This window comes from Scyliorhinus canicula, chromosome 16, assembly GCF_902713615.1.
Source record: "Scyliorhinus canicula chromosome 16, sScyCan1.1, whole genome shotgun sequence".
NCBI classification, from domain to species: Eukaryota; Metazoa; Chordata; class Chondrichthyes; order Carcharhiniformes; family Scyliorhinidae; genus Scyliorhinus; species Scyliorhinus canicula.
This window is the reverse complement of record NC_052161.1, coordinates 13,347,181-13,611,945: the sequence shown is the minus strand read 5'-3', so window position 1 is coordinate 13,611,945 and position 264,765 is coordinate 13,347,181. Positions and strand designations below refer to the sequence as shown.

The following is a 264,765-nucleotide window of genomic DNA, read 5'->3' as shown; positions in this document are numbered from 1 at the left end:
CCCCCTGCAAGCCCCAAAACGGGCATCTCACGGCAATTTCATGATGGCAGCAACCAGGTGTGGTTGCCGACGTCGTGAAACGGTCGCGAACGGCAGGCCGCTCAGGCCATCTGGGTCGGAGAATCGCCGGTCGCATTGAAAAACGGTGGGCGCGATTCTCCGCTCCCCACACTCGGAAGAATCGCCGCTCGCCGTTTTTCACAGCGACTGACGATTCTCCGACATGGATGGGCCGAGCGGCCTGCCGTTCGCGACCATTTCACGACAGCGGCAACCACACCAGGTCGCTGCCGTCATGAAATCGCCGTGAGATGCCCGTTTTGGGGCTTGTAGGGGGCCTGGTGGGGAGTGAGCACCACGACTGTGCTCGGGAGAGGACAGGCCCGTGATCAGTACCCACCGATCGTCGGGCCGGCGTCTCAATCGGACGCACCTTTTCCCGTCCGCCGCCCCGCAACATCAAGCCACCTCGTCTTGCGGGGTGGCTGAGGGGAAAGACGGCCACCGCGCATGCGCGGGTTCGAGCTGTCAGCCGTCGTGACGTCAGCCGCGCATGCGGGGTTGGAGCCGGCCAACCTGCACATGCGCGGCTGACGTCACATAGGCGCCGCCGTCGCGTCACTCTCGGCGCGCCACCCGGCGGCCGAGTGTTACAGAGCGCCGCTCCTAGCCCCGCCGGGAGGGGAGAATAGGGGGCGAGGAGCGGCCTCCAAGGCCGTCGTGAAACTCGGCCGAGTTCACAACGGCCCTCCCGATTTTTCCCGGGAACGGAGAATTCCGCCCGTCGAGCGACGGTCCTTCCGAGCGGGGGGTGGGAGAATCACGCGGGGCGCCAGGGGGTCGTGAAATTAGTCGGGGGCCCTCCCGGGATTCTCCCACCTGGCGTGGGGAGCAGAGAATCGCGCCCCTGATGTTTAGCGGTGTTCAAAATCAAAAAATAATAATTTTTCCAATTGTAATCTTTATTCTGAGACTTATTTCCTCCCACAGCCCATTATTTTCTCTGTTATTCTGTTATTATTGAATTGTCTCAGAAGCCAATGAAAGATGAGGTCATAAATTCATACCCATGACATGCATTCCACCTCCATTGGCTCTGAACTAAAAACGGAGACATTACGATACGTAACCAAAAGCTTGTCAATGAGAAGTGTTTTATTAGAGTGTTTTTTTACAGAGAAGAAGGAGATAGAGAGCTGAAAGCATAGCCAACAGCAGGTGTGCAACGAATAAGAAAATTAAAACGCAGCAACTAAATATGAATATGCAAATTAATGGCCCAAATCTTCCAGTCTCCAGATAGTTGTATCCCAGACATACCCAGAATAAATGCTGGGGCACCCTCAGAAGTCCCAATGCAAGGACTCCATGGGAATTGCCTGGAAAGTTTCAACTTCAGGGGCGGGATTCTCCCATACCCGGGGGGGCGGGGGTCCCGGCGGGACGGAGTGGCGTGAACCACTCCGGCATCGGGCCGCCCCCAAAGGTGCGGAGTGGTTTGCGCCCCGCCGGCCGGTGTGGAAGGACTTTGGCTCCATGCCAACCGGGGCCGAAAGGACTCTGCCGACCGGCGCGGGTCCAGCGCATGAGCGTCAGCGGCTACTGACGTCATCCCCGCGCATGCGCAGGGGGGCGGTTCACCTTCGCGTCGGACATCGCGGAGGCCACATGGCCGGCGCGTAGGAAAAGAGTGCCCCCACGGCACAGGCCCGCCCGTGGATCGGTGAGCTCCGATCGCGGGCCAGGCCACTGTGGGGCACCCCCCCGGAGCCAGAGCGCCTCGCGACTCCCCCCCCCCCCCCTCCCCCCCAGGACCCTGGAGCCCGCCCGTGCCACCAAGTCCCGTCGGGAAGGGACCAACTCTAATTTATGCCGGTGGGACCTGCATAGAATGACTTCGGCTCATCGCGTGTCGGAGAATCGCCGGGGGGGCTGTGCAAGTGGCAGCCAACCGGCGTGGCGCGCTTCCCGCCCCCGCCAATTCTCCGGCGCCGGAAAATTTGGCGGCTGGCGGGGGTGGGATTCATGCCGCCCCCCCCCCACCCCTGGCGATTCTCTGACCTGTTGGGGGGTCGGACAATCCCGCCCCAGATCAGCAAATCCCTTGCATCGGGAATCCTCCCAAAAGGTTTCCAGCTCTGAGATATATTCAGAAACTTCGGAGTTTTACTGCTTTTAAATCATATTTTTGATGTTAATACCTCATAGTAATAACTTTAAAGTTGTATTCATGATTAGAAACATAGAAGCAACAGAAACGCAGTCCTTCGAGCCTGCTCCACTATTCAGTATGATTATGGCAGGTTCCCTATGTCAACACATTTCTTCCGTGCTCTCCCCATTCCCCTTGGTGTCATTAGTCTAGATGTGTATCTATTTTCTTCTTAAATATAGGCAATGACTTCTGTGATAGAGAATTTGGGTCCAGTCGTCCCAATTTCTCTTCGTATGACTTCTACTTTGCTTTGTTTTGTTATTTACAGCACAGAAGGAGGCCACTCAGCCCATCGTGTCTGCACCAGTTCCCAAAAGGGCTACCCAGCTAGTCCAATTCTCCAGCCCTATCTCCGCAACCCTCTAAATTCATCACTTTCAAATATATGTCCAGCTGTCTTTTGAAGCCTCAGGGGCTGGTTTAGCTCACAAGGCTAAATCGCTGGCTTTTAAAGCAGACCAAGCAGGCCAGCAGCATGGTTCAATTCCCGTACCAGCCTCCCCGGACAGGCGCCGGAATGTGGCGACTAGGGGCTTTTCACAGTAACTTCATTGAAGCCTACTCGTGACAATAAGCGATTTTCATTTCATTTCCTATGGAATCCACTTCCACCACTCTCCCAGGCAGTGCTTTCCAAACCCCAGCAAGTCTCTGAGTGAAGTTTCACCTCATTTAACTCATAGAGTTTCATAGAATTTACAGTGCAGACGGGCAGCATGGTGGCGCAGTGGGTTAGCACTGTGGCCTCACGGCGCTGAGGTCCCAGGTTCAATCCCGGCTCTGGGTCATTGTCCGTGTGGAGTTTGCATATTCTCCCCATGTTTGCATGGGTTTCGCCCTCACAACCCAAAAATGTGCAGGTGGATTGGCCACCCTAAATATTTTTTTTTAAAATAATTTACAGTGCAGAAGGAGGCCTTTCGGCCTATCGAGTCTGCACCGGCCCTCGGAAAGAGCACCCTACTTAAGCCATGTCTCCATCCTATCCCCGTAACCCAGCAACACCACCTAACCTTTTGGACACTAAGGGGCAATTTAGCATGGTCAATCCACTACGCAGACACGCGGAGAAAGTGCAAACTCTACACAGAGAGTCACCCGAGGCCGGAATTGAACCCGGGACCCTGGAGCTGTCAGGCAGCAGTGCTTGCCACTGTGCCAATCCTAGCTCTCTTGCTGACCATTTTGAAATTGTGACTCTTCGTCACTGACATAATAACTAGAGGAAACAGAATATCCTTCTTTAACCTGTCAAAATTGTTCATAATTTTGAGCACCTTAAGAAGGTCACTTCTTAATCTTCTCTGTTCCAAGGAGAACAACTTAGCTTCTGCTTAGTGATGCTTTGTTGCTGCTTGGTTGTTCCATTCCCCATTTCACAAGACCGGGAGGGGGGAAACAGAATCAGCGCCGGTGCTCCGAACCCCCCCCCCCCCCCCCCCCCCCCCGCGGGCAGCGGCATCGAGGTTTGCAACCCGCACCAGCAGGAGAATGCAAACAGGTCACTTGAACCCATTTGCATCCTATTAATTGGCTGGACATCAGATTCTCCAACACACCATGATTCTCCGTCCCTCTGGGCTGGGATTCAGGCGGGCGTGGATTGGTGCAAGCATTTGCCAGCTTGGCCCTGATTGGCCAGCGGTCCCACCAAAGTCCATAGGAGGGCTCCCCATAATCCAAATCCTGCCCACCCCATGCCCCAGCCCACCCCACCAAACCCCCCATCAGGGACTCCACCAGACATACCCATTAAAGACCCGTAGAACCCTCATCAGAGACCCCCACCAGATCTCCCATCAGAGACTCCCACCAGATCTCCCATCAGAGACCCCCACCAGATCTCCTATCAGAGACTCCCACCAGACCCCCCAATCAGAGAAGCCTCAGACCCTCCCATCAGTAACCCCCCATTAGAGACCCCCACATCAGAGACCCATCAGACCTCCTATCAGAGAACCCCCATATCAGTGACACCATATACCAGAGAACCCCAATATCAGAGACCACCCCATATCAGAAACTCCTCTATAACAGAGAACCCTCCATGTCAGTAACCCCCAATATAAGAGAACCCCCCCATATCAGAGACCCTCATATCAAATAACCCCATTAACAGAGACCCCATGTTAGAGAATCTCCATGAGAATGCATCTCAAATACCCCGCTGTGAACCTAACCAATGTTTCTAAGCACCCAGGAGTTAAGTGCTTTCAGTTCCTCTTTCTCAGCAGAAAGCACTTAGAGCTGTAAATCATAGCTAGATGTTTATAAATAATGTGGCTCGGTTTACAGCAGGGTACTTGAGATGCAGTCAAGTGTGAAGGGAAATTTTTAAAAAACATCCAGACATCTGGCAGTTTGGAAGTGAGTGCCTTATCAATTACAGCTGACTAAAAGCTATTTTTCTTTGAAAGTGAACAGAAGTCTTGCAGATCAAATGATCTGAGTGTGTCTAAAGCCTTGCTATGTATTTTGACTTCCTAACAGGGGCTGCTTTCTACACCTGTCTGAGGCAGGAGGTGCAAGGGATAGGTGAGTGGAAAAAACAATGATTTTCCACTGTTTCTAACTGGACTGCTTTTCTGCTTCCACGTATGAGTGAATGATAGGGTTGGTGTCTTTTTGGGGTGGCTCTGATATGGGGTGCTCTCTGAAATGGGGTTTCTCTGATATGTGGGGTTCTGTGTTATGGGGGTTCTCTGCTGTGGGAGGTCTCTGATATGGAGGGGGGTTCTTTTTTATGGAGGGGTCTGTGATATGGGGGGTCTCTGATATGGGGATTCTCTGACATAGGGAGTGCCTGATATGGGGGGGGTCTGTTATGTGGGGTCTCTGATGGTGGGTCTCTGATCTGGGGTGGTCTATGTTGGGGGGTGTCTAATATGGGACATCTCTGATAAGGCGGGGGCCTCTGATGGTGGGGTCTGTGGTATGGGGGATCTCTGCTGAGGATGTCTGGTGAGGGGTCGAGTGGGGGGTCTCTGATGGGGGGGTCGTGGAGGGGTCAGGTCACCCTCAGCTCCAGTGGCAGAATCTGGTCTTCCAAACGGAGAGTCCAGTCCCAGATGTATTATTCAAATATAAATTGTAGTGCGTTCATTCCTGCACATATTGTAAAATTAAATGAAAAGGGACCTAGGAGCAATTGTTTCTCAAATAAATCAGCATTTGTGTGTTTCTATGAGGCATTCAACGGAATTAGTGGATCAATAAAAAAAAAATAGAATAGAATCTTTTTGTGATGCTTTTTGTGCTATGAATGACTTTTTTGAAGTTTGTTCGGGAACAGTACTGGATAAAGTTTCTGTGATCCGGTCAGGCGTATACCTAGGGCACGATGTTTTCTGCATCCGGGGGCACACAACATCAGCTGGTTACTTTACTTAAGCCTCGGAGATATATTCATGATTGTCAATTTCTCCTTAACTGACTTACCAAACTCAAAGGAGGAAACAAAAAAAATCAAACTGAACATCAATTAAGAATTTAATCCACCAGAGGATTGCTGCCTATTGATATATATATTCTTATAGGATAAATAATTTGTAATTCATTAACTACCTCTGTCTATCCTGGCTTTTCGCAGAACATTTCCCTTTTTGCCTCTTGTGCAAGAGTGTCTCGGAATGACTCATCTTGAAATATAGTTGTTATTTTTAACCTCCTTTCCCTTTGGGAGGTGACTAACCCTATTTGGTGCCTCACTCTGGTAGCACAGCTTAGCTGTGTGATGCCAGAGAGTAATAATCAATTTTTCACATTTCTGTGACACATGGGGCTTCAAAACCTGTTGAACACCTCAGCTCTCTAGGTCTTTACTTTCTACATCAGGCATTTAAAGCTTTTAAAGTCTTTAAATTAGTGCGAGAGAAGTTGGAAAAACCTTAAACCATTCGTACAAACACACACTGGTTTAACAATGAAAATACATCTCACATCCAGCCACTAATATCAGCAACAGTGAAACCTTATGTCACTATTTCTTGACTTACCTGACCTTTGTGTGGAATTGAAGCAGGAGAAGACTGCAGTTGGGGAATTCTGAGCTTGCTGACGTTTGTGAAGTGCTGGACGTCAGTACGTTGGCAAGGAGAGTGAGAAATGAATCTTCAAGGCACTGATGCATTGGATTAAAGCTTTTGTATTCTAGCTCAAGTGAAGATTTTGTGCTTCTTCCTTAATAATAATGGAAACAGGGCAGTGATACCCTGAATATGGACCTACTGCCCCATTGTGCCGGCCCTGTAGCTATGGCAACATTGCACTGGGGCTATCCCTGTTGGATGGGGTGATCCCAAGTGAGGCAGGAGGTCCATCTAAAATTAAATTTCTATGCCACACATCGGAACTACCCCCTCCCCTTCACTATTGTCACTTTTGGAATGAACTGACTAGCATTTGTTGACCACGTTGCTGAAGGGGGATTCCTGGAGGTAATCTTTATTTAAATTGGGTTGGGAGGGGCAGGGATGCCTCTCCGGGCTCCGCCAAATCAGCCTGGCCCGGCGACGGCCCTTCCAAATTTGTGAATTCCCTATTGGTGCCAACTGAACCCAGCTCTGGGGTGGGTTCCATCACGTAACCTCCTGTCCTCAATTTGCCTGCCAGAATGCCATCGGTAACCAGGCATGTCCCAGTAGTGCTGTACCTTCTCATTCCAAGTGGAAAGAGAAAACTCTTGACTGTCCAATTTGATAATTGTTCATTGTCAGTCCAACAACCTTTTTCTCCTATCCTAACATTTTTATCACAAATAAGCAGAAGATCAAAGAAAATGAAAAGAATGCATAATGTTGTTTAATACCCTGATGAATTTTCTCCCGGATTGCTCACTGCATTGCCCTGGAGACTGCCGATTCTTGGAGACTCTCGGCCAATCCTGGCGGGTTGGCGACTCTTAAGGTCCCCACCCCCAAATGTTATATTCCAGCCAAGCCCCCAGATATTGAGGCATCCAAGAACCAGATTAATTTCCCATTCAAATGATTACATTTTTGCAGTGCAAAGTTATACTTGTTGCACAAGAATAACTGCTGCCATTAAAACTAAATATGAATTGATAGGCCTGAAGTTACAAAAATAATGGAACCATCTCACTGACAAGAAAACATCGATCATTGACAGCACTACAACAAAACACATCAGTGCAGTGGCACTAGACATCTAAATGAGGTCCAACCGGGACCCTTGCAGTCAAAAAACATGCATTATCTTTTTAATGATGCTGAAATGGCTCATTGCTACACTGCCATATACCATCAGATCATGTTTGTCATTGTGTCCGTGACGGAAAATAATGACAGAATGCTTTGTCTCCATGCATGAAGTCCGGAAAATTGATATATTCTTTAACCAGAGACTAGAGGACTGAAGTTATTTGCCAATGAAAAATAAACAAAAGTATTTTTGGCATTATAGGTTTTCCTTCAAATGATACAATTCTTTATCCTACCATCACACTGTCCTCACCTGTCTGTTTATATGTTCAAAAATTAATATTCAGCTATCCAATATACTCACTCTGCTGATTATTATGACATGAAGTGCAATTTAACAGCCTCATCATGCCCAACGTGGTGTCGGGACAAGGCCGTTGAATATCGCGAAAGGCTCTCGTGAGATTTGCGATGCTCGAAACAGAGTCTCTCAAGACATCGCGATCTGGATCTCCCCCTCACTGGGCGTGATCCAGATCAGCATGTTTAAATTAGTCATTCAGCTCATTTACATATGCATTTGTGGGATTCTCCTGGCGTCCGGAACCTAATGGCCACGCCCGGGAAATCTCGCCAGGGCACTGGTTTTCACAAATATGCACCAGTCGTAATAGCACCTGGGAGTGCGGAGTCTCCCAGGCCATTAGACACCCCGGGTAGTCGGAGACAGGACAGAGTGGCACTCTGGCACTCCCTCTGGCACCCAGACACCTTGGCACTACCAGCTTGGCACCAAGGCAGTGTCACTTGGGCACTTCTAGGGTGCCCGGGTGACACTACTAGGCGAGTAGGGGCACTTCCAGGTTGGCAATGCCAGGTGCCCAGGTGCCAAATTGGCACTGCCATTGATCGGTCCAGGGGGAGGCCCTACCAGGTGGATGGGGTGCCTTTATGGACAGCTGGTGGGGACAGCGGTTGCCAGTTGTTTACGGCCTAGACTACAACTGGCATAGGACTCCGAAGTGCTTAGAGAGGGGATGCGGTGGCACAATTGTATTGTCACAAAACCAGTAACCTAGAGACCCAGGGTAATGCTCTGGGGACATGGGTTCGAATCCCACCATGGCATATAGTGAGAATCAAATTCAATAAAAATCTGGAATTAATGATGAGCATGAAATGATTGTCATAAAAACGCGTGTTCAGAAAAAACACATCTGGTTTACTAATGTCCTTTAGGGAAGGAAATCTGCAGATTCCAGCACCAAAGGAATCATCCAAAGCATTCTGGATGCTTCCTCCCTTCTCCTCCTCCTCTAGTATTTCCCAAAGGTTAGTGGCAAGGGCAGCAAGCTAATGATGGCTAGGTTGCATAGGATGCAGCAGACAGGCTCTGCCATGTACTGGAGCAGGCGGGTATCAGAACTGTTAATCTAGGATGCCGATGGTCTACACTTGTTGTATGGGTGCTCGAGTGGAGGACAGCTATTAGCTACTGGAGAATAGGCAGGACTTGCTATTAAGCAGCCTCCGACTGCATTGATGGCTTTGTTATGGCCAGAATGGCTAAGAGACTCGAGATAAAGGTATTGTGACAGCTGTCAGGATACTTTGTGCAACTACCCGTTCAGGGAATAGAATACTTTGTGGTTCCATACATCTCCCCATTGGGATCTAACACCCACAGAGCCATGTGCATGCTCTTCAGGAATCAGGAATTCCTGTAGTCTGGAAAATCCACATGCCCATTCTTCCTGCTGCTCTGGTTGAGGAGAAAACAATGAAGTACCCTTTCCTTCAGTGAATTCCCAGGTACAACTGCACACAACACACTGAGAAATGTTGGCAATGTCACTGGCTCCAGCATGGAAGGCTTTGCGGAAAGGCTACAGCTACTGGCAGTGCCATGGTCACACTGGCACATTTCAGTGAACACCTCCTCGGTGGTGCCTAGCTGCAGCGGCACTGCTGCAGGCTGAGGTGGAGGGAGGGGAAATGCTCTCTGAAGATTCTCAAGGGAATCCATGTTTGACAATTAGTTTTAGTTTAGTTGTGCGCAATGATCAGCTAATCAAAATATATTCATCCAATAATCTAACGTTATATGCTGTTTAATTTTTATTGTGAGATTCTTTGTTGTAGCCGCAGAGAGAAAGGATCACAGGGGGTACAAGTTGAGTTCATATAACATGGAGCAAGGGGTTTATTCCCAAGATGCTGCTCAAACAGGGTACAATGGTAAACTCCACAAAAGCCTATGAAACGTTCCGATTACATCATTGCACAAATTGTGACACTACATCAGCCAACAGTGTTACTCTGATACATAACACTTTATTCCTTTACTGCCCCTGGCATTTTTACTTAATCAAACTCGTTAACGCAGATCAAACACATTATGTCAGAACTAACTATGTTGCAGATGTATCTGTACATTAGTAAGGCAATCTCTTGGGTGAACATCTGTCTCGTTTTGGCAGAACAGGACATTTAGGAACTTTGTTCTTTGGGGGTATTAGGAGTGTCTTCCTGTACACTGGTTGGTGTTACATCTGGCAAAATCAACTCAGGTTGTGTGGATGATTCTGTCGTAACAGATTCCATAATTTGGGCAGTTGTAGTCCTCATGTCGGGCATATCAATGTACATACTCTCAGTGATGAAAACATCTGGGACAGATTCTGCACTCTCATTACATGCAGACAATAATTGGTCAGCGTGTCAATGTCAAATTCTTTCATCGTCAGATTGTACAGTGGATGAAATCGGACCCGTTTTGGCTAATACAATTGCTGGAGTCTCTCGCAAGAACACATTCGCACAATCAAATATTCTACTTTTGGAATATTGTCCCTTTGAACCACTTGCATTTGATACTGTTGCCTGACTATCTCTGAAGTTGAAGAGGGAGTCAATAGGTCAAACTATCTGTATAGTTTCCTTTTGAACATCAGTATAGTCAATGAGCTTTGTGTTGTTAAATGCACAATGTTTCGGTATGTCATTGGAAAGTTATTGACATGTTTAGGTAGACAGCCTTCATCCCTCAAAATCTTCACTGCACGCTTGAGCGAATGGACAAAATGTTCAGCTAGACCATTGGTAGCTGGATGGTAGGGGAAAATTTGATATGGCAGATGCCACACCCCTTCAAGCAATCCTTGAATTCGGCTGATGTGAACTGGAGTACCGTTATCGCTCAGGTTGGCTGAATCTTGCAAATACCTCTACTGGCCTTTTCTATGTTCTATTCTGTAGTTGTTGATTTCAAGATGGCAACCTCCGGCCCTTTGAATGTGCGTCAACCATAACCAAAAACATGTCCTTTGACTGATCTCGCATAATCAACATAACTCTGTGCCATGGCCTGGTGGGCCAATCCTATGGATGCAAACGTTGTAGTGGAGGTACATTTCTCAACACAGAGCAGGATTGGCATAACCCCACCTTCTCTATTTGAACATCCATCCCGGGCCACCAGAAATAGCTTCTCGCCAACTCCTTTATTCCAGATATACCGTGGTGGCCATCATGCAGCTGTTCCTGGCTTCTACTTCATCAACATGGCAGAATGATTACTCTACTGCCCCTCAACAATAATTGCTGGGAGTGTCTGTGGGGGAGGTGTCAAGGTCATCCGGGGGTGAGGAAGTGTGTGTGTGTGGGGGGATTTCTATGGGAGAATTGCCATGGATTCCGTGGTGGAGGAGTTCTATGGTGATGAGGGTGGGGTGGGGAAGGGTGAGTCCTGTGGTGGTGGGTGGGGGGAGTTTCATGGTTGGTTTGGGGGCGGTGGGGTGGGGCTTTGTGGTGAGGTTGGGGAGGATTCGGTGGGGGCAGGGTGCTTCCAGTTTTTTCATATCAGGGTGTCTTCGATCTTTTAAACACTGGAGTTGGTGGTGAGGCAGATACTCCACCAGTGCGACATCATGGGACCTGTCCCTTGCATTTGTTTTGACAGGGTGTCAAAAAATATAGCAGCCAGCGGGCTACCCTCCATGTTTTCCACCTGAGATGGCACTTTGCCAAAGAAGGCAAAATTCCACTCTTTGTGTGTGGTTGACAAGTGAATTATATGACATGGCCTGAGACCTGTGCAAAGTTCACTTTTATATTTTCATTATATTCAGTCTTCTGTCCTACATCAATGTTATTTTTAATTTGTGAAGCAGTCACTTTCTGGTAAATGATATAATAGCCCTATGCACCCTTTGCTGAGGATTAAATTCTGTAATCAGTTTTTATACCTGTGTAGTCCTTATGACTATTCAACCGAATGTATCATGTTGTATTTTAGAAGTGTTACTTGCTATCTCAGCTTTAACACACAGACCATCTTTATGCTGTAAGGGTCCTTTCTGTTGATACCCTTATTCCCCCTTTCTTTTTTTTTTTGCTTCCATCATTTTGATCCATGGCTGCTTAATGGACGTATATCTTTACGTCAAGCAGCACAGAGAATGAGGAATTCAAAAAGTTGCGAAATAGTATATGGTGCTCGTTTTTGAGCTACAGAACTCAAACATTATGGCACTCAATGAAGGGGTGGGACTCAGTTTGATTGGTTAGCTGGCAGCCAATGAATTGGCCAAAAGGCCATTTTCTACCCATTGATGGTTGGGTCCTACTTGAGTGGGATGATTAACAGAGACTCAAGGAAAGCAAAGTTGGAGACCTGGGGCGGGATTCTCCCCTACCCAGTGGGGTGGAGTAGCGTCAACCACTCCGGCGTCGGGCCGCCCCAAAGGATTGGAATCCTCCGCACCTTTAGGGGCCAAGCCCTCACCTTTAGGGGCTAGGCCCACGCCGGAGTGGTTTGCGCCCCGCTGGCTGGCGTGGAAGGCCTTTGGCGACATGCCAGCCAGGGCCGAAGGGACTCCACCGGCCGGCGGAAGTCTGCGCATGCGCAGGGGCGTCAGCGGCTGCTGACGTCATCCCCGCGCATGCGCAGTGGGGGTCACCTCCGCGTCGGCCGTCGCAGAGGCTGACACGGATGACGCGGAGAGGAAAGAGTGCCCCTACAGCTCAGGCCTGCCCGCGGATCGGTGGGCCCCGATCGCAGGCCAGGCCACCGTGGGGGCACCCCCCAGGGCCAGATCGCCCCGCACCCCCCCAGGACCCCGGAGCCCGCCCGTGCTGCCTGGTCCCGCCGGTAAGGGAGGTGGTTTAATTCACGCCGGCGGAACCGGCATTACAGCAGCGGGACTCCGGCCCATCGTGGGCCGGAGAATCGCCGAGGGGGAGGCCCGCTGACTGGCGCAGTGTGATTTCCGCCCCCACCGAATCTCCGGTGCCGGAGAATTCGGCGGCTGACAGGGGCAGGATTCACACCGCCCCCCCTGGCGATTCTCCGACCCGATGGGGGGTCGGAGAATCCTGCCCCTGGACTCTGAGGGACAAGGGCCTGCTCTCTCTCTCTCGAACTGAAAGCCTTGAAGGAATGTGTGCTGAAAGACAACTATCTGAAACAAATACTCTTTATCCTTTTACTTATTATTTTCACCCCTCTCTTCCCCTCTGTGTTTATTTGTCTTATATGTGTATGTGTGTAGAGGGTGGGGGAAGTTAAAGTGGGGAGTTAGGAATCAGATAATAGTTAATCAATTTTAGTTGCTGCATATTTCATTATAGTTCTTGTTATAAATAAAAAGTGAATGTGTTTAAATTTGCAAACCTGGTGACTGTAGCTATTGGGCAGCTAAGGACCAAAGATTTCAGCTATTTTTCCAAGAATTATTGGTTAATTCAATTGTAATTCAAATGCAGCAAGACCGAGTCACAAATTCAGGCTTGAGCTGATTGGTGACAAGTAATTGGTCAATAAGAAGTACATAATACTGGCTTTGCCATTCTAAGAAATATTTTTTTAAACTGCTGTTTCCTTTAATTCAGTATTGTTAGTAGAGAAGGAGTTTTCAAAGAGGTTAAGTTCCAGGAATAGTCCACTCCCAAAATTCCACTGGCTGATTAGTTATTGTAGTAAGTTCACCAATGGAGCAGGCACAATTTGTTGGGATGAGAATTTTGTCTTGCTTTTGTTTAGAACTTTACCAGGAGCAATGCAATACCACAATATTTATTGAACCACTTGACTTATTTTTGTTTTATAAGCCTTCCAGTGTCTCACAAATCAATTGGAAATAATGCTTGACAACATTGCTTTGTTAATGGCTGACTAACATCATACTGCATGGCATGTATACCTGTAATATATATACATGGTCCAATTGATTGTCTTTAAGAGACTGCCAAATAGAGATATGTTGCCCAAATCATTCAACATGAATCTTACAAGATGCATTATTCATTTGCAACACATAATTCTAATTACATTTATTGAAATTATTCTCATGAGTAAGTCTAACCCATTATTCTGGCTGCAGGGTGTGCTGATGGGACTTGATTGGGAAAGTACTTAATTTGCTTGGGTTGTTTTATTAATTCATCCTAAAACAACATTCATCTATGTCAGCACAGTCATGGCCAAAGTGTGCATCAGCCCAAACTTGGGAGAGAAATGTCCATTTCAACGACCTGAATGAATAATATTTTCCACAGAAATTTATTTAGAATGTTAGGAATTAATAAAAATAAATTGATAGGTATTTAACTGCACCGAGAACTTGTGAAATGCAGATTAGCCTAGAAGCAGGATGACACGAATTCTTTGTGAAGCAAACCTAGAACATACAGTGCAAAAGGAGGACATTCAGCCAATCGAGTCTGCACCGACCCATTTAAGCCCTCACTTCCACCCTATCCCCGTAACCCAATAACCCCATCTGACCTTTTTGGGTCACTAAGGGAAATTTATCATGGCCAATCCACCTAACCTGCACGTCTTTGGACAGTGGGAGGAAACCGGAGCACCCGGAGGAAACCCACGCAGACATGGGGAGAATGTGCAAACTCCGCACAGATAGTGATCCAGCGAGGAACCGAACATGGGACCCTGGCGCTGTAAAGCCACAGTGCTATTCACTTGTGCTACCGTGCTGCCCACAGTGGAAGCTAGCAGTCTAAGGACCTAGATCATAGCCACACACAGTTGCAAAGCAGAGCTTTCTCATAAGAATCAAGCTGTTGTGCAAAAACGATGAAGAAAAAAGCTATGAGACCCCATAGGTTCTACTCTAAACTATAAGGACAGTTTCCAAAAGAAAGCTACAGGCCCTGTGTGATAATTATTTTCGGGATTTGGCTCAGAGTGTTGTTTTGGGTCAGGTGTAGTCTCAGCCTTTAGGAAAGTAGGTGGATTTATATTGGGTGTTAATTAAGCATGCTGCCTGGGTAACCATTATTGTAGTTAATCACAAACATCGTTCTTTACTGTTGCCTTTCTTGTATTTTTTAAAGTTTAATAAACGTTTTGTTAATTGAATAATTTACAACAAGACTGACCCCCTTCCTCACCAGGTTTCATTTTTTCTCTCAATTGTTCCAAATCACAAAAATGAATAGTTAAGAACTGGCGTTCCAGTTTCTCTTCTGGGATTTGGGTTGCTCCCGTATTGAATGTCAGCAGGATTTATAACAGTAATCTATAATTTAGAATATACCATTGTAAGATCATGCAGAATATCTAAAAACCCTTGGAAAAACAGAAATAGAAGTGATAACTGAAATTTGTGGTTAAATAAATATGAAAGGATACATTCTAAGTGACTTGAAATACTCATTAATGTACTTAAGAAACCTAAAGCAATGGAGTGCAATCATTTTCGAATTATAAGCTTAATGAGCTTAATTAAACTGATCTTGAAAAGCATAATCGAAAGAAATAATGACACATTTGAAGAAGAAATTGGTGAACGCATTTTAGACCTAGAGCAGAAAAAAGAGGGGGAATGTTTAACTAAAAATCAATCTTCAGTAAATATCTAGAAATAAATAAAAAACATTTGCATATGCTTCAGACTACGAAGAAGCATTTGACTGTGTTTATCACCAAAAGCTGATGTCCTGCTGAAATGTGAAATTGACAGAAAAGATACGAGATTGATCTAGAGCCTACATTGAGGCCAAATAGCGAAGATCAGGCTAGAAGAGGGACAATCATGTATGTTTTAAGTGAAGAGAGGAGTACAAGGCTGTTTGCTGTCACAAAATTGTTCAATCTGTACATAGAGCAAATATTCTGAGAGTCAGAGGTATCTGCTGGAGTAGAAATTAGAGGCAAGATGATAAACTAATGGTACGTTAATGACACAGCACTAATTGCAGAATGACAAGAGGCCCTACAAAATATTGTAATGCAGATGACTGTGTGGAGTTCGCATGATCTTCCCATGTCTGCATGTGTTTCCTCCAGGTGCTCAATTTACAGCTCAAAAAAGGATTCTGAAAAGTGACATCCAGAAAAGAAAATATCAGTGCGGGCAGTCCTCAACTTTACAATGTTTGAATTACAAAAAACGGCACTTATGGCGATTAAAACTTGACACCCTGTTTCAAATTTATGGGATTGGTTTTGACTCTATAATGCCACACCAACCTATCTTTTTTACTTTTATAAATATGATCTATAAATTTGATATGTTTTGAATGAGCAGGGGGAAGTTGTGAAATCTCCCTCTGAAACACCAGGACCCCTGCACCCTTCACTCACCAGGCCACAACTCGGACCAAAGGATCGCAACGGAGAATGGTCACTGCGCCTGTCAGCAGCACACTGCCTATCTGAGCCCAGAAACTGGAAAACTGCCTTTGAGAACCTGAAAATTAGGCTGCAATTTGCTCTTAAAAATGCTGCCTTGCCGCAGTGATGGAATCAGTCCCCCATTGGATGACAGACGTCATAGAGTGGTTGAAGTCAATCGATAGCAGATGCCTGAAGATGGTGCAAGACAGACAAATGTGACATATCAGCAGATCTCCTAGTAGCATTAGCTACAAGCTGGACAGAACAGGAGGGGGAGAGAAAGTTTAAGGCCAAAATTCTGGCTTGATAATGTTGCTGGTTTTGGAGGGTGATGGGTGTTGGGTCGGAAGACTAACAACTTGGCCTATGCCAATCATAATATGCACCAGATGCATACAGTGTGGGCAGATAGTGATGACAATCAGTGTTCAACATTAATTTGTCACCCAACTTGTCATTTTGGACCTCAAGGATCCTGTTAATATTTTCTCGTAAACAATTGGCTCGATGTGAAATGATCACCATACAATTTCCAAGTCTACTCTTTGTGACTTTCATATGCTACGACAGGGTTGGTGATATTGCTGTTCACTGTGTTATTGGAGGAGTTCACTCATGTTCTTTCAATCAGAAGGCAGTGACACTCAGCCTTTGGATGAAGTGGTGTGGATTTAAAAGGCATCTGTGCACAAAAGGTTTCCTGCATTGGAGTTCACAGTTGTAGTTCCTCAGTTTTAATCATTTTTGAGATGTGCGTAACACTTAGCAAGGTGATGGTGAGCCAACCTCTTGAATGGCTGAAGTCCTACTGGTCTAGGTAAATCCACCGAGCTGTTAGGAAACAAGTTCCAGAATCCTGACTCAGTGACAGTGAAGGGAACGGCGATACAGGTCCAAGTCAGGGTGGTGTGTGGATTGGAGAGCAATTTGCAGGTTTTGATGTTCCCATGCATCTGCTGCCCTTGTCATTCCAGGTGGTAGAAGTTGCCTGGTTGGTAACTGCTGTCAAAAGAAGCTTGGCAAGTTGTTGCAGTGTATTTTATAGATGGAACACACTGCTGTCTCTGTGCATCAGTGATGGACGGAGTGAATGTTTAAGGTGGTTGTTGGGGTGCCAAACAAGAAGGCTACTTTGTCGCGTGTGATGCTAAGCTTCTTGACTGTTTATAGAATCACACTCACTCAGACAAATGAAAAGTATTCCAGCATACCTATGACTTGGACCATATACTGGGCATGCTTTGGAGAGTCAGGAGGTCAGTTACTTGCTGCAAAATTCCCAACCCGCTTTCATAGCCAGAGTATTTTTATGTCTGTTTCATTTAAGGTTCTGGTCAATGGTCACCCCCCAGGATGTTGATGGTGGGGTATTCAGTAATGGTAATGCCATTGAATGTCATGAGGTGATGGTTAGATTTTATCTTGTTGGAGGTGGACATTAACTGACACTTGTGTGGCATAATTATTATGAAACATATAGCTATTATTATCGCTCTACAACATCTCAGCGAAATTCAAGAGCCTTATGGACTCAAAACATTAACTGTTTCTCTCTACACAGAGGCTTCCAGATCTGCTGAGTTTTTCCAGCATTTTGTTTTTATTTCATAAAAACCTCCTCCTTTAATAAAATTAACCAATTTACTGGTTTGTGTCCTTCAATCATCCACATTGTTATTTTGTTTCCCTTTGCTCAGTTGCCATTGTTGGAAATGGAAATATACAAAATCCTAATGAGTGGAGTAGGGTTTGTGGACTCCTCATTCTTAGCACCATTTCTTCTGATGACCCAATCCTTACTGTTCTTGTGCTCAATATGACTATGATTCCTTGCTAGTCTAATGAATATACGGTCAGATTCTTAAGTAATCTAACAGGATATACATGTCAGATGCTCCAGTGGTTCTGGGCAAATTCACCTCCTTGAACACCTTCCTTATTTCAATTGCAAGTTGGAATCTGCAGTACAAGAATCATAGGTGCCTTCTTGTACACATATATCAGTAACCTTCACTATTTGCATTACACACTTCTAACAAATATTCCATGGAGCAATTGCCGATCAATTAACTTTTGCCTATCTCTTACCAGTGTGTTGCAAAAGTACTCATCACCAAGTGTTTATTGATTCTACCATTTCTTAATAACCATTTGCTTTGAACAAAAATGTAATCCAAGTAATATTTTAAAGTTCAGTGAAGAATACTGTTGCATAAATAGCTACAAATCGTAATTCTACCAACATATGGGACACTACAGAACTTTGCCTCCTGTGATTGTCATCATCATGGTGATACAATAAGGGTGTGAATCGTAAGATCAAGGACAAGTACTAGAGAACACAGATTTAAGGTTTCAATAATAGAGGCAGCATGGATGTGAGAAGAATTTTTTTATGTCGAAGTTGTAATGTCCTGGAATTCACTGCCTGGGAGGATGATAAAAGAGGTGGTTAATGATTTCAAAAGATGGCGACTTAAAGGAATAAAACTTGCATGAGACCATAAGACATAGGAGCAGAAATAGCCACTTGAGGGGTGGTCAGCGGTGTAGTGGTTAGCACTTATGCCTCACGGTGCTGAGGACCCAGGTTCGAATCCCGGCCCTGGGTCACTGTCCGTGTGGAGTTTGCACATTCTCCCCATGTCTAGGGTTACACCCCCACAATCTAAAAATGTGCAGGTAGGTGGATTGGCCATGCTAAATTGCCCCTTAATTGGAAAAAAAAAATTGGATACTCTAAATTTCTAAAAAAAAAAGAAATGGCCCATCGGGTCTGCTCTGCCAGCCAATGAGATCATGGCTGATCTGATATAATCCTCGGCTCCACCTTATCCCCAAAACCTTTGTTCCTTTGACTAAAAATCTGTCAATCTCAGTCTTGAACATACTTAATCACCCAGCCTCTACAGCCCTCTGAGATAAAGAGTTCCACAGATTCACTAGCCTTTGTGAGAAGAAATGTCTCCGCATCTCTGACTTAAATGGGCGATCCCTTACTCTGGTCCTAGGCTTTCCCACAAGTGGAAACATTCTCTCAGCATCTCTCCTGTCAAGCTCCCTGAGAATCCTATTTGTCTCAAAAAGTCTCCTCTTGTTCTTCTCAACTCCAATGAATACAGGCCCAATCTACTCAACCTCACCTCATAATAAAATCCCTCCATACCTGGATCAACCAAGTTAACCTTCTCTGGACGGCCTCCAATGCCAGTATATCTTTGCTTAGATAAGGGGACCAAAACAGTTCACAGTATTCCAGGTGTGATCTAACTAGTGCTTTGTATAGTTTTAGCAGGACTTCCCTAGTTTTATGCTCAATTCCTTTTGAACATTCCATCTGACTTCCCAATTACCTGATGAACTACAGGGATGTGTGTGTGTGTGTGCATGAGAGGGAGGTAGCATAGAATGGAACTAGTTGAATTAGTGTCCAGAGAACTGGCATGGATTCCATGTGTGAATGGCCTCCTTCTACCAGGGCAGGTGATAGATTTGTTAGTGGGGGAGCATTTTGGAGGTCGTGACCACAATTCTGTGACTTTCACTTTAGTAATGGAGAGGGATAGGTGCGTGCAACAGGGTAAGGTTTACAATTGGGGGAGGGGTAAATACAATGCTGTCAAACAGGAATTGAATTGCATAAATTGGGAACATAGGCTGTCAGGGAAGGACACAAGTGCATTGTGGAACTTGTTCAAAGAACAGGTACTATGTGTCTTTGATATGTATGTCCCTGTCAGGCAGGGAAGAGATGGTCAAGTAAGGGAACCATGGTTGACAAGAGAGGTTGCATGTCTTGTTAAGAGGAAGAAGGAGACTTACGTAAGGCTGAGGAAGCAAGGTTCAGACAGGGCGCTGGAGGGATACAAGATAGCCAGGAGGGAACTGAAGAAAGGGATTAGGAGAGCTAAGAGAGGGCATGAAAAATCTTTGGCAGGTAGGATCAAGGAAAACCCCAAGGCCTTTTACACATATGTGAGAAATATGAGAATGACTAGAGTGAGGGTAGGTCCGATCAAGGACAGTAGTGGGAGATTGTGTATTGAGTCTGAAGAGATAGGAGAGGTCTTGAACGAGTACTTTTCTTCAGTATTTACAAACGAGAGGGGCCATATTGTTGGAAAGGACAGTGTGAAACAGACTGGTAAGCTCGAGGAGATGCTTGTTAGGAAGATGTGTTGGGCGTTTTGAAAAACTTGAGGATAGACAAGTCCCCCGGGCCTGATGGGATATATCCAAGGATTCTATGGGAAGCAAGAAATGAAATTGCAGAGCCATTGGCAATGATCTTTTCATCCTCACTGTCAACAGGGGTGGTGCCAGGGGATTGGAGAGTGGCGAATGTCGTGCCCCTGTTCAAAAAAGGGAATAGGGATAACCCTGGGAATTACAGGCCAGTTAGTCTTACTTCGGTGGTAGCAAAGTAATGGAAAGGGTACTGAGGGATAGGATTTCTGAGCATCTGGAAAGACACTGCTTGATTAGGGATAGTCAGCACGGATTTGTGAGAGGTAGATCTTGCCTTACAAGTCTTATTGACTTCTTTGAGGAGGTGACCAAGCATGTGGATGAAGGTAAAGCAGTGGATGTAGTGTACATGGATTTTAGTAAGGAATTTGATAAGGTTCCCCGTGGTAGGCTTATGCAGAAAGTAAGGAGGCATGGGATAGTGGGAAATTTGGCCAGTTGGATAACAAACTGGCTAACCGATAGAAGTCAGAGAGTGGTGGTGGATGGCAAATATTCAGCCTGGAGCCCAGTTACCAGTGGCGTACCGCAGGGATCAGTTCTGGGTCCTCTGCTGTTTGTGATTTTCATTAATGACTTGGATGAGGGAGTTGAAGGGTGGGTCAGTAAATTTGCAGATGATACGAAGATTGGTAGAGTTGTGGATGGTGAGGAGGGCTGTTGTTGGCTGCAAAGAGACAAGATAGGATGCAGAGCTGGGCTGAAAAGTGGCAGATGGAGTTTAACCCTGACAAGTGTGAGGTTGTCCATTTTGGAAGGACAAATATGAATGCAGAATACAGGGTTAACGGTAGGGGTCTTGGCAATGTAGAGGAGCAGAGAGATCTTGGGGTCTATGTTCATAAATCTTTGACAGTTGCCACTCGGATAGAGCTGTGAAGAAGGCCTATGGTGTGCTAGCATTCATTAACAGAGGGATTGAGTTTAAGAGCCGTGAGGTGATGATGCAACTGTACAAAACCTTGGTAAGGCCACATTTGGAGTACTGTGTGCAGTTCTGGTCACCTCATTTTAGGAAGGATGTGGAAGCTTTGGAAAAGGTGCAAAGGAGGTTTACCAGGTTTTGCCTGGAATGGTGAGTGGGTCTTACGAGGAAAGGTTGAGGGTGCTAGGCCTTTACTCATTAGAATGGAGAAGGATGAGGGGCGAGTTGATAGAGGTTTATAAGATGATCAGGGGAATAGATAGACAGTCAGAGACTTTTTCCCCGTGTGGAACAAACCATTACAAGGGGACATAAATTTAAGGTGAATGGTGGAAGATATAGGGGGGATGTCAGAGGTAGGTCCTTTACCCAGAGAGTAGTGGGGGCATGGAATGCACTGCCTGTGGAAGTGGTTGAGTCGGAAACATTAGGGACCTTCAAGCGGCTATTGGATAGGTACATGGATTATGGTAGAATAATGGAGTGTAGATTAATTTGTTCTTAAGGGCAGCATGGTAGCATTGTGGATAGCACAATTGCTTCACAGCTCCAGGGTCCCAGGTTTGATTCCGGCTTGGGTCACTGTCTGTGTGCAGCCTGCACATTCTCCCCGTGTTTGCGTGGGTTTCCTCCGGGTGCTCCGGTTTCCTCCCACAGTCCAACGGTGTGCAGGTTGGGTGGATTGCCCATGAGAAATTGCCCTTAGATTATCATAGAATTTTGGACACTATGATTAAACTAGGACAAAAGTTTGGCACATCATCGTGGGCCGAAGGGCCTGTTCTGTGCTGTATTTCTCTCTGTTCTATGTTCTACGTGTGAAGTGGATTTAAATGGCCTCTGAGCACAAAACGTTATCTGCCATGGGATTCAGTTATAGTTCTTTTTTTTTTAAATTTATTGGTATGCGAGTACAACACCTCGCAATGTGCTGGTAAGCCACCTTCTTAAATGGCTGAAGTCCAACTGGTGCAGGCACACCCACAGTGCTGTTAGGAAACAAGTTCCAGGATCTTGACCCAGCAACAGTGAATGAACGGTGATGTGGTTCCAAGTCAGGTGGTGTGTGGTTTGGAGGGGAACTTGCAGGTGATGATGTTCCCATGCCTCTGCTGCCCTTGTCCTTCTAGGTGGTAGAGGTCACCTGCTTGGTGACTGCTGTCAAAGGAGCTTGCTGCAGTCCATTTTTTATAGATAGAACACTCTATAATGTTAATCATAATCTTCTCAGTTATCATAACTTGCCAGTTTTCTTTGCAGACTCTATCCTACTCTCACATGACAAATGAACACACCTCTTTGGTTTGTATGTCATTTTGCCACTTTATATGAGTATTACCTGGCCTTCCGGCCTCTCCAATACCTGCCATGACAAGACAACAAGCAAGGAAACATCAAAGTGATTGGTTTCTTCCAATGCCGCACTGCCTAATTTCTCATGAACTCATTGCACTTCTTCTTTCTCACCGTGATGCAGCTTGACGCTGATTTAGTCACAGGAATATGATTCAGTGTTCACGCTTCTCAGAAAGATTTATTGCCTGGCTAACAACGCCACGTTAATTTGCCATTTGATCCGGCGTTCTGAAGTTCCTCACAATGCTGCTGTTACCAATCCTGCGTGTGAGCTATCCATGGTGCTGATTTAGGATCAGTGTTTGCATTGCGTCGTTGGGCCATGTCACAACCGGAACAGATTTCGCTCGGCAATATCTTTTTTGGTGCCTGCTCGTATTTCCCGCACAAAATACACTCATGTTTCAGACAGATGCGAAACGCCATCCTCAACATTTCTCAAAGTGACTCATACCATCACGGTCTCGTTTTTCAAAAGACCTCGACTGAGAACTGACTAAACATATTGAACAAGAGGAAGGCTGTACGATGCAGTAATATGAACGGAGGGTTCAATCATTTGCGGAGAGATGCTTTAATCACAGCATGATTTCATAATACAGTATATGATGTGGAGATGCCGGCGTTGGACTGGGGTGAGCACAGTAAGAAGTCTTACAACACCAGGTTAAAGTCCAACAGGTTTGTTCAAATCACAAGCTTTCTGAGCACTTATCTAAGGAGCAGTGCTCCGAAAGTTAGTGATTTGAAACAAACCTGTTGGACTTTAACCTGGTATTGTAAGACTTCATAATATATATAGAGAGAGAGAGAGCACCAACTGCATTGCCGAATAAATGTACATGTCGAGAAAAAGGTTTGTTAAAATGAAATAACTAATGATAATTAACATTAGAATGATTAACATCAGGATTTGAAGAGCTGAATGGCGAAAATGCCACCATTAATTGTGTAGCCAAGGGCATACAATATTTTTTAACATCAAAGTTATTAACATTACACCATCAAGATTTCCATTTGTTAAATTGCTACGATGCTAACATTAATTTGCAGCACTCTCTAAACATGGACAACATTGTTTTATTTGTTCATGGGAAGTGGCATCACAGGCAAGGGCAGCATTTAGAAATGTAGAAAATAGGAGCAGGAGGAGGCCATTTAGCCCTTCGAGCTCCGCTAGGCTGATCATCCAACTCAACACCCTGATCCCGCCTTCCCCCATAATCTTTGATTCCTTTTGCCCCAAGTGCGAGATCCAACTGCTTCTTGAAAACATAATGTTTTGGCCTCAAGTGGATTGGATTGGATCTGTTTATTGTCACGTGTACCAACAATACACGTTGTAAGTATTTTGAAAGTATTTTTCTGCGAGCAGCTCAAACAGGTCATTTAGTGCATGAAAATAAAAGAAAATAAAAAGAAAATACATAAAAGGGCAACACAAGGTCCACAATGTAAATACGTAGACATGGTATCGGGTGAAGCATACAGGAGTGTAGTAGTGTAGTATTAAGCAGGTCAGTACTTAAGAGAGTCATTTAGGAGTCTGGTAACAGCGGCGAAGAAGCTGTTTTTGAATCTGTTTGGTTGCGTTCCCAGACTTTTGTATCTCCTGCCCAATGGAATAAGTTGGAAAAGTGAATCAGCCAGATGGGAGGGGTCTTTGATTATGCTGCCCGCTTTCCCCAGGCAGCGGGAGGTGTAGATGGAGTCAATGGATGGGAGGTAGGTTCGGGTGATGGACTGGGCTGTGTTCACAACTCCCTGAAGTTTCTTGCAGTCTTGGGCTGAGCAGTTGTCATACCAGGCTGTGATGCAGCCCGATAGGATGCTTTCTATGGTAGAAAATTCCACAGGCCGCCCGCCCATTCTCAGGGTGGCCCATCTCTAATTGCCCTTGGGAAAATGGTGCTGAGCATCTTCTTCAACTGCTGCAGTCCATATTATGTAGGTACGTACACCCATTAGTAGGCACGTTAACTGGAAAATAAGAGATGCCCAACAAGCACACATTTGGATAGATGTGTAATCTTCTTTAGTCACTGCACCAAAGTATATCTAAAAAGCTATCTATGTCTTCTGTGTCAGCTGCAGATCAGTTGGTAACATTCTTGCTCCGGCATTGGATGGTTGCCGGATCAAGACCTACTCCAAGACTTAAGTAGAAAAATCTAGACTGATAGACCAAGAGTTCAGTATTGAGGGAGTGCTGTAATTAAATTGAGGCCCCGGTTTCATGTAAGGGTTTCCAAGGGACCACATTGAGGATGAGCAGGTAAAGTATTTATGGCATTCTGTCCATCCCTCAACATCAGAAAAACATTATGCATGGTCATTGCTGCTAGTGGGAACTCGGTGTGCAAAATTGGTTGCCCCATTTAATTTCCGACATTGCAACAGTGATGACACTCGAACAAGTACTTCAATTATGCAAGTCATTCTGGCATGTCTAAAATTGTGAAAGGCGCTATATAAATGTAAGTCCTTTACATGCTGGCTGACTTGGCTGTACCTGGCCAGCATTTCATCTGACGTGTCCCACCTGCTTGTCACTGCAGGTTGGAAAGAAAGTCATATTGATCTGGAGGCTGCTTCGCTCCTCAGACGCTGCAGCGAGCCGGGGACACAAATGATGACAAAGCGGCCAGCTGGGAGCCCTCGGGGGCGGGGCGATTGATTGGCGTCCCAACGGACCAATGGTCAGCCGCAGGGGTGGCAGCGGCTGCGCAACACAACGAGAGAGGGCGGGACTTGTGGGGGCCACGTCGCTTGTGGGCGGGGTCGGGAGACGGCGTCAGGTGGGACCGCGCGCTCGCCAACCGTCAAAACGGTTTGAAGGAACCGACGGGTGAGCTGACGCGCCAACCGCTTGTTATTTTAAAACCTATTTCTTCCCTTTTTTTTCCTCCTGCGCGCCGATATTGGCTGAACCGAGCGACCCAATTAGATTGTCGTTAATTGACTGCCCTCCCGGACACCGGGCCGCCCCGCGGGGAGCTGTCCAAGGTGGCCAGGAGAAAGAGCAGCCCCGGCGGCGCCGTCCACTTTGAACCGCTTACCGTGCCAGTTGGCGTCGACGAATTAAAAGCGAAGACGTCCCCCCCCCCCCCAGCTCTTGTCGGTGTTTATTTTTAACTCTTGCTGTGCCCCCTCTCAGCACTCGATCGCCTCCTTCCATCCCGGGGGCGGGGGTGGGGGGGGGGGGGAGAGCTGCCACCTGACGCATGCGCAGCTGGCCCCTGCCCAACATCGCCAGTGAGAACAAGATCAGAATGCAGGTGATTGCAGATGCCCCAACCTGAGACCAAACACAGAAAACACTGGACAATCTCAGCGGGTCTGACAGCATCTGTGGGGTTGGAAAGATCAATCGCCACCCCCCGCAGCGGCGTTCCTTGTGTTGCTTCCGCGCCTTCCTTCCACATGAGGGGTGGCACGGTGGTTAGCACCGCTGCCTCACAACTCCAGGGATCCGGGTCCAATTCTGACCATGGGTGACTGGCTGTGTGGAATTTGCACGTTCTCCCCCTGTCCGCGTGGGTTTCCTCCGGGTGCTCCGGTTTCCTCCCGCAGCCAAAGATGTGCAGGTTAGATGGATTGTCCGTGCTCCTTCGTGTCCAAAGGGTTGGGTGGGGTTGCTGGGTTACGGGGATAGGGTGGCGGAGTGGGCTTGGGTGGGGTGCTCTTTCCAAGGGCCGCTGCAGATTCTGGGCTGAATGGCCTCCTTCTGCACTGTAGGGATTCTGTGATTCAATGAGTCAATTGCATCCAGCCCATTGCACCTGTCATCCATTTCCCTCCGCTTCGCTCTCCTGTAGGAATTAGGAGCAGCAGTGGGAAATTCAGCTCCTTCGAGAGCCTGCTCAGCCATTCAATCATGGCTGATCTCTTCCTGGTCTCAAATCCACCTCCCCAAATGTTCCCCATGTCCCTTTAATCCGTTTTAAAAAAATCAGAAATATATCTATCTCTCAGAAATACATCTATGTCAAATGTTTTCCTTCGCTTATTCCCACCAGTAACCAGCTCTTGTCTACCATCTGCATGGCTCTGCCGACCATCTAATGAGGTCCCCAAAGTATTTTATCTTCGGCGTGACCCTCCGACCACACTGTGCTGGAGAAACAGCTCACCATGGTGCAGCGTCGCCGTTGAAAGCCGAAAACCGTGCTCCTGGGATCTACCCGGCTTGCAACGCTTCGTGAGATTCAAGGTGATCTCGTGAGACGTTGTAAGATGAATCCCGTCCACAATGGGCAGGATCACTTTTGAGCAAATCTGCATTATAGAGCGAGGCAGTAAGCCTTACTCTAATGTGCAGATTCCCGAGGTACCTGAGGCTTTGGGATTCAATCCCTTGGCCTTAGAGACCTCGGGCGAATGCTGTTTGGTACTGGTCCACGCAAACGGGGACCAGATGGAACAGCACTCGGGTTCTTCAAGGAGATTGGAGGCCCCCAGCTGCATGCTTTGGGCAGGTTGGTGCCCTGGCACTGCTTGTGCCACCTGGATGCCAGCCTGGCACTGCCAAGGTGCCCAGGTGGCTCTGCAAGCTGGCATGGGCACTGCTAATGTGCCAGACTGGTGGTGCCAAGCTGGCATTTTTTGCATGCGCATGAACGGGCCGGGGTTGCCTGGCGTGAATGGGGGGGGGGGGGGGCGTGGTGACCCTTCCAAATTGCGCTTGGGCTGGTGGGGAGGCCAGGGATTGTTTTAGGGGCCTCGGAGATCGGGACGCCATTTAAAAATGTCGTGCTGACCTCTCACTACAATGGGGAGTTTTGGCGAGTAGAGCTCCCCATTGCAAAAAATGGGGCTATGTATGGCCTCATCCGTGTGTTCCCCATTCAGGCCCCTTATTCAACACGAGCCGCATTGAATAGCCATGTTTTCTCGGCACTGTGAGTGCTGGGAAACACGCGGCTAAACACGCTCGTTTGGGGACTTTGTGCCCTTTTGGGAAGATAGCGTCCTCTGTAACTTTGATGTCATATACTGTTTTCCTCTCTTCAGCTATTTCCTGCAGTTTCCCATTAGGTTTTTTTGCAGAATATCCTCTTATATGTCCATCCACATCATGAATGCATTCAACTTATCAATAGTCTGTTTGTTTCCACGTCAGCTCCAAGTCATATAAAATAGTTGACAAATTATAGCATCTCTGCATTCTTTTCCTAAGATTCAGTTTAGTTTCTTTCATGTTAACGCACCTCTCATTCTGACAAAGCTGTTACACGGCGCATTGTTTTTAACATGTTTATTTGTAATTACTAGCTTCACCTGATGAAGGAACTGCACTCGAAAGCTAGTGATTCCAAATAAACCTGTTGGACTTTAATCTGGTGTTGTAAGACTTCTTACTGTGCCCACCCCAGTCCAATGCCGACATCTCCACATCATTGCTTTTAACAGAATTGTTTGCCTTCAGTGTCCAGGGTTTCTTCTGACTGAACCTTGTCACCCATAGCTCAGTGGATAGCTCTCTTGCCTCTCCCTGAGCTGCATAGTCTTGATTTCAAGTTCCATTTGAGCACTGAGGGAATCCTGCACTATCAGAGATGTAGCCTTTCTCATGAGATGTTGACCCGAGGCCCCAGCTGCCCGCTTGGATGGTTATAAACAAGCCAGTGACACTATTTCAAAGAAGAGGAAGGGAATTATTCCTGGTGCATGGCTAATATTTTTCCCTCAATCAACATCCTAGATAAAGCGGTAAGTGCACCCAACTCCAGCTCCTCGGAGACCCTGTTAGGGAACTGGGGCTGGATGAACTTCAGATCATCGGGGAGGCAGAGGAGGTGATAGAGAGGAGTTACAGGGAGGTAGCCACACCCAAGGTTCATGACAGGAGTAGCTGGTTTACAGTCAGAGGAAGGAAAGGGAACAGGAGACAGTACAGGGATCTCCGTGGCCATTCCCCTTCAAAACAAGTATACTGCTTTGGATGCTGTTGAGGGGAACAACCTACCTGGGGAAGGCCAGGTCTCTACAAGGTAGCCGGGAAGGATCTCAAAAATGGACTTAGAGAGCTAGAAGGGGGCATGAAAAAGCCCTGGCAGGAAGTATTAGGGAAAACCCCAAGGCGTTCTACGCTTATGTGAGAAATAAGAGGATGATCAGACTGAGAGTAGGTTCGATCAGGGATAGTGGAGGGAACTTGTGCCTAGAGTCTAAGGATGTAGGGGAGGCCCTAAACGAATATTTTGCTTCAGTATTCACTAGAGAGAGGGACCTTGTTGCTCGAGGCTTGAACAGGTTGATATTAAGAAGGAGGATGTGCTGGATATTTTGAAAAGTATCGGGATTGATAAGTCCCCTGGGCCAGATGGGATAAACTCAAGGTTACTACGGGAAGCAAGGGAGGAGATTGCTGTGCAGTTGGCAATGATCTTTGCGTCCTCGCTCTCCAGTGGAGTAGTACCGGATGATTGGAGGGAGGCGAATGTTGTTCCCTTGTTCAAGAAAAGGAATAGGGAAATCCCTGGGAATTACAGACCCATCAGTCTTACGTCTGTGGTGAGCAAAATATTGGAAAGGATTCTGAGAGATAGGATTTATGATTATTTAGCAAAACATAGTTTGATTAAAGGTAGTCAGCAAGGCTTTTTGAGGGGCAGGTCATGCCTCACAAGCCTCGTTGAATTCTTTGAGCATGTGATGAGACACATTGATGAACGTCGGGCAGTGGATGTGGTGTATATGGATTTCAGTAAGGCATTTGATAAGGTTCCCCATGGTAGACTCATTCAGAAAGTCAGGGGGCATGGGATACAGGGAAATTTGGCTGTCTGGATACAGAATTGGCTGGCCGAAAGAAGACAGCGAGTGGTAGTAGATGGAAAGTATTCCGCCTGGAGGTCAGTGACCAGTGGTGTCCCGGAGATCTGTTCTGGGGCCTCTGCTCTTTGTGGTTTTTATAAATAACTTGGATGAGGAAGTGGAAGAGTGGGTTAGTAAGTTTGCTGATGACAAGAAGGTTGGTGGAGTTGTAGATAGTGTCGAGGGCTGTTGCAGGTTACAACAGGATATTGACAGGATGCAGAGCTGGGCTGAGGAGTGGCGGATGGAGTTCAACCTAGATAAATGTGAAGTGATTCAATCTGGAAAGTCGAATTTGAATGCTGAATACAGGGTTAAAGGCAGGATTCTTGGAAGTGTGGAGGAACAGAGGGATCTTGGGGTCCACGTACGTAGATCCCTTAAAGTTGCCACCCAGGTTGATAGGGTTGTTAAGAAGGCATATGGTGTGTTGGCTTTCATTAACAGGGGGATTGAGTTTAAGAGCCGTGAGGTTTTGCTGCAGCTTTATAAAACCCTGGTTAGACCACACTTGGAATATTATGTCCAGTTCTGGTCGCCTCATTATAGGAAGTATGTGGATGTTTTGTGGAGAGTGCAGAGGAGATTTACCAGGATGTTGCCTGGACTGGAGGGCGTGTCTTATGAAGAAAGGTTGAGGAAGCTAGGGCTTTTCTCACTGGCGAGAAGAAGGAAGAGAGATGACTTGATAGAGGTGTACAAGGTGATGAGTGGCATGAATAGAGTGGATAGCCAGAGACTTTTCCCCACAGCGGAAATGGCTGTCACGAGGGGACATAATTTTAAGGTGATTGGAGTAAGGTATAGGGGAGATGTCAGAGGTCAGTTCTTTACACAGAGAGTGGTGGGTGTGTGGAATGCACTGCCAGCGGAGGTGGTGGAGTCAGAGTAATGAGAGACATTTAAGCGACTCTTAGACAGGCTCATGGACAGCAGTAAATTGAAGGGGTGTAGGTTAGGTTGATCTTAGATTAGGATAAGTGGTCGGCACAACATCGTTGGCCGAAGGGCCTGTACTGTGCTGTACTGTTCAATGTTCTAGAAACATTGTCTGGCCGTTATCACATTGCTGTTTGTGGTAGTTTTCTCTGCATAAATTAGCTGCCCTGTTCCCTACATTACTGTACTTCAAATGTATTTAATTGGCTGTAAAGTGCTTTGAGATGATAGGTAGTTGTGAAAATTTAAGATTCTTTTCATATTCCACTTGCCATATATGGTTAGGGCAGCACGGTGGCACAGTGGTTAGCATTGCTGCCTCACAGATTTGATCCCAGCTCTGGGACACTGTCCATGTGGAGTTTGCACATTCTCCCCGTGTTTGCGTGGGTTTCACCCCCACAACCCAAGAGATGTGCAGGGTAGGTGGATTGGCCACACTAAATTGCCCCTGAATTGGAAAAAATTAATTGGGTACTCTAAATTTATTTAAAAAAAGAAATGGTTGCATTTCTATTATGACCCAGTGAAGGATGGGCTGAAGCATGATCACGTAATGGATGAGTTAAAGGATAATCTTGTAAAAGATGGGTTAAATCATGAACTAGTAAAAGATGGGTTGCGTCATGGTTCATTAGAGATGGGTTATGTTATCTCAGTTCGATCATTCATTAAATGCCTTTTTTGCAAATAAGTGTATAAAATTAGATGGATGTGAGTGATGGTTTTAATTCGGCAAATGCCATTTTAGGTAGAGCAATATATGCAGGGAGGTATTCAATATTTTTCTGTTTAATACGTCAGTAATCTATGTTGTCACATTAAGACCCCTGCCATTGCAGAATATTTACACTATCTTCCTCATTCGAGATATTAATTGTTGATTGGGTACAGTCTAGCACTTGTTTCATTTCAAAATAAAATTTGCCTTAGTACCTGAAATTGAATTTCAGGGTTTTCATTGAGATTTGCAAAGTCCTTGTCGTCTTGTGGTATTTATTTTAATATAAGTAACTTTCATTAATTCGATTTAACAGTTATGCTTATTTTTTTTCCCAGTTAAACAACTTCCAGATAATCACTGCGGCAAAATGGTGGAGAGTTTGGCAAGTATTTTATGCCACAAAGCATTTGTTTCTGTGATGTCACCAATTCATTGGGAAAGAAGATGTAAGGCAAAGTTTCCTTTGTACTGTTCCAGACAGTAAAAATGAAAATAATTGGCAGACCCATCTCTCTTGCCTGATAAACACTCCAACATTTATACAACCCAGATTATTGATGAATTGTTGGTGCACTGCACTGGCATGGCGCATTCATTTGACTCTGCAAGAAGGGAGATGACTAATGCTATACACACCAGCAATCATGCTGGTGGTGCAAACACAGCAACAAAGTACCTGCTGAAGAAACAGCACAAGCAAGTGAATGGACAGCCTCGAGGAACTCGATCAACCTCACCCATGGGCAGGGTGATCCTTATTACTGGTACTTCTCCAGTTGAAGGTAAGTACATAATATCTGGATAATAACTTAACAAGTAGTGAAAATTATCCACTTTACAATTACTTTTAAATTTGATCAGGTGACACGGATGGATAGCAGTTTGACAGCTTATAAAGCTTTCAACAATAGTGCAATAGATTAGAGCTGTTTTTTTTACCTCCACGTTCTGAGCAGAATCCAGTGGAGAATTATAATCTGTAAATCTGTTCTCTTTAGCCCAAAAGCAGATGCTGGAAATCTGAAATACACACAGAAAATACTGGAAAAACTCAGTAAGTCTGGCAATATCGCTGGATGCCCCCCACCCGCCCACATGTATTTTCCAGTGGCGGAAGGGCTTCACATTGGCCGGCAGTGGGATCTTCCTGTCCCACAAGTGTCTATGGCGCTTTGCTTTCTTCGCTGTGCCGCCGGTGATCCCACCGGGGCAAAGTCACCATCAGCGGGACCAGATAATCCTGCTGGCGGGATGGGCCTGAAAATTCAGTCTAATGTTTCAGGTTATGACCTTCAGAGCTGAGAACAGATTTGGGTGGCTTTCCATCCAAAGAGTCAGCAGGGAATGCATCCCTGCTGATGTGACACAAAAGAAGTAATGGGATAAATAAAGAAACAAATCGGTTCAGAGAAGGTGTGAATGGCAGAATAATGAACTTGCCATCTGAAAGCAAAGGGGGAAAATCTAAAATAAAGGCTGACACAAGCAATGAAAACAAAACAAAATTGGGAACTAAGATTATGGCCTGAAATTGTTGAACTCCGTGTTGAGTCCAAATGTCTGTGACTTGTCCAATCGAAAAATGAGGTACCGCGATGAGCCGAAGTCCCGCCGCTGACAGGCCTCTCCCGCTGGCGTGGATGAAACCACCTACCTGACCGGCGGGATTGACGGCGCGGGCGGGGTCCGGGGGGGGGGGGGGCGGCACGCAGGGTGATCTGACCGCGGGTGGTGCCCCCACGGTGGTCTGGCCCAGGATCGGGGCCCACCGATCGGCGGGAGGGCCTGTGCCGTGGGGGCACTCTTTTTCTTCCGCCTCCGCCATGGCCTTTACCATGGCGGAGGCGGAAGAGACCCCCTCCCCTGTGCATGCGCGGACTTACGCCGGCCGGCGAAGTCCTCTCGGCCCCGGCTGCTGGCGTCAAAGGCCGTTCATGCTAGCCGGCGGAGTGGGAACCACTCCGGCGCGGGCCTAGCCCCTCAATGTGAGGGCTTGGCCCCTAAAGGTACGGAGAATTCCGCACCTTTGGGGTGGCCCGACGCTGGAGTGGTTCATGCCACTCCGACACGCCGGGACCCCCCGCCCCGCCGGGTAAGGGAGAATCCCGACCCTGAACTGTTAATGCTGTTCCATTAGGGCTCAGTGTTTATGTGAAGCAAGTAAAGTCTCAATCCGTATCTTATTGGGGTCAAACTGAAAATTGTCTATAATTTGCCATTATCAATAAGTAACAAGTATGTCAACAAATAAGTCTTACTTATAGAATGCACCATGCGGGATGTTTGTCTAAGAACACATCTCTTGTGACCTGACCAGATATCTGTACATTTTTCACCAGGGTTTATTTTATTTTCCCAAAGGCATAATAAATTACTTAAGGTGAGACAGGGCATGATTGAATCAGTAAACTGCTTTATTTTACAGTAAGATGACACATATAGGAAAACAGATATAACAGAATTGCTTAGTTACATTCAAGCATACAAATTAGGAGCAAGAGCATGCTTTTGGCCCCCTCAAGCCTGCTGTACCATTTGATAAGGTATAACGTATAATCATGTAGTCATAAAAACTAAAATAATATGCAACAATTAATCTCACTTAAACAAAAAAATCTGTGTCCTGTCCTACAGACAGGACAGAATCTCTCCGTTCGATCTCTTATCTTTTCAATGTTCTATAGCCCTTTTTTCTTTGACTGACTTCGTGGTGTCTGTATTCTGATTTTTAAAAGCTTTACTCATAGTTCAGCTGAGGACAAAATATTTCCCAATACCACGTGGTGATTGGCTTTCCAAATGTCCAGACAAGCTAATGAATCACCTGCTCCTTCTGGGAAAGATGTCTGATTCACATAATAACTGTCCTTCAACTGACCTCAGACACACAACGCTGCATAGTCCTGAGAAACTGAATCTTTTGAAGTAAGCGTAACTCGTGTCTAGATCCTTTCCATTGGGAAATGATCAAATAATCCTGACATCTATCTTAAATTCCGCACAACAGATATTGTGTTGTGCAGGATGCTATTTTTTTTATTAATAATGGTCTAGAAAAAAACAAAAGTTTAGGATTTTAATATTTGATCATGGAGCCAATTAATATTTTTACATCTCTGGCAGACTCTGATACAGGAGATTTACATTTGTTATCTGGATGAAAAACTTGGATTTCTGTTGCACGATATCATATCTTTCAGAAATATTACAACTCCTTTCACATACAGGGAATTACTTTGAACTCCGGTGATTGTAGTTATGTAGGTAAATACCGCAGAGCTTTTTTTGCAGAGAGCATTGAGACAGATTAATTGCTTTTCTGTAGATGCTTGTTGAGGTATGAATGTTGGTTAGAGCACTGACAGTTACCTGCAATCTGAATAATGTAAAGGCGAGTAGATTGTAAATATAGAATTCTACACAGTTGTTCCAAATGCTGCCTCTACACTTGTCATACACAAACTCACATCTGCATAAATTGTTGGGCAGTTTGAGGACAAGCCTTGGAACGTTTAGAAATTTTGCATTGAAAATGTTGTATTCTGGTTTGGTTTAATTGTTTTACTCCCCCATGTCCCGCTCCTATTTCATTCTGCTCTCCTCCCTCTCTCATTTTATGGTATTATTTCCACCCTCGGTTTATGTAGGCATTCTTTCCACACTTTATGTTAACTTGGTTCTCCCTCTCTTTTCAAAATTCAAAATGGAACACTTATTTTCCCTCGCACCTGTTTGAGCTCTCACTTGTCTTTCCCAAATTTCACATGGTTCCGCCCCCCCTCCCCAGCTAATACTTACAATTTCCCATCTCCCACTCAGTTCTTGCTGGCATCTTTCACCGTACCCTTGCCTTGATTCCATACTGACATACTTCGTCCTTACGCTATGCTTGTACTAATCACTTCCCCTTCTTTTCCATCCTCGGTTCTTGCTTGGATGTTTTTATAAAGAATGAAATGTTGATGGAAACAAACCTTTATGGCAGTTTTGAGAGATTACAAATATTCTTCTCTATAACATAAGAACTAGGAGCAGGAGTAGGCCATCTGGCCCCTTGAACCTGCTCTGCCTTCAATAAGATCATGGTTGATCTTTTGTGGACTCAGTTCCATTTACCCGCCCGTTCACCATAACCTTTAATTCCTTTACTGTTCAAAAATCTATCTATCTTTGCCTTAAAAACAGTCAACAAGGTAGCCTCAACTGCTTCACTGGGCAGGGAATTCCACAGATTGACAACCCTTTGGGTGAAGAATGTCCTCCTTATTTTAAGGCTATGCCCCCTAGTTCTAGTAACACTAGAAAAGGGGTAACTAGTAACAGGGTTTCTTTCTCTTGAACAGCAGATTATTTAATCAGAGTACAGTACCCCAGTAAATTAAAAAATGTAGTGCTTATACCTATATCGATGCCTGGTGTCCAAGAAGATTTAGCAGTCACCTAAACAGACAGACTGAGCCTAAACAAACAGATGCTTCCACAATTCCCTCAATATTGCACCACAGTGTTTATGCTCAAATCCTGGAATCTGGATGGAACCCACAACCTTCTGACTCAATGATGAGAGATTTCAACCAATTGAATCAAGCTGACACTCAGGTGTTGAAATTAATATTGGAATTTGCAGCATCTCTCATGCTGATTAGTGGGACATTACATCATGATTCAGGATTTGAATGCTATAACTAACAATGCCCGTGTATTCACAGCAGAAATGCAAAATGGCTTTTTCAAGTTTCCTGCTTGTGCAAGAATTATGAGAGAGCCAGGTGATCAGTTTACTGCTTTTTCTGAATTAATTTCTTCTCATTCTCTCCAGGGAGGTACCTCCATTCAGCTGTTGTTATGAGATTCAGACAGAGATCAAATTAATGCAATGAAATATATTTTGTTCTTCTAATATTTCCACAGCCGGCACAGAAGAATGCAATTCAGCTGAGGCAATCCATACCATCACAGTGGGGAAAAACTTTGATGGGAAGCTGGGATTCAGTGTCCGTGGGGGTTCTGAACATGGTCTTGGAATATTTGTCAGCAGAATCGAAGAAGGAAGTGCAGCTGGTAAGTTATGTCTTTGATACTTTAAAGCAACATTTCTGAATTTATTTACCATTAATTTTAATGCATTTTTGGTTTGAAGCTAAAGTTAGCTGAACCTGTATATTGTCTTTGTGATTTAAAACTGTCATCACTGCGTTATCCCTCTCTCCCTTATTTGTAAGTTATTTTGCTTGTTTTCAGGCTTTTATCTGAAAGATTGTAGGGTACGAGAAATAAATTATAGTGGGCGGGATTCTCCGTTTTGACGCCGCTTGGGGGTTTCTCGACAGCGTGGGGCTGCCCCACAATGCCCCATTGACCGGCCGGCGTAACGGAGAATCCCGCTGGCGGGTTGGGGCAGAAATGTGGCACAGTGGGGCAGAGAATCCAGCCCAGTGTGTAACCTCTGAGCTCCAGGGTGTTGTAACTGGGGGTACCCCAAAAATGCACTGGGGCCCTCCCTCAGAAGCCCGCAGGTAAGGATTGTACGGCAATTGTCTGGAAAATTTAAACTTTTGTTAGGCAATTGCCCTGTAAGAAGAACCGTCCAAATAAATTGCATACTTCGGATGGATGTTACAGTCTTTCCAGAATAGTTACCCAGGAAAAGTTTGTTGAATTAAAACCATTTCTAACTCCTGGGTAACGATAGTGCTGCACAGTTCTTGCCCAGCCTGAGTCAGAAGGTCAGGCGAGAAAGAAGCAACTTGATTTACAGCAAAGAAACTAAGAGCGGAGTGGCAATCGGACTCTGATTGCCAATCATAGAACATAGAACACTACAGCGCAGTGCGGGCCCTTCGGCCCTTGATGTTGCGCCGACCTGTGAAACCATCTGAAGCCTATCTGACCTACACTATTCCATTTTCATCCATATGTCTATCCAATCGACGGAGGTTCAGAGCCAATATATTGGAACAAATGATCAGTGAAATGTTCAGATTATCAATGAGTTTATTTTTGCTTTGTTTTTCTGCCTAGAACAAAGTGGCCTCTGCGTAGGTGATAAAATTATGGAGGTTAACGGAATCAGTTTAGAAAATATCACTATGGGAAGTGCTGTCACTGTGCTCACTGGAAGCCATCGCTTACGTTTGGTAATAAGACGCTTGGGAAAAGTGCCAGGGATCAAGTTTGCTAGAGAACTGACCACATGGTAAGTAAACTTCTAAGACGTTGCACATTTTTGGTGTTGAGCTGGGCTAGAATACAAATGACATACCTTTCGGTTTAATTGGAGCAAATTCCAGCATAAAGCCTTCATAACACAACTACAAATGTTAAAATGTAGGTGAAGGAAGAGATAATAATAAATAATAATCGCTTATTGTCACTGTAGGCTTCAATGAAGTTACTGTGAAAAGCCCCTAGTCGCCACATTCCGGCGCCTGTTCGGGGAGGCTGGTACGGGAATAGATCTAACTCGATGTAGAATTCATGCAGACATTTTGATAATAAGAGACCTTGGGGTAAAATTTGTCTTTTCAATAACATAAAGTTCATCTGGAGTACAAGGGGCTGGTTTAGCTCACTGAGCTAAATAGCTGGCTTTGAAAGCAGACCAAGCAGGCCAGCAGCACGGTTCGATTCTTGTACCAGCCTCCCTGGACAGGCGCCGGAATGTGGCGACTAGGGGCTTTTCACAGTAACTTCATTGAAGCCTACTCGTGACAATAAGTGATTTTCATTTAATTTTTTCAAATGAGAAATTAAACTGCGCATTCGCAATTCTTTTGTTATTATGTCACGACTGAAAGCAATTTTTCTTCCCAAGTGCGATTTGAAAGGGTTCTGACCTGATAAATATCACAACTGGTGGACTAGCACCTTTCCAGAATTATCTTAACATCCCAGCAAAATGCAAATATTTTTGTTCCATTTAATTCTCAATTGTTTTCCTACACTAATCTGGAGAAATTAGTCAGCCTTGTAGATTGTAGGTCCAGAGGAGGTTCACAAGAATGATCCCTGGAATGAAGAGCTTGTCGTATGAGGAACGGTTGAGGACTCTGGGTCTGTACTCATTGGAGTTTGGAAGGATGAGGGGGGATCTTATTGAAACTTACAGGGTACTGCGAGGCCTGGATAGAGTGGACGTGGAGAGAATGTTTCCACTTGTAGGAACAACTAGAACCAGAGGACACAATCTCAGGCTAAAGGGACAATCCTTTAATACAGAGATGAGGAGGAATTTCTTCAGCCAGAGGTTGGTGAATTTGTGAAACTCTTTGCCGCAGAAGGCTGTGGACACTGAGGGCCGATTCTCCGCCCCCCCACGCCGGGTGGGAGAATAGCGGGAGGGCCTCCCGACATTTTTCACGCCCTTCCGCTATTCTCCCCCCCCCCCACGCCCGACCCACGCCATGAATCGCCGCTCGCCGTTTTTTACGGCGAGCGGCGATTCTCTGAGGCCGATGGGCCGAGCGGCCGGGCCTTCACGCCCGTTTCAACACGGCAGCAAACACACCTGCTCGCTGCCGTCGTGAAACAGGCACCAGATGCCCCGTTTGGGGCATCTGGGGGCCCGATTGGCATGGCAGTACCACGGCCGTGCCAAGGGGGGCATAGGCCCGCGATCGGTACCCACCGATCGCGGGCTGTGCGTCCATAACGGACGCACTCTTTTCCCTCCGCCGCCCCGCAAGATCAAGCCGCCACGTCTTGCGGGGCGGCTGAGGGAAAAGACGCTAACTGCGCATGCGCGGGTTGGCGTTGTCCAACCTGCGCATGCGCGGCTGTCGTCATCGGCCGTGTCAGCCGGCGTGATGCTTGACGTACGGCCTTGACGACGGTCGTCAAGGCCGCGCCGCCGTGACACACGGGGTCACGCTCCTAGCCCCGCCTGGGGGGAGAATCGGCCCTGGAAGTGGTCGTGAAGGCTGCCGTGGGTCACGGCCTGTCCCACGGCAGCCTTTACGATTCTCCGCATTTGCGGAGAATCCTGCCCTGAGTGTCTTTAAGACAGAGATAGATAGGTTCTTGATTAATGAGGGGATCAGGGAATATGGGGTGGAAGGCAAGAGAATGGGGATGAGAGATATATCAGCCATGATTGAATGGCGAAACAGACTCAATGGGCCAAGTGGCTTAATTCTGCTCCATTGTCTTATGGTCTTGTGGTCTTATTATAGAAATCTGTAATATAAATGAAATGCAAATAAAAGACATCTGATTCTATTGCCGTTGTCAACAAGGGCTGCAAGCAGTTTTACGTAAAATATAAACACATAAATTGTAAGATTTTTCCAATGTCTTAGAGTGTAATACTAGTACTTACATGTGCATGGCGTTGGGGAGTGAAGAGGAAAGGCTATACTACGACTCGATATTTGGGGGAATGTTTTCTAGCATCCTTGATGTTTTGAGTTGAGAGGAGAGCTTACAAAAGTTGCTCTGAACCTCTGTCTCACCAAGGACAATAGTCTTTTTTTAAAAAATGTAGAGTATCCAATTCGTTCTCTTTTTCCAATTAAGAGGAAATTTAGCGTGGCCAATTCACCTACTCTTCACATCTTTGAGTTGTGGGGCTGAGACCCACGCAAAGGTGGGGAGAATGTGCAAACTCCACACAAACAGTGACCCGGGGCCGGGATCAAACCCAGGACCTCGGCACCGTGAGGTAGCAGTGCTAACCACTGCGTGACAGTGCAGCCCCAAGGACAATAGTCATTTAGTGTTTTACTTTATTAATTTTTTGGCAATTGCAAATGGTAATGAAGCATTGTCACTGCTCTCTCCAAAGATGTCTTTCTTGTGTGCACGAGCAGGCTATGATCGTTTGAAGAAATTATAGTTTATCTTTAGCATTGAGTGTATATTGTACATTTACATATTGTACTGTCTTGTTCTGCCTCTGAATTTTTTTGTGCTAAGAATAGATGTACAAAGTATACGTATAAGGGTTGTGTAATTGTAAAATGTGTTTAAATATTATAAGCTGCACAACTATCTAATTTTAAATGATGGTACAAAATTCTAAAAGCAGTAAGTTTATAGGTTGCAGAACAAATTATAGATAGCATCCTATGATTTTAAAGGAGGGACCAGTGATAAAATTAAGGTGTTGTAAGAAAATTTTGCCCATTAGAGCAATTAATTACAGTGTAGGGTACTCAATCCTTGGGTCTGATAGATACATTTATGAACTATTTTCTACCTGAGAATGTAATCCCTTTCATAAAAGGCCAATTATACTAACCTTTTGTGCAATTAGGTATTATCAGTGGACACTACAAACAGGTAGTGAAATTGCACACCAGGTAGAATTGAGAGCATAAAAAGAAAATATATGAATGTGGGAATGTTTTTTTGTTGAGCTAATTGACATCTACTGGGATGGTAGCAAGGCCACAGTAATCAGTTTCAGCAACCACACAGTCACCACTTTCTTTCCGACCCCCTGACTCTTGCCGGAAGCCCATGAGGGTGGATATTAGTGAAAACTGGATTGGACTGGCTGTGAAAATTCAACAATTGAATAGCTGCTAACATTTGCTCATGTATAATAGTTTTAGACAGGTATTGGAGGGAAGTAGGCCCATCAAACAGTCAGTCTCTTTGGTAAAGAATAGAAGGAAAGAAAGTTGGCAAGAATTAATTATGAAGGATGTGAACATTGGCATGTATTTTATTGTCCCAAGGGAAAAAGCAATAATGGAATTGTATACATTTCACATTTCATTCTGACTTTGTTCTTCTCCCAGTTTTTGTCTTTTCTTCCTTTCCTTCCTGATGATGGAGCCTCATGTTTGAATGATTCCATTAGATGCCCTCTAATACTTTGCTGAAGTGGTTATTCTTCATGTAAGATTAGAAACTGAGTGTTAGCAGGCTATTTAACTGTGGTAAGAATCACAGTCAGGCCACATATATTATCTTCATAATTTTGTCAATCTCACCAGCTGAATTCAAGTTACAAGTCATGGTTAACTGCAGCTCACTAACATTATGACCATTTGCTAGTTTTAACAAATAGTTGTACAGAAAGATTACATAGATAAGGAGGAGAGAGGCCATGGAGGGAATTGAAAACAAGGATGAAAATGTTTTAATTGAGGCATGGCTTAAGAAGGATCCAGTTAGGTCACTAAGCACAAGCATGATGGGTAATAGTAATCTTTATTGTCACAAGTCGGCTTACATTAACACTGTAATGAAGTTACTGTGAAAAGCCCCTGGTCGCTACACTGCGACGCCTGTTCGGGTACACTGAGGGAGAATTCTGAATGTCCAAATTACCTAAGCGTGCCTTTCGGGATTTGTGGGAGGAAACCGGAGCATCCTGAGGAGTCCCACGCAGACAAGGGGAGAATGTGCAGACTCCACACAGCAGGTGACCCAAGCCGGGAATCGAACCCAGGACCCTGGCGCTGCGAATCAACAGCGCTAACCACTGTGCTACCGTGCCACCCAAATGGGACTTGGTGTGAGAAAGAACAAGAAGAGTTATACAATCTGCAAACCTACTAACAAGCATTAAAATTGTACGTGTGACATGTAGAACATAGAACAGTACAGCACAGAACAGGCCCTTCGGCCCTCGATGTTGTGCCGAGCAATGATCACCCTACTCAAACCCACATATCCACCCTATACCCGTAACCCGACAACCCCACCCCCCCTTAACCTTACTTTTTAGGACACTACGGGCAATTTAGCATGGCCAATCTACCTAACCCGCACATCTTTGGACTGTGGGAGGAAACCGGAGCACCCGGAGGAAACCCACGCACACACGGGGAGGATGTGCAGATTCCGCACAGACAGTGACCCAGCCGGGAACCGAACCTGGGACCTGGAGCTGTGAAGCATTTATGCTAACCACCATGCTACCGTGCTGCCCTGTATGACCAATGGATCAATTGAGTTCATTTACCTAAAATAAAATAGCCCCGTATAATCAGTAAGGATTTCAAAATGCATGATTTCACCATTCATTGGTGCTTGAAAGATATGTCTGTAATTTGTATTGATAAAATATAATTAAAGTATTAAAGTTATCAGAAAGCTCATTAAAAAGATAAATCCCACTTACTGAATCTGTTAATAAAATTTAAAGAGAATGAGGAGCCACGCAGATTGTGTTGAGCACTATTTGTCTCATGGTGAGATTTTAAATTCAATGTTCATGTATGTGCAGATTGACTTTCAGATCTCGGGCGAAATTCTCCGACCCCCACAGGGTCAGTGAATCGCCCGGGGCCGGCATAAATCCCGCCCCCGCCGTGGCCGGAATTCCCCGCCACCTGGGAATTGGCGGGGGTGGGAATCGCGGCGCGCCAATCGACGTTCCCCCGCGGTGACTCTCCGGCCCGCGATGGGCCAAAGTCCCGCCGCTGAGAGGCCAATCCCGCCGACGTGGTTTCAACCACCTCTGGTGGCGGCGGGATTGGCGGCGCGAGCGGGCCCCCGGGGTCCTGGGGGGGCGCGGGGCGATCAGACGCCGGGGGGTGCCCCCATTGTGGCCTGGCCCGCGATCGGGGCCCACCGATCGGTGGGCAGGCCAGTGCCGTGGGGGCACTCTTTTTCTTCCGCCGCCGCCACGGCCTCCACCATGGCGGAGGCGGAAGAGAACCCCCCTACCGCGCATGCGCCGGAGGTGACGTCAGCGGCAGCTGACGCACCGGCGCATGCGCGAACCGGCGAAGGCCTTTCGGCCAGCCCCGATGCCGGGCGGCGGGCATCAAAGGCCGTTGGCGCCGGTTTTGGCACCAGCCGGCGTGGCGCCAACCACTGCGGCGTGGGCCTAGCCCCTAAAGGTGCGGAGAATTCCGCACCTTTTGGGGAGGCCCGATGCCGGAGTGGTTGGCGCCACTCCGCTATGCAGGAACCCCCCGCCCCGCCGGTAGGGGAGAATCCCGGCCCTCATTTCCAAACTCTGCTTCGGGTCTGGGCAGCTGAAGACATGTTGCCAATAGCGGGGCAGAGAAAATCCGAGATTCAATAGATGCCAGAATTAGAGAAACACAGTTCTTGGATGGTGTTAGTGCTGGGAGAGGTTACAGATTTAGAGAGGGGAGAGTTAATTCTTGGATTTGAAGAAGAAGATGAGAATTTAAATTTGACGTGTTGCTGGACCAGAAGTTAATGGAGGTCAGCGAGCACAGAGGTAATAGATGAATGGGACTTGGTGTGAGTTAGGATATAGGCAGCTGAAATTTGGATGCTGAAGTTTATGGAGAGTCAAAGATGAAAAGCGAGCCAGGAGAGCTTACTATAGTCGTGTCTGAAGGTAACAACAGCACTGGTTACAATGAATAAATATCAGAGATCACCATATTGTCCAAGTGCTGCCTTCTTTTCATAACTGTACAATGTTACATATATGCATCTTTCAGAAACAATTACCACAAATCCTGAGTGAATAGCAAAAAACGGTTGTATAGTGGGTTACTGGAGCTAATGATTGAAGTAGCAATAGAATTTGCTATTGGAGCTGATGGTTGAAGTAGAGGCTATATCAATTTGTGAACAGAAGTTGGATTGATGTTTGAAGGAAAGGGGTAAAGGCTATGGGCATAAGGCAGCCATTTGTGATTTGGATGACTGGCAGATTATTATCAACAAGGACTGGTTGGACGAACTAGCTTGTTTCCACATTGTAGTTTCAGTGTAGTTCTGTGTAAAATTGATGTCACAACAAAGCATTTTCATTTATTTACTGCATAAGAATAAGGATGCAGATGTAGAAATCCTGTTTTTTTTATCAGGGTTGACACAGCAACAAGAAGAATAATAACAGAAAAAACAAAAAAATCTACAGACAATTCATCTGAGGATGGAGCCAGGAAAATTATCCACCTTTACACAAGTTCAGATGATGTGTGCTTAGGTTTTAATATCAGAGGTGGAAAGGAATTTGGCTTGGGAATATATGTGTCCAGGTAAGGTTCAGCATACTGTTGATAGCTATTTATGTAAAGTTAATCAGTATATTGATCTTGCTGGTTGTTAAAGAGTTTAAAGAGCAGAGTCTCATGATCCCTATACTTTATTTTTAAAGTCAAACACCTAACCTGTTAATTGCTAGCGGGCATTGGGTTGGAAAAAATATGCTTTTCATTTGTAGGTAAAATCCATTAATTTTAAACTTATTAATGCCTATTTCAAAATAATGCAAGAGAAATGTAATAAAACCACATTTGGCATTCATACGAGAAAGGTGCATGGTTGGAAACTATACCCTTGTGTGCTTCTGAGAGGTCACATATGCAGAAAATCAATAGCAAGACACAAAAGCAAATAAAAAATGTTTTTTTGAATAAAAGGGTTTTCATTCAGACCAATCAAAATTCTTTTTTGTTCTAGCCAAATATATTTCTTAAATTGATGTTTAAAACATGCACATGAACTTCTTGTTCGGAGAGAGATCTGATTCTGCACATGACTGCACAAAACTAGAATGATGCGGCTCTGATTTCATGCATGCCATTTGCAGTGGAACTTGCTTGTCACACATAGAGGGCGGGATTCTCTCAGCCCGGGGCCGGGGCATTGCCGTGACCGGCACGAATCATGCCACGCTGCCCCGACGCCGGGACGCGATTCCCCACAGAGCGGAGAATCGGCAGCAATGGCGCCAGCGCGGTAGACGCGGCGCCGGCTGGGGGTCGCTCTACGCGGACTCCCACCGATTCTCGGCCCAGGGTGGGCCAAGCAGCCGTAACAAAAATCCCGATTCCCACCGGCACCGTTCTAACCTGCTCCTAGCCGGCGGGGCCTCTGCATGGAAGGGTCCGGGGGCGGCTTGTGGGGGGGAAGGGGTGATCCGACCCCGGGGGGGGGGGGGGGGGGGGGGTTGCCTCCGTTGTGGCCTGGCCCGTGTTCGGAACCTACCGATCAGTGGGCCGGCCTCTCGGGCTGGGGGCCTCCTTTCTTCTGCGCAGGTCCCTGTAGCCCTGCGCCATGTTGCGTGGGGCCGGCGCGGAGAAGGGAGCCACTGCGCATGCGCGTGTTGGCACCGGTGCCATTGCGCATGCGCAGACCCCGCGACGCCCAGTTGACGCCGGGATCAGCTGCTGGAGCGGCGTGGGTCGCTCTAGTGCCATGCTGGCCCCCTGTAGGGGCCAGCATTGCTGATCCTGAGACCATGTTGACGCCGTCGGGAAATGCGACGGCGTTTCCGAAGGCGTCAACACTTAAGCCTCAGAATCAGCGAATCCCGCCCAGAGTATTTTTATGCTTCAGTGCAAATCGGACATACTTTCTTAATCTTAAAAATGCAACATTTTACTATGCCATTTTTTTTACTTAAATGTATATGTATAGTCATGCATTTTACTTGTTACACAGAATTTATGGGGATGAATTTGATCAACAGTGATGGCACAAAATGGGTTGATGGTGAACTAGTTGACCATTTTACATCGCACCAAAGTTTATTTCTAGTTGAAGTCCGTGGAAAATAAATCAGACGTGAATTACCATCAGCTGGCTTTGTGCTACTGCTGTTGATCAGTTTCAACTGCCCTTTTCCCTTTCATTGTTCCCCCGAAGCTGCACAGCCCCACAGCACTTGAAGGGACAACAAGTAGGCAACACACAACAAGAAATGTTGGAGTGAACATTTTCTACACATCTTTTTTCTGCTCAGTATCTTGAAGGAAGGTTCACAATGCAGTTAAGTCCATGGCCAATTCCCTTTTTGAATGCTTCAAAAGCACAACAATTGCTTTTATTTCCCACCAACCTTTTAACCTCCCTTCATCACCTCTTCAAGATGTTAAATTCTTTCCAGGCGCTGGTTCTGTAGGCACTCAGGGCCTTTTAATGTCTTCCCCAAGTGGCTATTCTTTATCTGTGAATGGAGTTGGTGGGTGTCACGTGTATTAACTGTTTCAAATGTGGTCTGCAACCTGAGCCCAATTATACCCTCAACTGACACCCGTATTTCGAGCAAAGATTGCAGGATGACTGTCAAAAGCAGACACCTTGACTGTTTTTACCTTATCCTTTGTCATCTAACGGTACTACAGCCAATTGTAGTCACCTGCTTGCCAGAAAACACTGATTTAGTATAGTGAGACTTTGATTATTTGTATGATAAAATATTAGCTGAACCATTACAAGTGCTCTGATTGCATGTGTCTCTTTGTTTTCTGTTTTATTGAGCACCTTTGTATTAAGGATAATTATTTAATGGCAGAGTTGATCCTGGAGGACTAGCAGAGCAGAATGGCATTAAAGTTGGTGACCAAATCCTGGCAGCCAATGGAATAAGCTTTGAGAAAATTACCCACAGCAAAGCAGTAGAAATCATGAAGAGTTACACACATGTTATGCTGACAGTAAAGGTAATCTTAATATATCACTGAATCGACAATCCATAGCAATATTGTTGTGCAGAATTGGATTTTCCCGTTCCAGAGCACCTTTTTACAAGATATGATATACATTTTAATAATCCTTATTGTCACAAGTAGGCTTACATTAACATTGTAATGAAGTCACTCTTACAAGCCCCTACTAGCCACATTTGGGTGCCTGTTCGGGTACACTGATGGAGAATTCAGAATGTCCAAATTACCTAACAGCATGTCTTTCGGGACTTGTGGTAAGAAACCGGACCACCCGGAAGAAACCCACGTAGATAATGGGAGAACGTGCAGACTCCGCAGACAGTGACCCAAGCCGGGAATCAAACCTGGGACCCTGGAGCTGTGAAACGACAGTGCTAACCACTGTGCTACCGTATTTCTACAGTATAAAAATATTTATGTGGAAAACATTCAGTTTTCATAATAACATTGGGATTTGGCAAATTGCATTTAGCCTGGCTGAGCTCCAGTATTCATCAGATAATTACATATTAAACTGATCCGTTTGTACACAACTAGACTAACAGCTGGAAAAGAAATAAGCGTGACAGTAATCTGCAGGTTAAAAGTGCTTTATGTGTATAGTCTGTATTGAAATGATTGTTATAATATACTGCATAGTGAATATCCTGACAATATACAGCAAATCATAAAACGAGTGCACTCTTTCATAAATCATGTTGCTATATCATTTTCCTGTTACAGTGTTACAGAAGGTAATTATACCCTTGATATCACAGCAATTGACAGTGCTTTCATCTGATGATGTATCAGTGAAAATAACAGATGGTAAAGTACATAAAATTTCACAAATCTGGAAGGTATTGATTCGCTATGCCGAATATCTTCCAAATATATTTAATAATCTGGGGCGAAATTCTCTGCAGACCGTCGTAACGCCGATTTCCGGCGAGCAAAATTGGAGTAGATGACTCCGGCGTGGGGGCCTTCTTTTAGGCGGCGATTCTCCGTTCCCGGAGGAGCCAGCAGCTGACTGACGCGATACGCGTCAATTTCACCAGCTGCGGAAGTGGTGAGACCCGGCATTTGGGGGGGGGGGGGGGGGGGGAGAGAGAGAGACAGACCGGCATTTGGGGGGGGGGGGGGGGGGGGGGAGGAGAGAGAGAGAGAGACAGACCGGCATTTGGGGGGGAGGAGGAGAGAGAGAGAGAGACAGACCGGCATTTGGGGGTGGGGGGGGGGGGGGGGAGGAGAGAGAGAGAGAGACAGACAGACCCAGCATTTGGGGGGGGGGGAGAGAGAGAGACAGACCGGCATTTGGGGGGGGGGGGAGAGAGAGAGACAGACCGGCATTTGGGGGGGGGGGGAGGAGAGAGACAGAGAGACAGACCGGCATTTGGGGGTGGGGGGGAGGAGGAGAGAGACAGACCCGGCGTTGGGGGGTTTGCGGCGTTGAGTTGAGAGGGGGGGGGGGCATTGGAGGGGGGGGGCGGCGTTGGAGGGGGGTAGGGGTGGTGAAGGGGGTAGGGGTGGTGAGGGGGGGGTTGGGGTAGGGGCAGCGGCGTGCAGAGGAAGGGGGCGACGGATGCCTGGGGCCAACGCACCGTCGCCCCCCCTCTGCACGCAGCTGCCCCTACCCCAACCCCCTCCCCTCACCACCCCTACCCCCTTCACCACCCCTACCCCCCTCCAACGCCGCACCCTCCCCCCACTAACGGAGGAAGGAAGGGGGGGAGGAGGAAGGAAGGGGGAGGAGGAAGGAGGGGGGGAGGAAGAAAGGGGGGGAGGAGGAAGGAAGGGGGGGAGGAGGAGAGGGGGGGTTGTGGGTACCGGCCTTCAGAGGGAGGGGGGGGTGTGGGTACCGGCCTTCAGAGGGAGGGGGACGGGGTGTGGGTACCAGCGTTGAGGGTGGGGGGTTGCGGCGTGAGGGGGGGTTGCCCCCGATGCCGCAACCCCCCCCGATGCCGCAACCCCCCCCGATGCCGCAACCCCCCCCGATGCCGCAACCCCCCCCGATGCCGCAACCCTCCCCCCCGATGCCGCAAACGCCCCCCCCCCCCCGACACTGAACGGCGTCAACCATCATCAATGGGTGACGCCGTTTTAAAGGTACTGTGATTTTCGCCGACGTGACCCGTGGCCACATCGGCGGGACTTCGGCCCATCCGGGCCGGAGATTTGTGGAAAAAAAAAATAATGAAATCCCGCCGGCGCCAGCTGTTTTCAGAGGCTGCCGGCGGGATTTGCACAGCGCCGGTTTTTGGCCGGTCAGAGAATTAAAAACCCTGCGGGAGCGGGAATAACGCCGCTGCCGGCCGATTCTCCGACCCTGCGTGGGGTCGGAGAATTTCGCCCCTGATCTGAAACAGTGGAATCAAACCAGTAATTCTGATATCTATGGGGAGGCAGAGGGGAAATGGAATGGAAGAGTTCTAGATGGGAAACTTGGAAGTGCAGGTTTCCTGGATGTCCTGTGAAAATTGACAGTGGAATAGCTTTTGAATTTTTCCACCAGGTTTCTGGTCTGACAGCTAGTCTAATTGATAGACTTAAGAGCAAATAGTATGCTGGAAATTTGAAATTATACAGCAAATAATCACTCAGTAATATAGAACTTGGGTTTCCTGGATGTCCTGTGAAAATTGACAGTGGAATAGCTTTTGAATTTTTCCACCAGGTTTCTGGTCTGACAGCTAGTCTAATTGATAGACTTAAGAGCAAATAGTATGCTGGAAATTTGAAATTATACAGCAAATAATCACTCGGTAATATAGAACTTGAGTATTGCTGAAAAAAGAGACATGCTGTCAAAGCTTGCATTCATCGGGACACATGTAACAGTGCCAAATTTCAAGGGAGCAACAATTCATACCACATGAGAAAAGGGTGCTGATTGGTTGCCAAGCCATCTCCAATTGGTCAAACTATTCCCACGGGTGTTGTACCATGGGACAATTGTTCCCCACTATTTTGTTTAAGTCAAGAAAGGCTTGGACATGTTTTTCCTGCAGAGAACTAGTCCCTGGATATGAATATAGCAAGCGTGTCAGCCACATTTTCAGCCCAACTGATAATTGTAAATTGGTTGTTAATGACAGGGAGTTTCCGGTCCCTCGCGGTAGGTTTTCCCATGACGGATGCAGTAAGTCATTAGCTGCTGGCAGGATCTTTCGGTCCTGTTGAAATCTACAATGTTTTGCATGGCTTGCCTGCCCCACTGCCGGGGAACCCGTTGACGTCGGCGGAACCAGAATCTTATCCAGTGGGAAGAGCTGGAAAATCCTACCCAATGTAATTCTAAGCACACGTAGCACCTTTATTCGAGCAGAGTAAATTGTTGCTCTCTTTGAAATTTGGCATTCAGGTCTCTTTCCTGCATGAGCACATGACTTCAACAGCTTGTCTCCTTTTTCAGACAATCGGAAAATGCTAGAAATGCTCAACAGCTCTGGAAGCACCTGTGGAAAGCGATTCAGAGTTAACATTTCAGAACTCTCATCGACTTGAAACTGAACTGTGTTTTCCTCTGCACAAATACTGCCAGATCTACGAATTGGCAGACTGACTAACCGTCAATAAGGAAAGCCATCAAGGGGCAGAGAGGAGGGAGGGGAAAGAGAGAGATCATACTAGATGAAGAGCTTCTGGCAGGGGTGAGGAGAGCTCAAAGTCATTGGGAGGGATGGTCCAGTGGGATAAGAGATCATGGTTGAGGGAGAGTGTTCATGGTCAGGATGTAGGGATTGTGATCAGAAGCGCTTATGGTCAGGAGAAAGAGATCATCATCTGGGAAGAGCTTCAGGGTTGGATGAGATAATTGGGATTGAGGAAGGTTACCGTGTTAGATTGCGGAAGCTCAGAGGCCGAGGGGGAAAATTCGAGCCAGGATTGGTGTTTTTGGAGATTGCAGAAGTGGGTTGTCAGCTGGTGCTGGAGTGGGAAATTGGTAAACCTGTTGGGCCTGGAGGAAACATTGCTGCCCATCCTGGCCCAAAAATAGTTCCTAGCTTTTAGATCTGGCCCATCTCACTTCCTTTTACCTGCTAGGCTTCATGAGGCTTGGAAAACCAGGTTGAAATTCATCAAAAATAAACTCCTGTAAAAACAGCAAAGTGCACCTTTCTTAAAAGAATTTCCTGACTGACCTGCCCGCCACCTCCTAGCAGCGGATTGGTCGCCAAACAAAAAATCTCATGGACCTGAAACATTAACTATTTCCCTTGCCACAGATAATTTCAGACCTGCTGAGTATTTCCAATATTCTCTGACTTTACTTTAGAATAGAACCATTGTTATCTTAAATGTGCAAAACTTCAATATTGCTGAAAAGAGCGACACGCTGCCACGGCTTTTCATATTGCTATCATCGGGACAAATGCAAGATTCAAGACAAAAAGCTTTGGCAACATTTCACTCTTTATCAGCGATACTCAATTTGCTTTAATAGCCATTAATAAATACAGAATGGTTCTAAATCAGAATGTAAGATGAAAATAACTGAAATCAAACTAGCTTCAAAAGCCAAGAGTAATTAAATAACATAAATAGAGAGAGGATTACATTGTCTACAAGAGCGACCTTGAATGTTCTGGACATTCAAAAACTCCCAGGTTATTAGTATTTGTCGCAGTTCTGTGTGCTGTTGCCATGTAATGTGCCCCATATGCCTTTTCATCTGTGAAGAACCCTTTAGGGAATTTATTATTTAGCAGGTTCTCAGATCAAATTCTCTTCTAAATGTGCGTTGGTCAAATCACTGATATATTTTATCTCTTTCGTCAGGAAGTTGGCAAATATCCTGCGTATAAGGAAATGGTGGCTGAATATAGTTGGCTAACTAAATGTAAGTACAAAACAGAAGTCTCAATAACTACTACTCCGGCACTGCTTGTCAATGTTCTGTTGTGAATAAAACTAAGCAGCTATCACTCATGTTTTTGTTTTGCCATATTCCTCCAACCAAATAAAATAGAATTTAAGGTATATTCTCTCTGTGAAATTGATGATAATTTTTTTGCTAAACTATTATTGCTGAACTATTAACATTTACAAGTTATTAAAAGCATTTTCCTTCAACCAAATCCCCTGGTCTTTTGCTCATAATTTAAGAAGGACATTTTCAAGCAATCAAGATTCTTTAAAAGTGATCTTTCCTTTCCAACTTGGGAATTAGAGGAATTAGAGCACCTTACTCTGGCTATTCCACTGTTCAGTCAGTCATTAGGAGTACCATAATGGACTCACCGTCTCATGGGTAGAGGGTTTCCTGCCTCTGCTCGACCTCATCAAGAAGTTTACTGAGGACACCCTGTAAAACTCGTGAAAAAAATGTTTTTCCTTAAAGAGGCTGAAAATGCGGTGAGCTTCCTCGCCGACAGCACAGGTGAGATTCTCTCTGGTTTTCTGGCCGACACTGGCACTTAGAAAAAATATCAGAAAATTCCACGCAAGATGTATACAGATTGATCAAACATACATTTATAAATACTATCCCAGCAGGAAGAATCATCCAAAGAAGTCATCAAAGTTTTTGCTATGCCGATATTGTTCTTTACAATCTTCCGGATTAGTATTCCTAATGCTAAATTACAGTGCCATTTTGTTTTTTCAGTGACAAATAATCATTCTCAGCGTTTTGGCTCAGACACAAATTCTTCCACTTCATCTCATTCATCTGGGACACCTTTGAGCTCCATGAGTGATTCTTTACAGGTCTTCCTCCCAACTACCCACAGTTCAACTGACACGGTAGATGTATGTATTTCCACAGAGGACTCTAAATCTCTTCAGTACAAGCATCTAGAGACAATAGAGACTGCTATACAGACAGACCTCCAGCTGTCTCCTTCCTCAAACATTGACATTTCAAGTGAACTGAGGACAGGAAAGGCAGTGACAGAGCGAAGCCGGACACTTGGGCGTACAGTACTGTTGAAGGAGACAGCCATAAGATCAGAGAGTTTTAAAGAAACTCACATCAAACAAAGAACTTACTCCACTGGGGATTCTGCTGATGAACCTTTGCACTCACCAAAAACTGCAGTGTTGATGGCCCTAAGCAAACCAAGGAAACCAATCAGTCGATCGCAAAGTTACATTACGATTGGAGGTGAGATTATTTAAATGCACCAAATCACAAGTTCTTAGTTTTAACTTTTGGAGGTTTCTATGACCCTTTTTTTAAAGTTAATTTTTAAGTATACTTACATAGTTGTGATTTCTATTGTTTCACCGTAATCTGTATAAAGATCCTAAATCAAAGCTAACTTGGTCCGAGGCATTTTAGACTGATCCAAGCAATGGTGGATTGGAGAAGGAGTCCTTAATTATTATTTTTTAATGATTTGACTGGAAAATGATTGCTAGCTGCTTTTATTAATAACTGATGAAACAAGAAGCGTTTTATTTGTAAATTGGTTACAACTAGAACACTGAAATCAAAACAGAAAATGCTGGAAAATGGGATCAGAATGGTCAGGTGGTTGTTTTGACCAGCGCAGACACGATGGGCAGAAGGGCCTTTTCTGTGCTGTATAATTTTATGACTATGATTCTAAAATAAATCAACGGCCTGCACTGAGCAGCTGGAACGAGAACATCAAGTAAATGTTTTTGAGCATTAACATTTCTTTATACAGGAGTTGATTGGTCTCGCTATGTAATTCTAGCTTTATCAGCTTTGAGCTTAGGTTTCCAGCATTTGTGGTTTATTTTTCTAGTTAGTTATAACTAGAAAACTGTTTCTTACCCATTAAGTGATTATGATTCTGCGACAAATTCAACTTCAGAACGCTAATGAGATATCACAGATTAACACAGATAGTTAAACTTGATCATGCTATTTGTATTGGCCTAATTCTGCTCCTATGTCTTATGGTCTTATGGTATAAGGTAATACGAGAGTGAGTAGATATGCAATGATGAATGCTGAGATAGGGTATGTATTATTCCTCACTCTCAACATTAATGCTTTAATGAAGTAATCTGGAGTACTGCAAGCAGTTCTGGGCACCACACCTTAGGAAGAATATTTTGACCATGGAGGGAGGGCATTGCAGGTTTGCAAAAATGATACCTGGACTACAAAGGTTAAATTACGAGGAGAGATTACACAAATTAGACCTGTTTTCACTAGAATTTAGAAGGTTAAGGGGTGCTCTGATCAAAGTATTCAAGATATTAATAGGGAAAGACAAGGAGCTGGATTTTTCCAAAATGAGACTGTGTCCCCACGTCGGCGTAAAAATGGTGGAGTTTTACTCCCGAAATTCCGATAAAAAAGTTGAACTAATTCAATGCAATGCAGGGGGCCAGCAGAGACCCGGAGTAAATCCCGCAGGACCCCTGCACTGCCGGTTCGGAGTCCGCTCATGCGCACGGCGGCGGCCTCCAGCAGCTGCGCTGAGCTCCATGGCGGACTCGGACCACGGAGGCAAACAGAGAAAGGACACCCCCCCCCTCCCCCCCCGATCGTGCCCAAGCCTGGAACTGCGCAGATCTAATCCATGGCCGCCTATAAGGCACCCCCCCCCCCCCCCGGTCTCCAATCAACCTGCCCCTGACCAGGGTGGCCGTGGACTGAGTCCACAGACGCCACGCCAGCATCCCGACCGGCAATAGGTGGTTAGATCCACGCCCTTGGGAACTCGGCTGGTCGGGAGTGGAGGATTGCAGGATGGGCCTCTGACAATGGGCCCCCGGCCGCACAGCGTACTCGCCGATTTTCGGGGAATGGAGAATCGCCTGACCAGTGCCGGGCCCGATTACAGCGTGAAAGTGGATTCTCCGCCCCCGTGCAGGCAGGGCTGCGGAGAATCCAGCCCATAAAGATAAACTATTTCCACTGGTTGGAGATTCTAAAACTAGAGGGCATAGTCTAAAAATTAGGGCCAGACTGTTCAGGACAGATGTTAGGAAGCGCTTCTTCACTCATAGGGCGGTAGAGGTTTGGGACTCTCCCACAAACAGCAGTTGAAGCTAGAACATTTGTTAATTTTAAATCTAAGAAAGACAGATTTTTGTTGAGCAAAGATATTAAGGGATAAGGGCCAAAGGCAGGTATATGGAGTTAGACCACAAATCAGCCATGATCTCATTAAATGGCGGGATCGGCTTGAGGGGATGAATGGCCTTATGTTCCTATGTTCCTAATCTATTGTTCTAATCAGACTGCTTCAAACTGACCCCAAACATCTTAGTGATTTGGTGATGTTAAATTTATTAGTGACCTAAAATCCTTACATGTAAATCCGGGGTAGGAGAAAGAAGCTTTGAGGAGCTTTAACAAAAGGAAAAATGCTGGAAAATCTCAGCAAGTCTGGCAGCATCTGTAGGGAGAGAAAAGAGCTAACGTTTCGAGTCCGATTACTCTTTGTCAAAGCTAGCAGACAGAGAGAGTGGGAAATATTTATACTGTGGAGTAGGAATGAAAGATTAGTCTTAGCCACAGAAACCCAGGGAAACTTGGTGCTAATGGCCACAGAAACCAAGGGGAAGGAGTGCTACTGGCAGTCCCCAGAGAGGACAAAAATGTGAAAGGTCAAACAGCAGGGAAACTAACATCAGAGGATGAACTGTAGGTGTGGGGGGAGGGGAAGGGGGAAACAAAGAGGAGAAAGGTGCAGGAAAGGTACAGGAAAGAAAGAAATGGTAAAAGACAGTTAAAATGAAATGAAAACAAATGGGTCGAGGTGGGGCTGATCATCTGAAGTTGTTGAATTCTATGTTCAGGCCGGAAGGCTGTAGTGTGCCTAACCGGAAGATGAGATGTTGTTCCTCCAGTTTGCGTTGCGCTTCACTGGAACATTGCAGCAGGCCAAGAACAGACATGTGGGCATGGGAGCAGGGTCTTTTGTTAAAATGGCAAGCAACAGGAAGGTCAGGATCCTGAATGCGAACAGACCGAAGATGCTCAGCAAAGCGATCACTCAGTCTGCGTTTGGTCTCTCCGATATAGAGGAGACCACATTGGGAGCAGCGAATGCAATAGACTTGAAAATAAATAGTGGATTGCCCATGCTAAATTGTCCTTCGTGTCCAGAAAGATTAAATGGGGCTACTGGGTCACGGGGTTAGGGTGGAGGTGTAGGCTTAAGCAGGGTGCTCTTTCCAAGCGGCCGAATGGCCTCCTGCACTGTAAATTCTATGATACAGGGATCAGTTCTCAAATCACTACTTCCCATTATTCAGATGTGTGGGTGACCTTGAAGAGGAGATTAGGCAGAGAATACATAAACTTGCAGAGGTGAGGGAAGCAAACAAATTATAGGAAAAGGAGGCATGGCATTAGCAAATTAACTCAAATGTTAGCAAATGACAGGCATGCTGGCGTACAAGCATTAGATATGAACAGAAAATTAGTGATGAAACCTTAAGGAAGGCAGTCCAGGATTCCAGATTCATGGGTTGTAAAAACAATTTGTATTAACATCTCATCTTCAACTAAAACAAAAGTCCCATGGTGCTGGTACAGAGAGCCAGATCTTAACTCACTCTAAATCCATTCATTTACACAGAATTAAAATCGGGTCCAGAATGTCAGATTGGTTCAGCTGATAGCAACTCACTTCTAAATCAGATTATGAGTTCAAGTACCACCCCAGATACCTGAGCACAAAAAGCCAGCCAGTGCAATAGTGAGGGAGTGCGGCAATGTCACAAAGGCTCTGTCTGTCTTCTCAGGTGAACATAAATGATTCCATGGCACTATTTTGAAGAAGAGCAAGAGTGTTTTCACTGGCATCCTGCCAATATTTATCCCTCAAACAGCATCACTGAAACAAATTATCTGGTTATCATATTTTTGTAGTGAACTTGTTGTATGCAAATTGGGTGCCACATAGTCTATCGTGACTACGCTTCAAAAAAAGTACTGGCTACTAAACACTCTGGAATGTCCTCTGGCTGTAAAAGGTGCTATATAAATGCAAGTATAATTTTCTCCTGCGATCTTCCGTTATACAGCACCATAATCAGACAAGATTGAATGCCAAACCGAAGAAGGAGATATTGGTGTGGGGTGGAGGACCTAAAGCCTGGTCAAAGAGATGGCTTTTAGAGAGTTTTAAAGGAGTAATGGGAGGTAGAGAAATTTAAGGAGAGAAATAGAACGTGTCAACCCAACATGACTGAAGACAGGGGGTGGGATTCTCCCCTACCCGGCGGGGCAGGGTTCCCGGCGTAGCGGAGTGGCACCAACCACTCTGGCGTCGGGCCACCCCAAAGGTGCGGAATTCTCCGCACCTTTGGGGGCTAGGCCCGCACCGGAGTGGTTGGCGCCACGCCGACTGGTGCCAAAACCGGCGCCAGTGGCCTTTGCCGCCCGGTGGTCGGGCTGGCTGAAAGGCCTTCGCCGGTTCGCCGCTGACGTCACCACCGGCGCATACGTGGCAGGGGGGTCTCTTCCGCCATGGTGGAGGCCGTGGCGGCGGCGGCGAAAGAAAAAGAGTGCCCCCACGGTACTGGCCCGCCCACTGATTGGTGGCCCCGCTCGCGGGCCTGGCCACCGTGGGGGCACCCCCCGGGGTCCGATCGCCCCGTACCACCCCCCCAGGACCCGGAGGCCTGCTCGCGCCGCCGATCCCGCCGCTACCAGAGGTGGTTCAAACCACGGCGGCGGGAGAGGCCTCTCAGCAGCGGGACTTCGGCCCATCGCGGGCTGGAGAATTGCCGATCGGCGTGGCGGGCACGCCGATCGGCAGGGCGCGATTCCGCCCCCGCCAATTCCCGGGTGGCAGAGAATTCCGGCCATGGCGGGGGTGGGATTTTTGCCGGTCTCAGCCGATTCTCCGACCCTGTGGGGGGGTCGGAGAATTTTGCCCATGATCACCGCTGGTGATATGAATGCAGAGAGGGATACACAAGAGATCTGACAGGGTTGTAGGGATGGATGAAATTATAGATATAGCAAGGGGTGAGATCATGAATGGATCAAAACATGAATTGGAAAATTATAAATTAGAGATAGAAGTCAGCAAGGATAGGCGTAATGGGTTAAGTGAGCGATGGGATATGATCAGTAAGTTTTGGAAGAGCTGAAGTTTACTGATTGCAGAAGATGGGTGGTCAACCAAGAGGTATATTTGGACAAGAAGTCTACAAGGGCATGGATCAGAGCAGATAGCCAGTTGTGACAATGGCAAAGACAGAGGAAAATGTTATGGAGATGAAGTAGTATCGACTATGGCATCGAAAGCTCAGTTCAGGGTTGAATAAGATTTTATGTTGAGCAGGTGAAAAGAAGATCCAGAGGCAGTAACATTCACCTGGAAGAGTGAGAGAGGAGCAGTGGGGCCACTAACAGCGAGGGAGATGCAATGGGATCATTAGCAGTGAATGAGAAGCAACAGGGCCACTAACATTGAGGAAGATGCAACAGGACCATTAACAGCGAGCGAGGAGCAACGGGGCCATTCACATTGAGAGAGGAGCAGCACAGCCATTAACAAGAGAAGAGCAAAGGGACCATTCACAACGGGAGAGGAGCAGCACAGCCATTAATTGTGAGAGGCCAATGCCACCCTCATGAGACCCACTGCACTTTATGAATCTCAGGGAGAGAGATCCTGTGGAAAGGAGAAAGGAGGGCACGAGGAGTATGTGTGTTTGTATGTCCAATCCCATACAGCAGAGCCTGGTCTCCAGACTTAAACCCCTTTGCCACTGGACTAAGGGCTTGCTCTGTCAAGCCCAATTGGTAGCTGGTGTGCAACAGCCACCCCACATTAAAAGAACTCATGCACAGGCACCTTTTCACTCCTTGAAATTAAGTTTGGGACCTGGAATGTCATAGCTTTCATGGACAACCCTGGCAGCTACAGACTGGAACAGTGTACTGCTATCGTTACTCGGCAGCTCAGACATTTTGACATTGACATTACCACCCTAAGCAAGACCTGGTGCGCAGGTCAAGGCCAACTCAAGGAACAGGTGGCAGTTACATCTTCTTCTGGAAAGGCAAACAAGAAGAAGATTCTTGCCTCACAGGATTAGCTTCACCATTTAAAACTAACTAATTGGCCGTCTCAGAGACTTCCCTTATGGGATGAACAAAAATCTCATGTCTCTTTGACTCACCCTATCCCAGAACCAGTGTGCTACAGTCCTCAGCACTTACATCCCAAAACTCAAAGCTACAGACATGTCCAAAGAGGAATTTTACTCCAGGTTCGAACAATTCTTGGTTCTAGTCCCAAAAGGCAAGAAGTTGATCCCACTTGGTGACTTCAACGCCAGAGTTGGAAAGGACACAGACCTCTGGGCAGGTGTAATTAGCAAAGTGGGGTTAGGGAAATCAGACACCAATGGTACCCTGCTCCTGACTAAATGCCTCAAACACGGCCTTGTCATAATCAACAGCTTGTTCTATCGGAGAGACAAGTGCAAGGACTCATGGCAACACCCTCACTCCAAGCACTGGCACCTGCTTGACTACGTCATCGTCCGAGCGAGGGACCACAAGGACGTGCATATCACCCGTGCCATGACAGGAGTCGAAAACTGCTGGACGGACTACCGTCTAATCTGCTCTGTGATCAACATCAATATTGCCCCAAATCAGTGATAGTAACATGACCAATGCCTCAGGAAAATCAACACTGAACCACTCAAAGACCCATATAAAAGAGCCCTTTTCTGCCAGCTCCTCAGTGCCAACCTGACGACTCCTGGTGACTCAGAGACACAGAATACCCAAGGCACCTGGCCTGCCCTCAAGGCCTTCATAATCAGCACCTGCAAAGAGATGCTTGGTCACTTGACTGGCTTGATGAGAATAACCAGGAGAACTAGGAGCTGATAGGCCACAAACACAAAGCTTTTTGGAAGCTGAAATAGCAACTCAACTCAAGAGTAAGAAAGCTGCCGTATAGATGGCAGAAGGCTCAGGGTCCAGCAAAAACACCCGCAACCTGAAGAACAGATGGTGGGTGGAGAAAGTGCAGGAGATCCAGCAGTTAGCTGACCTCTATGACACACAAGGTTTCTTTAGCACAGTCAAGACCACCTGGGTTCCAGCACCCGAGTCTTGACCCCCACTGCTCATCATGAACAGAGAGACAGTCAGCACCAGCTGGAAGAAGCGCCTTGAAGATCTCTTTAACAGAGACTCTGTATCCAATACGAATGTTCTCAACTCCATCATCATCTCAGCACAACTCCAAACCGGCAAGAGGTAGAAAAGGTCATCCAACAGCTAAAGAACAACAAGGCATCAAGGAGCAGATGGAATTTCCGTCCAAGTGCTAAAACATGATTGCAAAGCACTATTGACGCAAATACATGATCTCACCCATCCTTATCTGGAAGGAGGAGAACATGCCAGGAGATCTCGCCATAATCGTGACATTTCTTCAAGAAAGGTGACAAGTCCAACTGCAGTAACTACAGAGAAATTTCCCTGTTGTCGGCTGCAGGGAAGGTCATCATTAGCGTCTTCCTTAAACGCCTTCTCCCTGTGGCTGAAGAGCTCCTCCCAGAGTCGCAATGCGGATTCCCCCCACTAAGGGACCTAACGAACATGATCTTCACCACGCAGCAACTACACGAGAAATACAGAGAACAGAATCAACCCTTGTATATGGTCTTCTTTGACCTCACAAAGGCCTTTGATACTGCCAATCGCAAAGGATTATGGAACATCCTCCCACATTTCACCTGCTCCCAAAGCTTTGTCACTAACCTCTGCCTGTTCCATGATGATATTCAAACCATAATCCTGACCAATGGATCCACCACAATCTCAATTCACGTTTGGACTAGGGTCAAGCAAAGCTGTGTCATTTCACCGATGCTCTTCTTGATCGTCCTTGCTGAAATGCTCCATATCACTCTTCAACAAGCTCCCTAATGGAGTGGAGTTATACTACAGAACAAATGGGAATCTGTTCAACCTCTGATGCCTGCAGACCAGATCCAAGGTTGTCCCATCCTCTGTCGTTGAACTTGAAGGAATGAAAATGGATGCTGTACCAGGGAGAATGACCATGGTGCAAGAAAGCAAAGGTTTGGCTGGGGAAAATGCATCAGAAGTTTAGGTGAGGGTATGATTGAGCAGATAAACAACTGCAGAAATGTCATCGCAAATGGAAGGTAGTTGGAAGTTTGCAAATACAGTTCTAAGCGACATGGACGGCGGGATTTTCCGCTTTGCCGGCAGCGCACCCCCACCTGCGAGTTTCCAGACAGTGTTGGGATGGCCACAGTGGGGAAACCCCATTGGCCAGCTGCCGGAACGGAGAATCCGGCTGCCAGTAGGGGCGCGCTGTGCCAGAAAACCTCCTGCGCCTGGCTGCTGGTTTGTCGACATCTCAGTTTGTTGGGCAGTGAGTGGGATTAATGTTTGGGGTTTGGTGGGAGGATGGGATCGTTGTTGTTGTTATGGGGATTGACGTATTTGTTGCTGATTATTGTTTATTGTTGGTGGGTGTAAATTTGGAAGAAAATGTGAAAAAGGAGAATAAAAATATTTTTTAAAAAAGGAAATGTACTGTCACATGTGTCAGCACCTACAAAAGAACTTAAACCAGACTTATTTCTCAATCAATAATGCAACTTTAAAATATGATATAAGCCTTGAAATTGCAACATTCAGCCATGGTGTTGAATATCGTTCAAGCATCACAGGTTGGGGCAGTGGAAATTTAGATTTTCCAGTTACTGATTTTAATGCCCAAAACTTTAGAAAACTGTGAATCAGGTTGGCTAAGAACCCCCACGGCCAGTTCTGCAACATATAAGAACATAAGAACTAGGAGCAGGAGTAGGCCATCTGGCCCCTCGAGCCTGCTCCGCCATTCAATGAGATCATGGCTGATCTTTTGTGGACTCAGCTCCACTTTCCGGCCCGAACACCATAACCCTTAATCCCTTTATTCTTCAAAAAACTATCTATCTTTACCTTAAAAACATGTAATGAAGGAGCCTCAACTGCTTCACTGGGCAAGGAATTCCATAGATTCACAACCCTTTGGGTGAAGAAGTTCCTCCTAAACTCAGTCCTAAATCTACTTCCCCTTATTTTGAGGCTATGTCCCCTAGTTCTGCTTTCACCCGCCAGTGGAAACAACCTGCCCGCATCTATCCTATCTATTCCCTTCATAATTTTAAATGTTTCTATAAGATCCCCCCTCATCCTTCTAAATTCCAATGAGTACAGTCCCAGTCTACTCAACCTCTCCTCATAATCCAACCCCTTCAGATCTGGGATTAACCTAGTGAATCTCCTCTGCACACCCTCCAGTGCCAGTACGTCCTTTCTCAAGTAAGGAGACCAAAACTGAACACAATACTCCAGGTGTGGCCTCACTAACACCTTATACAATTGCAACATAACCTCCCTAGTCTTAAACTCCATCCCTCTAGCAATGAAGGAAAAAATTCCATTTGCCTTCTTAATCACCTGTTGCACCTGTAAACCAACCTTCTGTGACTCATACACTAGCACACCCAAGTCTCTCTGCACAGCGGCATGCTTTAATATTTTATTGTTTAAATAATAATCCCGTTTGCTGTTATTCCTACCAAAATGGATAACCTCACATTTGTCAACGTTGTATTCCATCTGCCAGACCCTAGCCCATTCACTTAACCTATCCAAATCCCTCTGCAGACTTCCAGTATCCTCTGCACTTTTCGCTTTACAACTCATCTTAGTGTCATCTGCAAACTTGGACACATTGCCCTTGGTTCCCCAACTCCAAATCATCTATGCAAATTGTGAACAATTGTGGGCCCAACACGGATCCCTGAGGGACACCACTAGCTACTGATTGCCAACCAGAGAAACACCCATTAATCCCCACTCTTTGCTTTCTATTAATTAACCAATCCTCTATCCATGCTACTACTTTACCCTTAATGCCATGCATCTTTATCTTATGCAGCAACCTTTTGTGTGGCACCTTGTCAAAGGCTTTCTGGAAATCCAGATATACCACATCCATCGGCTCCCCATTATCTACTGTCCTGGTAATGTCCTCAAAAAATTCCACTAAATTAGTTAGGCATGACCAGCCCTTTATGAACCCATGCTGCGTCTGCCCAATGGGACAATTTCTATCCAGATGCCTCGCTATTTCTTCCTTGATGATAGATTCCAGCATCTTCCCTACTACCGAAGTTAAGCTCACTGGCCTATAATTTCCTGCTTTCTGCCTACCTCCTTTTTTAAACAGTGATGTCATGTTTGCTAATTTCCAATCCACCGGGACCACCCCAGAGTCTAGTGAATTTCGGTAAATTATCACTAGTGCATCTGCAATTTCCCTAGCCATCTCTTTTAGCACTCTGGGATGCATTCCATCAGGGCCAGGAGACTTGTCTACCTTTAGCCCCATTAGCTTGTCCATCACTACCTCCTTAGTGATAACAATCCTCTCAAGGTCCTCACCTGTCATAGCCTCATTTCTATCAGTCGCAATTTTTGCCACTTTATATGCTTTTTCCTTCAATTTGATACTCTCCCTTATTTCCTTAGATATCCACGGTCGATTTTCCCTCTTTCTACCGTCCTTCCTTTTTGTTGGTATAAACCTTTGCTGAGCACTGTGAAAAATCGCTTGGTTCTCTACTGCTCCTCAACTGTTCCACCATAAAGTCTTAGCTCCCAGTCTACCTTAGCTAGTTCTTCTCTCATCCCCTTGTAATCTCCTTTGTTTAAACACAAAACACTAGTATTTGATTTTACTTTCTCACCCTCCATCTGTATTTTAAATTCCACCATATTGTGATCGCTCCTTCCGAGAGGATCCCTAACTATGAGATCATGAATCAATCCTGTCTCATTACACAGGACAAGATCTAGGACCGCTTGTTCCCTTGTAGGTTCCATCACATACTGTTCTAGGAAACTATCGCGGATACATTCTATAAACTCCTCTTCAAGGTTGCCTTGACCGACCTGGTTAAACCAATCGACATGTAGATTAAAATCCCCCATGATAACTGCTGTACCATTTCTACATGCATCAGTTATTTCTTTGTTTATTGCCTGCCCCACCATAACGTTACTATTTGGTGGCCGATAGACTACTCCTATCAATGACTTTTTCGCCTTACTATTCCTGATTTCCACCCAAATGGATTCAACCTTATCCTCCATAGCACCGATGTCATCCCTTACTATTGCCCGGATGTCATTCTTAAATAACAGAGCAACACCACCTCCCTTACCATCCACTCTGTCCTTCCGAATAGTTTGATACCCTCGGATATTTAACTCCCAGTCGTGACCATCCTTTAACCATGTTTCAGTAATGGCCACTAAATTATAGTCATTTACGATGATTTGTGCCATCAACTCATTTACTTTATTCCGAATACTACGAGCATTCAGGTAAAGTACACTTATGTTGGTTTTTTTACCTCTGTTTTGAATCTTAACATCTCCAGTTTTATTCCTTTTGTTATTACTGGGCCTATTCACTGAGCTCCCCTCAGTCACTGTACCTTGTACTGTCGCCCTTTTAGATTTTTGACTATGTCTTCTCTGCCTTGCACTTTTCCCCTTACTTCCTTTTGCTTCTGTCCCTGTTTTACTACCTTCCAACTTCCTGCATCGGTTCCCATCCCCCTGTCACATTAGTTTAAACCCTCCCCAACAGCTCTAGAAAACACCCCCCCTAACATGTGCTCCCAATGCCCGAAACTCTGTATGGAGAGGACAGTTTTGCAATTTTGCCGCAATAGCTACAGATGCTGGGTCTCAATTTTCCTTTTTTAACTCACTTTCCTAGAGGACAAGAAGAAAAAGAAAAAGAAACAAAAGACTTCTGCAGAAGGAACAAAGTTGGAACGCTCCAAAACATTTATGAATATATTTTTTAGAAGTGTTCGATCTGGGAGGCCACCCAGTGAGCAAAACCCAAAAGAAAAGCTCAGGTCCAAATCCCCATCTCACTCAGAATCAGATAAAGGTAAGAAATCATTATGTGAGGTTTCACTGAGGAAGCAACGTGGCATTATATCTTCACGGAAAGTATAGCTTTATGAAATGTGGTCATCAAAACAGAAGAGCAAAAACTCCTCTGTCAATAGCTTTAGTGAAAACGTAAAAATGAACATAAAATGGAATTTTCATCCTTGTGTTTAAATGCTTCTGTACCCTCAACTCCCCCATCTCTGTAATCGACCCTAATCCTATACTGTAGTCATGCTTCAATTTTCTCCCCCACGCTCTTCCCGACCAAACACTAATTTCCTCTGATACATTTGCCCCCACCCTTCTTTTGTTCTAATAACGGCAGCACAGTGGTTAGCACTTCACAGCTTCAGGGTCCCAAGTATGATTTGCGGCTTGGGTCAATGTCTGTGCTGAGTCTGCACGTTCTTCCCGTGTCTGGGTGGTTTTCCTCTAGGTGCTCCGGTTTCCTCCCACTGTCCAAAGATGTGCAGGTTAGGTGGATTGGCCATGATTCCCGTACCAGCCTCCCCGAACAGGTGCCGGAATGTGGCGACAAGGGGCTTTTCACAGTAACTTCATTTGAAGCCCACTTGTGACAATAAGCGATTTTCATCTCATGATAAATTGCCCTTAGTGTCCAAAAAAGGTTAGGTGGGGTTACGGGGTAGAGTGAAGCTGTGGGCTTAAGTAGGGTGCTCTTTCCAAGGACCGGGTCCAGACCCAATGGGCTGATTGGCCTCCTTCTGCACTGTAAGTTCTATGATTCTATGATAATATTAATGGATGCACCTTCAGTCACTTCACAGAATCGCAGAATTGTTACAATTCACAACAGGGCCATTTGGCCTATCATGTCTGTACCCATCTGGGGCCATCCTTACAACCTTAATTGAATTTAGGCTCCACTTTCTGGGATTACCTTGCTAAATCCCTCCACCTCTCCACATCCTTCCCCTTTGGAATCCCCCTTAAATCTTCCCTTTTTGATCAGGTGTTTTTGGTTACCTCTCTTCCTTTCTCTCAGCATAATTCTTTTTCCTTATGCTTGTGCGAATCGTTTTTGGCATTTTTCTGTTTTTAATGTTGAAGGCACAATATAAATGCAAGTTGTTGCACTGTGTACACAGAAAATTATCAACAGAAGGAAATTTATTCCATGAAATGTTTTGACAGTACAGGAACAGTGGGTTGGATTCTGTTTGGGAGACTATGGACAGGATTCTCCTGTCCGCCACCTGCGTTTTCCTGGCCCCTTCTGCAGCAGGATCCTTAGTTCCGGCAGCCAGCCAATGGGTTTTCCCATTGTGGCCACCCCATGCTGCCGGGAAACCCACAGGCAAATGGGTCAGACCCATTGGCATTTATTTACATCCCCCTCCGGTGCAGATTGTGGACCTCGTTCACGCTGCCAGTGGGCTGTCGGAGCATCGCGTTTGGGGCGTCATTCCCTATTTACCCCCAATACCCAAATCCCCATCCCATCGGGGATCAAATTCCGGGGACGGAGAATCCTGCCCAGTATATTCTCCAACGTGCCATGGCTGTGGCATGTGTTATAATTTTGTTATTAATCTGTCAGTCACTTTAATAATGAATTTTAGCAAATAAAACTATGACACAATAGATTAAGGGCAGAATTCTCTGTCCCGCTGCACCAGTTTTTTGGTGCAGCGCGCCCCTGCCGGCAGCGGGATTCTCCATCCCGCCAGCCGGCCAATGGGTTTTCCCATTGTGGGCAGCCCATTGCCGTTGGGAAATCCCCGGGCGTGGGTGCACTGCTAGCGCAACGGAGAAACCCGCCACTGGAGAATCCAGCCCTAAATGTTTCTGCTGTAATAAGAAATAAGTTATATAGTTATATTAATATTTGGAATCCCTGGGTGAAATTTTCCAATTTTGTTTTTATGTAAGTGCTGGCTTTGGTGAGGAAACGGGCGTGCAGCTCCCCCATTGCACAGCCGGGTTTTCCTGCCAGATAATGCAGGACCAGAGTGTGAAAAAACACTGAAATCAACCCTGACGCTGTCACGCTGGTGGGCCGGGGTTGGATAGAGCTGTCAACAGAGAAAAAGGATGCACTAATCTCCAAGAAAAAACATCTCCTTGTTCCACACAACAGACGAGGCGGACCCCCTCCATGAATAAGGGGACCTCCCCCCCCTACACAATAGGGGCACCCCTGGCATTGCCCCTGTGCACAATGAGTGGTGCACAAGCCAGACTTTCGTCTTTTTCCATAATGAGGTTTTTCCTGGAATAAGTCACTAGCCTGTCGCCAGATTGTTGTAGCCTGTCGCCAGGTACTTGTAGCTTGAGGGAGCGCTATTCTGCATTAGGCATTGCTAGAGTCTCTTCCACTCTTGAAGCTTGAGGGTCACCACTTGACACCAAGCATGGCTGGCTGGGTCTCTTCCACTCTTACTACCTCCCATTGGCTTGTGCTGGAAAGATTTTGCAGGTTGACACATTCAACCTGTTTGGCCGCTTTATGCATGCACCTTCCTTGGCCATCAAGTTCTGGGATGGGACTTGATCCCGGAGCTTCAGGTCGGAAACAGGGATGTTACCCACTGCACCACAAGTGTTCCTACATTAGGACAGATGGGTGGGTTTTTTAAAAAGCTTAATGGAAGAGAGAGAGTGGGACAGGTTTAGGTAGAGAAGTCAGGAGAATCGGGCCAAGGCAGCTGAACATACAGCCGTAAATGATGGAAATCGAGTCTGTTTTTTTCCAGAGATGCTGTGGTGTGCGGCAGTGGAAGAATTTGAAAACCAGCATGTGAACTTTAAATGGCATGTTGCCAGACTGAGAGCCACTTAGGTTGGCAAGAACAGAACGATGTGTGACTTGGGACTTGTTACTCATCCTTGAAACATTAAACCAGGGCATTGAGTGTTGGTTTAATGATTCCTATTTGAAGGAGGCCAGGAAATTATGCTGGCCTCCTATTCTATATTCCACTCACTGCCAGCACCAAAAAGAGCAAAGTATTTGGTCATTTATATCATTGTTGTTCATTGGACTTCAAACTGAGTGCCTAGTTTGTCCACTTAACAGTAATAGCTACAGTTCAGACCAGTTCACTGTTTGTAAAGCACTTTATGATGAGATAATTTATTATATATGTGAATCAGAAATAATTAGTGCATTGAAGACCTAATAATAGAAAAAAACTGCAATGTTGTGTCTCTACTTTCAATGAACTTGCTGGTAACTCTGCTACACATTATTGGAAATTATTTCCAGCTTTAAAAATTCTAGTACTTTTGCACTTCAATCTGGAGTTTCCTGTTTTGTACAGTCCTTTGTTGTTAACTTTGTTTATTAAATGTCTGAATTACAAAAGATCTAAATATTTTCCAACAAAATGTCATTGGGGGCGGCGGGGGCATATTGTGTTGCAAGAGTCAGCCAGCAACTGATGTACCTAAAATAAAAATCCCACCCTGCAGCGACAGTACACTCCCGGCATGCTAAACAGGCTGAGAATGGGACTTGTGCCCCTCAGTGGGAAGAGGTCCTGTCATTGAGTACTGCAAGCCAATTAGATTGGCCAGCAGCTGTGACAGTCCCAGCAGTGCCAGTCATTGGCACTTCTGCGACTGCAAGCAGGCCTGAGCAGAGTAAGTCTCTTGCTTTTAAAGCAAGATCAAAACAGGCAGCCTAGGGAGGGAGGTGAGGGGTACTGGAGGGACAGGTTTGGTGGTCAGAAGGGGTTGAACAAAGGATTGGGGGGGGGGGGTGGTGGACACAGGGCAACCCCTGTGGAACATACTCCCCCTTCCTTCTTGTCATTTCAACACTTGTGTTTAAAAAACGGCCTGCCAACTCACACACGCCTGCCCATGCCAACCGTATGATGATGGGAAGAGTGAAGAACAGGCAGGCAATGTATTAAATTGTTTATATGGCATCTGTTTTCAATAGATTTGATTAATTCCGTGTACACCAATTAATATCTGTCTCCAAGGAGGTTATTATTTTATAATTTGTTTGTTGCTTATCCATTCGCTGGTATGGGCATCACTGATTAGGCCAGAATTCATTGCCCATCCTTTATTGCCTTTGAGAAGTTGGTTGTAAGCCGTCTTGTTGAACCACTGCAGTCCATGTGGTGTAAGTACACCCATAGTGCTGTTAGGAAGAGAGTTCCAGGACTTTGACCTAGTGACAGTAAAGGAACAACGATATAGTTCCAAGTTAGGATAGTGTGCAGCTTAGAGGGGAGCATGCAAATGGAGGAATTTTCTAATGAGAGGTTCAGGAGATTGTACTCAAAGAAGTTTAGAAGAATAAGAGGTGATCTTAGTGAGACATATATGATTCTCAGGGGGCTTGACAAGGTAGCTGCTGAGAAGATGTTTCCTCTTGTGGGAGAGACGAGGACCAGAGGGCATAATCAAAGAGTACGGGGTTGTCCATTTAAGACAGAGATGAGGAGGAATTTCTTCTCACTGAGGGTAGTGAGTGTGTGGAATTCTTTACCGCAGAGAACTGTAGAGGCTGGGTTGTTAAGTATGTTCAAGGCTGAGATAGACAGGTTTTTAATCAGTAAGGGAATCAAGGGTTATGGGGATAAGGCGGGAAAGTGGAGTTGAGGATTATAATATCAGATCAGCCATGATCTCATTGAATGCTGGAGCAAACCCAGTGGGCCAAGTGGCTACTTCTATTCCTACATTTTATGGTCTTATGTGGTGGTGTTTCCTTGCATCTGGTGGGCCAAGGGGGTCAGTGCATAACTGAAATACTGTCAAAATCCATCGGAAGGGCCTCCTCCCCCGCACCACAATGCAAATCCTGCTTTCGCCCACTGACAAATAGGGGCATCGTCCCTCCCCTCACAGGGATAATGGGTCACCCCCCACAGCACGCAGGTATTCACTTCCTCTTTTTCACAGCATATGGCACTTAGCTCCTTTTGATGTAGTGATGAGTTGTCAGTCGTTGCAAGATTGTTTATAATCATTGTGGTTAGCATCAAAGCAGGGGACTTGAGATGTGTGAAGGGAAAGATAGAAAAACAATCCAAGCAGCTGGGGGGGCTGGGGGTGTCGGTGTGAGACGGGGAGGGAGGGGTAGTGGGGGGGGGGGGGATTTAAGTCACCCTCGTATGTGCTATGGGTGGGGTGACGCGTTATTTCCATGGTAAGAGTGCGGCAGATGCCCTACTTGTCATCGGAGGGGTACAGGCCCTCTGTCAGGCCTCGGTACCAGTCTACCTGATCAAAATGGCAGCCCAATACCGAGATTCTGACAGTATCCGGCGAACTCTCCCGCATGCATAAATTAGCATGGTGAAGGGGAGAGACTCGCAAATAAGGCCCCGCTCCTCGCGCCAGCAGACTCCAGTAGTGATTCTCCGCTGGCAGGAGCACTTCGACTCCAGAACGGAGAATCCAGGCCTATATCTCTGATATCCATGAGGAAATACTACTTCTGAACTTGTGTTAAAATAACTTATGACCTTACGTTAGAAATACAATTGTTGAGCAGCACCGTGGCGCAGTGGATAGCACTGCTGCCTCGCGGCGCCGAGGTCCCAGGTTCGATCCCGGCTCTGGGTCACTGTTTGCACATTCTCCCCGTATTTGCGTGGATTTCGCCACCACAACCCAAGATGTGCAAAGTAGGTGGATTGGCCACGCTAAATTGTCTCTTAATTGGAATAAATGAATTGAAATTGAAAAATGAAATGAAAATCACTTATTGTCACGAGTAGGCTTCAATGAAGTTACTGTGAAAAGCCCCTAGTCGCCACATTCCGGCGCCTGTTTGGGGAGGCTGGTATGGGAATTGAACCGTGTTGCTGGCCTGCCTTGGTCTGCTTTAAAAGCCAGCGATTTAGCCCAGTGAGCTAAACCAGCCCCTCGTGTTGGAATTGGACCCTCTAGATTTAAAGAAAAAGAAATTCAATTGTTGAGAGGTCAAGTTGATCTATTTTTTTTTGCTCTCAGAGTTTGTCTTCATAAATAGTAATACCAACTGCTGGAAAATAGCAATGCCAATGATTGTTCTTAGTAAATTAATATAGACTAGTAAAGAGAGAGCTGTTTTATTTACAAATCTTTTTATTACAGTGACTGCTGTTCCAAAATTTGTCATCAGAAGTCTTAAGCGGGGTAAATGTTTGCAATATGCCTGAGAATGCTTGGTATTGAAAGACAGTTTTGAACTGCTCCTGTTTTTATTTTCATGCAAAACATATCTTTCTGAATGCTTGAAGCACAATGAAATCTTCTATTTTTCATTATTGTTTGTACTGGAGAATGCAAAAGCACATGCGGCACTATGAAATCTATTTAACTGCATCATTTAATAATGATTTTGAAAATATTGGATTTGGAGAATTTCAATTCTTACTGCATCTTTTAAAAAATCTTTTGAACAACAATCACTTTATTTGACAAGTATCTTTGTGTGTATTTTAACTGTACTTGTCATTGATTGTTTTTATCAATAACTATATTGATTAAATGTACAGCATGATTCCATTCAAAACATTGTTGAATGATGATAGTATCTGTTTTTCTTTCAAATGAGGTCTCCTTCTTTATCAGTAAAATAATTAATGTAATTTGGACTTTTTTGTCTGCCTTTGATTTAAGATAAAGAAAGAAGTCATCGCTTTAACATTTTTGGCTCTCAGAGAGATCAACCAGGCCTCTCAATAACAGACTCGTATAGCCATGCACTAGCTGTGATTGAAGACATTGCCAGGAAACTCCTGAATCAAGATGAAGTAAATGCAGTTTTGCGCCACTGTAAGCAGGTATTTCCCTCATGTAGCATTTTCATTCACTACAAATATCGACTACAGCAAGAAACTATTTCTACTCAATCACAAGTATAACATCAGTAATGAGACCATAGGAAATAGGAACAGGAGGCAGATGCTTCAATCGTTGCCTGGTAGGATGTTGGAAGGATAAACAAGTTGACACTCAACTTGTTTGACCACGATATGAAAGCACCTATCTTGGCCATAAAGTCCCAGATGTTCTGGCACAGAGGTAGGGACACTCTGCCACCAGACCTCTTAATTAGCTTAGTACAGTACCCAAAAGGCTATGCAATCTCTGTCTTGAATATTCTCATTGACTGGGCATCCCAAAAGTCTCTCGGGTGGAAAATTGTAAATGTAGCATTCCACTGCTGAGTAAACTACTGACAAAATCGGCACAACAATTTTTAAAAGAAAAATCCATTAATGTTATGGCATCTATCTGCAACAAAATATACTTTTGCAACAACCTATATATTCTGCAAAAAGCAGAAACAAATATTTAACCTACCCTTCCCTCCAAAGAGCCACAATGGAGTAGATTGTTTGAGGACAGGGGTAACGAAAATCTGAAACACATTTTTTAAAGCGTTGTATCTTCTTATGCTTCATGCACAGAGAAACTGTTGATCAAAATATTCTTAATGTTCCAAAGTAAAATTTTTACTATTTAATCTTCCACTAGATGGCGGTAAAATATTATTTCACACATTACTACATAAAAATTCATAGAAATTGCAACATAGAAAAAGACCACCTGGGCCAATCAGTTCTTGTTGGTATTTGGCCTGAGTTTGAGCAGGCACCTACCAAATTGCCATATATCCCTTGATTCACTGTCCTTGAATCACCAATCACCAATTAGGGCCTCACAGTAGCATGGTGGTTAGCATCAATGCTTCACAGCTCCAGGGTCCCAGGTTCGATTCCCGGCTGGGTCACTGTCTGTGTGGAGTCTGCACGTCCTCCCCGTGTGTGCATGGGTTTCCTCCGGGTGCTCCGGTTTCCTCCCACAGTCCAAAGATGTGCGGGTTAGGTGGATTGGCCATGCTAAATTGCCCGTAGTGTAAGGTTAATGGGGGGATTGTTGGGTTACGGGTATACGGGTTACGTGGGTTTAAGTAGGGTGATCATTGCTCGGCACAACATCGAGGGCCGAAGGGCCTGTTCTGTGCTGTACTGTTCTATGTTCTATGTTCTATCTAACCCTATTGTGATTGCCGATACGAAACTGAAATTTCAGAGTTACTCCTGCTTCTCTGCTGTAACTTAGTTGGAAGTGAAGTGGCGACCCCGTGTATACACGTAAACTGGAATTCAGCTGCACTCCTGTAGTTAGATTTCCAGAAGACATTTGATCAGGTGCCACATCAAAAATTATTGTGTAAAATAAAAGCTCATGATGTAAAGGGCAACATGTTGGCATGGATTGAAGATTAGCTAGCTAACATGAAACAGAGAGTTGAAATAAATGGGTCCTTTTTCTGGTTAGCAGATGCGACGAGTGGTGTGCTATTTATCAGTGCTGGGGCCTCAGAGCATTACAATTTATAAAAATTACTTGGATGAAGGGACTGAAAGTATGGTTGATAAATTTGCTGACAACTCAATAGGTAGGAAAGTACATTTTGAAGAGGACGTGAGGCTACAAAAGGGATATAGGTAGTGAGTGGGCATATATCTGGCAAATGACTTCCAGTGGTGCATGTAGAGACACACAAAGTGGCTTCTGCCAGAGTACTTTGCCAGGGTTTCGGGGGTGATGAGGAGAGGAACTTTATTACTTCAATGGGATAAGAGTCTCACATAATAGGAATACCCAACAAGTACAAGACCAGGCAGCAGAAAAGTAAAGAATCATCTACAAACTCGGAAGCCTCTCGAGCCTCGTCTGCTAAAAAAATGGAGGAGGCTCCTGCTGTGATTTTGGCCACTCCACTAACTGCTGAGATGTTTATAGGCATCTCTGAAGACCTCTGCAGAGCAATGGAAGGGACCCTGGCCCCCATTCGTGTGGCCTTGGCAAAAGCAGATCAGATGGTGAAGGAATAAGGTGCGGTGCCACAGGTGTGGAGATGGCCCTCTCGTGGCAGAGTGATCAGATCATCTCCCTGGTGGTCAGGGAGAACAAGATGCAAAGGTGTATGATCCAGAAGGCAGAACTTGGGAATTATAGGGCTCCCTGAAGCTCTGGAAGGTCCCAGGTTTGGGAAGATGGTGGGGGATGGTGGAATGACATCGCCCCCTGAATTGGATCGCTTAGACAAAAGGTCCACAGGTTGCTTAGACAAAAGCCTCGTTATTGTGAATCTCCATGGGCGATCACTGTGCCACCAGGAGAAGGAAAGGGTCCTGCAGTGGGTGAAGGACCATAGGGTTTCTAAATGTGAGGGCCATGTCATTAGGTTCTACCAGGATGTGGGAGTGGGGCTGGCTAAGAGGCCTACGGCATTCAACAAGGCCAAGGACGCATTGTACAGGAGCAATGCTCATTTTGGTGTGGTATACCCTGCACGTCTCCGAGTAACTTAGGACTTAAAAGACTACTATGTTGATTCACTGGAGAAGAAAGAGGCGTTTGTGAAGAAGCATGAACTGGGATCGAGATACCTGCGAATTGGATTTGTTGTGAGGTTTCTGTTTGGAGAATGGGAGGGTGATATTTGTTGGGGTGATTTGGGGAATTCTAGAGTTGGTATTTGTATTTTTGCTGTTTGTGGGGTGGGTATTGTTCTTTTTTCTTTGACTATTGAAGTGGGACATGTGTGGGGGCTGGTTGATGGTTATTTGTTCTGTTTGTTTTCTCTGAGCGGAGGCTGCCCTGCTGGCTGTATAGTTAGTTAACGAGAGCAAGTGTAGGGTGTGGGTAACCGCAGCTCATACTTTCAAGGATGAGCTTAGGACTTTTGTTTTAATTTTGTTTGGGGGTAAGGGTGAGGTGGGGGAGGGTAGGGACCTGTGTTCACCTTTTGCAGGTTTATTTGGGTGTGGTATTGATGGGTGGGGGATGGGCGAGGGAGGGAAGGTTCTCTGACGGTGGATACATCTTTTTCTTTGTTTTGCTCTGATGAGGGGGGTTGGCAACCATCTTGAGTGGTCCTGGTGTCAGCACTCTGTGTAGTTCCTGGTTTACCCCATATGGTGGGAATGGCTGACTCTGGATCCAGTGTGGGGGGGGGGGGGGGGGGGAGCACAGATGGCCCCCTGTTCGACTAATCACTTTGAATGTAAGGGGATTGAATGGCCCAGTGAAAAGATCTAGAGTGTTTGCACACTTTAAGAGTTTGAATGCTTTTGTGGTGTTTTTGCAGGATAAAGGACTTGACAAGGCTATGGATGGGCTGGGTGGGGCAGGTATTCCATTCGGGATTTGATAGTAGGGCCCGGGGGTTGAGGTTTTGGTTAATAAAAGGGTATCTTTTTGGCGACTAAAGTTTTGGCAGACCTAAACAGGAGGTATGTGACGGGGGTGGGAGGACATACCCGTGGCAATTTTTACATTTTTATTCTCATGTCCATCTGGTCTACTCTCGGATTGACTTTTTTGTGGTGTGGAGGTCTCCTTTCTTGAGTGGTGAGGGCGCGATATTCGGCAATAGTTATTTCAGATCATGCTTCACATTTTGTGGATTTGGTATTGAGGCACTCTCGGCGCCCCCGTGGGGACTGGATACAGCATTGCTGGTGGACAAAGGATTCTGTGAATGGGTGTCCTCCGCCATTGGAGAATACATTGAGTTTAATGAGACGATCTCGCTTTACACATTATGAGAGACCCTGAAGGTAGTTATTAGGGGGAGGTAATCTCGTATGAGGCACATAAGGAGAAGATTGAAAGGGTGGAGAGGCAGAGGTTGATGGATTTCATTCTTGAGGTGGACCGCCAGTACTCGTTTACCTCGACACTGGAGTTGTTGGCAAGTAGGAAAATGTTGCAGATGGAATTTGAGCTGCTCTTGATGGGCAAGGCGGTGCACCAGCTGCAACGTCCGAGGGGGGCACTTTATGAATATGGGGGGAGGCCAGTCACCTGTCAGCGGGCCAACTGAGGCGGTGAGATGTCTCCCGGGAGATAGTGCAAGTGGAGGACTTGAGTGGCAAGTTGGTCTTCCCCCAGGGAAGAGCTGCTTTTGAGACCTTTTACTGAAGCCTTTATAAGTCAGAGACCCCAGAGGAGAAGTTGCCCATGATGGAATTTTTGGATGGCTTGTCTATCCCTATTGTGGAGCGGGAGATAAGGGAGGAGTTGGAATCCCCATTGAGCCCGGAGGAGATCATGAAATGTATGGGTTAAATGCTTCCATGTTCCGGGCTATTGCCGGTCACACTGGCGCAGGCATTGATCTCCTTGATTTTAAAGAAGAATAAGGATCCAACAGTGTGGGTCGTATCATCCTATTTCATTACTGAACACCAACGCTAAACCGTTGCCGAAAGTTCTGGTAATGCGCTTAGAGCCCTGCCTCCCCGGGGTGATCTCAGAGGAATAGACTTGTTTTGTCAAGGGCCAGCAGCTTTCAACGACTACTTAATTTTATCTTGTCCCCCTCTCAAGTCCCTGATTATTTCAATTGACGCTGAAAAAACATTTGAGAAGGTAGAGTGGGTGCATCTCTTTGAGATCCTTGGAAAGTTCTGTTTTGAGCCTAAGTTTATCTCTCGGATCCGTTTCTCTACAAGGCCCCCACTACAGCTGTTCATATGAATGCCCTGAACCTGGGATACTATAGGGGTACGAGGCAGAATTGCCCATTGTCCCCGCTTTCGTTTGCTTTGGCAATTGAGCCACTGGCCATAGCATTGCCCAAAGAGATTCTTTCCTTTCCCTTGGCACTCTTACCTTCTCTTTTGGATAGAGTCCTTTCACTGGCTTAGTTGGGGTAGGGGAATATATAGGATATTTATGGTCATAGAATCATTATAGTGCAGAAGGAGGCCATTTAACCCATCGAGTTCAACATTTTAAAGCATTCGAGCCAGGCTCCCATCCTATCCCTGCAACGCCATAACTGCACTTAACCTGCACATCTCTGGACACAAAGGGGAAATTTAGCATGGTCAATCCACCTAACCTGCTCATCTTTGGACTGTGAGAAGAAACCGGAGCGCCCAGAGGAAACCACCACAGACACGGTGAGAATGTACAAACACCACACTGTGGAGTGAGGTTCTTTACAGGGTAAACTCCACCTCCTCATGTGCTAGGCTCAGCTTGATTCAGTTCAAGGTGGTGCACAGGGCACATCTGACCAGAGCACGGGTAAGTAGATTTTTTTCCGGGAATGGAGGATAAGTGAGCGTTATTCTCAGGAGCCTGCGAATCATACACACATGTTCTGGTCATGTCCTAAACTTGTAAGTTTTTGGGTCTCCTTCTTCAACACCATGTCAGGGATTCTTGGTATTGAGCTGGAGCCTTGCCTGCTTGTGACCATCTTTGGGGTCTTGGACAGGCTGGAGCTGCAGACGGATGCTCTCGCCTTTGTGTCGTTAATAGCCCAGAGATGAGTTCTGCTTGGGTGGAGGACTCAGATTCCGTCCAGTGCTTCATCCTGGTTGAGTGACCTTATGGAACTTTTGTACTTAGAGAAGGTCAAGTACATGTCCTAATGCAGGAATTAATAGAATGTCATAATTTATTGCAAGAGGACTTGATTACAAAAGTAGGGAATTTATGCTTCAATTGTACAGGGGCTGGTTTAGCACAGTGCTAAATTGCTGGGTTTTAAAGCAGACCAAGGCAGGCCAGCAGCACTGTTCAATTCCCATACCAGCCTCCCGAACAGGCGCCGGAATGTGGCGACTAGGGGCTTTTCACAGTAACTTCAATTGAAGCCTACTTGTGACAATAAGCGATTTTCATTTCATTTTCATTTTTCATTTCAGCGCATTGGTGAGATCACATCGGGAGTATTGTGTAGTATTGGTCTCGTTACCTAAGGAAAAATGTAAATGTGTTAGAAGCAGTTGAGTGAAGGTTTACTAGATTAATATCAGGAATGGGCGCGTTGTCTTCTGAGGAAATAACTCAGATTATTCTCTCTTCCAACCTCTTCCATCGGGCAGACGATACAAAAGTCTCAGAACACGCACTAACAGATTAAAAACAGCTTTTCCCCCGCTGTTACCAGACTCCTGAATGACCCTCTGATGGACTGAACTGATCTCTCTATGCATCTTATCTACTGTTGTTAGTACTATACTCCATATGATTCACCCGTTGTCTATGTATTTACATTGTGTATTTATCATATAACCTACGTTTTTTTCCTGCATTGAACGATCTGCCTGGATTGTACGCAGAACAACACTTTTCACTGTACCTTGACACACATGGCAATAAATCTAAATCTAAGGTTGGAGAGGTTCCATTTATAGCCACCAGAGTTTAGAAGAATAAGAGGCGATTTGATCAAAACCTTTCAGCACCCTGAGGGGTATTGACAAGGTGGATGCGGAATGGATGGTTTCTCTTGTCAGAGAATCTAGAACCAGGGGTCACTGTTTAAAATGGAGGTCGCTCATTTAAGATAGAGATAAGGAGAAATGTTTTCTCTCAAAGTTGTGAGTCTCTGGAACTCTCTTCCTCAAAAGGCAGTGGAAGCAGAATCTTTAAATATTTTTAGGGCAGAGCGAGATAGATTCTTGATTAATAAGGGGATGAAATGTTATCGGGATAGGCAGGAATGTGAAGTTGAGGTTATAATCAGATCAGCCATGATCTTATTGTAGGTGGAGCAGGCTTGAGGGGCCGAGTGGCCTCCTGCTCCTAATTCAAATATGTTTGTATGTTTAATTACTATCCATGCCATAAAACCTTGTGGTTATATGACAGGATGAATGTGTTGTTTTAAATACAATTTAAATATCAATTTTATTTGTAGTTTGTTTCAGGTGGTGGAGTGGAAGACCTGGTGCGGCCACTACTTTCTATATTAGATAAACCAGAGAAACTGTTGATTTTGAGAGAGATCCGGTAAGAAAAATACTACAATGTATGATTGTGCCCTCTTAATACTGCAACATTGTAATGCCACTTATATTTAATAGAAGGCAACCATATTAAATAACTTTGCTTGTAGAAAAGAACCGTTGTAAGCAGAGAACATGCAAATGTCTCTATGTAAAATTGCTGAAACGTTTTAAAATTAATGATAATAACTGATTATATAGAATAGAACACTGTGCTGATGTAGCTGTGTGTAATAATTTCAGGTAGTGTTATGGTAAGATTTACACTCCATAATTTCACATATGATTATGGGTGATTACAGTCATTATAACAGGGATATAATTTTGTTAATAGAAAACTACAGTGCTGTAATTGTTATGTTGACTTTAGGCTCCATCATTTTGGAATAGGAATTATATTTGTTTCCCTTCCCTTTGTTTGCCTTTATGACAACAGTTGCTGTACTTTAATGTAATACCGCGGGATTCTCCGTTGGCTGACGGCAAAATCGGGAAACACGATTCGGTGGAGAATAGATTCCAACGCCAAAATCGTGATGGGGGCAGATTTGACGTCAAATCGTTGATTCTCCGTCACCTCGATAGCGGCGTAAATACAGTAAATACCGTTACATATCATTGGCGGACCTGACCCAGTATACTCTGGGGCCTTCACGATTCTCCGCCTCCTTGGGCTGAATTCCTGATGGCCTGGTTCACTTGTGCTTTCAGAAATCATGAAACCAGGCGTCATGGCTGCTGAGGGAGAGAGGGTGTCCAACATCGCCATAGTTTGCTGACAGTTGTGCTGTTGGCCGCGGGGCTTCTGCCAGGGCCGGGGGAAGTAGTGGGGAGTGGCCAGGAAGTGGGTTTTGCGGTCAGGGTAGACGGAACACCACTGCCGCAGCCGGAAAGGCAGCTATGCAGCTGCGCATGTCGCTGACAGCCCACTGTGAACTTATGACCACGGGTTGTATAGGTGTCCCCCCAGTGCACTCCCTGGGTACCGTCTGGCCCCAGCCGACCAATCAGTGTGATGGGTGCACCCCAGCGTAACCATTGCCATCTTGTTGGCTGGGATGAGTGCGGGGAGTGAAGTGTGTATATGCGGCTGCAGCTTGCCAGCCTCCCGAATGCCAATCACGGACCCGGCGATTCCCGCACCATTTTTCATTGGAATTGATTGTGTTCCATGTGGCGCCAGTGCTAGCCCCTCCACAGTCACTGAAACGGTCCAGGTTCAGCGCCAGTTTTGCTGTTGTGAAAGCCATCGAATCCAGCCCCGGTGCCAACAATCAGGAACAGAGAATCCAGCCACAGTATGTGAAACAATTTGCACTGTTTCTGACCAAGGAATTTCATAAATGCTAGTCTATCCCTTTCCTTTCTTTCATTACCCCACACCCTGCATCATACGGTGGCTAAAGAAATTCTGTAACTGGCTGCTAGGAGCTGCACGAACCAGACTACTCAGAATCTCAGAATCACAGAATAATACAGTGTAGAAGAGACCCTTTGGCTTATTGAGTCTGCACCAATGTCTGAAAAACACCTGACCTGCCTACCTAATCCCATTTGCCAGTACTTGGCCCTTGGCCTTGAAAGTTATGATGTGCTAAGTGCTCATCCAGGTACTTTTTAAAGGATGTGAGGCAACCCTCCCAGGAAAGTGCATTCCAGGCTGCTAATCATCGTATTTGTTCTTCTCGCAATGTGAAAGTGCCTGCTGTTTGACCATATTCCCTCACTATACCTGAGGTTGTGGTTTAGCTCACCAGGCTAAATCGCTGGCTTTTAAAGCAGACCAAGCAGGCCAGCAGCACGGTTCCCGTACCAGCCTCCCCGGACAGGCGCCGGAATGTGGCAACTAGGGGCTTTTCACAGTAACTTCATTGAAGCCTACTCGTGACAATAAGCGATTTTCATTTCATTTCATTTTCATTTCATTTTTCACTGTAGTTGAGAACCGAGCAGGTTTCCAACAGGCAATTACAGGTTGTAGTTAGATTCCTGCCCATCTGCAGCAGAATTTATCCACTGGGCTTCATTGCATGCTGCTTGCCAACTTCCTGCCAGGAACAGGGGAGAGTTGGCCAGTGGAAATTTGTCTGCTCACCGATACTCGGGTAAGTATGCAAACCTAGGTTCTGGATATGAGCTCATATTGCAGAATGATGGAATGGGAGGCAAAGTGGAAACTGGATCAGGAAAGACGTGAACATTTCTTGTAAGTCCCAGAGAAGCACAAATATATCCATGTTGTCGCTGAAGATAATTCACATCCAAACACATAAATATAACAGTTAGAACACAGAACAGTACAGCACAGTGCAGGCCCTTCGGCCCACGATGTTGTGCTGACCATTTATCCTAATCTAAGATCAACCTAACCTACACCCTTTCAATTTGTTGTCTATGTGCCTGCCCAAGAGTCACTTAAATGTCTCTAATGACTCTGACTCCACCACCTCCGCTGGCAGTGCATTCCACGCACCCACCACTCTCTATGTAAAGTTATCCACAGGTTGAAACTTCCACAATATTTACGATGATTTTCTAGGAAAGTTCTATGTTACACAGCATATATTTTCAGTTAAGTCCTTTAATTTGAATTGTGTGAATACTTTTTCTTGTGCTAGAAAAGGAATTACACTTTAATAGTGTCAACAAATCTGACTATACAAATGCAGCAGTTACCATTTTGTCCAGAGTGTGCTTAAGTTTGTTTGCGTATTTACAGGTAACATTGCATTCAATTAAAATTATGATATCCTCATAGTCATTTTGACCAAAGAGAAGATTGGCTTTTGCAGATTGGTGCAGAAGATGCTTTAAGGAATGAAGGAAGGAATTTACAATGACAGAGAATTTTTCAAAACCTCAAGATGTTCCAAAGTTTTTCACAGCAATGATGGATATAGTAGAATAAAGCAGGGAAACATGTCAGTCAATTTATTTTAGTGATGATTGAGGGGAAAATGTGGGTCAGGAGATGGGGAGAACCCTATTGCTCTCCACAAGGGGCAGGCGATGGCTGTCATAATATCCACTCATGTATATCATGAGATGCAGACAGGCAGTGATTGACACACAGGATAACCAATGAACACACACGACACAGAACAACCAATCACCAGACAGGACACCACCATTATAAAGCCCACAGGGCATTAAGGCTCTCTCTCTCATAGGACACGGCTAGGGAGATAGTCACAGTGCACAGGCCAATGAACATCATCACCATGTGATAGAGAGCTAGTCTGGGCAAGGATATTATTTAGGTTAATAGAGTGTCAACCCACAGCAGATTATGTACAGCAGTCAACAGGGTCAATAAAACTGTTGGACCATCTCCTGTGTCGGAAGCCTGTTTCTCGTTTCACTGCATCCAGTTGCAGTCGATGTAAGACCAACACAGATAACACATCATGGTACCAGAGACCAATTAACTCTAATGAACCTTCCTCAAGTGAATCTGCAAAGACCGGCACGCAGCCATCCAGCGGCATAGAAAAGACCCAACCTCCTCCGCAACTCCGGATCTCCGGCAACCTTGGCGCCAACTGAAAAGTCTTCAAACAGAAGTTCCTCCTATATATCGAGGCCTCCGACCTCGAGGCAGCATCATGCTGTTCCTGTCATCTGGGGTGGATCACGCCATCCACATCTATAACTTGCTTACTTTTGTCGATGGCGAAGACAAGACGAAGTTCAAGACGGTTCTGCTGAAATTCGACAACCACTGCGACATTGAGGTGAATGAGAGCTTTGAACGGTACATCTTCCAACAGAGGCTTCAGGGTAAGGATGAACCTTTTCAGTCCTTCTTAACCCATCTCCGCATCCGAGCGCAGTCATGTAATTATGACTCGACGGGTGATTCCATGATCCGGGATCAGATCGTTTTCGGGGTCCAGTCCAACTCCCTGCGGGTGCAGCTCCTCAAAATCAAACAGTTGACCCTCTCCATCGCCATCGAAACGTGCGTTGTCCATGAGCATGCCAGGAATCGTTACTCCCGCATCAGGGCGGCAGAAAATGCAAAACTAGTCTCCCACAAGGCAGAAAGGGTGCAGGCCATCGTAAAAATGCAAGGCCTGAGCATCGAGGAGAGTGGCCGTTTTGCACGCTTTTCCAGGGTCCCTACGCATGCGCGCTACGACTGGGTGGACGACAAGGCTGAAGACCCCGATGCGCATGTGCGAACGTCGGCCGACCACATTGCGCATGCGCGATGGCGCACAGAACGCGCTGACGTCAGCGTCATGACGGGTCCAAATTGTGGCTCCGCCCATTTAAAGCGGCAATGTCCAGCCAAAGGAAGGCGATGTCTACAGTGTGGAAAGCCTGGGCATTACGCGGCCTTATGCCGGTCCCCTCCACCGACCAACAGCCAGCGATCCCAGCTGCAGCGCAGACGTGTCAGCTGCGTACAACAAGGCATGCAGGATTCAGATCCCGACAGCCCAACGGACCCCGAGTCTGACTGCCTCGAGTCTCCATACCGGGTGGGCATAATCACCACGCGCGAGCTGGCCTCCACCGTGCCTGCAAACTGCCTTTCAATCCTCACTGTGGATCCTGACGATGAGTGATGTGCTGTCATCGCGGTTAACCAGTCTCGCATCCGATTTAAATTGGACACTGGTGCATCTGCAAACCTCATATCACAGTCGGACCTCGACAGCATCCGAGACCAACCTAGCATTCTTCCACCAGCTTGCCAGCTCCTTGACTACAATGGCAATGCCATCGCTGCCAGTGGATCGTGTCAGCCAAGTGTACCTCACAAGGCAATCAAAGCGACGTTACGATTCGAGATCGTCCGGCCTGACAAGGCATCCCTGCTCAGTGCTCGCGCATGCAAACTCCTAAATCTGGTCCAGCGCGTCCATGCCATGTCCTCCACACAGGCGACTGCCTCGCCCAATGTAAATCTCCAGGCTGAGATAGACGACATTCTTACGCAATACCACAACGTGTTTGATGGAATGGGCACGCTCCCATATTGTGACAAGATATTGCTCAACCCAATGCCATCCCAATATCCATGCACCGCTCCAGGTGCTGGTTCCTCTCAAGGATCGTCTGAAAACGCAGCTATGAGAGCTCCAAGACCAGGGTATCATCTCAAAGGTCACAGAACCAACAGACTGGGTCAGCTCCATGGTCTGATTCAAGAAGCCCTCTGGTGAACTCCGCATTTGCATTGATTCCAAAGACCTGAATCGCAACATCATGTGCGAGCACTACCCGATCCCAAAGCGTGAAGAGTTAACCTGTGAGATGGCTCATGCCAAATTCTTTCCCAAGCTGGACGCCTCCTGTGGGTTCTGGCAGATGCAGCAGGACGAGTCCAGTCAGAAGCTGTGCACGTTTAACACTCCGTTCGGCAGGTATTGCTACAACCGCATGCCTTTTGGTATCATATCAGCTACCAAAGTATTTCATCACATAATGGAGCAAATGATGAAGGGCATCGAGGGGGTCTGAGTCTATGTGGACGACGTGATCATCTGGTCCACGACGCCCGAGGATCACATCGCTCGCCTCAAACAAGTTTTCATGAAAACGGTTTCCAGCTCAACAGGGCCAAATGCTCATTTGTTAGGTCCGCTATCAAGTTTCTGGGTGACCACATTTCACACCAGGGTGTGCAACCTGACGCTGACAAGGTGCTGGCAATCAATGCCATGAAGACCCCAGAGGGCAAAAGGCGGTTCCCCCGTTTCCTCGGGATGGTGAATTTTCTCAGGAAATTCATTCCCAACATGGCATCCCATACCACAGCCCTCTGGCATCTCTTAAAAATGACAGTGTTCCAGTGGCTTCCTGCACATCAAGCGGAGTGGCTTGAGCTGAAGGCGAAGCTCACCACAGGACCAGTACTGGCATTCTTTGACCTAACCAAGGATACCAAGATATCCACGGATGCAAGCCAGGACAGCATTGGGCGGTGCTCCTCCAGCGAGACGACTCCTTGTCCTGGGCTCCAGTGGCATACACCTCCAGGGCCATGACTCCGACCGAACAACGGTATGCCCAGGTCGAAAAGGAGTACTTGGGTCTCCTGACAGGAATAGTCAAGTTTCATGACTATGTATACGGCCGACCAAAGTTCACGGTGGAAACAGACCACAGGCCTTTAGTCCACATAATCCAAAAGGATTTAAATGACATGACACCTCGGCTGCAGCGAATTCTTCTTCGTCTCTGCCAATATGACTTCGAACTCGTCTACACACTGGGTAAGGAGCTGATCGTCGTGGATGCCCTATTCCAATCCGTCACCACGCCATGTGAACAGGGCGACTTCATTCGCCACATTGAAGCACAGGTGCAGTTGTGTGCTAGCAACCTCCCAGCCACTGATGAACGAGTTATACAAATATGTGAAGAAACTGCCAAAGATCCCCTACTGCAGCGCGTGATGAAGCACCTCGCCCATGGCTGGCAAAAGGGGCAGTGCCCCCAGTTCTTCAACGTTAAGGACGAGCTGACGGTTGTTGAGGGGATCCTTCTTAAATTAGATAGAATCATCATTCCCCAAAGCATGCAAAACATGGTGCTCAGGCAGATCCATGAGGGTCACCTGGGGGTCGAGAAATGTCGACGCAGAGCTCGGCAGGCAGTTTACTGGCCTGGCATTAGCCAGGACATTGCCAACACAGTCCTCAACTGCACAACATGCCAGAAGTTTCAACCAGCTCAGCCCAAGGAAACGCTGCAACAGCATGAGATCGTGACCACTCCGTGGTCCAAGGTGGGGATAGACCTCTTTCATGCCAATGGGCGTAATTACGTGCTCCTGGTCGACTACTTCTCCACCTACCCGGAAGTGGTGAAACTGTCGGACCTCACGTCCAAGTCCGTCATCAAAGCCTGCGAAGAGACGTTTGCCAGGCATGGGATACCACTCACGGTAATGAGTGACAACGATCCATGTTTCTACAGCCAAGAGTGGTCCGACTTTGCAGAATCCTACCACTTTAGTCACATCACATCCAGTCCCCATTACCCGCAATCAAACGGGAAGGCCGAGAAAGGGGTCCATATTGTCAAGCGGTTGCTGTGCAAGGCTGCAGACTCAGCCTCGGATTTCAACCTGGCGCTATTGGCATACAGGGCAATCCCTCTGTCAACTGGTTTGTCTTGGCGCTGTTGCTCATTAACCACAACCGCGGAGGGATCCGGCTCCCGGGGAGGCCGCCCACAGTGGCCTAGCCCGCAATCGGGGCCCACCGATCTGCAGGCGGGCCTGTACCGTGGGGGCACTTCTTTCTTCCGTGCCGGCCTCTGTAGGGCTCTGCCATGGCCGGTGCGGAGCAGAACCCCCCTGCGCATGCGCAGGAACACGCCGGCCGGTCTGCGCATGCGTGAACCATGCCAGCGGTTCTGCACATGCGCCAACTTGCGCCGGCCCTTCGGCGCCGGTTGGCAGGGCACCAACCCTCCGGAGCCGGCCTAGCCCCCGGAAGTGCGGAGGGTTCCGCAACTTCCGGTTGGCCTGACGCCGGAGTGGTTCACGCCGTTCTTGGCACCGGCGTCGGGCCATCCCGCCCAGTGCCTCCAACAGTGCAGCACTTTCTCAAGAGTATAAACCTAGATAGGGATTTTTCACCCCCACCCCCGCACGATGGGCTTCTGGTGGTGGAGACAACTCGGCAATGGGCGCCGGCGGGATCTTCAGGTCCCAGTGAAGTCATCTGCCATTTTCGTTGCTCGCCCGCCCCTCTTCTCGGGAACCCGTCGCGGGGGTCACCTTCTGTGTGAGCAGAAGACCACATTGGCAGGAAGGGCTGGAAAATTCCACCCCTAGATTATGTGTACAAATCCTTGGAGTGGAGGTAAACCTGAAAACCTTAATATTCAGGTGAGAGTGCTACTACTGCGCAAGGCTGACACTCGAATGAGTAAGCTCTTGTAAGTTGCAGCTGTGTTAAATATTTAAACAGTTCACACTTCAGTATTCGCCACCTAATGGTTTATTTTAAATAAGTTGTTTTGCATAAACATGAAAATTATTAGACTTGAATCTTTTAAAGCGGGTGACCCTCCGGGGGGTGTACTGCAGTGCACCACCAGAGTGGTCCAAGCATCGGAACCACATTTTAAGCAGTCCGATGCACCGCTTAATGATAGCCCGGGTGGTCACGTGGGCCTTGTTGTATTGGGTCTCCACATCGGTCTCCAGCCTCTACTGCCGCCATTATAGAGATCCTAAGCGGGTACCCCTTATCCCCCAAGAGCAAGCCGGTCATCCTGGGGTGTACCTCAAAGACGCCGGGGATCTCCAACTGCCCAGGATGTAGCTGTTCTGCACTTTCCCCGGTAAACGCGCGCACATGTGCATGATCTTCAGGTGGTGGTTGCACATAAGTTGAAAGTTCAGGAAGTGGAATCCCTTCTTGTTAACAAATGGCACTCCTGGACAACCCTGTGCATGCCAGCAGTGGTGAAGAATCATGCTGCCCGGGAATCCTGGTGGATTTGGTCCAGATCAAAATTTATATAGTTGGCTGCCCACGCAAACAGGGCATCTGTGATATCACGGATACACTTGTGGGCTGTTGGTTGCAATATGCCACACAAGTCCCAGCTGGAATGAACCCGAGGCATAAAGTTTCAGGGCTGCGGTGACCTTTACGGCCACGAGGAGCGGTTGTCTTCCTCCATGTGTTGCCAAGTCCGCAAGGACATAGCACAGGTGCAACACCTTCCCCTTATTGAGGCAGAGCCTCCTGCGGCACATGCTGTCCGACATCTCCTCAAAAGACCAGCGACGCCTGTGCACCTTGGGCCGTCTCTGGCCTCCCCTATGGCACCTCCCTGGCTTGATGGGCAGGGTGTGGGACGGGCCCCTGCACATGGGCTGCTGCCTCGAGCCTCTGCCGACTCTATTGCCGCCGCCTACTCTAGTATCTGGCCTTCTGAACTGCCAATGCCACCACGAGGGCAGCTGCTGAGGGGTCCACAATATCATCCATACCATGATATCAGTAAGAAATTGGAGAGGATGTGGGACCAACAATCAGTTATGGCTTCCACCCTGTTACCCTCTAGCCCCAAGCCTCCCCCACCCTTACATTCCCTTCCATCTTGCAGGGTGCCATCCGACGGGCCGGTTGTGCTGGGAGACCCTGCTCTGCATACACACCGCCTGCCAGAGGAGGGGCCCTGTGTACCAAACCCTTGGCCCTAGACCCCTGCTGGGAATGTAACTGGGACCTGGCCCGGGTACATCCCCCGATCTGCAAACCCACTCTCTGGTTGCGGAGGTGTCCCCAGTGCTGCGGTCCAGCTCTAGAGTGTATGGTTGTTGGCTGCTGACCCTGTGGTTGTGCAACCTCCAGTGTCCAGGTCTCACAGTCTGATCGGGATGCCAGGCAGTCACACCCACCCGGGATATGGTACATCTATCCACGGGAATCCACGGCTGTTGAGTGCTCATGTTACGAACATTGCCAATTCCCTACTAACATTTCCAATTCTCTACTAGCGCCATGCCGATCGGTCGGTGGGCATTAAAGTGATCTGCACCATATTACCATGCATGGGGCTCTGTCCTGGGGGCGTTCGGTAGAAGCTGAGGTAGCCCCTGGAATGCTCATACAGGATCCGGCGCATGCACCACCCCTGCCCCCCAGGGGCAACCCCTTCCGGTGGCAGCCAACACCCCCAACCGGGCCCGACCCCATCTCTCCCGGGACAGCTCTCTCCCCCCCACCCCCCTGCAATCCCGCAATCCCCCGCTGAGCATTGGGGCTGACTGCCCATTTACCATGATGGCTACTCACCTCCTCCAATCCCCATAGCAGCCATTTCGGCAGCTTTACATTTTTAAATAGGTGTGCTAAACGGCACCCGCGTGACCGCTCGCTGGTTCGATCACGGCAGACTGTTAGATAGGAAGCCCTTCCCGTTAATGGGATGTAGATCAGAAACTAATCGGCGTCGATTTCAGACTCTACTGTGATCTAACTGGCCCACTTAGATTCACACCCAACACGGCACAGCCGTCAGATCACCTCCTATTCATATAGTTTTACATTGAAATTGTCATCTTATTAAAGAAAATGTTTTAACCGTGATACTACATTTCAGATAACTTTAGATACAAAAGCTTCACTATAGTATCTTACAAAATATTAAACTGAACAATTGTTTTTTGAAAAAGATGATACAATTCAGCAGGCTGTCATTGTTTAAGGAAAGTTATTTCATTTTTATCTTCAATGCAAATAAGCTTTTACTGACTATCCTTGTCTTGTACAATTAAGAATTACATATTATAAAGTACTGATATATGTTTTATATCTGAGGGACATGTGCCACTCAGGTTTAACAGCCTTGGGGGCGACTTTGAGGACAAATTTCAAAGTGCGGTTTCAGGCACGTTTGGTGGAGTGTTTCGCAACAGCTGCAATGCTGAGATGGAGACCGCTCTTCAAGGGAGCTTCGTTGTTTTTGTTGGACCTCAGGGAGTTTAACCCGTCGAGGCCACACTTTGAAATTTTTCCGGGAGTGGGGAGAGTAGTGCCCTGGCACCCGGATCCCTGATACTGCCACCAGGGCACCCTGGCAGAGCCAGTAGGATAGCCCTTGGGTGTCCAGTTGGCATTTCCTGGGTACCTGGGGCACTGCCAGGCTGCCAGGATGGTTGTGGCAGGGTGCTCAGGTGCCAGGTTGGCACTGCCAAGGGTTGGGGCCTGAGGGGCATTCCCATGGAATGGGGGTGACGGGGGTTTGAGTTGCCACAGAAAGGTTGGGGGGGGGGGGTGAAAGAGGTTGGGGGGGGGTGGGGGGTTGTAGAGTTCAGAGCAGCCTTTCAAAATCATGCCCTGATCTGTGAGGAGCCAGTCCTGCTGACGGTTTCATGAGCTTCACGTTCTGATCTATATTCCACTCGTGGAGTTTGTTTCTATGGTTCACAACTATAGTCCACGAGTGGAATGTAGATCGGAACATGAAGCTCATGAAACTGTCAGCAGGACCGGCTCCTCACAGATCAGGGCATGATTTTGAAAGGCTGCCCTGATCTCTACAACCCCCCCCCCCCCCCACCCCTCCCCCCCCCCCCCTCCCCCCCGCCACCCTAGTCAGGAGCCCCCCCCCCCAACCTCCTTCACCCCCCAACCTTTCTGTGGCAACTCAAACCCCCGTCACCCCCCTTTCATGGGTATGCCCCTCAGGCTCCGACCCTTGGCAGTGCCAACCTGGCACCTGAGCACCCTGGCAAAACCAGCCTGGCAGTGCCCCAGGTACCCAGGAAATGCCAACTGGACACCGAAGGGCTGCCCAGGTGGCACTATCTGGGTGCCAGGGCACTACCCTCCCCCCCGACCACCTAGGGGGCTCCAATTGCCTTAGCGTGATACAGATCGTGCCGGCGAAGTGAGTTAGGTGCCTTGCGATTGACCCAGCGCAAAGCCATCCCACCTGGTCAGTATTTAGAGTCATTATGCTGAATTTAACTGTGTCTCAACCTCCCTGACTAAAAGTCTGGGTTGGCACCCACGATCCCAATGGCTGTCCCATTGGGAGCAATGTTAATTATTTTAAGGCAGGTCTTCGGGGCATGTTTCACCTCAGAGGGCTGCTAACCAAGTGGATGGCTGGCAGCTCTGTAGCCCCAACAGCGTCAGAGGGGAATGATGGCCACTGATGGGATTAATACAGTCCAAACAGGCAGAGGGGCTAAGAGTCAGGGGTCCCAGTGTAGGGGTTGATGGGTCAGGTTCAGGAGTTCAAGGGGGAAGTTTAAAGGGAATGAGTGATTCCAATGGGCCCAGGGACCAAAGGAGATTCATAGAATCCATAGAACACCTACAGTACAGAAGGAGGGCATTCGACCCATCACGTTTGCATTGACCCTCTGAAAGAGCACCATACCTAGGCCCAGACCCCTACTCTATCCCCTTATCCCACCTAACCTGCACATCTTTGGACACAGAGGAGCAAACTGTCGGTAAAATACTGGTAGCAGTGGAATGAGGCCCTTGTAGGTCATTCGATAGCCACAAAAGGTCTCAATCAGCCCAAGGACGGGTAGAGATTAGGTACCTCATTAGGTACCTCCCCAACCCCTCGAAATTTCAGATAGGCTGGGTGGACAGGAGGGTAGTGGGAAGGTCACCAGCTGTATTTTACATGCCCTTCCTGCCTTCAAACCTGCTGCCAGGTGAGAGTAAAATCCAATCCATTTGCATTGAAATAGTAGAGAAACCTTCAGCCTAGGAAACCTGCCTTCAGTCATCCCAAGCAGGCATTATGAATTTGTAATCTCTCAGTAATTTTGGAGGTGCCAAAGGAGGTTTTTTTTTGTTAAATGTTTGTTTGTCTCCATGTTTCTGTGTTCAAATTTAAAAATCCATTTGTGAAATGATAACCTGGAGCAATTATAAGTAGCAAACCTCATCTTAAAATTCAGATGACCTCAGAAATATGTTTGAACTGACCACCTGAACCTTGTTGTAAATCTGATCTAATAATATTTATTCTTTGCTCCTTATGTTGTCTATATTATTCAACTAGCTCCTGCACCTCAATAAGAGTCTGAGGCTGAGATTTCTGCTCCTAGGTTGGTGCAGTTGGAATTTTCATTCCGGGGAGGTGGCTGGATTAGAAGTCAGGACTATCTCTCCCTGAATGCAGCGTCTGTTAGGTACGGAGGCAGGATGGGTGGAAGACCTGCCTCTGTGCTATGGCACTTTGTTTAAGTTAATTTTTAAAAGATTAAAACAAAAAACAGCCTTCACCCCACCACACATTCTCCATGCCCTACCCATGCCAACCTATGCCACCTCGTGCATTCCCCATGGACCTGATATCCCCTATGATCCCTTATAACCCTTATACCCTCCACATCCCCATGGCCTTTTATAGCCCTTCTGCCAACTTAGTGTCAACTCATGCCAAACCATGTTCTCCACCCACCACCTTTGCCCTTACTCCCTCCATGACAACTCACCAAGTATCCTTTTGACAGTTCCTTGGCAGCTTCGGCAGTTCCATTGGGTTTATGCATTTTGTACGCACAATCATGTTTACTTTTAACAATTTTAAAGGATGCTTTATCTCTCCCAAAGATGTCCTGGGACCATATCAAAATTATCTCTACAAACGAATCACCAAGTTCAAACCTCATCCTACTTACTTGGTTTAATATGCACACTTGGAGTTTCACACTAATGGCCCACCAAAATCCTGCTTCAGTGGTTGCAGCTGGTGATTTAAATCTTCAGATGCCTCTGTAAACTGTGAATACGCAAACCCTGGCCCAATCCTGTCCTGCCTTGCAAAAATAGCAAATGCCATGTTCAGGGGCCGGTCTCAGAATTTCCACTTATTTCTGGGATTTTCACCACAATGTAGAAACAATCTAGGCCTGAGTATTTACTTGATAGATATCCTTATTTTGGTAAAGTATTGTTTTATTTTATCTGTCGTGTTCCTAAAGGGCCATCATTGGACCAACCGACCTGGGCAGGTTTGACAGTATGGTGATGCCTTATGAACTGGAAGCATATGATATTCTGAAAAACAGAGCAGGTGAGAGAGCTGTACAAGAGTGATGAAAAATGACGTGAGAAATGAGTAATTAGAGTCAACAAAGTGGCTGAATATTTTGAATGATGGTGTGTTGTTAGGTTGTTATTCAAATCTGAAGGTGACAGGGCCTAAGCCTTGAATAAATTTTTCAATACCTTCCATACTCTTTAGTTATAGATGATGAACTGAAGAAGTTAATGAACTCAAAGGGCTGATTTTAAATATGGGGCAGTAGTCATAGAGGGACCAAAAGTGAGCGGTGCACTGTCTACCATTCTGGACCATAAGGCCAAGAGATTTTAATGTGTGGGCCTTAATTACAAGCTCTGGCTCTGATGCCCACCTGAAGCCAGCAGGGATTATTTTACCATGGGTGGGCAGGAGTCAAAAAATAGTGGAGCTTGAGGGGCAGAAGGTGACTGTGCACCTGGGAGCATTCCTAGGCGACGAAGTGCAAGTTCTGGTGGTTGGTGATCAGGGAGTGGGGGGGAGCCCTGAGGCAGTTGAGGCTCAAGCTGTCCTTGTGAAACCGGGGGGGGGGGGGAGGGTATTCGTCTGGCCCTGGAGGTTTACCGCAACAATTTGCTGGTAACCCAGAGACCATGGGGACCTGCAGTTAAAATGTTAAATAATGTAACTGGGATGCAACATTCATTTAAATCACACCCCATCTCCTCGGGGGTGGCTCCCCTTCTATGCCTTAAGTTAGAGAAGCCAAAGCGCAACATTTACCATCTTTCTTCCTCCTGTTCCCCCTCATCACCTTACCTTCACCAATTCTACTGATCTGGGATTGAATGCTGGCCCTCAAGTTTCAACATCAGATGAGTAAACAGCATTACCTGAATTTAAAATCACTGACAGCTCAAAATCAACTATCATGCCTGAAAATGATACTGAATTCTGGTGTTTTGAAGGAGCTGGTTGCTGGCATTGGCTTTTCCCATGAATTCTAAATGTAAATTTCTTCATGAGGCTCTGGGAAAGTCACATTTTCATGATAGATTTAATGAACAGCATCTTAGATTGAATGCATAGTAACTATCCCATTTAAAAAGATGTAAGCAATGATATGGACATATGCACCACCTTTATCATCGCAAAATATCCCAGGGTGCTTCACAAATGGGGAAAATGGACACTGACTGGCATTAGGTGAAGTTATGGGAGGTAATGGAAAGAGTTAATAAAGATGTTTTGAGCTGGCTTTTGAATGCATGAGAGAGTTAGCAACATAGAGGAGGTTTGGGAAAAGACTTACACAGTGCAGAGCGATGATGGTTGAAAACCGTACCACTGAAAATGGAATGGAAGGATAGTAGGTTGGAGTCAGAAGTTAGAGGGTGGAAGGTAGGAAATGGACTGTAGAAAGTTGCAGAGAAATTGAGAAAGGCTGTGGGGGAAATACCTAGATTTTGAAATCAGTGTTGGGGGTGAGCTGGTGGTTGTGGTTAAGGAGCCAGTCGAGGTTGGTACTACAGGATAAAATTAAACTTTGGATGAGTCGAAGTTTATGTACGCAGTCCTGTTGCATTGTTGAAAATTGAAATTCATTGAAACTTATTTTTTAAGATAATAGCCTTAATTTGGAAAATCAGAATCTAATCAAGCAGTCAACATGACTTAATGAAAGGGAAGTTGTGTCTGACTAATTTATCAGAGTTTTTCAAGGAAGTCTCAACCAGAGTGAATAGAGGGGAACCAGTAAATGTGTTGTATTAGGCGTTCAACAAGGTACCTCATAAAAGGTTAAGTCACAAGATAAGAACCCATGGTGCTGGAGGTGGTATACTGACATGGATAAAGAATTGGCTTATGGGCAGGAAACAGCAAGTGGGGTTAAGGGGTTCTTTTTCATATTGGCCACCTGTAACCAGTGGGGTTCCTCTGGGATCAGAGCTGGAACCATAACTGTTTACAATATATATTAATGACTTGGAGGAAGGAAGCAAAAATACTGCAACCAAATTCGCAGACAACAGAAAAATAGGTGGAAAGGCAAGTTGCAAGAGGAATACAAGAGGAACATCTCCTGCAAAGAGATATTGATGGGTTAAGTAAGTAAGCAAAAAGTTGGCAAATGCAATATAATGTGGGAAAATGTGAAGTTCATTTTGGAAGGGAGAGCTAAAAAAGAGAAAAACTGCAGAAAGGTGCAACATAAAGGGATTTGGGGGTACTTGTACATGAAACACAGAAAGCTAGAGCACAAGTACAGCAAGTAAACAGGAATGCTAATGGAATGTTGGCCCTTATTTCAGGGAGGTTAGAGTATTCACTGGCCACATTGCGCTCAAGCGAGAGCACAACCCGGCCGGAGAATCCCGGAAGGCGTGGAATCGGAACTTCGCCCAAAATGGGTGGGACCGAATGATGCTCGCGCAGGTAGGTCATAAACATACTTGTGCGGCATCCGTCTCCATCAAATTCTCAGGCTTCCCCAGGGAGGCTGCAACCGGGTGCCGATCAGTGCTGGTTCACACAAACATGGACCAGGTGGAAAGGCACCGGGAGGGTCTTCCGGGCCATTGGAGACCCCCAGGTGGTCAGGGTAAGTGCAAGGGTGGCTCCCTGGCCCTCCCCCTGGAACGCAGGCACCTTGCCACTGCCAAGGTGTCTGGGTGGCACTGCCAAGCTGGCAGAAGCACTGCCTGGCTGCCAGGGTGGCAGTGCAAGGGTGCACGAGTGCCTGTGTGGCACTGCCAAGGGCCAGGAGGAAAGGGGGGCCATGCTCATGAAATGAGAGTGGACGGGACTTTGAAGGGTGAGGGAGTGCAGGGCATGTAAGTAGGGGCCTCTGGGAGGTTGGAGGGGTAATAGGTGGGGGTTTTGGAAAGGAGTGGGTGCTGTAAGGAGGCTTGGGGGGGCCTGAAGAGGGGAGACCCCAGGGATCCCATAGCGGGTGCTCACTTGGGGGGTGAGGGGTAGTATCCATGTGTGTGAGGGGTGACATTTCCCATGGGTGGGGGGACCCCAAGCTCACTTATAGACCAGGGAACCTTTTCAAAATGGCAGCCCGATTTCTGAGTTCAAGGTTTCTAGGGGCGGGATTCTCCAGCCGCATAAACCCGGTGCCTGGAGAATCCCGCCCGAGGTCAATGGAGTTCTCCATTGCACACGGTTCACCCGTTACATCCTTGTGCCAGGGGCTGGGCGGGAGAACCCCCCGTGGGCAGCACGGTAGCATTGTGGATAGCACAACTGCTTCACAGCTCCAGGGTCCCAGGTTCGATTCCGGCTTGGGTCACTGTCTGCGCGGAGACTGCACATCCTCTCCGTGTGTGCGTGGGTTTCCTCCGGGTGCTCCGGTTTCCTCCCACAGTCCAAAGATGTGCAGGTTAGGTGGATTGGCCCTGATAAATTGCCCTTAGTGTCCAAAATTGCCCTTAGTGTTGTGTGGGGTTACTGGGTTATGGGGATAGGGTGGCGGTGTTGACCTTGGGTAGGGTGCTCTTTCCAAGAGCCGGTGCAGACTCGATGGGCTGTATGGCCTCCTTCTGCACTGTAAATTCTATGAACCCAGCCCAAAGTGTTGGCTAAACCGGTGAGAAACTCCCCAGGGCGCAGTTCTCCGGAAAAACTTTTAAGTGTGGTAGTGAGCGGGAATTACAGCAAGATTCCTGGCACTTGGCCCAGCGAGGCCGGCAACGCAGTGCAACGTTAATTGGTCCACTTAACAAGGCGTCACGGGTTTCTCGCCACAAATGACGGCTCGCCAGCTGATTCGCCGGGACTCCGCTCACCAGCCCCTCGCTAACAGGTTCCTGCAGCACTTAAGCTGCACTTGCTCAGCCAACCCCAGCTAGCTCACAACAATGGAGCCAAGGAGACCAGCCCCAAGATTCGGGGACGTGATCTCGGGAGACCCCTGGACAGGCTGGAGGCCAGAAAGGATGTCCTATTCCCCTGAGGGTCCAGGAGGGTGAGCCACAAGCCACAAGTACTGCCTAGGGTGAGGTGGCGGCAGCCGTCAGCTCAGGGAGTGTGACCAGGAGAACTGGTCTCCTGTGCAGGCGAAAGGCCAACGACCTACACAAGTGAGTAGACACCAATGCCCCCCCAGCCCCAAGGGCGCATCCACCAACCCCCAATCCCCCTGGCGATCCTCAGCCCTCCCTCCCCCCTCAACCCTGAACACCCACTCTTCCACCACTGTGAACCGTGCATGTGGCTAACGATGCCCTCTCTCTCTCTTCAGGAAAAGCTCTCCCACAATTGAAGGGAGAGTGCCCAGACTATCGGTGGGGTGCTGGACATCAGAATCCTCACCTCCTTAGAGGGGCCCTGGAGATGACTGGTGTGGGCGAAGACAGCGCGGTAACCAACGTGGAAGCTGATGGACGCCGCAGAGGTGAGGAACCACCGGGCTCCACCTAGAGGACCTGCCTTACTAACTGACCCATCCCTCCCACTGACCATATGTTCATTCTCCTGCAGGTCCTCCAGCTGTCTGCGCCGGCGCATCCTGGGTGGCCTCCTCTCCTGACACCAAGGAGAACACCTCGGAAGGGAGCTCCAAGGATGCACCTGTTAGTCGCAGCACAGCTGTCATCCCCACCCTCCACCAGCGCAGATATACACACCTCGGTGGTCAGGTATCTGGGGCACAATCTGGTGAGCGCCGCACTGCAGATGATGCAAATCTGGTGGAGGCAGGAACCCCCAAGTGAGTCAGCAGTTGGAGGGCTGCTGGATCCTAGGACCCAGCTGGGTCCCAGCCTGATGCTGAGCCTCTGGCAGTGGGTTACCCGGAGCTGATGGAGACGATTGGTAGCGGCCGGGAGGTTCAGAGGTAGATAGAAGCATCACTCCAGAAGATCCATAGCCGCTTGGAGAAATCCCAGAAACTACGCACGCAGGAGATGGCGCCTGCAAAGAGTGGCATCGAGGCCAATACTGCTTTGGTGGCGACCACAATGGAAAGCCTGGTGCACGACGTCGGCACCATGAGCGAAGGTATCCAAGGCGTAGCGCAATCGGTGACGTCCATGACAGAATGACCGTCTCGCTGGGGGATGTCACCCAGTACCAGACTGGCCTTGATGAGGTTCTGTAGGACATGGCCGAGGCACAGGGGAGGTTGTCCCAGTTACAGGTGGGCATTGCTGAGGCATTGCAGAACATGTCCCAGTCACTGAGGAGCATTGCCGAGGGTGTCGATACCATGGTGCAGACATTGTATAGCCACCAGGGCTGGCAGAGCCAGCTGATGCCGGGGCTCAAACCAGCTGTCCCTCAATCCTCAAGTGAACTCCAGGCATAGGTAGGGGGGTAGGGGTGGTTGGGGGGTGGGCAGTCAGCACCAGCGGGAGTGGGGTATGGTAAAGCACATTAAACTTCTTTTTGCACAAACATTATGATGCCTCTGTCACTTTCTTCCGCAATGCGTGCTGACCCCCGGACCCGTTGCCCATTTCTCCAGCTTTCGCTCGCTGTGGAGCTCACCCACCCTCCGGCCGTGGGCATGTCCCATCCCCTGGGAGTTTGGATGTTGAGTGTGTGGTGTTGCCTCCCACAGTGTTCAAGCAGTGTCCAGGCATCAGGGTGTGATTGGGATGCTTGGCAATGACTCCTATGTGCTACATGGCCCGTCCACCCACCGGAATCCACTTGGCATCTGTGAAGTGGTCACTTAACCGAAATTGCCAATTCCCTATCAGCAATAGCCTTCAGCCACGCAGCCAAATGTCTTAGCATTCGGTGGGGGGTATGGAAGTTCTTCCATCAGGTTCACGTTTTTCAAAATTAGTACACATAGACGCCAGCGTGAGCACTTGTTGAGGAGGTCGCTGAATGGCAGGAGGCCGTTGGATATGGGTCACTCTCATTGATTGTATGCAAATGGGGCATAAGTGATGATAATTTATTTCTCACCACGCTATGGCGAGATTCTGATTTTACCTATGGGAGCGGGACTGTTGTATCGCAAACTGTTTGCCGCCTGGCGCAGATCTCGTTTTTAGTCTCCCGCTCTTCACCGGCCTCGTTACGCTTTAGTGAGAATGCAATGAGGCCGGTGAATCGCGATTGAAGTGTCATTGAATGGCTGTGGGGAACTTGCCGGCAGGAAACTCCCTGGAAAACCCACCACAAATTAATTTATAAAATTTTGGAGTGAATCACGCCCCAAGTGTTCCCACTAACGGAGGATTAGAACTGGTCTCCGCTGGCGCTGGTGCAAGTCTTTCTCCTTAACCATGCAAAAATATGCATGGTAAATCTTGCCGGATTCCATCAGAACACCCCCCTCCCCCCACTGATCCCCCCCCAATCAGACACCTCCATCAAAGACCCCAGTCACCCTCATCAAACCCCCCCATCAGAGACCCATCAGTCACTCCCATCAGAGACCTCCCCCATCAGACAGCCCCATCAAAGAACCCCACCAGATACCCTCATCAGAGAGCCCCATCAGTCACCCCTGCCTGAAAGTCCAGGCAGTACAGTGAAAGATCATTGTATTTTCACTTACCCTTCCCTAACATCTTCTGCCTCAGACAAAAGTTTGTTTAAATCAGCAGCTGTTAAAAGTGCCAAAGGCTTCCTTGAAAGATAAATATACTTGAAAGGGTTTCAAATCCCCTGACAGCAGTTGAAATGCAGAACTCCCATTCAATTTCACATGGCAATACATTGCACCAACCAGTGATTGACAGTTGTATTATTCTAGCTGCTTGGTGGATAGTTTATCTATTCCCTTCACGCTTGAATGCATATCCATTACCCTGCTTTAATGCTAACCACAATGTTTACCAACACTCTTGCTATGATTGGCAGCTCCTCACCACACAAAAGCAGCTAAGTGCTTTCTGCTGTGAATAAAAGGAAGTGAGACCACTTAACTCCTTTTGATGTGATGAGGAGCTGTGAATCATCGCAAGCGTTTATAAACATTGTGGTTAGCATCAAAGCGGGTCTCTGATGGGGAGGTGACTGATGGGGGATTGTGGAGGAGGGGCCAGGTCACCTTTGTGCATGCATACTGTGGGGGGGGGGGGGGGGTGCTGGTTGCCCGTTATTCCCGTGGGGAGGGGGAGGATGCTTCTCCTTGTCAGCAGGGGAAGGAGGAGACACAGATTTTTTGTTGTGGCGGGGAGCCTTCCAATGGACTTTGGGGGTACTCAGTTATGCTCTGACACCCTTGAGCCACGTCAGCGCCACACTTGGGCAAACGTGCACCAAAGCCCGCCTTTTGGATTTCCCACTGTGGGGGTCAGAGCATACCAGGAGGGGGGAGAAGACTCAGGTTTTGAGACGTTAATGACATTAAAATGTATTTAAATGCTTAATTTGCATCCTTCTGCTGACGTAATGTGCTGAGGCCATTGGCAGGGGATAGGAGCTTCACATGGGTGCCAAAGCCGTTTTTCCCTTAACGCTCCGACCGGAATTCCCCATCGGAGCAGCATTGAAAGGAGAATCGACTCCATTATTTAATTGGAGGCAGTTCAGAGAAGGCTCACACGGATGATCCCTGGTATTGTCTTATGAGCAAAGGTTAAACGGGTCAGGACTATTCATTGGAATTTAGAAGAATGAGAAGCAATTTCATTGAAACATATAGGATTCTCAAGGGGCTTGACTGAGTAAATGTTGAGAGGATATTTCCCTCATGGGAGAGTCTAGGACCAGAGGTCATAGTCTCAGAATAATGAGGTGCCAATTTAAAATTGAGATGAAGGAGAATATCTTCTCTCAGATGGTTATGAGTCTTTGGAACTCTTTGCCACAGAGATTTGGGGGTGGGGGGGAGGGTCAGAGTCCTTTTGTCTATTTAAGGCTGAGATAGATAGATTCTTGAACAGTAAGGGAATCAAGGGTTACCAGGAATGGACAAGAAAGTCAATGAGAGGAATGTAAGATCAGCCATGATCCTAAGAATGGTGGGGCAGGCTCGAGGGGCCCAACAGACTATCACTGTTCCTATTTGTTATGGTCTTATTTTCAGTCTCTAAACCGCTTTATCAGTATAGCCTGGGAACAAGTTCTAATGAGAACTAAAAGGATTTCCTTAGTCCTTTAAAAATATTTACAGACATCTTTTATTATATAAAAGCAGGTTTAGAAACAATGAAAAATTATGGTGAAAATATGTTGGAGTTTAAAAGGTTGTTAAAATGGAGGCAAAGTGTACCGATTTAGCAGTGGGATGATCTGTTCCCATTTCTCCTCTGTCAAGTGCATGGCTCCCTTTTTTAGACCTAAAACAGTATCAGGCCACTTGAATATGTTAATTATGGGTTTAACATATGAAAAGGGATCCTTTTACAAAATTTGTCAGCATTGAGCCAACTTTGGAGCCTGAAGTAGTAGTGACGCCACCCGATAACTGGGTAGCCTACTTCATAACTCCCTACCAAAACTTAACCAAAGGCCATTGCTGGTACTGATGTCTATACTTGGTCAGGCTGCCTCTGGAGGCACAATAAATGCCGGTAGCTCAACAAGAACATAGAGCACAGAACAGGCCCTTCGGCCCTCAATGTTGTGCCGAGCCATGATCACCCTACTCAAACCCACGTATCCACCCTATACCTGTAACCCAACAACCCCCCCTTAACCTTACTTTTATTAGGACACTACGGGCAATTTAGCATGGCCAATCCACCTAACCCTAATCCACCTAAGTGTATTGATAAAACCTGAGGACTGACTTTCATTAATCCTCGAGCCACTTGCAGAAATTGGGTTTGAGCTCATTTCTCGGCCATTTAGGTTCTATTAACATGAATATAAAAAGGTATTAAATAGTTACTACTAAACCCAGATCCATGTTTCGACATAAAAAGTTTAATTGTTTCATTATAGATGGGGTTTTCTATAATGCTGCATTAATTATGTATAAATCTTAGCTGCAGAAACAGCATGAGATTTGATATCTACTTCAGAGATAATACTTTAAATATATATGTAGATGAAACAGGCAAAAATAAATTAACATGTCACCAGGATCACATTTTTCCATATATTGCAATCTGGTGTGATTGAAACATTAATAAAATGGTCAGTGAAAGGCATAGTGTAATTTATTGCCCAGTGGATTATACAGTAAAATAAAAATTAAAGGTAATTGAAACAAAAACAACCAAATCAAAATTTACTTTTTTAGATTGCACTACTTTTTAATATGTTTGTTACTGATGTTCAACGTAGGTCAGATAAAAGTCCAATGTAACAATTAGAAAAGGTGGTGAAGCGAAAGCTGAACACCATGCTTGAGGGAACCTGGAATGAAGAGACATGGGGCTGAAATCTCACCATCGAGGCGGGATGTTCGAGTCAGGAAATGTCCCAACTTGGCAGACCCAGGAGAAAATAAATTGCACGGGGAGATATTTGTGGGAGGGTGAAAGTTTGTGGGAGGGGGAATAAAATTTGTCGGGGGCGAGGTGGTGGTGTTGTGCCACGGACATGGGTAAATGTGGGGATGGGCTGATTAGAAACCTTGCCTTAGTTCTGTGGGACTTCAACCTAGTTGTATTAGAGGCTGCTAAGCCCTCAACTCTCACACCCAAACCTCCATGCCCTTTCATGCCCCCCTGTACCTTCCATGCCCACTCACACAGTACGCACTCTAGTCCCAATAAACCATATAATAACAATGGCAAGTCTTGAAAGGCACTTAAAAGCACCCATTCCAAAATCTGTTTGGGAAAAAATGTCTGCTCTTACAACCCTTTAAAATATCAATCAGGCAGAATTATTATAGCATCAATCAAAGAAGCTTTACCTCATCTGCTGTTGGAGCTCAAGCCAAGCATTCATAATGACGCCATATGTGAACTGTATTAACAGACACAAATGGCCAGATATCTGTTTCTCTAGAAGATCTTACTATAAATCCAAAACTCACTCATGGATTAGCTCAGCGGAAGTCTGTTTTTAAGGTGTTTAAAGGTGGAAGTGGGGTGTTTGCTTTGATTGAGATTAGGATTAATACCTATGTGGAGGATAAACACCACACAGATTGAGTTGAGTTGTTAGTGCTTCTGTTATTATTGTGAGGATTTAAGACCTCACACTGTATATTTTTATAAAATTTATATAGAAATGCATACCGCCGTTTCTAAAATGTTTAAAACTGTACAAAGACCTTTAAAATGGCTGAAACTGTGTTGGTCTGTGACCCATGAACAAAATAAGGTACTTAGTTTTTGGAACAATCACACCTTGTTGACTCTGAGGAACCACTATGGACTGTACAGCCCAACTTTAACAAGAGCTATACCTGCATTTAATAACCCAGGCAAAGGCCCCACAACCTTCCTTTCAATTCTTAACGGCTGAGATGTTTAAGCCTCTGCAATCTACACAATGGATGTGCATCCTTTGTCAAAGATGGTGGAGAGGTGGGAGTCATATGACATGGGCCTCTGGCTTGTCGAACAAGGTATACTGCCTTGTTAAATTGCATAGTTCAGCCTGCTATTTAACATCTGACTAGCAAAACACACCAAAGGAACTCTGGTCCAGATTGGACACCTGGCCCCATCTACCCTGATTCTACTGGATGTTCTGTACCATCGCCTACAAGACTGATTAAATCTGTGTCCCTAACTCATCTTATGAAGCCCACACCACCAGAAAAGTGAATTCTACATCGGTTTTCAGCCTACCAACCTCTGTGAAGGAATACCGTGTTGGATTTTGATTCTGGATGCTGAATTAAGGCCCCCCCCCCCCAACCACACACACACACACATCGCTCACATTATATTACATAGAAAAGTGCGCACAAGTCCAACAAATTGCTATTTTAGAAAATATAAATATTCTCATTATTGAAGACCCTTCATAGCTAGAAGCTTTTAATCAAATATCAAAATGATTTGATAATTTTCCCCGTGTTTTAATTACAAACAATTTTTTTCTGTATATAATATAATTCTAGTTATATTACTTAATATAATTAATGTTTTAGTTCACTATATTCTATTCTATTTCTATTAATTTTTAAAGTTAAAATTTACTGATAGGTATTTCCTCTGAAGTTGAAAACCTTTTACTACCTGGTGAACGTATTGAGACAGTAGAATAAAATTGTATTAGTAACAGCTTAATAAAGGGAATTGTAATGACCCTCACGAAACCCACAGGAATGACCCAATTGATCTCCCCGTGTGGTTTGTGGAGTACGAGCTCCCCCACTGAGGGGCGAGGCCGAGCAGCCGGAATTCGGGAACCAAGTACTTAAAAGCCGGCCAGGATTTGGCCCGTCATGATCGGTAATCCTGCCTGGGACTTGCATGCTGTATGCCATGTTGCGCCCTTTACTTTTGTTTGCCCAAATAAACCTTTGTAGTTTAACCTTCTCGATACTTCTGAGAATATTATAGGATTTATGAAAAAAGAACTGAAGATAGACGCTGCCTTCATATGACAATTACTGTAGTGGTTCCAGCTTTCTTTTTCCAGCACTAATGCTGTCCTATAGAACACAAAATTACTTTTCTGCACAAAATAAGATGCAATATCATATTTAAGGTGCATATTTTATACTGTTGATTAATTCAATGTCAATAAAATATCTACCACCAGGGAGATCTCCAGTACTTAGACCTTCAGACAATGGTCTAGCCCCAAAGAGACATCTGATCACACCAATTCCAGGTTAGTCTCTTGAGATGCAACAGCTGGAGTTTCTTCTTGCATGAACAAAGGATTAATACATTATCACATCATTTCATTGTTGATGTTAGCTATCAGATTTGAAGATGGCTCATAGCTACATGCCACAGGTATTGATAGTTCACAGCTGTAGTGATGTCGCATTTTTCTGAAGAGCACACAGGTGCACAGTTTTTATGGCTCCACAAAAAACTCTGGGGAAAAAATCCCGCTTTTTTGGTGGCAGCTGATTGCTTGGCAGCATCCACGCGGGTAAAATCTTAACAAAGCAAGAACAACACCTGCTCCAAAAGGGCAACCCAATTTCTTAGATGGGTTTGGGACATGCTTTCGGGCCCTCATTAGCATATGCAAATGAGCTTATGCATATTTGAGGCGACTTCCCAAAACACCTGATAATAGATTGAGACCAATGTGGGGCTTGAGTCGTGACTGGGATTGGAGCCGTACTGGTTCACTGAATCCATCTTAACCTAGGGCCATTTCTGTGGAAGCAGAATTGGAGGGCGGGGAGTTCCAACAGGACTACTATCTGTCTTCATATGGCGGGTAGTCTATCTATGAACTTAAAGGCCACTTAAAGCCATTTAAAGTAGGCTGGCTGGGATTTTCCAGTTAGTCTCCAGGTTTCCAAGGGCAGCACAGGTCAGTTTAACTGCTTGCAGATGGGTTCTCGGTGGCAGACTGGAGGGAGGGGTGGTAATCCGTGATCCAGGGAGACTTTGAGGCCCTCAATCCCTGTCTGGCTGCAGCAACAGCTGCAGGCCACCATGTAAAGCCCCCCCCCCCCCCCCCCCCCCCACCGATTCCTCCTGACTGCAAAAGCCTTTTTTTAGTTAAAATTTTAAAAGCTTGGGTAGAGAGTGCCTCTATTTTGAAGTGCCCCATCTCTGACTTACATTGTAACCTGCTGCTCCATTCAAGCTGAAAGGCATCTTTCTGATTGCCCCTCCAGCTCGAAAGCCCACACAACATCCCTAACCGGAAGGTGAGGCTGCCCTTGAGCTTTAATTGGCTGCCCCTGGGAAAACCACAATGAGTCACTGTGGCCCATATACTTATGTGCTTGCAACATTGGCTATTCATCCTACCAAGCCCCACCCACCCAACTCCATTTTCCTGCCTATTTCTCTCTCTTCAAATTTTACAGAGCACGTTTCCTGGTACTTATTAGATTTAACATACTTGTATTTGAGAGTGGATGTGTCTCGATTTTTGACTGCTTTTCCTCTTTATAGATTACAGAGGTGGCTTTCATTTGAAACCATCTCAGGATTATGAAAAGGAAAGAATGATGATGGAAGAAATTGAAAGGCTGAGGATATCAGGCTCCCCTCATAAAGAAAGTAATACTAAATCATTCACAGCTTTAGAAGATGTGCCAGTGGATTCGTATAATACAGACAATACTCCATTTAAACCTGCCGCAGACAGTCCAATGAGGTCAAACTGGTTGTTGACAGAGTCGTTTAGAACTCCAGAACTACCATCTGCTGGAAAGCAGGATGTCAATACAATCCGATCTGAGGAGTCTGGCAATAGCAAAACTGGAATAACCAAATTGAACCATCGGAAAACTAAAAAAGAAAAAACAGAGAAGGTTAAAGATTTGCCATTGTACTCAATGGTGAACAAATCTGGAAAAACAAGACCCTTATTAGACCAGATGTTTGAAGAAATTTTGCCTGCGCCATCCAATAGCAGAGAAAAAGTAAACACATCTATACAAGGTCAAAATGGCCTAGAGAAAGAACCAATATATGCAGAGATCGATGAATTCTTGGAAAATGGGCATGCAGATAGGAAGAGCACCAGTCAAGGAATAACAACAAGATCAGTGAAAAGCACAGAAAAAAAGATACTAGAGTATGAGCCAGTGACAGTCAAAATTTCCAAGATGAAACAATCATTAGGTATGGATTTCACCTTAAATTGTATGGAAAGTGATAAAATTATTCCGTTGTTAATTTTCTTCTATGTTCAATGTTTTTTTCCTTTCTTGGAGGCATTGTTCTTCATAAAATTCACATCACAGGAACTGGTGTGCCAAACTGTCCATTCTTTACATATGAACCAAAACAAATATTTGATCATAGTGTGCATCAGACTAGAACTCAATCTTATCCACACACACACACAAAATGTGAAACCTTTGTGTAATATTGTCATGTGGCTGATTTATATTACAAGAACACCTGTAGTTAAAGCTATAAATTATTTATTAACATTAACTGTGGGTCAACTATATACAAAATAACAGATGAATAACAGTATGATCATGCACAAGCAACCTTTCTCTTCCCTGCTCTCCAGTCAGTCTGAGGTCAACTGACTAACATTCACTTATATATTAATGAGACCCCCTAGTGGTCAGTCGGTAAATTACAACACGACCTATTTCTCCATGTAGCTGAGTTCCATGCCAGGCTGTGTATATGCCCACTGTTAGGATAACTGAGCTTTCATTTCAGTTACTTTAAGGATCTTCATCCAACTGAAGGAAACAACACAATTTGAACAGCTGTTTCCTTCTGCCCCGTGGACACTGTTATCCTTCTTGGCTGTAAGTTTCCACCTGGCCTTGTTCCTGTGTCTGGCAAGTGTCTGACTATCTGACAATGAAACTTGTCCTTAGATAATTATAATGGAAAGACAAGAATAGACACAATGGCAATTTAGTGTGATAAATTATACATATTCAAATCTATCAAAACTGCAAAACTTTGGAGTTATAGGAGTAGGAATTTACCTTGGAGGGTAATATTGAATCTGCTGCCCATTATACAAAGTTCATTCGCCACCACCCTCTCACCTCCCAAATTGTTTTCTGGAAGGGGATGCACAAAGACCCCAGATGTACTGAGTAGAGGTCAAAGTGGGGCATGGGCCCTTCACAGGTGATGCGCTCAGAAGGAGAGTGATTGAATTGAGGAACAGACCTCTTGAGACTGGTAAACCTTTTCTCTGAGTTGCTGACATGCTAGTGAAGACAGGTGGGTTAGAGAGTGACATGAGTGTGCTGAATTGGTATTTAAATATGGCGCCGGGACCTTCGAACCTGCCAGCTGGTGGGCAGACTAATCAGATGCCAGGTGACTCAGAAGTAAATTTGTCTGTGCGTAATTAATTAGGTTCCAAGCGCAGAATTTGGCGCAGGATCCTGCCATTCTGACCAGCGGGAAAGGCCCTGCAGGTGCCACCCGCCAACGCAGGAGGATTTTGTCCCATGTTAGATTGACTTAAAAACGACAAAAATCTCACTGGCTCAGGAAGGGGAACTTGCCAACCTGATCATGTGATTCTGGTCCAATACTATGTGGTTCACCTCGGTACAACTATAGATCGACAATAAATATATACACTGTCAAAACAAAGAATAAAGGCAAGAATGTTTTACACTTCTCAAGGAGCAACTAAAAGAAAATATTAATGAATAGAAATTAAAAGAAGGCCTGCAAATATTGAAAGACTGAAACAAGATCAAAAGATGTAAATATGCAGCAAGTCAGTTGGTATCTGAAAACGATATGACAAATATACAAATACTTTAGTGGAATAGACAGAAAAGGAGAAGAGGGGCAAACAACAAAAAATTGCATTTCATTCCACTGTCAAGGAGAAAAACCTGGTAAACAAAGAAAGCTAGAGGGTGTCAGTGCAAATGAATCCAGTCTGAGAATTTCCTTGGGCAGGCCTGTCACCATTCTCTAGCTGTTTGCATGTTCTTTTGTTTTTTAGCATCTTTAATTAACTCACTGACAATTTTTATAGTATCTAACAGTTTATTTCCTTCCTTTTAATCCAATAACGTTCTCTCTATGATTAGACTATCTGCTGTTTAATGCTTTTCCTGCTGTTTTTTCTTCTGATTCCTTGAAAAATCCCTTTTTTCTGTTTCAGTCCCCAAAAAGTGTTCTGATTGGAATATTAGTGACTAACTTAGACAAGGTGGCTCATGTTTAAAAGCAATGGTGGTCCAAAGGGTCCTTTTCGTGCTTTAGCATTCTATTTGTACAACAATTTGTACATTGGTTTTAATGACTACATTTTTATCAATTGTTGTATTGTAAGACTAAAACACTTGTGCTCTTTTGACTTTTAACTACAGGAATCAGTATTTCTGGTGGTATTGAATCTAAAGTGCAACCTGTTGTGAAAATAGAGAAGATATTCCCAGGAGGGGCTGCGTCAGTCAATGAAACTCTTAAGGTAATGCAATCGCTGAACAGTTCTGCTTCCCTGCACAGAGATAAACTAAACCTGTAAGCCTATTGGGCTGTTCTTTGAAAGATTGATGATACTTGTCTACAATTGCAGTGAAGATTGATTACTAAAAGGCTTATAGAATGTATATTCCCATAGCAGAAACACATATTGCATCAGTTCATCCATTCACTGGTGCTTTAAAGGCTGAATAACTCAGTTTCAGATATTAACAGTGATGGTACGTCCGTTTGACTTGGCCCCGGGGGGGGGGGGGGGGGGGGGGGGTCCCGGCGGGACGGAGTGGCATGAACCACTCCGGCGTTGGGCCGCCCCAAAGGTGCGGAATCCTCCGCACCTTCACAGGGGCTAGGCCCGCCCCAGAGTGGTTTGTGCCCGGCCGGCAGGAAGGGGGCTTGGCGTCACGCCAACCGGTGCCGATGGGCCTCCGCCGACTGGCGCGAGTCGGCGCATGCGCGGGAGCGCCAGCGTGTGCTGGCGTCAACCCGTGCATGCGCAGAGGGCTTCGGTTCCACACAGGGAATGGCAGAGGACCACAGTCTCCGGTGCGGAAGGATAGAGTGCCCACACGGCACAGGCCCGCCCACGGATCGGTGGGCCCCGATCGCCACCATGGGGGCACCACCCGGGGCCAGATCCCCCCGCGCCCCCCCAAGAACCCCGGAGGCCGCCAGCGCTGCCAGGTCCCGCCGGTAAAGGGACCTACTCTAATTTACACCGGTGGGACTGGCAAAGAACGGGCAAGACTTCGGCCCATCGCGGGCCTGAGAATTTGTGGAGCCCGGGGCCCATTGAGTCGCGCCGGTCCCCATCATTCTCCGTGGTGGGCGTCGCCGGGCAGATTTTTTGGGGGGCGGGAGAATTTGGAGGACAGCGGGGGTGGGATTCACGCCGACCCCCAGTGATTCTCCGAACTGGCGGGGGGGTCGGAGAATCCTGCCCCTTATGTCTGCATTGGTCTCAACCCCCACAACCCAAATATGTGCAGGGTTGGTGGATTGGCCACTCTAAAATTGCTCCTTATTTGGAAGAAAAGAATTGGTTCTCTAAATTTATCAAAATAAATAACAACAGAAATAAAAAGTGAAGTAAATTGGACTGCCGGCTTACTATCACCCATTTTACACTACGGCACAAAGTCACATCCTAGACTGGGTGATATGAAACAAAACAGGACTTTTTTGCTTGAACTTAATTGAGTTTTTGGCCTTGATGCTACCGTGCGCAAATGATTATTGACCGATTTTTAATTGGTGGTGATGTGAATGGGGACAGCGAGTAAAGCGATTTCCCCACTCTTAACCCTGATGTTGGAGCAGACTAAGATAACGAATGACACAGCAGTGAAATTATTAACCTATGTCTGAATGTTCCAGCTTTGTAAGAAGTCTTACAACACCAGGTTAAAGTACAACAGGTTTATTTCAAACATTAGCTTTCTGAGCACTGCTCCTTCCTCAGGTGAACATATCTCTTCATTCACCTGAGGAAGGAGCAGTGCTCCAAAAGCTAGTGTTTGAAACAAACCTGTTGGGCTTTAACTTGGTGTTGTAAGACTTCTTACTGTGCTCACCCTAGTCCAACGCCGGCATCTCCACATCATGTTCCAGCTTTCACAGTGACGAGAAGGACTATAAGTATATTAACATGATGAAATAACAATAATCTTTATTATTGTCACAAGTAGCCTTACATTATCACTGCAACAAAGTTACTGTGAAAATCCCCTAGTCTCCACACTCCGGCACCTGTTCGGGTACACAGAGGGAGTATTCAGAATGTCCACCCAACAGCACGTCTTTTAGAACTTGTGGGAAGAAACTGGAGCATCTGGAGGAAACCCACGCAGACACGGGGAGAACAGGCAGATACCACACAGACAGTGTCCCAAGCCGGGAATCGAACCTGGGACCCTGGAGCTGTCAAGCAGCATTGCTACCCACTGTGCTACTGTGCTGCAAATGTTATCAGGCATCTCGAGCAAGATCCAGGACATTCTCATTTTTCTCAGTAACCTTGTTACTTCTTCTGGATCACCAAATTGTGCTATTAAAAACATGCAGCATAATTAGTTGTTTCTAATTGTTGTAGTCTCAGGCTGAAAGGTCTTTTCTGATCTTGCCAGTCAGTTACTTTATGTTTAAAAGCCCATCCCCTGGCTGTACTCTTGACCTGATTTTGCAAGACTGTTTTCGGTAGGTAGTACCATTCAGGCAAGAAAGCCTTTCAGCTTTGTTTTCTTTGGCATTTTAATTGATGGTCAGTTTTTTTTTATAACGGCTGTACCGCTTATTTCAACTCTCTGTCTTATATTCGCATTGCTGTAAAGAACTGAAAGCCATTGATTCCACTTTTCCGCAGGGTTTAAATTAGTATTGACATCAATGAAAAGGAAATCTCAGTTAAAACACTACTATGCTGCCACTTAACCTTAAATGTTATAAAAGTCTGAAAACATAAAACACAGTAACAAGGGAGCTTTGAAAGGCACCAGTAATTTTTCAGGTATCTATTTCTTTTATAATATTCCGGGCTGTAGCAGAATTTCAGTTATCTGCCGTAATGGGAGAGGGCCCACCTTGAAGATAATGGGAATTGGAAGTTCATCAAAAGCCTCCAAAGTATATTTCTGATTGCTCTGAAATTTGAACGTTCTACCTCTCACCAGCAGCCTCCCTCATTCCACTCCATCAGCTGTGATGATCCTGTCAGGAATATTGGCTGGTGGTCCAATGCTGAATCCATAAGTTGATTTACTGATTGAGCTATCCACCATCAGTTTTCCACATGACTCAAACTGACAGACTTTCTACAGCCCTGAGAAAGTTAGTAAAATGAAACCCTTGGTGCCAATGGCTCACAGTTACAATGGAGAGTCCACATGTGTTCATACCTCCACCTATTCCATTGGTAGCTTTTGCAATGTTGATCTCCGCAGGACTGAGAAAAGGGAGTATTTGTAAACAGCTCTCTTTCCAGTTGATGGCAAATCTGCGATTTGTGATTAAAGAAGGTTCACAGGCATAGTGTAAGCAGCCAAAGCAGTTAATTCGTCATCTGTTGCAGCGTCAGATGGCTCTACCAGCAGAAAGACTTGTTGCAAAGCATTTAATTTGATTATTTTGAGAGGAACAATATTCCTGGTAGCATAACTCCTGCTGCTCAGGGTTCGAATACTCATTTCAAGGCCTGTAGGTTTTGTGGAGAACTGATTAATCACTACCTCATGGGCGCGATTCACCCAAAACATTTTTGTGTCATTTTGGGCGTGTTTGGTGGGATATTTCCCACCGGCTTTGTGGGTGAGATCCACCTGGATTCACCCACACTTAGTCATTTTTTTGGGCCTGCGGGAATTTCTCCCTGATCATTTCCACACTTAAGGCGCAATTCTCTGGAAAAATTACTCAGTATATTTGTGGTGGTCTTTTTCAGGGAGATTCCCGTCGGCTCTGCCAGCGAGTTTCACACCGCTATTCAATGGCACTTAGTCATTTTTTGTGGGGCCCTGGGGAGTTTCTCACTGGTGTAACCTACACTGAATTTTTTTTAGCACTGGAGAGCTGAACTCAATTTGAAAGAGTGCCCGATCCCAAGCCCCCTTACAGCACCCCCTCCCTTCCAGAACCCCACACTTCACTCCCCCAACCTCCCAGAGGCCCCTACTTAGCTGCCCTGCACAGCCCCACCCTTCAAACCTCCCCTCTATCCTCCTTTCATGAGCATGTCCCCCTCTGCTCCGAACTTTGGCAATGCCACTCTGGCTTGTGGGCACCCTTGCACTGCTACCCTGGTACCCAGGCAGCGCATCTGCCAGCTTGGCAGTGTCATTTAGGCACCTTGGCAATGCCATAGTGGCAGTGCCAAGGTGCCAGCTGGGCAGTGCCAAAGTGTCCACATTGCAGGAAGAGGGCCAGGGTCACCTGGCATTGACCCTGACTCCCTGATGGCCCGAGAGACCCGCCCCCCCCCCCCCCCCCCCCAGGTGCCATTCCACGTTGTCCACCTTTTTTATGTACCAGTACTGAAAGGTGCCCGGCTGTGGCCTCACTGGGGAGGTCGGAGAATCAAGGGAGGCCAGTGGACGGGAAGTTCGCCGAAGTTGGTTTAAAAATGGCTTCAGCACGCGGTTTGGTCCCGCCCCTTGTGAGCGGGATTCGGACTCCGATGCCTCACAGGAGTTGGGTGAATCCCGGGAGACTTTACGATTGTTGGGAAGCACGTTAGAGGGCTCTCCCGGCATTCACTGGTCACGATACATTCATGGGAGAGCACAATGTGGCCAGTGAATCGAGCCCTTTGAAATTTTTTCAGCAGTGGGGGGCTGAACTCACTGGTGAGACCAGCTCCTTAGAGATCGGGCGCCATTTTGAAAAGGAGCCCTGATCTCTAAGTGAGCGTGAGGTCCTCCGCACCCCACACCCATGGACAATACCACCTCCGGCACACATTGGCATTACCCACATCCCCCTTTTGGGTTCCCCGATTTCATGACCCCCCCCCCCCCTTCACTCCCTCAACCTTAATGTGAACACTAAATACCTCCACTTCACCCCCCACCATCCTTCGTACCCCCTCACTACTCCTTTCATGACCATGGTCCCCTCAAGCCATAGTACTGCCAGTTGATGAATTGAGTGCAAACAGATCACCTGAATTGGTGTGAAGTTTCTGAACTTTCATTGAGTGAAACTGCAGCTGACATTTGGTCTGAGACAAAAGTGAGGTCACCTAGCTAACATCGGGGTACAAACCGGTGAAACCTTCAACGAGGAGGAGACACTTGCCAGTGGTCGTCGAGGGGAGCAGCGGAGCGACTCTTGATCTCCAGGCCTGGGCTGAGGAAGGAGGGCAGGAAATCAAACAAAGACTAAAGGCCAGGCCAGATAAAACAGGCAGCCAACCAGGAGCACACCCTCAGTCACCGAGGCTCGAAGCCTGACCACCCGAGCGAGAGCCGAGTGGTGAGCAGTTGGGAGCTGTGAAGACCAGGACTGCACCGGTGTCATGGATTTTTGGGAGCAGCAGGGCAACTCGATCAGAGGCAGAGGCCAGGGCTGAGAGTGAGCGGGCTGCGCAGCAACCAGACCGGGAAGGGTGAGAGTAGAGGCCAGGCCAGATAGCCAGCTGCAGGCAACCAATGAGCCACCACTAGCACACCTGTGAGCTTAGGTCGTTAGGGAAGCAGCTGCAGGAGTGACTCAGACCTCAGGGGCATGACGTAGGGGTCCCGCAAAGAGGGAGAGTGTGGGACCCCAAAATTGTAAATCCACCTCTAGGGGACCCTATCAAAATCCAAATACATACACCATACCCACTGATTCTCTTTATGTACGCTACAAATAACATCCTCAACAAACAAGTTTGTCAAACATGATTTCCCCTTCATAATTCCATTTCTTTTGAAATATCCAGTTATCACAACATTTTTGCTCCTACTGACGCCAAAATAACAGGTCTGCAGTTCTCCATTTTCCCTCCTTAAATAGTGAAGTTACATTTGCTACTTTCCAGTCCGCAGGAACCCTTCCAGAATTGAAAGATAACCCAGCATCCACATTATCTCTAGCCATCTCCTTCAACCTCAGGGATATGCAGCTGCATGGTTGCCTTTCCAGCTGTGGCAATGGTGTTCCGTGCCCGTTCACCTCGACCCCACAACCCACTTCCTGACCATCCCCTGCTACCCCCCCCCCCCCCCCCCCCCCCCCCCCCCACCTCCCCCCGGCACTGGCAGAAGCCCCACAGCCAGCGGCACAACTATTAGCAAACTATGGCGATGTTGGACACTTTCCGTACCCCCACCAGCAGCTACGACGCCGGTTTCACGAATTTTAAAAGCACAAGTGAACTGCAGCGGGAACTCGGCCCATCGGTGGATCGCGGAGGCCGCGGAGAATACCGGGTCAGGCTCGCTAATAATATACAAACGGTGTTTACTGTACGTGCGTTCTGGACCGCATTGACGTCGCTGTCGAGGTGACGGAGAATTGCGAATTGGTGTGAAATTGGCACCTCCCACGATTTTGGCATCGGAGCCTATTCTTCACCCAACCATGTTTTCTGATTCCCGGGGCGGCATTCTCCCCTACCCGGCGTGACGGAGGGTGCCGGCGTAGGGGAGTGGAGCCAACTACTCAGGGGTCGCGCCTCCCCAAAGGTGGGGAATTCTCCCCACCTTTGGGGGCCAGCCCCGCGCCGGAGCGGTTGCCACCAGAAGACCGGCGCAAAAAACCGGCGCCCCCGGCAGCGGAGCTGGCCGAAAGGCTTTCGCCGGTCCACGCATGCGCCGGCAGTGACGTCAGCGGCAGCTGGCCGCTGACGTCACTGCCGGCACATGCGCGATGTGGGGTTCTCTTCCGCTTCCGCCATGGCGAAGGCCGTGGCGGACGCGGAGGAAAATAGTGCAGCCAGGGCACTGGCCCAGAGTCTGAGCGGGGGGCCCCGATCGCGGGCCAGGCCACTGTGGGGGCACCCCCCGGGGTTCGATCACCCCCCCCCCAGGACCCCGGAGGCCTGCTCGCGCCGCTGATCCCGCCGTTCCAGAGGTGGTTTAAACCTCGGCGGCGGGAGAGGCCTCCCAGCGGCAGGACTTCGGCCCATCCGGGCCAGAGAATCACCGCAGGGGCCTCTCCGATCGGAGTGGCGAGATTCCTGCCCCCGCCACTTCCCGGGTGGCGGAGAATCTCTGCCACGGCGGGGGCGGGATTTTAGGCGGCCACAGGCGATTCTCCGACCCTGCTGGTGCTCGGAGAATTTCGCCCCCGGTGTCAGCCAAGGGAGAATCCCGCCCATTCACTTTTCTCTTTCTCTTTCTTAACCAGTTTGTTGGTCCTCCTTTGCCAGGTTCTAAATTGTTCCCAATCTTCAGGCTTACCATTTTTTCTGACATCCTCAACAGCCATTTCCTTTATTGTAATGCAATCTTTAACTTATTTTGTTAACAACAGTTGATTTACCTTTTCCTTTGGGTGTTTGTGCCTTCGAGGAATGTACACCTGTTGTAGACTGTGTTGTATTTCTTTAAATAGTCTACAATCAAATCTTTTAGTGTATATTCCAATTTGTTTTTTATTAATACCTCCGTCGCCAGCAAGAAGATGGGCAAGATTTCACAACTACGGAGTTTTGAAGAATGAACTTTATAGTTAAATGTTATTGCTAATAGTTTAATATTACTATTAATAGTTATTGCTTTAGTTTAATCCCTCATTGTTTCAAGTCAGAAAAGACCCTTGGCTTGAATCCGGATCATGCTGACGTGTGATTGCTGTGACAACATATACTGCCAACTGTTTGATTGGCTACCATCAACAAAGAAGTGTTGTCCAGAGTGTGGCTACAAGTTAGCTATCGGAACCAAATACTTTTTTCAAGCCGCAGCTTTCTTTCAATAATCAAGAAGTCAATGCGAACAATAGCTGTTCTGTAAAGAGTTCTTTGTTTGAATTTTGTAGAACATCATTAGTCTCTAATTGACTATCCTGGTACAGTGAATGGTATTTAATTAAAAATGCAATAGAGGTAATTCACAGTCATAATGAAAGCCAATTAAAATGTGAATCAGCAAAGAGGAAGGATTGAATATCAGAGTACATACAAGTTTAATAAGAAAGCTCCAATTCAAAATGCCACATTCAGCTAATTGAACTGTACATCTTTACCAAATACCTTTTCACAACATGTTGAAATTTAAAACAAATGCATATTAATATTTTTGCATCAGTAATTGTTTTTGAGTTAATGACACAACAATGGTTTGGCTGCAGATTAAGGTTTGTGATATGATTCCAAATATTTTTTAAGCATTTTATTCCACTCAAGGAAATACTAGCACGTTAGCATGGTGGTTAGCATAAATGCTTCACAGCTCCAGGGTCCCAGGTTCGATTCCCGGCTGGGTCACTGTCTGTGCGGAGTCTGCACGTCCTCCCCGTGTGTGCGTGGGTTTCCTCCGGGTGCTCCGGTTTCTTCCCACAGTCCAAAGATGTGCGGGTTAGGTGGATTGGCCATGCTAAATTGCCCGTAGTGTCCTAAAAAGTAAGGTTACGGGGGGGGGGGGTTGTTGGGTTACGGGTATAGGGTGGATACGTGGGTTTGAGTAGGGTGATCATTGCTCGGCACAACATCGAGGGCCGAAGGGCCTGTTCTGTGCTGTACTGTTCTATGTTCTATGTTCTAAAAGGACCCAAAATAAGTTAAGAAAATCCAACGGCATGCAAGGAAATACTGATGCAACCCTTTAGAAAGATTGAAACAAATCTCAGAGTATGAGCAAGCTCTTCTTGGTTTCATATATGTCCCAGTTGCCATAGTATCTACCTTTCTTCACAAACACACAATTCACAAATGCAATGACTTAAGTTAATTAGGTCAAAAATCAAAGAAAATCAAGGCTCAGGATTTATTTCTAAAGGGATTGAATGGAAAAGTAGCACATTTATGCTAAACTTACATTGAATTTTGGTTAGATGAGATTTAGAGTTTTACCTGTTGGTCACCATATAAGAAGCCTACAGAGTCATTGAAGAGGGCGCAGAAAATGTACCAAAATTTCAAGGTTATACCTACCAAGAAAAGAGGAACAGACTGGCAGTCATCTCTTGAAAAGAGTAAACTGAGGAGTGACATCAGGGAGGTATTGAAAAGTATGAAAGCTTTGATGAGTAGATGGCGACAGAGGGCTGAATTTCCTCCAAATGCACAAAGGAGAAACCCACCATTGGTGGAAAACTGATCAACGTCATGCGGCGGAATTTTCCATTCCTGCGATTAAGGGCTGGATTCTCCAATGCCGAAATCGGGTTCGGCGATTGGCCGGAGAATCCATCTTTATGCCGGAATCGGGGGGTGGCACCATTTTTCTGATGCTCCGCCTCCTCAAAAGTGCCGTACTCGAGGAGTACGCCGCAAGTCATTCGGACGGGCTCAGGAAGTCACTTGAGGCCCTCCCCCGATACTCCTCCCCGATGTGTCGACTTCTCGACGGCGTCGGTTGCGTGTCCTCTCACTTTTTGCAAACCTGTCGTGTCGGCTGCAGACTGTGTCCAGCGCCGCCACAGTCGTTGGGGGGGGGGGGGAGCCATTCCGCTGGCAGGGGGCTGGTGGTGGGTGGTCCGGGGGTGGCGAGGGGATTTACAGGGGGACAGTTTTTGGCAGGCCAGGTCCGTGCGTGGCCGACGCCATGTTGTACGGCGCGACCACCGCTGGCGTGTGCATGCGCATCCACAGACCCTGCTATTCTGCGTCCGTATCAGCAGGTGACTTTATGTGGCGCGGCTGCTAGCCCCCCCCCCCCCCCCCCCCCCCCCCCCCACCGGGCGGAGCCTCGGTGCGGGGGCGCCGCCGACATTTTGGTCGTAAGAGACAGACCCTGCGGACATTGCTGCAGAATCTGAGAATCCATCTCTAAGTGTTGATGCCAGGGCAGATTCGTGGATTTCTACAACAGCAAAACTGGTGCCGCACTTGGACCGATTGAACGAGAATTGAGGGGCTAGCACTGACGCCATGTCAAGCACAAACGATTCCAATGAGAAACGGTGCCGGATTCACGATTGACACTCAGGAGGCTGACATGCTGTAGCCACATATACATACTTCACTTCCCACACACACCATCCCAGCCAACAAGATGGAAGCGAGGAGAGCAACACTCCGTTTTATGGACGCGGAGCTTTACACCCTGCTAGACACGATGGAGGAGAGGCGGGCCACCCTGTACCCTGCGGCCTGGGAAGAAGGCTACCAGCCGCTGCCAATGGCCATGCCTGGGTGCAGGTGGCAAAGGCTTTAAGTGCCATCAGCAACACTGTCCGGATTGGCCAGCAATGCCGTAAGAAACTAAACAACCTTCTCAGGGTGACCAGGGTAAATAGTCAGCACTGTCCCCTGGTACTAACGCCTGCCCCACACACCTCTGAACCACCACCCCACTCCTCAACCCGTTGGTGGCCGAACCCACACCCTGCACCATTTGCCGGCATCCATACCGGCTGCCATGGCAGGGTGCCCTGCCCACTGAAGCCCCCCGCCCCCAGGAGAAGGCCACCCACAACTGCTGGAAGTGGGAAAAGATTGGGGGGGAGTGGCGGAACTGCTGCCCCTCACTGTGGCAGAGCAGAGGGCCTTGGGCAGCGGACCTGAGGAAAGGGCAGTTATCAAGGTGGAGGTAGGTATCAATTGAGGAAGTGAGACCCCGCTGAGTTGCGACACGTGTGTCGCTCCCCCCAGCCCGCAGTTTAATTATGTGTCGTGTTTTGTGCCTTGCAGGAACTGCTGGTGATTGGGCAAGCTCTTCTGGTGCCCCCAGCCACAGCCAGAGTCCCAGGTGCAGACCAGCGACGATGACACTGACACGGACGGGAGCCATCAACCCGAAACCTAGGACATCCCGGAGCTCAAGTCTGGGGATGACACAGATTTCCCGTCACAGCTGTCTCCAACGCCCTCCACCATCCCAGAGACACTCACCTCGGTGGACACTTTAATGAAGAGGTCCTGGGGCATTCTTTGGTGCACACCATAAACATGGTCCATAACAGCAGGTGGAGGTGGAACTCCCGAGGGAGCAGACGGCCGGTCGTGCCAACCACAAGGTCTAGCTGCCATTCACGTCAACCATCACTGAGACGTCTAACTGTCCTAAAGGAGAAGCCGGCTTATTCTGTCAAAGCTTTTCACTTTATCAGAGGGAAGCGAGATCTCACAGGAGAGCTAGAGGCCTGGCACCCAGTGCTTTTTTTTTTTTATAAATTTAGAGTACCCAATCATTTTTCCAATTAAGGGGCAATTTAGCGTGGCCAATCCACCTAGCTTGCACGTTTTTGGGTTGTGGGGGCGAAACCCACGCAGACACGGGGAGAATGTGCAAACTCCACACGGACAGTGACCCAGAGCCGGGATCGAACCTGGGACCTCAGCGCCGTGAGGCGGTTGTGCTAACCACTAGGCCACCGTGCTGCCCTACCCAGTGCTTTTTGACGCCAACCTGGATCTAATGCTGGCAGTCGCAAGGGTGAGGATGGAGGTGTCCTTCCTGAGGAGGAGACCATTGTGTTAATGCTGACCTCCTGCTCCCATTCCTCTGCTGATGAGCTGACTATTACTAGGCTTCACTGTTCTCAACTCCACACTTCCCGAGGTTAGTGTTATGGAGAACACAGAAACTCACTATCATAGAATTTACAGTGCAGAAGGATGCCATTCGGCCCATCGAGTCTGCACCGGCTCTTGGAAAGAGCACCCTACCCAAGGTCAACACCTCCACCCTATCCCCATAACCCAGTAACCCCACCCAACACTAAGTGCAATTTACCATGGCCAATCCACCTAACCTGCACATCTTTGGACTGTGGGAGGAAACCGGAGCACCCGGAGGAAACCCACGCACACACGGGGAGGATGTGCAGACTCCGCACAGACAGTGACCCAAGGCGGAATCGAACCTAGGACCCTGGAGCTGTAAAGCAATTATGCTATCCACAATGCTACCGTGCTGCCCTAAATGATGACTAAGATCCTTGCAGAATGGTATTGAAGCTATTCTTCTGGTCGCAGAAGTTGAGGTAGTGCCTTTCTATTGATGGATCTCACTGGCCGGTCACTGGAAGCCCTGATGGCTACATGAGTAAAATTGATGATGCCCACAACTGGAGAAATCTACCAATGGCGGCAAATGTCAATACTCTGGGTGCGATCCAGTGGTCACGCTGCGCCGTTAAAGCAGCTCGCCGTGGCTCAGCGTAGCCGATAAAAACCGGGAGACCCCGCTCCCAGGATCTACCCCTCTCGCAACGCCTTGCGAGATCCAACGTGATCTCGCGGGACGTTGCAAGTAGGTGGTGTCACTTCGGCATATCTGAATATTAGAGTGAGACAGTTAAGTCTCACACTAATGTTCAGATTCCTGGGTACCTGAGGCTTTGGGATTCATCCCCTTCGCCTCGGAGACCTCGGGCGAGCACCGTTCAGCACTGGTCCCCATGGGCAGCTAGGTAGCACAGTGATTAGCACGATTGCTTCACAGCGTCAGGGTCCTGGGTTCGATTCCTGGCTTGGGTCACTGTCTGTGCGGAGTCTGCATGTTCTCTCTGTGTCATAATGGGTTTCCTCTGGGTGCTCCAGTTTCCTCCCATAAGTCCCGAAAGATATGCTGTTAGGTGAATTGGACATTCTGAATTCTCCCTCTGTGTACCCGAACAGGAGGCGGAATGTGGTGACTAGGGGCTTTTCACAGTAACTTCATTGCAGTGTTAATGTAAGCCTACATGTGACAATAATAAATATTATATTATTATACGGGGACCAGATGGAATGGCACTCGTGGGGGTCTCCCAGGGGATTGGAGGTCCCCCCAGCTGCATGCCCTTTGGGCAAGGTGGTTCCCTGGTACTGCTGGTGCCACCTGGGCACCTTGGCAGTGCCCACCTGGCATCCTTGCAGTGCCACCTGGGTGACAGCCTGGCACTGCCATGGTGCCCATGTGGCATTGCCAGCTGGCATGTACACTGCCAGGATGCTCAGTTAGCACTGCCAAGATGCCAGGTTTGCATATTTTTGCACACGGGTTCGGGCCGGGGAGGTGTCCTACATGGGTGGCACGGTGGGGGCATGGCCCCTCCCATAGTGTGTTCGGGTTGGTGGGGAAGTCGGAGATCACTTCGAAGACCTCGGAGATCGTGGCGTCCATATCTCTCGCTACACTGGGGAGTTCTGGCAAGCAGCACTCCCCATTGTAGAAAACGGGGCTTTGTGTAGTCTTTGCCGCACGCTCCCCTTTCACGCCCCTTATACAACACGAGTCGTGTTGAATAGCTATGTGTTTCTCCGCACTGCGAGCGCCAGGAAGTATGTGTCTGAACGTGCTTGCTATGGGATTTTGTTCCCATTTGGTTGAATCGAGCCCTGTATGTCCCTGACCTCCTGTCTTTTGTTAAGTGAATGTTCTGTGCAGCTCAGGCAAAGAGGGCATCGGTGACCAGCGAGATGCAGTCTTGTGCAACCATTTGTGAGATGCCATAATGTCTGCTGTTGATCCTTGGAAGGAGGCAGAAGTAAAGAAGTTTAAGGATACAGTAGCCGGAATTTTCTCTAATATCGGCAAAGTCCAATGTCGGGCGGGGAAAGTAGCATTGAGGCTATTACCATACCATGGTATGGATGCCATACCATCCGGAATTTAATTTTACAAAATATTTGCAATCATGGGTTCCAGGATGTATCGCTGGCGGGCAGCCTCTGATTTGCCCACCCCGCCATCAACTCAGACACTAGATGACCCAGGTGCCATTTTTAAAGGCCGCCCCAGCAAACAGCCAGCAAACCAGGAAACAATCTTCACCCAGGTGCACCCTCCTGCCACTACTCTGGCATCAAGCTAGCACCCCCAGCACTACTGTCTCCCCCTGAGTGCAGGACTCACGTCTGATCTCCCTTGGGAATACTGCTTGCCAGATGAACACCTTCTGAGACCAGTCGTGTTTCAAGTCGTGTTGTCATCACACTACCGTGGATGGATCTTTTGATGAGTGATGATTCCGGCATATGGACCTGATAATTCATAGAATCACTACAGTGCAGAAGGAGGTCATATGGCCCATCGAGTCTGCACTGACCCTCTGAAAGAGAATCCTACCTAGGCCCAATTCCCCACCCAATTCCCGTAACCCTATCTAGGGGCAATTTAGCATGGCCAATCCACCGAACCTGCATATGTTTGGACTGGGAGGAAACCGGAGTAAACTCACGCAGACAGGGGAAGCATGTGTAAACTCCACACAGACAATCGCCTGAGGTCAGAATCGAACCGAGGTCCCTGGCAATGTGAGGCAGCAGGACTAACCACTGTGCCACCATGTTAATTTATTATAATGCGGTTGGGATGGCAGATCTTGAAATGAACCTGCTGTCTGCCAGTATTTTCACACTCACCCCCCAACCCTCCTGTCTTTGGGTGGCCTTGAAAATTCAGTCCACTACAGTATTTACACTTGTGGTACCGATACTTGTGGTACTGTCATTATAACATAGGGCAGGATTTTCCGTGAATCGGTGCAATGGCCTGAACCCGGCGCCAAAAACGGCACGAATCACTCCGGCATCGGGCCCCCCTAAACGTCGCAAATTCTCCGGCTGGGAATGGGCTAGTAGAATGGCGTGACGCCATTCGCAGCGGCATCACCCATCACGGAAGCGCGCACCCCCCCCCCCCCCCCGGAGATCCGGCAAACTGGCCGCCCAGCGCCAAGTGAGACCCCCAACTGCCTTCCCCCATATCCCCCCTTCCCCATGTCCCCCGTCCCCCCTATCTCCCCTGCCCCCATATCCCCCTTCCCCCATTTCCCCCATATCCCCTTCCCCCATATCCCCGCCGGGGGGGTCGGAGAATCCCGCCCATAGTCACCAAGATACCAGTTGGAGAATTCAGAAGGAACTTCTTTACCCAGAGAATAGTGAGGCTGAGAAACTCATTACTCATTACAAGGGGTGGTTGAGGCAAATAGTATAAATTAATTTAAAAGGAAGCTAAATAAACACCTGAAGTAGAAGGGAATAGAGGGTTATGCTGATGGAGTTGGAGGAGCAAAGATGGGATGAGATGCGGGTGGAAGTAAATGACAGCATGTACTAATTGGACTAAATGGCTGGTTCTTGTGCTGTATATTTTACGTAATTCTTGGTAAGTTTTACATTTAACAAAGTGGAACAGTTTTCAACAGTGAGATTTTATTAACAGAAAATAGCAAACTTGATTGCAAACTACCTGAAATTAATTTAATTATATTTTGATTTTCCAGTGAATTATACATTTCAGTTGAAAATCACATCAATGAAAATAAGCAAAACCCATTAGAGTGGTTTCCTGGTTACACTCTATCTTTCCATCTGCAAAACACTTGGATTGAGCAAGAACAATTTGTGTGTTCCCTAAGACTGGTTAAAAAAAAGTGTTTTTGTGCATGTGACAAGATTTATTTTGCTCTGTTCAATAGTCTGAATGAAGCTCTCCCACCATTTTGTTTCTTAATTTTGCGTGATGTTTATCCAGTCTGGCAACAGCTCTGGATGTCAAATATTATTTTTTTAATGCAGTTTCACTTGTAATAAGATCAAAGTCAAATTTGTTACTTTTAATTTAGTTTCATCTCAAATAATCTGTTTTAAGATGAGCTGTCATTTGCCAAAATAGAATAAATCTCATGAGGGCTGCAGAATATTATATCGTGTGTATAAATAGATTGGCAAAAGGAATGGGAAAGGAAGAAAGGAAAAATAATCAGTGAAGAATTCAGCAGTCTTACATAAAGTAACTGGACAGAAATGCTATTTTATATGAAACACTTACAACATCATGTTCCACTACCAAACATTAACTTCTCCTTGCCAGAGTAAAAGGAAGTAGAATTTGGATCATATTTTACAATAGCCAAAGTTAAAAGACAAAAAACTACTGCTTTAGATGGGAAAGCCCACCGACACTAACTGCAAGCTTTCAAAATAATGTACTGCACATCTTAAATACAGACTTTATTTAACCTGGTATTCAAGTTTTTTTTGTACTCATGAACTGCATTTCTGACATTTTTTGCCAGCTTTAATCTCCATGCGAGATGGATCTCCTTATTCGTTCATGGGATTTGAGCATGGCTGGGCCAGCATTTTCTGCCCTTCCCTAATTGCCCTTGTGAAGGTGGTGGTGAGCCACCTTCTTGAGCCACTGCAGTCAACATAGTGCTGTGAGGGAGGATGTTCCAGCATTTTGATAGTGAAGTGCTGTTATACCTCTAAGTCAGGGTAGTGTGGAACATGGAGGTGAAATTGTAGGTGGAAGTGTTCCATTGCATCTGCTGCCTTTGTTTCTCTAGGTGGTAGAGATCGCGGGTTTGGAAAGTGCTGTCGAAGGAGCTTTGGTGCAACTTTTAGACGGTACCCACTGCTGGCCCTGTGCCATGGTGGTGGAGGAAGTGAATGTTTAATGCGGTGAATGGGGTATTGACCAAGCAGCTGCTTAGACCCACGATTGTATTGACGGTACGACCCTGCTCAGAGCCCAACCACCCAGGAGCCCCTGATCTCCTGGGAAATTTCCCAAACTGCCGGTACGTCTGGTCCATGTTTGTAGACACAAGTGTTAAACAGCACCGGCTCGGGGTCTCCGAGGCGAGGCCATTCGATCCTGGACGCTGGGTAGATCTGGTACAGACATATTCAGGTGAGACTAACTATTCACTTGAATATTCATATCCGGATTCTGACCTCAATGGGCGGGGTCCAGATTGCAATACCTAGCAAGATTTCATTCGATCTCGCAACACATGACGAGGCTAGTAAATCTTGGAGAGGTTTCTCGTGAGATTAACCGGCATCGCCGCGTCCCGAGGCAGGAAGCACTCGGCTAAATGCAGCCGGTATACTCCAGCAGCACCTCTCTATTCCTTCCGTGCTAAATCCCTCACTTGCATATAACTGAATTCACTTCCCTTCAGCAACTCAAACCTCTTCTGCAGCTCTTCCAGACCTGCAAACTTGCCTTCCAGGTACACATCCCTCGCCCTCACCAGCCTCACTCCCTCCACTTCCTATACATGTCATCCTATACATGTGGGGCAGGATAGATTTAGGCATTTGAGGGTTCAGCTGACGGGGAAGTGGGCGACGATGCACAAGTGGAATCTGACAACATTAATGGAGGAGGTTAGGGAGGATTTTAGGAGGTGGAATACGCTGTAACTGACATTGGCGGGAGGATCCAAGTGGTTAAAAAGAATGTGCTGCCGAGGTTCCTGTTCGTATTCCAGACCCTCAAATCTTTATCCCTAAGGCTTTTTCCAGAAAATGAAGGCAGTGATCTTGGAGTTTGTATGGGCGGGGAAGGTACCACAGGTAAAGAGGGGTTTGGTCTGAAGTTTGAGGCGTGAGTGCGTCTGTTCTATTCGGACCCGGTGGCGAGTGTACGGACAAATGAGATGAGTTCGTGGGGCTTTGGATTGCACAGGGGAACGAGGCAGGGATGTCCACTGTCGCTGCTGCTGTTCGCACTGGCGATAGCCCTTGGCGATGGCCCTAAGGGGGGGTCAGTGGAGTGGCAGGGGATATTAACGGGGAGTAGATGTACCAGGTGCCACTGTACACAGACAACTTCTTGCTGTTGGTGTCAGACCTGCTGGAGAATATGGGAAGAATAATGGACGTGCTGGAGTGGTTTGGACTTTTTCAGGATGTAAGTTAAATGCCGTGAAGAGTGAGGTATTCCCGGCGAATGTGGCGGGTCGGAGAGCCAACCTCAGAGCGTTACCATTTAGGCCCCACAATACCCGCATCATATGGCCTCTGCAGATCCAGCTCCTCTATCTCCCATCAACATTCAGTTGTCCCCCAGTTTATGGTCTCTTTTAAAGTCATTGGCCTCTTCTGGCGTTTTAAAGTAGTACTCCTGACTAGGTACAGCACCCCGAACCAAATCTGCCTTCGATATAACACTACCTTGGCCTGGTTTAATCCCATACGCCTCTTTGCCAGCTCTGTGCAAATATCTTGGTAAATACAGACCCGGTTTCCCTCCCATTCACTGTTCCACTTCTCCCTGGCCCACCGCAGAATCTTTTCCTTCTCCAGAAACTTGTGGAGCTTCACAATCACCACCCACGGCAGCTCCCCCACTCTCAGCTTCTGCCTTAGTGACCTGTGTGCCCTATTCACCTCTGAGGCCTTGTCTAGCATCCCCTCCACCACCAGCCCCGCCAGCATTCTTGAAATGTTTTTCAAGGCGTTTGTAATTTCCACACCCTCTGGCAGGCCGACAATATGAACGTTCTGCCTCCTGGACCTGTTCTCCTGCTCCTCTCCCTTTGCTCTCAGCGACTTGTAAAGGTCCCCCAGACTCCCCACCTCCAATGACACCACCGATCACTATAATCAGACATCACCTTCTCCATCTCCTGTATCTGTGACCCCTGTGCCTTGAGGCATTTTTCCACCCGCTCCATTGATCCTCTCAGGGGTGCGACTGCTCCCCCAAAAGCCTCCTACCTCATGATTCTCCTTTCTTTGTTGGCGGAACTCTTTGATGAACGCCATCAACTGCTCCATCTGCGGCCTTCCCACTTGCGAACATCCTTTCCCCTCCGCCATCTTCACAATTGTTACTGGGCCACAGGTCTCCTCCAGTTCCTTGGCCAGGTCCTTAACTATTTTTTGTCAGGTCTGGTAGTCAGTCACATGCCACTTGGAAGAAACTTTTCCTCCACACCTTCTGCTACACCTTCATGCCGAAATACCTCACTTTCAGGTAAAAAGAGCTAAAGCCACGCCTTCGAGTCGGAGCCCTGTGTGTGACCACTCACTCCATGACCACCACCAGAAGTCGCTAGAGTCCATTATCAAGGATTTCATAGTACAGCATTTGGAAAGCAGTGATATAATCGGACAAAGTCAACATGAATTACGAAAGGAAAATAATGCTTGTTAAATCTACTGTAATTCTTTGAAGATATAACTAGTAGAGTTGACCAGGGAGAACTGGTGGATGTGGTTTATTTAAACTTTCAGAAATCTTTCGACAAGGTCTCACAGCAGATTAGTATGTGAAGTTAAAGCGCATGGGATTACGGGTGGTGTCTTGAGATGGATAGGAAGCAAAGGGTTGGAATAATAGGTCTTTTTCCGATTGGCAGGCACTGCCTTTTCGGGTACCACAGGGATCTGTGCTGGGGGGCACTGAAGCCCCGACCCGATACTGGAGATTGGGGGGGGGGGAGGGGCCTTTTCTTCCACATTAAGATCAGGGCACCCTTTGAAATGGGTGCCCCGATATCTGTAGAGCCGGGCTTGCTGGCGCTATGAAGCTCCGCCCTGCCAGAGTGACGGCGCAAAACACGTCATCCTGCTTTTTTCTGACAAAGGGCAGAGGATCTGGGAAGAAACACGCTGGTTTTCAATCTGAACCTGACCCTGCCATTTTTGTGGAACATCTATGATTGGCAACAATTTTGAGGGATTCCCAAAGGATTATCGTTATCAGGCTGCTATTTTGAGTGGGCTATAGCAAGGTCCTGTGGTTGGCTCGCACGCATCGCAAAGTATCCCCCGTCCCTCTCCCTTCTCCTCCACATCGCAAACGAGTACCCCACCCCTGGATTTTCTGTGTGTCCCCCTTCCCCCAAGTACAGGACTGACCCAACCCACTCCCCTTCAGAGACCCCTAGATAGGGGACCCCCCAAAACCCTGAGATAGAAGAACCCCCCCCATAGAGGCCCCCTAAATAGGGGACCCCCCCCCCCCCCACAGACCCACAACAAAAGAGACTCCTGTCAGGAAGCCCTCCGGAAAAGAGAAACCGGTCAGGAAGCCCCCTTGAAAAGAGGCCCCCGTCTGGAAGCTAGACAGCAGTCCAGACAGAAGTAATGACAACAATTATTGTTGTAACATTCACCTGGGCATACACCTACTGGCTCAGATAAAGGAAGCACGGGCAGCATGGTGGTGCAGTGGTTAGCACTGCAGTCTCACAGGATCCAGGTTCGGAACCCGGCTCTGGGTCACTGTCCGTGTGGAGTTTGCACATTCTCCCTGTGTCTGCATGGGTTTTGCCCCCACCACCCAAAAGATGTGCAAGGTAGGTGGATTGGCCACGCTAAATTGCCCCTTAATTGGAAAAAGTGAATTGGGTACTCTAAATTTATTTTTTAAAAGATTTTAAAAAGCACCACCTGTCAATTCCTGGAATGAGAAAGCAGCGATCTGTGTTTAAACCCCTCAGATCCTTGAGCTGCAGACCATTCATTCATTTCCCTCACTGTGCTGTAATTGACAGTTTCCACACACACATTTGTGAGAGTTAGTTTATTCATCTTCCTTCATGGTTGAGTAACTCTGGAGTGCTCAAAACGTCAACCATTTCAAGGAGAGCTAAGTGGATTCCAATCACCCCACTTCAAGCTTGAGTGATTTTGAAATATTCAGCTGGGAATTGACAGCACTTAACTCTGTTGGGGGAGTCTTCGTATTTAGGGCATCTTGCAGGGGGGTCTCTTTATCTAGGGGGTCTTGGTAAGGGGGCTCAGATGGGGTGGACAAGTCTTGCATCGTTGGGGGAGAGGGTGACCCTTTGACCACGGCAACACTACAATATTTGTAGTGATCCTTGTCCACATGATTCACAGCCCAGAGGCCAGGAGAATATGGTGCCCGGTCCGCTAAGTGGCACGTGGGCACGAACCTCGATCCCGCCTCCACCAGCGGGACCATAGCATTCGAAAAAGATACTGTATGTTCCTCGACACTCAATTCTCTGTTGCATCGGGAACCCCGCTACTGACGGTGCGGCGGAGAATTTCGCCCAATGTATTTCCCCTATCTTCGCAGACAGCGATTCAGTCACTTCTCATTGACAAAGGTGGATGGGGATCTACAAGATATTGGAGATATCCCATAATCCAACCAGTGTGAGGAAATTCCTGGCCACGGCCACCATCATGGGTCATTGGCAGTTCCATAGTTCCCTGTTCTGAGGATGCTGGTCTGCATGAAATAGATGACAGAATTCAGTGAGCGCCTTTTTGAACCAGAGACTGAGGATGAGGCAAGAGTATTGCCCCCAGAAGATCTTGAGTGATGTGGCATATGCTGAGAGCCCTTCTAGCCAACTCTGCTGATTCACTCTTGTCATGGTGTAGGCCAAGAGGGGTGGAAGCTACAGCAGCCGTGACTCAGTGCAGAATCCTTGAAACAAGAACTAAGGCCTTCACCAAATGCAACAGCACTCCCTGGAGCCTTCACCAACTTTAAATAACAATATAAACACTTCTATTAACACAACAGGATCCAGTAGAAATAAATCAACAACTAGCTGGAGAGTGAGTAAAGATCCCTTTAAATAGCGCTCATGGGAGGTTCATTCTGCTCCTGAACACATGTGAGGTGAAGAGAGGCTGGAGCATTGAGATTGAAAATGGCACAGAAAGAGTGAAACCAGTGTTACACTTTATGTATTTATGGCACACTCATCGAGTGCCCGTGCTACAAACTGACCCAAATGGTGTCTGGCAGCCTGCACCAGGGCCCAAACTGACAAGCAGTTTACAGTTTATTAACAAAGGAAGAATTATTAAATATTTCTCAATTATTCATGAAGCTAATTTTAGTCAGTGTAATTTTAACAGCTTATGATGTAGTAGAAGATATATTGCTTAATTACTGTGAGCCAATTTGCCTGCAGGTGTAGAGTTATCACTCCCAGAAGGGACATAAACTGTGTCAACATTAGAGACTGCTAGACTAAGGTTTCTTGAAGGGCAGGGAGAAGCCCAGAAGCATTTAGTGTTAGGTAAAGAAGCCTGAATAATCATGCAATTAAAACTGACAGCAGTATTTAATTTTTAATGCATTTGAAATATTTTGTCCAAGTTGACAAGTGAAAGGCCAAAATAAAGCAGAGAAAAATATTTTTCTTTTGTAACTGCAGAATATAAATGGAGACTCTTAGGACTCATATCCACATGCAGTAACTTGATCAAATTGCAAGCCAGTCGGTGAGGTAAAATTACCTCACCGCTCACAATTAAAAGATTAGATTTAAATGATAATGTCACTGGATGTTAGCTAATTAGAACGGTTTGGAAAGGGAGATAACTGTCCTGCAGGATCCCAAGAGGATTGGTGGTTGTCGAGAAACCTGAACTCTCTTTTGAAAAATCATTACACTTAATACGTTTGCCTAAAATAGAAAAATGACATTGCATTGTTTGATGTTCTAGGCTGTTATTTACTCAATGAAAATCTGATAATTCTGCAACACTTGCCACAGCTGTAGTATTTAGATGTGTTTAAAGCTAATCACAGATTTATGACTTGAATTATCAAAGTGTTGATCCAGACTAAAATTTGCATGCAATTACTGCGTACAGTAATTCTTGTGTTGCATCCTTAAACACGCTATTTCCCTTAATTTGGCAATGTCAGCATTGTTCTATTTTTTATATTCTACCTGTGCATTTAAAATAATTAAAGTGTTAAACTACTTATTTTAGTATCACATAAAACAATGCAATGCAATTTCAAAGCCAAATGAATCAAACACCTTTAAAAAAATTATTTGATGGGATGTAGGTGTCACTGCCAGTATTTGTTGTCCATCCCTAATTGCCCTCGTACTGAGTGGTCTGCTAGGTTATTTCAGAGGACAGTTAAAGCTGGAGTCACATGTCGGCCAGACTGGACAAGGACAGCAGATTTCCTTCCCTGGAGGACATTAGTGAACCAGATTGTTTTTATAACAAGCAATGATAGCTCTCATGGTTACCTACTGAGATTAGCTATATCTTCTAGTTTTATTAATTGAATCTTAATTCCACCAGCTGCCATGGTAGAATTGGAACACTTGTCCCCAGAGAATCATTTAGATTATTAGTCCGATGACATGACCAATATATGGTCATCTCCCCTACAGTCTATTAAGGTTACTTTTTTTAATAAAAGTGTTTGGAAGGAACTCCAGCTGGATATTCTTGTCAATTTGGAGCCTGATCCAATTTTCAAAATAATTTATGCTTTGATGACAGATATGATTGTACCATGCTTACATCTGTTACTCTACTTGATAGAATATAAAGATAGACCTGAAATTTGAAACTATGCACGATTCAGCAATCCCATTGTGCCCGGCATGAATCGGGGTGCAATGGGTAAATCGCGCAAAAGACCCAGATCGGGCTAAACGCAGGGCCAATCGCTGGACACCTGACCTGCTCTGCCCGGCGCGATCTGGATATTTAAATGAGCAATACGGCTCATTTAAATGCCCAGGTGCCAGATTCATCTGGCTCCCGGATCTCCCTTGCTGTGCCTGGGCGAACTCGCAGGGCGCCGTTTAGTACTGGTGCACACAAATGTGGACCAATCCCATGACATTGGAGACCCCTGGGTGGTCGGGGACAGGGCAGGATGGCACCCTGGCACTCCCCCTGGCTATCCTGCAACATGGCACTGCCAACCTGGCACCCTGGCAGTGCCACCCAGGTCCACCCAGGCTGGCACTGCAGGGGTGCCCAGGTGCCAGGTTGGCACTGCCAGGGGTCAGGCCCGGGGGGGGGGGTGGCCTTATCAGGTAGTGGGGCGGTGAGGGAGGTGCCTAGGGGCCACCCCAAGGTTGGGGGGATGAGGGGGTCACAAAAACAAGGGGCATGCTGAAAGTGTGAGGGAAAGATAGGGGCAGCCTTCCAAAATGGCACCCCGATCTGCGAGGAGTCTTTCAGGAAATCCCGTTAAGTCTGGCCTCACCAGAGAGAATCTCCCTGAGGCCAAAAAATAGAGGGTCTATGGCACCAAGTAACATCCCACTAATCGTGCTGTTCAGCGAACTTTAACTTGAGTCCACTGAATCGCATTCTACATTTTATTCTCATTGTGCCCCATTTCACTTCCAGAGTGTATACATCAAATTTACAACTCAAGTAGACAGGGAGAGGCTGCAGAAACACTCTGATCAATTTGTGCAGAGACACAGGACAGGACTGTTTAGACCTCGTCCCTGCGGGAGCGCTGGAACACTTTTCAGGTTGGGAACCCAATTTATTAATTGGTACGCTTAGCTGAGGCTCTTTAACTCAGTGACATATTGGTATAATGTCTCTGAGTTGCCTCACCAGCACCTCTCACATGCACGTAAACCCACCTCCTCTTGCTTGCCACTCAGTGACAGGGGAATTTGCTCAGCTTTGATTTTTCAGAGTTATTTGGGGTAATTTTCATCCGACAGCATTCTCATTTCTTACTTGAGAAACATCAGTCAAAAATTTGTTTTGTGCTGGCGATTGATTAAGTTATGTTGGCTCTCTTGTTTTTCGATTCACTCATAAGCATAGATTTTTTACTTCAATCTTATCATGAAAGACCTACTGATAAAAATAATTGGAAAAGCATGTCACCACGTACCTACTTTAAGGTTTGGTCCGAGGATTAATTGGGTAATTGTTACTAAGCCAGCCATGACCGGTCTTTCCTAGTGAGGAGATAGCATTGCATGTCACTTATTTTTACTTCTGAATCAGAAGCAATTATGGAAATTGGCATCTTTACCCACCAGCATCTTAGTGCAGTGTACAGTATAGCCCATCTGTCACTGTGCTTACTGATTCAGTTTACCATCCGTTATTTTCACAAGGAAAACTTAGTCACGAACAAATTAAAATTGAATTAGTGAAATTATGTTTGCTTTTGCTTTGAAAATGGCAAAGCATTAACGGTCTTAAACCAAGTTCCAAGTTAAGCCTTGTGATTGAATTAAGGACAATGTAAAGATCCCCCCCCCCCCCCCCCCCCCCCCCCCCGGCCAGGTGGGAGAATCGCTGGGGTGCCGCGCGATTTGTGCCACGCCGCCCCGACACCCGCAAGCGATTCTCCCACCCCCCGCAAACGGTGAGCGGCGATTCTTCGGCCCGGGTGGGCCGAGCGGCCACGCGTAAACGGTCGAGTCCCGCCAGCGCCGTCCACACCTGGTCGCTGCCGGCGGGTTCTCGTCGCGAAGGCTTGGGGGGGGGGGGGCCTCCGATGGGGTCTGGCCCGCGATTGGGGCTCAGCGATCGGCGAGCTGGCCTCTTCCCCCCCCGGGTGTACCTCCTTCCGCGGCCGGCCCCAGAATCCCGGCGCCATGTTGGTGAGGGGCCGGAGCGCTCCTTTTACGCGGCGCCGGGTCTCTGACGCCACCTCAAGGCCCCTCCCCCGTAAACTGCGCGACGCCCCTACTAGCGTAGGGGGGAGAAGAGGGGTCTGGGAACGGGCGCAGAGTGTTTTACTCCGGCGTCGGCACTTAGACTCCCGTTGGGAGAATCCCACCCGGAATGTTTGTTGGTAATGTTTTCAGACAATTTGTGAGCAATACTATGAAAAATTGAGATTTGCTCTGCAACCCTTGTGTTTATCATTGCACATTTAATGGATTACAAGTTGCTGTGCAGAAAATCTAATTTTCTCTGGCATAATTCATTCTGCCTTCAAAGATACAGTGCTAACAAGTACCAACAATTTACAGAAATAGGTATCAATGCTCTACTCCTTTGCTTTAAAATGCTCTGAGCTTTTTCCGAAATTAAACAGCATTGCCTGTTGTGAGAAACAGTACATCATGGTTAATGCCCACGGTATGAAAATGTGCAGTGTAGATTATAGTCATTTTAGTTGGGTTTTTCCAGAGCAATGTACTTTTCCAGGAAAATTGGCTGCTTCTCCCAGGAGATACATCAAGTAGTAATCACTCACTAACATTGAGGGCATTTAAAAACATTGAGGGCGTTTAAAAGTTTATTGGATAAGCATATGGATGATAAGGGCATAGTGTAGGTTAGATGGCCTTTAGTTTTTTTTTCCATGTCGGTGCAACATCGAGGGCCGAAGGGCCTGTACTGCGCTGTATCGTTCTATGTTCTATGTATGTCTGTAAGAAGTTCATTTTTTTCTTTTTTTAAACCAATTTTCTTCCTTCGTTCTCTTTCTCTGTTCCTCTGATACCAACGGCAGTTGTTTATTTTCTCAATGTTTGAGCCTAGATCTGAGGACTAGGTTTTCCTTCACCATCACCTCTTTGGTTCAGGCAGGACTTCCACACTCCATCCTACCTCCACCATGATTCCGACCTAGTTCTCTGACGTGGCTATTCCTTGTAATCTCCCCGCAAAATATCTACCGGTGATATTATGCCCAGCAGGAAATGACAGGAAACGTTGGAAATGGCAGTGGTGCTGCAGTGCAGCTATGCTCAATGGTGATTGTCTCTTTCCCAACTACTACATGGGCTTGGGTCATTATTCCTGTTGAACCTTGGTCAAATTCCCTGGGATAGCAATAGGAAGGCTCTATGTTTCCCGTAGAAGGGAGAGAACTGTGTAGCTGCCTTCTCTCTTTCTCTCCATGTCACTCTCATATACTTTGTGCTCCAGGCTTCAACCTCACCTGAGGCCATGGTAGAGCTCTTCTTCCAAATGAATGCAAGTCTCTTCTTTTGCTGCAGTGGGGCTGCTTATACTGCAACCGAGTATGTCCAGGAATACATATAATTGTCCTGTACCATCAGGGGTTTTTTTTTCAATATTTCTATTCAAGGCATTTTCAAATTATTTACAGAACATCAAACACAAACCATAGTCCTAATACAAAACCCCTCCATGTTCCAACCCGATCCACTTTCCAATTATAATAATAACAAAAAACCCACAAAAATAACACACAACACAGTAAAACCACCCAACCCCCCTTCCCCCACCAACTACGTTTTCCACACCTTAAAGAAAGTGATGAACAACCCCCGTCTTGGAAATAACCCCTCATCTGATTACCTAATGGCAAATGTTACCTTTTCCAGTTGTTGGAATTCTGCCAGATCACTCACTCAACCCACCGCCTCAGGCGGCTCTGGATTCCTCCACCCTAACAAAATACGGGCTATCAGGGAGGCAAAGGCCAACAGGTCAGCCTCTCTCCCCCACCTGCACTCCCGGATCTCCGACACTGCAAATATCGCTACCCACAGGCTCGGAGCCACCTTCACCCCCAAAATCTTTGACATATCCTCACCCTCCAAAATCTTGGACTTCCAGAACTCCTCCAACTTCGGGCCGGCCCAGAACATGTGAGTATGATTAGCCAATCCTCTTGAGCACTGCCCATCATCTGTCCTCTACTCCCCGAGCACTGTCCGCAGGGCCTCACCCCATAACCCACCTCAAATACACCCCCACAGCTCTTCCTCCCACTTCTGCTTTATATCCTCCACCGAGGACCTCTCCCTTTCCATCAATTCCCCGTATACGTTGGCTATCTTAGTCTCACCTATCTCGTCCTCAGACAAAAGTTTTTTGATGCAACGCCGGGGATGGCAACCTTGGAAGCATGGCCAATTTCTTCCTCCCAAAATACCTGACTTGAAGTACCAAATCCCATTACCTCTTGGCAACAGGAACTCCTCCTCCAACTCTCCCAACTCCCCAAACCCCCCCGTGAACAGCTCCCTAACACACTCTATCCCCACCCGCTCCCACACCCTGAATGTAGATTCTAACCCTGCCAGGATAAATCTATGATTGCCACAGATCGGCGCCCATACTGATTCCACACTCTGAATGATGAAACCACCACTGGGCTCATGAAGTACCTAGCCGGCGAGAATGGAAGAGATGCCAGTAACAGTGCGCTCAAGCTCGTCCCTCTACACGAGGGCTCCTCCATCCGCCCCCACACCGACTTCTCCTTCTCAGCCCACTTCCTGATTCTTTTCAGCATTCGCTACTGAGTAATAATTTAACAAGCTTGGCTGCGTCAATCCCCCTCACTGCCTGTCGCTCTCCAAAACACCCTCCTAATTCGGGGTACCTTATCCTCCCATACAAACTCCGAAATTCACCTATTCATCCTTCCAAAGAATGACCTAGGCAGAAAAATCGGGGGATTCTGAAAAATGAACAAGAACTTCGGTAAAACCGTTATCTTTACTGTCTGAACCCTCCCAGCCAGTCAACACCCCACTTCTTAAAATCCTCCTTCACCCCACCACCAAGTGACCTTCTGCAATTGGGCCCAACTAATCACCACCCGTGTACCCAAATATCAAAAACCCGACTTGACCGGCCAAAACAGCAACTTCTCCAAGCCCCTCCCCTGCATCCAAACATTGACCTGGAACATCTCGTTCTTCCCTACATTGAACTTATACCCTGAAAATGACCCAAACTCCATCAATACCCCCATAATCCTATCAATACTCTCCACTGGATCCATGACATACAACAACAGGTCATCCACAAACAGGGAGACCCGGTGCTCCATTATCCCGTCTCAATTACCACCCGCAGCCTTAAGCGCCATCGCCAAAGGCTCGATCGCCAATGCAAACACAAAGGAGACAATGGACATCCCTGCCTCGTTACCCGGTGTAGACAGAACTACCCTGAGCTAATATTATTCGTGCAAACGCTTACCTTGGGGGCCCTGTACAGCGCCCTAATCCAATCCACACATCCCTGTCCAAATCCAAACTGTCCCAACACCTAGAACAAATAATTCCACTCAACTCGGTGAAACACCTTCTCTAAGTCCTATAGATACTATCACCTCCATTTCCGAAGGGCATCATAATCACATTTATTTTTAAATTTAGAGTACGCAATTCGTTTTTTTCCAATTAAGGGGCAATTTAGCATGGCCAATCCACCTACACTGCACATCTTTGGGTTGTGGGGGCAAAACCCATGCAAACACGGGGAGAATGTGAAACTCCACACAGTGACCTAGAGCCGGGTTCGAACCTGGGACTGAGGCAGCTGTGATAACCACTGCACCACCTTGCTGCCCTTATCATAATCACATTTAATAGCCTTCTAATGTTAGTCAACAACTGCCACCCCTTCGTGAACCACGTTTGGTCCTCATGTATCATCCCCGGCACACAACCATCCATAGATTATCATAGAATTTACAGTGCAGAAGGAGGCCATTCAGCCCATCGAGTCTACACCCTAACCGAGGTCAACACCTCCACCCTATCCCCATAACCCAGTAACCCCACCCAACACTAAGTGTGTGTTTTGGACACTAAGGGCAATTTATCATGGCCAATCCACCTAACCTGCACATCTTTGGACTGTGGGAGGAAACCGGAGCACCCGGAGAAAACCCACGCACATACGGAGAGGATGTGCAGACCCTGCACAGACAGTGACCCAAGACAGAATCGAACCTGGGACCCTGGAGCTGTGAAGCAATTGTGCTATCCAAAATATTACCGTGCTGCCCCATGCATGTTGCCAGCATTTTAGCCAACATTTGCATCCACATTCAACACTGATATCGGACGATATGATCCACACTCCTCTGGGTCCTTATCCTTCTTCAAAATAAGTGAAATTGATGCCTGTGTCAATGTGAACAGAAGCTTCCCCGTTGCCAACCGACTCATTAAACATTTCCACTAAAAGGAATCCCAATTATATAATAAATGTTTCATAGAATTCCGCTGGGACCCCATCCAGACACGGGGCCTTCCCAGACTGCATTGATCCCACGCGCCCTATCACTTCCTCCAGCCCAATCGGGGCACCCAACACCACAACCTCCCTCCTCACCACTGGAAAGACCAGGCCATCCAATAACTGCCTCTTGCCCAAGTCCCCAACCCATCAGGAGCTCTGACCTGTACAGCCTCCGGTACAAGGCCTCAAAAACTCTATTCACCTTTCCTGACTCAGTGACCACCCCAATTCCTTCATCCGCCCAATCTCCCTCGCTGCCGCCTCAAATGGTGCGCAAGCAACCTGCTGGCCTTCTTCCCATGCTCGTCCAGTGCCCCCCCCCCCCCCCCCCCCAAGCTCAACTCAACTGCCACACCGCCTTCCCCATAGACATAAGCCTGAATTCCATCTAAAGCTTCTTCTCTCCTTCAGCAACCCCTCCTCAGGGGCCGAAAAGTACCTCCGATCCACTGTCTGAATGGCCTCCACCAATGTCTGCATTTCCAGCAGTTCCACCTTATCCCTATGTGCCCGGATCAAAATAAACTCCCCCCCCTAATTACCGCCTTTTGCACCTCCCATAACACCGCGGCAAAGACCTCCTTACTTTTATTGAGCTCTACACAAGTGAATATAGCTATCCCTATCTTTCCACAAATCTCCTTATCAGCCAATGACCCCACATCCAGCCTCCACTGCGGCCACTGGAAACCCTCCTTCTCCACACACAGGTGCACAAGATACGACGCTATCATCTGTCCCAAACACCTCCGCCTAAAACCGCCTTCCCCATAAACATAAGCTCGAACTCCACCTGGAGCTTCTTCCCTTCCTTCAATAGCCCCTCCTCAGGGGCCCCCAAGTATCTGACAAAATGTCAATCCGGGAATACACCCGAGGTACATGAGAAAAGAATGAAAATTCCTTTGCCCTCAACCTACCTAACTGCCACGGGCCCACACCCCCATCTGCTCCATAAACCTCAACAATTCTCGCACTATCACCAACACCTGCAAGAACTTGGGACACGACCAATCCAGAGGACCAGAAACTGCAAGTTCTCCACTCGAGGGTGAGCCCTGAGTTCTTCATGCCCATCGAGTGAGCGGACAATTTTGAGGTCGCGATGGCCCTGTTGAAAGGACACTGCATTCGCCCAGTAAACCAGGTTTACGCCCGACATTTGCTGGCGACAAGGCGACAAATCCCGGGCGAATCGCTAGACAACTTCTATCGCGCACTTCTGGTACTAGGTAGGAACTGTGACTGTCCGCAAGTTTCAGCCAGCGACCACAGAGAACTTTTAATCCGGGACGCATTCGTTGCAGGTATGCTGTCCTCCCAAATCCGTCAGCGGCTGCTAGAGAAAGAGACACTTGGCCTCAAGGAGGCACGGGCTAGCTCCCTGGATGTGGCCTCCTGAAACGCCCGCGCGAACATCCCCGACCGCGCGGTAGCCCCTTGAGCAGCGTGGAACCTGCCCGCGGCCGACCCCGATGCATCCCCCATCCCCCTACAAGCTTGTGCCGCGCGGTTAGCAGGCAACCCCGGGGGGCCCTGCTGTTATTTTTGCAGGCAAGCCAAGCACCCCCGGCAGCGCTGCCCGGCCCGCACCTCCACCTGCAAAGGGCGGGGCAAAAAAGGCCATTTTGTCGCTGTATGCCAGGCCCGGGCGGTCGCCGCCGTCTCTGGGGGCGAACCGGGGCCGCCACCACAACTCTCCACGGGCCACGTGCGGGCAGCGGGCGCCACCATCTTTGTTTTCCCAAGCCAGGTGCGGGCCCCGGGCGCTGCCATCTTGTTCCCCAGGGACCACGTGCGACGCATTGGCGCCGCCATCTTGCACACCCCCAGCCATGTGCGACCCGTGGGCACCGCCATCTTGGCTGGAGTCTCAGGACCCCGATTCAGATCACCGCCCGAGGAAAATCTTCAACTTTTACCACGACTCGCCTCGGTGACCCTGGACCAGTCTCAGCCCCGAACGCTCTCAACCGCGACAACGACCGTGCTCATCAATGGACACAAACCATCCTGCCTGATCGACTCCGGGAGCACAGAGAGCTTCATACACCCCAACACGGTAAGGCGCTGTTCTCTTCCCATACACTCAGTTAACCAAAGAATCTTCCTGGCCTCCGGGTCTCACTCTGTTGAGATCAAAGGGTTCTGCGTAGCTAACCTCACGGTCCAGGAAAGGGAATTAAAAAATTTACGACTCTATGTCCTTCCTCACTCTGCGCTACCACGCTCCTAGGGTTAGACTTCCAATGCAACCTTTAGAGCTTAACCTTTAAATTCGGCGGCCCTATACCCCCCCCCCCCCCCCCCTCTCACTGTCTGCAGCCTCGCGGCCCTCAAGGTCGACTGGCCTTCCCTTTTTGCGAACCTCACCCCGGATTGCAAACCCGTCGCCATCAGGAGCAGATGGTACAGTGCCCAGGACCGGACCTTCCATTAGGTCGGAAGTCCAGCGGCTACTGAAAGAAGGTATTATCGAGGCTAGCAACAGCCCCTGGAGAGCTCAAGTAGTGGTTGTAAAGACCGGGAAGGAGCACAGGATGGTCATTAATTATAGTCAGACCATCAACAGGTATACACAGCGCGACGCGATAGTGCCAGCTGCTGTGGGAGGCCACACATCTTAGAGCAATAAACTGATGCACGATCAATTGCACAAAGACAAGAGTGAATACAACTGAGGCTTTATTGCTCTAAGATGTGTGGCCTCCCACAGCAGCTGGCGAAATGGTTGCTGCACGGAGGAGACACATATTTATACTCCGCCTACTGGGCGGAGCCAGCAGGCAGGGACTACCGTTGTACCTGTAGGACAGGTCCTACTATACATCATCTAATATAGGTGCAACAGTGGTTTACCACATTTAGCCCCTGTTAAAATTGAGTCCGGCGGGGGTGGTGGAGAATTATATACAGCAATTGAATTTTACATGTACAATTTTTTTGTGACAGAAAAAAAAATGTCTTTTGAAGTCCAGTGGACCAGTTAGAAATTTAACCGGTCCGGGGCCTTGATGTGCCGCTGGGAGTGACACAGTGGTGACGGCGATGCCGATGCTGGTCTGGTCTTCGGTGACTCTGGGAGCGTGGCGAAATCCTCTTTATCCTCGGGCGTGGGCAGAGAGAGGACGGATGGGGGGTTTCTGCTGGGAGCGCCGGGGGAGGGGAGGGTGGCGCCGGGCCGGAGGGGTGTGTGTGTGGGGAACCTGCTGGTGCCAGGTCCCTGAGGGAGACAGTATCCTGGCGGCCGTCGGGGGTACACCACATAGGCATACTGGGGGTTCGCATGCAGCAACTGCACCCTCTCCACCAACGGGTCTGCCTTGTGGAGTCGGACGTGCCTACGGAGAAGGACAGATCCTGGAGCTGCCAGCTAAGTCGGGAGCGACACACCGGATGTGGACATCCTGGAGAAGGCAAAGAGACGTTCATGGGGTTTGTTGTTAGTGGCGGTGCACAGTAGTGACCGAATGGAGTGTAGTGCATCAGGGAGGACCTCCTGCCAGTTGGACGACCCTCCATACCGTCCCGTTCTCCCTCTCTACCTGTCTGTTTCCCCGGGGGTTCTAGCTTGTCGTCCTGCTGGAGGCGATACCCCTGTTGAGCAGGAACTGACGCACCTCATCAATCATGAATGAGGATCCCCTGTCACTGTGGAATAAGGCGGGGAAACTGAACAGAGCGAAGATTGTTTTGAGGGCTTTGATGACGGTGGCAGACGTCATGTTGGGGCACGGGATGGCGATGGGGAATCTGGAGTACTCATCGACTACACTGAGAAAATACATGTTACGGTCGGTGGAGGGGAGGGGCCCTTTGAAATTCGGGCTGAGGCGTTCAAAGGGGCGGGAGGCCTTCACCAGGCGCGCACGGTCAGGCTGGTAGAAATGCTGTTTGCACTCCGCACAGACCTGGCAGTCCCTGGTGATTGTCCGTACTTCCTCGACGAAGTAGGGACAGATTGCGGGCCTTTATGAAATGGTACAACCGTGTGACTCCCGGGTGACAAAGGCTGTCGTGCAGGGTCCGGAGTCGGTCTACTTGTGCGCTGGCACATGTACCTCGGGATAGGGTGTCTGGGGGCTTGTTGAGTTTGCCGGGGTGATACAAAATCTCGTAATTGTAGGTGGAGAACTCGATCCTCCACCTCAAGATCTTATCATTGATTTTGATCTTGCCCCGCTGTGTGAACATGAAGGCTACCGACCGTTGGTCAGTGAGGAGAGTGAATCTCCTGCCGGCCAGGTAATGCCTCCAATGCCACACAGCTTCAACGATAGCTTGGGCCTCTTTTTCGACGGATGAGTGCCGAATTTCTGAGGCATGAAGGGTGCAGGAAAAGAATGCCACGGGTTTGCCTGCCTGATTGAGGGTGGCGGCTTGGGCGACATCTGGTGCGTCACATTCCACTTGAAAGGGCAGCGTCTCGTCTACTGCGTGCATCCCGGTCTGGGCGATATCAGCTCTGATACGGGCAAAGGCCTGTTGAGTCTCGGCCGTCAGGGGAAAATGGGTGGACTGTATGAGTGGGCGGGCCTTGTCCGCATAGTTTGGGACCCACTGGGCATAGTATGAAAAGAACCCCAGGCAGCGTTTGAGGGCCTTGGGGCAGGGGGGAGCTCCATGAGGAGGCGCGTGTGGTCGGGATCGGGCCCCAGAACTCCGTTCTGGACCAGATAGCCGAGGATGGCTAAGCGTTTCATACTAAACATGCAATTCTCCTTGTTGTAGGTGAGGTTTAGGAGAGTGACGGTGTGGAGAAATTTGGCAAGGTTGGCATCGTGGTCCTGCTGATCATGGCCGCAGATGGTGACATTGTCTAGGTACGGAAAGGTGGCCCGCAAACCGTACCGGTCGACCATTCGGTCCATCTCCCTTTGGAAGACCGAGACCCCGTTGGTGACGCCGAAGTGAACCCTGAGGAAGTGATAGAGGCGACCGTCTGCCTCGAAAGCAGTGTATGGACGGTCCACTTTACTGATGGTGGTAGGCGGATTTGAGATCTACTGTTGAGAAGACCCGGTACTGTGCAATCTGATTGACCATATCAGATATGCGTGGGAGGGGGTACGCGTCGAGCTGTGTGTACCGATTGATGGTCTGGCTGTAGTCCACGATCATTCCGTGTTTCTCCCCAGTTTTTTTTTTAAAATAATTTTTATTAAGATTTTCACAAAATATAAACAACAAAACAATATTAACAAAACAACCATGATAAAAACCCAAGAACAACACCCACCCAACTACAAAAGCAAATACAAAAACAAAACAAAAAAGCAAACAACATAAAGGAAAGAGATAACACCCGCCACATCCAACAAACCCATGTACACAATTCTCCCTCCCACCGAACCAAACCCCCCCCCCCCCCCCCCCGGGCTGCTGCTGCCGCCGGCCTATTTCCCTACCGTTCCGCCAGGAAGACCAGGAAAGGCTGCCACCGCCTAAAGAACCCTTGTACTGATCCCCTCAGGGCAAATTTCACCTTCTCCAATTTGATGAACCCCGCCATATCATTGATCCAGGCCTCTATGCTTGAGGGCCTCGCATCCTTCCACTGAAGAAGAATCCTCCGCCGGGCTACTAGGGACGCAAAGGCCAGGACACCGGCCTCTTTCGCCTCCTGCACTCCCGGCTCCACTGCAACCCCAAAAATTGCGAGTCCCCAGCCTGGCTTGACTCTGGATCCCACCACCCTCGACACTGTCCTTGCTACCCCCTTCCAAAACTCCCCCAGCGCTGGGCACGCCCAAAACATATGGGCGTGGTTCGCTGGGCTCCCCGAGCACCTAGCACACCTGTCTTCACCCCCGAAAAACCTACTCATCCTCGTCCCAGTCATGTGGGCCCTATGCAGCACTTTGAACTGTATGAGGCTAAGCCTCGCACAGGAAGAGGAGGAATTCACTCTCTCCAGGGCATCCGTCCACGTCCCCTCCTCAATCTCCTCACCCAGCTCCTCTTCCCATTTACCCTTCAGTTCCTCCACCGAGGCCTCGTCTACCTCCTGCATTATATGTCCGAAATCCTCCCTCCTCCAACCCACACCCCCGAGAGCACCCTGTCCCGTACCCCACGTGGGGCCAACAAGGGGAAACCCTCCACCTTCCGCCTGGCAAACGCCCTAACCTGCATGTACCGAAACATGTTCCACGGGGGGAGCCCAAACTTCCCCTCTAACTCCCCCAAGCTCGCGAACCTCCCCTCCACAAATAGGTCCCTCAACCTCCTAACCCCTACCCTGTGCCAGCCCAGAAATCCGCCACCAATGCTCCCTGGAACAAACCGATGGTTCTCCCCTATCGGGGCCTCCATCGAGCCCCCCACTTCTCCCCTATGCCGTCTCCATTGCCCCCAAATTTTGAGGGTAGCCGCCACCACAGGGCTCGTGGTATACCTCGTTGGAGGGAGCGACAACGGCGTCGTTACCAGCGCCTCCAGGCTCGTGCCCACACAGGACGCCATCTCCATCCTCTTCCATGCTGCCCCTTCCCCGTCCATTACCCACTTACGCACCATCGCTGCGTTGGCAGCCCAATAGTACCCATAGAGGTTGGGCAGTGCCAGCCCCACCCCCCCCCCCTATCCCTGCCCCGTTCCAAGAACACCCTTCTCACCCTCGGAGTCCCTTGCACCCACACAAATCCCGTAATACTCCTGTTGACCCTCCTAGTTTCTCCCCAGTTTTAACTACTGCCACTTGGGCTCTCCAGGGGCTATTGCTGGCCTCGATGATGCCTTCCCGAAGCAGCCGCTGGACCTCGGACCTGATGAAGGTCCTGTCCTGGGTGCTGTACCGTCTGCTCCTGGTGGCGACGGGTTTGCAATCTGAGGTTAGATTTGCGAAGAGGGAAGGCGGATCGACCTTTAGGGTCGCGAGGCCGCACACAGTAAGGGGTGGTAGGGGCCCGCAAATTTCAGTGTTAGGCTCTGGAGGTTACACTGGAAGTCCAGGCCGAATATTTAGGCAACGGAGAGATTAGGGAGGACAGAGAGGCGGAAGCCGCTGAATTCTACGCCCTGGATCGTGAGTGTGACCGTACAGTACCCCCGGATCGCCACGGAACGGGATCTGGAGGCCAGGGAGATTCTTTGATTGGCAGGGTGTACCGCGAGGGAGCAGCGCCTTACAGTATCTGGATGGATGAAGCTTTCGGTGCTCCCGGAGTCCAGCAGGCACAAAGTCACGTGTCCGTTAATCTTAACGCTGGTCGATGAGGTGGCCAGGTTGTGCGGACGAGACTGGTTTATGGTCAATGAGGCGAGTCATGGTTGGTCGTCGCTGGTGTCGGATGATGGGGGGCAAGGGTCCTGGAACGCTGGTGGTGCCCATGTGCCGTGGGGGAGATAAGATGGCGGCGCCTCAAGATCTTGGGGAGGAAAAAATGGCGTGCCCATGGGCCGCACGTGATGCGTGGAGGGGAAGATGGCCGCGCCCACTGGCCGCGCTTGGTCTGAGGGGAGGTGAAGATGGCGGCGCCAATTGTCCATTAACGAGGGGGGTGGGGGCGATAGCGGCGACTGCGCAGGCCTGGCACACCGCGGTGAATTGCCCCTACTTACCACAAGTCTTATAAAAGGCAGCGCGAGTCAGGCAGCGTTGGTGGCGATGTTTCTGCTGGCAGTAAAAGTAACATTGGGGACCCCCGGGATTCGCTGGCTGGCGCGTGGCGCAGGCATATTGGCTGGGAAAGGCCCCCGCTGGGGCGGCTGTCTGTGGGGTCCATGATGCGTAGGAGGGGTGGGTCACGCGGCTGGGGTGTAGGCCTGAACATTGCGCGAGGCGACCGTCATAGAGAGCGCTAGCTTCTTTGTCTCTGCGAGATCGAGCGTGGCCCCTTCTAAAAGTCGCTGGCGTATGAGGTCCGACCCAATCCCTGTAACAAAAGCGTCCCGCATAAGGAGGTTAGAATGTTCAGTGGCCATAACGGCCTGACAGTCACAGTCCCGGACTAGTGGGATTAGGGCATCCACAAGTCTTCTATGGACTCACCAGGGAGTTGAGAGCAAGTGGCGAGTACGTGCCTGGCGAAGAGCGTGTTCGTCTTCTGGGCATAATTTTCTTTAAGTAGTGCCATGGCTTTGGCGTAGTTTGGCGCATCCTGGATCAGCGGAAAGACGTTGGAGCTCAACCTCAAGTACAGTATCTGTATTTTCTGAGCCTCTGGAACAGGGCTTGGCGCCGAGTTGATGTACGCCTCGAAACAAGCTAGCCAGTGCTAAAAGTCCTTTTTGGCGTCGCTTGAGTTTGGATCTAGCTGCAGGCGATCCGGCTTGATACGGAGGTCCATCTTCTGAAAATCTTAGAGCAATAAATTGATGCACGATCAATTACACAAAGACGAGAGTTGAATACAACTGAGGCTTTATTGCTCTAAGATGTGTGGCCTCCCACAGCAGCTGGCGAAATGGCTGCTGCACGGAGAACACACATATTTATACTCCGCCTACTGGATGGAGCCAGCAGGCAGGGACTACCATTGTACCTGTGGTACAGGTCCTACCATAATCACCGAATATAGGTACAACAGTGATTTACCACACCTGCATAGCTGATTTGGTCAATCAGATTGCACAATACAAGGTCTTTTCCACGGTGGACCTCAATTCCGCCTACCACCAGCTCCCCATCCCCCCGGACGACCGCAAATACACTGCATTCGAAGCAGATGGGCGGCTCTACCACTTCCTGAGGGTTCCCTTTGGTGTCACAAATGGAGTCTCGGTCTTCCAACGGGAGATGGACCGAATGGTTGACCGGTACGGTTTGCGGGCCACGTTTCCGTACCTCGACAATGTCACCATCTGCGGTCACGACCAGCAGGACCACAACACCAACCTCCGAAAATTCCTCCATACCGCAAAAATCCTTAATCTCACCTACAACAAGGACAAATGCGTGTTCAGCACCGACCATCTAGCCACCCTCGGCTACGTAGTGCATGATGGAGTTATAGGCCCAGACCCCGAACGCATGCGCCCCCTCATGGAGTTTCCCCTCCCCCACTGCTCCAAGGCCCTGAAACGCTGCCTGGGATTTTTTTCATATTACGCCCAGTGGGTCCCCAATTATGCGGACAAGTGCAGCCCAGTAATCCAATCCACGGTTTTTCCCCTGTCGGCAGAGGCCCGCCAGGCTTTCAGCCGCATAAAAGCAGACATTGCAAAGGCCACGATGCACACAGTCGACTAATCCCTTCTATTCCAAGTCGAGAGCGACGCGTCCGACGTAGCTCTGGCGGCCACCCTCAACCAAGCGGGCAGACCCGTGGCCTTCTTCTCACGCACCCTCCATGCTTCAAAATTCCGTCATTTCTCCTTTGAAAAGGAGGCTCAGGCCATAGTAGAAGCTGTGCGGCACTGGAGGCATTACCTGGCTGGCAGGAGATTCACGCTCCTCGCTGACCAACGGTCGGTTGCTTTCATGTTCGATAATGCACAGCGGGGCAAGATAAAGAACGATAAGATCTTACGGTGGAGGATCGAGCTCTCCACCTACAACTATGAGATCTTGTATTGTCCCGGGAAGCTAAACGAGCCTCCTGATGCCCTATCCCGCGGCACATGTGTAAACGCACAAGTGGACCGACTCCGGGCCCTCCATGAGGACCTCTGCCACCCGGGGGTCACTCGATTCTTCCATTTTACCAAGACCCACAACCTGCCCTACTCCATCAAGGAGGTCAGGACCGCCACCAGGAACTGCCAAATCTGCGCGGAGTGCAAGCCGCACTTCTACAGGCCAGAGAAAGTGCACCTGGTAAAGGGTTCCCCTCCCTTTGAACGCCTCAGTATGGACTTCAAAGGGCCCCTCCCATCCATCGACCACAACACGTACTTGCTGAACGTGATTGACGAGTACTCCCGGTTCCCATTCGCCATCCCCTGCCCCGACATGACCGCAGCCACCGTCATAAAAGCCCTCCACAGTATCTTTACACTGTTCAATTTCCCCGCCTACATACACAGCGATAGGGCGGTCCTCCTTCATGAGCGACGAACTGTGTCAATTCCTGCTCAGCAAGGGCATTGCCTCGAGCAGAACGACCAGTTATAACTTCCGGGGAAACGGGCAGGTAGAGAGGGAGAACGGAATGGTCTGGAAGACCATCCTACTGGCCCTGCAGTCCAGAAATCTCCCAGTCTCCCGCTGGCAGGAGGTCTTCCCCGATGCACTCCACTTGATCCGATCACTGCTGTGCACCACGACAAATTAAATACCTCATGAATGTCTCCTTGTCTTCCCTAGGAAGTCCTCCTCCGGGACCTTGCTCCTGACCTGGCTGGCAGCTCCTGGACCTATCCTGCTTCGCAAACTCGTGCGGGTGCACAAGTCAGACCCATTGGTCGAGAGGGTCCACCTGTTTCACGCTAACCCTCAGTACGCCTACGTGGCGTACCCCGACGGCCGACAGGATACGGTCTCCCTACGGGACCTGGTGCCCGCTGGATATCCCCCCCCCCCCCCCCCCCCCTCCACCTACTCCACCCTCCCACCGGCGCACTCCACGGCCGCACCCTTCCCAGGTGGATCAGTTCTCCCTCTGGTCCCATCTAGGGGTGATGAAGCTCCCAAAGAAACCGAAGTCACGCTCCCGGAGTCACGGATGCCCGAGCAGGCGCCTGCATCACCGCCGAAACTTCGACGTTCACAGAGGACGACCAATTGCCGACTAATTGCTTCATTTTGATTTGTAGATGTAAATAAATACTGTAAATAGTTGTGACATGTAACAAGGCAAAACACTATACCACTGACGGGTACCACCATAACCTCAACCTTTACCACTGTATAACGCAAGACACCACCACCCCCGCCGGACTCTTTTTTTTAACAGGGGTGAATGTGGTAGTCGGTATTAGGGGTATTACGGTACCCAGGTTGAGGCTGTAAGACTATTGGTGTGGGAGGTACCTGAGACAGCAAGATCATTGGTGAAGCCTACCTGCTGGTTCCGCCCAGTAAGGCGGAGTATAAGCGTCTGTGTCTCCCCAGCTGCTGCATTCTGTACCTGCACTGCTGGGGGAAACATCTAGTCCAATAAAGCCTTCAATTGTCGTCCAATCTCGCTTCGAGAGTTATTGATCGTGCATCACTCTGTCTTAAAGACACTCAGTTATTTGGCCTCCACAGCTTTCTATAGCAAAGAATTCCACAGATTCACCACCCCCTGGCTGAAGCAATTCCTCCTCATCTCAGTTTTAAAGGATCATCCCTTTAGTCTGAGATGGTGTCCTCTGATTCTAGTTTTTCCTACAAGTGGAAACATCCTCTCCACGTCCACTCTATCCAGGCCTCGCAGTAACCTGTAACTTTCAATAAGATCCCCCCCCCTCATCCTTCTAAAGTCCAACGAGTACAGACCCAGAGTCCTCACCCGTGCCACCCTCTGACTAATCAGCACCACAACTCCCCTCACATTCATATCCAACCCTGAATGAAACACCTGCCTGCCCAACCTTGCCTCAGTCTCATCTGATCTGCAACCCTCAGCTATGCATAAACACCATGACTGCCTTCAAACTCTTCAAGTGGCCGCGGCACAGAGGCACAGTAGTTAGCTCTGCTGCCTCAATGCGCCGAGGACACAGGTTCGATCTCGGCCCCAGGACACTGTCCAACTGTCTGTGTGGAGTTTGCACAATTTCCCCATATCTGCGCGGGTCTCACCCCCACAAACCAAAGATGTGCAGGGTAGGTGGATTGGCCACAATAAATTGCCCTTGCATTGGAAAAATGGAAAAAATCCTCTTCAAGTGGGCGAAAACACGGGACCAATTGATCAGCACATTGTGTCCCCTAACGTTCCAAGAGACCAGTCTGGTTGGCGGACTCCAAGCCTGCCCCAACTACCCTGATCAGCCATATTCACGTTCTAATCGATTCCTCCAGGCCCATGTACTGTCAACCTCCCGGGTCCCCTCAAGATGGACACTGCCCCCCCACCCCACCCCCAGCCAACGGCTCCACAACAACACCTTCAACATAAGCAACTCACCCGTACCACCCCACCCCCTCCTCTGGCATAAAAAATACAACCCCCACCAGGCCCATCATCCCCACCCAAGCCACAAAGACCAGCACAACCCAAAAACCTAACCCCTCCCCTCTCTCCTCTCTCTCCACAGCTCTTTCCACCCCACTTCACTTCTGTTAACTAGCCTACCTGCTACCTTGCTCTGTTCCCACCGGCAGTGCACCCCACCCTCAGGTTTCACGGCGGTATGGGGTGGCCTCACTGGGAAATCCCATTGACAAGTGTCGGGAGTAATGAATCCAGCCACCAATGAACAGCACACTGCCGAGAAACCAGTACCAGCAGCACCACATTGGCTGGGGCACTGGAGAATCCAGCCCCAGTCCTTGATTTAACATCTCATCCAAATTCGACACCTCTGACAGTGCAGCATTCCTTCAGTACTGTCCTGAAGTGGAAGTTAAACCCACAACAATTGATGAGTTTAAGGCACTGGGCAGAATTCAATTTGTGTGACTGTCACCTGTTTGGAGAAGCAGAGGGAACCTGGTGCTATTTAACTACAATCAAGCATTTATGTGGACAGTATCAGGCCTCCCATTCGATCAGGGCCCCAGTGAGGTGTAAATTCCACCCCTCAGAAGCTGGCTGTTCTCCAGTACCAGCAGCACCACTGAAAGAGGTGGCAGCTGCTGGTAATGCACTGAAGTCTTCACCAGGGATTGATGTTGGATCCCTGGAGACAGATGCATACAGCAGAATGGGGGTTACGGGAAAGGGGGATGCGAGCGAGGCAATGGAGGGGCGGTTGTCAGACGCAAGTCAGGAAGATGGCTTCAAAGTGTTAAGAGTACCCAGTCAAGGCATTATGGTTTACTGGGTGGTTTTCCTGCTAAATCCCTGAGCCATCATTAAATCCCAGTAGTCTCAGGGATAATTACTCACAAGTTGTTCATTAATGAGCCGAACTGACATCCCACTGCTAGCAGGTGGGATTTTCATGCTGGACCTTCCTGCATCCCACCCCCAACTAAATTCAGGTCGGTTTTCTGCAACTATAAATTAGACCTGGGAACTCCAGTCCAATTCTGCTGGACCTCTGTCATCGTGTCTGCTCCAGCAGGCTCCATTACAATTCAGTCAATTTGTCTACAACTTTTAAAGAAAACTAGTGAAGACAAATACACTGATTAACTAAAGGGAAATGATTCATTGTATAAGAAAATGGATTACTCTATTGTTTTATTACAAGTATTAACTGCTTATTTTCTTACAGTGAGAGGAAATAGAAGTTTGACACCTGCTGTAAAGAATGTTGTGATGTTGCTAATAGTTTATTTCTCTATCATTATTTGATAAATTAGTTTGTTAGTTAATACATAAAGCAGGTTCCAGTGGAGTGTTATACTGCATTAATCAGCATTAAGACTAGGAGGATTCCAGGATAGAACTAATCATTTGCTATCTTGAATACACTGGAATATTAATTTGCTAACTGGGCAAGTGAAAACATTCTTGAACACAAAGGAAATTAAGATTTATCTATGTGACCACTCTGAAACTCAGCAGCTAACAGTATCTGACTTCAAAAAACAAATGAAGGAACCAAAAAATGTCTTTGATCGTGTGGACAATCATTAGCAGTGATTTCCCACCCTCTCCTCTTTGGCAAACTCCTGCCCTTAGGCCCAACTGGAGGTTGCCATGCGTAGGTAATTAGAGAGAATCCTGGAAACTCTGACAGGGTCAGCTCTGTTAAACCTCAGTGAGTGCAATGCTCCCTGATCTCTGGCCTTTCCAATGCAGCATCAGAAGCGGAAAAATCCCCATTAATACCCCTTCAAAAATAGCACCATTACGGCGGCACATATACTTACTTTGCTAATACGTCAGTGGAAGGGTTTCCTCCTCTAAATGTTCTATTGTTCCAGATGTTTTATTGGGATTCAAGGAAGATTGATCAATGATTGTAATGTTTTCTTCCATTTGTGCAGGCTGGTTATGAATTGGTTTCAGTTGATGGAAAAAGCCTACAAAACGTCACACATCAACAAGCAGTGGATATAATCCGTCAATCATACAGTAACAAATCTCTGGATCCAATGGTATTCGTGGTTAAGGTACCTAAGAGCAGCTGAAGACTAAATCTGTCAGAACCAGAATGGATCTTTGGCAAACAATTTAGGATGACCACACATTACAAATATTTTTAAATGAATGATGAGTGTCTTTCAACAGAACTTCCAAGTATTTTGACATCTGTAAACTTCTTTACTATTGATTTTAAAAGCAATTTACAAAACCTTTCATACAGTGGATGGACATTATGTTCAGTATTATTCATAAGTGAATGGGTCATTACTCCCTATGACTCCCAAAATAGAATCTTACACTGTTCCTTCTTGAGCAGATGGTCCATAAATCATTTTTGTAGAAAACGTGTTCATTGTCATTCTTCGTGTCAAGCTCAAACATGTGAGTTGGATGGTCTGGTGTATAAAGCTAAACACCAACATCCATCACAATGCACCAAGGCTTGAATTTTTCAGATGGCGGGGCCTCACTTCTTGCCATCAAGGAGTCCGCATGGAACACATCCCCGCTGACTCCGAGTGCCCTGCAACCATTTCACATGCAAATCAGCATTTAGTGGCTGCAGGCGGGACCTACGTCCCTCACTCGGAAAAAGTCCTGCCTTAGAGAGCTACTGGCCAATCCAATGGACCGGCAGCTCTCCAGTTCCTGCAGTGGACTGAAGAGGAATTGTATGAGGTCACCTGAGACTGAATCCGGGCACCGGAGGCCAAGGCAGGGAGGGCAGAGAAGGCCTGGTGGTCGCTAAGGGGGCAACATGGGTCTCGGGGAAGAGGCTGGGGGTGGAACATAGAACAGTACAGCACAGAACAGGCCCTTCGGCCCTCGATGTTGTGCCGAGCAATGATTACCCTACTCAAACCCACGTATCCACCCTATACCCGTAACCCAACAACCCCTCCCTTAACCTTACTTTTTAGGACACTACGGGCAATTTAGCATAGCCAATCCACCTAACCCGCACATCTTTGGACTGTGGGAGGAAACCGGAGCACCCGGAGGAAACCCACGCACACACGGGGAGGACGTGCAGACTCCGCACAGACAGTGACCCAGCCGGGAACCGAACCTGGGACCCTGGCGCTGTGAAGCATTTATGCTAACCACCATGCTACCGTGCTGCCAGAGACAACTGGATCTTAAGGGAAGCGCCACACCTGGCTTTAGGAGGAGGTTTCTGGTGGAGGTTTCTGCCTGAGATCTAAGTCCATTGTTTTTTGGGCACTCCCTATGGAAGGTCAATCCTCCTTCCAGAAAATAATTGGCCGATTACGGGCCTCAAATGGAGCAAAGCTGGATTTCCCATCTGAAGCCTTGTCCACCCCAGCATAAAATCGATGCGTAGTCCGAACGAGCAGGAACCCAGAGGAAATCCCATTCCTTCAAATTCATACTCCCCACCTAAAAAGCTGCCATTGGTGAAATGTACAATTCTGGCCAACCTGTTTAAAAGTTGATCATGAACTGCCTGTTGTGGGAAGATGAAGGTTGTGGTTCGTCAAGACATTTGTCACATGGATTGGATGCACCATTGGTCTGCCATTTAGGATATCTTCTTTTGCACAAGAATTCTACATGACAAATGTGCTGGGAGTTTCCATTCTTTGGGCAGTTGTTGTACATGACAGTATAGTTGTGGAAATACAAGTTTCAACTTGCAAGCCTCTTAAGAATGCTGAATGAAGCATTCTTCACTCAGGTCGTAGAAGAATGGTTGGCTATTTAGATGAAGTCATAATTGGTTGCTAATATTTCTCTTAGAACTATGCAAACTGCTTTACTGCAGAGATATCATGTAACTAAAGTATTTTTTAGCAATGCTGCTTTTCACCAACATGAATGGAAGAAGAATTTCAGTAATTTGAGGCTCATAGGGAAACAGATTACCAACCTCCTTGAAGATCTGTTAGCCAACCAGAAACCTGGCTGCCTTGCAGTGATATTTAACACAGAGTGACCTTAATAGTGTCAGAGTACACCTCTGCCCCTCAGGGACCGGAAGTCCCATTTGGAGAGCTGCTGACCAATCTGACTGGATGGCAGCTCTGTAGTCCCAGCAGCACCAGAAGAGAGTAGTTGCCACTGCTGGGACTACAATCAATTCTCAGAGAAGAGGATAAGATGAATACCAGACTTATGTATGTAGGGGGACCTTGGGAAGGCATAACTGGGAAACCCCCGGGAGGGGAGGGGACAAGGGAAAGCACCTTGGCAGGGGAGTGGGTGGGTGCTCCAGATGGTACAGGAGGTACCTGTCTTCCTACCTGCCTTTAGCCCATGCTGGTGAAAGCTGCCCGACTGGTTGCCATCCTTCCACTTTCCCCAGGAGACCGAAAACTCCAGTCGAGGCAGAATTAAGCCCTTAAGTGGCAGCTGAGGGTCTCAATAGGTCTAAGAACAGACAGGTTGCCCGATGCCTTACGTGCACCCACCTTAATAAGTGGGACAGGACATGTATAGGTGAAAAGGCAGCGGGTTGGCAACTCACTGTATCTTTCTTGACTCCTGCCTTCATATACGCCGGGGTTGGGGGCGGTCTGTAATCCAATACTGTCAAAATGAAAGGTTTCCGCCTGTGAGAAAAAAATCCTTGTGGAAGTCATAACTTAAATTTAGGGGAAGTTACAGAACTTATGTCATGAGGTCATTTGACCTGTGTGCTTTTTATATTTCAATGATTACTGTCAATTTTTAGCATTAATACAGATAAAGATATGTCATCTAATATAAATTAAAGAAGCCCTCCAACAACGCACCCTCGAATTTATTTTTGGAGTGCATGGGCAACTTGAGTCCACAACTGAAAATACAGTTAAGTGAACCTTTTGTGATAATTCAGACTTTCTCAATTCAAACCCCCAAGTAACCATGGCATACTTGAATATATTCAAAGATATGTACATATTTGATTGTAAATTACAGAGTAGTTTTTTTATTAAGAACACAACTGCATGTGTGTAAAACTCCGTGCATGCTGCACTAGCATTTTTAACTTGAATTGAATAGCATCAGGAAAAGTTCAAACTCTCTCAACTGAATCAAATGCACTTTTTTCGTCGTTTCCTAATGTCCACAGTAAAAGCTCACAGAATCATTCCTTATTGAAAGCATTGGAGATACTGAATTTCCCACTTACATGTTAAAGTCAGTGGTCATTTGTCAGACTATATACATGTATACAATTCATATCATTAAGTAAACAATGTTTGATGGAGCCTAGGCATTTTTACATTACACCCATGCTATCAACATCAAAGTACAGTTCATCGGTCATTAACTGCGCTCTTTCATATTAAACTGCTTGACCTCCAGGTACATAATGGCATCAGAAACTCACATTTTTTATGGATCCCATGAGCTGCTGTCAGTCCTACTTATCTCTCAATGGTAAGATATTTTGAGCAGCAACACCATAATAAACAAAGGGCAGCAGTGCACAGCATAATGGGTCTCTGAGTGGTGCTCTCATGGGACTGCATATTAAATATAAGTGCCTCCGTGACACATTCAAAAAGATCTTTGAAGAAAGCTGGTAATACAATGCTGCCATCAACACATTATCACCAAGTTCCAGAATCATTCTATGCAATGGGTATTATTGCACATGTTTTTAAGATTATGTTTATAAATGTAATCACACAATTTCCTGAATCTGTTTGCAACCAGTTTTTAACCAAGGAGATGTATTTTATTTGCATTGTGGTACATGGCAGCTATGCCATCAAATCCAAGAAATTAACTCTGTGCAGTTTGTAGTCCTTGATAATCTGTAACAAAAAAGTGCCTTAATTTTGTTTGTTAGCTTATTTTCTTTACCAATAAACAAAATAGCTAAAATAAAGTGATCTAATTCCCCATTGGCTCTTTGTGAAATAAAATTTGGCATTGATACAGAGTGGTTTTGATGTGATTCAGTAATTTGTATCCTTTCACTTATATATCTTCTGAGTAAAGCAAGGGGAAGATTTGCATGTAAAATGCCTTTTAATTATCTGTGTTTCACTTGACTGACACTTGGCTATGAGTGGAGCAACTGTGCTCAGTAGTCATACATTGAGATCAAGATCAATTTTATTAATAACTCATTTTATCACTTGCTGTCAGAAATTCTTTGTTCTTTTTTAAGTCAATGGGCTCAACTTTGCGCACCATGATGTGTGGGACTAGGCCGGGGAGAGAGGGGGATTAAGAGTTAAATACATAGGATCTAGGGCACCATGGTGGTGCAGTGGTTAGGACTGCTGCTTCACCGAACCAGGGACCCGGGTTCAATTCCAGCCTTGGGTGATTGTGTGGAATTAGCATATTCTCCACACGTCTGCATGGTTTCCCTCTAATTTCCTCCCACAGTCCAAAGATGTGTAGGTTAGGTGGGGTTACGGGGATAAGGTGGGCCGAATGGCGTCCTGCTGCATGCTAGGGAATCTATGATTCTATGACAGAGCCCCATCTCGCGCGGTGCACTGCTGCTGTCCTTTTTATGCTGGTGGATGTTAGGGTATCCTCACCACGACAGGACAATGTGCGAAGCAGGGTTCCAGAGTAGAGGATGTGTGTCAATACCTTTCAAATTCCACCATGCAGTCAGTAGTAACTCAAGAGTGAGCTTCCAGAATAAACCAAGACTGACCACTGGGAAGATCCAAACTTGGCAAATCCCTCAAATTTATTCTGTGGTTGATGCGAGTTGTGCACCAGCATCCACGAAACTCAAAGCTGAGCAATGGTCCGTAAACACATCTTAGCACACAAACAATGTCTTAATTTATGTCCCAGCTATTGTCTTCGATATAGGTACACCAAGAAAGAACTAAATACAGTATTAAAAAGTTAACATGAAATAATGATGTTTTTACAAGTATTTAATTGTATTCATTGAAGTAAAATAATAGTTCATGGAAATAAGAGCACTCCTCGCTGATATAATTCAGTCCTTGGAAGCCAAGTGCATCTGCTCTAAGTAAGCCTGTGCTCTGGGGAACATTAAGCAGCATGTCTAAATGCAAATAAAACATGAAAAATATCTAGAAAAAATGTCCAGACCCAAAAGACTTATTAAAAGTGATACAACAGGGAGCCCTGAGCACTATATTGTTGCTGACAGGCGGAGTGAACATATATTCTCCATGCACTCTCTTTAATAACACTGTCAGATTTCTGCAACTTTTACAAAGATAGATAATAGCTCCTGAACACTTCCCGACACAGCTGCACCTGTTACATAAATTCAGTAAAATGAGTCGAATTCCACTGATGATCACTCACTAAACTGTGCAGGTCCAGAAAGTATGCAAGAGAAGATACAGATTCAGATTGTGAAATGCAATGAATAGTTCTGCAGTTGGCATATGCATGCTGCTAACCCACTCAGCTCTCTGTGTTTTCCTTCATTGAGGCAAGCTTCAAATTTAATGATGCGGCTTTAGTTCTCGTCTTCTCAAAAACCTTTTTTTTTTGTTGCTTGGTTTGTCATTTATCATTGTTTAGCCTGAGGGAGCCCAAAAGGCAACCATGTGATCCTGGGTCTCTGCCAACACTATTTGAGCAAGCTAGCACACGCGCAAAAGCCGATCTGAAGCGATTTATTTTCTCCAGTTTTCCTTCTCTGTACTGAAGGCCCTGGTCTTCCACGTTGAAATGGCAGACTTGGCTCGCAGCACCAACACTGCAGCCCAGTGAAAGACAGCGCTGGCGAGGCAAGCCCTTGTGCCACCATGTGGTCCCGACTTTAAGTGGCAGTTGTTTAGTGGTATAAAAAAGTCGATCACATCTGTCTCGTTTTCACTAGAAATCTGGCAGGCGCTACTCTGCACTCTTCATTCCTCGGAAACAAGCAAACATGAAACTTGTCAAAGATGTCTGTTTGATATCTTAGTCGATCATTTGTAACACAGCATGTGCTGAGACCAAATGCAGTATTCATTTCCAGCAGTATTCAAATGCAGTATTCATTTCCAGCAGTGCATGCTGAGAGGGTGGGGAAACTATCCAGACAGGGGTTGACGTAAGGGCATTTGATTGGGGGTACAGGAGAGCTACAGCAGATAGGATAAGGATGGAGGATGAGGGATGAAAGGAGGGTAAAAGAGAAGAAAGTGACAGGTGGCATATGACTGTGACACGAGGGAACAGGAGGAGGAATGGGGATGGGTAGAGAACGAACTGGGAAGGAAAGATAAGCTTATCTAAGTGGCCAGAGTCAATGGTTCAGATACTGATTTCGTGATGTTGAATTCTTCCCTTCACATTGGCCACATTTTTAATCTGAGTTACTTTTCCTGGAATTATTCTCCTTTGGGTGGGGCAGGATTTGTACTCAGTTACATGATAATCAGTATGGTCCTCCCCTTTAATGCAATGCTGATGGTTGTACTCTAATATGGGCCAACAGATTTTTTTTTCACCCTCATCCCCTAGGCTGGCAGCTACCCATCAACGCTCATTCCAAGCAGCCAGCTTTTCAGAGAGTTTGAGCTTCCTCCACGCCACATCCAACTGACATTCTCACACACCAACCCAATGCACACAATCGGCAATCATTTCCAATCAGTAAACCGGAATTGCAAATATACCTGTGACAGATTTGTTTTGCCTTGATTCCACAATTCTACCAGCCAATCAGAAAGGAAACCGGACTCGGGAAATATCAGAGGACGAGAGAATTTTTGTTCAAAAAAGATCACAAGGATCGCCCCAGCAAACACAGGCCAGTCAATTTAATATCAGTGGTGGGCAAGCTTCCAGAAACAATTATTCAGGATAGAATTAGTAATCACATGGAAAAATATGGATCGATTAGGAAGAATCAGCATGGATTTCTAAATGGGAAATTGTGTTGAACTAACTTGTTGGAGTTTTTGGAGGGCGTAACAGCAAGGGTTGATGAGGGTAATGTTGTTGATGTGGTGGACATGGACTTTCAGAAGGCATTTGATACAGTGCCACACAACAGACTTGTGAGAAACGTTATAGCTCATGGAATAAAAGGGGCAGGAGCAACATGAATACAAAATTGGCTGAATAATCGGCAGCAGAGAATAATGGTCAATAGATTTTTTTCAGCTGGTGGCAGGATGGAGTGGTATTCCCCAGGGGCCGGTATTGAGACCCTTGCATTTCTTGATGTATATTAATAATCCAGATCTTGGTGTGCAGGGGACAATTTCAAGCTTTGCGGATGACACAAAACTTGGAAACATAGAAACGTAGAAAGTAGCAGTAGGATGAGGCCATTCGAGCCTGCTCTGCCATTCATTATGATCATGACTGATCATCCAAATCAATAGCCTGCTCCCACCTCACCCCCATATCTTTTGATCCCCTTCGCCGCAAATGCTCTATCTAACTGCCTCCTGAAAACATTCATGTTTTGACCTCAACTACTTTTTGTGGTAACAAATTCCACAGGCTCAGCACTCTGGGTGAAGACATTTCTCATCACCTCTGTCCCAAATGGTCTATCCCCAGACCCCAGGTTCTGGACACCCCCATCGTCTGGGGCCACGTCGACTGTGTGCGCACGACTGGCGAGTCTGCGGAGAATCGCAGAAGCGCCGTCGCGCCGAATTTCCGGCGTGAATGGCTATTCTCTGTCCCCGCGCCAGGCCCGATTCCGGCACGGCGGATCGGAGAATCCAGCCCAGAAGACATATTGGCAGAATTAGTCCATCCAGCCCATCTAGTCTGCTCCACCATTCAATCGTGACTGATATGTTTCATCCCCATTTTCCTGCCTTCTCCCCATAACCCCTGATCCTCTTATTAATCAAGAACCTATTTATCTCTGTCTTAATAATACAGGCATGGTTAGAGGATTGGCTGACTGGCAGAAGGCAGAGAGTGGGGTTGAAGGGGTCTTTTTCAGGATGGCAGCTGGTGACGTGTGCCTCAGGGGTTAGGGTTGGGACCACAACTTTTCATAAATACATTAACGATCTGGAAGAAGGAACTGAGGGCACTGTTACTAAGTTTGCAGATGGTACAAAGCTATGCAGAGGGACAGGTAGTATTGAGAGTGGGCAAACAAGTGGCAGATGAAATACAATGTGGAAAGGTGTGAGGTTATGCTCTTTGGGATGAGGAATGGAGGAACAGACTATTTTCTAAATGGGAAAAGGCTTAGGAAATCAGCAGTGCAAAGGGACTGAGAAGTCCTAGTTCAAGGTTATCTTAAGATTTACGTGTAGGTTCAGTCAGCAATTAGGAAAGTAAATGCAATATTAGCATTCCTGTCGAGAGGGCTAGATTACAAGACCAGGGATGTACTTCTGAGACTATAAGGCTCTGGTCAGACGCCATTTGAAGTAGTGTGAGCAGGTTTATACCCCATATCTAAGGATGTATATGTGGGCCTTGGAAAGTGTCTAGAGGAGGTTCATAAGAGTGATCCCTGGAATGAAGGAGGAGCTTGCCATATGAGGAGCGGATGAGGACTCTGGGTCTGTATCCGTTGGAGTTTAGAAGGATGAGGGGGGCTCTTATTGAAACTAACAGGAAACTGAGACGTCTGGATAGAGTGGACGTGGAGAGGATGTTTCCACCCGTAGGAAAAACTAGAACCCAAGGGCACAGCTTCATACTGAAGGGGTGATCTTTTAAAACAGAGATGAGGAGGAATTTCTTCAGTCAGAGGGTGGTGAATCTGCGGAACTCTTTGCCGCAGGAGACTGTGGAGGCCAAATCACTGAGTGTCTTTAAGGGATAGAAATGTTCTTGATTAATAAGGGGATCAGGGGTTATGGGGAGAAGGCAGGAGAATGGGGATGAGAAAATATCAGCCATGATTGGCGGAGCAGACTCGATGGGCTGCATGGCCTAATTCTGCTCCTATGTCTTATGGTCTTATGGTGTAGTCCATCCAGTCCAGGTGATTTATTTGTTTCCCCTGAATCTTCTCTTAGTGATGACCACTACACTCACCTGTGTCCCCTGATTCTCCTGAAGTTCTGGTATCTCACTGGTGTCTTCCACCGTGAAGACTGATGCAAAGTAACTATTCAGTTCCTCTGCCGTTTCCTATTACTACTTCTCCAGCCTCATTTTCCAGTGGTCTAATGTTTTTCTTGTCTCTCTCTTACCTTTTATATATTGTAAAAAAAACTCTTTCTATCTTCTTTTATATTACTAGCTAGCTTATTTCAGAATATTGCATCTTCTCCCCCCTTATTGCTTTTTTAGTTGTCCCCTGCTCACTTTTAAAGGCTTCCCAATCATCCGGCTTCCCACTAATCCTCGCCGCCTTGTATGTTTTTTCTTTTGCTTTTGTCCTTGACTTGGCCTTGAAATTCTTAAAGGTTTGCAGGTGCAGAGGGACCTGGATGCATATGTGCCTAAGTCATTGAAGGTGGCAGGACAAGGGGAGAAAGCAGTTAATAAACCCTATGGGGCAGAATTCTCTGTCGGCCACGCCAAAATTGGGAAAGGCGATTGGGTGGCGAATCGGTTTTGACGGCAAAATCATGGCGGTTGCCGGGTTCATGCCAAATTGCAATTCTCCGGTGCTTCGACAGCGGTGCCAGTGCCTTCTACTCCGCACGTATAGTAAGCGTCATTTTTATCATTATCAGGCCTGACCCGGTATTATCCGGGGCCTCCGCAATCCTCCGCCTACACTGGGGGGAATTCCGACAGCGACGATCACTTGTGGTTTTAAAATTCGGGAAACAGGTGGTGTGGCTGCTGAGGAAGAGAAAGGAGGTAGGACATGGAGAGGCATGACCATGGGTTGCCGGTCCTGACACTGGCTGGGGTGGGGGCGGGGAGGCCCTTGCCAGGGGTGGGGATGGTGGTGACGGGCGGAATGGGCCACGTGGCCGGGTGACACCCCATGGGACTGGCGTGGTGGCGAGGGACGGACAGCCATTGCCACGGCTTGCAAGGCAGCCACCTTGCTGCACACCCCACTGGTCACACAGCTTGGCTCCTGGTTTTGCACAGTGCCATCAGTCAAATGGGTGCCCCCACCACAGCCTCCACGCCCCACCCTCCATCATGCCATCACCCCCCAGCCGGCCGCCACCCCCACAGCCTCCCCAAGGCAACGCCCACAGCAGCCCCTGCAGGGGCACTGGATGGGGGCCGCGGAACGTACCGCTGGCAACAGGAGCACCAGCCGACAGTACCCCTGACAGCCGGAATGGATGCCAGGACCAGAGGCCCCCCCCAGGGGGCCGGGCACTAACAAGGCCAGGAGTACGGGGATGAGGGAGGGGGGGGGGGGGGGCGAGACATGCAGAGGCAGGGTCGGCAGTGCCAACTGGGGCCACCGTGTAGCCCTGGTTGGGCATGGGCATATGCACCATGCCAACATGTCAGCCTTTCAACCCCTACAGACTATGGATATTGGAATACATCAAGCAATGGTGGCCTCCCGCCTAGTCGTCGCAGCCCTGGGGGATGCATTGCATCTTTCACAGCCCCTGTCTATGCCAAAGCTCTTTACAGCCAATTAAGTTCTTGTTGAAGGGTAGTCACCAAAGTCTCCTCCAATTTATTTTTGTGTGCGGCCTGTTCACTTAAGTGTGCAGGACCTTTACATTTTTTCCCATGGTGGCATAACACCTGAAAGGGGTGGACTTGCGCACGGACTGCACATGAACTTCTATGTTGCAGCGAGTTAGAAGGAAAACGTTGATAGCTGCAGCTGTAATGTCGGGAACACCTCAGTGTGTGGTGAAGCAGTAGCCTAGACTTTACGTGCAAGTCTCTGAAATGGGGCTTGAACCCACAACCTTCTGACTCAGAGGCCAGAGCGCTAGTCGCAGATTCACGGCTGACGATCATAGAATTTACAGTCATATCGAGTCTGCACCGGCCCTTGTAATGACCACCGTACCTGCACATCTTTGGACTGTGGGAGGAAACCGGAGCACCCGGAGGAAACCCACGCACACACGGGGAGAACGTGCAGACTCCGCACAGACAGTAACTCAAGCGGGGAATCGAACCTGGAACCCTGGAGCTGTGAAGCAACAGTGCTAACCACTGTGCTACTGTGCTGCCTACTAAATGATGAACTACATGTGCAGAAAAACAAACATGGTGAAGTGACTCTTGGGACAGAATTAATTTGTGAAGTCAGACGATTATGATAAGACCGCCAACTGGATTAGTGTCTGGTAACCATACCCGCTACCCATTGTTGTCTATAATATGTTTGGGGAATAGTCATCTCCAGACAGGCAGCACTGCAGGGGCCAGAGATACATTTAAAGTTTTTGTTTTGAAACACAGAACAGCTAAAAGCCCATTGTAAAGCGGCTTTTTATTCAGGGACTTTTGACCTTCAGTTGCCACCTCTTGAAGTCAGGATGATATAAGGAATGAAATAAGCCAGACCTGGAAGTGTTTTTCAGTGTTCTGTTAGCTCAGAGATATACACTGTGGCCTGTATTATTCAGCAAACTGTATCCTGGCACAGACCATCTGCGAATGATTTTGTTTTCAGTAATGTGTTTTTGTGGGTGGCAGATGTTGTGACAGAGGCAACATGGTAAATTCTTGTGATTGAATTGTGTGGAGTGATAGTGTTTTATCCTACTGCATTATACAGGAAATAGCATCCTTTTGTGTCTATATTCCAGAGTTTTATATACAAAAGCAGCTTGTATTTATATGGCACCTTTAGAACATAGAACATAGAACACTACAGCGCAGTACGGGCCCTTCGGCCCTCGATGTTGCGCCGACCTGTGAAACCATCTGAAGCCTATCTGACCTACACTATTCCATTTTCATCCATATGTCTATCCAGTGACCACTTAAATACCCTTAAAGTTGGCGAGTCTACTACTATTGCAGGCAGGGCGTTCCACACCCCTACTACTCTCTGAGTAAAGAAACTGCCTCTGACATCTGTCCTATATCTCTCACCCCTCAATTTAAAGCTATGTCCCCTCGTGTTGGTCATCACCATCCGAGGAAAAAGACTCTCACTGTCCACCCTATCTAACCCTCTGACTATCTTATATGTCTCTATTAAGTCACCTCTCAGCCTTCTCCTCTCTAACGAAAACAACCTCAATTCCCTGAGCCTTTCCTCGTAAGACCTTCCCTCCATACCAGGCAACATCCTAGTAAATCTCCTCTGAACCCTTTCCAAAGCTTCCACATCCTTCCTATAATGTGGTGACCAGAACTGCACGCAGTACTCCAGGTGTGGCCGCACCAGAGTTATGTACAGCTGCAGCATGACCTTGTGGTTCCGAAACTCAATCCCCCTGCTTATAAAGGCTAGCACACCATATGCCTTCTTAACAGCCCTATTAACCTGGGTGGCAACTTTCAGGGATTTATGTACCTGGATGCCGAGATCTCTCTGTTCATCTACACTACCAAGAATCTTGCCATTAGCCCAGTACTCTGCATTCCTGTTACTCCTTCCAAAGTGAACCACCTCACACTTTTCCGCATTAAACTCCATCTGCCACCTCTCAGCCCAGCTCTGCAGCTTATCTATGTCCCTCTGTATCCTATAACATCCTTCAGCACTATCCACAACTCCACCGACCTTCGTGTCATCTGCAAATTTACTAACCCATCCTTCTACACCCTCTTCCAGGTCATTTATAAAAATTACAAACAGCAGTGGCCCCAAAACAGATCCTTGCGGTACACCACTAGTAACTGAACTCCAGGATGAACATTTGCCATCAACCACCACCCTCTGTCTTCTTTCAGCTAGCCAATTACTGATCCAAACCGCTAAATCACCTTCAATTCCATACTTCCTTATTTTCTGCAATAGCCTACCATGGGGAACTTTATCAAACGCCTTACTGAAATCCATATACACCACATCAACAGCTTTACCCTGATCCACCTGTTTGGTCACCTTCTCAAAAAACTCAATAAGGTTTGTGAGACATGACCTACCCTTCACAAAACCGTGTTGAGTATCGCTAATCAACTTGTTCTTTTCAAGATGATTATAAACCCTATCTCTTATAACCTTTTCCAACATTTTACCCACAACCGAAGTAAGGCTCACAGGTCTATAATTACCAGGGTTGTCTCTACTCCCCTTCTTGAACAAGGGGGCAACATTTGCTATCCTCCAGTCTTCCGGCACTATTCCTGTCGACAAAGACGACATAAAGATCAAGGACAAAGGCTCAGCAATCTCCTCCCTGGCTTCCCAGAGAATCCTAGGATAAATCCCATCTGGCCCAGGGGACTTGTCGATTTTGACATTTTCTAAAATTGCTAACACCTCCTCCTTTTGAACCTCAATTCCATCGAGCCTGGTCGACTGAACCTGAGTGTTCTCCTCGACAACATTGTCTTTCTCCAGTGTAAACACTGACGAAAAATATCCATTTAATGCTTCCCCTATCTCCTCTGATTCCACACACAACTTTCCACTGCTATCCTTGATTGGCCCTAATCTTACTCGAGTCATTCTTTTGTTCCTGATATACCTATAGAAAGCCTTAGGGTTTTCCTTGATCCTATCCGCCAACGACTTTTCGTGTCCTCTCCTCGCTCTTCTTAACTCTCCCTTTAGGTCCTTCCTGGCTAACTTGTAACTCTCAAGCGCCCTAACTGAGCCTTCATGTCTCATCCTAACATAAGCCTTCTTCTTCCTCTTGACAAGTGCTTCAACTTCCTTAGTAAACCACGGCTCCCTTGCTCGACAACTTCCTCCCTGCCTGACAGGTACATACTTATCAAGGACACGCAGTAGCTGTTCCTTGAAAAAGCTCCACATTTCGATTGTACCCATCCCCTGCAGTTTCCTTCCCCATCCTATACCTCCTAAATCTTGCCGAATAGCATCATAATTGCCTTTCCCCCAGCTATAATTCTTGCCTTGCGGTATATACCTATCCCTGCCCATTGCTAAAGTAAACATAACCGAGTTGTGATCACTATCACCAAAGTGCTCACCTACATCTAAATCTAACACCTGGCCGGGTTCATTACCCAGTACCAAATCCAATGTGGCCTCGCCCCTTGTTGGCCTGTCTTTAATGTCGTAAGATCACCCAAGGCACTTCACAGGAGCTTTTATCAGGCAATATCTGACACCGAACTACATAAAGAGCAATTAAATCAGGTGATCGAAAGCTAAGTCAGAAAGATAGGTCCAAGGAGCATCGTAAAGAGGCAGAGAGAAGTGAAAAGAGTGAATTCCAGAACGTGTGTGGCCTAAGCAGCTGAAGGCATAACCAGCAAGAATGTAGTATATGGCAAAACCCCTCTGTAGATTGTACACTGTGATATTCCTCTAGTTGTGAACTCTGCATTGCTGCTTAATATACTTGTGATGATAATGTGCAGGAAATTCATCAGCCATCTGCTTTCTACCCCCTTGAGGAGACAAATCAGCTGATGCAACGCTGGCAAGCACTGTGAGAGCGGAGTTACTGCCTCAAGGAATCTGGCTGGAAGTCCACTTCCGTCCTGCCTCAAGCCCTCAGCAATGACTGTCCCCAGAAGGACGACTCACGCTTGTAATATACTTAGGGTTTAGTAACTGAGCAAGCCAGCAGTAGTGCAATAAGGATTTATTTTAAACTATATACAATACATTGCCCACGGCAGTAACTCTCCACAATCCGTTCCCCTTGGGAAAACCAACAACGCCGGGCTCTGCTTGGGCCGGCTTTTATGTTTAGGTCTAATGAGCTCCAGCTGGTTGGCCTCCCCCACTTACCTGGGAAGCTCGCCCTCCACAAATCTCACAAGGAGAATGGTTTCCCTGTAGTCCTCATGCGGGTTATGACATTAGGTTAAACGCAGCAGTCAATTTTCACAAAGAAATGGAAATTGACTGGGACCCACCTTGGGGCCCTTGGCTATGTCCACCTGGGTCTGGGATATGTCCCTCATCGACTGCAACATGATGCTGAGGCCCTCAGCCACGGTGTCACAGACTGAGCCAGGCCTTGGACACCATCACTCAAGACGCGGACATCGTGCTGCACGCTTTCCATTGGGGCTCCACCTTCCTGGTGTTGGCCTCGGGGTCAGACATTGTCGGCATCATCTCCTGCACCTGTAGCCTTTGAACTCCTCTAATTGGCTGTGCACTTGCTGGAATGTCAGTGACATCCCCTCCTGAATTGTCACGCTGTATTCTAGCATCTTCATCAGCTCCTGGTTAACCTGGTCCAGAGGCTCAGCTGAGTCCTGGGATCCGGCAGACCTCCGACTGCTGACTCCCATGGGTGTTCCTGCTTCCATCTGATGCGCATCAGCAACTGTGTGGTGCTCTGTCTGCGCTGGTGGAAGGTGGGGGTGATAGCTGTGACGCCTCCATGGTGGGGAGGTAAAAACCACTCCGGGTGGCCCGGCCCCATCAAATGGAGATCTTGCGAGAGAATGGACATGTGATCATTGAGAGGGAAGGACCTTCAGTCTGACATGAACAATTCACGTGTGACAGGTCAGCTGGGTGACGGAGCAGTGAATCCTCACTGCAAAGGCCACCCTCACTGTCGGTGATGCTCTCGCCCCAGTCAAGGGGAGGCCAGACCTTGAGTATTCTGTAGTTTTGGTCTCCTTACCTACAGAAGGTTATATTTGCCATGGAGGGGGTGCATAGAGACTCACCAGATTAATCCCTGGGATGGAGGGATTGTTTTATGAGGACAGATTGAGGAGACTGGGCCTGCATTCTCCAGAGTCTCAAAGGATGACCTCATTGAAACCTCCAAAAATCTTCCAGGGCGCGTGACAGAGTGGATGTAGATAGGATGGTTCCCCTGGCAAGTTAGTCTAAAACAGGGGACTCTCCGCAACGGCCGACGCCGGCGTGAAACCCGGAGTGTTTCACGGTGGCGTCAGAGGCCGCTCCTCACCCCGTATTCGGCGCCCCCCATAGGGGGCTAGGAGCGGCGTTGCGGGAAACACGATCGCTGGGCCTTGACGCTTGCGTCAAGGTGGCGTGCCGAGAATGACGCGGCTGGTGGCGCCTAAGTGACGTCAGCCACGCATGCGCAGGTTGGCCGGCGCCAACCCGCACATGTGCGGTTGCCGACTTCCCCTCCGCTGCCCCGCATGACGTGGCAGCTTGATCTTGCGGGGCGGGGGAGGGGAAAGAGCGTGTCTCTTAGAGACGCCGGCCCGACGATCGGTGGGCACCAGTCCCCTCCCGAGCACGCCCGTGGTGCTCGATCCCCTCTTCGCCCCCCACAGGCCCCACACTTACCTGTCGCGCTGTTCACGCCGGCAGTGACCAGGTGTTGTTGCCGCCGGCGTGAACAGGTCGGGAACATCAGGCCGCTCGACCCATCCGGGCCGGAGAATCGGTGACTGGCGATTCTCCGAGCAGCGTGTCGCAAAACGCAACACGCCATTTGGGGGGGGGGGGTGGGAGAATCGCAGGGGGTGCCAGAGCGGCCCTCCCGCGATTCTCCCACCCAGCCTGGGGAGCGAAGAATCGCGCCCATGGCCTCAGAGTAAGAGACAGACCATTTAAAACTAAGAGGAGGAATCTCTTCACGCAGAGAGTGGTGAATCTGTGTCATTCTCTACTCCAGAAGGCTGGGGAACTCAGTCACTGAGTATGTTGAAGACAGAAATCGATAGGTTTCTGGAGATTAATGACACCAAGGGATATGGAGATAGTGTGGGAAAGTGGCGATGAGATAGATGATCAGCAATGGTCTAATTAAATGGTGAAACAGGCTCAATGGGTGGAATGGCCTCCTCCTGTTCCTATGTTTTTTTTAATAAACATTTTATTGAGGTGTCCTGTTCCTATGTTAAGGAGCACCTTTTAAAGGAGGGATGACGTTTAGACTAAGAAGTCCAGGCCTTAGGGCCTAGAGAGCTGGAGGCACACAGCCAATTGTGGAGCAAAGGATATCAGGGATGCGCAATAAGCCGATATTGGAAGAGCACAGAAAATGACGTGTGTGGGGTCAGAGAAAGTTGGCGAGACAGGGAGAGGAATTAGTCCAAATTTTTTTTTTTTAAATGGCATTTGACGCAAGCCCAGTGAACACACTGCACAATTGCACATCATTGACATTTTGTTTTATTAGAAACAATGATCTGTAATCAGTTTTATACATGAAATATACAGCGTGAAAAAATAAGTAATCTGAGATGGATTCCACAGACGCCATGTTCTACATCAAACAGGAAGTAAAAGCAAGACTGGCTAAAAAGTAAATTTTAAAAATTAACGTCAGTCGCCCCACATGAATCTAGATTGACATTTAAATACAGAGCTTGACAGTGACCACAAAACATTGACTGTGTTGCCTCGACCCCCTCATTATTTACAATAGCTCCCGAGATCTTATGTTATAATGTACAGGCGATGTGTATTAATCAAGCAAACTCCCAACATAAAATTCACACAAACTTTACAATCTTATCGCTAAGAAGGGTTGAAGTGTAATGACTGTATATATTTACACTATTGTTAAAAAAAAATGGCAGCCGCTGAGGGAGCGTTAATGAAATATGTATCATGCTCTGAATTATGGTTCTGGCCTCCAGACAATGTCGCACACTTCAAAAATTCCAGGTTGTGGTTCTATGAATGTTATTATTGAGATTTAAGAGACCTGGGGAACAATGGCTAAAAATCTCTACAAGGAATTTATGGTATTCCCTAGAATTCTTTCTTGTCTGGTTCAAATCAGGTAGCTTTCAGAGCTGTTTTTCTGAGGGAATTCTGGCAGCTTTCGCTCTCTAAACTAATCCTCACCAGGCACTGTGGGGAGAGACTGAGGAGAGGCCGAACCCTTCCCCCAACGGGCTGCAACACACAGATCGCCCAGTAGTTAATTACAGAGAGGGAGCTCAGCATATCACCACAGGCCACTCTCACACATTGCCTAGTGACCATTTTGAAATACATCATCAAAAATGAGGAGGCTGTGGGGACAAAAGGTCGCGATGGGGGAGAAAACCCCTGAAGAGGGAAACTTACCCAATTTTAAAAAGCATTTTTTTAAAAATCAGATTCACCTCCTGTCATTTGGCGATTTGCTGCCTTCTTCAATCACATGGTTGTCAACCCTGATCGTATTGCAAGAGGCTTTATCACAAGGCTTATTCACCAGCTATCTCTCCACTCAGTCAAACAGCACCTTCTCCATCTTCAATCATTTTTGTAACTAAAAAAATGTGTCCAGAGAACATTTTATTTTTTATCTTTTTTAATATAAATTTAGAGTACCCAATTATTTTAATTTTTTTTCCAATCAAGGGGCAATTTAGCGTGGCCAATCCACCTAACCTACACATCTTTGGGTTGTGGGGGTGAAACCCATGCAGACAGGGGAGAATGTGCAAACTCCACACGGACAGGACGGGGATTCGAACCTCGGTCGTCGGCGCCGTAATTCCAGTGCTAAGTCCAGAGAACATTTTAAATGAAAAAGGACATTTCAACAATGTCTCTATTATCTTGCTCCCAGAGTTACTCACAGCAATATCCAGGAGATTAATTCCTGCATGCAGTCTCCAGGATAATCCTGGAAGATTGGCAAATCTAGCAGGCCTGTTAATTGAGGCTGGAATTTTAACTCTTTGCCACCAGAGCTGCAAACTCACATCATATATTTTGGGGCATGAAGTATTCTGTTTGATCAAGGTCACTGCTTATCGTTCATTCCTTTCCCTCACTGTAAAAAAAGTACTGAAGTTCTTTTAAGCACCTTTTTAAAAATCTGCTTGATTTGTGATTCAAACCAACAAGAGGGGCTGGTTTAGCTCACTCAGCTAAATCGCTGGCTTTTAAAGCAGACCAAGCAGGCCAGCAGCACGGTTCGATTCCCGTACCAGCCTCCCAGGACAGGTGCCGGAATGTGGCGACTAGGGGCTTTTCACAGTAATTTCGTTGAAGTCTACTCGTGACAATAAGCGATTTTCATTTCATTTCAAGATTACACATAAAGTATTTGTTAAGGGCAGGAACAACCAGGGGGCAGCCTGTCTACGAAAATCTCAGGTTGCTGCAGAATGTCTGTCGAGCGATTTATTTAATGATCTGATGCCAGGATATTAAGTTTTGTTTTGCCTTCAGTTGCTCCTTCCTTCAAGGGGATGGCGTTGCTGTGCCGTGAAGCTGCCACGTTTCATCACCCAGAAGCCCCAACTGCATTTTAATATAATTGCATCCCAAACTATATCTGGTGCCGTGAATTTGCTCATTTTTAGTGAGATGCAAACATCAACATCTCATTAGGAGGAAAACTTGGATGAAGAGCTTCCACTCTGGAGATTGTAACAAGCCAGCTTGAGAACCCCCTCGTGAGGCTCCTTTAATGGAGCTAAACAAAGAGGCCGGTGAACTAAATTAAGTGGGCAATGTGCTCTTTTCAAAGCGAGTGCAAACACAAAGGTATCCTCTGCAGTGCCTGCTGCCTTTTTAAATGAGCTGAGATTTATTATCTGTAACATCGATTTAAGCAGAGTCTGAGCAGCGTCCACCACTGCACTGTCCAAATGCAGCATCAAACCACCAGTCAATAAAAATAAGAACGAAAGGATATTACTGAAAACAAACCCAGCACCTCCCCCCCCCCCCCCCCCATGTCCCCGCCCACACACACACACACAATAGCATTACTACCTTGTTTGGGAGTAACTGGTCTGGAACTAGACTGGCAAAAGGCTGGTGCTCTGCCTTGAGAAAAATAATGCAGATGCCCAAAAGATGTTTTTAATGCACTTTACTACAACAAATTTTCACTGAAATGGGGAGAGGCTGTGGTAATAATTTGCAATGTGGTGCCTGGGTGCTAATCCGACAATAGCCCGGCCCAACTTTAGCCCCATTCATTTCAATCACACAGGTCCCACTAAAGCTGGAGATACTCTTCGCCACATTGGCACCCAGGTATGGCACTGAAAATACCCTTTGAAGGCGTTTTAACCGTGACATTTTCCTGTCACGTACAACTCCTCCAACACTGACGGGGGGGGGGGGGGGGTGGGGGATGCACAGGGGAGGAGATGCATTTCCCAACATGGTCAGCTCTAGTTTAAAATCCTGAGTTTGTGCTGGGACAGTGTTTAGGCTGCTATGATTGGCCCTGGGACCCATGATATAGAAATGTGAAAGGGATGTGTAGGCATCTGGTGGAGACGGGATGGACAAGGGCTCACTTGCCTGCTGCCAGAGGGACTGATGCTTACTATGTGCAAATAACCTTGCCAACACTCCCAGCCCGGCTTCACAATGGATGGTCACATGGTTCTGGAGCTCTGCCAATATATAGAGAAGGGTATGCCAATATCAAACAATGTCAGGGAAGACATCAACCCCTCGGGTCAAAGCTCCAGGTATATACCTGGTTCATCAGTGTGTGATCAATATTCCACCTCTTTCCAGATTTCAGAGTATCAACAAAAATAAAATCCATTATTCATTCCAGGCGAGATCTCCACATCGTAATAGAGTTAAACAGGCATTAACCCAGCAGCATTATTCCATAATTCCTTACTTTTATTTCCAATTAAGTTCACACCCATCGGGAAAGGTGGAGAAGTTGACTGCCGACTCACTTTTACATCTATCGCACAAAATCAAGATTGAACCGTTTTGTGTTGTCCAGGTTGGGAGACTGCAGGTCAGGGCCCACAGCTAACTCTCCACTCAGGAGGGGGCCGGGGATGGGAGCAGCTGCAACAGACGCTTTCCCTCACTAACCTCATCCCGTCCAGCATCCCTTATCCGCTCACAAGCTGGGACAGGGTGTGGGAACCAGTAGCATCCCAGACACGTTTGAACAAAGATCCCAAACATTCCGGCTGAGCACTGGCCCCAGCTGCTGGAGGAAGTTCATCCAAGGTTCAGACAGTACGAGCGATGAGTTCAAGTTGCACTGAGCGCACATTTCAGGAATTAATAATGCTATTGGCTTGCCATGGAATTTGTGAGTCCTGAGACCATGAGAGATCAGATTAAATGTCAAAGGACAATGACAGGAGTCACTGAATCATGAAATGTTGGGAGGATGGGAGGTGGTCACAGGTTTATGGAAACCTGTACTAACAAGGTCTGCATAGTTTGTCAAGCCCTGGAATCTATCAGCTAACAACTCAGTGTGCCTTCTATTTTAAGCTGGTCTAAGTAAAGCTGACAAACCAACGCTGGGCTGCATGGTTAGAGGAACCAGAACACATTGTGTGGAGAAGATTATAAATCTGAAAGCCATAGAGGCCACAACCAATTGGAAAAGAAGTACGTCCCCTCGTCACAGCTCTCCCCATTGTCCAATTCCTTTGGCATGGTGTCATTAGGAGCACCTTGCTGGATCAACTCTGGTACAGACAGGTTTCTATTTCTGCTACTTTTTATTTTTAAGAAACACCAACAACAACAGGCATTTATATAGCATCTAGAATGTGGCAGAAACGCTCCCAGGTTCTCACCCGACAAATTGTGACACCGTGCCATATGAAGAGATATTAGGATAGGTGGCCAATAGCTTGGTGAAGGAGGGAGACTTTAAGGAGCACATTTTAAAGGAGGGGTAGAGAGATCCGGGCTTGGAATTTCACAGCTGAAGGCGCAGCCACCAACACAGAGAGGAAGGAAATCAGGGACACTCATGTCACGTGAGAGTACCCTTTAAGAAATGGGTGTTTAAGAAATGCACCTTTAAGAAATGGAGCTGCTCATGTTACTGGAGTGGTGTCAGAGTGTGGATGGAGCTGAGCTCTACTTCTTAGTTTCAGTTTGAGAAGAGCTTGGGTGTGTCTGTGTTTTTCAGTGAGCTGCTCTGCTGTTGATCTCTGCCATCCAAAGACTATCTATGGCTCATTTGGCGAAGTCAATTGTTAAAAAGGTCTCAGTATTAAATGTGTTCCTGTTTGAAGGTTTGTTAAGACTTTTGGGTGTAAAAGGACAGCATACAGGTTACTTAATGTATTCTTTGGGGGTGTATTTGATTTACTGGTTGCTAAGCTATTCACTGTTTGTTTTAAAAAGGTTAACTTGAGTTCATAGAATAAACATTGTTTTATTTTTTTTAAATATTGGTGCCATTTCTGCTGTACCACACCTGTAGAGTGGGCCGTGTGCTTCCCATACCACAAACTATGAAAAGTTGTGGATCAGGTGAACTCCATGAAACACTTTGGGGTTCTCTAAACCCTGGCCCATAACACTCAAGATACCAGAATTGGAGGAGTGCTGAGAGACCTGGGGAGGGTTTGGTTACAGTGATGGGGAAGGGTGAGGGATCTGAATACAAGGATTAAGCATGGTCCGTTTGAGTGGACAGGTAGGGATCCTTTAAATCAGGAAGAGCTTTAGTCACAGAACTGTCAAAAGCCCAGGAACAATTCAGCCAGGGAAATCAAAGAGCATGTGGCAGGATTTATATTTCAGGATCATGGGCCTAAATCTTCCAGCGCTGCCAGCCGCAGGAATCTTCACGGGCGGGACGGTGAATGTGACGGAGAAGCCAGTGGTCCGTTGACCTCAGGGAGGAATTTACGATCTCGGAGTGGACAGGACCGGAAAATCCCACCCATGGGACACTTCACGTGCCAAAGTACAAGTCCCTCACAATGAACCTTGGTGGAGTCTCCTTTTTAAACTGTACATTGGCAATGAATGAGGGAAAGCGATGAGCTTATGCTGCAGTCTGTTTTTGCGCTTGCGTGTAACATATTTGTGCCTTTCAGATTAATTGTCAATAGGTGGGATGCAATATGAGAAATCTGGTGCAAGTACCGAGACATTCCCAGAAGCTGAGGGACTAATGGCTTGCCAACCGCGAGGGTTGACATCAAGTAAGCAATGAATCTGCACCAGGGCTACATTCCAGAACAAAACCTATTGTTGTGGGACATTTTTCAAAATCACACATCAGAATATTGGAAAAGATTTGGGAGTCTGGGTGGATTTAAGCTGATCCATGATTGGATGTCGCGGCGCCTTCTGGTCGCAGCCTTCCAAAGAAAAGGAAGAATGCCAAAATCTTTAGCAGCCAGGTAGACGGTCTGTCTGCCTTTCAGACTCTGAATCACACTGAAAGCAGAGGCGTCTGGGGAAAGGAAAGAACTGCTCCCACCGCCCGCCTTTTCACCCTCTCCAATGAAATCAATGGGAAGAATCCGATTTCCGACAGGGGCAGCAACAAGTCATCAGTCAGCCCGCCGCAGAAACAGCTTTGCCACATTTACGACTGCACAACCTCCTTCATCTCTGCCCCCGTTTTACAACCAAGCCATTTGAGACGACCTCTGGGCAGGTCGAATGCTGTAATTCTGTTTGAAGTATTGGAGTAACCAGTAAGACAGTGACAGTGATCAGATGCTGAACTAATGGGTTTAAAATCCAAGAGATTTAGGAGGGGTGGTTACCATCGCTTTGTCCGAGCTATCAGCGTTGAAACCCAGTCTCTTGGAACATAGCAACAGGTCTAATTTTCTCGTCCGCTTGGGAGGAGGCGGAGAGATATTGGCCACTCTTTTTTTAAGAAATCATTTATTATTTGGTTAAAAGTCCAATAGAATTGAACCCATATTATGAATGAAGGAATATTGTTGAGGGAGGGAAAACAGCATTGTCATGGCGAGCTGGTTTTCTTAAGGAACACTGGTGCAATATGTTGGCAAAATGATAAATATGTTTAACAGCTGCTGCAGCAAAGGAAATATTACTCAATGGTGGGTTTTGCTATCCATGAGGCAGTCTGGCTCTCTGAATCCTTCAGCAATGAGTTTAATGGCTTTTTAAAAATAAAAACATGTGGGGGGGGGGGGCACGGTGGCGCAGTGGATAGCACTGCTGTCTCACGGCGCTGCGATCCCAGGTTCGATCCCGGCTCTGGGTCACTGTCCGTGTGGAGTTTGCACATTCTCCCCGTGTCTGCGTGGGTTTCACCCCCACAACCCAAAGATGTGCAGGGTAGGCGGATTGGCCACGCTAAATTGCCCCTTAATTGGAAAATAAAAAATTGGGTACTCTAAATTTATAGAAAGTAAAATAAAAACATACGCATGTTCCCAAAATCTGTGCGCCCACTCCTTTGCTTTCCCACTGCAGATCCGGATTTAGTTACACCCTGCCAAACTTTCCATGAGAATTCCCAGTGTCAGGCAAAACTTTCCAGGCAATGAGAATAAAACGGCAGGAGCTGGGCAATTAGGGCATCCTTGACAGTGGGAGTGGGGGGTGGGGGGGGGGTCAGTGAGGTTGTAGGGCAGAGGGAAGGGGATTGCAATCATTTTCCGGCTAATCCGGCCCCTGGACGACTAGGTTCAGCTGAGAGCCTGCGGGAGGGAGAAGTGTTCACCTGTTCGTCACGACATTGCAGCTGCCCTCAGCAAATGGGCCTTTCCACCATTCCTGGGCCCCAAACGGCAAATACCAAATACCTGCTCTATTCCTCCATTGTTGTGTGTATTTGGAACATTCGGTGTCAATAAAACGGACAGGCAATATGCGATGGAATAGTGATTTAAATCATAACCAACATTCCAAACTGATAGCGCAGATAATTTGGCTAATGGATTGGCTGATTAAAATGCACACGGCAGAAAAGTCAGGTCTTTCCATTTGGCCAACAACAAACGAAAATCACCGTCATCATTTCATGCCGCTTTGTAAATAATAACTTTTTTTACCTGGACACTCCCCGGTATAATGTATGCCATTATTTTATGTACTTCAATTTCTATGAAGTATGTCATCTCACTCAATTAATCTTTGTAGTTATTGCTTGTGTTCCTTTACGGTGAAAGGCGTCTACACCCATTAGCCAAATTGCTCAAAATCTGTCATGTCTGGTGGTGATGAAGGAGTGTTTGCTGGCTGTTCTTGCAAACGGGAAATGCACTGAACTCAAACACAGTGCCAGCACATCAAACCACTCACCGCCAGTGTTGTGCGTTGCTGCAGTGCTACTGTTTGAGGAAGAACTAGTGACTGTCAATAGTATAAACAGCCTTCACACAAGAATACCGAGTGCTTTATTCATTCTTTGCCTCCCTTGGCTCATACTGCAAGACAATGGAGAGCACTTAATAAAAACAAAGGAAGACAGCAATAAACCTCCATGAATGCAATAAGGTAGAGGTTTCCAAATGTGCCAACTGGGAGAATGTGTCAGGTTATTCAAAGCTGTTAAGTGTTCTTTTATTGTGAACATCTGAATAAACGTCAACGGGTTAAAGAATTATAATGATTGTCCATTATGTCGGTATTATATTTATTCAACACAAGATTTGGCATGGGTGTTTTGTCCTTTAGTAAAATCTTTTTTTTTTAGATTTCCGTCGCGGCGATTTCCTCAAATCGAATGTCCTTGTTTCGGACTTCAAGGGCATCGATTGCCCTGGATTCCAGTTCCAAACTGAATTGCCTCATCTCTCTCTCCAGCTCTCGGTTTCTCCTGTACATTTGGATGTAGTTGTGCTGGAGCTGTTTCTGGTACCTAATCACTTTCTCCTTCTCCCCTTGCCAAGTGCGCCGTTCCACCTCAAAGTTCTGCAGCTGATTCTCACACCTCTTCCTCTCGTACATGAGTTCAGCCCTCAGCTTTTCCACCTGCTGCCTCAGAGCCTGCTGGTTGTCTGCATTTTGCCGCTGGACCTTGGCTTCATCGCTCTCGTACATCAGGAAGGGGTCCTCCCGCTCCTGGCAGGCGACAGCGGCATGCCTTGTGTTGCCCAAGGCTTCCCGTAGGCCCGTGGACTCCTGCTCGAGCTTGCCCAGCTTCTCTCTCAGAAGCTCTGCTTCATTCTTCTTCCGCTGGAGTTCGTTCTCGCAGACCTCCAGCTCCAAGGTCTTTGTGTGGACAGAATCCTGGAACTCATGAATCTCATCCTCATGATCCTGGAGTTCAGCCCGAATTTCCCGGAGTTGCACTTTCAAGGAGACAATTTCATTTCCCTTGAGAGAGAGCTCAGCCTGCGAGTCCTTCAGCTGTTGCTTCAGCAGAGAAATCTCCCCTGACTTTTGGCAAACCTAAAGAATTGAATAGAATAACAGAAAAACAGATTAGTTTAGCAAAATGCATCCTTCAACTCAACTGACACTGACCTGTATCTGTTCTATTCTTTCTTAACAGCTGGTTTAGCACACTGGGCTAAATCGCTGGCTTTTAAAGCAGACCAAAGCAGGCCAGCAGCGCGGTTCAATTCCTGTACCAGCCTCCCCGAACAGGCGTTAGAATGTGGCGACTAGGGGCTTTTCACAGTAACTTCATTTGAAGCCTACTTGTGACAATAAGCGATTTTCATTTCATTTCAATTTAGAAATGAGTGAAGAGCCAAGGTGCATGGTCCAGGAGCAGAACGAACGTGGGGGGAGGAAAGGATGAAGTTATAGTTATCCGAGTTTCAGAGGCTTGTAGACTGCAGAAGGGAGGAAAGACTGAAATCTATGACGTAAAGACCAAATTAGTGTACGTAGGATACAAGAGGAAATCATCTGATGAAGAGTTGGAGAATCGAATAGTGCTGGTGGGAGGGAGGGAGGGGAGAGAGGCAAGAGGAAGGTTAGGAAGATAGAAGGCAGAGACCCAGGTTCAATTCTGGCCTTGTGTGACTGTCTGTGTGGAGTTTGCACATTCTCCAGGTACTCCGGTTTCCTCCCACAGTCCATAGAACGTAGAACATAGAACATTTTTTAGAACATTACAGCGCAGTACAGGCCCTTCGGCCCTCGATGTTGCGCCGACCTGTGAAACCCCTCTAAAGCCCATCTACACTATTCCCTCATCATCCATATGTCTATCTAATGACCATTTGAATGCCCTTAGTGTTGGCGAGTCCACTACTGTTGCAGACAGGGCATTCCACGCCCGTACTACTCTCTGAGTAAAGAACCTACCTCTGACATCTGTCCTATATCGCCCCTCAATTTAAAGCTATGTCCCCTCGTGCTAGACATCACCATCCGAGGTAAAAGGCTCTCACTGTCCATCCTATCTAATCCTCTGATCATCTTGTATGCCTCAATTAAGTCACCTCTTAACCTTCTTCTCTCTAACGAAAACAGCCTCAAGTCCCTCAGCCTTTCCTCATAAGACCTTCCCTCCATACCAGGCAACATCCTGGTAAATCTCCTCTGCACCCTTTCCAATGCTTCCACATCCTTCCTATAATGAGGTGACCAGAACTGCACACAATACTCCAAATGCGGCCGCACCAGAGTTTTGTACAACTGCAACATGACCTCATGGCTCCGAAACTCAATTCCTCTACCAATAAAAGCCAACACACCGTACGCTTTCTTAACAACCCTCTCAACCTGGGTGGCAACTTTCAGGGATATCTGTACATGGACACTGAGATCTCTCTGCTCGTCGACACTACCAAGGATCTTACCATTAGCCCAGTACTCTGTCTTCCTGTTATTCCTTCCAAAGTGAACCGTGCTGCTGGCCTGCCTTGGTCTGCTTTAAAAGCCAGAGACTTAGCCCTGTGCTAATGAGCCCCTAAGAATGATGCCTGGGTCATGGGAAGCTGGAAGTGGCGTTAACTGTATGTTTCAGTCCTTTCCAAATTATCCTTCATTTGGTTTTTCCACACAAATCATCCAATTGAGATAACAGGCAAGGCGGGTTCAATCCACACAATAATTGCTTCAACTTCATTTCACTTTCAGCCTTATTTAGTCTTCATGGAGAGGTGTGCCAATAGTTTTATTGAGGAAAGGGGGAAGGGAAAAGAGAGGAAGAAAGTTGAGACGTGTGAGAGTGTCTCTCATTGAAACATATTAAATTCTTCAAGGACTTGACAGAGGCTGTTTCTCCTGGCTGTAGAGTCTCGAACTAGGGGGCATGTTGTCAGGAATAGGGGTGGGCTCAGATGACGAGAAGTTTCTTTATTGGACAGGTTGTGAATCTTTGGATTCAGAGAGCAGAGGTTGCTCCATCGTTGACTACATTCAAGAATGAGAATGGGTGGATTATTGGGCACTTAAGGGATTTGGGGATAATGGGGAAATTTTAAAAAAATTGTTCTTGGGATGTGGGTGTCGCTGGCTGGACTAGTATTTGTTGCCCATCCCTAATTGCCCTTGAACTGAGTGGCTTCCTCGGCCATTTGAATTGGGGGGTGCAGATAAAAGTCAACCGCATCGCTGTTTGGGTCTGGAGTCCCATATAGGTCAGACCAGGTAAGGACGGCAGATTTCCTTCTCTGAAGGCCATCAGTGAACCAGATGGGTTTTTACGACAATCAGCAATGGTTTCATGGTCATCATTAGGCCTTTCATTCCAGATTTTTATTGAATTCAAATTTCACCATCTGCCCTGGTGGGATTCGAACCCGGGACCCTGGGTCTCTGGATTACTGGTCCAATGACAATACCACTACGCCACCGCCTCCCCGTTGAGTTGAAATAGAATGTCAACCAAAATCGGACTGAACGAACAGGCTCGAATGGCCAAATGGCCTGCTCCTGCTTCAATTACTTACGTTCTTATAGAGAAAGAAAGTGTGTGCATGTGTGGGGTGGGTGGGGGGGGGGGGGGGGGGGGGGGGGGAGAGAAGGAAGCCAGGAAGGGTGTGATAAAACAGATAGAGAGCACTTTAAAAATCAACGGGTCACCATGGATACCCTAGTGATGTCTGATGGGTGAACATGTGGCAGAGAAGCTCCTTAAAAATGCCAATCAGACTCCTGCTTGGTTGTTGCATTTTGGATTGCAGTTTTCAGGTTTATTGGGGAATGCTCTGCCCAGTTGTAACAAGCATTGAGTGTTCTAACCAGTAGTTCCTTTAAAAGAACTGGACCATTGACCTTGGCTGACGACCGTTCACACAAAAAAGAATTCCATTTTTTTTTTTTTAAGTGTTCATGGGCCACCCATCCCTCCCCCCATCAGCTCTCCCCCAGAAGAAATTAGGACATTTCAAGTTGCCGCAACAGGATTGCCGATCTCTTGGTATGGTGGCTGATCACTTCCTACCCTCCCCCGAATCGGATGGGTTATTGGTGACACTCCAGCTTACCACCTGCAGCACGCCAGTGACACGCTAACAAAACAGTGGACCCTCCAAACACTTTGTGGCCTCGGGATTGCACCAATGGTCTGGCAGAACAGACGCTTTGCACAGCATAAAAGCAAATTACTGCGGATGCTGGAATCTGAAACGAAAGAGAAAATGCTGGAAAATCTCAGCAAGTCTGGCAGCATCTGTAAGGAGAGAAAAGAGTTACCGTCTCGAGTCCGATGTCGCTTTGTCAAAGCTTTGACAAAGAGTCATCGGACTCGAAACGTTAGCACTTTTCTCTCCTTACAGATGCTGCCTGACTTGCTGAGATTTTCCAGCATTTTCTCTTCTCTTTGCATGGTATGGATGAAGTGCTGGGGTGGCCAGGCGCCACACGACCATGTGTCTTCGCTAGCTATGATGGTAACCAAGCAGGTTTGGTAAATGAGGTTATCTTGTTGTTTGCAGGAGTCAGAGAATATATTGCCTTAAGTAGTGATGCTTTTGATCAATTCAAGCTGATATTTCCTTAGTTAAAATTAAATTCAATTTTGAAGGCGAGGTGCCCTACCAGATAAAAAGCAATCCAAATCTTTGCTGGTTCTCCAAAGAAAGTGACCTACCTCCCATTTGGTTTCCTCCAGTCTCGGGCCAAGCTCTGTTTGCTCTTTCTCGATCGAGGCACATTTCTTCTCCAAGTGTTCGCGCTCCTGCAGCAACTGGGCAAAGTCCTCCTGGAGTTTCTTCTTCTCCTGCTGCAGCTGAAAGACCTGAAGCTGGAGGACCTGCTGCATGCGCTGGGCCTTCTGAGAGTTCTGCTTGAGCTTGCTGGCGCAGCTCTGTCTCAGCTCCTCCATCTCCTGCTCGCAGCGCCTTTGCTTCTCCTCGTAGATCTGGCAGAGGGCGGCTTCGTTCTCGTCCAGGCTCTCCCGCAGCTGCTGGAGTTCCGCGTCCCGCTCCCTCAGCTTCTCCTCCAGCTCCCGGATGGCCAGCTCGTGGCTGGAGACGGGCGAGCGGTCGCACGAGCCGCTGTCTGACAACGGGTGGCCCCGGCCGTTCAGTGACGTTGTGCTCTTGCTGGAGGAAGAGCGGCCGCTGTCGGAGTTCGATAGGCCGTTCAGTCCTGTCATGCCCCTCTCGTGGAAAGCATGCGGCCCACCCCCGTCCAGGTTAATTTGTCCAGTGGAGGAGCTGACCGGCTCCGGGTGGTGGCCACAGCCCGTGCTGTACGTCGGGAGGCTGGACAAGGAGTTTCTCCCAGAGTCCGACATGGTTCCCGAATTCGAGCTGTTCCTGCAGTTGTAGCCCTGCAAGGAATTACGCTTTTCGACGCAGTTGACGGACCCCACCGAATTGCCGTTGAACAAAATATTCAGACTCCCCTGACTGTCCGACAGGCCATTACCAGGACGAGGAACAAGGTACTGGACAGAGTTCCTGTTCTTGGGAAGAACGGGCTTGAACGCTGTCGGTCTGATCAGATTCTTTTCAATGTTCTGAAACACAATTAAACCTTAATCAGAAACAAGTTTCCACAGAGAAAAAGAAATAAATACATTTGTCATTTAAAGAAGATCATATTAAATTAAACAATTTTAATCCGATTTTATTCAAGGAGGGGGTGAATATCAGACAACAGTTTACACATCCTTACAATGAATGGCTACAGACCACAGAAAGAAAAAAAGGTTTGCCAAAGATTTACTCATTCAGCCAAATCCCCTTTAAGATTGAAAGTGCCTGTCCTGCTCAGTTGTATCAAACACAGCCAGGTTTCAGTGTGAGACAATAAAAGGAAACCCACTGACCAAATGTTTAAACCTGGCAACAGTCCTTTATAATCTATCTGCAGCTGGCTGTATTCATTCCAATCCAACACTTGGTTGCACACACTTTTCTTTTTGGAAACACAGATCAAAAACTAAGTGTCTGGGGGAGGGTTTTAAAACACTTTCTTCATTCACCTGGTTCCCTCCAGCAGTGACATCCTTTGTGCAAGCCGCACAATCCATCGAGGCTCTCAGTGCAAGCTTGCCTTTAGATTGAGCCCCTGGGACCCTGTTAATAGAGGGAGTTGGTTCACTCACATTAACACTGAAGCAATCACAGCCTCTTGTGAATCACCTAACCTTTGGGCACTAAGGGCAATTTTATCATTGCCAATCCACCTAACCTGCACATCTTTGGACTGTGGGAAGAAACCGGAGCGCCCGGAGGAAGCCCACGCAGACAGGGGGGAGAACGTGCAGACTCCGCGCTGTGGTCTGGTGAGGGACCCTTGGCATCAATGACCATGCGCTTGCCTCACCAACCAGCCTCTCCACACCCCCTTGCTGGGGCCTGCTGATTGACGGCAGTACCCACAGACCCCACTTGCCTTTTTGCTACCATGTTTGCCTCTCCTTCCCAGGTGCAGTCCCGGCAATGCCCATCGCTCCAAGTGACACTGCTTAGGCTACTGAGCTGCCAGTCTTCTGATTGGCTGACAGCTCTCGGAGAGGTGGGCAGCAAGCCTGCCAGCCGATCATTTGACCCCTGCTGTGACCATTAACCTAAACGACTGACACTGTCTCTCTCTCTCTCTCCACCGACCCCGTTCAGCCAGCTGAGGATTTCCACCATTTTCAGTTTTTACCTCACATATCCAGAATCTGCGTTATTTTGCTTTAACTTTAATAGCTCCTTAATTCAGTTCACTGTTTTAATTTCAAAATGCAGTCTGATTCCCTTATTAAACCATCCATCGTGACATCAATCTTCAAGAATGAAGTGGCAGCACGGTGGCGCAGTTAGCACTGCTGCCTCACGGCGCCAAGGTCCCAGGTTCGATCCCGGCCCTGGTGGACTTTGCACATTCTCCCCGTGTCTGCGATGGGTTTCACCCCCACAACCCAAAGATGTCCAGGGTAGGAGGATTGGCCACTCTAAATTGCCCATTAATTGGAAAACATTTTGAAAAAATCTTCCAAGAATGGCATCAGACAAACCACAATTGGTCTTTATTTGGTGGTACTGTTACCAATTGTATGAATAACTGTCATCCATAGAAGATAAAAGAGATTGCGAGAGAGAAAAAAGAAAAAGTGAAGAAGAGTGAGAAAAAAAATCTTGATTCAGTCTCAGCTTTTAGCTGATGCCGATAAACCTTCATTTTTGTGGTTTAGGAATCCATCTGCACTCAATTAAATGACAGTTGTTTACTCACTCTCTCAGTCCCATATATAGTGCACTTTGGAGGAAATAAATAATTCAAAGCTGGGATTGTTTTTTGTTGAGGAATGTTAGAAAGCCCTTAGGTATCTCGCGGTTGTGTTTAAAGCTGCACCTCTTAATGGAGCGGTTACCCTTGAACAATTCCCCCGTGCCAATTTTGACATAACCTTCATGAATCCTGTAACTGCATTGGGGCAAGAGTTATTACTGTACACCGAATCTTTGGATCGTATTTCTTTGTCTGGTGTTTTATGTGGCATTGGACCATTTAAAACACTGAACAAGGGAATTCCACACAAACATCGGCGCCATTCTATCAGTGCCAACTTGGATCAGCTGCCGTCCCTCTCACCTCTGGGTCAGGCGGAAGTGGGATGCCGGCACCGTTTCAGTACCCAGCATTGTGCAAAAGTAGCAAAATACGATTGTAGCCTTGGACGTCGCGTCAGGTGATCTGTTAAGTCTTCTACAGTGTGGACTGCAGGACACATTGCCAGGCTGTCGGATCTGCATTTCGCTGCTAGCACGTTGCAGGCACTGAAGAACCAATGTGCAGCTAGTAAGGGCACCGCTGGCGTGGACAAGATGGGCCAAATGGCCTCCTTCTGTGCTGTAACTTTCCTATGATTCTAGGTGAAAATGTGAGCGATGCCATACTTCTATGATCAGCAGTTTATTATCAGGAGGTGGTAAAAGATATTTTATATTATACGATGCTTTTAAATCTCATTTGTTAAACGGTTCTAATTCTTTGAAACTCTAAAATGTTTGCCAGATACAAAGCAGGGGCAGGATGCTCCCCTACCCGGCGTGACGGGGGGTCTCTGCATAGGGGAGTGGCGCCAACCACTCCGGGGTCGGGCCTCCCCAAAGGTAGGGAAGTCTCCGCACCTTTAGGGGCCAGCCCCGCGCCGGAGCGGTTGGCACCAGAAGACTGGCGCAAAAAACCAGCGCCCCTGGCAGCGGGGCTGGCCGAAAGGCTTTCACCGGTCGGCGCATGCGCGATGTGGGTTTCTCTTCCGCTTCCGCCATGGCGGAGGCCGTGGTGGCTGCGGAAGAGAAAGAGTGCACCCAGGGCACTGGCCCGGAGTCTGAGCGGGGGGCCCCAATCGCGGGCCTGGCCACCGTGGGGGCACCCCCCGGGGTCCGATCGCCCCCCGCCCACCCCCCAGGACCCCGGGGGCCCGCTCGCGCCACCGATCCCGCCGCCACCAGAGGTGGTTCAAACCTCGGCGGCGGGAGAGGCCTCCCAGCGGCGGGACTTCGGCCCATCGCGGGCCGGAGAATCGCCGCAGGGGCCTCGCCGATCGGAGTGGCGAGATTCCCGCCACCAGCACTTCCCGGGTGGCGGAGACTCTCTGCCACGGCGGGGGCCGGATATTTGGCGGCCCCAGGCGATTCTCCGACCCTGCTGGGGGTCGGAGAATTTCGCCCCTGGTATTTTATCAGCTTTCTCACAATAACACTCCCGTTCTTGAAAATATAAATACTTAACCGTAAATTGCAGCGCATAAGACAACCTGGTGGATAAGATTTCCATTTTTCTTCAACGCCAAAATGTATGTTGACAGCTATATTCTCATTAGAAGTTGGCCTCAATGTTTCACCTCAGTGATACATGTTTAGGATTGCACTCACTCTATAAATTACAGCATGGGCATCGAGCAGCCTCCGTTGCCAAGGTGATGTGCGTGTAAGATATACCCACACAGAACAGACCACGTACGGCGACGAATGTACACTGTGAACGGTCCCAGCACCAGAACGGCTAGGCCCCTGTGGGACACACCCAATATTGAGTCTTGAACCTCATTTAAATGTTGTCACCCCTCAGCCGAATTTCAATTCCATTTTGGTCTGCTGCATTGCCAGTAGACATTCTTGGATAGGCCCAGAAACGGAGGAGGAGGGGGGGGGGGGGGGGGTGCAATTCGGAAAGGATTGGATGGGTGGGAGGTGGGGGGGTGTGGAGAGGGGAGACACAGGGAAGAAGAGAGATCGATGAGGAAGGATCGTTGATGGGTGGAGATGGGGAAGCAATTGGATAGGGATAGGAGGGGGGGGGGGGGGGGGGGGGGGGGGGGGTGGCAGCCTTCATGGAGGGAAGCCGAGGAGGGGCGTAAACATGCCACTCCTCAGTTCTGTATTCGGGTGGGTATTTATTAACGGACTTGCCTTTTTGCTGGCAACCTGCAACGTTCCGCTTCGGGATGACTGGTAGATGACATAGAGAGCTGATTTTCCTGAACAAAGCCAGTGTTGGACCAGCTACACCCAGGAGCTTTTGTACCACGGGCGTCATGAAGGGTTTAGGCCCCTCATTTGCCTTGGCAAGGTTGCTACGATCCTACCATTGTTAACACAGGCAGCACAGCAGCCAATGTGCACACAAGGAGGATATTTGTGCACAGCAAGCTCCCACAAACAACAATATGACAATGGACAGATTTTCCTTTGCGTTTTGCTTTTAGAAAAAAAACAGGAAGAAAAGTGGCCGGGTAAGTTCAGTCCAGCTGGGTTGGTACGGGTTTGGAAGCTGAAACCCATGTCTGGAGCAGAAGCACAGTAAGAAGTCTTACAACACCAGGTTAAAGTCCAACAGCTTTGTTTCGAATCACTAGCTTTCGGAGCACTGCTCCTTCCTCAGGTGAATGAAAAGGTGAGCTCCAGAAACACATATGTTCCCTTCCAGTCAGGAAACACTTCAGCAGTCAAGGGCATTCAGCCTCTGAACAAACAGATTCGAAACAAACCTGTTGGACTTTAACCTGGTGTTGTAAGACTTCTTACTGTGCCCACCCCAGTCCAACACCGGCATCTCCACATCAGGAGCAGAAGCGACTGAGCTGCTAGCTTAGAATCCAGTGTGTTCTGAGTGTCACTCTCCCCTGTGATTACTGCCATCACAAAGCTATTAGGTTTTGTCGCCTCAATCATAGCATTTACAGCTTAAAGGAGATACTATGCTGCAACTGTCGTACTCATAGTAAGTAGCGCACAAATAAATTGGAGTGCTTTCATTAGCTGAATTAATGCTGACATTTCCACTCCAGCTGTTGTAATGGAAGCAACATGGGTAGGTCTCTGAAATTCAGATGATTCTATTCATCTTTACATTTGAAGGAAGAGGCTGTGACTTATGGAGATCTCATTGCATCAAATACCTTTCGTCTGTCGGCGTTTTAAACAGTATTTCTAAGCGTATAACAGGGTCGCACAGGATGGCGGTGCTATTTCTGTGGGGCCAGAGTGAAAATGCAGTGGGTAGGGTGCTCTTTTGCAGGGTCAGTGCAGATGGGCTGATCGGCCTCCTTCTGCACTGTCAGGGTTCTATGGATTCTGTAGTGGCATTGATCACTATTTTGTATGTGTGCACTCGCTTTTGAGCGATTTGCGCCCAAGGGCAGCACGGTAGCACAGTGGTTAGCACAGTTGCTTCACAGCGCCAGGATCCCAGGTTCGATTCCCGGCTCGGGTCACTGTCTGTTCTCCCCGTGTGCGCGTGGGTTTCCTCCCACAGTCCAAAGATGCGCGGGTTCGGTGGATTGGCCATACTAAATTGCCCTTAGTGTCCAAAAAGGTTAGGTTCGGTTACGGGGATAGGCTGGAGGCATGGGCTTAAGTTGGGTGCTCTTTCCAAGGGCTAGTGCAGACTCGACAGGCCGAATGGCCTCGTTCTGCACTGTAAATTCTATGATTTGATGATTAAGGACCTCAAACTCCTTCTGATCAACAGTCCAGTGCCTTGCTTAACACTCAGTTTTACTCCTGTAAGCACATCACTAAACATGAAGACGGTGCTGGCCAATTTAGCCAAGATCTCTCTGAACCAGTCACAAAGACCACCACCTGAATGGGTTCATTTTTTGATCATCTCCACCTTACTGGGGAACAAATGTGCATCCTGGAGGTGAAGCTGTTACCTCGAGTCTACAGCACGGAAACAGGCCATTCGGTCCAACTGCCCTATGCTATACATATGCTCCAAGCAAGCCTTGGCTCTCCCTTCTTCAACGCACCCGATCTGCATTTCTTTCTATTCCTTTCTCTCCCTCTCGCCTCCTCTTGAATGCTTCTTTGCAATTCGCCTCAACTGTTCTTTGAAGTAATGCATACCATATTCTGACCACTCGCTGAGTGAAGACGTTTCAGATTTCAATTGGATTTCTTAGTTACTGCCTCATAGTGATGACCCCGAGTGTTATATCCTTCCTCTCTCTATCTCCCCTATCAAAAATGTTCAACATCTTAAAGACCTCTTTCAGGTGACCCCTCAGCTTTCTCTTTTCAGGAGAAGGGAACCCGAGTCTATTCATAAAGAAAGGCAAAATACTGCAGATGCTGGAAATCAAAAATAAAAACAGAAAATGCTGGAAAAACTAACTGGGCGGGAATTACCGACCACCTCGTCGTGTTTCTCAGCAGCGGGAGCGGCCCACCAGCGGGACTTTCTGGTCCCACCATGATCAACGGGATTGCCCGTTGACTGCACCCCTCGTCGCCGGGAAACTGGTGCGCTGGCGTGGAGCCGGAATATCCACTACGACGGGATTCTCCGCTCGCCCAGCCGCGTGTTTCTTGGCGGCGCACCGTTCGCTGTCAGCGGGATTCTTCCTTCCCGCCACCTGTCAATGGGATTTCCCATTGAAGACACCCCCCACTGCCGGGGGTTGTGCTGCTGGCGGTAACGGAGAATCCCAACGGCCGGAGAATTCCGGCCAGTCTATTCAACCTTGTTTTGACCAGGTGTCATCCAGACTAGAAGCGTTAGCTCCCTTCTCTCAGACATGCTGAGATTGTCCAGCATTTTCAGTTTTTGCCTGACAAGCTCTCAGCTCTGGCCTCATTCTTGTATCTCATCCAGTGCCTTTACATCCCTCTTATAATGTGGACACTATACACACATCGCACTAGGGCATTAATGCACAAACAATTGAGAAGCAGATAGAACTCAAAGTGCATTGCTTTAACACACATTTAACATACTGAAAATAAATGGGTCTAACACATCATAGATTAAGCATTTGTGCAGTAGGCAGCCCAGAGTGCAATCTCTGCGGCTGATGTCTTGCCCGTCAACCCACAATATGAAGGCTTATGTGGAGAATCTACAGCCCACTGACTGGTGCATCAGTCAATAGGCCCCAGTGGAAAGGCGACAGTGTGACCTACCTTCTCGAGTTTGCCCGAGACTGGAATTATTTTTGGAGGAGGCCCTCGGATGTTTCCATTCATCGACCTCGGCTCGCGGAAATCCTCAGGGTCACTGCAAGGGCTGCTGGGCGATTCCATCGGGTTCCAGCCTCCGTTGCGGTGGTCTTCATTGAAATAGGCATAGTTTCCACTTTTTCCAATTGCTGAACACTGTTTCTTGGTTGCCACTCCTCCAACACAGTCCTGAGAGTAGCCATTTTTTAGGTGCCCATCCGGTTGCCTGTAAATGTTCTGGGCCTGGCCAGCTTTGCGACACTTGCTCGAGTACTCGGTGGCCTTACAGTGCTTATCGTGGTAGTTGCGCCCTGACACCAGGCTGCCAACACTTCCCATGGTGCTCTGCAAGATTGGCGATGCTGCAGAGGTCGGCAGGTTGGTCTCACTTTCTGAATTCCGATGCTCAGCAGCTATGGGCATTGCCTGAACCATTGCCATGGTGATGAACTGTCACAATGTCCACAGTGTTTGGGGTCCCTGACAACCAGATGAAACAAAGACAGAAATAATTAGTGGAACACAAAGGCTGACAAAATATATATTCCTTCCACTTCAACGTTTCAATCAATTGAAAAAATGTATCCCCCCCACCCCCCCCCCCCCCCCCCCCCCCCCCCCCCCCCCCGGTTCCCCTCCCCATCGCCTGAGAATCATTATTAACCCTTGCTACGCACAATCAGGCAAGATGGCCGGGGGTGTGAAATAAATATCAGCCTAGTCAGAATCTCCTCACCCTGTAAACAGTGTTTTGTATTAAAACGCAGAGTGGAAAACAGCCATATGAAACAGGAAGATCCCAGGTTAAATTCCGCGAGTTCCCAGCATAATTGGGACAAGTGTCCCATAGATAGAAAGGAGGTGGCGGGGATTTCATAGTTTTATAGTTTCATTGAATTTACAGTGCAGGAGGCCATTCGGCCCATCGAGTCTGCACCGGCTCTTGGAAAGAGCACTCGGCCCAAGCCCATACCTCCACCCTATCCCCATAACCCAGTAACCCCACCTAACACTAAGGGCAATTTGGACCCTGAGGGCAATTTAGCCTGGCCAATTCACCTAACCTGCACATCTTTGGACTGTGGGAAGAAACCGGAGCACCCGGAGGAAACCCACACAGACACGGGGAGAACGTGCAGACTCCACACAGACAGTGACCCAAGCTGGGATTCGAACCTGGGACCCGGGAGCTGTGAAGCATTTGTGCTAACCACTGTGCTACCGTGCTGCCCTAATTCTAACTTGCAGTTTCTATTTAATCACTCGCGTTGGAAAAGGTACATCATATCCAATGAAGACAGGACAATGCTGAATTATCTCTTAATTGTCTCAATCTCACAGTCTAAACTCAAACATTGCGCGAGAACAGATAGCACTGAAGGGAAGCTCATGCCAGCAAATTAGCTTAATTAATCAAACACATCGTAAGGATGTCGAGTACAGGTTATCGCAAATTCCTACTGATACAATCCACTTCTGAGCTTGAGACGGAACCGAGCGAGCTCTGCTCCACATTTGTTTGTTCTCTACCTGACCTGCAGTACTCAAACTTGAAAAGTGTTTCATCCCCGAGTGCTGACATCCCTGATCTTGACACATATAATGAGATACTAGAAAAAACATGCTCTTAAAAAAGCAAAATACATTACAGGTGGTGATGGGCAGTTGGCGGGTAAAAATATCCTGTTCAATATGACATTTAGTGACATCACACACCTAAATGATGCAATCAAATTGTACCGTCTGTTGAGTAATGCTGACGACTAGCTTTGTGTTAGATATACATAACTCATCAATTAGATGTCATGACGAGATATTTGAGGTTGGTTTAATGACTGGCTATTGCTGACATATTTTGAAAATGAATTGTGAAGCTATCCAGTTATTTATGACCCCCCCACCACACCAGCTTTTTAAAAAAAAACAAGAAAATGAGAAGTCATCAGATTCAGTAATTAACTGTTGCTCATTCGACCCGAGGTAATGACATTTTGCACCATTAATTCCATGGTCATTGCACACCAGGGGTTCAAGGAGCTTGTGGACTGCTGACGTGCGAACAATCATTGCTGGCACAAACTGGACTAAATCGGGAACATATCTCCACCCCGCCTGACCCACAACCAAACAAACCCATGTAATTTCAAACGTAACAAGATGCTGCTGGTGAACATTTTGAGGCTTTAGTTTTAAGGGACGTCTTCAAAACAACAGCTGGGTTTCTTCCTTGGGAGGTTTATGTGTCTGTGTTTAATTACCTGGGTTTGTTTGCAAACCCACAGATAGATCTGCTATTCTATATTCAGGCAGCACAGGTACAATTTGTTTGGCGCAACGAGAAAGGTTTCACACACAAATTGTTCAGAGCAAGTATTTAATTGCCAAATTAGAAAAATTCAACAGTTTACATGATATTGACAATGAGTAGCTCTGACAGAGACCGGACATAGAACATACAGTGCAGAAGGAGACCATTCGGCCCATCGAGTCTGCACCGACCCACGTAAGCCCTCACTTTCACCCTATCCCCGTAACCCAATAACCCCCCCTCCTAACCTTTTTGGTCATTAAGGGCAATTTATCATGGCCGATCCACCTAACCTGTACGTCTTTGGACTTTTTTCTCATTCTGGGGGTGTGGTTTTGGTGGGGGGGGGGGGGGGGGGGGGGGGGAGAGAGGGGGGGGCTAGCCTTTGTTCACCATCTTTACGTGTGATGATGCACCCTCTTGAACCGCTGCAGTCTGTGTGGTGAAGGCAATACCAGCAACGCTGCGGAATTCCAGCAACTTCAACGATTTGAAAAGCAGGTTAAGGTGAACTGACCAACCTATTAAAATAAAGATCCACAAGGCAAGGAGCAATTTCCCCCGCTAGTGGAGGGATCTGTATCAACCAGTGTTCCAAAACGGCGCACACCATCAATGATACACGCCAGTTGCACCTGCCTCTGGGTGGTCCACAAACCACGGGCCGAATTCTCCCCAAATAGTTCAAAAAGTGTGGTCTCCGGCGGTAACCTCGGTGTGGAACCCGCTGGGTGGTTTGGCCCGATTCAGATCTCAATCCACCCACACTTAAGATCGGAATTTCCAGCTGCTCATGCCGGCAGGATCCTTGGTCCCACCTACGGATGATCCCCGCCTCGGATTTCCCGGAGCGCGCATTCAACAGGAAATCCCGTCGACAATGGCGGGAAAAGAAAATCCCGCTGGCGGGCCGCCTCCACCACAGGGGGAAAAAAAAAAATCACACGGCGGGTTGCGCAGAAAATCCCGCCACACTCAGAGGGGCGGGGCCTAATCAAGCCGGCAAGCTGGCTTCACGGAGATCGGGGTGCTGTTTATAAAGGACCCCCAATCTCAAACCGACAGTAAAGACCCCCCCCATCATCGCCGGCATTGGGCTGCAATGCCCCTCCCATCAGCATCAATCCCCCCTCCCCAAGGACCATTGGCACCAGGGCAACACCACAGGGTCTGCCTTCAGACAGCCCCCCCCTCAACTTCTCACTTGCATCAGGATCCCCCCCCCCCCCCCACCCCCCCAGGTGAGCACTACCCCACTATGAGGTCGCCACATTCCCTGCCCCTTTCAGGCCCCGTCCCTTCAAGGCTCTGACCCCTTTCAGGCCCTGCCAATCGGGTCCCTTGGCAGTGCCAACCTGGCCCCGTCCCCAATGCACCCTTGGCAATGCCCCGGCGTGGTCAACGCGTCTGGCCTCCGGTGGTGGGGACCAATGATTCCTGCTGGTCCCAGCTGCGCTGGGGGTGGGAGAAGAATCCAGGGAGATGGCAGAATCTGACTTTAAACTCAAAGAGCATATTCAAATACTGATTCATGCCCAGCATAATTCTGAACGGTGTCCGGCGTGAGCCATGTTAAGGGGCTGTCCCGCTCTTCTCCAGCCATAGCGGGATGTGCGCCAGGCGTAAAGCGGGTGGAGAATCACCCCCCCCCCCCCCATTTCTATAATACATGTAAAATCCCGTAACAGCCTCCCCGAACAGGCGCCGGAATGTGGCGACTAGGGGCTTTTCACAGTAACTTCATTTGAAGCCTACTCGTGACAATAAGCGATTTTCATTTCAAATGGCTGAAAACCTCATCGTGGCTCTCACAATATGGGCAGCGGGGCAAGCCTTCCTGCCTCTGGTGCACATTCACAATCTGGGCAGCGGGGCAAGCCTTTCTGCCTCTGCTGCACATTCACAAGATGGGCAGCGGGCAAGCCTTTCTGCCTCTGCTGCACATTCACAAGATTGGCCCCAAAATCTTAAAAAGTTAGAAGTAACCCAATTTTTCTTAAATGAATTCAAGGAAAATATCTTCGCGTAAGTGGCGTGAGAACGTGGAATGCGCTGTCCCACAAGATCACAGATGCTGAATCAATTGAAGTTTTTAATGGGAGGAGGGACACAACGACATGGAGAAAGGAAAAGAATTAGGCTTTAAAAAATAGCGGGACGGCCTAGTGGAGTAGGCTCATTGGGCCAACTAGTATACTGTGGTTTTGAATGTTTCTACAATAGTGTCCCACAGACAACACTTGCTGATATTACGCATATCAGCCAAAGAGAGCCAAGAAGGAAATTAATGTCTAGACGACTAACTCAAGAGTAGACCTGGCAGTTGGAAGCCAAAAGAAAGTGATTATTTGAACCATCTGGGGAACTCAGAGTGAGGATAATGCCTCCCAGTGACAGGGCAGAAGCCTCAGTTTAGTCTTCCGCCATTGCTAGTTAAGTAGGTTGACGTTCCAAAAATAACCCTCAGTCACTGCAATATCTTTCACCGGTCAAGGAAGAGACTTGCATTTAGTTGCTGCCTCTCTCAATCTCAGGACCCACAATGCACATTGTAGCTCAAGGAGATTTTTTTGTTGTTGAAGTGTAGTCACTATTGTAACACGAGAAATGCTGCTACCGATGCAAGCACAGCGACGCCTCATGAAACAGCAATACAATTTTAAAAGTTCAATTGAATTCTTTGCGAAATGTTATCGTCCCTATGACTTCTCTCCTGGGTTGCAATCTGCAGTGTCCTGCACACTGGCCTTTAACTCCCCGAGACTCTGGAGCAATCTTGGGAGGGAGGGTTAGCAACACCGGCTCCAGCTAATTTTCTATTTGACTTAAGTACCACCCCAGATCATCTTCAAGCTTGACACAAGATGGCAAAGGTGGCTGAATTAATTGTGGATCTTCATCCAACGTAAATCAGTGTCATTATTTTCATGATGTGGAGATGCCGGCGTTGGACTGGGGTGAGCACAGTAAGAAGTCTTACAACACCAGGTTAAAGTCCAACAGGTTTGTTTCAAACACGAGCTTTCGGAGCACGGCTCCTTCTTCAGGTGAATGGAAAGGCTTGTTCCAGAAATGTTTATATAGACACAGTCAGAGATGCCCCGGAATGCGAGCACCTGCAGGCAATCAAATCATCAAAGATGCAGAGAGGGAGGTAACTCCAGGTTAAAGAGGTGTGAATTGTCCCAAGCCAGTTCAGTCGGTAGGCCTCTGCAAGTCCAGGCTTGTTGGTGGGGGCCGAATGTAATGCGACATGAATCCCAGATCCCGGTTGAGTCCGCATTCATGCGTGCGGAACTTAGCTATAAGTTTTTGCTCAGCAATTTTGCGTTGTCGCGTCTCCTGAAGGCCTCCTTGTAGAATGCTGACCCGGAGATCAGAGGCTGAATGTCCTTGACTGCTGAAGTGTTCCCCAACTGGAAGGGAACAGTCCTGCCTGTTGATAGTCGCACGATGCCCGTTTATTCGTTGTCGCAGTGTCTGCATGGTCTCGCCAATGTACCACGCTTCGGGACATCCTTTCCTGCAGCGTATGAGGTAGACTACATTGGTCGAGTCGCACGAGTATGCGCCGCGTACCTGGTGGGTGGTGTTTCCACGTGTAATGGTGGTGTCCATGTCGATGATCTGGCATGTCTTGCAGAGATTACCCTGGCAGGGTTTTGTGGTGTTGTGGTTGCTGTTCTGAAGGCTGGGTAATTTGCTGCAAACAATGGTTTGTTTGAGGTTGCGCGGTTGTTTGAAGGCCAGTAGTGGGGGTGTGGGGATGACCTTGGCAAGATGTCCATCCTCGCTGATGATGTGTTGGAGGCTGCGAAGAAGATGTCGTAGTTTCTCCGCCCCAGGAAAGTACTGGACGACGAAGGGTACTCTGTCAGTGGTGTCCCGTGTTTGTCTTCTGAGGAGGTCGGTGCGGTTTTTTGCTGTGGCGCGGTGGAACTGTCGATCAATGAGTCGAGCGCCATATCCCGTTCGTACGAGGGCATCTTTCAGCATCTGTAGGTGTCTGTTGCGCTCCTCCTTGTCTGAGCAGATCCTGTGTATACGGAGGGCTTGTCCATAGGGGATGGCTTCTTTAATGTGTTTCGGGTGAAAGCTGGAGAAGTGGAGCATCGTGAGATTATCTGTGGGCTTGCGGTAAAGCGAGGTGCTGAGGTGACCGTCCTTGATGGAGACGAGTGTGTCCAAGAATGGAACTGAATTTGGAGAATAGTCCATGGTGAGTTTGATGGTGGGATGGAACTTATTGATGTCATCGTGTAGTCGTTTCAGTGATGTCTCGCCACGGGACACCACTGACAGAGTACCCTTCGTCGTCCAGTACTTTCCTGGGGCGGAGAAACTACGACATCTTCTTCGCAGCCTCCAACACATCATCAGCGAGGATGGACATCTTGCCAAGGTCATCCCCACACGCCCACTACTGGCCTTCAAACAACCGCGCAACCTCAAACAAACCATTGTTTGCAGCAAATTACCCAGCCTTCAGAACAGCAACCACAACACCACAAAACCCTGCCAGGGTAGTCTCTGCAAGACATGCCAGATCATCGACATGGACACCACCATTACACGTGGAAACACCACCCACCAGGTACGCGGCGCATACTCGTGCGACTCGACCAATGTAGTCTACCTCATACGCTGCAGGAAAGGATGTCCCGAAGCGTGGTACATTGGCGAGACCATGCAGACACTGCGACAACGAATAAACGGGCATCGTGCGACTATCAACAGGCAGGACTGTTCCCTTCCAGTTGGGGAACACTTCAGCAGTCAAGGACATTCAGCCTCTGATCTCCGGGTCAGCATTCTACAAGGAGGCCTTCAGGAGACGCGACAACGCAAAATTGCTGAGCAAAAACTTATAGCTAAGTTCCGCACGCATGAATGCGGACTCAACCGGGATCTGGGATTCATGTCGCATTACATTCGGCCCCCACCAACAAGCCTGGACTTGCAGAGGCCTACCGACTGAACTGGCTTGGGACAATTCACACCTCTTTAACCTGGAGTTACCTCTCTCTCTGCATCTTTGATGATTTGATTGCCTGCAGGTGCTCGCATTCCGGGGCATCTCTGACTGTGTCTATATAAACATTTCTGGAACAAGCCTTTCCATTCACCTGAAGAAGGAGCCGTGCTCCGAAAGCTCGTGTTTGAAACAAACCTGTTGGACTTTAACCTGGTGTTGTAAGACTTCTTATTATTTTCATGAGCTGAAGGGTGCAATGAAGCAAATAACGCCATTACGAACCCAACAATCCCATCTGGTGCCAGACGCGTATTACTTTCAAATCAGAATTTTCATTGGATCGGCGGTAACAAAGGACGTGTTCCTGGTGATGTTAGTCCAGTGGATAAAACGTGCCTGCACCACTCTCGATCAGCCTGCATCACCGCTTCGGCAGAAAATCATTGACAATCAAGTGATGTATTGATTTTATCCCTCCCTATTTCTCACTGGTTTAAAAACAAATTAAAACAATGGTCTGGAAGAAAGTCGTTTACTTGCAATATGTTCCTCAATCCAGTTGTTAAATTCTTGCCGCGTAAAATGGCTTCTTGTGGCACCTGCTGTTGATTCCAGGGAGTTAGTGATCGAACTAAATCTGTTGTGACAGAGGACAGGGTAAGATCCCCGCACACGGACGTATGGGTTGCCTGGGGAAAGGGGGGTGTACAGAGTCCAATCATACATTATTAATCGAATGCCTGTACACTCCTGGGCCGGGATTCTCCCCTACCCGGCGGGGCGGGGGGTCCCGGCGTAGCGGAGTGGCGCCAACCGCGGGCCTCCTCCACACCTTTAGGGGCTAGGATCGCGCCGGAGTGGTTTCCGCTCCGCCTGCCGGCGCCAAAACCGGCACCAACGGCCTTTGGCGCCCGCCGGCCGGTGTCGGGGCTGGCCGAAAGGCCTTTGCCGGTCCGCGCATGTGCCGGTGCGTCAGCGGCCGCTGATGTCACCACCGGCGCATGCGCAGTGGGAGTGTCTCTTCCGCCTCCGCCATGGTGGAGGCCGTGGCGGCGGCGAAAGAAAAAGAGTGCCCCCACGGCACAGGCCCGCCCGCCGATCGGTGGGCCCCGATCGCGGGCCAGGCCACCGTTGGGGGCACCCCTCGGGGTCCGATCGCCCCGCGCCCCCCCCAGGACCCCAGGGGCCCGCTCACGCCACCAATCCCGCCGGCACCAGAGGTGCTCCAATTCCCGCCGGCGGGAGAGGCCTGACAGCGGCAGGACTTCAGACCATCGCGGGCCGGCACGTGGCATGCAGGGGGCACGCCGATCGGCAGGGCGTGATTCCCGCTCCCGCCGATTCCCGGGTGGCAGAGAATTTCGGCCACGGTGGGGGCGGGATTTGCGCCGGTCCCGGGTGATTCCCTGACCCTGCGGGGGGTCGGAGAATTCTGCCCCTGATTCCCCATTAATTTAACTGGATGGAAAATCAGGGAAAGCCCTCACAATAATCTAATAATAATAATCTTTATTATTCACAAGTAGGCTTACAGTAACACTGAAATGCAGTTACTGTGAAAAGCCCCTAGTCGCCACATTCCGGCGTCTGTTCAGGTACACAGAGGGAGAATTCAGAATGTCCAAATTACCTAACAACACATCTTTCGGGATTGTGGGAGGAAATCGGAGTGCCCGGAGGAAACCCACGCAGACACGGGGAGAACGTGCAGACTCCGCACAGACACTGACCCAAGCAGGAATCGAACCTGGGATTCTGGCGTTGTGAAGCAACAGTGCTAACCACTGTGCTACCGTGCCGCCTGGTCTCCCTCTGTTTAGGTAATCAAACATGCTCAAGTGCAAAGAAAGAAAACTAATTCCGTGTTCCCTGGCTTTATTATACATTGTGAGACGTGACAGTCAAACAGTTTGTCAATAAATCATTTGTTGACTCGAAACCTGTCGGCAAAGCGATGATTCCAGGTGATTATGGGTAGGCTGCTCTGAATTTAATGCTTCTTTCAGCAAATTACTGAGGAAGGATCCAGTGCTATTGACTTCATTTTGCCTCACAACACTGCCTGCAGCACATGCAGCACCTTAATGAACAGATTAATCAATTTTTTACTTTTCAAAATAACAGGCCTGTCGAAACTAGAGATAATGCGCTCCAATCCAAGAGCCATGTTTACAAAGTCGTTCTCAATTCCTTCACCAAGGGGAGATTGCTTGTACGGCGATTGTTTGTCACTGCTACAGTGATACTGCGACTCTTAGCATCGGGGTCAGAACTTCAGTACAACTGTTAGAAAACCTCATCAGGCAGCCCAACAAGAGAATCACAAGAAAACATGGAACCAAAAAAAACCCATATTCAATTCCCTGCCCCTCCACCCCATCCCCCCCCCCCCCCCCCCCCCCAACCACCCACCCACCATCCCCCCCCCCTCCCACAAGTCTCCATTCTAATGGTCTCCATTCCACCCATTAACTACCCAAAGGGAAGATTCTGCATAAGTACCCCCTGAACCTCAAGGGGACCTGGATATTGTTGCGTTATGCGTCTTCATGTAGCATAAGCTGCTTCCTTGATGTATGCTGTGACAAAGGAAGGTTCATACTTGGAGACACATTTATTGAACAGTTAATAATTCTCCTACTTGAGTTCGACTCTCCTGCTAATTTAACTGTAGTAACTCAGTCTAACTAACCAGTCTGCTCTAAGCCACGTGGTGGGTGTGATGCTTCTGTTCTGCCCCTGTCCTTCTCTCTAAGTGTCACCATTGGAAAGAGAAAGAACATGTGTGCCCTGTCCTTTTATATGGGTTGTGTCACCTCTGGGTGTCTTGACTGCCCATTGGTCGTGTCCTATTCTATGTGTTCATTAGCTGTATGTCTCCATGTCATGACTCTCTGGTGCTCCCTCTAGTGTTTACTTAGTCGTAGTGTATTTACATTAACCCCTTGTGTATTTACAGTGATGCATATCACCACCAGTATATATGTTCATCAGTCATTGCGGGTGGCAGAACAGGTTGAGAGCTGTTAATAAAGCCTACGGTATCTTGGACTTTATTAGCACGGACATGGGAGTACAAGAGCAAGGAGGTTATGTTAAGCTTGGAGGAAACACTCGTTCGGCTTCAACTGGAGTATTGTGCTCAGTTCTGGGTGCCACACTTTAGGAAAGATGTGAAGACACCGGAGAGGGTGCAGAGGTCCACCGGCATGGTTGCAAGGACGTTGAAATTTGTTGCGTGGATAGATCAGAGAAGTCGGGACCGTTTCCCTTGGAGCAGAAAGGGTTGAGAGGAGATTTGATAGGGGTAAACAAAAATCGTGAGTGGTCTGGACAGAGTATATAGGAAGAAACTTCCCTTCCCACTGGAAAAAATTGGCCTTTATACCCATTTTGCTCTGGATTCTCAAGTGGCATGAAGAATTGCTCCGTGTGGTCTTTTAACTATTTTAACTACTTATTTTTAACTACTTATTCTTTTAACTATTTTAATAGTTTATTCAGGAGACCTGTCTTCCTGCGCATCAATTCAATGATGTCGCTGGGGTCAAAATCCTGGAACTCTGACCCATCATCACATCAGGAGTATCCTTTCCAAATAGCCTGTCCTGCTTCAAAAAGATAGCCCCCCCCCCCCCCCCCCCCCCCCACCCCACCACCTTCCCAATGGCAGCAATGGATGGTCAGTAACTTCTAGCCCGGTCAGCAACACTCGAGGATGAATCCTAAAGATACCCTCAGTTATCACCCCGACTGAGCAAACTAAGTTAGCTGGTTGTGTTTGCTTAGTTACAGCATTGATCAGTTCCATCTTTAATTTGACCTTTTGCCTGTTTTCTTCATTGGTAACTGGTAATCAACTCGGGTAGATTTCTCGGAAGATGTAATGAAACCTTGTGCTTGCATCACCGAGACAACAGGGTCTCAAATTACTACTTGCGAGCTGCAGGCTGCACACATCTGGGACTGGAACCCAACCCACTGTCACCAAAAACTGAACACACTGCCCCCAGAATAAATCCTTCATGACTAATTTACAGGGGTAGCACGCATTCCTCCCGGCCGCTTCAACTAGACCCGTAAGTATTAGCTTTCTGCGACGCAAGTGATCAAATCCCAACAACCCGGCTGTCAAGTCCCACTGCCTCCGGGGTCAGACTGAGACACACAGACCAGCAAGATACTAATTTTGTTTGTGTCTGTGCGGAGGTAGATGCTCCCACCTCAACACACCCCTCAGAGCAGAACGTGGGAGAAGTCTGTGGTGATATGCCTGTGAGCAATATCATAGATGGTTGGTGCCGCAACCTCCAACCAGCAGGTGGCAGCACAGACACACCATGCGCTCTCAAGACAGCGGTCATGTGACTAGGCACTCCAGTAGAAGTGGGGGCACATCCAGCCATCAGCAGGTGGTTGTAAGACGGACAAATGGACAGTCATGCTAGGTGTAGTTCCAGGGGAGTACAAAGAAATTCCATGATAACTTGCTCTGTAACAGATCGTTATCTTACCACGTGTGATTCAATAAAGATCCTACTTTGGTTGTTTGGTAGAATCATTGCGAGACATTGAACACCAAACACAGCAAAGACCACAACGGTTCTTAGCCCTGATGGAAAGTCCAAACTTGTGGCTGTCGAATGAGAAAAGGATTGGCTTTGGCTGTGTCTGAACGTATTGCTAAGATTGACGGTGTGTTCTTCAAAGATGAATAGGCACTTGCTACGATCCAGAAGGATGATCCGGAGTAGCGGCACCAGCCCATGTCACCCACACTTAACCCAGCAAAGGCCACTGGACAATCTTACTTGGGATGTGCAGGGAAAGGAAATTTGCATGAGAGGATTTTGTAGCGGTAACAGAGCCCGCCCGAGTTTCTTTCCTGTGCTTTATTTACCCAGGCGATCTTTCATGTACAGGAATTAAAGATGAAAATGTACACTATTACTGTGACTATATTTTCTTTTTAAATAAAAATAATTCCCAGCTGCGCGGTACTCTGATCGCCCTGCCAGACTTGCTGTTTTCAATGTGAGCGGGTCAAGGTCTCCCATTTCTACTCAAAGATTTTCCCTGTGCTTCCCGACACAGGCACGATATGATACTTTAGACAAAGACTAATAGCTATGGTGTTCTGCAGCCTGGGACTTGGCAGCAATACCTTTACTCAATCTGAGGAGTAATGCGAGAACCAAGTGGCCTCCACTTAATGCCTTTCCATGACAACCCCGACTGAATAATGGGATCCGATACCAAGTGGGAGGGAATCCTGAATAATCCATTTAAAAGGCAGGCTTTTAATTAACCCCTAATTCACCATGGTTAAAACTTCTTGTCTGTAGCTCATTCCTGACTGAGGAAGCAAAGAAAAGAGCCAAAACTGGCCTGGTTACCTTTACCATTCAATTCGCTGAACAGCAGAAATTGGATATAGTTTTAGGCATTCAAACCAAGTTGTTTATTTTGAGTAGAAGGTGAGCACATGGAACTCAGAGAAAAATAAGGGACTTCACGTAACGCTGACGAATATTCATACATCGGCAATGCAATAATGAAAATTCCTCTGTGCTATTTTAGTACAAGCGTTGGCTCAAAGTAATTGGGTGAAAACCTCTTAAAATAGTAATCTGGAATGTCAAGTCATGTCCAGTGCTCATTTGCAAACATCCCACCGATTTAACTGGGTATAATAAATTATACTGGTTAGAAAAAAGTACAATTAACTGTAAACTAAAAAGGATAGAAAAATGGAATGGGCCAAAACTCACAATTAAATACAGACTAGAGAGGCTGTTCAGCTCATCATCTTCACCCTTTCATAGATCTCATGATTCCCCCATCAAAGCTCTTAAATGCTTCTTGAGAGACTTCAGTGTTCTACCTTAATGGGAAGGTTATCCTGAGCATTCATTATTCTGTGTGAGGTACATCTTGGTGCCAGTGCTAAACTTGCCTTTTGGCACTTTCTACCTTGGCCCTCTTACCCTGAGATTTGTGCTCAGGACCTTTCCTACTCCACTCGCATCTTATCGGAGATGCCTTCCCATCTTCCTCCACTCAAGGTTGAAGAGTTTAGCTTTGGTTAAGCTTTCCTCACAACTCGGTCCTCTTCTTGGGTCACTGTCTGTGCGGAGTCTGCACGTTCTCCCTGTATCTACGTGGGTTTCCTCCGGGTGCTCCGGTTTCCTCTCACAGTCCAAAGATGTGCAGGTTAGGTGGATTGACCATGATAAATTGCCCCTTAGGTGTCCAAAAAAAGTTGGGTGGGGTTACTGGGATGGGGTGGAGGTGTGGGCTTGGGTAGGGTGCTCTTTCCAAGGGCCAGTGCAGACTCGATGAGCCGAATTGCCTCCTTCTGCACTGTAAATTCTATGATAGTAAAGATCCAACCATGAGGCCCTTCACTGGAGAGCTTCGGGGATTTGAAGTTTCCTTTGTACTTGGGTGACCAGAGCTGATAAGCTAATAGTGAGAGATGAAGTAGAATGGCAGGATGCTTGTGTGGAGCATAAAAACACAGCATTGACTGGATGGGCCAAATAGCCTGCTTCGGTGCTGTATGTTCCAAGTAATGTTGTATCATTGTTTCAGATGTTTTGATACACCGGTAAAAGGGGATTACAAAGCAAGAGTGTTGACATTTTTGATATAAAATTGCATTTTAAAGTGTCAACTCTAGACGGCGAGCATTATCACAGTAATGAAAACCACTTCTGGTATCCTTATTGTACTGTAATATTAATGTTTGCTTCAGTGTGTGTGCCACAGGACAAAAGGATAGATAAACGGCTTTCATTTATGTAGCACCGTTCATGACCACAGGACATCCCAAGGTGCGTGCCTTATAACTGCTGAAATGCAGGAAACACAGCAACCAGTTTGTACACAGCAAGCTCCCACAAACCGCAATGTGATAAAACCAGATCATCTGTTCTTGGATGTTGACTGTGGGTTAAATATTGAAATATTGCGGTACACACCTCCCCGATCTTCCCTACAATAGTGCCATAGGACCTTTTACATCCATGTGAGAGAGCAGATGAAACCTTGGTTCAACAGCTTATCGAAAGACGGCACCTCCAACATTGCAGCCTCGATTTATACGCTACAGTCCCTGGAGTGGGAATTGAACCCACAACCTTTTGACTCGGGGGATGGGAGTGCAACCAACTGAGCCTCAGCTGACATTGCCACGAGACAAAGTGCGTGACTCCCCAGACAAAACCTGGTTTTTGAGATCAGTGCTCTTCAAATTCACTGAAATAAAAGACCATTGATGTAAAATTAATCAGAGCTGCCGACTTTGGGGCCTACATGGCTCAGTGGGGCCTTCATGGCTCAGTGAGGCCTACATGGATCTTTTATAATTAAGGTTGCTTGGCAACCTTCCCAACACAGGCCACTAAAGGTTTGCTGTAACTCAGAGGATAGTTCTGAACTTTCACAATAACGCATGCAGGTTTTATTAAGCTATTAGGCTTTTAATGGCGAGCAATTCCCGACAGATTTAAATCCTTATGTGGCTACTTTAAAATTAAATTGGTGCTCCTCGTTTTATCCTGATGGCAGAGTTTAAGCAAATCATCTTGAATTTAGTTCTGGGAAAAAAACAAAGAATGTGTCCACCATTATGACACCTCGTCTCAGGATGTAGGAAGATTGCACATGTATGAGTCAATCTCCAGGCCCCCTTGTACAATTCCTGCCCTAGAGGACCTGCTATAATTTCAGCAAAAAGTGAGGTACTATCAACAGTTTCAAACCTCACACTGCAATGGTATTTTTCCATGTTACTGCCAGATAGCTCAGTTACTTGCAAACAATCAAAGAACAAAGAAAATTACAGCACAGGAACAAGCTCTCGGCCCTCCAAGCCTGCATCGACCATCTTGCACATCGGAACTAAAATCCCCTAAAACAGTAAAACCCCTTAAACAAAACACAAAAACCCCTAAAAGAACAGAACCATTGACTTAAAAAAATCTTCCCTGGAATTTTCATTATGACCAGCTGATGGGCATTGACTAGGGATTTTCACAGGTGGGCCTTCATGTAGGAAAAGACCAAACCTGTGATATTTTGGGGTTAGGAGATGCATGTGTCTAATGTGTATTTCTGTAAATAAAAATGTGCAAAGATTGGCTCCAGTTCTATCCTTCTGCATTTGGTTTTCTGCAGGAGAATACAGCTCTAGCCATCCCAAAGATAACATTCACTGATGCAGGAAATCTTGTGTTAAGAAATCATCGAGTCCGATGTACAAGAATCAGCTGGCAGATGGACCAAAATCATAGAAACAGTACATTTGGTCGCTGGCACAGTCAATATTCTTGCCCATCTCTAATTGCCCTCAACTGTGACCAACTTTGGGAACTGGGAATCAAATTGGAGTTTGAGGACTCTTTCACTCTTGATAGTTTACCTCACAAACTCCCCTCTTATTAGAAAAAAAACTTGCATTTATGTAGCATCATTCCTAACCTCAGTGTACCTCAAGTGCTTTACAGCCAATAAGTACTTTACTTGCTGTAATACCGTATAAACAATGCAGCCCATGATCACGATTTAAAACTCTCTCCTCCCCCCCAAAAAAAGCTGTTTGGGCAGGAAGGGTGGGGGTGGTGAATCAGTAGAAAATTTAAAACTGAAATCGATCATTTTTTACATCAGGTACGGGCAATAAGGGATCTGGAAACAAGGCACGGTAAATGAATCATCCATGATGAAGTTGATGAACAGAAGAGGCATCGGGCTGAATGGCCTTCGCCTGTCCCCTTGTTGGAGGTTGTGGAGGGAGGGAGCAGGAAAACTGACCGAGACTGGGCTACCCACGAATGGACGGGCTGTAGAATGGGCCACTGCTGAGCTGCCCCACCCCTCCGCCGAGGAAGGCGAAAGTGAAGGCAGGTAGATGCGGAGAGGCTCTGTGGCTGTCAAGAGAAGGTTCCCCCTTGTGGGAGCGGCCAAAATTACAGAACGCACTTTAAAAATAAAGGGGTCTCCCATTTAAGGCAGAAATAAGGACAAGTCTTTTCTCTCAAAAGGGCTGAGAGTCTGTGGAACTCTCTTCTCCAGAGAGCAGGGGAGGGCGGGCCACTGAACTTTTTTAAGTAAGAAGTCTTACAACACCAGGTTAAAGTCCAACAGGTTTGTTTCAAACACGAGCTTTCGGAGCACGGCTCCTTCTTCAGGTGAATGGAAAGGCTTGTTCCAGAAATGTTTATATAGACACAGTCAGAGATGCCCCGGAATGCGAGCACCTGCAGGCAATCAAATCATCAAAGATGCAGAGAGAGAGGTAACTCCAGGTTAAAGAGGTGTGAATTGTCCCAAGCCAGTTCAGTCGGTAGGCCTCTGCAAGTCCAGGCTTGTTGGTGGGGGCCGAATGTAATGCGACATGAATCCCAGATCCCGGTTGAGTCCGCATTCATGCGTGCGGAACTTAGCTATAAGTTTTTGCTCAGCAATTTTGCGTTGTCGCGTCTCCTGAAGGCCTCCTTGTAGAATGCTGACCCGGAGATCAGAGGCTGAATGTCCTTGACTGCTGAAGTGTTCCCCAACTGGAAGGGAACAGTCCTGCCTGTTGATAGTCGCACAATGCCCGTTTATTCGTTGTCGCAGTGTCTGCATGGTCTCGCCAATGTACCACGCTTCGGGACATCCTTTCCTGCAGCGTATGAGGTAGACTACATTGGTCGAGTCGCACGAGTATGCGCCGCGTACCTGGTGGGTGGTGTTTCCACGTGTAATGGTGGTGTCCATGTCGATGATCTGGCATGTCTTGCAGAGATTACCCTGGCAGGGTTTTGTGGTGTTGTGGTTGCTGTTCTGAAGGCTGGGTAATTTGCTGCAAACAATGGTTTGTTTGAGGTTGCGCGGTTGTTTGAAGGCCAGTAGTGGGGGTGTGGGGATGACCTTGGCAAGATGTCCATCCTCGCTGATGATGTGTTGGATGTGTTGGACATCTTGCCAAGGTCATCCCCACACCCCCACTACTGGCCTTCAAACAACCGCGCAACCTCAAACAAACCATTGTTTGCAGCAAATTACCCAGCCTTCAGAACAGCAACCACAACACCACAAAACCCTGCCAGGGTAATCTCTGCAAGACATGCCAGATCATCGACATGGACACCACCATTACACGTGGAAACACCACCCACCAGGTACGCGGCGCATACTCGTGCGACTCGACCAATGTAGTCTACTTCATACGCTGCAGGAAAGGATGTCCCGAAGCGTGGTACATTGGCGAGACCATGCAGACACTGCGACAACGAATAAACGGGCATCGTGCGACTATCAACAGGCAGGACTGTTCCCTTCCAGTTGGGGAACACTTCAGCAGTCAAGGACATTCAGCCTCTGATCTCCGGGTCAGCATTCTACAAGGAGGCCTTCAGGAGACGCGACAACGCAAAATTGCTGAGCAAAAACTTATAGCTAAGTTCCGCACGCATGAATGCGGACTCAACCGGGATCTGGGATTCATGTCGCATTACATTCGGCCCCCACCAACAAGCCTGGACTTGCAGAGGCCTACCGACTGAACTGGCTTGGGACAATTCACACCTCTTTAACCTGGAGTTACCTCTCTCTCTGCATCTTTGATGATTTGATTGCCTGCAGGTGCTCGCATTCCGGGGCATCTCTGACTGTGTCTATATAAACATTTCTGGAACAAGCCTTTCCATTCACCTGAAGAAGGAGCCGTGCTCCGAAAGCTCGTGTTTGAAACAAACCTGTTGGACTTTAACCTGGTGTTGTAAGACTTCTTACTGTGCTCACCCCAGTCCAACGCCGGCATCTCCACATCAGAACTTTTTTAAGGCCGCGGTAAATAGATTCTTGACGAAGAAATTAGTCAGAGCACATAGAGTATAGGCAGGACAGCAGCGTGGGGGTAACAACCAGATCATCCAGGATCTTATTGCATGGCAGAGCAGGCTCGAGGGGCAAGAAGCAGATTTTGCTTCTATTTGTTATAAAATCGGAAAATGTAAATGCCTTGTTTTCTCACCTATGCATTCAACTACCTCAAGAAGCACCTGACTGCATTGAGACACACTGGCTCATTCGAGTGTGGTTACTGTGAGCCACAGGTTTTCAAATTAGGTTCTGCCAGGCAATCAAAAGAGATCAACCGACAGAGGAAACTGATCATGCAGTGAGATATTGTGATCTTGAATAGACTGCCTGAAAGGCTAGTGGAGACAGATTCGATAGGAACTTTCAAAAAGGGACCTGGATAAACACTTCAAAATGAAAGTGGTGGAGGACAAATGTGAACGGTGCCAGATTGGCCCGGCCAACCACACCCACGTGTTTTGGGCATGTCCCAAACTAGTTGGGTTCTGGGCAGTCTTCCCCGAGGCAATGCCCTAAGGTGGTGGGAGTGAGGGTGAAACCATGCCCAATTGTGGCAATCTTCGCGGTATCGGAGCACCCAGAGCTACACATGGGGAAGAGGGCCAACGCCCTCGCTTTCGCTTCCCTAATCGTACGCCGGAGAATCCTGCTCGGCTGGCGATCAGCAGCACCACTCGCAGTTGGAGACTGGTTCGCTGGCCTCTCAGAATTTCTCCACCAGGAGAAGGTTAAGTATGCTATCCGAAGGTCAGAGGAAGGCTTCTTAGATGCATGGGGGCAATTCGTCGGCCTGTTCCAAAACCTGTTCAAAGCCAACAACAGCGAGTAAGATGGGGAAACGGGAGAGATAGGAAGAAAAGAGGAAGGACTAGGGGAAAATAAGGATATGGGGGGGGGACCATAGGAATGCGCAACTTGGGGGAAGGGAGAGGGGAGGAAGAGGAAAGGCTGGAAAAACACAAAAGGGAACAACGTGGATTACTCTCCTAAAGAGCCAAGATGGGCATGATGGACCGAATGGCCTCCTTTGTGCTGTTTCTAAGATTTTGGCCCATCTGTCGGCTCATTTATGTACATCGAGACTTAATGATTTATTAAAACAAACTTACCTGTGTGCCCAGCATTGTCTTCTACTTCAGAAAACTAGATGCTGAAGGATATAATTGGAGCCAATCATCGCACGTTTATTTACAGTTAGATACAGAAATACACATTAGAAACATACACCTCTGGGCAGCTCGGTGGTGCAGTGGGTTAGCCCTGCTGCCTCACGGCACCGAGGTCCCAGGTTCGATCCCGGCTCTGGGTTACTGTCCGTGTGGAGTTTGCACACTCTCCCAGTGTTTGCGTGGGTTTCGCCCCCACAACCCAAAGATGTGCCGGGTAGGTGGATTGGCCACGCTAAATTGCCCCTTAATTGGAAAAAATGAATTGGGTACTCTAAATTTTTTTTAAAACATGCACCTCCAAACCCCAACTTCTGCCTGTTCCTATAGAGAGGAGCATAAATGAAATCCCAGTTAGTGTCCACCAACTGAACACAATTAAATGCCCAATTCAATATTGTACAATTAACAACTGTCTTTTGGAAGTTGGAAAAGAGGTTGGAAAATGGGGAACGCGTTAATATTTGCAGGGTTGCCGTTTACAAAGTTTGAATCTGACGAGATGTCAGGCACTCCTGGAAGTTCGTCGTTCGGTATTGATGAGAGCCGAAGCCAGAAAAGTGACAAAACTCTTTCCTTTATCGTGTTTGTGTTGAGTGGAGCGAGGGTGGGTTTGGGCGGTGGGGGATGGTGTGACTCTTAACTTGAAACCAATAGTAATACTCTATTGAGAAGGGTTGCAAAGCTGAGGTCAATCCTCGCCGAAAGGCAACAAATACTCCCAAGAAGGTTTAGTGAAGGGAATCGGTGAGTGCTCAAGCAGAGATTAGGTGCTTTGTAACAGAGGTACCAGAAAAAAAAGAGATTAGTTTTCGGATTTTTGTTACAAATAGTTAGTGATTGCGCCATAACAGGAGAATCTGCTCTAATCAATACTTGACAAGTAAGTTTAGGCACAATAATTTTCTGCTATAATTAGTTTCATCTTACCGTACTGTTATGCTTTCCATAGTGCTAATTACTCAAAGTTGTTTTTCTGTCACTCCTCCTGTTAGCTCTCACTTCCGTGGCATTGCCAACTCTAGCTGAATGCAGCCTGAAGATTTTATCATAAATTTTCTGGCTTCCAATTTCTTCAACTGGCCAAAGAGCCCTAATCCCCAAACGCCAGCTCCATTATTTGATAAATGTAAGCGTTTAAAGAAGAGGGGGCTGGATTTTAGTCAGTCGTCAGACCACCCACCCCACTGCGATATTCCTCCTGGAGTAGCCATAGCCATTTCAGAACAGGACATCCATCATGTCAGTCCTGCCCTGGACCGCGCGGTCAGCCAATCTGATTCGTTGGCAGCTGTGGAGTCCCAGCAGCGCCAGGATCAAGTGGTGGCCACTGCTGGGATTACAGGCAGCCTGACGATGGGGTTGCTGGAGGCCAGACCTCGAGGTGGATCCAATGAAGAGGGGCAGGAGGTGGACAGAGGAAAAGTGAGGGGGTGCTGAGCCGGGTTTGAGGCCTGGGGGAGGGGGAAGGGATTAAGTGCTGGGGATCTTAGATTGGCGGGGGGGCGGGGGTTAATGCATCGAGCAGGCACCCCATCCCATAAGGAGGCCGCATCTCCTTGCCCAACAGCAACATGCGCAGTGAAAGCTGCCAGGCTATCCACCACATTCCCCTGGTCCACATCAAATAGCGGCAGAGGGCAGCACAACGGCGCCGAGGTCCTAGGTTCGATCCTGGCTCTGGGTCACTGTCCGTGTGGAGTTTTCACATTCTCTCCATGTTTGTGTGGGTTTCACCCCCACAACCCAAAGAAGTGGGCAGCACGGTAGCACAAGTGATTAGCACTGTGGCTTCACAGCGCCAGGGTCCAGGTTAGGTGGATTGGCCGTGATAAAAGTACCCTTAGTGACCAAAAAAGGTTAGGAGGGGTTATTGGGTTACGGGAATAGGGTGGAAGTGAGGGCTTAAGTGGGTTGGTGCAGACTCGATGGGCCGTTGGCCTCCTTCTGCACTGTATGTTCTATGTACTAGGTGGATTGAACATGCTAAATTATCCCTTAATTGGAAAAATTGAATTGATTACTCTAAATTTACTTTTTTTTAAAGTGGCAGAGGGGGAAATTAGGCCGTTAAACCATCATTAACTGGCCAATTAAAGGCCTCAATTGGCTTAAGGGTGGGCGGGATCAAAACGTTCTGCTCCAAGGTCGCTGACTGAAATGTTAACTCCGTTTCGCACTCCACACACTTTGCCTGAAGCGTTTCTGGTTTTCGTTCTGGATGTCCCTCACTTCATTTTATGATTGAACACCACAAGTGCCGTTTACATTTCATAACCGTGAAATAAAAGGGAGTGGCGATGGAGAGGGGCTGAACTACAGCACTGCACCCCCCCCCCCCCCCCCCCCCAGTCAGAGAAACGGCCTTTGGGGGAGGAGGAACGCAAGAGAGTGAACAGCAATAAAACGGTTGCTAGTGTGCAATCTGCATGAAGGCTCGCCGGGGTAGAAATTCAGGATCTGACCACCCCTCGCTGGGGTCTGTCTTTTCTTTGCGTCCTCTTGTGTGCAGCGACGAGCCTGAAGTTTTTATCAAAGGATTGAATTTGACCTCTGCCGCTGAGGGAATTAAGTGGCGTGAATGCAGCGAAAGCAATTTCCAGCTCAGGTCTGCGCAAATCAAAAGGATGGGATTTGTACCAGTGAGTGCAGTGAACAATGCCAAGGCTGGGGGTCAGCGGGGATCATCCAGGGTCAGCATCTTTCCCTGTAAAGGTTTTGGGGGAGGGGGTTGAGGAGGTGGTGTGTGCATGAGAGAGACAGAAGAAATGAGTGGAGTAATAGGAACATCTAATCTCAGTTTTTTTGACTTGTCAGCGCTTCTAATCAAATTGCTGTTGCTTTGAAGTTGGCTGCAGAGATGCAACAAACAGGACCCCGGTCGGTACATGAAAGTGGAAAAGACTCAAGTTTATCTGTAATGAGCTCAGCGGAAAGAGATTTCATTGATCTCGCTAAACATCACGCGTCCTCATTTTATACTGACAATGGAGATATAAAAAAATGCCCTGGGAATTATTCCACAATCTGCAGGTAAGGGGGAAAAAATGATAGAGATAGAGGTCAGCCATTCAGCCACTCAATCCTGTCCCCATTTAAATTCAATCATGGCTGTTTTCTACCGCAGACCCACTAAGCTACCTTTGATCCATATTCCTTCACACCCTTACTTCACAAAAATCTGTCAAAGCACAAAGTGCTTCCTGATCTCACTCGTAAACTGGATTGTGCCAGTTTCTCCTGGATTGTCCAACCAATGGAAATAATTTAATTAAAGCACAGAATATTGCTGAAAAAGGACATGTTGCCGAAGCTTTTCATCTTGCACTCATCAGGACTAATGCCAAATTTGAAACTATCGCAGCACTTTATACTAAAGGAGAAAAGGGCGCTGATTGGTTGGCAAATCGACTCTGATTTGCCAAGGTATTGCCATGGAGACAGCATCGGGAAACACAGACTGCCCAAGCAATTCAAAAAAGGGCAACATTCTGCTTTTGCTTGTAAAGAATGGGTTCCAGTGTATGAATCTGTTCGGCTTCTAACAGGTATAATTGAGACATATTATGAGCTTGACTGATTGTGATGACAACTTGAGATAGACTGGCACTTTGAGTCCAAAAGTGGCAGCCTTTGACCCATTTGCAAGTTTGCACATAACACAAGTGATCTGATCAGGATAGCCACTTTCCCACACTAGTTTTGATGCACTGTATTTCAGCATCAAGCTTACAAGATGAACAAATGTCTAAAGCCCTATTCACAAGGTTAGACGATCAGAATAATCTTACACAGTGTATGGAGCTATTTGAATCTCAATGTGTTTATTGACTGGTGAAGGCAGACTTGCAGAAGACAGTGGTGGAGAACCCATTTGTCAACCAGCACATCAAGGAAACCAAACGTGTTCCTTCACAAACGTGAATTAATCAGTCCCCTTTCCATCTGTAAATTGACGTGATTGTGTAAAATATTTGGCATTCTTGAATTTGCCCTGATGAGTGCAAAACGAAACGTTTCAGCAACACATAGAACATAACAGCGCAGTACAGGCCCTTCGGCCCTCGATGTTGCGCTGACCTGTGAAACCACTAAAGCCCATCTACACTATTCCCTTATCGTCCATATGCCTATCCAATGACCATTTGAATGCGTTTAGTGTTGGCGAGTCCACTACTGTTGCAGGAAGGGCATTCCACGCCCATACTACTCTCTGAATAAACACGTCTCTCTTTTCAGCAATATTCAATTTCTGTACTACCAGTTACAAACACAAGAGTATAATGAGGCCATTTGGCCCACTGATTCTGATTTGGCTTCTTAGTTGGCCAATCCAGCTAGCCCCACTACCTGGCTCTTCTCTGCAATTTTTTTCTCCTTTTGTGTATTCATCCAATTCATTTTGCAACCTATTGAGACTGTATCCACCATCCCATCAGACAGAGCATTTCAAATCCTAGCCAGATGCTTCGTAAAATAAGTTTTCTTATGTTGCTTCCAGTTCTTCATAATATCCAAGCAATGGTTCTTTTAAAATAAATTTAGAGTACCCAATTCATTTTTTCCAATTAAGGAGCAATTTAGCGTGGCCAATCCACCTACCCGGCACATCTTTTAGGTTGTGGGAGGGGGGGAGGGGAGGCGAAACCCACGCAAACAGGGGGAGAATGTGCAAACTGCACACGGACAGTGACCCAGAGCCGGGATCGAACCTGGGACCTCGGCGCCGTGAGGCAGCAGGGCTAACCACTGTGCCGCCCCTTATCCAAGCAATTGTTATGGCGTTTTGGCACTTTGGGAACATGGAACATATCTGTCTCTGGTTTCTGGTCTCTCTGTATGCTGCAAGGTCCCAGACACTTTGTTGTGTCTTTGTGTACCCCACCAAGTGCTCTTTCTCCATTTAGTGATCCTAAACGATAGTGATTCCAGGCAATGTCATCATGGGGGATGTTATAGCCAAGTGTAACCCTCTCCTCCTCACCTGACATCTATACACAAACATATCCACCAGGTGTCAACAATGGCCATTATCTTCTCTTTCCCTTGACAAGGCTCTGGGGCCAAAGGGTGGCCAACCCTCGAGTATTGTCCTGGCGTTGCCAAAAATTGAAGATTAATATCCAGGCCACTGATGCAGGGAGAGGTGGTGGCTTGGTGGTAGTGTCACTGGACTAGTAATCCAGAGACCCAGGTCCAGAGGACATGGTTTCAAATCCCACCAGTGAGTCGAATTTCAATTCAATTACTTTAAAAATTCAGAATTAAAGGGCAAGTCTCACTAATGGTAGCCACATGACTATCACCAATTGTGCTAAAAATCCATCTGGTTTGCTAATGCCCTTCAGGAAAGGAAATCGGCAAGTCACTACCTGGTCTGGCCGACATGTGACTCCAGATCCACGACAGTGTGACTACCTTTGTCATGTGAGAGTACCTTTAAGAAATGGATGTTTAAGCAGCGTCCCTTTAAGAAAATAGTGATGTCAGAGAGTGGGTGGAGCTGAGCTCAGTTCGGCCATTCTGAGGTTAGTTCTGAGTTTTAGTTTCAGTTTGAAGAAAGCTTGGGTGTGGCTGTGAGCTGCATTGCTGGTGATCTCTGCCATGAAGGACTATCTCTTAATCCTTTAGTGAAATCAGAATTGTAAAAAGGTCTCAGGGGTGTTGAATATAAATCTAACGGGCAGCACGGTGGCACAGTGGTTAGCATTGCTGCCTACGGCGCTGAGGACCCGGGTTCGAATCCTGGCCCCGGGTCACTGTCCGTGTGGAGTTTGCACGTTCTCCCCGTGTCTGCGTGGGTTTCACCCCCACAACCCAAAGATGTGCAGGTTAGGTGGATTGGCCAAGCTAAATTGCCCCTTAATTGGAAAAAAAAAAATAATTGGCTACTCTAAAAATTAAAAAGAATATAAATCTAACGTGCTTCTTTTTGAAGGATTTGTTAAGTCTTTTGGAGGTGTAAAGGAACAATTTGCAGGATTGGGTAGTGTTGTATTTTCGGGGTTATCTTTGAAGTAAGGGGTGTTAAGAGGTCCAATGTTTATTTAAAAGGTTAATTTGAGTTCATGGAATAAACATTGTTTTGTTTTAAAAACGTGTCCATAATTGTAATACTACACCTGGGGAACAAGCCGTGTGCTTCAAAAGCAACAATCCATTAAAGGTGGGGGTTGGTTGAACTCCATGATACATTTTGGGGTTCTGAAAACACCTCTCCCATAACACCTTTTAAATGCTTGAGGGAAATTAGGGATTGGGGAAAATGTTGGCCTTGTCTGTGATGGCTACATCCCACTGGCAAACCTTTTTCAAAAACAGTAGAATCAAATTTTCTTCCAACACTTTGGGGCCTCACGGTAGCATGGTGGTTAGCATCAATGCTTCACAGCTCCAGGGTCCCAGGTTCGATTCCCGGCTGGGTCACTGTCTGTGTGGAGTCTGCACGTCCTCCCCGTGTGTGCGTGGGTTTCCTCCGGGTGCTCCGGTTTCCTCCCACAGTCCAAAGATGTGCGGGTTAGGTGGATTGGCCATGCTAAATTGCCCATAGTGTAAGGTTAATGGGGGGATTGTTGGGTTACGGGTTACGTGGGTTTAAGTAGGGTGATCATTGCTCGGCACAACATCGAGGGCCGAAGGGCCTGTTCTGTGCTGTACTGTTCTATGTTCTACTTTCATTTAATGATTTAATTAATTTTGGAAATGGGTGGAAGGCTATTTCACAACAGTCAATATTAAACCCATAAGGTGACAATGAGTCTTTTCCCTTTCCAACGGGCCAGGGGCAAAGTCAGCGTGCATGGAGAACAGACGACTGGTAGGAGTGTGAGAAAGGGTGGGTTGTAGGAGGTCTGATGAAACTTTCAGGAATACTCCCAGCTAGCGTTGGCATGTCCGTCAAACCCTGCTCTGACCCAGGTTCATAGATCATAGATTTTACAGTGCAGAAGGAGGCCATTCGGCCCATCGAGTCTGCACCGGCTCCTGGAAAGAGCACCTTACCCAAGGTTAACACCTCCACCCTATCCCCATAACCCAGTAACCCCACCCAACACTAAGGGCAATGTTGGACACTAAGGGCAATTTATCATGGCCAATCCACCTAACCTGCACATCTTTGGACTGTGGGAGGAAACCGGAGCACCCGGAGGAAACCCACGCACACACGGGGAGGATGTGCAGACTCCTCACAGACAGTGACCCAAGCCGGGAATCGAACCTGGGACCCTGGAGCTGTTAATTGTGCTATCCACAATGCTACCGTGCTGAGGTTAGCTCACTCCATTGTCAAAATCAAACCCAGAGCTTTCCACAGAGGCGAACACACTTGACAACAGAGTCACGAAGGGGGAAGAGGCAACCCAACATGATGCGTTACTGCTGGCTACTATTGATGTCATTCCCATTTGAGTTGATAGAATTTTAACCAACTAATAAGAATCGCAGAATTTGCTTTTGAAATCATTTTATTCTCAAGAGTCATTTCTCCTCATGAAAGCTGCATTAAATCTCCATTTACAATCATAAAGATTAATTAAATTTAACGAATTAAACCTATTTAAATTTCTAATTAAGAGGCTGATGGTGTGAGTTCATCCAAAATCTCCTAACTTGCTCTAATTCTTTTCCATAGAAATCCATAGAATTCCTACAGCGCAGAAGGGGACCATTCAGCCCATCGAGTCTGCACCGACCCTCCAAGAGGGCACTCTACCTCGGCCCACTCCCCCACCCCATCCCCATAAACCCACCTAACCTGCACATCTTAGGACAGTAAGGGGCAATCTTTTATCACGGCTAACCCACCTAATCTGCACATCTTTGGATTGTGGGAGGGAGCCAGAGCACCTACAGGAAACCCATGCAGACACAGGGAGAACGTACAAACTGCAAACAGACAGTCACCCCAGGCCGGAATCGAATCCCTGGCGCTGTGAGGCAGCAGTGCTAACCACCGCGCCACCTTTTAACTAGTGAATTGTTTCAGAAATGCAATTGCTGCAAGGTTTAAAATATATTAAAAAAAGAATGAATTTAGTTTTCTGGAAAGATAGTACCTCCAACAATTCAGAAAATGTCAAGGCTAAATAACAACATTTAATATTTGCATATCTGTAATAGAATGTCCCGTTCAAGGCAGATTCTCGGAGGGTAGTGAGTCTGGAATTCTTTAGCGCAGAGAGCTGTAGAGGCTGGGTCGTTAAGTGTGTTCAAGGATAGAATGAGCATATTTTACATCAGTGAGGGAATCGAGGATTTTGGGGATAAGGTGGGAAAATGGAGGAGGATCATATCAGATCAGTCATGATGTTACTGAGTGGCAGAGCAGACCTGATGGGCCGACTGGCTACTTGTGCTCCAACGTCTTATGGAGAGTTAAAGCGCTGGAGTATGGTACAAATCTACAACCTTCTAACTCACTGGAGATTCAAGTGCTAGCACTTTGACAAGTTGGCACTTATCTCAGCTGTTCGCAGTTTCACATTTCACAGTCTGTGTAGTTTCGAGATAGAATGGAACATCTTGTCCATTACCTGTAATGTTTCATCACAGAGTCTGCAGCATAGAAACAGGCTGTGTGGTCCAACCAGTCTACAAGCCGCATGATCCAAATGCAGGAGTCGATTTTAAAAAGTGGCAAATGTTTCAGGACCATCGAGCTCTTTACCAAACACAGATTTTGCTGCCGCACAGGCTTTAGAGATGATGAAAAGATTTTCGCCGATCGCGTGATCTGGCACCTCATGCATGGGGGGAAATCTTTCCCCGTGGAATGCAAAACCAGTGACCGATGCTTCTTACATTGCCAATCAATAGATTCCCCGGAGAGCAGTAACATCCCGTATGGGTGGCATGGTGGCTCAGTGGTTGGCACTGCAGCCTCACAGCAGCAGGGACCCCGGTTCAATTCACTGCTTGGGTCACTGTCTGTGCGGAGTCTGCACATTCTCCCAGTGTCTGCGTGGGTTTCCACCGGGTGCTCCGGTTTCCTCCCACAAGTCCTGAAAGAAGTGCTTGTTAGCTGAATTGGACGTTATGAATTCTCCCTTGGTGTACCCGAACAGGCGCCGGAGTGTGGCGACGAGGGGCTTTTAAAAAAATTAATTTAGAGTACCCAATTCATTTTTTTCAATTATGGGCAATTTAGTGTGGCCAATCCACCTAGCTTGCACACCTTTGGGCTGTGGGGGCGAAACCCACGCAAACACGGGGAGAATGTGCAAACTCCACACGGACAGTGACCCAAAGCCGGGATCGAACCCGGGACCTCAGCACCGTGGACGAGGGGCTTTTCACTTCATTGCAGTGTAATGTAAGTGTGGAAGGGAAGTTAATGAGTTACCATTTAGAAGCATGCTGGGAATATTGACTATATTTTAAAACTGCTTTTCTTTGAAAATAAGCAGGTCAAGTCATGTAAACTAAATACTGCTTGGTATGTTGTACTGGCCTTATTATGATAAGTTGTTCTTCCGAAGCATACTCGAATTGTTTTTGAACCAAGGGCAAAGCATTCATATTTCCTCTTGCGTATGTTCCCAAACTTTATCTCTTCAAAGTTGTTTATTTCACATTATAAATGTAATGGTTTTCAACTCATAAGTCAGAGAGCTTTTTGCAGCTGGCGCAGTTCTCTCTCCACAAATGCATTTGCGTTAATAAATTTCCTTAAATCGAACCTCGAGGAATTTGTCTTTATTATGATTTCCACGACAGTAAGACTGCTTGTGACAATAATAAAGATTATTATTATACTAAAAATTACAAGAGGAAACATCCTTTCCACGTCCACCTTGTCAAGGACATTCAAGACCTCATATTTCAATCAAGTCGTGTCTCACTCTTCTAAACTCCAGTTTAGAAGCATAATGTGCAGTACACACAAATTATGGTTCTTTCCTATTTTTAGCACATCCCTCTTGACTGTTGCAAATTTCTTCTGCAAATACTCGGTCGCTTTATTTGCCTGGTAAAACTAAATCATTCTGTACAGCTGAGAGTTCAGGTGCCAATTTGCCATCAGCTCTGGCCATGTTGCATTGAGTTTCTGAATCTAGGTCATTTATGTAAATCAGAACCACCAGTGGTTCTAACATTGCACGCTGGAATATTCCACTCACTAGTCCATTTCCCCCATTTTAGCGGAACTCCTCGAATGATTGATTCCTATTTTTGCCCCCCCTTTAGCCGGTTTCCTACCCAGTCCAGGCGTTTCTCATGAATCATCACAGCTTTGGGTTTAATTAGTCGCTTTTAATGTAGAACAATATCGTAGAATCATAGAATTTACAGTGCAGAAGGAGGCCATTTGGCCCATCGAGTCTACACCGGCCCCTGAAAGAGCCCAAACCTCCACTCTATCCCCGTAACCCCACCTAACTTTTAAACACTTTTGGGCAATTTAACGTGACTAATTCACCTAATCCACACATCTTTCGATTGTGGGAGGAAACCGGAACACCCGGAGGAAACCCACGCAGAAACGGGGGAGAACGTGCAAACTCCACACAGATAGTGACCCAAGCCGGGAATCGAACCAGGGACCCTGGTGCTGTGAAGCAACTGCGCTAACCACTGTGCTACCATGCCGCCCCACACGGTATCATCCTTTGCTGACTGCGCTCTTATTGTTAAAGTACTGAAGGGAATTTTCCTACCATTGTATGCAGACACTGCTGTTGTGGGTTTTTCTGGGGGACATCTCTCTTTTACTTCCAATTATTAATTAAATGCATTTTTACAGTTCTTCTATTCATCATAATGAGCCCCATTCACACCCCGCCCCACCCACCCACCCCCCAAAACCCGCAGGATTTGCACAGACTATTTTTCACTATTATCTCATTTGAAAAGGGTCACGCTCATTTAGCTTGAGCTTGTTGGTTGAGTAAACTTATTAATTCTGCACTCCCGGAATTTTGCCTTTAAAAGCATTCTACACGCCCCCTTCCGAAATAGAACATAGAACATACAGTGCAGAAGGAGGCCATTCAGCCCATCCAGTCTGCACCAACCCACTTAAGCCCTCACTTCCACCCTATTCCCGTAACCCAATAACCCCTCCTAACATTTTTGGTCATTAAGGGCAATTTATCATGACCAATCCACCTAACCTGCAAACCTTTGGACTGTGGGAGGAAACCGGAGCGCCCGGAGGAAACCCACGCAGACACGGGGAGAACGTGCAGACTCCGCACAGACAGTGACTCAAGCCGGGAATCGAACCTGGGACCCTGGCGCTGTGAAGCCACAGTGCTAACCACTTGTGCTACCGTGCTGCCCAATACTGAGTAACATCCTCCAATCTACTTTTGTTTATATATTTTGCTAATTGACTTTTAGCCCATTTAAAATGAACTTATCCAGTTCCTGGTTTTAGAGAAAAAAATACTTCCATTTATATAGTATTATAAAGGGCATTACATCAAATGAAGTGTAGTCACTGTTGTAGTGTAGAAAATGCAGCAGCCATATGGCACACAACAAAGCTCCCACACACAGCAATGTGATAAGATAATGATCAGATTATCTCTTTTAGCGATATTAACTGAGGATAAATATTGGCCAGGATGCCGAGCAGAACTCGACTCTTCTTTGAAATGATGTCATGGGCCAGAATATTATGTTGATTTAGCAGGTGTGCGCCCCACCTGCCGAAACAGGTGAAACCGCACAAGGTGACGGGTGACCCGACAGCATCGCGCTCAACGTTACGGTCAGCGGGGCGAGTGCAGGAGTCTGAATCGGCCGCGGAAAATTGAGCGGGCAATTAAGCCCATTGAGGAGGCATATGGTGCCTATTTTACTTGGCCCCGCCACTTCTACAGTTGGCGCTGGGCCAATCCAGTGTTCCAGGGTGGGATGAAAAAAAATGTCACGTAAAAGACGACGTTTAAGGACTGCTGTCAGGAGTTTGAATCTACAGTCTTGACACAGTTTGTGGCGTTTCTTTGAGCTAGTTTCATTTATACAGAGCTGCAGCTCCTTGAGAACATAGAACATACAGTTAAGAAGGAGACCATTCGGCCCATCGCGTCTGCACCGACCCACTTAAGCTCTCACTTCCACCCTATCCCCGTAACCCAATAACCCCTCCTAACCTTTTTGGTCACGACGGGCAATTTATCGTGGCCAATCCACCTAACCTGCACGTCTTTGGACTGTGGGAGGAAACCGGAGCATCTGGAGGAAACCCACGCAGACATGGGGAGAACGTGCAGACTCCGCACAGTCAGTGACCCAGCGGGGAAGCGACACAGCAGCTGTCAGCCTTCAGGGAGCTCACTGGAAAGACCCACCCTCACATCGCTTGGCACCCACATTCACCACCCCCCCCCCCCCACACACACACACACACACACACAGCATTGCTGAGCCTTTCACAACGTGCGGCTGCCAGTTAATCTCAGTCGGGGTTCAATCGCGGCCAAATATGCATTTCGCATCCGCTTCCGGGCCCACCAATCGCAGTGCCCGATGAGCACAAGATTCAGGGCATGGAATCTTTTATATTTACCTGAGAAAGACTTGGTTTAACTTCTTAATTGAATTTCAGCACAACTTCAGTCATGCGCTGCTCTGGGCTGGGACTTGAACCCACAGCCTTCTTTCTTTTTTAAATGTATTTTATTACAAACATGTATCAAAATAGGTTACAGCCAATAAACACCCCAGGAAACATACTTCACAACAATCAACTGAGCAGTCTGTACAGATCTTTCCCCTTTTTCACCCCCCCTCCCCCCGCGACGAACAGCTCCTCAAGCACGGTCACAAACATCCCACACCTTTTCTCAAACCCCCCTGCTGAGCCCCTTAACTCATACTTTATCTTCTCTAACCGCAGGAAGTCGTACAGGTCATCCAACCATGCTGCTACCCCCGGTGGCGATGCCGACCGCCACTCCAGCAAAATTCATCGCCGTGCAATCAGAGAGGCGAAGGCCAAGACATCGGCCTTCCTCCTCTCCGTGAGTTCCGGCTTCTCTGAAACCCCAAATATCACCACCAAAGGGTCCGGGTCCACTCCCTCCTCCACTATCCTGGCTAAAACCGCGAACACTCGCGCCCAGAATCTTCCCAATTTTTCACAACCCCAAAACATATGCGCGTGATTCGCTGGCCCCCGCCCACACCTCTCACACTCATCTGCTACCCCCTGAAAGAACCCACTCATTCTCGCCCGAGTCATATGCACCCTGTGCACCACCTAAAACTGTATCAGGCTCATCCTTGCACAAGAGGATGTCCCGTTTACCCTTCGCAGTGCCTCACTCCATACTCCCCAATTGATCGCCCCTCACAACTCTGCTTGAATCCACAGGAGTAGTTCACTGCGTTGCTGTCTGCCTCCACACACGATCAGCGGGCTGGATGATCAGATTAAACTTTAATAAGCAAGGCCGTTTATTTCCGAGGTAGATCCAGCGACTGATTGCTTCCGCAGCAGCGTCTAGAATTGTCTTGGCAAAAGCAATTACCTTGTAATAAAAAGAACAAGCGAATAGCCTTTTTCTGCATGAAGTTCTCATTCCTTTTTAATATGCGATGAGGACATTTGTCCAGTGGGTGATTCTTCCGCATTATCTGCTCGCGTAATATTTCAATTTATTGCTGAATAATTGCTACTTAAAAGTCCAACTTAATTAACATTACTTTACAAACAAATCCTTCAAAAGCTGTGAGTGGATATGCATAGATGTGTGTGCTGCATTAATGCAAGTGGATGGTTTTGTACTGTAGGATGTATTAGAGCTGAATCGATCTCTGTGCTCTCAATAGTACTGGCACAGTTATTCAATGATCAGCCTATTGTATTTCTGCCAATGTGATGCCAATTCTATTCTCTGCCCACCAATGTTCTGGGTGTCAGGAAATTTACCAAGTTTATTAGGAAACGGTCGCTGAAGTTGACTTTGTTTTTCTTCAGGAAGGAGTTTTCTACCGAAAAATCTGAGTAATGAAATTGGCAAAAAATTGTTCATGGTGGGGCTGGGGTCAAATTACAGGGGCGACAAAGAAATAATTATGAAAGATACGACGAGCATTACAATAGCAGCTTGACCTCATTCTTGGGGATGTCCCAGTGGGCGACATCACTAAATGCACCACAGGTGTAATGTGGGTAAATATCAATCGGAGTACAGTAAGATCCAACAAACAGCACGCAAATAAATGACTGCACAATCGATGTTGGCCAGGATACTAAGAACCGCCCTTTCTCTTCTTCGTGGGATCTTTCACACTCAACTGTCGTCAAAACATAAGGCAGGCAGAGGTTGGCAATTCTGCAGAGGCTAACACACCTTCTGACTCCCCAAAGCCTGTCCACCATCTATAAGGCTCAAGTCAGGAGGGTGTTGGGTACTCTCCCCTTGCCTGGGTGAGTGCAGCTCCAACGACATTCAAGAAACTCAATACCACACAGGACAAAGCAGCCCATCCACCATATTCAACATTTGCTCCCTCCACCACTGGCACACGGTAGCCAGCAGCGTGCCTTATTTACAGGGTGCACTGTAGCAACTCGCGCAGGGTTCCTTCAGCAGCATGTTCCAAACCCACAACTCTACCACAAAGAAGGTCAAGGGCTGCAGATGCATGGAAACGCCTCCACCTGCAAGACCCTGACTTGGAACGGGAACGCCATTACATAGAACATACAGTGCAGAAGGAGCCCATCGAATCTGCACCGGCCCACTCAAGCCCTCACTTCCACCCTATCCCTGTAACCCAATAACCCCTCCAGGACACTTAAGGGCAATTTAACATGGCGATTCCACCTAATCTGCAGATCTTTGGACTGTGGGAGGAAACCGGAGCACCCGGAGGAAACCCACGCAGACACGGGGAGAACGTGCAGACTCCGCACAGACAGTGACCCAGCGGGGAATCGAACCTGGGACCCTAGTGCTGTGAAGTCACAGTCCTAGCAGCTGTGCTCCGTGCTGCCCATTCCTTCACTGTCGCCAGGTTAAAAACTGCAACTCCTTTCCTATCAACACTAGAGGGTGTAACTACATCACGTGGACTGCAGCGGTTCAAGAAGGCAGCTCACCACCACCTTTTCAAGGGCAATTAGGTATGGGCAATAAATGCTGGCCTAACCAGTGATGCTCACGTCCAATGATCAAATTTTAAAATAAGGAATTGTGGAGTAAGGGAATATCTATTGAGGTGAACATTATAAATGGGTTCAAAGGGTAGTTTGGTGTGGGATTCATCACCTTTATGTCTCAACTCAGAGCATGGAGGAGCAGGGAGGCTCACAGCTACGATTCTCTACAGCTGGATAGGGCTGTGGGAGAAGGTTTCCTCTGTAATCCACCATCATAAACAGGTTACCAGTTTCCTTACAGCAGAGGGACTCCTCCATTTTGATTAAACTCCCAAACTGAACTTTTCCCATCGTGAGCAGAAAGTCTTGGAGCCACGGGAAACAGGGATTTCTTGCACACTTTGAGCAGGTGAATAAAGAACATTGTCCTTAAATCAATAAAGCAAATACAATTATGCCTTCATTAAAATAGCAATGCTTTTTCCGATAATAAAACAGCGACAACACTTCAAAAAAGTACTTAATTGCTGTCTTGAATTCTCAAGAGGTGTTATATAAAAATGCACATTCTCTCCTCAAGAGGGGAATTTGAATAAACATTTATCTGTGGTCATTAGCAACGGTCATTTCAACCCAATGATTAGGTAGATTGCTGAAGAGAGACATGTTTCTGAAACACTTTCCACTCATTAGGACAAATGCAAGAATGCCAGATTTCAAACCACCACAATTTATGCAACAGGAGAAAAGGCTGCTGATTTATACTACACGACAGAGGGAAATTCTGATTGGCTGAGGCAGGGCCAAGGAGGAATAAATGAGGAACTACAGACTCTTCAATTTTCTGGGTAAATAAAAAAAAAGCACAAGGCATGAACATATTCCTATTGTTTACAGAGAATGGGTCTCTGTGTATGAATATATGTTGCCTCTAGAAAGTACGAATGCGCAATGTTGCGAGTTTGACTGCTGATGCGATCATCAATTCACACAAGACGATTAGTAGAAGTGAACAGTGGTTTAATAAGCTAGATCTGTGCCTGCCTGCGACTGCTCTGTACTGAGTGCCGCCTACAGGCTTACAGGTTTATATACCACCCCCGAGGGGGCGGGGCCACAGGCAGAGCGCACAAGGGCATCAACATAATACAGCACAATACAGTGGTGAATTGTAGTAGCAATACGTTCACCACAACTGCTCATCTTAAATTGGTTGCTTGTGTAGCTATTAGCGCACTAAGGGTCGTCCAGCGAGTCGCCTGATCGCAGAAACACATCTAACAGTAAAGACGTTGTTTTGAGTTTTGCAAGTGCAGGCTGATTGAGTACAGTCTGTGATGTGCCAGTTCTGAACAGTCAGAGGAACATGTTGCTCAATCCCATCAGTCAATCGTCGTGACGCAAGGCTAAGCATCTGGCCTCTCACCGACACAGAAATTGCCGGTTAATGTGTTCATCCAATTCCTTTTCGAAAGATCAATATTGACTCGACTTCCACCAGCCTTTCAGGCAGCACATTCCAAATCAGAATGCAAGATTCCTTTGGAAAGGTTTCTTTTCCACCGATTCTCTCAACGTCAAAGAATTTCAATAGCAGTACAACCTACAAAAGTGGGAACCAGAGCCCATTGGTATACAGACATGGGCATTCTCTGTGCTGCCAGTTGTCCAGTGTTTAGAGCGGACAATCCAGCTTTCTTCTAAAATGTCAAGTGTTGCAATAGCACTGCAATAAAGAATCTAATGACCAGAGGAGGAGTATAAGTCAGTGACTCCTATTGTACATGGCTAATGAACACTATTTCTGTTCTTACACAATTATAAACAAGTTCAAGTCCTGATTTAACCCGTCAAGTCCTGATTTAACCCATCAAGTCCTGATTTAACCCATCAAGTCCTCATTTAACCCATCAAGTCCTCATTTAACCCCTAAAGCGTCTCTCTATGTGGAAGTCAGCAACACTGAGGATGTTGGCTGTCTTGGGTGACACAATGTGTGCTTATGTTATTATTACATCTTAAAATTGTTAATTTTTAAATTCTCATCCTGGTTTTCAAACCTCTTAATGGCTTCTTCCTTCTTATTTCTGCATTCCCTCCAGCCCTACTCAGAGGTCACCGTACTCGCCCAATTCTGGTCTCTTGGGCGTTTGAGATTTTAATTGCTTCACCATTTCACAGCTCTCCCTCTTTGTCCCTTCTTAACGCTTCCCTTGAAAGTAAACATCTGCCAAGGACATCTGTGCTGCCTTGCCAACATTCATCCGATGGATGACAGCCCGTGCATCCAAAGACCTTCCGTACGGTGAAATGGTCCCAGGCGCAGGATCTCCTGGGCATACATAGCTGTACTACATCTGCAAGCAAGGTGAAGATGGCGAACATTGGCAATTGAGAGTCGGCGACATGGGCTGACTGTTTCAAAGGGCATTAGAGCAGAAGAGGAAAACTCACCTGGCTGAGAAAAGGACCCAGAGAAAAATGACGCGAACAAATCTCGAATCTGCAGAAAATGCGAGGAAGACTGCCGTGACCGAGTGGGGGGTGGGGGGGGGCTCCTGAGCTCTACAGAGTTGACCACCATGGCATAAAGCATAATCTTAGGAGATAAAAGGCTGTCGATATCAATAACCTAATAAAGCCTATAATATCTTTAAGCAGGTTTTTGGTCATCTGTCCCGTCTCCTCATGTGACTCAATGTCCAATCGTGTTCAGTTACGCTGCAGTGATGCGGCTTGAGAGCTTTCAAAATGTTAAATTTGCTATATAAATGCTAAGTTGTTGTTGTGCAAAATAGAGGGGAGGCTTAGCCAACGCTCTCAACAGAGAGATTGGCCTCATATTCAGGGCAGATAGTGTGCAATGCCCGGCTGGTGCTATGAGGAGTTGCACAAACCAGGCTTCGCCTAGGTACAGCGAGCTGCTTCGGCCATTCACAGGCAGACTTCCCATCTTGGGAAAGTGAGGCAGCCCATGACAGCATGGTCAGCACGGTAGCACAAGTGGATAGCACTGTGGCGTCACAGCGCCAGGGTCCCAGGTTCGATTCCCCGCTGGGTCACTGTCTGTGCGGAGTCTGCACGTTCTCCCCGTGTGTGCGTGGGTTTCCTCCGGGTGCTCCGGTTTCCTCCCACAGTCCAAAGACGAGCAGGTTAGGTGGATTGGCCATGCTAAATTGCCCCTTAGTGGCCAAAAAGGTTAGATGGGGTTATTGGGTTACAGGGTGGAAGCGAGGGCTTAATGTGGGTCAGTGCTGACTTGATGGGCCGAATGGCCTCCTTCTGCACTGTATGTTCTATGTTCTATGAGAGGGGTTGGTGGGGGAAGTGGAGAATAGGTACAACCTAAAGGGCCGTGGAAACAAGGAATAATCATGAAAACGTAAGAAAATAATAATATCCGCAGGCCTGTTCCAGAGTAACATCCCCACCCTTTACCACGTACCATCATTGGGCATGTTGCCACTGAGGGGGCGCCTCACTCGTGACAGTGAAAATGGCATCAGAGCCCTACAGACTTCAGAGGACCACCATTGCATTGAATAGTTTCCACTTCAGCTGACCACCTGAAAATCACATTGCTTGAGTAGTCTGTCTGGATTACTTTACTCGCATCACCAGCCCGTTCACAATGAAAATGGAGGAAGGGCGCAAGATTTGGGACCCATCCCGCTGTGTTTTCCCATCATTGCTGGAATTGTGGCTTACTAACCCTGCAATGAATGTTTATGTTTGAACAAAAATGGGCTGGCAGAGGGTGACCGTGCAAGAATGTTGCTGATATTTAAATAAAAATCCACCATCTACCAGGCCGCTGTGAAAAATCTTCCTCAGCCACAAACACCAGTAAAGGGCTCCTAAACAATGAACCTCAAATTTTTTTTAACCGTTTATCATTGAATCTTAATTTGGCCAAAAGTTAAGCCTCTCGACTGTTTAACATGTAATTTTGGTTGCTTATGTGTGTGTGTGTGTGTGTGTGTATATATTGCAAAGGTCTGGATATGGGTTTACCTTTCAAAATATCTTCACATCTTTACCTGGGTGAGTTTTTAGTGAAATATAAACTAGCCCTTTTGTTTTTAAACTCAGTAAAGCCTGTTGGACTGTGTTCTTTGGAATCACAGAATACTACAGTACAAAAGAGGTCCTTTGGCCCATTGAGTCTGCACTGCCCACCTAATCCCACTTGCCAGCATTTGGCCCATAGCCTTGAATGTTATGACGTGCCAAGTACTTATCCAGGTACTTCTAAAAGGATGTAAGGCATCCCGCCTCTACCACCCTGCCAGGCAGTGCATTCCAGACCGTCACCACTCTCTGGGTGAAAAAAGTTTTTTCTCAAAACCCCTCCAAACCTCCCACCCCTCACTTTGAATTTGTGACCCCCTCGCATCCAACCTCTCTTTAGAACTTACAGAAATCAGCACGGAAATGGTTAAGTACAGATACTGAATTAAAACCTTCAGCCTTGGTGTGATCAATTCAGGGGTGGGAAAGAAAGAGCCAAGTCCTGACGTCCACCCTCCCGGTTGTAACAAGAGGCAAAACCTGACGGGAGTGAATCAAACATGGAGTTCTGGGAACGATATCCACCTCACGAAGTGGCTCTGTTCCCGGACCTCGGGGCAGAATTGTCTCCAAAGAACAAAGCAAAGTACAGCACAGGAACAGGCCCTTCGGCCCTCCAATACCGTGCCGACCATGCTGCCCGTCTAAACTGAAATATTCTACACTTCCGGGGTCCGTATTCCTCTATTCCCATCCTATTCATGTATTTTTCAAGATGCCCCTTAAATGTCACTAACGTCCCTCCTTCCAACACCTCCTCCGGCAGCGAGTTCCAGGCACACACTACCTCTGTGCAAAAAGCTTACCTCGTACATCTCCTCTAAACCTTGCCCCTCGCACCTTAAACCTATGCCCCCTAGTAATTGACCCCTCTACCCTGGGAAAAGTCTCTGACTATCCACTCTGTCTATGCCCCTCATAATTTTGTAGACCTCTATCAGGTCGCCCCTCAACCTCCTTCGTTCCAGTGAGAACAAACCGAGTTTATTCAACCGCTCCTCATAGCTAATGCCCTCCGTACCAGACAACATCCTGGTAAATCTCTTCTGCACCCTCTCTAAAGCCTCCACATCCTTCTGGTAGTGTGGCGACCAGAATTGAACACTATACTCCAAGTGTGGCCTAACTAAGGTCCTATACAGCTGCAACATGACTGGCCAATTTTTATACTCAATGCCCTGGCCAATGAAGGCAAGCATGCCGTATGCCTTCTTGACTACCTTCTCCACCTGTGGTGCCCCTTCCAGTGGTTGAGCCTGCCCTCTGGTGGTGCTGGGCACCAAAGCAAAACAATTGCTTCTCGTTACAAGCGTCACCCAAGGCTTGTTCATTTAAAATGCACCCGCGCCATTTCATTTTTGCTGTAACTGAGTGACACCGAGTCCTGCAAAGGGATGGACCCTTTGCTCTGCTCCCCCCCCCCCCCCCCCCCCGCCCCTACTACCCCTAAGTTGTGTTTGGCAACAGCTGAAAGCAGCAACCAAACCACAAGGCAGAATCCAAACTCTTCCAAGGCAGTGTGACTGAAAACCAGCAGACACCTTCCCATCTGGCTTGCTCCCTCTTCCCTGACCTCCCCCCCCCCCCCCCGGTACATGGGCCACTTTAGCCAACCATAATGAAGAACAGGGAAGCTAACTGACATTGAACGCACGGGGCATTAATGCGGAACATTCTGTGAAGAGGTCATCTGCTATTCCAATCTTGTCAAAAACTATTTATTTACTCAAGTCTATTAGCTTCTATATGGCAAACATGCCGATGGAGCAAATATTCCCTGTTAAATATTTACACGCTCATTAAAATTCAGCGGCATAACAGATTACAGAATGAGCTAATTCACACTTGTAATTGTAACCAAAATATTTAAAATCGCTGTGGAATCTATTGGGTCCCTGTTAGGCGCAGAGGGAGTAGCACATATCCAGGCAGCATATTGCTCTTTGTTTTCAGAGTGTCTGGGGCACCTCCTGAGCTGCAAGCTGACCCGGTTTACGTTTATGTGTGCAAATCAATTATTCAGAAACCTTCGCGTTTCATCTACCCAGCCATCTATTGCAAAGACTAATAAACACAGACGCCACGGGGAGCTATTCCGCAGGATCCAGCGGAGTGCTCATTTACACTCCATTCAAGGCACATTTGGCCCGAAAGCTGATGCGATTTTTAGACCCTGCAAATTAATTATTCAAAATTTCACAATCCATTTGTTCCACCATATATCCTGGAAATTAACGTGATAAGACTCAAATTAAAGAGCCTCCCTGCAAACCACAAGGGGCTTTCAGTAGTACAGGGACTACTTCTCTATTCATTTCCCTTATCACATCACCCGTGTACAAAATACTTGTCGAGTGTTTGCAATGGATCAGGCTGAAGCACACCGACTGTTAATAAATTCAGCGGCCAGCAGCTCACAATAAGATCACTCAAACTCTAACCAGGTTAATAGCCAGCTAATGGCTCGGTGTGACATCCGCAACGCAATGGTAGTGCTCCTACCTCGGGATCAGAAGATTGCACGTTCAAGGCCTCCTCCAGAAACATGTCGGCTATGAAGCTTTTAGTGGTGCGCAATGTGTGACACTTCTTTACAATCTGATGTGACTGAAGGTATAAAATGCTGATTGAACAATTTTTAGCTTGTTCATGAAACTAAACAAAAATAAATAAATTTACAGGGCTACGGGGATATTGAGGGCGATCGGGACTGACTGGGTTGGTTTAAGGAGAGTCAGAATCACAGGAAAAACACTGCAGGAGGCCCATCGGCCCATCGAGTCTGCGCCAAGACATGACAAACACCTGACCTGCTGACATAATCCCTGGGGCGGCAATGGTGGCAGAGTGTTTAGCACTGCTGCCTCACGATGCCATGTCCCGGGTCACTGCCCGTGTGGGGTTTGCACATTCTCCCGTGTCTGCGTGGGTCTCACTCCCACAACCCAAAAAGATGTGCAGGGTAGGTGAATTGGCCCCGCTAAAATGCCCCTTAATTGTGAAAGAAAGAATTGGGCACTCTAAAATTTATTTTTGAAAACCCTACCTAATCTCACTTGCCAGCACTTGGCCATGAGGCTGGTACTGAGGTAGTTATAGCAACCTATCGGCGTACTCTCAGATTCCCATGGTGCCATTTGTGCAATCAGACTGGTTCAGATTTGGGCAGATACGACGCAAAGTGTTGGAGTCAGTGGCAATGGGGTGGAGTTTGTGGTGGGGACCAAACTTTGGTCCTTCCAATATCTAGTTGGAGGGAATTTCTGCTCAACCAGGACTGGACGTCAGGCAAACAGTCTGACAATTTACAGACAGTGGAGAGAGAAATGATGGCCAGAGGGGCAGCAGGGTAGCATGGTGGTTAGCATAAATGCTTCACAGCTCCAGGGTCCCAGGTTCGATTCCCGGCTGGGTCACTGTCTGTGTGGAGTCTGCACGTCCTCCCCCTGTGTGCGTGGGTTTCCTCCGGGTGCTCCGGTTTCCTCCCACAGTCCAAAGATGTGCGGGTTAGGTGGATTGGCCGTGATAAATTGCCCGTAGTGTCCTAATAAAAAAAGTAAGGTTAAGGGGGGGGGTTGTTGGTTAAGGGTATAGGGGTGGATACGTGGGTTTGAGTGGGGTGATCATGGCTCAGCACAACATTGAGGGCCGAAGGGCCTGTTCTGTGCTGTTCTGTTCTATGTTCTATGTTCTGACATTGGGGGGCGAAACTCACAATTTGTCTTCACATCACGCCATAGCTACATGTCCATCGGAATCACTAAAACCTTCAAGACAATACTTTGGCTCATCGAATTGACTAAAAGATGGCATCGGCAGCAGTGTAGCACACCTTTGACATTGCACTGCAGTGTCTCAGGAAGATTAGGTGCTTAAGTCTCTGGAGCAGGCCTTGAACCCAGAACGTGCTGATTCTGAGGCAAAAGGGCTAACAATTGACCCAAACTGTGTTGGGGCATTTACAGGTTTATCAATAGACATTACACCAAAGCTCTTCTGCTGATAGTTCCAAACATTAAGTTAGGATGTGGCCAATGTGTTGGGTGATATTTGTGACGTGCTGCTGTGAAAAGGAGATATTGTTTTCAATGGCACAGTGAGCGCTGATGCAATTTATTTATTTCAAGCTGCCCATCAGACACAGGTCTGCAAAGCTGCCAACTTAGATCAATAGAAAATAGGGGCGGCGCAGTGGTTAGCACAGCTGCCTCACGGCGCTGAGGACCCGGGTTCGATCCCGGCCCCGGGTCACTGTCCGTGTTGAGTTTGCACATTCTCCCCATGTCTGGAAGGTCTCACCCCCACAACCCAAAGAATGAGCAGGGTAGGTGGATTGGCCACGCTTTTATTGATGACAGCTTGGTTCCCACACCTTCTTCCTTCCTCTCCCGCCATCACTGTCTTGTTGGCCACTGCAAATTGTGATATTGGAAATGCATCGCTGAGCCCTTCAATCTGTATTTCCAAGAAAGTCAGAAATGTCTTCACTACTGGAGGCCTCCGTCAACAGTCACACAACCAGGAGTGACCAGAGCAGTATTTTCAGACCACTCACTGCTGGACCACATCGGTATCCTGATAGAAAATGAAATTGGGAGGCCGCATTCCCTGCCGCTTTCTTCACTATCCCGTCGCATGTTTACTCCAGTGCATGGAGAGCCCGGCACTACAGCCTGCCCCTAGATGGTCCGCAGATGTCCCAGGAGCAGGCTCAGCATAGGATCACACAGCACAGAAGACCGTTCAGCCCATCACGCCCAAGCAGGCTCTTTGAAAGAACTATCCAAGTAGTCCCACTCTCCTGCTCCTTCCCGCAACCCTTTTAAATTCTTTGCTCTCGAGTGACCTGGTAAAAAATGAACTGGCAGACGGAGTATGATGTGGGAAAATGTTAACTCATCCACTTTAGTGGGAAGAATAGAAAAGCAGTATGCTACGTAAATAGAGATTGCATAGCTCTGCAGTAGAGGGATCTGGATGCTCTGGTTCATGAATCACAAGAGGTTGGTAAGCGAGTGATTGGGAAAGCAAATGGACTGTTGGTGTTATTGCAACGGGAATGGAATTTAAATGTGGGGAAGTTTTACTGTAGTTGTACAGGGTACTTGCGAGGCTACATCTAGAACACCATGTACAATTTTGGTCTCCTTAGTTGAGAAAGAATATAATAGCATCAGAAACAGTTGAGAGGAGCTTCACTCGACTGATTCCTGGGATCAGGAGTTTATCTTATGACAGGTAGTTGAACAGGTTGGGCCTGTATCCACTGGAGTTTCTGAAAACGAGAGGAGATCCTATTTTAACATCAAATAAATAAATAAATAAATAAATAATCGCTTATTGTCACAAGTAGGCTTGAATGAAGTTACTGTGCAAAGCTCCCAGTTGCCACATTCCGGAAGCTATTCGGGGAGGCCGGTACGGGAATTGAACCCACGCTGCTGGCATTGTTCTGCATTGCAAGCCAGCTATTTAGCCCACTGTGCTAGGGGTGGAATTCTCCGCACTTTCGGGGGCTAGGTGAACGTCGAAGGGACTGCGCAAGTCCGCGCTTGCGCCAAAGGGCCAGCGTGATCTCGGGTATACGCGGAACCGCCGGCGTGTTTTGCCGCAAGCACGGGGGTTCTCTTCTCCGCGCCAGCCATGGCGGGAGCCCTACAGGGGCCGGCGCGGAAGGAAGGAGTGTCCCCTTCCTGGTTGGGTGGGCCCCAATCGCGGGCCAGGCCACCGTGGGGGTACCCCCCGCGGTCGGATCCCCCCGCGCCCCCGCCAACTTACCTGCCAGGTCCCGCCGTGTGGGACCATGTCTAACACACGCCGGCGGGACTGGCCAAAAGCGGACGGCTGCTCGGCCCATCGGTGCCCGGAGAATTGCCGGGAGGCCACTGGCAACGGCCTCCGGCCGGTGTGGTGTGAATCCCGCCCCCACCCGAAAAACGGCACCGGAGAATACGGCAGCTGGCGTCGGGGTGGGATTCGTACCGCCTCCCGGGGATTCTCCGACCCGCCAGGGTGGGGTCAGAGAATCCCGCTGATAATCTCCTGAGGAGAATTGACCGGGTGAATACGGAGAAGATGTTTCCCCTCGTGGGAGGGACTAGAACTAAGGGACACAGTTTCAAAATAAGGAAGCACCCATTTATGATGGAAATTAGGAGATATTGTTTCTTCCATAGAGTCGTGAGTCTCTTCCTCAGAGAACATCAGAGGCTGGGTGATTGAACATTTTTAAGACCAAGTTGGATAGATCAGCAAGGGAGTCAATGGGTATGGGGTAGACAGGAAAGTAGAGATGAGGCCACAATCAGATCAACAATAACCTTATCAAGTGGCAGAGTAGGAGAACTCAATGGTCTGCTCCTGCTGCTAATGTGTTTGTTTGCTTGTTCGTATGCAAATATGAACATAGGTGAGCGTACCTCACAACTACTTGTGGAATTTGCACATGTCATTGTTTAAGAATGGCCAACACCCAAAGACTATGAACTTTCCGGATTGCCGGTGCCTATTTTTCATAATGGACAAATTGCTTAAAACTCAAGGTCCAGTATCAATTTCCCATTATGTTGCGTTGTCCCCCCAATCCATACGAGGCTGGGAGGGCTCAGAAGTGTTAATCCGATGGTCATCTGATCGAAACAAGATAATGAGATTGATGTAAAGACTGAGAGAGACCAGGGCAGACAGAAGAAGAGCACTGACAAGATGTTAGCGGCAGAGGAAGGCATAGCCATCTTTGCCTTTTTAAAAAATATATAATTTAGGGTACCCAATTGTATTTTTGTTTCCCCAATTAAGGGGCAATTTGGCGTGTCCAATCCACCTAAACTGCACATCTTTCGATTGTGGGGGTGAAACCCACGCAGACATGGGGCGAATGTGAAAACTCCGCACGGACAGTGACGCAGGGCCGGGATTCAAACCCGGGTCCTCAGCGCCGCAGTCCCAGTGCTATCCACTGCGCCACATGCCGCACCCCCCCCCCCCCCCCCCCCCCCATCTTTGCCTTTTAATAACCATCGGTGGTTACCAGTTTGAGAACCAGGCTCTGAAACTAGCTTCAGCCCATCAAGCAGCCAAAGTACAGTGCTATACCCGTTCCAGTTTTCAAAGTTCACCTGAGAACCATACTCCTAGGTATTTGACTAAAAGTAGCCTTGCAACTTGCTGTGAACTCCTCACTTTAGAAAAACCCTCACTTCAACTTTAAACCATTAAATCCATTGAAGAAATCACAGGCTTGCCACCTGGGAGACCAGCAATTGTATATCAGAGACTGAATTAACTGTAACCTGCAAAGCTGCACTATCTTTTTCTGTATTTACTTTTTGGTGTGTGTGCGCGTGACACCAAATGTGTGACTACTGTTTATTTGAGGTACGGGCGTGAGAATAAATGACCTTATCGTAAAGTCACAAAAGCTTGCTGCTGAATTATTTAATTGGTATTTACAATCCAAAGTAAGAAAAGACACACCACCTTCCATATAAAACATACTGATTACGGACAGTCAGAGAGCAGATTCATTCTGTCTGGAACACTCTCCGGCCATCATTTTGTACACCTCTATTACATCTGCCTTTAACCATATCTGATCCAAGGAGAACAATCCCAACTTTGACAGGCTCTCCACTAGCTCCCTCATCCCGGATAAATTTCCGATAAATTTCTTCTGCACCCTCTCCAAAGCCTTGATGTCCTTCTGAAATTAAGTTACCAAGAATTGGATACAATTCGCTAGCAGGGGGCTAACCTGTGTTACATTGAAATTACGGAGTTACTCAAGGGGTTGCAACACAATAACAGGCCATTCAGCCCACATATTCTATGCTGATGTCAATGCTTCACATGAGCATCCTCCTATCCCTTTTCATACTTCTTCTACTGCCTTCTCCCTCATGTACTTGATTGCACAGTTTGAATTCAGGGCTCCATCCCAATCCGGCGATAAATGATTCAACGACTGCTATTTTGTGAGAGGGGAAAGGTGATAATGGGAGGTCTAGTTTGGCTATCCGTTCAATGTCACCAGAGATGCCAAGTGGAGAAATGAGCTATCTCTCGCAGGAGATCTTACAGGCACCTCGGTGCACCATGGTCTGGTACTCGTGGCCACAATCGCACCGTAGTCCAGTTTTGCAGGTTTCTCAGAAGATTACAGGATTAAGTCTCTTTCTATGACTCGAGTATTAAACGTTGGCCGATACGCACTTCAGTGTCAGACTGAGGAGCTGTTGCATTGTCCTCAGCTGGGGGCAGTATTTGATCAAGATCCCATGGCAACATTTGAAAAACAGCGGCAACACGTCAACCAATCAGTGTCTACTTGCCAACCAATCAACACCCTCTGCTCACGCATTATAAATAGTCATCCCCTTTGAAATTTGGTATTCTAGCATCTGTCTTGGTGAGTTAATCGTTATGTGACCTTCGAGCAAAATGGGATTGGAATAAATAGGTTCTTGATGACTGGCGCAGACATGATGGGCCAAAGGGCCTCTTTTTGTGCTGTCACACTCTACGGCTATGAGTTCAAGATGAAAAGCTTTGCCAGCATATCTCTCTTTTTTCATCAAATTCTGTCGAGTGCTCCCAGGTGACTATTAATAACCTCGATGAACTGAACAGTGATGATTGATTAGGTTTTCCACCTTAAAAATAAATCACAAAAAGGCAGGGAAAAATTCCCTCTTTTTGAAAGAAAATACGGATAATCTGGAAAAAGACTTAATGGCTCCCAGCCTCTTTAACCCTTCAAAGAAAGACTTACAGTTATTGTAGTGCCTTCCATGATCTTCAGATGTCCAAATTATTTTACAGTCAATTAACTACTTCTGAAGTGTAGTCACTTTCGGAATATAGTGAATGCGGTAGTTTGTGCACAGCAGGATCCCACACAGCAAAGCGATAATGATCAGATAATCTAGTTTTGATTATGTTGGTCAAACAATAACTATTTTGAATGCAGTATCTTTTTTGCCAATCAACTAACAATGACTGGTGAAGACCCAGCCCCAGAAATGCCAGCTCCCGGTGGGGGCCCATTTCCGCTGCCTGATCCTATTCCCGGGGCCCCTGACTTGATAAAAATGGAACGTTTCTTTGTCCCTTGCCAGAGGTCACTCTGTCAGTATACAAAAAGGCCCAACCTGCTACTTTTAGTCTTCAACCTCCCACACCGATATACTCAGGCGAAACAAAGCATTTACTGGCACTGCGAAATTTACTGAATTGAGAAAGAAATGAAATGAAATGAAAATCGCTTATTGTCACGAGTAGGCTTCAATGAAGTTACTGTGAAAATCCCCTAGTCGCCACATTCCGGCGCCTGTCCGGGGAGGCTGGTACGGGAGTTGGCATACCTCAATAGGGAGAGGGAAGGTAATCAAACAACAGCGACAAGACTGACGTTTTATCCAGCTCTCCTTCGTATCACGCCGACAGCCAGTGGCAAAACATCTGTAGCCCATTATCAGCACAGCGATGCATCTGTTAAGCAGTCGACACAATCCCCTCGTGTTGATTCAATGCTCTGCGACTGTTTTTTTATTTGCACACGATGCCACAGTACCAGAGTTGTGGAGGGGGCAACACTTTTCCTTCACTTTATAAACAACCCTCTCGCCGGAGTCTCCAGATGGTTTAAAGTCGCAAACTACTCCTCCCGACATTTTAATGAAGGCAGCACGCTCAGAAGCCGATGTCGACGTGCCGCCATATCCACACCGAGTGCTCACAACTGAAGTTTGAAACCACCCTCCGATTCACCAACTAACTATATTCTTCCAACGAGGGGAGGTAGGTTCAACGACGAGTGAACCCGGCTGGAAACAGGAACGTGGCTCAGGCGTCAGCTGGAAGAGTGAGTATGCAATTTGCTGTAGCGACTGGAATGAGGACTTCCCAGTCAACTAGACGTGAGCTGAATTCTCGGGCCTGTGTGTCACAGCACATTGCTGAGAAATCGAGGTGAGGGAACCAGCCCCGGTTGCAAGGCACCAGCGAGTTTTCAAACGTCTGCTTTTAAATTGGCAGTGACCCGGAGGCACCAGCTTCAGTTTTCAAAAGCCCCGAAGATCACAAAAATAAGAAAAAGATCGGGAGAGGAAAGAGGTTCTGCCATTCTGAGGTCCCGGCGAGGAATGACTTAAAAGTATGTGGTTGGGCGATGAGTCACATGTTTGGAACAGTCGGTGACGATCGTTCTGGAATTTGAATTTGTAATCCAAGTGGGAGGAGGCTCACAAACGGCACAAGCGCTAGCATAGACCTATTGGGCAGAATAGCCAGTTTCCGTGCTGTAAGTTCTTCACAAGTCAGGAAGTTATGTCGTTAAGAGGAGGTTGTCCCACGGCAGTACTGCTTAAAGCAGAGTGAGGTAAGGCAAGGTTGCACTGAGTATGATGGGTAGAAATCAAAGCTAATTCCTGTACTGTGTCTGGGAGTACAGGAAATGGAGCTTGAGAAGAAAAGACTTGTGGGCATCTTTCACAATCTCCAGATATTCCAAAGTCTGTTCGAGCCAATTAAGTACTTTTGTTGTGTGATCACTGTTGTAAACAGTGGCAGCAAATTTGTGCACAGCAAGTTCTCCCACAAAAAGCAATGTGATGATGACCCAATAATTTCAGCAGTGATTTTGACTGAGGGGTAAGTATTGGCCAATACACCAGAGATATTAAGATAGCACAAATGGTCTTCTTCAAAATGGCAGCTCGGGATCTTTTACATCCTCCTCAAGAGGGCAGAAGACAGGGCCTCTGAAAGACAACTTCACCGGTAACGCGGAACTCCCTCAGTACCGCACTGGAGCGACAGCCCAGGTTTGTGTGCTCAACTCCTGGGCTGGGACCTGAAACCACAATCTTCTTGGCTCTGAGGCGAGAGTGCAACCCACTGACCTTCGCTTTCTTGCATCTGGAAGCGGCATCCAACACTTTTGATGGGAGTTGGATATTCTCGTGTGAAGACTTGCTGAACAGCACCACGAGCGATTGGGAGGAATCCCCACAAGTTTGCTGGGTCAGTCAGGCAGATGTAGCATTAGATTCAGTTCACTGCTCATCTTACACTCAGCATTACTAATTGGGCAATTATTACAGCCAACTAGGGACTCTATATTTAAATATTATGCTTCATTCAAAAACTGCATACAGCAGGGAAGAATGCCAATTTGAATTTTAAAATTGCGCTTGGGCTTGGATCAGTGGATGGTTTTAACACTGGTACATCGAATGTTAGTCATTCCTCACTCCTTTTTGTTAGGACTTTACCATGATCGGGGCTGCATTTACAAGAACAAACTCCGGGCATGAGAAGCAGTTCCTGCCCCCACTGGTGCCTGAGCATGGGATATAGTCAGAAGGCAACTATTTTGCTCCAGTCACATCGCACATTATCAAGTCATTGAAAAACTTGAGCTGCCTCGAGTAGTGAGTGCCTCTGTTTACAGCCACCTTGTTGCTACATTTCACCTCTGGAATAGCCTGTTGCAATGAGGCCTAGTCTGCTACCTAGATCCATCCAAGTGTGTGCCCATATCCTACCTCGACATGGAAAGCAAAACTTGCAAGCGTGCAAATGAAGCTCAATTTGAAATACCCCCCAAACCCTCCGAGGTTTACGCTTCTCCAGTTCTGACCTCTTGTGGATTCCCCATCATAATTACTCCACCATTGGTGGCCCTGCCTTCGGTTACCTCGACTCCACGTTCTGGAATTTCTCTCCCTCCTCCCCTCGAATGCGCTTTCCTCCTTCAGGACAACCCTTAAAACTCACCTCTTTGGTCAAGCTTTTGGACAATAATGGTGATAATAATAATCTTTATTGTCACAAGTAGGCTTACATTAGCATTGCAATTAAGTTACTGTGAAAAGCCCCTAGTCCCCACATTCCGGCACCTGTTCGGGTACATTGAGGGAGAATTCAGAATGTCCAATTCACCTAACAGCGCGTCTTTCGGAATGTGTGGGAGGAAACCGGAGCACCCGGAGGAAACCCACGTAGACGCAGACTCTGCACAGACAGTGACCTAAGCCGGGATTCGAACCTGGGATCCTGGCGCTGGGAAGCAACAGTGCTATCCACTGTGCTACTGTGCCACCCCATACTGACCTAACATCACCTTATGTGACTCGGTGGAATGTTTTGCTTTATAACGCTCTTGCCTTGGGACCCTTCATCATGTTAAAGGCACTATGTGAATATATATTGTCATTGTTGTTGTAGTGAGGTTATTATGTAAATCCATTTTGCTGCCCAATTACTTTTGTGGCTCGGATTTAACATCCCAATTACGACATGGGGCTCGATTTATCCAAATGGGAACAAATGGGGCAGCAGGGTAGCATGGTGGTTAGCATAAATGCTTCACAGCTCCAGGGTCTCAGGTTCGATTCCCGGCTGGGTCACTGTCTGTGTGGAGTCTGCACGTCCTCCCCCTGTGTGCGTGGGTTTCCTCTGGGTGCTCCGGTTTCCTCCCACAGTCCAAAGATGTGCGGGTTAGGTGGATTGGCCATGCTAAATTGCCCGTAGTGTCCTAAAAAAGTAAGGTTAATGGGGGGGGGGTTGTTGGGTTACGGGTATAGGGTGGATACGTGGGTTTGAGTAGGGTGATCATGGCTCGGCACAACATTGAGGGCCGAAGGGCCTGTTCTGTGCTGTACTGTTCTATGTTCTAAGGTACCAGAGCGAGCCTGTTTAGCCGCGTGCTCCCCTACACATGGCTATTCAACACGACTCACATTGTATAATGAAAATGAAAATGGCTTATTGTCATGAGTAGGCTTCAATGAATTTACTGTGAAAAGCCCCTAGTCGCCACATTCCGGCGCCTGTCCGGGGAGGCTGGTACGGGAATCGAACCGTGCTGCTGGCCTGCCTTGGTTAGTTTCAAAAGCCAGCGATTTAGCCCAGTGAGCTGAACCAGCCACTGGGCCTCAGTGGGGAACACGCAGTCGAGGCTACACACTGCCCGATTTGTACATCCGGGAGCTCTGCGCGCTGGAACTCCCCAGTATAGCGAGAGATTGAGATGCCTTTTTAAGACTGGCACTGTCAGGGTGCCCAGGCTGGCCCTGCCAGGGTGCCAGGTTGGCACTGTCGGTGTCCAGGCTGGCTCTGCCTGGGTGCCAGGTTGGCACTGTCAGGGTGCCCAGGCTGGCTCTGCCAGGGTGCCAGGTTGGCACTGTCAGGGTGCCCAGGCTGGCTCTGCCAGGGTGCCAGGTTGGCACTGTCAGGGTGCCCAGGCTGGCTCTGCCAGGGTGCCAGGTTGGCACTGTCAGGGTGCCCAGGCTGGCCCTGCCAGGGTGCCCAGGCTGGCACTGTCAGGGTGTCCAAGCTGGCACTGTCAGGGTGCCCAGGCTGGCTCTGCCTGGGTGCCAGGTTGGCACTGTCAGGGTGCCCAGGCTGGCTCTGCCAGGGTGCCAGGTTGGCACTGTCAGGGTGCCCAGGCTGGCTCTGCCAGGGTGCCAGGTTGGCACTGTCAGGGTGTCCAGGCTGGCACTGTCAGGGTGCCCCGGTGGCACTGTCAGGGTGCCCCGGTGGCACTTGCAGTGTCAGACACCACCCTGCCCAAAGGGCCTGCAGCTAGGGGCCTCTGCCCCTGAGAAACCCCCACGAGTGCCGTTCGGTCTGTTCCCCGTTAGTGGGGACTTTAAGGGACTTGTGGGGACTCTGTCTTTAAGACAGAGGTAGATAGGTTCTTGATTAATAAGGGGATCAGGGGTTATGGGGAGAAGGCAGGAGAATGGGGATGAGAAAATATCAGCCATGATTGAATGGCGGGGCAGACTCGATGGGCCGAGTGGCCTAATTCTGTTCCTATGCCTTATGGAAGCCAGTGCTGAACGGTGCTCGCCTGAGGTCTCTGTGGCGAAGGGGATGAATCCCAAAGCCTCTGGTATCGGGAATATGCACGTTAAGAGTGAGACTAGCTGTCTCGCTCGAATATGCAGATTTGCCAAAAAATGATTTACATCGCAACGTCTCACAAGATTGCGTTGGGTCTCCCATGGTGTTGCAAGCTGGGTAGATCCTGGGAGCGGAGTCTCTCGACTTTTATCAGCCACCCTGCGCCTGGGCAAGCTGTTTTTCCGGAGCAGCGTGGCCATTGGATTGTGCCCATGGTCACTAAGAAATTCCTTAAATTTCCATACTCAAACTGTGATCTGATTATATCTCCCTTTCTTAAGTAGCAAAGCTTGTACACAGTGAATTGCTTTGATTGAGCAGTGACTTCTGTGATGTAGAGGGACATGGCAGCCAACACGTACACGGCAAGATCCCACAACCACAATGCTCACAAAATCTGATTTCAGTATAATGAACGTTTCACCGGGGCAATTTCCTAGCCCTCTCTAAAATAATGCAATGTATCGCTTAGCAAACATGTGAGCAGATCAGTTTAAACATTAAACATCTCGTTTGAAATCTCCACCATACTGGGCTAAAGTGTCATTCAAATGTTTATTCTGATTGAAACTTTCCAACATAAGTTATGAGGATTGTTTAGCCGGAACTTATCTGGTTCTTAATTGGCCACATCAGGGCCTCAATAAGCCTAAGGGCAGGTAGGCTGACAGATCCCTTACCCACCCTCTGCATTATTGGGGGGGCAGCTTGAGGAAAGCCAGGCAAGCAGTGGGCCAGCCATCCATCTTATTTTATGAGCACCCCTGCCTCAAACGCACCCAGCAAAAGTGGGGGGGGGGGGGGGTGTCTAAACATTTCCCCCATTAAAAAAAAGAGTATTATTGGCTGTAATTGCATTGGATCGGATTGGATTTGTTTATTGTCACGTGTACCGAGGTACAGTGAAAAGTATTTTTCTGCGAGCAGCTCAACAGATCATTAAGTACATGGGAAGAAAAGGGAATAAAAGAAAATACATAATAGGGCAACACAAGATATAGAATGTAACTACATAAGCACTGACATCGGGTGAAGCATACAGGGTGTAGTGTTAATGAGGTCAGTCCATAAGAGGGTCATTTAGGAGTCTGGTGACAGTGGGGAAGAAGCTGTTTTTAAGTCTGTTCATGTGTGTTCTCAGACTTCTGTTTCTCCTGCCCAATGGAAGAAGTTGGAAGAGTGAGTAAGCCGAGTGGGAGGGATCTTTGATTATGCTGCCCGCTTTCCCCCGGCAGCGGGAGGTGTAGATGGAGTCAATGGATGGGATGTAGGTTTGTGTGACGGACTGGGCGGTGTTCATGACTCTGAAGTTTCTTGCGTCCTGGGCCGAGCAGTTGCCATACCAGGCTGTGATGCAGCCTGATAGGATGCTTTCCATGGTGCATCTGTAAAAGTTGGTACGAGTTAATGTGGACATGCCGAATTTCCTTAGTTTCCTGAGGAAGTATAGGCGCTGTTGTGCTTTCTTGGTGGTAGCGTCGACGTGGGTGGACCAGGACAGATTTTTGGAGAAATGCACCCCTAGAAATTTGAAACTGCTAACCATCTCCACCTCGGCCCCGTTGATGCTGACAGGGGTGTGTACAGTACTTTGCTTCCTGAAGTCAATGACCAGCTCTTTAGTTTTGCTGGCATTGAGGGAGAGATTGTTGTTGCTGCACCACTCCACTAGGTTCTCTATCTCCCTCCTGTATTCTGACTCGTCGTTATTCGAGATCCGGCCCACTATAGTCGTATCGTCAGCAAACTTGTAGATGGAGTTGGAACCAAATTTTGCCTCGCAGTCGTTTGTGTACAGGGAGTAGAGTAGGGGGCTAAGTACGTAGCCTTGCGGGGCCCGGTATTGAGGACTATTGTGGAGGAGGTGTTGGTGTTCATTCTTACTGACTGTGGTCTGTTGGTCAGAAAGTCAAGGATCCAGTTGCAGAGTGGGGAGCCAAGTCCTAGGTTTTGGAGCTTTAATATGAGCTTGGCTGGGATTATGGTGTTGAAGGCGGAGCTGCAGTCAATGAATAGGAGTCTGATGTAGGAATCCTTGTTTTCGAGATGCTCTAGGGATGAGTGTAGGGCCAGGGAAATGGCGTCTGATGTGGACCTGTTGATGGTATGCGAATTGCAGTGGATCAAGGCGTTCTGGGAGTATGGAGGTGATGCGCTTCATGATCAATCTCTCGAAGCACTTCATTACGACTGAGGTCAGGGCCACCAGACGGTAGTCATTGAGGCACGTTGCCTGGTTCTTCTTTGGCACCGCTATGATGGTGGTCTTCTTGAAGCAGGTGGGGACTCGGAGTGGAGTAGGGACAGGTTAAAGATGTTCGCGAACACCTCTGCCAGCTGGTCTGCGCATGCTCTGAGTGCACGACCAGGGATCCCGTCTCCCGATCCCATCCCATAAAGCATTTGATGTAGAGCAAGGACATGAAAGGCGCCATGTAAATGCAAGTCTTTCTTTTAATACTGGCCCCAAAGGAAGATGTCAGAAACTATACACCCCAACCAAACCTCCCACAAGAAACGCTAAGGGAGTGCAGTACTGAGGAAATGCTACACTTTATGCCCATGTTAAGGCCCTGTTCCAATAATCCATAGAAATGTCACAAGTAGGCTTCAAATGAAGTTACTGTGAAAAGCCCCAAGTCGCCACATTCCGGCGCCTGTTCGGGGAGGCTGGTACGGGAATTGAACCGTGCTGCTGGCCTGCCTTAGTCTGCTTTGAAAGCCAGCGATTTAGCCCCAGTGTGCTAAACCTGCCCAGAAAGGGATGTCAAAGATCCCACAGCACCACTCTGGGAAGAGCACGAAGTTGGCTCTATCCTGTCCAGGCCTTGGCTAACCTGCCTCCCTCGGCCAACATCAGCCAAAGCGGACTGGCCTCGATTCCTTGGCATTCAAGCAGGAGTGGGAGAATAACACTGAACAGGAAATCTAGACCATTAAATGATTATTGCTTACTGTACACATAAGAGTGGCTGTGTCGGCCAAATCAACAGTCACTGCACCTCAAGGTCGTGCATCGGACGGGAAGCCCTTTGAGACAATTCTCAGAGCGACTGTACAAACGTATCTGTTTCTTATTCCTCTGCTGCGGAGCTCGGTTGGCTGTAGATCCACAATAAATGGTGACATGTTAGGTTACGACAAAAAGATTTTTGCAAACCAAAGAAGAGAATGGCTTTTTCTCACGACAGGAGAATAATGCATTGATTTGCTGAACTCTTTTCCATTCATCATGGGCGAGGGATGTTGGCGCTGAGGAACTTTCCGGTACTGGTCCGCACTTACTATTTCATTTGTGGTTTCAAGAATTTGAAACGTTTGGAGTTTACGAGCGAGCTTTTCTGCATGTTTAACTTTCCTGGATACAACCATGAGCTCTGGGTGAAATTATGTGAATTGTGAATGCAACTTTCAAGAGATTCAGGAGTGTTGGCTACATTACGAACAACAAAGCCCTCGCAGGTCAGGCATAGCTAGACCCAGCACTCTAGGCTTTGTGAAAAGAAAATTAGCTAATTTTTTTTGGGCAGACTGTGCATTTCACCTCAGCTGTCCTCTTCCCTCCCCATCCGCTCTATTCCACCCCCCCCCCCCCCCCCCCCAAAACTTCTCAAATCTGGCATAAGGAACTGCAGAGAGAAGCAGACACATTCTAGAATGACAGAGCTGGCAAAAGGTAAACAGCAGCCAGTCTGCCTTTAGTGTGAGCCCGAGAGTCTGAACAGTTCACTCGAAGGGCAGCAGTCACAGGCTGATCAGCACAAGACTTTCCATCACTTTTTATATCCCAAAGTCTGTCAATGCGCTGAGTGATGTGATGGAGTCCAGGGACCTCTGAGCAGGAATGTGCTTACACAAAGTGCATTGATCATCCCCGTATTACCCTTAACCCTCACCCTGGTCCCTTCACTGCCCTGTGTGTTTACATTCTGCTCGAAAGAGGGACAATGGAACTGCTGATCTGATTGATCTCAGCTTTCAGTAACTGGAAACAGATTGAGATAATCACTTTACCAATGATCGGATGCAGGAAATTTGAAAGCAAAGCTTTTTCTGTTACCTGCGTTCTCTTCATAAAGAGCCAGTGAAATGAATAGAAAAGACCATGGGTGGGATTCTCCCGCAATTGGCGGGATGGCCCGAGGTCGGCGCTGAGAACGGCGAGAACCACTCTGGCGTCGGGCCAACCAGACGTTGCCAAATCCTCTGCACTTCCAGGAGGCGTTGGTGCTGCGCCAACCAGCGCGAGTTGGCGCATGCGCAGAACCACTGGCATGGTTCCGCGCATGCGCAGACCGGCCGCCGTGTTCCTGCGCATGCGCAGACCGGCCGCCGTGTTCCTGCGCATGCGCAGACCGGCCGCCGTGTTCCTGCGCATGCGCAGACCGGCCGCCGTGTTCCTGCGCATGCGCAGACCGGCCGCCGTGTTCCTGCGCATGAGCAGACCGGCCGCCGTGTTCCTGCGCATGCGCAGGGGGGTTCTTCTCCACGCCGGCCATAATCGAGCCCCACAGAGGCCAGTGCGGAAGGAAGGAGTGCCCCCATGGTACAGGCCCCCCCCCCCCGCAGATCGGTGGGCCCCGATCGCGGGCCACGCCACTGCGGGGGCCCCGCGACCCCCCCCCCCCGAGGACTCCACTAAGTCTACCAGCCATGTCCCCCCGTGTGGGACTGTGTCCATTTCACGCAGGCGGGACTGGCCAGCAACTGATGGCCGTTCAGCCCATCGGGGCCCGGAGAATTGCCGGGGGGGCCGCTGCCAACGGCCCCCGACCGGCGTGGCGTTAACCCCGCCTCCGCCTGAAAACCAGCGGCGGAGAATATGGCAGCCGGTGTCGGAGCGGCGGGGCAGGATTCACGCCCCCCCACCCCCACTCCCGGGGATTCTCCGACCCGGCGTAGGGTCGGAAAATCCCGCCCCAAATGTTTGGATGGGGAGGGAGAACGGCTAACAAAAGAATTTAGGCTGGCTCACATTCAGTAAAAGTAAGATGGTGATAGCTTGGTGCAAACATTCTGACCACATCGAATGCCAAGGTCCAAGGTCTGACCCCCATTTAGTGTTGGGGCGCAATTTTCCAGTTCCACCGAGGGCCAGCCCCTGCCGCACGGGTTTCCCAGCGGCGTGCGGTGGACACAATGGGGAATCCCATTGGCAGCGGTGGAGCCTGAAGAATCTGGCCCCCGAACTCAGAATGCCAATTATGAAATGCAAGGATTCACCTCAGCGCAACTCTGCGCCAAGTATTCCTTGGGAGGAATTAGACAGGCTGTTCCTCATTATCCAATTACTTGAGCGGGATCGGGGCCGTCAATGGACGTTGGCAGAAGACTTTGCCAGATGGCTCCCAGAGTTGAACAGCTCAGCAGCATTCATTATTTCAGTTTGCGCCGAGGTGGGGTAAGGGAAGGCCAGTGGGGAGCTCAGTAAAAGATGTTGCCCTCAAGGTGCAAAAGGCCAAAGCTGGCAGAAAGAAAAGCTGACCATTCAGCTCAGGAGGGTTTTATTGTTTGGCCACATGTAGAAATGGAGAATTTCTGAGCATGACCTTATTTTATATGTGCGTGTTTAATTTTATTTTGCAGTGCATCATTCCTCCCACTGAAGTGAATATTTATCTTTGTATTCGTTCGTGGGATGTGGGTTTGGCTGGCTGGGCCAGCATTTGTTACGCATTCCTTGAGAAGGAGGTGGTGAGCTGCCTTTTTTGAAGTGCTGCAGTCCATGTGGTGTAGATCCACCCACTGTGCTGTTAGGGAGGGCGTTCCAGGATTTTGATCCAGTGACAGTGAAGGATATATTTCCAAGCCAGGATGGCGTGCGGCTTGGAGTGGGACTTGCAGGTTGTGGTGCTGCCATGTGTCTGCTGTCCATGTCCTTCTAGATGGCAGCAGTTGTGGGTTTGGACAGTGTTGGCAAAGAAGTCTTAGCAAGTTGCTGCAGTTCATCTTGAAGATGGTAAACGTGGCTGCGACTGTGAGTTGGTGGTGGATGGAGTGAATGTTGAAAGTGGTGGATGGGATGTCAAACAAGCGGGCTGCTTTATCCTGGGTAGTGCCAAGCCTGAGTGCTGTTGATATCGTACTCACCAGGCAAGGGGAGAATAGTCCATCACACACCTGGCTTGTGCCTTGTAAATGGTGGACAGACTTTTGGGAGTCACGAGGTGAGTTACTCATCACAGAATTTGCAGCCCTTGTAACCACAGTATTTATATGGCTAGTAAGGGGCTGGTTTAGCACACTGGGCTAAACCGCTGGCTTTCAAAGCAGACCAAGGCAGGCCAGCAGCACGGTTCAATTCCCGTACCAGCCTTCCCGAACAGGCGCCGGAATGTCGCGACTAGGGTCTTTTCACAGTAACTTAATTTGAAGCCTACTTGTGACAATAAGCGATTTTCATTTTCATTTCATAGTGCAGTTCAGTTTCTGGTCAATGGTAATCGCCAAGATAGTGATAGTGGGGGATTCAGAGATGTTACGGCCATTTAATGTCATGGGAAAGTGCTTAGATACCCTGAGATGGAGATGGATAATTGCCTGGCATTGTGTTGCACAAATGTGTTTTGCCATTTATCAGCCCAAGTCTGTATATTGTTCAGGTTTTACTGCGTTTCGATACGGACTGATTCAGAATCGGAGGAGTTGTCAATGGTGTTGAACATAGCGTAATCATCATCAATGGGCATCCTCACTTCTGACCTTTAACGGAGGGAAGATAATTGATGAAGCAGCTGACGATAGTTGGGCCCAGGCCACTTCCCTGTGGCAGCCATGTTCTGGGACCGAGGAAACTGACCTTCGACAACCACCACTATCACCAGTAGTGTGAGGAATGACTCCAACCAATGGAGAGTTTTCCCTCCCGTTTCCCATTGACTTCAGCTTTACCAGGGCTCCCTGATGTCACACTTGGTCGAATGCTGCTTCAAAGTCGAGGGCCGTCACTCTCGCCTCACCTCAGGAGTTCAGCTCTTTTGTCCATGTTTGCGTCAAGTTTGTCATGAGATCAGGTAGGAGTTACCAACCGCCTTCACTCTCTCCACACTGAAACATTATATACAAGCTTTCAGTATCCCCAAACACAAATAATCCAATGGTCTCCAAACATCCCAAACCCCCCCCCCCCCCCCCATATACTTCAACACGCCAGAACCCTGCTGCAAATACCCTGGCCTATACCAGATTCTGCTAACCTTCACAAGTGTCCCTGTTCCTATCCACTGGTGTTAGCGTCCAAAGCAGTAAATGGTAAAGTGCACGTGCCTATCTTCAAATCCCTCTGCTATCTCATTCCAGAATCTCCCCTTTCTCAACTCTTTGCTTCTCTCCTTGTGTGCACTTTTCTAAACCAGAAGAAACCTCCCTGGATCTATTTGTGGTGTCACTACACAGTAGCCAGAGCACTACGCACTGAGGCCGGAGCGCCGCACACAGTGGCCGGAGCGCCGCACACAGTGGCCGGAGCGCCGCACACAGTGGCCGGAGCGCCGCACACAGTGGCCGGAGCGCCGCACACAGTGGCCGGAGCGCCGCACACAGTGGCCGGAGCGCCGCACACAGTGGCCGGAGCGCCGCACACAGTGGCCGGAGCGCCGCACACAGTGGCCGGAGCGCCGCACACAGTGGCCGGAGCATTACTTCTTCCCTCCTATACCAGTTTTGAAAGGATGTGCGCATTGGCAGGAGCGGGAGAGGGATGTAGAGTGTATTTATATAATACCAGCTGACAGTAAATGACCTTTAAAAGTATATTGGATACTTCATGGTGTCAAGGAGTCCTGCTGGGTTCAGGTCTCCTGCATTTGCAACCCTCACATATGAAAACTAACCCTCTTGATCTCGCACACTTGCCAAACAAGTGACAAATATCCGATTACTTCCTTTAAAAGGTACAGAAGGGCTTACGTGGCAGGCGGAATCAATTCTACCTTTCCTTAAAGGTGCAATGTCACACACGTTTGCACTGCTTCAAAATAGACCACAGTGCACAGACATGTTTGGCCACGTTCCCACTTGAAATCTGAGATCAAGCAGGCGTCGTTTCAAATTCAGGTGCATGTACTGGTTCTAAGCAGCAGTACTTTTGCGAATCAGCTCGATGCAGCTTCAAGCCACCCACAACCAGGAGTGTCGATTTAACACAAACAGTAGGTTTGAAATCATCAGTTGGGAGTCAGACCTCCGGCATGGTCCCAGGTTGAGACATAAACTTAACTAAACCAGGCAAAGTCCGTCCATCACCTGTGCTGTCAGGACATATTCAAAGTGATTAGCAAAACATATGGGATCTTGGGCTCCATAAATAGACATATTGAGTACAAAGGCAATGAGGTTATGCCAAACCTTTATAAAGCTCTGGTTAGGTCACAACAGGTAATCGTGTCTTGCTCTCGTCACCAAGAAGGATGTGGAGGAGCGAGCAGAGGTGATTTACCAAAATGTTTCCAGAGGTGAGCGAATGCACCTCCAAGGTTTGGTTGGAGAAGCTGAAACAAAGGTGATTGCGGGGAGATTTGAATGAGGGGAGATTTGATACGGTGTACATAAGGTAGACAAAGAAAAGCTGTTCCTATTATCTGATGGGACAGGCACTAGGAGACACAGATTTAAGGTTTCAGGCACGACGTACAATGGGGGACGGGGGCGGTTGTTTTTAAACACAGCTAGTAATAATAACCTGGAACTCACTGTCTATCCGTGTGGTGGAAACAGAAACGATGAATGATTTCAAAAGGAAATAGGACAGATACTTGAGATAAATAAATCTGGAGGGTTACAGGGCTAGAGAGACAATGGCCAAGACCCCGGAGAATAGATCGGGTTGGACTTCTCCAGAGGGGGCCGGCACAGCCTCCTTCAGTGGCACAATAATTTCATGGCCGAAATCCCACCAGGCTGTGGGATTAAAGTTTCCTTAAATTTCTCGAGCTGGATTCTCCGCACCCTCGCGTCGAAATCGCGGCCGGCACGGGGGCGGAGAATCCACGTTCCTGCAAGAATTCGGGACGGGGTCACCGATTCGGCGGGCCCCGAAAAGCGGCGTACTCCTCGCCTGGGGCCTTTGCCAGAGGCCCGCTCCGACATCCTCCGCCCCCGACTGGCTGAAGTTCTGACATTGTGGAACTAATGTGATCCAGCCAGTCAGGATACTCGCGTGGCGGCTGCAGACTCGGTCCGCGGCTGTCCTGGTCGGGGGCGGGCGGATCGGAGGCCAGTGGGGGCCTTATAGGCAGCCAGGGAATGTTTGTGCGGGGGTTGAGGGTCGGGCGTGCGGCCGATCGGGGTGTCTCCTTTGTGGGTCTACCTCTGTTGGCCGAGTCCACTATGGAGCACTGTGCGGCTGCTGGAGGCCGTCGCCGTGTGCATGCGCGACCTCTGACCCGGAAGTGCGGGGACCCTTATCAGCAGCAAAAGCTGCGAGATTTACTCTGGGTCCCTGCTAGCCCCCTGCAGGGCGAGGAATGTGTGCCCCTTTGATCCAGTATTTTGATGCCGGCGTGGGGACATTGTCCCTATAATGGTGAATCCAGCCCCTCTTGTGGCAGAATTGGCATACAATAAAGCCAAGTGTCCACAAAAGTCAATATTAAAAGTAGATGCTATAGATTTAACGGAGGCCTTTCGGAACCATATGGATGTCAGAAATAGACCTGCTAATATCTCATTCTATTGTGAAATAGAGCAGTAAAATTATTGGAAAATGGATTGCATACATCCAGTAATAATCCTGAAACGGAGTGGAAATATGCAGCGTACGGTGAAATTCCTCTTGCACAAGGCACTATCGGCATACAAAGAACAAAGAAAATTACAGCACAGGAATAGGCCCTTCCGCCCTGCCAGCCTGCGCCGATCCAGATCCTTTATCTAAACCTGTCGCCTCTTTAAAGAACAAAGAAAATTACAGCACAGGAACAGGCCCTTCGGCCCTCCCAGCCTGCGCCGATCCAGATCCTTTATCTAAACCTGTCGCCTCGTTAAAGAACAAAGAAAATTACAGCACAGGAACAGGCCTTAACTTCTCACTTCTCAAGGAAAGGAGGCTTTTTGGATGCCTGCCCCCAAAAAGTGCCCTCACTTTCTAAAACATCAATTCCCTTCTGGAACTGAGCAAACCAGAGGTTCTGTGGCCGACGCCAGTCACTCCTGCCACTAAAAGGCTGCAACACCTGTACATATTGGCACAAGGGGTTCGCCTCCAACTTGAAGACCTGTAGGGTCAACCATGGAAGGGATAAGATCCATTAATGAGTCTACTTAAGAGTCAAATGGAAGAAAATTGGGGCCATGATGACCTTTTGTGGTTGTGTGAAACAGAGGACAGGAAATCAGCATCGCTCCCAATAGTTCTTTCTAATGACAAAGTCAAAACCTCCCTCTAATAAGTTTTCTAATGTCAACAATCTGATAACATTTGCCATGTCACATCATGGCGTTAAGCAAGGGAGTCGGGGGATACGGAGTTAAGTTCAGAAAATGAAACGAGCTGACCGGCTCAAGAGGGCCGAATGGCCTCCTTGTGTTCCTTTGTTTCTATCGCATTTCATATCACTGTATAGGAGGGGGTGGTGGTGTAGTGGTATTGTCACTGGACTCATAAAACCAGAGACCCAGAGTAATGTTCTGGTGATCCGGGTTCAAGTCCCACCCCTGCAGATGGCGAATTCAACAAAAATCTGCAATTAAAAGTCGAAGGATGTTAGAGGTTAGATAAACTCGGTCTGTTCTCACTGGAACGGCAGAGGTTGAGAGGCGACCTGATAGAGGTCTACAAGATTATGATAGGCATGGACAGAGTGGATAGTCAGATGCTCTTTCTTGGGGTAGGAGAGTCTAGGGGACATATGTGGTGAATGTAATATATGAATGTATATAATTCACACTGTTATTGTAAGCGCAGTAGCGCCTTCCTACCACTAGGGGGAGTAGCGCTGGGAGCACTGAGGAACTTGTACTGGGCTCCACCTTTGGTTCCGCCCACGACTCCTCCCCCTAGTGCAGCTGTATAAGTATCCGTGTCCAGAGTCAGCCTGGGTCACTTCGAGTTCATCAACAGGTAACAGGCTGGCTCTGAAGTAAGTCGATAAAAGCCTAGATTCACTTCGGAAACACGTGTCTGATGAATTGATGGTTCCATCACATAGGTTTAAAGTGCATGGGGAAAAGCTTAGATGAGTGAGGCAAGATTTTTTACACAGAGGGTGGTAAATATATGGAAAATGCTGCCTGGGGAGGTGGCGGGAGCAGGTACGATAGCAGCATTTACGGGGCATCTAGACAAATATGCGATTGGGTGGGAATGGAAGGATACGGACTCTGCAAGTGCATACTGTTTTAGTTTAGGCAGGTACCATGGTCGGACAGACTTGGGGGGCTGAAGGGCATGTTGCTTTGCTGTTTTGTTCTTTGATGCACATGAAAGCATTGCCAATTGTCGTAAAAACCCATCACGGTTCACTAATGTCCTTCAGGGAAGGAAATCTGCTGTGCTGACCTGGTCTGGCCTACTTGGGACTCCAGACCCACAGCAATGTGGTTGACTCTTGACTGGCTCCCTCAAGAGGCAATTAGGGATGGGCAATAAATGCTGGCCCAGCCTGCAAAACCCACGTCCCATGAACAAATGTTTAAAAAGCAAGAAGGGACCTTATGGGTTTCATCGCGGAAAGCAACAAAACCACTTCAAGTCATCGCTAATCCCGTCATATCGAAGTATGTTGTCAATCACTGTCATAAAAAAAAAGAATAGTTATTGCGTTTCTGTGGTAAAAGCCAATTATCCGCATTGCATTACTAATTTATTAATTGCATGAATCACAGAGGCTGAAGGAAGACGAAAATATGAAGAGAAAGGCTGCAATATATCCAACACCGCAGTAAAGATGACATTTTGGGACCTCTGCAAGCAATACTCTCCCCCCCCCCCCCCTTTAGGCTTTCAGCGACTTTGCTTACAGGGTCACGAAGGCTGCCATGTTTGATATGGATCAAGCAGCTAATTGCATAGTAACGCAGCGTTCCGTTTGTGCCCACAAGGCATCTATAGTAGCTCGGGTGGCACACACTGAGAGGAAAGAGCACCATCTTCCTAACAGCTGTAGACATGGATTGAGCAAAAATAAAAGCACCCTTCCAGTCTAATTGCATCTTCCGGGCGTTAATCCTTTTTGGCCAAATGTTTGTGTGTACCATCAGGGTCAATAAAAAAAATGCCCATGGAGAAACAGACCAGAAACACTTTAATGGGAATTGTTAATGCGAGAACATGGCTCCTGGACCAAGCCCGATAGATCAGCAAGGAACATTCCTGAGCAATCCATCACAACTGATCAAATCACAAGGCCCAAAATAGCAACACCTTAATGTGAGCCTCGATGATTGCCATAGGCTCATGTTTGAGAACAGCCCGAGCTTTGCCATATTTATACTAATGACAGCTTAGAATCTTCCAAATCCAGGCATATAGATATTCAGAGAACAGTGACATTTTCTGTGAAGAGAAGATAATACCCGGGTCAGATTTAGGAGCGGTCAGCACACAAGATGGTGCCCATTGTGCCTGTGCCAACTCTTTCAAAAAGCTATCCAATTAGTCCCGTGTCCCGGCTCTATCCCCATAGCCCTGAAAATTATTTCCCCATCAAGTATGCATCCAATTCCCTTTCTAAAAATTACTGTTGGATCTGCTTCCTCTACCCTTTCAATAATAATAATAATCTTAAAGTGTCACCGGTATGCTTACATTAACACTGCAATGGAGTTACTGTGAAAATTCCCCAGTCGCCACACTCCGGCGCCTGTTCGGGTACACTGAGGGAGAATTCAGAATGTCCCATTCACCTAACAAGCACGTCTTTCAGGGACTTGTGGGAATAAACCGGAGCACCCGGAGGAAACCCACGCAGAGAACATGCAGACTCCGCACAGACAGTGACCCAAGCCAAACCCGGGAGCCTGGAGCTGTGAAGCAATGGTACTGACCACTGTGCTACCGTGCCGCCCGAGAAATGGGGCAAAAAGAGGGGGAGGGAAACGTGGGAGACAGAGCACCCCAATGTGTTTTCCCTTGCAATAGCCCAACTTCAATCATAGATTAATTTACCCAGTATCTAAATTGAGCTCAACCTGAAACTCGCCATTTTTTGATTTAAACATTTTTTTAACCATCGTATCTCTGAAGGGAAAGAATATCAATCTTCAGGACACCTAAAGTCATTGCGCACAGCCAGGTCAGAGGTTAGATTTACAATAAAGCCTGCCCTACTCTGCCAAATAATGCGTCACCATCTCAATCAAAGCCGCTATTACAGGTTGGATTTCCAGATAGGCTCTGAGCCTGTCATTTGTACTCCTAACTTTAGCTGTCGCATCCCAGGGACTGAATCACAGACCCAGTATTTTGTACCGCCATAGCTAAGGAGCCAGGAGACACGGCTCTCTAATCTGAACAAGGATATATATAAAAGATGTAAGAAGAGAATTCCTTTAGCACAGCTTTGTAAATTAACCATCAGAGCCGCACATAGCCTCTCTCACCTCAGACCGATAATTTAGAGCAAATTAGTGCTAAACTACAGACTGTTTTACATCGTTAATCTGGCCCAAGATTAATTTTATTCATGCCCCAGTGCTTTGGAATGCCTGACTGTGTTAAAGGCGCTTTACCAATGCAACTTGCTGTATTTGCGACTGAAACGTTTGCAGGGGATGTTCACGCCATCCGTCCAAGATAGATATGAATCCAAGCCGCAGCGATCAGGGGAGGTGCTTCAGCAAATCCAACTGTCCCATCTCCGTTAAACCTTGGCACTATTGCCATTCACTTTGTCTTGGAGTGGGGGGGAAGGGGATCTAAAGATGAGTAAGCAGGCTGTCTGTGCACAGGCCCCTTGCTTTGGTTGTGAATGGCACCTTGTTCTTTAGTGAAATCATGAAGGGATTTAAAATACTCACGCGCAAAATAAAAAAACACTGGGCGCGACTCAACTAATTGGGAACAAAATCCCACAGCGAGCCCCTTTAGTACTGATCCGGAATTAAATCTGTTGCCGCTGAATCCCGCCGTTTAGTACTGGTATACACAATGGTGGATTCAGTCATAACAGCAGCTGGGGGGGGGGGGGGGGGGGGGGGTCTCCCAACTATTTTTGTTCAAAACAAATAACTATGTAAACACCATCAAATAAACTGAGGGACAAATCAAAGGGACAGTCTCTTAAAGGGAAACTGCATTAAACAAAAAGCGAATCACAAATTAAACTTAAAAACATCAGACCAAAATGTGATTAACGGAGTTAATAAGGCACCCCAGCCCCAGAAAGGACGGAGGCCATTCGTGGAATCTGTGGGTTGGCAATGAAATGGGTAAAACTGTTCTCTTCACTTTGAGGTTGATGGAGTCATTGGGCGTGTTTTGGTGGGGAGAAAATCAGAGTCCGCCTTTGGGCACGTTGAGCGGGTTATTTCTTGGCGGCAGAGGAGGCGGTGAAACCGCCTTTGCCAGGCACTTTGCCAGGTTTTGTTTTGGCCTCCACGGGGAACGACCTGTCAAGGCCGCACTTGAATCATTTCCTTCACTGAACGAGTTCAGGTCGGCAGTGCAGGAAGACGACTTGTGGAATGGGGCGCCATTTTTAGAGGCAATGGCGAGCTTCGCCCCACCCCTCTCAGCCTCTGGGCCCCCCCACTGCACCCAACTTACCTCTTCCAGGGTCCTCGAACCCCCACTCACCCCACCCCTTAAGGGCAAGGCACCCCGGGCCCGACCCCTGGCTCTCTTCCCCCCACCCACCCAGGTTCTGTTGACACCTCGCTGGGGAGGCCGGGCCCTGGGAGAATATCACAGTAACTTCAGGCCCTGGGGCTTTTCACAGTAACTTCATTGAAGCCTACTTGTGACAATAAGCAATTATTATTATTATTAATATGGTGCAGACAGAATTAAAGCATGCTAATCTGGATCTCACCCTGTGAGGGCGGAATCCCGATTGCGACATCCCACGACGTTCCATTGAATCTCACAAGATATCTCAAGCGTCGTAAATCAGACGAGAGGCCTCTCACGAAATCCACCGGCTTGTCGCGTCACCAAGTCGGGTGCGACGAGCCCAGCAAATTCCGCCCGTCAGTAAACAATATCAGCATAATTCAGAAGAATTGCGTACGGTTTCTCCCGTTTTTCTTATCAGAGAGTGTCGGGATTCTCTGCACCACCTTCCACCGGGACACACTCGGGCCCAAATCGGCCGTTCCGTGGTGTCACCGAGAGGGAACACCGCATAGATGATTGGGTGCAGGCAGAGAATGCCACAGGGGGTCAGGGGAGAGTTAATCTTAACTCAACCCTCTGGTGAGATCGGATGGGGTATAAAACCTCACTGCTCTGGGCCGAGGCCGTGGTCGGGTTGGGTGGGGGGGGGGGGGGGGGGGGGGGGGGGGGGGGGGGGGTCTCAAGGAAATAGCTGGGATTCCACTCCTGATTGCTGGGCCAGAATCTATCAGACTCGACTATCACCTTCAACTCCAACCCCCTCCCCTCTCCAGCACGCACACAACCCGACGAAGTCTGCAACCGCAAATCAAAGTAAGAAGTCTTACAACACCAGGTTAAAGTCCAACATGTCTGTTTGAAACACTAGCTTTCGGAGTACTGCTCCTTCCTCAGGTGAACGCCCGCATCTCCACATCACCGCAAATAAAAGTAGCAAATTTCAAAACTTTTGTTTTGTATAACACCAGAATTGTCACAAACTCCTTCCTTCTAAAATATCTCAATAGGTTCTTTGCCTTCATTGATGATCTGCTTTTTTTTTTTGTGCCCATCACAAATGATACTGATAAGCATTGGAAATGCAGATGTGCATGGCAGGAATGCTGTCCTAATGTCTCACTCATGTCTACAGTTTCCCCAGTGAGAGGCTGCTCAACTAATGTCGAAACTTCTCCAATTGCCTATTTTCTGACAGAGAAAGAAAATCAACAGCAGCGAACAGCCTGCAGTGGCTAGGTCATCGCCGTGCACTGACATCACGATGCTGGCTACCGTCCAATCCGGTAGTGTTGGCATGCTGGGGACCCGGGGAGAGAGGGGTGGAATTGCAACTGAACGGGGGTGTTATAATGAACCTACTGTACCTTAAAAACCTGTTGTGGTTAAGGCTCTTTCACTCATTGCCGAATTTGCAGACTGCTGCTGAAAGATGCGGTAGGAAGGAGGAGGATGGGCTCACTGCAGTACAATTCCTTCTAATTGCAGTTCTGTTACTCCGCGTCATGTAAGGGTGCCTCTCTGTCAACTGTAATTCCTTGGATATTTGCAAATCCGTTACACGTCAGCGACACAGATGTGGGGGAAGTGATTGATTACTGGGAGACGTCCCTTCAGGGGCAGGAGTGAAGGAACTGGAAATTTGAGGCAGTGTTTTCAGCAGCCCAGAGCCCAACAACATCCGACAACGCATGGGAGAGGAAGCACAAAGCCAAAGGACTGAGGGAGAAAGAAATAGAAGGATACATTGATGTGAAGTAGACTAGCGAGCATCAACACTGGCAGAGATCAGTTGGACTGAATGCCTGTTGCTGCTTTCTACATTCTATACAATTCCATGTAAAGCTATAAACCGCCAGGGTCAGCAAACAGGTCAACTCCCTCCCTAACAGCACTGTGGGTGTACTTGCACCACATGGACTGCAGTGGTTCAATAAGGCAGCTCACCACCACCTTCTGAAGAGCAGTTAGGGATGGGCACATCCATCGAATGAATAAAATATCCCCACTTATGTGGCAGGGAAAAATATGGAATAAAGCAACTCTTGGCAAGCCGAGGGTCCTTGACACCAATCTCAAACCATGTTCCGCTGCACCATTGTAAATATTTCCATCTCACAGACCACCTGCCTTTACCATCGGCCACGAGATGGGCAATCTTTATGCTCATTAATGTATTTTCGTCATCACACCGCCTCAGGTCAAGATTATCTGCACTCATTTCATGTGGGATGCCAAGCAGAGGGGGGAGATTTTCAACTGGTCTGTCAGGAGGATTGAGGGGCAGTAACTCGGAGGAAGGAGGTTGTAGAGCTGGGAGGGAGGAGATACAGAGGTGGGAAGGGAAGGAGGGGTGAGGCCCGGCAGAAGGGCAAGAATTTTAAATTAAAAGCATTGGAAGGAGGGAAGATTCAAGGTGGGTGAGTGGGGATCGGTGCAGGATCGGCACGTGGTTCAAAGGAGTACAAGGTGGACAAGCTTATGTTAAATCATTTTCATCAATTGAGCACAGCTTCACCGATGAACTTAAAACGCACCATCTGGTGCAGTTTAAAGTCACGCAGACCAGATGATCGGGTTTGTTAATCTGACCTCAGCCTGGGAAGCAATCAGCCAGGATTCCAACCCCTCACAGCCATGCGTTTGGCTCCCTGTTGCCACATGGACGCAGGGTGAAGACGGAAGCTTTCTGCAACATGCAGCGGATTGTTTTTAATGCCATCGCTCCCTGGAACATTCCGGGAACTGAGGCAAGTGGAAAGCAGTTTGACCAGGAGTCAATGGCCTTTAAGAGGACAAGGCCCTGGGAACGCATGTGGGAGAGTTGCTTTAATATCTGCTCCAAATTGTTCCATGTAAACACACAGCGATGCTCTTTATTTTCTTAGTATGGGCTAAGCTGACTAACAGACCACTAAAACAACTTTAGGAACACATGTTTCTTTTTCCCCTGCTAAGCAAATAGGCCCAATTGCTCCCATGAATAAAACACTTGTTTTTTTCCCCCAAATGTTTTCTAAAGCTGAACCAGCATTGCGTAAAGGACACTAGGGAAACATCCGCATGAAGTTGTGGACAGGAGTTTTTAACCCTGTCTTTACAGGGACACATAGAGGAAAGTTTGGTATGAGATTAACCAAATGCACAGAGTGCCACTAATCCAATGGTAGGTCCACCTTACTGCACCGTCGCCATTAGAACATAGAACAGAGAACATTACAGAACATAACAGCGCAGTACAGGCCCTTCGGCCCTCGATGTTGCGCCGACCTGTGAAACCACTCTAAAGCCCATCTACACTATTCCCTTATCATCCATATGTCTATCCAATGACCATTTGAATGCCTTTAATATTGGTGAGTCCACTACTGTTGCAGACAGGGCATTCCACGCCCTTACTACTCTCTGAGTAAAGAACCTACATCTGACATCTGTCCTGTATCTACCTCCCCTCAATTTAAAGCTATGTCCCCTCGTGCTGGACATCACCATCCGAGGAACAGTCAGGTCAAAGAATAGAATAGAATTAGGGTCAAAGGCTACCATCTTTACTGACCATTTCTGGACACTCGCCAAATGGACTTCGCCAGTGACCAGGAATTGTACAACAGCCAGACAATGGGGGTGAGGGGGGGGGGGGAAGGGGGGTATTTTCCGGCAACTCACACCAGCAGGATCTTCCAGTCGCACCATTGGCATACTCCCGTCGTTGGTTTCCCAGCCGCCAAAAAACACGGGAAAAAGTTCAAATAAATTTGCGTTTATCTCCGAGGAATCTGCACTGAAGCAGATATTAACCTTAATTATACTCCTTATGTAATTAATCGTTCTCTTTAAAGAAATAAAAGTGATTTGGTGATTCAGCGACAATTTTATCTAATCACAGAATGACACAGAACAGGGGCTGGCCATTCACCCTGCTGGGCCTGTGTTTTGAAAGACCTGGCTCTTTCCCAATATCTCTGTAAATGTTCTCTCTCCAATTCCCTTCTGAAAGTTACTATTGAATCTGCTTCCACCAACTTTCCAGGCCGTGCATTCCAGCTCATAACGACTCGCTGTGTAAAACAAAAAGCTCCCTCTTGTTGTTTTGTCAATCGCCTTAAAACTGGTTGCCGACCCTCTGCCAATACAAACAGTTTCTCTTTATTCACTCCATCAAAACCAACCATCATTTGAAAATGATGTTGCTCTTTTATTAAGAAATGACAAATAACACTGACAGGCAATGAAAAAGGAGGGATATGTGTTTCTCGCTCTGTTCTACAACAAGCAGATTAAAGCACTCGGGGATAGGAGATCACTGCTTAAAAACACTGTCCTCGGCAGCAACGAACTGAGACCAGATGCCCGAGACCCAAGTGCAACCCTATCCACCGAACGTTGCATTAGAGCTTCCAAGATTGCATGCAATTTGCATCCCATTATAGGGTAATCCCTCAGCACCCTGTGTGCAGTGGGTAGTAGGGAACTAGTACCTGCATTTCATTACTGATTGGCTACACACAAGCAGGAGCCAGGGCACCAAATGAGACCATGGCGAATAATGCAAGCCTCCTAACCAAAAGTTTCAGCTTTCCAGGGCAGCTGTGTCTCAAGTAAAGTGTCCGTTCCCGGTGGCTCAGTGTCAGGGATCAGGGCTAACCCTAACCTGGAGTCAGGAGGTTGGGTTCAGATCCCCTCCGAAGGGTTCAACACATCTCCGATGCTGGCCCCTCGCGGTGGAGCATTCCACCGGCGGCGACACTTTTCAGATCAGACATCAAACTGAGACCTGTCTTCCCTACGACACTACCTCAAGAAGCGGAACAGAGGAGTTCCTCCCCTCCTCCCCCATCTCCCTCAATAATCTGTCTTTTATTAATGTTGATCAAGTCATTTATCTCATTGCTGTAAATGTGAACTTTTTGTACACAAATTGGCTATTATGTTTCCGACAGTGACTGGTCTTCAATACACCTTACCTGGCGGCAACGTGGTTTAGGGGAATCTGAGATCATGAAAAGATGCTAAATAAATGCCATTCCTTTGCATCTTGAGGATGTCAACTCACGTTAGCTACTGTTCCATGGCCTGCTTCCTGTCAACTTCCAGCACTCCACAGGGAGGGTCAGTCTGCAGGTGAAAGCCTGTGCTCTGAGCATCCTTGGCTGGGTCTCTATGACTGTACGGGAGACCATGTGGAACCTGATCCTGTCCTTGTCCAACGCTGTGTGTGGACAGGGTAATATCACGCCAATATTTCAGTGGGAACAGATGGATAGAGGGCAGCACGGTGGTGCAGTGGTTAGCACTGGGACTACGGGTTCGAATCCCGGCCCTGGGTCACTGTCTGTGTGGAGTTTGCACATTCTCCCTGTATCTGTGTGGATTTCACCCCCACAACCCAAAGATGTGCAGGTTAGGTGGATTGGCCACGCTAAATTGCCCCTTAATTGAAAAAAATAAATAATTGGGTACTCTAAATTTATATTAAAAAAAGAACAGATGCATTGTGATGGTCAGTCCTTGACTTGCATAGCTGAACGCATGTGCATGCATATATGCTGCACCCCACACGCATGTAACCCCACATGCACGTACCCCACACGCATGCTAATAAACCGCACACTTTCCAGTAAGAGCCACTGGTTAGCGATCAGGTGCCCGATTTTGCCTGCACCCGGCCATGGGTTTCAAATCCAATCACAGCATCCCATTGCAAGCTAAGACCAGAGTCAACCTAACTGTGCAGTGCGGACTGCACATTGGACACAAATGCAAAAAATAAAAATGTCCAGCTGCACAGGGGGCAGAGACTCGAGGACGTGGGCCGCAGTGTGACATTTCACCGCAGTGCATGCAACAACACGCTCCACAGCACAAACCACACATTCGGTGCACAAATTTCCTTCCAATAAACCCGGGACAAAGCAAAGCTTTCATTGCTAAAAAGCCGCACATCAAATACATTTTTGAAAACCGATGAATGACAGAGACTAATTACTTTGTCGGGACCTGCGATGCAGTTGGAGGGACTGCCTGGCCATCCGATATGCGACAGCAATCAAAACAAACTGGTAATAGCAGGCAGCTGAGTCAACAGCAGGTCGGTAAGGCAATGGCTTCATGCTCAAAGTGAAACCCGCAGCAGTCCACACACTTAACATTGCCCTCGGGCGCTGTCCCCGTCACTAATAACTAACACTGCAAACTAGTGAAGAGTAGGAGCACAACATCTGCATTTATGTAGCGCCCTTTTCAGTCAGCAACAACGTCCCAACGCGATTCACAGGAGCATCACACAATGAAAACTGACACCGAGCCACGCACCGAGATTTTAGCACGGGGGAATCTAGGTTTTGAGGAAGAGGAAGAGAGCGAGAGAGGTGGAGAGATTTGGGGGGGCTGAAGGCAGAGTTAGCAGTGGCAATGATGAAGATCTGGGATGAGGAGATACTCCTCTTGAGTGGAGATTGTAGGTGAAGTACTCCCTCAAATTTTGGGACCAATCCAGTAAACTGAGAGCTTCTCCTGATCCAGATTGGGCCATGCTACACCTTCAATATGGCAAAATGGGAGAAGCAAAGACAAAGAGAGGGACCGGGCACAGCCAAACCTGAGCACTCAGCCTGGGCTCTCCCATAAAATAGTAGTAAAAAGGGAGCAAGAACAAGAGCATCAATCCGAACTTCCATAATCCCAACTCCCAGACTCGGATCGAAGGACAAAACAAATCACCGGACCACCAGGAACAGTAACCCCCTCAGAGGACACCAGGTTTTAGTGAGGCTAAGATCCAAAAATAATATTAACTGGTCCTAATCGTAAAACAGGGGGATGGGGGGGGGGGGGGGGGGGGGGGGGGGGGGGGGGGGGGGGGGGGGGGGGGAACTCCGGATAGAAGGGTCATCAGAGACACCCCAGGCTGGAGAGTGACCTGGAAAGGAGGGCTGACCACCCCACTCCTGGAACCACTGGACTCCCCCACCACTCCCCCTACCCCCGGCGCCTCACAGTCCGGACCACTCAACGTGGTCCTGTATCTGAGTATCCATGACACCAAGACTCACCATCCAACACCACCACAACCTGACGTGCAGGGTAGGCCAACTGGCCACACTTAATTGCCCCCTTAATTGGAAAAAAAGAATTGGGTACCCCAAATTAATTTTTTTTAAATCAGGATAGCCCACCCGGAAAATGTACTTCCCTGCAAACAGATGAATTGACAACGTTAACAGACAACAAAATTATTATCGGGGAGTAGAGTCTAGGATAGCAACTGAGGTACAAAGCTGTCATCAGGATGAAGATCACTCCACTGGCACATGAAGAACGCAGACATTCAGGATAAAGCAGGATCTGAAACAGAGAGCACTCTTCAGGATCTTCCAAGGATTCCAACGATCGGAAACAAACCCGATTACTTCCAACATGCTGCCTTGACCGAGCCCTGGTGGCCAACTCCCCAGACTGCACCAGAGGTGGGGGGTGGGGGTGTTGGGGGAGGAAGGGGAGCCAGTAAACAGCCTGATGGCTAACTCCCTTATGAGGACAACAGGAACAGAACCACACAGACCCAACGGTTGAAAGGCCAACCCAGCCCTGGGCCCAGAGACAGGATTTAATGCGCTCCATCGGTTGCTTGGCCTCCAGATCGAGAGGCGAGAAACATAGCAGCTATTTCTGAAACTCGGCTAGTAACTTCTCTGCCACCTCACCGGATGGAGACGCCAGGCATGACCGGTCTCCTCATCACTTCCCTTCATCCTCACCCAAACCCCTTAGAATGGACGACAGGCAATCGAACAGGGACTCAACTGTGTGGAGGGGGGCTTCCACCAGGGACAGTGCTCTCTCTGCTACAAGAACCTCCTCGTGTGCTGCCACCACTTCCGTAAAGACGCGTTGCAACTCTTAAAATCGGGCCTCAATGTCGTGCATCGCAAAGCCAAAACTATCAGATGGATCATCTTGATCACCAGCAGGCATCATCCATTGGTGCGCACCACATCATCAGGGTGGGAAATCTCCCAAATGCAGCCGTGCAACCAAAGCCCAACTTCCCCAACTTGCTCCAGCCGTTGGAAACAACGGGGATTAAAGCATATTTTCTTGACTTAAAAGTGCTGAAACCTTGACCAACAAATATTGGCACATAGTAAAATCCATGTACACCAAAAAAAAAGGAACTGTCTGAAGATGTGCAGGTTAGGTGGATTGGTTACGAGGATAGGGAGGGGGAGTGGGGTGGGACTGGGTCGGGTGCTTTTTCAGAAGGTCGGTAAAGACTCGATGGGCCAAATTGCCTCCTTCTGAACTGTGGAGATTATAAGATAAAAGAAATGTACACAAGGATAAAAACAAAGATTTAAGGATGGGCAGAGCCTGAGCACACGCAAATGCAGCCACTCCCGCACTCACAATACAGGATTAAACTGGATTATAATGTCTAGTCTGCCAGCTTGCTCCTTCACCATTTTCAGTGTGCGTTGGGTGGCGGGGTCGAAGAAACCATCGTCATCATCTGTAGGTCAGCCTGGATCTCAGGGAGTGAGTGGCATAGTGAGAAATGCAATTGGCTCATTTTGATCTCATCACTTTATTGGGCCTGGTGATATGCCCAAATATTATCAACGTTTGGTTATCAGTGCAGAAAGACGGAGGGAAGTCGGGGGGGGGGGGGGGGGGGGGGGGGGGGGGAGAGCTGACGTTGTTGTCAGTCCAGACAGGTAAAGTAGCGATGGTTGGGGCTGGCAGGTTTTGTCTTCCCCCTCAACATCCTGGAATCCCCAAACTCAACAGTTTAAATGGGAGCGTGTTCACCGCAAGGGCAGGTGGCTCGATTCAGCCAAACGGGAACAAAGTCCCATTGTGAACACATTTAGCCGCAAATCTCCCGGCGCTTGCAGTGGCAAGAAACACACGGTTATTCTACACAACTCACGTTGTTTAAGGGGCCTCAGTGGGGAATGCGTGTGTGGCTGAGGATGCACATAACCCCACTTGCTGGAACTTCCCAGTCTAATGAGAGATCGGGGTTGCCATTTTTAAATGCCGTCCCAATCCCCGGGGCCCCCAAAGCGATCCCCGACCTCCCTTCAGCCCAAAGCGATCCACGCCCTCCCCTCTGCCCCTCCCCTCCCAACGCCCAGGCAGGACGTGCAGCTGGGGGTCTCCGGTCCCCTGGGAGACCCCCACGAGTGCCGTTCTGTCTGGTTCCCCATTTGCCTCCCACACCCAGCGCTGAACGGCACTTGCCAAAGGTCTCTGAGGCAAAGATGGTAGATCCCAAAGCCTCAGGTACCTCAGGAATCTCCACAATAAGGTGAGACTAACTGTCTTGTTCTAATATGCAGATTTACCAAAACGTGATCCCGCCTACAATGGGTGGGACTTACATTGCAATGTCCTCGCACGATCACGTTGGATCGCGTGAGCTGCTTCCCGGGTGCAGCTTGGCCGTTGGATCGCACCCAAGGAGGCAACAAGGGCCTCTGCTGAACATCTTATCCCAAAGGTCTGCAGTGCGTGAGACTTCAGACTGGCATATCGGCCGAGTTTGTGTGTTTGACTCGGTCTGGGGTTCGTCGCTGCAAAATTTTGGTCTAGAAGATGAGAGTTCTGCCAAATGAGCCAAGAAGACACTTCAAAAGCAGGCGGGCTGAGTATAATTGGCGTGTGGTTTGTAAGTGGTCCACAGAAGGAAACAGCTTAATGAGCTGGCTGCTCCCATTATTCCATTTCATTCACATATCCATGTTAAAGAAAGTGCACCACTCCCTTCTCAGGGAATGGGCAATAACTGTAGCCTTCCCAGCAAAGCACACATCCTGGAATTAATAAAGTGCATGTCTCTGTTCTGGGTGATGAGAATTTGGTTTTCCCAATTG

The 264,765-nt window shown here is 47.7% G+C and overlaps 2 protein-coding genes across 8 annotated transcripts in view; one reads left to right on the top strand and one right to left on the bottom strand.

Annotated features, from left to right (window-relative positions):
* Positions 1-25,313: 25,313 nt before the first annotated feature.
* Positions 25,314-150,677, top strand: pdzd7a (PDZ domain containing 7a). 3 transcript variants are annotated; one of them, XM_038773079.1, is made up of 16 exons: positions 25,314-25,392; positions 31,362-31,808; positions 35,938-36,087; positions 37,048-37,222; positions 43,776-43,949; positions 46,211-46,358; positions 51,126-51,186; positions 51,955-52,452; positions 64,076-64,255; positions 70,852-71,015; positions 77,912-78,003; positions 91,438-91,529; positions 103,068-103,139; positions 104,396-105,070; positions 107,266-107,366; positions 150,370-150,677. In XM_038773079.1, the coding sequence occupies exons 2-16, from the start codon at positions 31,610-31,612 to the stop codon at positions 150,511-150,513; spliced, it is 2,925 nt and encodes a 974-aa protein (XP_038629007.1). In that variant the 5' UTR covers positions 25,314-25,392; positions 31,362-31,609; the 3' UTR covers positions 150,514-150,677. The 3 variants fall into 3 exon arrangements, with proteins under 3 accessions (XP_038629007.1, XP_038629009.1, XP_038629008.1); XM_038773081.1 differs by lacking the exon at positions 150,370-150,677 and adding an exon at positions 117,654-118,088; XM_038773080.1 differs by lacking the exon at positions 25,314-25,392 and adding an exon at positions 27,983-28,256.
* Positions 150,678-175,340: 24,663 nt separating this feature from the next.
* The window catches only part of lzts2a (leucine zipper, putative tumor suppressor 2a), a 223,879-nt gene continuing 134,454 nt past the window's right edge, over positions 175,341-264,765 (bottom strand). The window contains exons 1-4 of one of the 5 annotated variants that reach the window (XM_038821703.1): positions 208,011-208,148; positions 187,724-188,239; positions 179,962-180,834; positions 175,341-176,360 (exon numbers count right to left, since the gene is read on the bottom strand). In XM_038821703.1, the coding sequence (XP_038677631.1) occupies positions 175,659-176,360; positions 179,962-180,834; positions 187,724-188,200 (2,052 nt within the window). In that variant the 5' untranslated portion in view covers positions 188,201-188,239; positions 208,011-208,148 and the 3' untranslated portion in view covers positions 175,341-175,658. The other 4 variants (XM_038821702.1, XM_038821699.1, XM_038821701.1 and 1 more) reach the window with 4 other exon arrangements.

What these genes read in the sequence shown, in the direction of transcription:
- pdzd7a (XM_038773079.1), top strand. Translation starts at nt 31,610, where the DNA reads ATGGCGCATTCATTTGACTCTGCAAGAAGGGAGATGACTAATGCTATA. An exon ending in TCACTCAGAATCAGATAAAG is followed by an intron (nt 64,256 to 70,851) that starts GTAAGAAATCAT and finishes CTTTGATTTAAG; the next exon opens with ATAAAGAAAGAAGTCATCGC. An exon ending in TTGATTTTGAGAGAGATCCG is followed by an intron (nt 78,004 to 91,437) that starts GTAAGAAAAATA and finishes GTGTTCCTAAAG; the next exon opens with GGCCATCATTGGACCAACCG.